Source organism: Tinamus guttatus, unplaced genomic scaffold, assembly GCF_059628265.1.
Source record: "Tinamus guttatus ecotype Peru unplaced genomic scaffold, ASM5962826v1 Tinamus_guttatus_pri_ptg000332l, whole genome shotgun sequence".
NCBI lineage: Eukaryota > Metazoa > Chordata > Aves > Tinamiformes > Tinamidae > Tinamus > Tinamus guttatus.
This window is the reverse complement of record NW_028288866.1, coordinates 798,552-1,023,213: the sequence shown is the minus strand read 5'-3', so window position 1 is coordinate 1,023,213 and position 224,662 is coordinate 798,552. Positions and strand designations below refer to the sequence as shown.

The 224,662-nt window shown below is 59.6% G+C and overlaps 13 protein-coding genes across 34 annotated transcripts; 4 read left to right on the top strand and 9 right to left on the bottom strand.

Annotated features, from left to right (window-relative positions):
• Positions 1–2,849: 2,849 nt before the first annotated feature.
• Positions 2,850–20,184, bottom strand: HP1BP3 (heterochromatin protein 1 binding protein 3). Of its 3 annotated transcripts, none has more exons than XM_088529558.1 (13): positions 20,137–20,184; positions 14,441–14,640; positions 13,918–14,020; positions 12,490–12,640; positions 11,986–12,145; positions 10,725–10,868; positions 9,982–10,062; positions 8,990–9,144; positions 8,178–8,268; positions 7,352–7,511; positions 5,039–5,150; positions 4,092–4,229; positions 2,850–3,142 (listed from the first exon to the last, which is right to left on the bottom strand). In XM_088529558.1, the coding sequence occupies exons 2-13, from the start codon at positions 14,534–14,536 to the stop codon at positions 2,854–2,856; spliced, it is 1,680 nt and encodes a 559-aa protein (XP_088385684.1). In that variant the 5' UTR covers positions 14,537–14,640; positions 20,137–20,184; the 3' UTR covers positions 2,850–2,853. The 3 variants fall into 3 exon arrangements, with proteins under 3 accessions (XP_088385684.1, XP_088385683.1, XP_088385685.1); XM_088529557.1 differs by lacking the exon at positions 20,137–20,184 and adding an exon at positions 14,749–14,876; XM_088529559.1 differs by lacking the exon at positions 14,441–14,640 and having other exon boundaries at positions 20,137–20,178.
• A 1,865-nt stretch (positions 20,185–22,049) lies between these two features.
• Positions 22,050–94,991, bottom strand: EIF4G3 (eukaryotic translation initiation factor 4 gamma 3). Of its 6 annotated transcripts, XM_088529541.1 has the most exons (36): positions 94,918–94,980; positions 79,576–79,651; positions 75,512–75,640; positions 68,334–68,429; positions 67,201–67,314; positions 62,119–62,139; positions 61,125–61,304; positions 60,772–60,886; positions 59,314–59,414; positions 57,628–57,750; positions 54,299–54,395; positions 51,022–51,852; positions 49,581–49,684; positions 48,528–48,762; positions 46,286–46,443; positions 45,193–45,318; positions 44,089–44,199; positions 41,556–41,726; positions 40,508–40,705; positions 39,676–39,822; positions 39,147–39,383; positions 37,354–37,458; positions 37,091–37,223; positions 36,188–36,282; positions 35,372–35,465; positions 34,909–35,026; positions 33,988–34,211; positions 32,811–32,926; positions 31,222–31,394; positions 29,031–29,156; positions 28,761–28,842; positions 26,831–26,929; positions 26,463–26,609; positions 25,010–25,091; positions 23,702–23,848; positions 22,050–23,107 (listed from the first exon to the last, which is right to left on the bottom strand). In XM_088529541.1, the coding sequence occupies exons 4-36, from the start codon at positions 68,361–68,363 to the stop codon at positions 22,926–22,928; spliced, it is 5,022 nt and encodes a 1,673-aa protein (XP_088385667.1). In that variant the 5' UTR covers positions 68,364–68,429; positions 75,512–75,640; positions 79,576–79,651; positions 94,918–94,980; the 3' UTR covers positions 22,050–22,925. The 6 variants fall into 6 exon arrangements, with proteins under 6 accessions (XP_088385667.1, XP_088385669.1, XP_088385664.1 ...); XM_088529543.1 differs by lacking the exon at positions 75,512–75,640 and having other exon boundaries at positions 94,918–94,991; XM_088529538.1 differs by lacking the exons at positions 44,089–44,199; positions 75,512–75,640 and having other exon boundaries at positions 94,918–94,973.
• A 2,469-nt stretch (positions 94,992–97,460) lies between these two features.
• ECE1 (endothelin converting enzyme 1) lies at positions 97,461–103,262 on the bottom strand. The gene is made up of 18 exons (XM_088529556.1): positions 103,182–103,262; positions 102,269–102,410; positions 101,953–102,165; positions 101,322–101,446; positions 101,094–101,240; positions 100,948–101,013; positions 100,653–100,844; positions 100,427–100,569; positions 100,243–100,357; positions 99,953–100,063; positions 99,782–99,880; positions 99,624–99,701; positions 99,435–99,538; positions 99,094–99,204; positions 98,868–98,935; positions 98,598–98,788; positions 98,424–98,519; positions 97,461–97,715 (listed from the first exon to the last, which is right to left on the bottom strand). Exons 1-18 carry the CDS (start codon positions 103,260–103,262, stop codon positions 97,539–97,541), a joined length of 2,259 nt encoding a protein of 752 aa, XP_088385682.1. The 3' UTR covers positions 97,461–97,538.
• Positions 103,263–107,186: 3,924 nt separating this feature from the next.
• ALPL (alkaline phosphatase, biomineralization associated) lies at positions 107,187–111,033 on the top strand. The gene is made up of 11 exons (XM_088529561.1): positions 107,187–107,269; positions 107,347–107,466; positions 107,535–107,650; positions 107,837–108,011; positions 108,194–108,369; positions 109,670–109,813; positions 109,893–109,962; positions 110,043–110,177; positions 110,258–110,449; positions 110,519–110,638; positions 110,715–111,033. The coding sequence occupies exons 1-11, from the start codon at positions 107,209–107,211 to the stop codon at positions 110,993–110,995; spliced, it is 1,590 nt and encodes a 529-aa protein (XP_088385687.1). The 5' UTR covers positions 107,187–107,208; the 3' UTR covers positions 110,996–111,033.
• Positions 111,034–112,046: 1,013 nt separating this feature from the next.
• Positions 112,047–116,968, bottom strand: RAP1GAP (RAP1 GTPase activating protein). Its single transcript, XM_088529488.1, has 21 exons — positions 116,930–116,968; positions 116,823–116,861; positions 116,564–116,743; positions 116,015–116,109; positions 115,863–115,941; positions 115,740–115,793; positions 115,583–115,666; positions 115,415–115,515; positions 115,213–115,342; positions 114,969–115,124; positions 114,816–114,887; positions 114,655–114,741; positions 114,442–114,585; positions 113,995–114,063; positions 113,788–113,897; positions 113,635–113,721; positions 112,942–113,041; positions 112,768–112,870; positions 112,603–112,694; positions 112,392–112,522; positions 112,047–112,059 (listed from the first exon to the last, which is right to left on the bottom strand). The coding sequence occupies exons 1-21, from the start codon at positions 116,966–116,968 to the stop codon at positions 112,047–112,049; spliced, it is 1,965 nt and encodes a 654-aa protein (XP_088385614.1).
• A 3,234-nt stretch (positions 116,969–120,202) lies between these two features.
• Positions 120,203–147,704, bottom strand: USP48 (ubiquitin specific peptidase 48). Of its 4 annotated transcripts, none has more exons than XM_088529545.1 (27): positions 147,535–147,704; positions 146,684–146,804; positions 146,077–146,227; positions 145,170–145,297; positions 143,424–143,548; positions 142,721–142,829; positions 141,284–141,417; positions 140,950–141,032; positions 140,482–140,661; positions 137,947–138,072; positions 136,070–136,219; positions 133,261–133,461; positions 131,676–131,790; positions 131,410–131,540; positions 129,594–129,665; positions 127,350–127,474; positions 127,058–127,180; positions 125,341–125,402; positions 124,661–124,771; positions 124,067–124,191; positions 123,737–123,843; positions 122,267–122,371; positions 121,675–121,830; positions 121,294–121,419; positions 120,757–120,805; positions 120,574–120,600; positions 120,203–120,476 (listed from the first exon to the last, which is right to left on the bottom strand). In XM_088529545.1, the coding sequence occupies exons 1-27, from the start codon at positions 147,666–147,668 to the stop codon at positions 120,454–120,456; spliced, it is 3,099 nt and encodes a 1,032-aa protein (XP_088385671.1). In that variant the 5' UTR covers positions 147,669–147,704; the 3' UTR covers positions 120,203–120,453. The 4 variants fall into 4 exon arrangements, 3 of the variants coding, with proteins under 3 accessions (XP_088385671.1, XP_088385672.1, XP_088385673.1); XM_088529546.1 differs by having other exon boundaries at positions 146,077–146,167; XR_015913642.1 differs by lacking the exon at positions 120,203–120,476 and having other exon boundaries at positions 120,571–120,600; positions 121,294–121,400.
• Positions 147,705–148,763: 1,059 nt separating this feature from the next.
• On the bottom strand, positions 148,764–178,907 carry HSPG2 (heparan sulfate proteoglycan 2). Its single transcript, XM_088529595.1, has 95 exons — positions 178,816–178,907; positions 174,887–175,019; positions 174,715–174,807; positions 174,347–174,456; positions 174,206–174,264; positions 173,956–174,116; positions 173,641–173,808; positions 173,291–173,452; positions 173,096–173,215; positions 172,884–173,015; positions 172,327–172,471; positions 171,708–171,859; positions 171,485–171,631; positions 171,265–171,407; positions 171,004–171,186; positions 170,126–170,470; positions 169,835–170,049; positions 169,701–169,759; positions 169,248–169,315; positions 169,012–169,152; positions 168,758–168,928; positions 168,508–168,687; positions 168,303–168,421; positions 168,110–168,221; positions 167,907–168,020; positions 167,694–167,821; positions 167,530–167,616; positions 167,407–167,456; positions 167,254–167,333; positions 166,747–166,887; positions 166,485–166,676; positions 166,261–166,304; positions 166,137–166,206; positions 165,934–166,017; positions 165,751–165,843; positions 165,582–165,662; positions 165,247–165,477; positions 165,057–165,170; positions 164,850–164,977; positions 164,658–164,744; positions 164,526–164,584; positions 164,281–164,445; positions 164,089–164,199; positions 163,901–164,001; positions 163,488–163,668; positions 163,305–163,364; positions 163,058–163,180; positions 162,825–162,977; positions 162,600–162,742; positions 162,370–162,505; positions 162,149–162,294; positions 161,940–162,078; positions 161,703–161,851; positions 161,478–161,616; positions 161,240–161,400; positions 161,021–161,159; positions 160,777–160,928; positions 160,537–160,675; positions 160,226–160,377; positions 160,007–160,145; positions 159,763–159,914; positions 159,505–159,643; positions 159,271–159,422; positions 159,057–159,195; positions 158,825–158,976; positions 158,608–158,740; positions 158,383–158,534; positions 158,141–158,279; positions 157,913–158,056; positions 157,268–157,402; positions 156,815–157,189; positions 156,560–156,739; positions 155,547–156,084; positions 155,365–155,462; positions 154,792–155,058; positions 154,602–154,714; positions 154,374–154,521; positions 154,178–154,294; positions 153,830–153,914; positions 153,613–153,757; positions 153,421–153,520; positions 153,226–153,335; positions 153,044–153,152; positions 152,866–152,964; positions 152,446–152,667; positions 151,376–151,620; positions 151,123–151,297; positions 150,932–151,054; positions 150,773–150,829; positions 150,589–150,664; positions 150,428–150,506; positions 150,274–150,344; positions 150,121–150,204; positions 149,944–150,047; positions 148,764–148,931 (listed from the first exon to the last, which is right to left on the bottom strand). Exons 1-95 carry the CDS (start codon positions 178,876–178,878, stop codon positions 148,768–148,770), a joined length of 13,113 nt encoding a protein of 4,370 aa, XP_088385721.1. The 5' UTR covers positions 178,879–178,907; the 3' UTR covers positions 148,764–148,767.
• Positions 178,908–180,449: 1,542 nt separating this feature from the next.
• CELA3B (chymotrypsin like elastase 3B) lies at positions 180,450–183,123 on the top strand. The gene is made up of 8 exons (XM_088529487.1): positions 180,450–180,501; positions 180,603–180,670; positions 180,769–180,866; positions 181,713–181,838; positions 181,946–182,082; positions 182,631–182,776; positions 182,865–183,023; positions 183,106–183,123. Exons 1-8 carry the CDS (start codon positions 180,450–180,452, stop codon positions 183,121–183,123), a joined length of 804 nt encoding a protein of 267 aa, XP_088385613.1.
• Positions 183,124–185,041: 1,918 nt separating this feature from the next.
• On the top strand, positions 185,042–187,948 carry TMEM269 (transmembrane protein 269). 6 transcript variants are annotated; one of them, XM_088529583.1, is made up of 8 exons: positions 185,042–185,100; positions 185,775–185,839; positions 186,317–186,426; positions 186,746–186,893; positions 186,996–187,093; positions 187,179–187,322; positions 187,476–187,676; positions 187,744–187,948. In XM_088529583.1, exons 4-8 carry the CDS (start codon positions 186,859–186,861, stop codon positions 187,851–187,853), a joined length of 588 nt encoding a protein of 195 aa, XP_088385709.1. In that variant the 5' UTR covers positions 185,042–185,100; positions 185,775–185,839; positions 186,317–186,426; positions 186,746–186,858; the 3' UTR covers positions 187,854–187,948. The 6 variants fall into 6 exon arrangements, with proteins under 6 accessions (XP_088385709.1, XP_088385714.1, XP_088385708.1 ...); XM_088529588.1 differs by lacking the exon at positions 185,775–185,839 and having other exon boundaries at positions 185,076–185,100; positions 186,317–186,361; positions 187,744–187,860; XM_088529585.1 differs by lacking the exon at positions 185,042–185,100 and having other exon boundaries at positions 185,774–185,839.
• A 1,365-nt stretch (positions 187,949–189,313) lies between these two features.
• On the bottom strand, positions 189,314–190,274 carry SVBP (small vasohibin binding protein). The gene is made up of 3 exons (XM_088529594.1): positions 190,194–190,274; positions 189,478–189,615; positions 189,314–189,400 (listed from the first exon to the last, which is right to left on the bottom strand). Exons 2-3 carry the CDS (start codon positions 189,592–189,594, stop codon positions 189,314–189,316), a joined length of 204 nt encoding a protein of 67 aa, XP_088385720.1. The 5' UTR covers positions 189,595–189,615; positions 190,194–190,274.
• Positions 190,275–191,408: 1,134 nt separating this feature from the next.
• LOC104573805 (E3 ubiquitin-protein ligase TRIM62) lies at positions 191,409–194,599 on the bottom strand. Its single transcript, XM_088529568.1, has 5 exons — positions 194,154–194,599; positions 193,357–193,452; positions 192,242–192,498; positions 192,051–192,166; positions 191,409–191,972 (listed from the first exon to the last, which is right to left on the bottom strand). The coding sequence occupies exons 1-5, from the start codon at positions 194,559–194,561 to the stop codon at positions 191,422–191,424; spliced, it is 1,428 nt and encodes a 475-aa protein (XP_088385694.1). The 5' UTR covers positions 194,562–194,599; the 3' UTR covers positions 191,409–191,421.
• A 7,154-nt stretch (positions 194,600–201,753) lies between these two features.
• On the top strand, positions 201,754–211,231 carry ZNF362 (zinc finger protein 362). Of its 6 annotated transcripts, none has more exons than XM_088529573.1 (10): positions 201,818–201,894; positions 203,666–203,750; positions 205,625–205,809; positions 208,444–208,507; positions 208,606–208,852; positions 208,933–209,254; positions 209,326–209,550; positions 209,631–209,709; positions 210,362–210,520; positions 210,598–211,231. In XM_088529573.1, exons 4-10 carry the CDS (start codon positions 208,445–208,447, stop codon positions 210,712–210,714), a joined length of 1,212 nt encoding a protein of 403 aa, XP_088385699.1. In that variant the 5' UTR covers positions 201,818–201,894; positions 203,666–203,750; positions 205,625–205,809; position 208,444; the 3' UTR covers positions 210,715–211,231. The 6 variants fall into 6 exon arrangements, with proteins under 6 accessions (XP_088385696.1, XP_088385695.1, XP_088385699.1 ...); XM_088529571.1 differs by having other exon boundaries at positions 201,818–201,898; XM_088529572.1 differs by lacking the exon at positions 201,818–201,894 and adding an exon at positions 203,065–203,108.
• Positions 211,232–213,186: 1,955 nt separating this feature from the next.
• Positions 213,187–222,417, bottom strand: PHC2 (polyhomeotic homolog 2). 2 transcript variants are annotated; one of them, XM_088529554.1, is made up of 11 exons: positions 222,281–222,417; positions 221,455–221,613; positions 220,453–220,530; positions 220,218–220,379; positions 218,600–218,990; positions 217,423–217,818; positions 215,103–215,353; positions 214,112–214,443; positions 213,892–214,033; positions 213,474–213,774; positions 213,187–213,371 (listed from the first exon to the last, which is right to left on the bottom strand). In XM_088529554.1, the coding sequence occupies exons 1-11, from the start codon at positions 222,398–222,400 to the stop codon at positions 213,217–213,219; spliced, it is 2,487 nt and encodes an 828-aa protein (XP_088385680.1). In that variant the 5' UTR covers positions 222,401–222,417; the 3' UTR covers positions 213,187–213,216. The 2 variants fall into 2 exon arrangements, with proteins under 2 accessions (XP_088385680.1, XP_088385681.1); XM_088529555.1 differs by lacking the exons at positions 217,423–217,818; positions 218,600–218,990; positions 220,218–220,379; ... (1 more) ...; positions 221,455–221,613; positions 222,281–222,417 and having other exon boundaries at positions 214,112–214,226; positions 214,305–214,443; positions 215,103–215,349.
• Positions 222,418–224,662: the final 2,245 nt, after the last annotated feature.

Here is a 224,662-nt window from a genome sequence, read left to right as displayed (position 1 = left end):
GCTAACCACCCACTGCCAGCACCGATCCCACCTGCGGTGCCAGCACCGGGCAATGCGGGTGACGATCCCGCGCGCATCGCCACGCGCAAAGCCGGCACCAGCCCTGCAATGGCACCGGCACCAACCCCGCGGTGCCAACAAGCCGTCGTGCATGCGCTGATGCCGCCGGCCCTGCGCGCAGCGACCCCGCGGCCGGCCCACCTCGCCGTCACCGCCGTAGACCTTGAGGCCCTGCAGGCTGAACTTGAGGACCACGCTTCTCCTCCGGGGACAGTCCTGGCGGGCAGAGAGGCGGCGCTGGGCCGGGCGCCGGGACGCCGTAACCGCTGGCGCCGCTGGCGCCGGGCTCACCTGGAGCATCCGCAGGCGCTCGTCGAGCAGCGCCGCGTCCCGCTGCGCGTCCAGCTCGTCGGCGGCGAAGGAGCCCACGTACTGGCGGGGGGCGAGAGGCGGTGGCGGCGGCGGCACCGCGAGCGTCGCGGCCCCGGGGCCCTGCCCGGCGCTCACCTCGGCCGCTCTGGCCACCGCTCGGGCGCGCGACGGCGGCACCGGCTGCTGCTGCTGCTGCTTCTTCATGGTTGGTGGTGGCGGCGGCCGCGCGGGGCGGCCGCGGGGCTCAACGTCGGGGTGCCCGGCTGCGTGACGGGGCCCGCGGCCTCTGCGCCCGTGCGCTGGCCCCGTGCCAGGATTAGGGATCCCCGCGCGGGGGGTCCCTGCATCTCCCCCCATGCGAGATGGAGGGTCCCCATGTCCTGGCCCCGCACAAGGCGCAGGGGGCCCCTGCGGCCCAGCCCCCCCCATGTGACATTTGGGGGTCCCCATGTCCTGGCCCCGTGCAAAGTGCGGGATGTCTCTGTGCGTCACCTCCTGCATTCGGGGGTCCCGGCCCCGCGCGGGGTGCAGGGGGTCCCCCCTCCCCAGCCCCATGCCGGGGGTCCCCACAGGGGCTGCAGGGGACCCGCATCCCAACCCCAGGACACACGGGGGGTTCCCCCACGGCGGCCCCGCCGGCCTCACCTCCGCGGAGCCGCTTCCGCCGCCGGGGGCTCCCGGGGGCCGCGCGGCGCCGGCCGGGGGGGGCAGCGGCGGCTCCGGAGGGGACGGAGACCCCGGCCCGGCCGAGGCCCCGGCGGGGCGGGCGGGTAGAGGGGGCGGGGGGGGAGCGGGTCCATGCGGGGCCCCCGGCCCCTCCGCGCTGAGACCTGCACAACTCGCGGCACCGGCTGCGGCCGGGGGGGCTGCAGGGGCCGCTCCCGCCGCGCTCCGACCCCCCCCCAGATCCAAATGCACCAAAACGCGGGGGGGCAGAAACGCCACGGGGGGGTCCCTAGGGTGCCCCCCCCCCCCAATTAAGAATTAAGAGCATCGCCCGGGGGGCTCCCCCCCCCCGGCCCAGCCAATCAGCGGGCAGCAGCGCCCAGGCCACGCCCCCCGGTTCCCACGCGCCGGTTGTCAGCGGGGCCCGGGGGGGGGGGGGTGTCGGTTCCCCCCCCGGTGCCGCCGGGTCCCCCCGGTTCCCCCTCCCGCCGCCCCCTCCCCGCGTTACCTGCGCGGCCGCTCGGGCTCCGCGGCCGCCCGGGCTGCGGGAGGCGGCGGGACGCGGCGGCGGCGGCGGCTGCGGCCGCCCCGGGCGCCGGAGCGAGTCCCAGCCATCGCTCCCCGGTGCCACGTGGTCCCGACTCTCCACCCCCCGCGCCCCCGAACCGGCTCCCGAACCGCCCCCCGGGCCCGGGCCCGGCCGCGCCGCTTCCCGGGATGCGCCCGGGGCCAAAGCCCCCCGCGAGGGCCAGGAGCGACGGAGGGGGCGCCGGGAATAACGGTCCGGCTTTCCTGGGATGGCGACGCGGGAACCGGGGCCTGGGAAGACCGCGGTCCCCTGGGAAAAGCTCCCGGAGCCCCCATCACGGTGCTGGCCAGACCCATCCTCATCCAGCGCCGCTTCCCGCTCCCGGCCCTTCCCGGGAATCGCTGTCTCCTTCGCTGCTGTCGCCCAAACGCTGGAAACCAGGGGGACAAAGCGGCTCCTTTAGCCCCGCAGCTGTGTCCATCCCCGGATAAGGGGCCAAACCCGCTTTTTGGGGCCCTTTTCCCATTCCCAAAGTGGACACAGGGTGATTCCCTCCCCTTTCCACTCGCAGGATGAGGATGATGAAGGCTGGAATCTAGGTTCATTTTATTGTAGCAAATGGCATGTTTTTCACATATCAACATCTCTACATTAGCAATCGTTATAGCTCTCCAACTTTTTTTTTCTTTTTTTTTTTTAAAAAAGGATAAACGAGAAGTGACCAAAAAACGCAGGCTCCTCATCTCTTAAAAACAGTTGAAAGTTGGATTCGAGAAGACGTTTATATGTTTTGGTTTTAAGGTAACAGAGGTGGCGCGGAAACACTAACTCAAAGCACCGAGGGGAGCCCAGGGAGCCCCAACGCGACGTCCCCACAGCCCCCAGGACCCGCGGCGGCACCGGCCCCTTCACACCTGCATTGCCCCAGTCATCCTGATTCTGCTGGCTAAAGATAGGAATTTTTTTAAAGCCTTTTTTTTTTTTTTTTTAAAGCAAGCGGAGGAACAGGGTAAAATGTAACAGGTTATAGGTCCTAGAAAAGGCCTAAAGTTATTGCGGGAATTAAAGATGATGGGTCCAGGGCAGGGCTGGCCTGGGGCGTCGCGGCGGCCTCTAACAACCCCTCGGGGTGGTTTGATTTAGTTTTCAGCTTTTAGCCATCATTCAAGAAAAAAAAAATATAAAGAAGTGTTTAAGCATCAGAACTAAAATACAAATGCATGTTGACGTTATAAAACAAAAAGGTGGGTTTGACCATGGGCTTCCCTGATGCTGTAAAACCAAAATTACTTTTTTGCCCGCAGAGATTTCCTCATGGTGGCTTTGCCCTTGGCAGAGGGTTTCACCTCCTTCCTGCTGCCGCCGGCCGCGGGTTTCTTGGCGGAGCTGCCGCCCGGGGCCTTCTTGATGGCCGGGGCGGCCGGCCTGGCCTTCTTGGCCGGCGTCTTCACCTTGGGGGCCGGCTTGGCCTTTCCCCGCCGCGCCGCCGGCGTCTTCCTGGGCTTGGGCTTGGCCTCCCTGCGCTTCATCGGCGGGGCCCGGCTCCGCGATTTCGGAGGAGGCCTCTGCTGCATCCTGCGGGAGAGAGAGCAGGGAAGGGTCAGGGAGGCGCCGAGCGGCTGCTCCGGCCGGGCACATCCCTCGCCAAGGCTCCCGGATGCAGCAGGGTGTTTTGTTAATCCCAAAGAGCAAGGATTCCTGCGGGGGATCTTGCCATGCTAAGCACTTGGCAGTCAGCTAGGCTCCCAACTCCTTCGTTAGGCATAAAAATATATAAACAACAAGGATGAATCCAATGTCGGGTTGTTGGTTGAATCTAAGTCAATAATTCAAACACTGAATCATTGAATGAAACAATTCAAAGACCAAAGCAGTCTCTCTCGCCCTCTACACGGGGGTTTTATTACTTAATGAACACTGCTCATCTTAAATCCTTCCTCTGAGTGAGATAGGTTTCATACTTGGCTACAGAACAGCAAACAGTACTGGAGGGAATAGTTATCCTAATGAAACACTTAATAAACACCGAAGAGTCCCACGTGAGAGCTCACGCTTCCGTAAAGCACAAAGCGCACGTGGGAGCACTGAGGAAACACGGAATAAACACGGGCCCTTCCCCTCTGCAGGAAAAAGACTGTTTCCAATTACCGAGTGAGGAGATGGGTATCTCTGGAGGCAGGTGCTGCTTCCGCAGGCTGCTGGGGAAGAGCACATGTGCCCGAGAAGTGCTGAGAATCCAACCGTGACGGGAATTCCCTTTCCCAAGGCTCCCTGGGCGGCAGCCCTGCGGATCCGCAGCCGCAGCAGGAGGACCCCGCGGCCCCACGTTTCGTCTTTGCGGGCCGGGGAGCTGCTGGGCGCTACCGCGGGGTCGCTGTGAATCCTCCTCCCTTTCTGGCACCACGGCATTTCCAGAGATCCAGAAGGATCCACCCGGAAGAGCGAGGTGCTCGTCTACCTGCTTACTTCTCTTGCTGCTTTCACATGCTGCACAAGGGGCCACGGATCTCCAATGCTACCATACCTCTTCTTTGGTGGGGGCTCTTCCTCCTCAGACTCTTCCTCTTCAGACTCCTCTTCCTCCTCAGACTCCTCCTCCTCTTCCTCATCAGATTCCTCTGAGTCCTCATCCTGCTGCTTCTCTGGGTAGAGCACATCTGGGCTACAAGAGCATTCCTGTTAGCACGAGACTGCTCACCCCGGGGCCAGGAAAAGCCTGGGGCGACCCCGGCTTCCCAGGCACCCGCAAGGCAACAGCTTCGAGGCCAGCCCAAAAACACCCAGCTCCCCTCCCGAGGCTGCTTTTCCCCTTCCTCATTGCTCTCCGCAGGGAGATGGACAAGAGCAGCCCAAGATCAGCCGTCCGTGACTCCGAGCGTGGGCGGCAGCCGCTGAGGACGGACATGCTCGTAGGGAAGGAAGGTGGAGGCAGAGGCTTTATTGGCTGCGCTGCCATTTGGCTCTTTGTGGGACACATCCCTGTGCTCCAGCACAGCATACACTCACAGCAGGGGCTGGAAGGCTCTTTGGGGCCCACGGTAGCTAGTGCAGGTTACCAGTTACCTCCCCTCTGCCCACAGCAGCGTTTGTTCCTGCTCCCTAGGAGCATTCTTGCATTAAAAAGCACAATACCCTCTCATGCAAGTTTGTTTTAGCATGGGAGCACTTAAGCAGCCACCATCCTGCAAAAAGTGCCATGACAGAATAGCTGAGAATATTTAGCCCAACATTTTCATTTTGTTTTACTCACTAATGAAGTTTTACTTGCTAATGAAGGCAGTTTTATGTCCACTCACAGCTGGTCACCCAATTAAAGGTGCTGCCTAAAGCGAGATGGACAACAACGTTGTGGTTCATCGACCCTACAAACACTTCTATGAATACGAAACTGGCCTAGGAAATTCCACAACGCTATCTGGCTGTTCTATGAAATATTCACCTTCAATAGTATTTAACAGACCAGCTCTTTACCTGGGATAATAGGGGAAGCAAAGCTGGAAAGTCCCACTGAAGCCCTTTCCAGAAATCTGCTCCATCCATCCATTCTTCTCACATTTCTGCAGGGTTCTCTTCAGTAGGTGCACTGTGAAATGGCAGAGAGGTGGCATTACATCTTTATCCACTCACCCATCTCAAAATTCCTGCTTTCTGCAGTGAAATCAGGGATGGACAAACAGGATGAAGTCTCCTTTGCCCAGGACACCTCGAGTGCCCGGGACCAGCGCTAGAGATCGGAGACTCATGGACCCAGCTAGACCGCTGTGTTCAGAAGCAAACGTGGTTTAAACTCTCCAAAGGAGGAGGCCAAGGACAGAGCGGGTGCTGACGTTACCATCAGGGGCTCCTCCTTTGTAGATAGAGAACCACTTCTATCAACACTTAATCCAAGCCTCAGCTTTCTTCAACCAGTTCTAAGAAGTATAATATATATTTTAAAGGCTCTCCTCTCATGTTCTAAAATTTTTTATTTGTTGCCTCTTTCCTTGCTTTGCCTTTTTTTTTTTTTAAATGGGAAAATACTTGGTCTAGAAATATGACAAATATGCATTTCACTCCAGTCTTCTGTTCCACTGAGCACTGTGCAAGCAGAGCTCTGTCTCTGGCAAAGGACTAAAGGTTCAAAACCATTTTCAGCTTAAATTAGGAGGATCGTATTCAGCTCCCTCCAAGCTAAGGGAAAAGCAAGCCTTGTCCTGAAGCACTTCCCAAAGAGCTCCACCCGAGCAATGGAAAGAGCAAAATCCAAAGTGTGATGGTTAAACTGTTGCCTGCATCTGTTCTGCATGGTTAATGGAGAGGTGTTCGCTCAAACTGGTTATTCAGTGCCACTGAAATGGACTTTTATCAAGAACTGACATTTCACAGCAAGAAATTCACTTGGGACACTGCCATACCTTCCCCAGCCTACACACTGCTTCTGCTGAGATGTTTTAATTTAACCAGCCCTGGAAGAGCTTACACAGCTAATTGAATGGGTTGTATCCATTAAACTATTAGTGTTCAAACATCAGGCTCTTAAGCATCCATGAACTTTTTTTAAAAAGAAAACACACTTCTATAAACAGGGGCAGCACATAGAGTATCAGGCTACTTTTACTGGGAGCACCAAGGATTGATAGCAGCAAGGAAAGGATTTGGCTGGAGTTGTAACCCATTGGGGAGGAGTGTCGGGCACTGCCTCTGCCTGCTTTTACATCTCACCATCTCTTCCTCCAACAGCTCCTAAAAAGGAGTAGAGATGGTCAAAAGGGTTTTTCATCTAATGGAAGAAGACAGAAAACAACAGAGCGCAAGCGAAATTTCCTTATCTGACCTGCAAGCCTGACAAGCGCTGGAGGCAGGTTAAGCACAGGCCTCTAAAGACCAGGGCTGAAGGCTCCAACGGTCCTGCAAGCAAATAACGCAAGGCCTTAGTGAGCTCGGGCACTCTCCTCCCTGCCCCGAGACCAAGAAGTCGCCCTTGGCATCATCCCTGATGGGCAGAAGGCCTCGGGCAACTTCTCCGGGCCCCGGTGCAGGAGCCAAGCCGCGCTCCTCGGCACGGCAGGGAGCCCTGCGCCGGCACACGGAGCTGCTTCGAGGTCTGGCTCTAGCAGAGGCTTCCAGCAGCTCAGGCTGCTTCAAGGGACCTTCCACTCGGGTTAAATAACTGCACAGGGGCTCAGATCAAATAATGCAAAGAAGCCATTAGAAGATTTAACGACTCTGGTGTCCTTGCTTCTGCTAAGGCAAAAGCCAAAAAGGGCATTAGTGTCATTACTGGGAACAAAGAGGTGCCAAATCTCTTTCCAAATACAACAGAGTTAGTTTTTTCCCCTCACTTGCCTAACCTTTTAAAATCAGAGTGAGGGGAGGGTCTCCAGGAAATCAATAGAAGGGGTCTCATAGGATTTTTTAAGTTAAATTGTGCAACTCTTCTAAAGAAGACTGCTATTTGGAACTACCTTCATTCTGAGCTGTAGCCTCCCAAAACTGAGTGAGACACAAAATCAACTTTGTGATTTAAGAACGACAAAGGACTTGAATAATACTCTCCTTCCTTGGCTGCAGACAAGAGAAACAAGTATTATGTCCCAGAAACTTGCCTTTGTCAGGCTTGAAAGGAACTAATGGGAATTAAAATACTGAGCATCTCCGCAAGGCAGTTTTCACTTGGCAGCACAAAGAGTGGAGCAGCTGCCAGTTCCCCAGCAAGCTCAGCTGGACAGCTCAGAGATGCAGCAAAGATGCAGCTGCAGGAACTTTCATGGTGTGAAAAGAGAGTCCCAAAGATGAGTACTTTACCCTGGAAGTTGGAGTTGGTCCCTGGGTGGTTTTCCAGGATATACTTCTTCAGCGCTGTGGTGGAGCAGGTCTTCGGCTCATTCATGGCAGCGATAGCAGACAGGATGGCGTCTTCCATCAGAGTCCCACCCAGCAGGGGCTTCTCCCCTGATTTCTTCAGCTATTTTCCAAGGAGGAAGAGAAAAGCATCAAGACAAAATTCTCCCAAACCAGGTCAGGACAAGCTCCTCTGCACCAGGTGGGTCGGCGCTCCTGCATTAGCACAGATACGTTTTATATTAAAACACTGCAGAGGGAACGCTGCTCTCCCAGCTTTAATGGGAGGACAGGCCTATTTAGTCAACTGGCACTGGAGTGCTTTTTATGAGTACCACCTTGTCCCCATCCCAAAATGCCACGCGAGTATGTGGCAATCTACAGGCCTGTCACCAGGGAAGGGAATAAACCAGATCTTCCTCCATCCCACAGACCAAATGTACCCAAGAGATGGCACAGACCCGAGGAAAAGACACTGCGGACATCTGGGGTAGCTACTGTGCTTGCAATTAGTGATGGAAAGGAAAGTTTACCCCTCCGTCTCCCCTACTGTGCCAGTGAGTCAGAGCTGAAGCAGCGTGAGGCACGCTAAGCAGGAAAGGCAGGGGGGCTGTTCCAGAAACACAGCCCAGGAGGAGAAGAGTTTGACAAGAGCCGAAGAGGACAGGCTGCTCAGGAAAGGGGGACCCAATACAACTGGTGGGGGGAGAGGAGGGGAGGGCACGTTAGCACAAATCCAAAGGATCGAGGCCAACGGAGCTAATAAAGCAAGATAAACTCTGGCTCTGACCTGGAATGTCCCAGACGCTCCTTTGCCCGTGATCTGCTCTAACTGGCCCTTCTCTACAGCTCTCTGCAGGGCGTTCTTCAACAGCTGGGGTCTGAAACGCAGGCGGAGGGAGCTTTACTGACACACACGGACACCGTGAAAACACCAACAGAGAAACAGCACCTTCCACGGAGCGGGAGGAGAGCAGTGCTCACATGGGGGATCTGCCTACATACAGACATTTTAAATGGAGATCTGTTAGCTTAGATGAAAAGAACAACGTGCGTTAGCGGGTAGTCAACCATGAGGCTCTCCTGGTGTCCCTGTGTGCCCAGGGCAGAGCAGCTTCACGTGGAAGGATCTACTCGTTGTGAGAGGCACACGTGGAGACAGGACTCCAGGGCAAAGAGCTGGGCAGCTGAGAGTTGGACGAGGGATTGAGCCCCTCTGAAAGGCAACAGACGGTTGTCCTAAATTTACCTGCTCCCCTGCTCCCCAACCTGTGGGCAAAGCAGCAGATTATTGTGTGCACCAGCTAAAGCATTTAAAGAGAAGTGTGCCAAGACACCAAGAGGAGGCCTTCCAATCCGTGTGCCTGCAGGGATTTCATTTTGGTTAAGGGGAGAGATGTGTGGAACAACACCAGTCTCAAACGTCAGTGTGTAGAGAGATGCAGAAAAAGGCAGAGCTTTCCTGCAGCTTCTGCAACACAGAGCACCACCTGCCTGCTGCCGGATGAAATACCAGATGAAATCACCTTGAAGGGAAGCAAAACCAGAGGACACTCGTGTTTCAAGGCTACCTGGGAGTCCTGCTTGCAAAAGTGCACCTACCTTACATCTACTTTGAGTTTGGGGTAATACTGAGACACGTATTTCTTGATCAGGCTGTAAGAAGCTTCCTTTGGCTCACAAAGGCGGGTGAAGGCCAGGGGCAGGATGTCTTCCAGCTTGACCTGCTGCTCTGGAGTCGAAGCAGAAGTGCTTCTCTGAAACACAAGTGTGTTTAAGCATCAGTAGGACCTAGGGCTTTAGGTCCTCTAAACCCATGACGTACAGGTGAGGAGAGTTACTCCTGATATTGGCCCGGATCCTGAAAAAGGAGCTCTATAAAGCAGTTCTTTACCCTAACCATTTAAATGTTTGGCAGTTCAAGCAAAATCTAGGTAATTTGGCTGAAGGAAGGAGTCTTGGGAAAGCTTTTAATACTATCATTGCTGAGTATCTAATGACATCTGTATTTTTAATGTTTTCCCTCCTCTTTTGCAGGACTCTCACAACCCGCAACAACGAGAGTCAGATGAAAATGATTCATATTGACAGGAAATGAAAAAGCATAAAAGGCAAGACACTATCCTGGGTGTTTACACAGACCAAATCCACTGCAAAACTGAGAGCCAAGCATGACTGTGCTTTTTTAAGTTGGCAGGAACAAATCTTGGTTCTTTTTTCCTGAATTTTCCTTTATCATTTCCCTACTAAGAGGAAGGAATGATTAGAAAAGAGATCTTTATACAGGAAAAAAAAGGCATTTCAACAAGTGAAATCAGAAGAGGAGCTTTGTGGTTATTCCTGTTTCTGAAACAAAGCCTAGTGGTTTAATGTAAAATTTAAAACTTGAGACTTTTTTTTTTTTTTAAACTTGGTTTTAATTTTTCATACCAGTTTTCTGACTGATTTTAGTGGAACAGATGTTTGAAGGGGAAAGATACATCAAGGGGGAGTAAACTGTTTGGGTTGGGGTTAAACACTTTTGTAAAATATATGTGTTGCAGTGGCACCTGCCAAAAATTTTTCAGAGCAACATTTAAAATGATCCAACTTACCTTTCTGTCTCTGGCTTTTGGAACAGTTTTTCCTGCATTAGACACTACCACAAAGCTGCCAGAAGCTCCCTTCCCTTTCACCTAATTTGAAAAAAAAAAAAAAAAAAAAGAGAGAGAGAGAAAAAAAAGGCTATTTCAGTGTTTAACAAAGCAACTTACAGTAGTAACCATTGGAAAAAGCTACTTAGCATCATTAGAAAAACTTAGGATGCACTGTTATCCCAGCAATTGGCTTTATGTCAGAGGCCTGATTCAGATCCACTGCTTTCACCCAGGCAACCTGTTCAAACGTAAAATCGACATTTCCCCTAATAATACAGGGGGATCTTCTGTAAGACCAGAAAACAGAGCTTGCCAGCAAGACATTACTGACATCCTCTTGTCCTGAGCAGGAGGGCCTAAGAGGGTTGATGCTACAGGCATAAACACCCTTGTTAAAAGCAGCAGCTGCTGCAGGAGCGAAGGTGCTGCCCTCGGTTTGGAGGTGCGTGCGGTTGCAGCGCTTCGTGACAATTCAAGAGCAAGAAACAGCCACTGCGTCACACAAAAGACATCCTGGCAGGGTATCCGATTCATGGAACAATGCTGAAATTCCGTCAGCGCCTAACGAAGCGGAGACCGAGGTTAATTAACCTCCATGAGGGAGAACATGATCCCCCCCGAGAGCTGCTAACGGAGTTTCTTAAATTCCTCTGTAATTCAGTAATGCCACCTCCAGGGCTGTTCCACACAGCACCACTAACCTGTCTAATGATCCCTCTCTCCAGCTCCCTCTTGAGCGCTTGCTTTAGGAGATAGCCTCTCCTCTCCAGCTCCAGGGAAGGGTATTTGTGGATGATGTATTTCCGGATCGCGACCACCGAGGCGCCGCTCTTCTGGAAACAGGCCTGAAAGGGAGCGACGAGTTAGCGGCGGCCGCGTGCGCGGTGGCCGCAGGAGGGACATCGAAGGCTGGGGCCATGCACGTGGGCCAACGCGGTGGCACAGGACGCCAGGGGTGGCCTTCCTGGGATGATGTGACAGTCTAAAACACCACGGGGTGAATAACGAGAGCGCTTGGGTGGCTGGAGAGCAGATGACACAAACCAGGCCCAGCGAACACGGGGACCCGCTCCCCTATTGGAAGTGACAATATCTAACACAACACTCTACTACAAAAATGTGTCACCTTTAATAACAACTGACACTGCACAACCAGCAGGCCAGTTTACTTGTGTCAGGTAGAATCAGTAAATCCTAACAAGCTGCCATGTTTTTTTCTAAAGGAGGTGGAGGATTAAACATTAGCAAACTAGTAATAAAAAAATAAAAAAGGGGCATTTTGAAGATCACTCTCTCTGAAGATTCATGGTAGCTAGAAGTCCCCCCCATTATGGATCAGAGCAGGATTATACCAAGCAATCCTGCCTTATATTTTAGGGATTTGACAGGTCATGGAAAGCCCCATCTGCGACTTGATAAAACTCTTTGTTTAAGTCTGCAGATCTGTAATGAGTGTCACAGGGAAGGCAGCAGCGCAGTGTAAATAGAGCAGCAAAGGTCTCTTTAGGAGGAGGGATTCAGTAAACCAAGACCAGCATCACTTCGGAATGCCAGCTTACAGTATTTCCAGCTATTTTCTATTTCCATCTATTCCTGCGTTAAGACAAGTTAATGCTGAAAAGGATTAACCAAGGTCAATCGAGTTGAACATGCCTAAAAGGCACACCAAATTCAAGGATGCCAGCAGTCAACTGGTTATGTCAACAAAGCTGTTTCTAATAATGTAATTAGGCAGGGAAAGAAATTCTAAACAAAGGAAAAAAATCCCCAGGACCCCTTGGTTACATCACGGATTGCAGTGCAGTTCTGTGGGCCTTCGGACCGCTTGTCACCAACGATGCTGAAAGCAAAAATGTTTTACCCAGCGAGCTTCCTGCTAACAGACAGCATCTCCAACTTGAAATTGCAAATCTTTGGCATGCAAATTATTCTGCTCTGTGACAGAAAACCAAACATTCTCACCTTGATGGCCTCAGTTAAAATAGCATCCATCTTGGGACGTGAGGTGGCAGCCATCTGAGTTTGCTTTTGTGCTCTGGCTAGCTGGCTAGCAGAAAGAGTAGCCCACGCAGGAATGGTCTTTTTCACCTTCTTCTCCTTCTCCTTGGACTGATCCTTCTCGCTTAGGAAAAAGACAAAGCAACAGTAAGACAAGAGACACTGTAAAACAAGCCACCAGGCAGAACACAGAGAAAACACCAAGCGCTTCACTCTGAAAATTATTTGAAGAACATTTTGATGCTCTGATTAAAAAGAAAAAAAATACCCAAAACACCCTATCTGAAGCCTCAGTCTCACGACATGTTCCAGAACAGCTGCTGCACTTGATCACTAGCTTGTTCCTTGGAAATAAGAGCATCTTTTTGGGGGATCCATTCTATTTTTCCAATCTCTCCTGTCACCTTTTCTATCAACAGAGCCTGACTCTCTCTACAATCCTACCCAAATTCCCAGTTTCAGCCTTACTCCTTTTTGGTTTCTTCGGAGGACTTTGTTTCCCCCTTCCCTTCATTCTCAGGTTCCTTTGGCTGTTCTGCTTCAGCGGACGCAGCAGGAGCAGTTTCACTCTCTTGCTCTCCTCCAACAGAGGCAGATTCCTCAGAGGTGACTTCTGGATCTAAGAAACACATGAAACCGCATCAAATTACTATTGAAAACTAACATTTACTCTTCAGAAAGACAGAGGGAACAAAAAAGCTTACGGACACACCCCAAAAATGAATTCCCACCAGACAGTTTCTATTCTCTGATTTAAATGGATGATTTGAAGGTAACTTAAGAAGTGAACAGAACTATTGAAAGAGCTTCAGTAAGGCGCAATGAGCCACCAAATGCCAAAATAACTTCAAACAATATCACACAGCATTTTCACAATGAATTAATTCCCCCAGTCTTCTCTAACTCCTGGAAGTTACTGTTGTAATGATCACTCATCACAGACGCCTGGGGTGAGGAAGGGAAAGAGAAGAGGAGGAAATCAGTATCCAAACAGGAAGATTTTGGCCTACATTACAAACATTTACATGTTTTAAGTCAACGAGGTGCAAAACCGTATAATTCCACAGGAGATCTGGGTAGATAAATACAGGCTTTTAAAAAAGCTGGAACCAACACGTATCCACGTGGGGTTTTTTGGTTGTTTTTTAAACAAGCAACTTTGTCTACAGCTGATTTGTTTTCAAACACCACCGTTCTTGCACTCAGTAGCGTGGTGCTTGGAGGAAGTTAGCTGACAAGCTCAGTCCTATTCTTGCAGGCAAGGCAAGCTTTGGATTGCACATGCATTGGCAGCAGCCCTTGCTTATCAGCAGGATCAAATCCAGTCAGAACCCAATCTACCCAACAAATTAACTCAAGAATTTGTAGCTGTGGGTAGGCCTCAGAGACTGGATAGCCTAGCAGATAAGATGCATATAAAGTGTCCTGCCCCATCACTGCGATGGGGTTATTTATCTGCCCTGACTACAGAGATTCACTGTCTTGGAGAAGGAGCTGGAGCACCCCACCAAGTTCCTGTAAGTAATTTTTACATGGAGGGATCACATTTTTCACTCATTAATTCCCCTTTTTGATCTCAAGCCATTTTCCTGTCACTACTGAAAGCTCCCATTTGCCACCTTTATTCTAAAGGCTGAAGAAGTTGCAAAAGGCCACGTTGAGCTGTGTTTTCCTGTCAGGAGAATCAGGGCTTCACTGCAGGTTGTGAAGGTCATGACAAAAGAGAGAAAAGGGTTTCCACTGGAAAGTGGAAAACACACCTTCTGCAAAACACACCTTCCCAAAAATCCAGGGAAAAAACTGTGAGAAGGAGCCTGGTGATTGCAATATCCTAAACAAAACAGCAGATTTTTTCAGGAGACACCAGTCTGTGTTTTAAATGAGTCATGGCCATACCTGCTTTGACCTCCTCCCCTTCGGCAGGTTTGCTTTTGGGAGGAGTTTCCCGGGAAGAATTATTCACGGCACGGCGGATCGGCATCGTGTCGTCTTCAACCTTCTATAGAAAGCACAGGAAAAAAATCAGTACGGATACGGGAAAGCATCAGGAAGATTCCGAAATGGGATTAAAGTTCCTCAAAGAGGCAAATGCTGAACTATTTTTGTTACACTGGGATTCAGCATTTTAACTGACAGTAACACTCAAGCCAGCTTCTCTGAAGCATACCATGAGAGCACAGCTTCGTGTTTTGCATTTATAAGAGCAATCAATTGCAATTTAAGTGAGAAGAACATTGCAGTATTTTGACAAATGCAACATCTCAGGGAAAGGAGGGGAGGGGAAGGAGCCTGTGGGGTTTAGGAGGCTCCCAAGCGTGTTTCCTACAAGCAAGGGAGGAAGACTCTGAAGGAACCTTCAGCAGGACTGGAGGTCACGGTCGGATCCAAGGGCAAGCTTGGAGCACGGGCCAGCCCCTACCTCACTTAACTTGTCCGTGTGGATCATCTGAGCTCCCGTTAAGAGTGGAAGCGCCTTATGATGCACGGGTTCAGCTTCAGACAGATCAGTCGCCATTTAAAATAATTTCTAGCCCCAAGTGCAGGGAACACTGTGGAGCCCCAGGTTTTAACCCCAAGGACCTTTTCCTAATGGTTTTCACAGTGCAGTGAGGAGCCAACCTGAAGTACAGAAAAGATGTGGTGTGAAGGTTAACGAAACAAAAAACATCTATGTGCATGTATCTAACAAACTAAAGATTAAAAAGAAAAGGAGGATAAATGACTTACAGCTTATGACTAACGCAACGGAAAATCAACATTTGCAGCAGTCAACAAAGATGCTAAAACACAAATGCAAAATTAAGCTCTAAGGATGTGGCAGAAATGGCAAAGGCACAAGCCAGGCCTGCAGCCTGCTCCATTCATACGTTTCTGAAAGGATAAAGAGGCCGTGGACATTAGCAGGAAGCGTTAACGAACCCCACGCGCTGCCCTGCGCCTCCACGAAGGGCTGAGGCAACCAGCAAGTCGCTGTCTTCGGGTGAAAGCAGGGAACCGAATCAAACCATTAAATCCATCATGCAAAACGTAACGTACAGCAGAGACCCCACGTTCCTCCCCAGCTAAACCCCATGCAATGGAAAAAGCCCATCCCTCGATGAGCAAATAACCATCAAGGAGCAGTCTCCAAACCCTCGACCATAAATTAAGGCTTTACCAAACTCTCCTCTAAGCAAAATCATCACTACTGAGTGTTAGCTGAAGCCTCTTGAATGGTGACTCTTCTACAGCCTCTCTTACCTGTCGCCCATTCGCCACTTGCTATTTCCATTGAAAAATGACCATTTCCTCTCTTATATTTTGGCATCCCCTCCAGAGCCCTCGGGAGCAAAGCTCATCCCGGCACCCGGCCTGGAGCAGCTCCCCGGAGAGCCCCGCGCTCCGGCCGGCCCTGTCCCTCCCGAGGGAAGAGCCACTTCTGCAGGGGCTGCAGCTCCTCTGCCCCTTTGGAAAAATCAAAGCTGAGCGGTCCCACAGCACCAGGTAAACGGATGACAGGACAGCGCAGGATGTTGGGACAATACAAAGCAAAAACCCACTAAATTCAACAGATAAAATAAATGAGATGAATGAAACTTGCTAATGAAACGCCAGGATGGGAAAGCAAACACAAACACCCTGTTGGAATATGGAAACTATTGGCCAAGCACAATTCTTCCAGCTGTGCTATGGGGTTTTCCTCTCTCACATGTGGCAAGTGGGAAGAAAAATGTAAATATCGGCAGGTTTCAAATCCATATCGCAGTTTTCTCTAGCAAGTCCGAGCTGAACACCTTTAAGGAAAGGTACCGTCTTCAAGCAGGTCCTCAAACAAGCAACTAAAGAGCAAAGCATCACTTTGTGGACTGAGGGTGCAGTGTCGGGCTGCTCCATTTAGCTTCTCAGAAGGCTAAAGGTTTTGCAATAATTATGCAGAAAATGCATATGGGGTCGAGGGGAAGATCCAAGCGCTGCTCTGGGGCCTCCTGCAGCCGTGGGAAGGAACTTGCACTTGGACAACCTGTTTATTCCCCCCGTTTTATAGCCTGTACAAATGGGACTCTTCACCCAGCACCACGGGATAGCTCAGGACTGGGAGTGAAAACTAAATGGTTTCCCAAATAAAAGAGCACACGTATTCCAATGGAAAATATCAAATCACCCAAGTCGACTGTTACCTGGATACTCTACTTCGTGCATCGAGTACTGAGACATCTTTAAACGCGTCCCGCGGCCGTGCTTCCAAGCGTGACTCTCAATGACAAAAGAACTGGAAAGTAATAACTGTATTTGGTATTTACACAGCGTTCAGCAAAGCAAATGCTTTGGAAGTGGGAAGGGAGACCATCACTTAAGGGAATGACGCAGGTTTTCAAGGCAGTCGTTAGGGACGTCGCGGGAAACCTCCTCGTGCGTCAGCGGGGGAACATCAACAGCGAGCGGGAATCCAGGCGCATCCAGCCTTTCAAAAGTGGCTTCTAAATCCACCTGTGTGCTCCTCCGCCAGCGATTCACCCCCGTTTTCCTGTGAGTCACCGGCACCGCTGCACGGAGCGGATCCCAGATTCCTGCACTATCACAAACCGCTTCCAAGCGGGGGCTGAGGAGCGGCAAGGAATCCTGTGGATTTCTAGGTGCTCCTGGCTCACGCAGTGGTGATGCAGACACTGCTATGGGGAGCTTTTCCATGAATTCTTACGGAAAATACATCTATACAAATGTATTCCTCACCTATTAGCAAACAGGCAAAGGAAAAAGAAAAGGGAGAGAGATGGGAACCGCTAAAGAAATCAACCTGAAGCATCGTTCGGTTGACTCCTTGCGTTTCTGTCACCCGGAGTATTTTCCAGCTTTTTTAAACGGCAATCTCTGGGAAAAATGCGGGAGGAAAGCGGGCCCTGAGCACGGCAAGACAACTGTCACAGGACTGCGGTCGGGCAGAGAGGTGATGTTAACTGAAAGCAAATATGCCCTGGAAAAATGGGAAAGCGTATCCCATCCCGCGCTGCCAAGGGTGTCCGCTTTCGTCCCCGCGTGCGCCCGGGAGCACGGTGAAGAACAGCCAGCGATTCGGGGTGCAAAAACACCAAACATCACCTGGCAAGCGGCTCAAGCAGGAACGGCTGTTTTTTTATTATTATTATTAGAAAGGTTTAAAAAACAAAATAATGGGATTTCAAGCAGATTATTGTGGAATTCTGTCCTGGTTTCCAGTGGCTTCCCTTTCCCCCTGCAGCTCACCGAGCAGCCCGGGGTCTCGCTCAGGGCTGCCCAGTAGCACCGGGCCAGGTAGAACAGCCTAAAAACTGTTTTGTTTGTGTTGTTGCAACGCAATCAAGTATCTCCCCGACTAAAGAGCACAAGTCACTCCTTGCTTCGAATCCGTATTTGGCAAAATTCCCCCCCACCGCAGCCGTTTGGCGCTCGTGCTGCCCGGGGCCAGCAGCAATGAGGGCCACAGCACCAACATCCCGGGAAGTTTCCCTATTCCAGGCGAGCAGGGAGTGAATTTTCAGCGCTCAGCCCTGCGGATCCGTTACAGGCTACGCCAGCTCCTTGCTGCTGCGAGCGCTAAAATCCATGTTGTTTCAATTAAAAAGAAGAGTGGTCCAACACGACGATCCAATAGCTCGCAACTTGCCAGGCAAGAAATTCTTTGGCTTGACTAGTGCAACAGCTTCTATTCTCACAAAATCCTCCTGTAACATTAAGGAGGGGGAAAAAATCTCCCACGGTTGTTAGGGTGCCGATTTGGGGGAGCACAAGGAGAATCTGTTTCATTTCTAATAGGCAAGGAAATGCAGTGCTCCACAGGGAGAAAAGTCTGCAGGGAACTTCAGGCTGGCCCAAAACATGTTTTCATCTCAGGGAAGCAGCCAGAATTGGGAGCTCTGACCCTGCTGCTGACACCGGCCGCGCTCCTTGCTGATTCTGTCGACTCTTACATGGCAAAGCCCAGATCAAGCACCGCTGTTCCGGGCTCCCACACGGATCCTGCTCTCGCTGCAGAAACAGGAACGTGGCTACGCTCGGGCCGAGCTCCCCACCTGGGACTGAGCATCTCTGTAAGGCTTAAAAAGGGAAATGCTGAAAGATCCAGAGTCTTGGAGGAAACAACGTCGTTGCAGAACCCAATATTATGAATATTGACAATCCACTGACACTTGAATGTAAGTTTATGCCACTAACATTGCATACTAAAAGAGCCATTATAGGCAAAATCATTCTTGCCTTAGTTTAAGTTTAAAACTACTGTATTAACCCTTCTCCCAAGCTATTACTGATTCAGCCATCGCTGATTATTTTATAGTACAAAACTGCACAGAATAAGACCTACCATTTCCTCGTACTCTGCATAAAATCTACTCACACTTCATATTAGAGTCCATTAATGCAAAACTCCTTTTATTCTTTTATGGAAGGTTAAAATCCTCCAAACACTCTGGGTCACTGGTAAGAAAACACTGACAAAAGCTCAACCATGGGTTTCTATTGGAAGAGAAAACACGAGAAGAAGATATTCTGAGGACAGAACTATTCCAAGCAGGTTTTATCCAAGAAATGCGCGTGAAGGATTGCAAACTTATTAGCAGGCATGCTCAGGTAAAGAGGAGAAGGGGTGCAATAGTTAGTAGGTATTTCCAGGGTTTATTTACAAAGCTCTTCCCCCACAGCAGATTTGATGTGTATTTTTCCCCTACGCATCTCTAACTTCCAAGGGCTTCCCAACTTCATCCACCGATTTCTGTAAATTCCTCTTGAGGAAGGTAAGTGCTTCCTCGTCCCTCCTCGTCCCCAATCCCGTTGTCCCCACGTGGCAGGAGACTGTGCACAAACACCAGCACTTTCCAACCTTCGCTGCTTGCCAAAGATTAGCCAGCTAGTTTGCTGAAGATGCTATAAATGGTAAAACAACAAAACAAAATAAAGTCGCATGCGTGGAAAGCAGAGAGTGGCTATTCCTCAAAAGCAAACAAAAAAGAAGGTTAGGAACTGGAGCGTTACATGTTTGTTAGCCCAGAAACAATTTAGCAGCCAAGCAAGACCTGGGGGGGGGAAAAAAAAGTAACCTGTGAAACACCAAAGGGGTAAGAAAAAGTGCCCGCCTGGAAGGGGCGTCCCAGGAACGAGCCCATTCCCGAGGCTGGGATCAGGGAACTCTCCTGCGGACACCTGTGACCAGGAAGGGGTTGGGGAAGCGGCAGGAAGGGTTTGTTGTGGATCGTGTCCCTGATCCAGCGCCGGGCGAGCTGGCACGAGCCACGACAGTTCAAAGTCCTTCGGGAATCTGGTCCATTGCTTCCCCCTCCTAAGTCTTTGGAGGGTTTCGAGCAAAAAATAAACACGTCCCGGAGCAGCGATAGGGTGACAAATCCAGAACGAACGCGCTCGGACGCGACCCAGCCTCCCTGCCTCCGGGATTTGGAGCTTTCCGTAGGGAGAAGCACGCGTGAGAAGGGCAAGTGGATCATGAGCGCTCTGGTGACGCGGGAGGCACCCGGAGGTGTCCGATGTCCCCCAGCCCCGTCCCGCCACCCGAGGGAGCGCGGGCGGCCTTGGCGCTTGGCTGGAGAAATGTGTTTGGGGAGGAAAAGAGGAAAAACAACCGGCACCTGGAGGGGCAGCCGGGGCCGGGGCGCCCGCAGGGGGGTGACCGGGTCCCTGCAAGGTGCAGGGGGGTGACCAGGCCTCCCCGTGACCAGGTCCCTGCCAGGCCAGGGTGGCCAGGCCTCCCCGTGACCAGGTCTCTGCGGGGGGGGGGGGTGGCCAGGCCTCCCCGTGCAGGGGGTTGACCGGTTGTCCTCGCGGGGGGGTGCGGGTTGAGCCGTGTCCCCGCGGGGCCGGGCCGAGGGAAGAGGCGCTGCCGAGCTAGGCCGGGCCGGGCCGGGGCGGGCCGCGGCGCCGCTGCGCGTAGGCCCGGCCTGAGGCGGCGGCGGGGCCCGGCGCCCGCTCCCGCCGCCTCACCGGGCCGCGCCGCCTATCGCGACTCGTCACGACACCCCCTCTGCCCCCCCCCCCGCCGCCTCCGCCGCTCTGTCACGACAGCAGGGGCGGCGCCGAGGGGGAGTTTCCCGCCCGGCGCGCACACGCCGCGGCCTAGCGGGCCCGGCTCTGCCCTCGCCCGCTCGCACTCACCAGCGGGCCCGGCGGACACAAAGCGGCGCCTCGAATGGCGGCGGCGGCACCGCGCGGGGGGAGCGGGAAGGCGGCGGGGGGGGGGCGGCGGGGGGAGCCGGGGCAAAGGGGCGGGGGACGTGGCCGCGCGGGAGGGGGCGTGGCCGCGCGGGAGGGGGCGTGGCCAAGGGGAGGCGCTGGCCAATGAGACGCGCCGGGCATTTTTCGAACACCGCCCCCCCCCCCCCGTCACCCGCGCTTCCACGTCGCGCGGCCCAATGGCGGCGGGGCGGGGTGCGCGCGCAGGCCGCGCATGCGCAGGCGCCCGCCCGTCTCCCCCCCCCCCCCCCGCACCAACGCGCGCGGCCGTTAGCGGCTCCCCGCGGCGGGCACTGCGCGTGCGCGCCGCGCCGTTACCCCTGGAGCCTACTGAGGGCAGCGGCGCGGCCCGGGGGCGAGGCGCTGCCTGCAGCCCCGCGGGTCGGGTTTTGCCACGCTTAGGTCTTCCCTCCGGTGCTGCCGCCCTCCCTGGGCAAGTTTTTTGATTATTCCAGTTTTTTAACCTCAGCTTCACATTCCTCTGCTGAAACCTTGTGCAAATCAGCATCTTTCCAACACTCGAGCCTCCCCTCTTCTCCTGCTCGCCAGCAGGCTGCCAGCGGGGATGCTCCTTGCAGTCACCTCGCTCTTCCCTCCCGGCAGGCCAAGCCGGAGGGAATGCCGCCCATGGGGACGGGCTCCTCGCTGCCGGCTCTTCCGTGGAGGAGCCCGTTAGTAACGTTCATCCAACCCTTTCCAACCCCGATTTCCCTCAGCTCCCAGCACGGCGCAGAGGGAACCCAGGCTGCGCGACCGCGCTTTTCCACACAGCCAGCATCCCCGCGGCAGCACTGGAATAAGCCCAAGTTACTAATGTTACCTGCCCCTGGCAAACTCCGCTTCCTTCGGAAGGCTCTTCGGAGGCTCTGCCAATCCTTCCCGTTTCCAAGCACCGGGTCAATCACGAGCCTTGTGTGCAGCTTGCGGAGCGCTCCGGGCTCGGGTGTCCTGGGAGAGGGGAGATCCACACGGCGCCGGCGGGAGCGGGCACTGGGCATCATACAACCACATACATACATAGGCATAATTAAGGGTGAGATTTCTTCTCTTTTTTTTTCCTTTTTTTAACAAAACATCAGAGAAAAGTGTTTTATTGTTACTAAAAAAAAAAAAAAACAAAAAAACAAAAAAACCAACGCTCTAGTGTTTTAGGCCGCGGAGGCTCCAGCTCGGAGGCCCGGCGGGGAACACGGTAACAGGGAATGTGGCTCATGGACGTCTCCCGCTCCGGCCACATCCAGGCGCCAGCCTCCCTTCCCCCCGGTGGTCACACAACATCCTTATGCACGTACAGCAACAGTTTACATGTAAAAGGAAGATTAGGAAAGCATTGAACGTAGTTGTAGCTTTTTTCCCCCTTGTTTTTCCTCATTTTTTTTTTTTAAAAGGAAGCGATGTAGCAGCTGGGAAGAGCGAGCCGGCGTCCCGTGAGCTCCGCAGGGACCTCGCTCCGTGGCCTCTTCCGCGCGGCGGGTCGCTCCCGTCTCCGCTCCTTGGGCTCCTCGGCGCGGGGAGGCGACGTGACGGGCGGCCTCCGACGGCTGCGGCCTCCGACGGCTGCGGCCTCCCGCGGGGAAGCGCCCGCGGCCGCCAAGTTCTCGCTGCAGGAAGGGGCTCCCGAGCGGCGGCCCCGTTTGCACAACTTGCTCTGGGCCCTGGTCCCGGGCAGAGCCGCGCGCGGCCGCGCGCCCGGCGCCGTGGGGCTGCCCCGGCGGGGCTGCGCGCGGGCAGCCGCTGCCAAAGGAGAAGCCGTTTTACTTCCTTTTAAACTTGCAATGTTTGTCTTTATTTTGTTCTTTATATTTTGAAAGTGAAAAGAAATAGTATTGAGTCAATTTCTTTTTTTTCCTTTTTTTTTTTTTTTAAATATTTGTTCTATGTATTTACAAGCCTTAAAGTTGCTCTAAAGGTTCTGAAAGTATCACTAGTTCTTTTGTTTTTTTTGTTTTCCCCCAGGATAGCACTGTTTTGAACAAGTTATTTTCGGAGCACTCTGGTCCACAGCAGTTTTCTCAAATGCATTTCCTTCCGTTCCAAGGTTATGTACGTTTTGATTATTATTTTTTTCTTTTAAATTTCTGAAGCAAGCTGAGAGGCAGGCAAAAAAATCTGATGACAATTAAAAAAAATTTCTCTCTTCCTCATCTAGCTTACCCCGACCCCCTTGAAAGTTTTGTCTAGTTATCATGCTTTGAAACAAAACTGAGGTGCGTAGGAAGGGGAGGGAAATTTATTTCTCTGCTTTTGTTCTATTATACAATTTGTTTACAGAAACTGCAAATTTAAAAATTACACTGGCATTTGCAGTCCTTAAAATAATAAATTAAAAGTTTTCAACTTTTTTTTTGTGCTAAACAGATTCGTTTCGCTTTGTGTTTCTGTAAGTATGAGTCCTTGTTTAAAAAGGAAAGAAAAAAAAAGATTAAAACAGAAAATATTTTCTATAAATAATACATGTATTTTGGTTTAGTGCTCCCGCCCTCAGGTTTGACGTTTTTGTTTGTTTGTTTTCAAGTACCTTTTTTTCCTCCATGATCACCTTTGTGTTTAGCTATTTTTACCTCTCCCACTCGTGCGTGTGTGGGGAAGGGGGGGTCTGCGCGAGAATTGGCCTTGCTGCACTGTGATTGGCGAAGACGTGAAACTTTTTAAAAAAATACTTAAATTGTTTCTTTTTTTTCTTTTTTTTTTCTCTCTGTATTTTTTAAGTTTTAATTATCCTCCGACTCCTCTTCGGCCTCCCGTAGCCACGTGAAGAACGCCGTGACGGATTTGAGCGCGACTCCCTTCCCGTTCTGCTCCGCGGGGTCCTTGCTGCTCTCCCACTTGTAGAAGGCATCCTCCGATATCACCTCCTCGTCGTACAGGCAATCGAAAAACATCCGCAACAGATCTGCAACGAGGGGAGAGCGGGATTGCTGCGGGAGCCGCGCGGAGCCGCCGCTCCGGGGAACGCGATTAGCGCGACCTTTGCGGCGGGAGACGCAGGCACGAGGGAAAAGCGAGGCCTGTTACTAAATTATCCCTGGCTGCTTCCACACAGCTAAGAAGGAACCCGAGGTCCCTCCGACGCTGGAGGTCCCGGTGCCCTCCCTTGCTTCGCACTGCTGGCTCCCTGGGGATTCCCATTTCTTTGGCAACCCCTGCTCTCTTTCCATCCTGCAGCATTTCTGGGACAGGCCTCGTCAGTTGTGCCACTCGTCGCTGCCACTGCGACGAGCGTTGCTCCCACATGTCCAGGTGCCCTAAGATTTTCTGCCTTTTTCCTCTTTTGGCATCACAACCAGGAGGAAAACACTCCAGCCAAGCAAGGGGGGACTGCACTGCTCAAAGATGAAACTACTACAAGCTGCTTTCCCTCATCTTCTACATATAAACACAGCTTCACCATCAGGAAAAGCACATCCCTCTTCCACCACTAGACTTTACTCCCACAGAAGCAACTTTTCCTTAGGATTCAACCCCCCAGCGCAGACAGGACACTTACTAGGAGGTTGATCAAGTTTTACTATTGATGCTTGTAGTGCATAAAGTGCTTGTAGTTCCTTCTCTGTGTCTGAGTCTAGGTACTTGAGTAAGATGGGCACTCTCTGCTTGATAACAGCATTGTCCACACGGAAGCTAGAAGAGTCCGCTGAGGGTGAGAGGGGAAAACAGCGTTAGCTTTGGTACCTGGCAACAGGGACAGGTCCTTTATCACCTGATTAAAACAGAAATCACAGCTATGAGTTAGCGTGGAGCACTAAAACCACTACAGCAGAAACAGAATCAGAAACTGCACGGGACACAGCAAATCAGAAATACATTGAAGTGTGTTAGAAGTCCACTTCCTTCAGCAGCTTTTCAGTAGAACATGCTGAAAACATGACTAAGATTTTTGGAAAACAAAAGGATCTGTTAGAAGACAGAAAGTAAAACAAGATGTCACTGATGACACTCTCCCAGCAGAGATACATTAGGCAACCCTTACACATTTCTCATAAAATCCCATGTCATTTAGCCATTAACACTAGGTGGCATCCGAAAGATTCTGTTTTCTAGGAAGAAAGGAACTGGGCTGTGCTTTCCCCTGCATCCATGCAGTGGCAAGACGCAATTCCGACCAATCCCTCCCCACGCCAGACTCTCGCAGCTAGGGGCAGAAATGGACACTTTACAAGCCCAATTTCCTCGCCTCGCCAGATGCCAACAGCAAAATTAAAGGAAACGACGTGAACGGGCCAGATGTCTGCACTGGCTGGAGGTGCCTCGCTCAGCCCCGCGGCTCTGGCGCTCACACTTCTTTTCCAGGAACCCGCCCTCTCCTTGCGCTTCCAACTGCCAGGCCCTGGGGCGTCACGGCTCCATGTACATTCAAGCAATCCACATAAACTCTCGTCCCCAAAACGCCACTCTTTTGGGACATAAGGACTATCAACGAGCCAGGGCCGGCTCCTTCTCCACTGCAGCCCCCAATCCCAGCTCTGGCACGGCAATCCGCAGACCCACCGCCCGGGAAATGCTCATTATCCTAATAACGTCCAGCCCTTTTTCCACCTTCACTGGAAAAGAGTCAACGAAAATGATCTGCTGTTGCTCAGGGCGTCTCAAACGTGAAAGGGCCACGCCAGGAGCACAGAGTATGAGCCCCAGCAAAGTGAGTGGCTGTTGCGGGTTCAAAAATCTTAGGGGTGTGAGTGTGAAAAGCAGCCCAAGAGGAGAAGAGAAAGTGACATAAACCTTAAAAAAAATAAAATAAAATAATTCTTGGCACATGTAATTGATTTGTTTGGTGCTTGCACTGCAGGTAACTCACCTATAATAGCTGCTTTGCAAACTGCTGTCATTAAAGCTCTAAGGAATGTAGGTGAACTCATCTGGCTTTCATCTAGATTAGCCTGAAATCAAGAGCAAATGGAGCAGTTAAACACACTGCAGCCTGAAAGAGCAACCGCTTCCAGAAGCCACCGCCGCCTTTGGCAGCAGGCACCGATTGAGCACAGGCTGCTGCAGCAGGAGGCCAATCCACCCCCTGCAAAAACGCGGCCTCCCCGCTGCCCTCGGGAGCAGCTCGGGAACGTCAGCGCGGCGATGGCTCCGCGACCGGCACGGCCTGTTCAGCTGCTCCCACCGACCAGTTTCTCGGCTCGATAAACCGATCGAGACGACGCCGTTCAGCTTTTGCGGTGCCTTTTTAGGTTTTCCATGTGTTCTCCACTTCTTTGACACGTTTTGTGCCGTCCTCCCTGGCAGATTTGCTTTGGATAGAGAGGACATGGAGGGAATGGCTACGTAACTGGCCCGAGCCCACAAAGAGCCTGCGGCTGTCCCGGGGTTTTCAGCGCTGCTCGTGCTCTGCTGCCCTCGCAGCAAGTGAAAAAGGACATTTCTAGCACATCCCTGCAGTGACAGAAATAGCTGCAGTGAAGCTGACCGAGGTTTTTAGCTGCAAGCAGAGCTAGAAACGCTTCAGGCTGAGCTCTGTGGCAGAAGCAAGATTTAAAATCCAGCTTGCAGAACGATGCTGGAATTAAGGGGGCAAAATAATAATAATAATAATAAAATTAAATCAATGGTTTTTGTTACTGTTGTTTCTTTTTTTTTCCTTTATGCTGCGTGGTCCAAGCCCATGTGGAAGGGACACACGCTCTCTGGGGCGGTCCAAACTTGGGATGTTTTTAAGGCACTGGCACAGCGGGCAGCTGGGCAGGGGGGATGTGTGTGGGTTGTGTCACAGGAAACAACGAGACGCTTTTATCCCAGGTCCAGGGATAAAAACTCTCAGAAAGGGAACATGAGGCAAGAAAGAGTGTAGCAAGAGACTAGCTTGATAACGTCACTGGTAACCAGAAGCAGTGGTTCGGAGAGAGTCTACTTAAGTGCAGCTACTCAGAGGAAGGTAATAATAGCAATTATTTTTTTCAAAAAATGTTTAGCGCGTTGTGTTTATTTCTCAATTCTGGCTCGTGTTATAGGGCAACCCCCTCAGCAAAGCGTGGAGGCACCTCCATGAAGGTGCTGGCAATGCCTGAGCCTGGTAACCTCTCACCTCCACGGAGCTTCCGTAGCAGCAGGGAAGCTGCTCTGCGCCACGGACTAGACATTATAGGTGGCTCCAGGCCGTTATTCCCAACGGCCAAGACTAGCTCAGAGCTGGCACTGCATGAACGTAACGGGAGGAGCTGAGGGAGATGCCCCTCCAGACGAGAACGTGTTTGTAAAAGCGGTTAACGGGCTCCGCGCGAGGAGGGTGGGAACGGCCTTTGTACCTCTACCCAGTCAAAGATTTGTTCGTCGTTCGCCTTGTCCTCAACGATGAGTTTTTCTAGCTGTTTGTTCAGCTCTTCCGCAGAGAGTTCCTTCTCTGAAAGTGCTTCTGAGGAACTGGAACAGTCGGACTCCATGAAGTCCAACTTCTGCAACATCGGAAGCCAGGAGGAGAACCAGTTAAATCTACTTTCCTGCGCTGCATCAAGACAGCAAGCTCCAGCTCCTTCTGCCTCCCGCCACTTCCCAATGTCAAGTCATCCCCACCAGGATTTACACACTTTCCTCGGCACACGGGACAGGAGGGAAGGAGACCGACGGACACGACCGGGGACCCAAACGACCAAGCAGACACTTGCTCTCAACTCACTTGTTCCATGAGAAAGGTATGTACATCCTCCCCTTCAGGTAAGTAGTCCTTCCAACTGAGGCCAGTCTCCCTCCATAAGACTCCCACTTTCTTATGGCTCTAAAACACAAACATTTTGGCTCATTTAAATGACTCGCCAGAAGCCCAGGGGAGCTGATGCAAGCTGGAATGGTGCAGCTGTGTCAGGAGAAATAAAGAGCTGTTCAGCCACCAGACAAGATGCCTAGCAATGAAGTGATCACATTTGGAGATCCCGTGCAAGAGAAATCATATAAATCACAGATGCAACCCTGCCACAGGTGTAAGGAGCTGGTAAAGTGGTCACACACCGCGGTGATGTGTAATAAAACAACGTGATACATGGGGTTTGGAACAACTGCGGTCGGGATTACCTATGGAAAGGGGTATATGTGAGCGAGGCGCCGCGTCCCGCGGCTGTGACACGGAGCTGGCAGTTACATGACTTGGATTCTTCTCCTGACTCTGCCATTAACTTACTCCACGGCTCGCTCTCCCACACTCTGACATTAAGACACGGGGAAATTATCTACTAGAAAATGGTTATTTACAGGGCTGTTTTCTGGGCAGACGTGAGGCCTCAACCGCAGCTACGTAGCGCCTCAGTCACTCTTCAATTCCTAGAGTTTATTGCAGACTTTGAGGAAAGCTCCTTTTGCAGCACCTACAGCACAACCTTCTGCATCTCCTAATGTCACGCTGACCTTTTGGTAGCTCGTTTAAAACGGCACTTATGCAATTCTGGCAAGCATAAAGACGCTAGTGACAACCAGTTATTCTCACCCAAAAGCTCTGCAAAAACATTTATCCCATAGCACCCACGCAAGGAGGGGGGGTCACTGTGCAGCCAAAGCTAAGCGCTGACGTAAAAGCAGTCTGATATTTTGAATTTTAATATAGAGATTAGGAGAGTCCCTGCTGCAATTCACCAGCATGAGAGTTAGGTGACTGATCCCAGATGGAAATGCCTAACTCAAAATACCCCAGACTGTACCCAAAAGCGGTCTAGATGAGATGGTATTAGAAGGCTGTGGCAGAAATGGAAACCTAAGCCTGTGCTTCAAGCCCCAGAGCACGGCAGCTTTTGTTACAGAGAACAGAAGGGAAAAAAAAAAAAAGGTAAATCAACTGTTCAAACAAGCATAAGACTAAAATAAATAAATAAGAAGCCACTATCCACACTGCTAGCTTGAAATGCTCCCAGAACAGTCAACCTTATCTGAACGCATGCTTCAAAAAACAGGAAAGTGAGGGGATTTTACAGGGCTTAAAATAGACACTATCCAAAGTGCACTATTTAACTGCATTGAAAAAAATAAAAATAAAAAAGACAAAAACGGAGACAGAGTTATATGGAAACCATCGAACTGTTTGGACACACAACTGTGACACGCGTTAAGAGAGCTCTGGAAGTTACAGGGTGAAAAGGTGTCACTACCCCTAGTGACGGGTGAGTCCTAGGGCTGGCAGGTTTAGTTTGGATAAGCACCCAGAAGTCTGAGGCCATCTGAAGCTTATCCGAACCCTCAGAACCTCTCCGGGCTGCAAGAACTGCTCTCTCGCAAGACTTTGCCGGTACTTGCTGCTTCTGGTCAGCCCAGAAATACCTCGAGAATGTCCCTCTTGCAGTATTTCAGCACTCTAGCTTCTGGAAGAAGCCAGGTGCAAAGGTACCTGCAAAAGGGAAAAGTGATGAGAAAGAAAAGTTAACTTTTGGGAGCCTCGTAATGCTTGGTGTGAGACTGGGGGTGGCGAGGCGGGTTTCCTACGGGATCTGCCTTGGCTGGCCCAGCTCTAAGCACCTCTGCGTGGGAAATGTGAGCATGTGTGTGGAGCTCGTGTGTGGCTTCATGCAGAGACACGTATGTGCTGCATCCGGCTCAAACCTACGAGTGCACACCTGGACACTTACCATTTGTTTGCATAGAAGGTGCAAGATTTCAGCAAGCAAGACCCCGGCTCTTCCCACAGGAAGCAAAGGTTTGCTAAATTCTCTAGAATGAAAGAAAAACAGATATTCCTCCTTGAAAATTGTCCCCAAAATACAGTCAAACACCAAAGGACAGTGCTCCAAAGCCAGAACACAAGACAAGGGGTAGTGATTAAACTACTTAATCCCCAAATAGCCAGTACAAATACAACAAAAAACAAACTGCCACCGAAAGAAAACGGCGTTCCTTACTGCATGAGTTCTCTCATAGAGATTCCTCCTTCTTTTAACATGGGGGTCACCAACTCAGCTAGGTACAACCAAATATGAGGGATATCTATGGCCATATCATCTGCCATCTCCAAGGTGTCTGAAAACCTTTAGAAAAAGAAGAAAAAAAAATCAAGCATTAAATACAGCTCAGTTTGAGACTCCTCTGCAAAGTAAATCTGCACCATATTAAATCTTTTGTCTTAAAATAAAGGCAACGCAAGGATAAGGTTGCCTTCAAGGATAAGAAGATCCATCTAGAAAAGCTTTATTTACAGTAATTCTTCCAACCAAGCAATGCATTGTTCACCAACCAGTAAAACCTGGAAAAGGCCTTTTTGTCTATGAACACACAAGGTCTAATAAATGAAGTGTCCTTAAAAAATGGAATAACAGAAGGGCACATGCAACGTAGCAAAACACTCAATTAATTCTTGTGTGAGCAATCAGCTGTCTGAAACCCAAGGAAATGTTCAATAAAGCAGGAGGGGATTTCCTTCTTCTTCCATGGATCATTTTCCAAGCTGGCCGGAGAGCAGACAGGCAGAATGCGGAACGGGGCAGGCCCAGCTGCAGCATCTCTACCTCCCCTCAGCTCCACGTGAGGTTTCCAGAGGTGCCCAACAGCCTGACAAGCGCCTCCACGCTGGCTGCTCATGATGGTGTTTTCTTGCTCTCCAGCGTTTTGAAACCCAATCCTTTCTCCCTTCAAACCTCCAAGACCCTGGTTCCATTTTACCCGCTAACCTCCTCCTTGCACGCTAGGAACAGCCTTTGAGCAGGGACTGGCTCGTTTGCTTTGTTCTCTCCATCCTCCAGTGCTGCTTGGACCCAGGTTTGTCCGAGCGTTTCTGCCACGTTTCTGGCACGTTTCTGGCACGTTTCTGCCAGTTGGTTTCATGGTGTGGGTGTCCCCAGGGCCGCGCTGTGCCCAGCGCTCACCCCACGGCCTCTGACTGCACAGGAGTTTGTCTTGCACGAGGAGCTGTATCGTTTGCAGCCTCCTTATCCTGCGCCCACCGGACACCACCGAGGCCACTGCCCCCATCCTCATCTTCACGAGCGGTTTCACTTTGTTTACGCCGCATTCCGAGTGCAAGACCCGGGATTCCACCGAGATCCCCCTGATTTGCCAGCACTTATCCGCACCCCGGGAAACGCAGTGACGGCTTTAATCACGATCCATTACAGAGAAGTATCGCGCAGCGATCCCCCGGCTGCGAGGATATGGACAAGGGCTCTCCCTGCGGATCTGCTTTTCACTGCTGCTCCCTGCAGTTTCAGTCTGGCTGCTCCTCTTTTCCTGCGACCTATGGGATTTTGTCATCCCGAAAATCCCTGCCCACCACGGCCGCGGGGAGACCACCATGAGAGCGGTCAGCGGTGCCAGCAGGAGATAGGATCCAAATAAAAGCAGCAAGTCAGGCTAAATAACCTGAAAGTCACAGCCTGGAAGCACCCTTTAATCTGTTCTCTCGCTGCTTTCCACCGTTATTTCTGTCAATCGTCCTAGTCTAAGCTCCAGCAAGCACCAAGGGGTGCAGGAGACCACATCCAGACACCAGCTGGAATCTGGAGCAGGGACTGTATGAGCTGGAACGAGCAGGTGTTGAAATTCAGCTCTCCGAGGAGGTAGGAGCCATGGGGTACCTGCACCTGGCACACGAGTTCCCTCCACACTTGACATGGGTTGTCCCAAGGAAGGGCATCGTGCGGATGAAGCCCCTTTTCCCACTAGAGGAGTGGCTGTGGTTTGGCACTTGCCCAGGATTCCAGTCTTGGAGGCATTAATGGCACTCACATATTTTATCTTCTTCCTCCCTCAGCCTAATTGCATCGAATGATTTGCCAGAAGGCAAACATTGACAAAAACATCACAAAACAAAAAAATATAAACACGCACACTGGAACATACACCTACACATTTACTTATAAATAAATACCTATATAAATACTGAAGTATTTACATTCATTCTGAAATATTTAAAAGACTATTAAAACACTGTATTACTTATACCTAAATGGAAATACTATTTCACAAAAGGGGCATGGGAGAGCTCAGGATATTGCTGAAACCAAACCAATGTGGGAAATAATTCCTGGCCAATGCAAAGCGCAGCGTTTGCAACGAGCGCTCGACAACAGTGTCTGTGCGGATGTGCTGGATACAAACCCCTTGAAGAAATCCTGCTTGCTCAGCTTTCCTGACTGCACCAGCTGATACAACAACTGGCCCATGTGATCCCTGGTGATCTGGCTCCTCTCGAGCGTCGACTCCACTCCCACTCGCACGAAAACAGGCAGCAGGTTCTGGGCGCTCAGCTCCTCCACGCACTGCATCGCTTCCTGCCCGGGCAACACAGAGGACAAAACATGGTAAAACTTGGTAAAATATCGAGCCAAGACAAGAACAGGGTGTTGGGTTACATTCATTACTGGTCCAGGAATTCCCATGTTACAAAAACATACTATGCTAAGAAGCCAAATTATACGGGTAACTTCTGGAGCAGAATTTCCTCTTTGTAAAGCATCTGTCTTCTGGCACTTGCAATTTGTAACGTAAGCCAGTAAAGCACGTAAATACAGGCTTTCAAAGCAATACTCAATGCCATACTTCAAAAATCTCCACTGTTGTCAGTGCAGCTCTTCAGCTGACCCTCTAGGTTCAACCCAGAGGGTCTTGGTGGGCTTTCTGGCCGGAAGGTTATGTCTTCAGCAAGCAAGACCTGGCAGCCCCAGATGGATTTCTGGAGGATTTAGAGGTCTTTTTCCATAGCTTGGCGGACCCAGACCACACACTCAGGTCACAGCTTTTCCACCAGACATGATGGACAGATCCTGACGTCCAGATGTTAGACTTTAAGGTTGATCTCAAAAAACAAAAGGACTGGAGGCTCCTTCCTTAGGCAGCTCATCTAGCCCAGCAGCCCTCACACTCCTCTTGCTAAGGTTTGCTTGACCTGCAGACACTGTAGATCAAATTGTACCTTTTCTCCAAATCATGATTTAATAATTTCTCCTGGTAACCCAAAGCATCTATCTTAAGAAATCTTCTTTTTCTGATTTTAATTGGAAGCAATTTAAAATGCAAGCGATAGCTCTGCATTTAAGGTGCCAAACCAGAGCGTTCTGGCACTGTCCTTTCAAACTTGGCAGGTTTTTATATATTTTTTGTTGTTGTTGTTCATCTAAGATCAAACCAATCACCTCTGCAGCAAATGTAACATCTCTTGCAAAGTCCCTGGACATGCAAAAAATCCATTTACAAGGGAAACAAAATTGTAACCTTTAACGAAGAAGTGATGACAGCTGCTCAGTAATTCCCGATGTTTATTAAAAATACTGTGGAGTAGTTTGTTCAATATTTAGTATTGCTTCATCTGCCTCTGGATCAGAACAGCACATGCTTTGGTAACTGAATGAAAACCTCAGTTTATTTTTCCATTAGCTTTCCTGCTTCCAAAACTGCTATTATTATCAAGTTGCTCAGTGATTCATGACAGCTACACATACATCTTGCTACTTAAAATGCACAAATTGGGCTATTTTCCCCATTACTAACAGGAGTACAAAACAAGATGGTGAGACCCTGCCTAAAACTACTCCTGGGGCTGTGGCCATCCAAATTTTAACAGGTAGCACCATTTTCATTACATCTGGAACAGCTGGGTGCTTATAAAGACACTGTTCCTGGAGAGAAAACATACTCCAAGGCCCATGGCTGCAGACCTTGCCATTATGCAAAGTTTTCATTTTGCTTACCTTAAAATCATTAATATGTAAGAACTCATCAATGATAGATTTGCATTTTCTCTCTATTTCCTCTTCTGATAACGAAGGCTTCTCTTGTACGGGAGCTGGGGGAGCTTCTGGCTTGGCTGGCAGGCACACAGAAAGAGGAGACGTTTGGAAAAGGAAAATCAGCACCATTCCCAACAAGACAGTTTGAAAACACCAGTGACCTGCTCCTCGGCCCGGAGCTGTTCCTGCTGGACAGCAGCATTCCAAAAAGCAGGATTTGCTACAGTAACCAAGAGGATGCTGCTTTGGAAGCAGGGGACCCCGAAACAACCAGTGTAGGATGTTTCCTGTCTCATCATCGGTTATAGATATTCCCTCCCTTTATATGAACCCTCCATATTTCTGTAAATCAGCCTTAGAAACACTTGGCACTCCTCTGCCCTGGCTGCACCCCAGGGACGTGGTGACTGAGGCAGCTGGACCCAGGCCCCTTTCCATCCTCTCGTTGTGTCCTTCTCTGTACAGAGCTGGTGATTCCCTAACACAACGCAGACAAAATCAAAGTTCCCACAAATAACCCCGGAGATCTGTTATTCCACAGCTTCTCCAAACCCACATCATTCTACGTCCTCATATTCCTCAAACTTCTGTGACTTATCCCAAAGACAGATTTTGGATACATGAGATGATCTGAGAGGATGCTCCTTGGCTCTGGTTTTAGGGATGTCCATCCCAGAAACCAGCTGCAACAGGAGATGAGTATAAAAGCCAACGATGGGGCTGGTGTTTAGCAGGTAACTTCTGCCTCCAGACCATGAGGAAATCTAAGGAGAAGCTGCTGAGAAAAGATGGTGCTAAGAAGCTTCTAAATCAACTGTGTTACACAGAATCACAGAATCAGAAGGGTTGAGGTTGGAAGGGACCTCTAGAGATCATCTAGTCCAACCCCCTGCTCCAACAGGACACCTAGAGCAGGGGTACAGGCAGGTTTGAAGATCTCCAGAGAAGGAGACTCCACAGCCTCGCCTTCAGGACACAGATTCCAGTGCTCAAAGCTTGATGTTCTGCCACTGCGGGCCACTCACTCACATGGTTGCAGGGAGATCTGTCATTTTTACTCATCGATTCTCCCACAAGCTGCTCCACGCGCTCAGGGACCCCGCGCAGGCGCCCGAGCCCTGGCGGGAGGGCCGCTCACCGGGCTCCTTGGCTTTGCTCCTGTCTGGCTCCGAGCTGTTCCTCTCCATCTCCATGCCGCCCGTCAGCTGCTTCACCGTCTCCAGCATCTCCCGCCGCTGCTCCTCCTGCGCCTGGTTGTCCAGCAGCAGCTCCTTGCTGCTGCTGCCCCGAAGGAAGGTGTTGGGACGGGACAGCGAAGGCGGGAGAGGTTTGTCGTTCTTCTCCCTGCCCGTGCTCCCGCGACTGAGGAGGAAAAACACGCTCGGTTAACGGGTAACGGCACCAGAACCCCCTGCCCACAGCGCTGCCGGTGCTGAAGAAGACACTGATCAGCTGAACACGCAGCAAAACACCGACAAAACAGCGGGTGCGGGTGCCTTTATAAACCACTTCAAGAGTTAATCTGTTATTTAGGGTTAAGCCACAGTGCATGCAGTGAGCTGGAGAACTCTCCTGCTGAACAGGACAGCGCAGGGAGGCACGGGCAGGGCTGGGCGCATGGGATGGCTCCGAGCACTGCAGAGCCTTACTGCATCTGCACCCGGTCGAGGGGTGCTGTTCTGGAGAAACAAACCTCCTGACCTGGTTGAATTCCCCACCGCTGAATCCAATCTCTATACATTACCATTTATTAAGAGTTATTAAACTTACAACCTACCAGCAAGTCTATGCTTCTACCTAAAGGGTGATTGAAAAATGAGAAACTAAGGCAGTCATCATGACTGCTTTAAAATCAATGCCAGCTGGCTCTCCTTTGATATTGTAAGATGGGTGTGTTTTAAGTTAACTTGGAATACACAAGGTGAGAAAAGATGCAGCTATTCCCAGAGACAACTCAATCAAAACCTCTTCTATCAGCGCACTAGGATTTGGAGCAGCAAGGGAGAAGCACAGGTGTGTGACCAGGGAAGGGGAATGTCACCAGCGTTCTGAACCTTACCTAGTTAAGGCCCTGCGAGAATCTAACTCTGAGGATGCAGATGAGGCAGATACGGATGAGACTGGAGGCTGCAGCGCAGAAAATCTGTTCAGACTAGTGGCACTTGGTCGTAGGGAGTCTGCGAGATTGCAGAGACAACACAAGGATGAAGGACAGGGTTGGTGGCAGAAAGGCATCACAAAACCGTATGAGCAAGAGCTGCTGTTCCCAGAGCGACGGGGAGGGAAGGGCAGGGAAAGGGCTGATCCTGCCCCATTCTATGGCTGCTGGAAACCCGACGCGCCGGTTCTGCCGGTGATGCCAGGGCTCAGCATACACATTGCTTTTCTTTTGGGATGGCTTGGAGTTAAGCTTCAGCTGCCATTTCTGCCAGGATGCAGATGTATCCCCACCTCCTCACCCTTTCCCAGCCCCATTCCCAGCCCCAGACCTCGGCAGGAAGAGCCGGTTCCCTCCGACTTACCCATCTCACTCGCCTTGGCTCCACCACTGCTGCCCTTGCCCCAGCTGCCCAACTGGGCTTTAGGCACAAGCTGTATCTTCTCATCTATTGTGGGCTGCAAAATGCATCAGAGGGAAAAGTTTACATTATTTTACACACTGGGTAGTTTTCTGCAACTATCCCAGGATACTTGCTTTGGGAATTGAAATTTTTTAACTCGCCCTTGGAACACTGAACTCTAGCCAAAGACAGAGGATGCATCAAGTGCATCAGAAATAGCCTCTTGCAAAGAGGGAGATGTTCACTGTGCCTGGGAGCATCTCTATTAGAAGCAACGGAGCTTGGTAGAGGAAAAAGAACTGAACTTCAAAAATGTTTGCAAGAAATTAGTTGTCTCTGCTGTCCACCAGCCCAGCAGCGGGCACTGCCCTTCTCAGGCTACCTGAACCTTTTGACCCTGATACATTAGGAACATTTTGTTTTAAACATGAAGGTGGCATCTCCACTGCATTCTCTTTTTGCCGCTTAATAAAATGCAGTTCTTCAAATCACAGTACTTACGAGCCACTAAAAGCATCCTTATGAGTATTAGGAAACATTTATGCACGCTGCTTTGCCTTGAATCAAACAAAATAGGGACATTTAGAAGAGGACAGCATTTCTCTCTGTGTTTTATTTATGTACACTACAAACGTTCAGGATTTAAAGTACCAACGCGTTGCCCCAGACAACTTCTGAGCCGCAAGCACCGTAGCAGGTTTTGCTACATAGAAGGATGCAGCCAGGTGACATCTGGGCACTGTTGTGGCTCTGGAGGAGCTTTGCACTGCTTCCTACCTTGGTGATTTTAAGGAACTTGGTGGGGTCCAGCACTCTGCTGTTCTTCGCCCCTTGCACAGTGTTCCAACCGCCTTCATCGACCCGCTGGACACCTACCAAAAGACAGATGTGGCTCCTGTAGCTCCTTATCTGCTGCCCCCAAGGAGATTGCACACAACCATCTCCAAATTCAACACGAGGAGGGACCGAAGACGGTGCAGCTGGCTAAGCCCCTGCACAACCCTGTGCCAAAATCATCTCTCAGGGTATTTCTTTGGACTGAGCTCATAGAGTTACTTTCCCTGACTTTATTATTCTAAAATAGCCTTGATAAAAGCATCAATATTTCCAAGGTCAGATTTTTGTAGTGCTGCTTTCTACTTAAGGAAGGTTCCCTTCGCACTTCTCTCAGGGGCCATTTGACTTCTACCTTACTCCTACTTCCATGGCAATGGATATTTTAATGTCTTGCCAGTGGCGACTCACTTTAAAATTATTCTGTACTTTGACAATGTTATTTCCAGCCTTTCTGGAAGGAAAGCAAACCTTCTGATCATTTCCACTGCCAGCTGGTGCCTTGCTGCCTTACTGAAACTGCTGAGGCCAGATGAAATAAAGGGCAGGATTTAACGCTAACACGAGGGAACGTGATGCTTCAGAAACAGAAAATAAAAAGATGCAGTTTTCATGAATAAAACTTAAACACTATTGGCCTGGAAGGTTTATTTTTACCAAGGGATTTGCCCCAACCACCCCCCTGCCAATCCAGAGTCTGCTCCACGTTCAGCCCCAGCCATAACCGGGGTCCAAATCCCTCCTCTTCATTAAACGTAGAGGAAAAAAAAAACAGATTTCTTAATTTAGGTGGTATTCTGACTACGCACAGCAGTGAGATAGCAGCCAGCTCGACTTTTACTTTACCCGGTCTCCTCTTGTCTTTGGTCATGAGTTGTTGGACCTTCCTCTGTTCTTCCTGCTCTTCAATCTTGGCTTCTTTGTGAATCTGCTCAATGGTCTTCGGGCCTTGGTCTGCTCGCCGCGAAACCCAGTTGCACTAGGAAAGCCGAAAAGCACAGATTCAGCCGTGACCCCAAAAAGCACAAATTCAGCCCTGTCCCCAGGCGCTGCAATCCCTGCTCCTGGGGGAAGAGCATCCTCTTTTCCTTACTGCAGGGGCTACGTACCAGCCTGAGGTCTATTACGTCCTGAAGCATGAACCGAATCCTCGAAGACGTTTTCCTCTCTTTCACAATCTTCTCCATCTGATTAAAATACTGGTCCATGCGAGGCTACATGAGAGAAACCACAGCATCAGCACAGCCCGGGAGCAAGGGAGGCCGTGCCCTGGGACCGGGTCCCCAGCCCCGGCGCTGGAGCCACCACGGGGCCCGCGAAGGATCCGGGCACCCCTATTTGCTCTCCAGCAAAGCAAGAGCTGGGTCTTGTACTGCCTCACGGGCGAGATTTGGGCATGCACAGCCCCAAGCACAGCACAAAATCACACCAGCGGTACACACAAGTTATGTCTTTTCTTCCAAAAAAGTTATGGTGTGCTGGATTTCGTGTCAATGTGCACTAGAGACATGGAATGGCACCACAACTCGGAAGAGCCTCCATTGGGTCTAAGTTTCACTTGCCTGCCTCTTAAACTTCAGCCTTTCTTTATTCCCCAAACAGGGCTCCAGCTGTTTTAAACAAAAAGCGGCAGGGCAGTTTTGTAAAAATAAAATATTTCCCACTCCCTTCATTAAAAACTAGCTAAATCCTTTTCCTTACACTTAAAAAAAAAAACCCTATTAAAACTCACTACAGCCCTGCTCTGGAAAGTTTCAGCTACGATGGTAAATGTTTCCGAAGTTAAGAGTGAGGGGAAAAATATTTTAAATGGACTTTTTCCAGAAAGCTTAATTATAACTATCACCAACACTTCAGCCTCAATAAAAGCATGTAATAAAATGTCTCCCCTTTTCATAGGAAATAAATAAAAGATCCACATTCAATCCTGATAAAAATAACAAATCACAAAGACTGAAACAGCACCCAGGACTCATCTAATGGGACCTCAGCTATGGCTCAGAAGCTGGATCCTGATTTCCTCCCAAAGCACGCGGAGAAATGGAATCCCCCCTGGTGCATCAGGGAAGGGGATTTAGCCCAGGGGATCGGTGAGATTTAGTTCAGAGGATTGGTGGAAAATGCCCTGTTTCAGGCCATGCTACACAAAATGCTTTGGGAAGCTGCTCTCAGGATCAGGATTGATCGGCTGCGATCCCTGCGAGCCGGGAAGGGAGCTCCCTTCCCCGGCAGCTGACAGCAATTAGCTCCGTCCGCTTCCAGAGCCGAGTGCTGGCAAAAGGCCACACTGCTTGCTCATCCCGAGCCTGGCTTCTCGGGAGGCTGTGCCAGCCCAAGCTCATCTAGCACCAGAGGCCCCGTGTTAACACACACGGGGTAGGAAACGGGAGGAAGATGGAGCTGCGAAACATCAGCTTCCTCCCAGCAGAGCCGCAGGCGACGGCACAAGGTTCAGGTGGGAGCTCAGGCCGCTTCTCACATTTTCACCAAACCTGAACACCACGTTCAGGGATGCATTTCCCAGGCAATAAAGCCCCTGAGAGAGGCCACTTTAACTCGCAAGATACCAGAAACTACAGGTAAGAGGTGAATGCTGTTTGGAAAAAAGTAACTCGCAGTATTTGTCAGTCACTGCTGACCGCGAACTCGGATGAAACATGTGGAAATATTTGTAAACATGTAACAACTGGAAAACACTGTTGAAAATGATACCCGATCTATGACAAAGGGGCTGAAAGGAGGGAACGAGGCCAGGTCGTGATGAAACATCCACCAAAGAGCAGATGCTTTCCCAATGCCGTACAGAAATTCCTGACGAAGAAATAAATCCTCAAATAAAAATAGCACACGCCCAATTTTTCATGCTTGTCCAGCTTGTGTTTGGCCCTAGGTCCTGCCCTACCTTTGCTTTCTCAAAGTCCAGGTCCTTGCCAATGGTAGTTAGCAGGCGGCAAAGGCACTCGAGGGACTCCTCGTCGTGGTTTTTCAGCAGCTTTACCACGCAGTCATGCATGATGGCCTCCGTCAGCATTTTGAGCTTGAAAAGTTCACCAATGAATTTAATATTCCCAATGGATCTCCGCCGAGCTTTGTCCTTGGCCTCTTCCAGCTCGTCGTGGAGCCGTGTCTTCTCCTCCGGCTGTAAAACAGAAAAAGGAGCTCTAGAAAGCATGATCCCAGAGCACAAAGTGCTTTAAAAGATCCTGTTCTGCGTTATAGGTGCTTCTGCCCCTGTTTATCTGCCTTCTCCTAACAAATGAGGAGAAGCTCTTATTAAAGCATCAATCAAAACGATACCATTTAACATACTCAGCCGCACTGAGCCGGGGAAAATCCGAAGAACTCCAAACCCCCCCCAAATCAATGGCATTCTTCAAAGAGATCATTTTCAGAGGGACCTCCAAGGATTTAGGGGGGAAAACACCACTCACAGTGGTAGCAGCTTCAAGCTCTTTCTGCTTCTTTTCAAATACGTCGTCATCAGCTTTGTCTTTTTCAAATTCCTTCTGGCAGCGATTCAACAGCAACTTGCGAAAATTCACTGTGCTCCCAGGTTTGTCTGCCATGGGCACCTTCAGCTGCAGGAAGAGGGAGAAGTGGTGAGACTGGCCCTACCCCACCAATTCCATGTCATTTTGCGCTTCACGTTCAGCTCTGCAAGGCTACGACGGTGAAGGAGCAGGTCACAGTTTCCAGCGGAGTTTTAGATTTCACATGGAAAGCCGTGCTCCAAACTTGGCTGGCACCACCTCTGCCTGGAGGCAGATTGCATTTCCAGCCCTGGGGGTCCTTTAAAAAGACATATGGAGTAAAAAATATTCCTGTTATGCAGTGAAGACTCTGGAGTCACAGGTCCTTTGCTGCGGCAAACCGTGGTCGGAGGCAAGAGGTGGTTATTTTGTGCTAACTTCAGCCTCCAAAAGCGGGCTGGCCAAGGCCTGGCTCAGCACCTTGGGCTCCCCTTTCAAAGCAGAGAGAGAAATTGGACTTTCCAAAGATGACTCACTGCATCTTGTGACCAGGCAGAGTTAAGTGTTTGGTGTCCCTAACTCCAAACAACACGTCACTTGTAAAGCCTGCAGGCACGGCCAACGAGCGCACGAGAGCAAATCTCTGGTGTAAATCAGGATTTAAATTCAGAAGCTAACGTTTAACTCTGCTCTGGCCATGTTTCTGTAACTAGCATTCAATTTACGGGGATAAGGGGCAACCAGGGGACCATCTACCCAAAAGAACTTCCCCTTTGACTCTTGCTGCTCTTACCGTTACGAGGCATCTACACATGTTTGCGTAGGCCACCGAGAAGCTCGGCTCATCAATGGCCTTCTCAAAGACCAGGTCGATGACTCCTTTCAGCCTCTCTTCTGTGTCTACGGTCAGGTCTGTTACTTGCTTCATTAGTTGATTGAACATCTGGGGCGTCAACTTGTTTAAGATGCTTCGTACCTTGCGGAACAGCTCCTAAAATGACACGGAAACGGTAAGTGCAGAGAAAAAAACAGGTGAAGGGCAGCCTTCAGAAATGAGCTAGATGGTTTTTGAAGGCCAGCAGGTCAGAACCAGCTTGGAAACACTCATCCCACTGGAGAAAACACTGCAACTGAAAGCTAAAACAGCTCATTTGGTATTAATTTAGCTAGCAGAGGGGAAGTGGACATCTCCCTCACAAGAGGTGATAAACCCTTCCTACACTTAACTTCAACGCAGACTGTTTTTCCTTTTCTATCCAGAGGGATAATTAGGTCACAGGGCTGCTGTCATTCCCGAGAACAGCATTCCAGTGGCCTTCACCAATATCCCACCTTCTTGTCCAAGTTTTACCGCCAGGCAAAATATCACCCACGGAAGGAGGTTGGGAGAAACACAGAGAGCGTTTCAGCCACGGTGCTTTGGGGACAGCAGGCCCAGCCAAGGGAATGTCACCAGGGAACCTCAGCGATGCCGAGGTCCACAACAGAAACATAATTTAGACGAGGATGAAAAGCGAGTTGTGTGCTGGTAGTTTGAGGCTGTTTGCTTTAGGATTAGGACAGAAATATTCTAGTAAAAATAGCAATATTACAAAAATACCTAGAAGAGAGGTAGTAGGTTGTCTGGTCTGTTTAGATGCCCTTGATTTATATGTTTGCAAATTAAATTCCAGAGCAAGAATAAAAACAACAACAAAGATCAAGGTAGGCCAAAGCTGGGATTCAACCTGGGCTTCGGGCACCCTTTTTTAGTGTCTTACACAGCAGCAAAGGCAAATCAGAGTCTTCCTCCTGGCGAGGCAAACTGCTGTGCTCAGAGAAGGGGTTGCTAACGCCCTCACCTGCGTTTTGACATTTTCGGGGTCCTCGGTCTGGTTCTCTCTCTTCAGGCTGGGCTTCCAGGCGTTCTCTGCCTTCTTGAGGTGCACGTCCTCCTTCACGCACACGGTGATGATCTTCCTGGGCTCTCGCCTCTGGCCCGGCTGAGATCTCCTCGGTCCAACATTCAACAACTAGGATAAAAATATTCCTCGTTATGTCCCCTTTCACCCACGCATCTCAAGAAAACGCCCGGGGGCTCAAGCAAAGCCCGGTGAATAGCAAGGCCGTCCATCAGCGACGCATCCTACGGGTTTTAGAATTCCCTCCAAGGCAACAGGGCGGTCCGGGCTGCTTCCACACATCCGTGATGCTCCAGGTGCCGCTTAAGCACAACCCAACTCAACCCTAACCTATCAACCAAGCTCTCAGAACTGCTTAGCTGAGACACCGCGGTGAAGACACATTTATGGACTGAACAAGCCCCTCAAAAACGCGCTTCAAACACTCCACCTCAAACAATTAAGCGGTATTTTTTGGTAAATCTGTTCATTTATTTGGCAAATCTGTTCATTTATTATCTGTTCATTTGCACTGGTTGCGCTAGCGAGAGGGTGCAACACGCAGCCCCGTTCTCGTCCCTTGGGACCTCCCCCATTGCTGAACGCACTCGGTGCGGTGCCGAGGCTGCTTCCCCCACTCTCCCACTGCTGAATTTGTTATTAGAAACGCCCAACCTCTCCAGCCTTAAGCACAGGAACGTTTCACCCGCGGGGCCACCGGGCTGGCCGTTCGCAGAGCGATCTGCAGCGATCTGCAGCCCTGGGAAGGAGACGCATGGAAAAGAGGCGGCGGAAACCGGAGCGCGAGACGGAAACCTCCGAGCACCTGCGGGTCGACGCTCATCTCGCGCAGCAACACGGGCGAAAAGAGGGGCCACGGGGCCCGCCCGGCCCTCTGGCACGGAGGGGACAGGGCGCAAGGAGCTGCGGAGCGCGGGCGGACGGAGGGGACAGCACGGCGCTTCCTCGCGCGCAGGGCAAGAAACCCCCTCGGGGAAAAAGAGGGATGTCGGGAGCTCCTGGAGCATCTCCTGGAGATCTGCACGGCCCAGAGGGAGATGCGGGCTGCACCCGCGCCGGCTTCCTCAAATCCACCCTCTTGGAGCCCCGACCTTTAAACACCACCAATATTAACAAAACAGAGCCTTCCTCACGACTGCATTACCTCGGAATAAACCTAATCCAGGCTGGCTGCATGTTCCATTCCTTTTAGGAATCAGTGAACCGATGCCTTCCATTGAACACTTAGTAAAATAACATACGAATCATAATCTTCTCAAAGAAAGCTGTTTGTTGTTGTTGTTGTTCTGAATTTACAAAGCAGCAAGTGAAAGAGGCGCCCGAGCTCACACCTGGCCGCCTCCTTTGCAATCCAGTCCATACAAATGAGTGCAGCAGCACCTGCAATTACAGCTTCCAGCTTGTGCTGAAATAATATTTGCCACCAAAAGCACCTCGAAGTGCTCACCAGGTGCTACCACTCACCCAAATTACCCGTCTTTTGGGTGAACAGAGGGGCAAGAAAGCAGAGAGCTGCTGAAACCTCCCAGGAACAAAATAAGGTGCCATTTATGAAAAGTCCCTGACACTTTTCCCAGACACACGTGGGAAGGACACGCGCAGACGTATCCTGCCTGAGGACTGGTCTTTCCCAACCCTCTTTCTCGACATTTTGCATCTTGTTAGCAAACAGGTTGCACTGGTCTCTTAAGTTTTTGTCTGTATCAAAGGAATTCTTCTCCGTTGAGTTTTGTTCCCATGTAAACACGCTCCTTGCCTTGTTTGATTGGACATTTGTTATTTCTAAAAACAGTCATACAACACGTTTATTAAAAAAAAAAAAAAAAAAAGGGAAATAAAGCCAAAGCCAAAGAAGCAAAACAAGAGCCTCATGTGCAGGAAGCTGGTTAGCGCTGCGCTGCTCGACATTATTTCAAGGGCAGGGAAAAGGCAGCGGGTTCTCATGGTTTACGGGCACGGCCTGCGCAGAGGAGGGAGGACGGAGCGCATGGAGAGCGGGGCCGACCCCGCCGACCGCGCGGGCCGGGGGCTTCCGTGAAAACCCTCCTGGACTGCAAGGCACGGGAGGGCCGCGCTCCGGCCAGGCGCTCGTGGGAGATGTGTGTCATGTGCCGAGCGCTCCAGGTGCACGGGGTAGGCAGCACTTACCTTTTCTCCCCCTTTGCACAGGTCTGCAAAGTGCAGACCCTCGCGGATGCCGCTCAGGCCAACGTCCCAGCATGCCCTCAGCTGGTGCTGTCCCACCCACCACTGAAGACTGCCTAGAGGGGTACAATGCAAGTCTTGTTTCGTTTTTTTTTTTTTTTTAACAAAAAAAAAAAGAACAAAACAAAACGCTGTTGCACCTTTTTGTAAAGTTTGCCGCCAGCGGCTCTTTATCAATAGCAGGTGTTACGGGGCGGGGGGAAAGAAAACCAAGGTAACTCTACAAAAAGGTGCAAGGATGGGGGAGAGGAAGGGCGGGTTGGCTTACCCCTATCGGCAGGTTCCTCAATGGTGGGTGAGGCGAGACCAAGAGAGGGCATGCTGGGGAGGCGCACCGAGCCAGGGGAGGCAATCCAGGGTTGCTCTGCACTTTGCAGGCCTGCGGAAAGAGGAAGAGCGACAGGGACGTTACGGAGGCGCCGAGGGGCCGCTGAGCGCCCGAGAGGCGCCACGGCGCCGGGGTACAACCTGCAGCCCGCTGCGGCGTCACTACGGAACGGCAGCCACGTCCAGGCGCCGGGGTGGAGGCGCCCCGAGGCCGGGCCGCGCGCCCCGGGCATGAGGCGCCGGCCGCGAGGCCGCTCTCCACACGGCAGCGCTAGGGCCGGGCACGGCGTGCGGCCGCCGCGGCCCCGCTCCGAGCCTCCTGCCAGTCCGCGTGCTGGGAAGCGAAGGTTATTTTTCGTGAGCTCGAGGCCAAACCAGTAGCTTTGAGAGAGAAACCGGAGCTGAGATTTATCGGGAAGCCTCCGTTCCCCGGACCATTCGTCCCCTTGGGAGGCACTTGTGCCCCGAGGAGGAGCTACAGAAAGGCAAGGGGGACACAGTTAGGGACTGGATTTTGAGGGCCGGACAAAGGCAGCCAAAAGGGAAAAGAGGAAAAGGTGAAAGAAAAGCAGAGGATAAGGAAGGGCAAGAAGGGACGACGCAAACGAAGCAAAGCGGCAAGTGGAAGGATGGAGAAAGCAGGAAAACAGGCAAGCAGCTTTGGTTAGCAAAGTGTATTTGCTCTGCTGGCATCGTCTATAAAACAGGTTCCTATGAGGATACGGGCTAACACACAGCTCGTACCACACGAAAAATGTGTGTTCACACACAAGCCACTACCTGGATCTCATGTGGAAACGTGTTTCCACACATTTCTTGCGCAAGAGAAGGGAAAGGAGGACGTTAAATCCATTTGAGACCAATACGTACCATTAAAAACATCCACACTGCCTTTTAATTTGCCTGCATTTTGACCGCCGAGAAAACATTAACCTTGTGCTGAGCCTGACAAAACCAGAATCACGGGAAGCACCTGAGGACGCCCCAAAACATGAGGACGGACTCCACCAGTACGAAGGCCGGGTTTGGAATTAGCAAAACTCACACTTCCAGCCACGCTTCTTCCCCCGGAGCTTTGCCTCCCAAAATCGGCGAAGGCTGGCGTGAAGTCAGGGCCTCGAGGCAGAATCCGGGGGTCCAGGGTCCGCAGGGGCAATTTGGGCTGATTGACCTAGGGACAGAAGCAGCAACAGGAGCCGTTCAGCGCCCGCCGCAGCTGGCGCAAACCCGACCGCAACCCCTGCCCATGCTGGAGCATTGGCCATAACGAATAGCTTTAATATCCAAATTAATGCTTTTAGTGACTTCACTGTGCTATATGTATCCATACTCAGACTAAAAATCTGCATTTAATCTAAAGCATGCTCTACACAGGTGGCTACCGTGAAAATCCACGGCAGGGCTACGCGGGGCTCAGAAATATTTCAAGGCTGAACGTAGCTGATAGCAGCTAAAACAAGGGTGACGTGGGCCCGTCCTCTGCAAAATGAATGTGACGGGCTTGGTTCAGGATCACAGAACCGTCACCCTCCCTCCAACAAATGTCTTTGTGCTAACAGGACAGATGGTTGACCGAGTGCAGGAAGCCCCAAAGGACAGCGAGAAGCAATCACAGAAAACTAGTAGGTGGATGACAACATTCTGGGAACATCGCTGCATATTCCAGTTTGTCTGCATCAAATTCAGAGTGGAAATGTTTCTGCACGTTAAGAAATGCCCATTTCTCCAGTTCCTCCTCAAATCTTAAGGGTTACATCCGAAGTCATGAAGTACATCACTGGCTTTGCTTAGGTCTCCAAGGTTTGGAGACATTATCTTAAACTCGAGCGACAATTCGGCAGAGCTTCATCCAGGTAAAGGCCACTCAAAGTGCTCTGCTTTTTAAACAGCCTGTGAGCAGTCATTAACCTACTATGTCTTTACTTGAGCAGTCTAGTGATGTGAGAGCCAAGTACTTCCCTTCCTGGACAAAAATTGCAGTCAAGAAGATGGTCAAGGAATGAAGCACTCATTAACTGATCCCCAAACAGAGTTATTCCTCAAGGCACAGGCAAAAGCATGTGGTTTCAGGAAAATAAAAACCATCCTTTGATTAAAAGCTTTCTAGATAGAGATGTTATTAAATGATTTGCACGCACCTGTTTGATGGGCTCTCCTCTCACCTTGTCGAGAACCACATCGCTAATGGGCGGCAGCCCCTCTGGCTTCTGGATGCAGGCGGGCATGAACTGGAAATCCAGCAGGAACTCCCGGTCGTACTGCTTCTTGCCTTCGGGATCCAGGGGCTTCCACTGCTCTATAATGAGAGGACTTGACTGAGATCCACAGGGAACAAACGCAGCTCCGCTCGCATTTCCGTAAAGGAAAAAGTGCAGGTGAGCTGCGAGGCTCTGCCTGGTGATCTTGCGTGCTCGCAGGCACGGGGATGGGAGGACCCTGCCCAACACAAACCCATGTTAGTGCAAGGAAAATTCCCAGCTTGGAGCATCGGGATGTGATTTTCTTTGCCAGCTGCACAGCTGGGAGTTGGAGAAGAAACCTCCACTTGCGCATGGCTCGTCCGGCCCCCAAGCAGGTTTTTATCTGAAGGACAACATCTGCAGGAGACATCTCCTCTGGATCTTCCTGTTGCCAAACGACACAGCTTTCTCGCTAAGGCGCTCTCCGCTTTCCTTATTTTAGCCCCTATTCACTAGGTTTAGGGCTTTGGGTGCTGAGCATCCTCATCCCAGCAGAGGATGCGACCAGCAACTTCTACCTCATGATGAGTTTTACTGACAGTGAACAAAAACCTGCAAGAGCAACGCTGCTCACTAGCTCAAACCTGCAAAAGCAACGCTGCTCACTAGCTCAAACCTGCAAAAGCAACGCTGCTCACTAGCTCTTTGCACAGGTTTTCTTCTCTGGGGCTTCAGGAAAAAAGAGGGGTGGATTCGGCTGGCTGGCCAGACCCTAAGCCAGCAAAAATCCCAGGTCGGCATGCAAAAATCCCGACCAGGAATAGTTTATATGGAGTCTCCTTCTCCTGCAAAGCTCTTTACAAGCAGTCACAATGTGCAAAGCAGCTGGAAAACGTCGCTGGCAGCCTCCCGACCGAGCCGAGGAGGGAAGAGACAGGGATCCAAGTCTTCCAATAATAGGAAAAACCCATAACTTGGAAAGACCCGAAAGGGAGGACTGCTGCAGCAAGGGCTCAGGTCCACTCTGTGCATTTGAGAGGATCAGCTGAGGACCTTGAGCCCTGTTAAAGGACTCGTGGAGCAGCCTGAAATCATTCTGACCGCGTCCACGGTTTTAGAAAGACATGTAAATTATGGATTAACTTCCAGATGTGCTTAACTAACGAACAGGTAAGCGAGGTTAAGTGCAGCGTAAACCATCAAGAGGCCTCCAGGATTTCTCCTACTGATACGATATGGCCAAATTAATAAAAGAAAAGCAATTCAGGTCTTTGTAAGAGCAAAGGCACACGGAAGTACCAGCAACGGCGTAATCACCTAACAGGGGTGTTTCCTCCAAACATCATCTCTGCCAGGCTCTCAAGGTCTTTCCTGATTTTGTTTTATGCTCTTAATTTCTGGCCTCCAAAGAAAACAATTTATTTGGAGGAAGTGTCGCTTGAATAATAAATGGCTTCAAAATTGGTAGCAACTCAAAGGGAAGATGGTCTCAAGGTCTCTCTTAACGAAGTGAATTTATAGAGGTTCAGGACAACAAATTAGGTACCTTAATGAATAACAACAAGCAAACCCCTTAGGTAGATCATATATAATGTTAACTAGCACCGAAATGTTGCATCCTTTGAGCCTGCACTTAATTCTTTTATCACAGGAATCAGGTATACCCGCAACTTAATAGCAGAACCTGGATTGCAAATAAAATGTTTTCCTTATACTCCTGGAAATTTTTAATATCTATAGAGTTGCTTAGCTGGGTAATTAAATATACATAAGTAGACAGGCTAATGGGCTGGTTATTTAGTATCCAATTAAAACTGTCACAGCTCTTATTTAAAAAGTACGCCTGCTTACACGGAAGTTTCCTGGATCGTTTCCAACCCGTGGTCACAGGGTGCCTGATTCCCTCCCATTCCCAGCAGCTATTCCAGTGGCAGAGGGGCTGCTCGCGCTCTCCAGGCTCCTCTCCTTGTTGCTAGCAGCAGGAGCAAAGCAATTTTCCTCCTGTGCTGCCCCAAAGGTCCCACCAAGGTTGGCGGTTTGCGGAGGCCACCGGAGCCACGGGGAAACATTCCCTGTCCCTCGTGGCACCGCTGCAAACATCCTGTTCCCCTCCGGGAAGATGCGAATGGATTCGCGGGTCTTCAAGGAAGAGGAAAGCAGAGAAACAAGCGAGCGTGTGCGAGAGCCCCAGGGGCCTTACCTGGTTTATATTGGTACACGGGCCCTTCGCCGGAGCTCTCGGTGAAGCCCGAGTTGGCCTCGGTGCCCTCGCCCTCGGAGACGCTTTCGGCGCCGTTTCGCACCGGCTCCGCGTCCTGCTCTCCGTTTTCCTCCACGGCTTTCACCTTCTTAACTTCGGGGGGGTCCTTCTCCGGCGGGAAGCCATGGTTCGTTTTATCCGGTTCGGATTCAAGTACTTTGTCACCTGAAAGCTCCTCTTCCTGAAGCACAGGCGGAAACACCGAGGTTATGTTAAAAGAAACACCCTGCCAAAACTGAAAGCCCATGAAGCAGCTCTTCAGAGAGACATATGGTGCGCCTTGCTCATAACGAGAACAAATATGCATCTTCAGCAGTGATATATAGGCCTGTAATAAAGCCCAGAGTAACAAGATGGTTTATTGACAGCCCTATGCTCATTCCCAGAGGTAACAACCCGCCACTAATTAACGGGGGCCGAGCGGCATCACCCGCACAAGCCATCGGGAGCGGGGGGAAAGAAACCACCTAGCCCTGGAGCACGGCAGCGCGGAGCAGGAGCAACGGAGCCCGCAAGGGCAACCTGGCTCTTCCTCTGCTGGAGATCCGCGGCTACCTGGAAATCATCCATGTGGAGCAAGAAGGAACGAGCAGGGATGCTCCAAAAAGCCCCTCCATTCGCTCGCCTGCCTGCCTAAGAGCGCTGCACCCACAGACTCCTTTTTCCTGGTTTGAAGGGAAGGCCCCGCGAAAGCGCCACGTTCCTCGAGGACATTTAGCCTTGGTGAAAACGGTCCAGGGGACTGGACTCCCCCTGGAAATGAGGAAGGGAGCGCAGAGAAGGCACAAACTCGCGGGCACAGCCCCAGCAACCCGCACTGGCCTGAAAACGAGCACATAGGGATGATGCTTTTCATTTTCTGGCATTACCCAACCACCAGCCTTCCTGTTGAACACAGTCCAGCTGTCACGGTGGGATACATGCAACATGCCCACCCAAGCAGCACCGGAGCCAGCCTGGAATTCTGCATGGCTTTAGGTAAAGCAGGAGGACCGCGTCACCCCTTACCTCCACCTCCGCCTCCTCGGCCTCCTCCGTGCCCTCGCTCCCGTCTTTTGGTTTCTTCCACGTCTTTGGTGCAGTGAGAGCTGTTTGGGCTGCAATGCAAGCGGAGAAGGGTTACCCCGGGGTCCCCCCACGCCGAGGACGCCGCAGACGTGGCCGTCTCTGTGGAAGAGCCCCACAGTTAGCGCAACGTGCGGCGCTGCCGTCCTGCAACACAGCTTCCAAGCAGGGTAATGATGCCGTGGTTCGCTCTTAGCAGCCCACCAAGGCAAGGAAAACACCATAAAATATTTCTAAGGTCAGCACTGATTTACTCTGATCATCGCTCTCCCCTCTCCAAAGGGTCAAAGAAATCACACAACGTATTAGGAAGAGATTAAAACATTAATCTGACAAGTCTGCAACTTGTTGACAGCTTTGGCACTTCCTCCTTTGCTTCCCGCAGCGATCAGGCCATGCGTGGAGGTCTCTGCTCTGAATTCGCCAAGTCCCGTTGATAAAAACCGAGCAGGTTAAGGCCAGGAGGGGCAGCGAGCTGAACTGCTCCGCGATCAGCGTGTGCTTCCAGCAACCTGCGCGGCGCTGGAAAACCCAAAGGAGCATCGGGAAAAGAATGACAGAGCTCCTGCCGCGCAGCACGCGTTCAAAAATTCCCCTTTCTATCCTATTGCCAGAGAGCGTAAAAAAGCCTCTTAGCCTTTAGTTCTAGGGATAAAAAAACAGCAACGCGGCGCCTTCTCCTTGGCTCTGACGTTCTGCATCCGCCTTCTCCGGCGTGCGGCCGCGAGACGGGCAATCCTCACTGTGCCGAGAAGGATGCGGCGCTGGCTGTCGCCATCAGGTTGTGGAAGCTAAATCTCTCTTCCTCTCTCCAAGGAAGAGCTGGAAAATCATTACTGCAAATGGTTAGCAGGGAAACGCAATGCGGCTCCACCTCGTTATAGGCTGGGGAAAGCATAAAAATCCAACCTGGAGCATTTCGCCTTCCTTGGGTATCCTGCGGTCACGGCTCCAAGTGGTTTTATGTGACTTGAGAAATAGTCCTTTCTTGGTAGCTAAAACCAGCTTATTGGCTAACGCGTGCTGCCCAGTCAAGGCATTACAATCAATCTGCTGCATAATTAAGAACCCCAAATGCTGTATGTAAAGAAGAGAAGTAACAATAATTTAAACCCCAGGCACTGTAAAGCAGGCGGTAACGTTGCAAGGAGTTCGCAATGAACACGAACTCTCGCTCAAGTTGGAAATACTCAGGACAGTTAAACTATGGAGAATATTTTAAGCGTTTTGTTAAGGAAGAAATGATATTTAAAGGGTGCTTGACAATTAAAACAACCTCATGGCATGGCCAGCTTTTCTCTGATAGGAAAAGGAGCCCTCTTCTTCATCCTCAAGTGGAGGAGGCCAAACCACGAGGCCAAAGGCTTACCTGGGACAGGGCTCTTCCTTGAGTTCAAACTCGGAGACTCCGCGCTCTCCTCCGCTTGCCCATCTGCTTCGGTCTCTTCCTTCTTTTCGGCATCCTTTGCCTCTTCGCTAAGAGCAGTTCTTGTGCTCTCCTCTCCTTCCGAATCTCCCTGAAGAGCAGGGAGGGCACTCGGAGACGGAGCAGGAGGTGGAGAAGGAGTCGTAGTGGTCACAGCAGCAGCAACAGAAAGAGGAGGAGAAGGAGAAGGAGGAGGAGGCGTCGGCGGAGGCGTCGGCGAGGGAGCGGCGGGAAGCGCGGCCGGCGCCGGCTCCGCGTCCGCGGGAGGCGCTTCGGGGCTCTCCGCTGCAACAGTCAAGGGCGCCGCCTCCTCGGGGGCTACATCGGCTACGCTCTCGGGAGCCGCGACGCTCTCGCCGGCTCCGTTCGTGTCGTTAATTACATTAGTACTAGCAGTCACGGGGGCATCGCTAGGTGCTACGGGCGCGGGCTCCTCGCAGGCCTCGGCCTCGGCCTCTTCCGCCGGCGAAGGGGCCGCCGCGGCCGCGCAGGGGGCTACGGGCGCCGGCTCCTCTTTGGGAGGAGGCTCCCGGCCCTCCTCGGGATCGGCTGTAAACGCGGGTTTGCTGGGAACAGCCGCGGCGATGGCGGCAGGAGCACCGGGCGCCACGGGCGCCGCCGGGCTCGGCGGGGCGGCCGGGGGAAGAACCGGCGGCGCCTCCGCGGCGGCGGCCTCGCTCGCCGGGCCGGCGGGATCCTTCTTCTCCACAGCAGCTTCTGCTCTGAGCACTGGGGAAGGCGGCTTTAATACTGGGTCTGGTTTTGGCTTCTCTTCTGGGGAAGGGGAAAGAAAAGAAGTCAGTGGCACAAGATCAGTCCCACCTGCCCTGGCCACCTCCAAGGCCACCCACCCTGGGCACTGGGAGCTACTCGGGACGCTCTTAGGAAGAACGCAGCACATTCCCAAGCTCGTCTCTGCTTTCTGCAAAGTATTTGGGGGTATATTGGGTACTGCCTCTTTGCAAGCCAGGCTGCACTGGAAGCATAAGGTCAGCTCAGAGTCCTCTGATTTGGGACGCATGGAGCGTCCTCAAGATTAAAACCTTGCTCTGAGCTACAGCCTGGAGATCCCCAACTTGTGTCAAGTGGGATTACTCAAAAATTAGCTGAAATGTCTAGAAAAACATTCATTGAGACAAAAAAAAACCACACAACAAAAACATACAATTGCATCTTAAAGAGGCACTTCGGACACTTTCCTCAAAGCACCTCTTATGTGAGGGATGCGTTAGCTGCCGGATAGAGGCAACACAAGTAAAACTTCAAGAGAAAAGTGGATCGGGAGGGGATTGCAGAGAAATTAGGGGTAACCTGAAATTTCAGAGGTGATTGCCGAAAGGTAAAAGACATTAGAAACCCTTAAGGAGCCTCAGGAGGCATCGGAGCAGCGGGAGGGAGCCGGGTGGTCGCGGTGGCCGGGAAGATGGGCCTGGCTGCAGGATTCCCTTGGCCAGGTGGTGTTTGCCTGAAAATAACCACCCCGGGTTTGCTGCCATTTCTCCATCTTTTGTCCCCAGCTAAACTGCCTGGCGCGCGACGGGCCCTGAAGGCGTTCAAAGCTTCGGGTTTTAACGAAGTTAACGGGTTTTAATCTGTTTTTCCCCAAGCTGCAGTCTATGTTCTCCATGGCTGATACACCTCAGCTCTTTGAAAGAGGCTTGAAAATAATTTTTAAAAAAGGAAAAAAACTCGAAGATACCACTGCAAACATCCCACGGGGCCTGCACAACCTCCCAAAGCAAGAAGCTGGCAGCGCTGTTTTCACACACAAGCGTCCCGTATTCCAAGGCCTAAAGCCAGGGAGGTGCTGGGACCAGCTTGACCTATGTTCAACGGAACATCCTCGCACTGCAGCCCTCGAGGACAGGCACCGATGGGAGCCTATAGGACTGCTCGGTGCCCAAAAAAGCCACTTTTTGAGCTATTCCGGCAGGAAGGGGCCCGAGCCCCTGCAGATCCCAGGGGAATTTCGCAGCCTGGCAAAAAGCAGCAAGGGCCGACGGCCGGTGCTTGTCTTGCAGGGAAAGCAGGGAGGTTAAACACAAACCCAGTCCCCGATTCCACGGCCTCGCTGTGCCTTAAAGCACGGGAATAACGGGCTGACGACGGTCCTGAGCCGAAGGAATAGCGCGAGAGCTGCCCGTGGTTATTTACAGCTGCACGAGGAGCAGAACGGGAGCAGCGGCTGCGTGCCGGGCTCGAGCACTCCACGGCAGGGACAGGGACAGGGACAGCCCGTGTCGGGGCAGCGCCACCCGTGTCGACACTCACTTGCTTCCTTGGCAATGCAGCTCTGTGGGTGCCTGTTGTTACTGGGGGGGAATAAAAAAGAACAGCCCCCAGGGCCCAAAAGGAATGACTGAAAAGCAATTCTGCTACATGCATTTGTAGACATGCCCTTAACTCAAAGGCTCCGGATAAGTTTAAGTAATTTTCATGCTAGCCAAATTGTCCTCATCTTGAACTTGTTCTGCCCCCATGCCCAGGGCACAGCCGTGTTATTTTTCACCTCCTCTTGCTCCCTGATGCTTATGGAAAGGTGCAAGTTTGGGGCTGGATCAAGCACTGGACTCTCTGGGATGTAACTGAGATGAACGCCCCAGCAATAAATCCAAGTTAAATTCCTGGTTTATTTTGAAGGAGAGATCACTTACTTCCCGTTTCCTTACGTGTGCCTACAAAGGGATTAAGTTAAATTGTGGCACGTGGAGGGAGCAGAGGGGGAAAACTCCCTCGTCCTGGAAAAGGGAAACCCTCACACTTGCAATGTTGCAGTGGCAAAACCGCGATGGGACAGGTGCAACAGGCAAAATGGCCCTTTGCAGAAATTCAAATGATATAATAAACCCTGAATTCAAATCAGAGTTTATTAAAATGATACAAAGCTGCTTGGGTTAAGAGTGTTTTATCATCAATGCATCCGCTCCTGAAAGCTGGAACGTGGGTGAGAGGAGCTTCACACTTCTAGGGGCTCCAAAACAGCGTTTCGGAAGCGAAAGCTTTAATAAAATTATTTTTAACCAGCTTCACGTCGGCAAATTTCAATTAATTCCCTTAGCAACGCGTTGTTAAATGTTCCAGTGGAGAAAGAGGAGAAAGAGAGGTCCCTCCCCTCCTATTGCTGCTTGTCTCCATGCCAAAACCAATCCCGATCGGAAAAGAAAAAAAGGAAAGAAAAAAAAGAGTAAAAACACCCGGGAGGAAAGGCCCGTGCACAAACCTTGCTTGGGGCTGCTCGTGGCGGCGGCGCCGGGATGGGGGCTCTCCGCGCTCCCAAACGCCGCGGGGCCGGGCTCCGGGACCTGGCTGGGCAGCTGCTGGGATTGGAAGTGGAAAAAAGGGTGACAATGAGCACAGAAACCGGCAACGGGGAGCGCAGGCAGGCGGGGACGGGGGAGAGAGGAAAAGCCAAAAGCTGGGGCGGGCAAAGGCAAGAGGAGCTCCACACTGAATAAACCCAAGTGCATGGGACAGGGAGGAAGGAAAAAGGCAGTGGGAAAGGGGGGAAAAGAGAGGATTGCTGTTAACCACAGAAGGAAACAGGCAGTGCTGCACAGTTAGTAACGCACTCCGGTCGCCGAATGCTGCTGAAACGCTCCCGAGAGCGGTTCCAAAGCCAGGTATAAACCCACAACCTGCTGGGGCTCTCCATGGCTTAAGTGTCTTTATTGGACTCTGTCCTGAGGCCACGTTGTTATTAAATACCCTGTATTTGTAAGGCTACAAATAACTCCCTTGAATTCGCTCATGCTTCTAGGCAAAACACTCCTGCACATGGTGGTGAACATGGACCAGTGAGGAAGATCTGAGGAGAAACATTCCCGCTTGGGAAATCCCTGGAAACACAAACCAGGAATCACAAAAAGAAGAAAATCTGACTAAATTTAATTCCTAAATCCCCAAATGACTCTGCTTTTTGCAGGTCTAGCCGGCAGCCTACCTGCACTGACTGAAAACCTATAGAGCTCAGAAAAGGAGACCCTCAAAACTTGACTATCAGAAACTCAAGCAAAAACTATTTCCCCTAAGTTCTTTTAAGAAAGAAACCCGCTGGCAACCTGCTCATTTTCCTAGGACCCACTTTTATTCTCGTTTTCAGCTGCTAGGTCTCATCAGTGCAGAATAAAGAGCAAGTCGCCTTCAATCCATACTATTTTCACCCTTTTGGGGCAAGAGAAGGGTGAAGAGAGATTGTGAAAACCACACCTGAAAAGAAAAAAAATCAACCTAAATAAGCAGGACGAAGGCTTGAGATTAAATATGGGATTGCTCTGCTCCCAGGAATGACTTTGATGCGGTTGGCTGGATACGGAGGAGGAATTGCACTCGGACCTTCAGCCAAATCCAAAGGAAGCCAAAGAAAACACAATTGTCCAAACGAGCACACTTCGGGAACGGCCGCAGCGGAGCATTAGTTCCATTTTCCAAAAATGTATGGACAAAAGCAACGGGAGAAAGGAGAAGATGATAAGAACCACAGGAACCAAATGAGACTAGCGGGGAACACACCGCAATCCTAGAAGTTTTGGGTCAGTACACTTATTTTCCTAAGAGCTTTGGCAACACCCATCCGTTTTGTGGGAACCACACTGCAAAGCAATATAAACGGGACTTAGGCAGTGCCTCCGACAAGGCTCATATTTGAAATGGAGCATTTAGAGACTTTCTAGGAAAAAAAACCCAAACACGCTCCCATTACTTTCATGATTTATGATGCTAAAAGAGCCTCTCTCCATGCTTTTTCCATGGCCGACAGACAGAGCAAAGAAATGTGTGAAAAATTCATCAACACATGGAAAAGGTTTGCCAGGTAAATAAGAAGCATGTCCTGCTCTTTAAAATACGGTCTTTTATGTGTGTCAGCACTGAACACATGCTGCAGCCAGCTTCCAGTAGCGGTCCTGGTTTCTGTTTTCCTGCTTCTTCCAAACAAATTACTGGGAAAACAGCACAGTGTGAGAAACAGAACCGTGGTAACATCCCCACTTACTGCCAGCTCCTCTTAGGCAGGTGCTTTAAAGACCTTAAGATCTTTAAAGGCCATAAGTGCAGGTCCTGCCTGCCCTTTGCCACCTCGCCCTGGGCTCAGTGCCGAATCCCAGGCCGGGAACTCCAGCGTGTCCATTCCCTCCATCCGCTGAGACTGCGGAGCGGCCGCCGGCAGCGACGGGGCGCCGCTTCCACCGGGCTTGGAGACCGTTCCCGTTGGGAGAACGGAGCTGAACTGCCACCAGCACCGTTGAATCCCACCCACAGACTAGATTTGCTCAAATGAAGCAAATCACAGCTGCTGTTGGGACAATAACTGCATTTCCTGGCTTAACCAGGTTTGTGCTTTCATTAAGGTGGCACTAATGCCCCTTTTCTGGCGAGCTCGACTTCAGAGCTCTTTGGTGATTAACAAAAGTGGCTCTAGTACTTAGCCAAAATGAAGCCTGGATAGGCACTGCTGAAGTATTTGCACACCTTGCTTAGAGTAGGTGATTGGACATCCCTGGGGTGCGTCGCATAAAAATACAGCTGATAACAACTCAGGCTTGCTAACCTCCTCTTGGAAAAAAAACATCGTTTTGTCCTGTTTGATTTAATTGCAACGTCTTAAAACAGGCCCCAGAATGCAAAATTGGTCTAGCGCGTGCTTGTATTTGCTGCAGCATCCATAACCTCAATCTGAAACCCTGCCTGGCTTCAACTTGTCTGCACTTCTAATGGAGTAAATAATTTAGCACAAAGTAACTGGCAAGGTCTCGCTGGCACGCAAACCTTGTACAGCACTGCTATCTTCTCCCATGGAAAGCGCTTGGGAAGGAGCTCAATCCGTTTTGTTCAAGAGCAGCTCTTTGCTCTCTCTCTTTGGCTGTAGTTGCCCATCATCGGGCACCGTCTGGCAGAAAGAGGCTTTTCTGGGTGCTGCAGCCTTGGTATCGCGCGCTGCAAACGCCCCGGCCGGAGCACCGTGCGCTGCCCCTGCTCGCCCACGTTGCAGCCCACGGCAGCGGCTCCTCTGCCAAGGAGGCACCAGCTCCTCGTGCTGCGAGTGTGCACGAGGCTCCGGGGCCAGGGAGCCTTTCTGATAAGAGAAGCACTTCGTGCCAAGGCGGACTCACGCTCGTGCCCGGACTGCCCCTGTCTGCTGATCTCAGAGTGTCCCTGTGGCTCCAAGTCAAAAAGGATGGATATTGGATATTCCATGGGGTTCATTTTCAGATCTTACTCGTGGACTTAGCAGATGAAGCACAACACAGAGGCTCAGAAGAGGCCCGAAACTCTAGCTGCACGGCAGAGTTCTTCCAGAGATCCACACGTTACGGGGAACCTCAGCGGGGAATATTTATTCTTTTTTCTTGCACTAGCAAAATGCACTTTGAGGGCTGAACGACATACAGAGCCCAGATCTGGAATTTTGTGAGGTAAGATTCCCGAGCTACGGCTACCCTGGTTATTCTAAAGCAGCAGCACCACAGCGGGAAGGCCGAGCACGGACGGGAACTGGCTGCCAGCAGCCACCAGGGCAGGTGCCCACGGGAGGGTTCGCGGCCGCGTCGCTACCTGAGGTGGAGTCGGGGTGGAAGTGGGTCTCACGATGGGAGGCGTCGGGTTCCTGCTGCCCCCTCCGGACATGATTTCTTCCGTTATATCTTTGCCCCCCTGGTTTGGATCCCGGATTCGGATCTAGGGAATTGAATAAGGAAAGACGTCAAAGGAGCCTGCCCAGGCCACGCCACCGTGGGGCTTCGCAGCCCGCAGGGAGAGCGATGGGTTTCCATCCTCCACGCTCAGAATGAGCAACAGAGCAGCTTACACCAACCTCCCCTGCACGAGCCAGACCCAAGCACGGACCAAAAGGGCTTTGGGTTGAGCTGATACTGTGCAGGAATGCCGCAGCGTGGTTTGTTTCAACCACTTGAAATGCACAGGGTATGTCAGCCCCTTAATCTTAGGGCATTATTTAATCAGAAAGCTCGTCAGCCACACCAGTGAGGCCAAAGCATGTGCATCTCTTCCAGTTCTCCCAGATGCAAAGGAAGGGGGGAGACAATTTTTAAAAGATGCACGTGCCTTGTAATGCATGAGCCTTTAACACACAGAACATGGTCCCTACTGCTGGAAAATAAGTTTCCTGAAGGTTAGAAAATATCCCAGACAGTGTAGAGTGAAGCTTGCTGGTTAGCAGAAAGTGCAAGAGAGAGAAAGAGAGAGAAAAAGGGACAGCTCAAGAATTCATTACCCTGATGGGAAGTCCGTGACCTTGCCAACCCAGCTGCTGGTAGAGGGGGAAAGTGGATCAGAGCTGCTTTTGTTGTGCCCTTCCACACTGGGAAAACCCCGTCGAGCAATTAAAACAAACCAAAAATGCTGGGCAGTGGAAAGGGAAACAGAGGGAGAACAAAGAGGCATCCTACAAAACTCATCAGCATTTAGGAAACCAGGATGTTATCAGAGTCTCTTCGCATCCTCAAAACGGGAAAGAAAAATCTTATCCAAAATAAATGACTCAAGAAGGCGCCAAATCCTTGACCTACACACGAGCCCCTTGAGGGTGACGAACATTGGGATCAGTCAAGAGCCCTGAACCATCCTGTCCCCTCCGGGAAGCTCGTGGTACTGTAATCCCGAGCTCACTTGTGTGGGACATGCACACATATGCATCTATGAATGTTATTGTTGCTTTAATGGCTCTCATTTCCTCAGCTGTGACATGTGTTAGTGGGCTGCATCGGAGAGAAACATCACGTCTGGGAGAAACACCAATGTTACTGGCGTGGTCCTAGCATTGCCTTCACAGTTCCTCAATACCTGCTCACACACCATTTAGTCAACCCACTTGATCCTTACTAGGTTGATGCTGCAAGCTGACATTTTCAAACCAGCACGACAAACAATTTGATGTAAAGCTGGGACTTTCTTTTTGATCATTTAGCGTGAAATATGCTAAAATGAGGACGCACATGCTGCCTTCGTTTCCGCTTCGTGCAAAAATATTGCCGTATCCGCCCAGCTGGGACGACACAAACTCAAAGAAGAAAGTCCCAACAGAAACGTGAAAACAGGACAGCGCTGCAGCACTGTGTGCTGTTACGGACGACTGCGGAAGGCTGAAAAACAGCTTTGATGGGAAGGGGGAGCTGGATTTTAAACTCAGATTGTGAGATGGGGGGTTTTGTTGGATCTCCAGGCCCCAGGGGGAGGACAACCCTCCGAGAGGAGGCTGCTGGCCAGGGAGGGCTCCCTTACCGTCTTCTTCTCTCTCTTGGCTGGCGGAGGCTGCTGCTGCTGCGTAGGCACTATGATGGGCGCCGACTGGTACACCGGCTGACTCGGGTAGAAGGGTGTTCCTGGGGAGAGCCAAGGGCAAAGGGACGTGAGGCCGCGCGCGGAGGGAAGGACAGGGAGCCAGGCCGCCCGCCTGCTCCTGCAGCCCTCCTCCGGGGAGAGAGACTCGCTGGAAACCAGCACAAAGGACCTGCAAGGCCTGCAGCAACCTATTCTGAAGCGAGGCCAGGAAATTTAATTACAAGCAGTGTTCTGTGCACGCAGCAACACCAAAAAGCGTGACCGTGGCTATTTTTGCCAAATTACACTGCGCGCTTGATTACGTTCGTAATATCTGATACAGTTTCATTAGTTTATCTTTACGGAGTACGAGCGGCCCAAAACCGCTGCGCTTTCCAGACGTAAGCAAAGGTGGCAGGAGCCCTATTCCGACTGCTTGAGGAAGAAGCACAGCTTCCATGGGACAAGGTTTCCATAGCTCCATCGCGTGCTTCCCAACACGGGGGGTTTCTCCCCTCAAAATGAATCCGTATTTGTGAAGCACAAACACATAAATGCAGCCGGTGCCGCAGGCAACGTCGTCACTCGCTTCCAACGCTCCCAAACGCCAAGAGCGGAAGCGGATGAGATCTCTGCGCCCGGTACGGGGTTTGTGTGGGAAGGGAGCAATGGGACTTAGCAAAACAGCTCAGGTCTGGGAGGTAAAGCCCCTTTAAAGGGGGTACAAAGTTGGGGACAGCTTGAACAACTAGTCTGGGTCCTGGCAGATTTTCCAGATGATCCTGTAAATCAGCAAGGGAAGGTAAATAACAGAAAACCAAGCTAAAAATCCTCTCCCACCTCCTACGGTGTTTTATCAAGGGCTGATGTCAGCAGAGGACTTTAAGCCCCCTTCCAAGCGCGCCGAGATGCCCCTCGGAAAGGGCCAAGCTCCTGCCTTGCAGCCCAGAGGAGCTGTGAGCCACCTGGGCCACCACACGCCGGCTGATATGGAAAAATCAGCAGCTAAGGAAAACGCCAGCGTGGGACAGGCAGGGTCAGGCAGCCACCAGCAGCCACACGAGAGGAGACCAGGAGGTCTTGAAGGAGCCGAGCGCTGCTGGCACGGCTCAGTGCGAACCAGGGCAGCCAGATGTAGGCACAACACCGTAATAAATAAAAATGATTGAGCAGGGAGTAACAAACAGCCTCATTTCTGCCTCACGTGTGACTGCAGGGAGCTGTAGCCTTTCTGCCAACATCCGTATGATCCAAACCCGACCGAGTCCTCCAGGAGCGAATGAGGGCTGCAACACAACAAGCCGAGCAGCTCCTCACAGCTCAGGCCAATGTCCACCCCATTTGGTGCTAGAGACCCTCAACCTGACCACCAAACACACCCAGAAAGTACCCTCGAGAAAGGCCCCGAGCAGAACTCACCGTAGGCATTTGGGAATTCTCCAGGACCTGGTCCTGGATAAAAGGGGCCCGGTCCCGGCGGCTGGACAGGATACTGCTGCGGGGGCCCGACGTACGGCGGGCCGCTATGCCGATACTAGGAGGGGAAAAAAGACCACGAGTTGACAAGAGTTGGGCAACCACGCAGAAAGAGCCAAGGTGGAGCCTTCCCCCCTCAAAATTCAATAAAAATCAGATTGCCAAATGGAGCTGTTGCTGACCATGCAACCAGCACTCCTATCCCCCTGTCCCCAGCTCTGCTGCAAGGTCCGGAGCGAAACGCGGGTCAAGCGGGGGCTGCTCCGGGTTCCGGAGGCGCCGGGATGCTCCCTTACCTGCGGGATACAGTACTGGGGGCCCTGAGGCATCGGATAGGGCATGGGCAGGTGATTCACCATCATGATGTGCTGGTTGGTTTGGTAGACCGCGGTCGGGGTTTGCGCGCCGGGACGGATGGAAGGGCTGCTGTTCTGGATGGTGGCTCTCGGGGGCTGGATCTGAGGCCTCTGAAAAAACTGGGGCAAGAAAGGGAGAGAGGAAGAGAGAGAACAAACAAACAGAAGGGTCAAGTTTTCTCTAAAGGCGCTTGCAGGCTCCATACAACAGCAGGCAACACCGTTCCGGGGCTACGCCGCCACCTCCTGAGGTTGCCACGCGTTCGGAGGGCCGCAGGACACCTTTTCATCTGCAAAGAGCAAGATCTTGCTGCAACCGCCAATTTTACACGGCAGAGAGACAGCAAAAAGCAAGAAACTTGAAACTCAAATAATTAGTAATTTATATCTACTGAATTAGACACCGCCACCCTTCAGAATGACAGGCGGAAAAATGATTTTGGACATTTTTTTTTTGGTAAGACGGGTTGGTTGCCAGAAGCCAGCTTTATAAATGGGCTAAGGAAGCAAGAGATGAAGGCAACTGCTCCAGCACGAGTGGGGACCAGCTAAACCCAGCCCTTGTGAAGGCGGGAGGTGCCTTGTGCCTGTCCCGTGTTCAAACCGCGCCGGGCAGCGTGTCCCGCGCGCCCTCTCCGAAGGGTGGCAGCCTCTTCCGGGTGGCACCAAACGCCTCCACGCGAGCGGAGCCGCTCCAGGAGGCCGCGCGAGCCGCCGGCACGCGGGCGGTTTTCCGCTCCCAGCGCCGGGAAGGGCCCGGGAAGGCGCTGGCGGTGCGGAGCATCCGGACGCCCCGGTTCCGGCTGCCGGCGTCGTTGCGACCTGGAAGCTGTTGGGCACGATGTGCGTCCGACATCACCGCGCTCGCTACCGTGCGAACGAGACGGGTGGGAGAGAGACAGTCAGGCCATGCAGAATCAGGAGATAAAATTACCTGGATGGGTCTGAATCCTCCCTTCAATAACGAAGCAAGAAAGCAGCAGGAAACAGAAAGAAAGCCAAGGGAACAGCTTACAGATCAGTCGGAAGGAACAGGACATCACATGCACCCTAAACTGCTCTCAATTCCAGTCTTCTTTCTACTGCACTTTGGCTAATCCCTTACAGAAACAGCAAGAAGGAGACTGGGGTGGGAGCAAGGGCTCCTCTACCTGAATCCCAAGGCAGGGGGCAGAAACCCTTCTACAGAGGTTTTATATGGAAATATAAAAGTTTCTTTTAAAACAAGAAACACACCGTGGACATAATTAACTGCAGGAAATAGGATACTACTGAAAGCCTTGACTCTGCTCCCCAATCCTAGAGACATTTCTGTCTTCCTCTCTGGTCTCTTTTGAGTGACACAGAGCGGCCAGGAGCAGTAACCCGTGCTCAGAGCATGGATTTGGTCTCCACTTCTGCTCCAAGACTGGAAGAATAAGAAACTCCATGTGTTTAATCGCAAAAAAAAAAAAAAAAAAAGAAAGAAAAAAGAAAGAAAAAAGAGGAAAAGAATAAAAAGGGGAAAAAAGAAAAAAGAAACAAAAAGGTAATCATACATCACTTGACATAGAAGACTGCTGATTGATGAAGTGTATGCAAGTAGTCTGCAGGTAACTATATATGAATAGCGAGAAAAAAAGTGTGGTAATTATTAAAGGATGGAAGAATGAGCTGGGCCTGTCTGCCTGGGCCCTGCGCGAGGATGAGGAGGGCAGAAGGGGAAGGGCGGGAGGATGCGCCTAGACTGGACATGACGATGACATTAAAATGGTCGCGCCGGCACGGCCACGGAGCGCCGGACACCTCGGCTGCTCCCACACTACTGGGAAAAGCCCGGAAAAGCCCCCGGGACGACGTCCTGCCTTGGGAGCCAGGCGTGATTGGAAGAGGAACAGGAGGATGTGGCTTCCGACGGGCGGAATCCGCAGGAAGGACCGTCCCGGCCTAGGGGACAACGCGACCCGCGTCACGGGAAGGCAACTGCTTGGGGAGGACAGGCCGGTGTGGACGGGCCGCCGGGAGAGCGCCCGGCTCCGGCGCTGCGTCCCACGGACACGCTCCGAGCGATCTGCTCTTCCCGCTGCGCCTGCCCACGGAGCCGCCCCGCGAGCTCAAGCGGACGCGCGCGGGGAGCGTTTTCCAGCCCGCCGTCCTATGTGGGGACACAAAGGATCAAAACCCGGGAGGTTTTGCCTCGATGTCAACCGTAAACTTCCAAAACCCACGGGATTTGCATACGGCACCAGAGCAAGGCCAGAATGAAGGTCCCCATGTCCCCAACATGGCTTTGGTTGGAAAACCCTGGCTATCCCGATCCTTCCTCAAATCCCTTCGGAAATCAGAGTCTAACAACGGAGAACTGAGTCCCGGGCTCCACGTCGCCATCCGCCCCTGGATCATCCTGTGCCACCGAGCGCTGTCCCGTCACCCTGCTCCTCAAGCCATCAAACCCCTTCTTGGAAAGGGCTTGGTTGGTCACCACAACAAGCACAAATACTACAGAAATCCAGCAGCAACCTCCCTGCTACTGATATTGAGCCCCTTTTTTAATATATAACTTAATATCCTGTTATTAAACACCATCATCTCCAGCTTAGCTCTCTCCCCAGGTGACCTCATGGCCAAGGGGGGTTGAAGGCCAGATGGGAGGGACAACATTTGTCACCAGGAAAATCCATCATCAAGGAGACGGCCAATCTCCCGATAAATCTCTGGGACATTTTAACTGATTTTCGACTTCCTCCATCTCTGTTCCCAACCTTCCGGTAAGGTGCCCAGGAAGCAACTCGCTATGGATGCCAAAAACTTCCCCAAAAAGCAAAGGAGAGGCTGGACAGGCCCTTCCACTGATGGCAGGCTGGTCACCAGGACACGTGCCAGGTGCTGAGCTACTTCTTTCCAGATGGGATGGGAGCAACAGCTCCCGGCCGGACCCGGCTCGCTCGTACGTGTGCCGAGGGCTCCAAAGCTCTACCAGCCACAGGCAGGAACATTAGGGAATAACCTAATCGTTCATGGAAAGAGACAAAAAAAAAAGCAGGAAAAAGCACATGGAATCACCGCTCCAAAGCATCCCTTGAGCTGGAACAGGTTGCCAGGAGGGTCATGTTTTTACATGGAAACACTGTTCCCCCCGAGTACATCCAGGACGTGCCTCAGCACCAGGCTATGGAAGGTCTGAACTGCCTCGGGGTCTCCCAGAATACGCAGGGACTCAAGGAACATCAGCAGGACGCTCCCCGTGCCGCTGCGCGGCCCCGCGAATGCCCCGTTCTGCTTTTGAAGCCTCTTTTTGTGCTCCTGGGGCATCCGTGCCCACTGCTGGACTCACCTGCAGCCCTGAGCCGTTCCCACCGGGCTCCTCCATCCCCTGGGAGCACCGGAGGGAGCAGGAGCGGCTCTCCGGAACGCGCCTCTCCTTGCACAGCACCATCCTGCCGGCTTTGAATCCAATCCCGACTTTCCAACCCCTGCTCGAAGCCTAAGCGAGCGCGAGTCGTGCTCCAAAGACTCCCAGCGCATAGCGAGCGGGAAACGGGCATCGCACCCAATCCCAAGGGATTGGAGACGCCCTCGGCCTTGCTCCAGGGAGCCCGGGGGCAAGAGCAGCTTCCCAAGCACTTCCAAAGGGGCGGCAGATGCCCGGTTGGCGCCCGCGGCCCCGTGCCAGCACCAAACCCAGCGAGGGGCAGGTCAAGCTTATCCATTTTCCCAACAAGGACCTTTCCCAGCGGGGCAGTGGCGGCGGGTTCACTTGCAGCCCTCCTGCCCGGCTGCTTTAACGCCACCGAACAGGAGCAAAGGATAAACATTCCCTGATCCAGGTGATTCTCTCCGTAATAACTATTTTCACTGGCTACGTCTGGGGTTTCCAAGAGCCGTTTGCTAACAGCGGAGCCTCCCGCAGCGCTCCCGTATCCCATCTCCCTGCTTCTCATCCCGGCGCCCGGATGGAAACTCGTAAAAACCTTCAGGAAAAGGAAAACGCTCCAACACACATTACTCCTATGGAAGAACCTGCACTGATTTGCGGGAGACAGATTTTCCAGCCCTAGGAAACATCCTCCCTTGCCTGGCAGGTAAGAGCAGCCTCAGGGCAGCATCGAGTCACAGCACTGACACCCCAAAACCTCCAGGAGCAGCCGCAAGACAGAAGAATTGGAGGATTTTCAGCTTTTTCTTCCCCAACCCTCAGGGGGGAAGAGGCCGGTGGCTGATCAGACTCTACTGCGATGAGAAACAGAAACCTCCGGGAGTCTAAACTGCATCTCAAGACCTTTCCTTCCTAAAATCAGTTTAATTTCCCCAATGCTGCCCCGTGTTGGCGCCTCAGGGGCGATGCCTCCCCTGCCAGGGCTGCCAAAGTCTTTTCGGGGGGCTTCACGCAACCCCACAATGGAGAGGAAAACATCATCAACCCCAAACGTTTGCTGAAAGCCCTAAACGAGCTGCAAAAAACCCTTGGGCTGATCTATTTGAGGGCCAAAGTATCTATCTTAGCGCTGCTTCACAGAAAAGGCTAATTCTCACTGTGTCGAAAACAAGTTGGAAATCTCCATCTTAAAGTGTATTCTATGGGGAAAAAAAGTGATGCTACAAGAAAAAAATAATCAAAATATATATATTGAAAAAACAAAGCCTCAACGTTAGTGGAAAATTCCCTAACCTATTTTGCACCGGTCACCGTTGGCTATTGAACTTTTGGCTTGGTTTTCAATCATCCAGGTCAACAGGATTTATTCCTATTAGTGGCTGTAAGCAACAGAACAAACTGTAGTCACTGCTGGCTCGGATTCCAAGCGGACACTTTGGATTTTCTTTGGGGTGCAGGGAGTGGAGAGAAAGGAGAAACTTCTGCGCGAAACCTCCAGCCTTTCCGCCTCCTCCGCGCTCCTGTCGGGAGCTGAAATATCCATTTCTCCGGGAGCCCCTCGGGTCCCCGCGCCGCGGTGGTGGCTTTGGGTGCATCTCCTGCGATGGGTGCGTTAAAACCGCTGGTTTTAACCAGGAACCTGCTGCCCCCAGCCGGGGGGCTCACTGTGCAGCTCGGGTTCTGCTTTGCTTTCTCCCAGCTCGGCCGGGACCTGAGAAATTCCTGATATCAACGAGAATCGGCACTGGGAGACTAGCTGGGAAAAATCCAAGGAGCCGGTTGGACTGCAAAGGCAGCTGTCCAGGAAAGAGGGGAAAGCCTGGACCGCGCGACTGCCAACGGCCCTTCCCGGAGGAAGGGCGCGGAGGCCGCTGGCACGCGCGGAGCGCTGCCGGGATCGCCTCCGGGCCGGGAAACCCTCCCTGCGCCGGTGCCGGCCGGGACCGCGCCACGGAGCGAGGGGGGCAAAGGATGTTATCCCGCTGCCTTCTCCTCCCCTCTTCCCCCTCCCCGCGCCACCAAAAAAGTAACACCAAAAAGACCGCAGAGGTTTGTAAAAAAATCAAAACCGGATGACGAAAATCGAGCGCAGACCCAAATGCAAGAGCAGTCTGGGCCCAGCGGGTCTTGCATTCGCTTCGGGGTGGGGAGGTGGGATGAAATGTTATGGGCGCGACTTAGTGATGGGGGTGGAGATGGGCGCTAGCAGAGCGGATGGCCAAAACTGCAAACAGGAGAGATTGCAAAACAAAAAGGAAAATAAAAGTCGTTTGTGAGCACAGAAAAACGGCTGACAACTGCAGACAGAGTCTTCCTCGACACCTCCTCGATAGCGGGGCCGGATCCCTACAATTTCAACGCATTTGCGGCCAATTTTTCCGGAAAACGTTAGAGGGGGGAGCCCCCAAAGTGGCCCTGGCTTCTGGCCTGCCAGCTGGGACCCTCCCGGCCGCGCTGGGCTCTGCACGTTCTCCCACCGCTTCCACCCGGGAAGCTGCCGCGGCAGCTCATGCGCTTTAGGCCAAGAGGCAACTCAGTGCATTTCTGTCCATCAGCCAACAAAACGAGGTGGTAACCAAATAAATAAAAGAAAATCAATCAATAACGGTGCCCTGGGCACGATCGCCTGCAAGAAGGAGTACAGTTTGTTATATTGCTTACAATGCAGTATTTTATCCAGCCTCTTCCAGCCAGGGACCTGTAAACCGGACTCTGTTCCAAAACCTTCCTCCTCTTCCAGTTGTCTGTGCAATGTATTGGCACTGTTCTGCTGGGCTGTCAAAAAAACTGGTTTAGAGATGCAGCTCTTCAGTCAGGTTTTGCTCCAGTTCTAACCGTTATCAAACTTTATTTTCGCTTTGCAACAGTTAAAGGTAAAGAAGAGGATTATACTTACTGAGGAAAGTACTTGCTTGGGAGCCACCGGCGTATCCCATGGGACTGAGCGGGATAAGGGGGGACTAAAGAGGTCGGGGAGGGGGATCCGGCTGTGCCCAGAGTGTCACCTAACCCTCTGGTGTCACCTAACCCTCTGCGAGCTCCGGCCGGGCCCTGCCCTGTCCTAGGGCTGGTGGCGCGGGGGCTGTCGTGGCCACGCTCCGGCAGCGCTCGTGTTGCTGGTGTTGACAGGAGCGCTGGGAACGGTGCAGGGTTTGGGGGAAATGGTCTGTTTTTGCGTGTTTCAAGGGTGACGACGCAGAATACGGGTTTGCAAGAGCCCCGGGGCCGGCTGCTCCGAGCGGCGACGCCGGCGCGCGGGGACGGGAACCCCGAGGGCGACGCCAACGGAGCCGCAAAAGATCCGGAAGCTGCAGCCGGCCCAAGGCCGGATGAGAAGGGGCCGCGCACAAAAAAAGAGGCCAGAGGCGCCGCGTGGAACGGGGCAGCGCCTAAGAGGGGACAAGGGGACAAGGAGGGACGGCTGGGACGAGCCGCGGGCCCTGCCTCGGATATAACGCCCCCGGGCAGGGGAGGCTGCGCAGGGTTTGCTTCCCTTTCCCAAGCTTTGCTCTATCTAGTGCTTTACCAAAATGGTTCCTTAAAGGAAAAGGAAAAAAGAGGAGGAAAAAAAAAAAAAAGGAGAAAACAAAAAAGTGAAGCAAAGAGAAAGATTCTGGTAATGAATCTACGGTCTAAAATGAAGCGAACCTGAAGGCAACTGTGCTAAAAATAAATGGTGTTATTTGAAAGCAGATGAGAAGCCCCCCGCCGAAAGGAAAGCTCCGCTACGGGCCGGCGTGCGGGAGGGCGGCGCGGGCCGGGCGCGCGGCGCGGCGCGGGACGGGCGTCCTTACCGGCGAGCGCGTCTGAGGCTGCGTGGTCATGCTCTGCGGGGCCTGCGGGTACACCAGCGTGGTCGGGGCCGCATTCTGTCCTGAGGGGTACGGAGCCTGCCGGAGAGAAGCACACGAGCGCCGCGCGTTAGCCAGCCCGGGCGCCCGCGCGGCCGCAGGGCGCTCCCGGCGCCGTGCCGGATCCAGCCGGGACGGCGCGCGCGGCCCCAGCGCCGCTCCGCGAGGGCTCGTCCCTGCTGCGCGTTACGCGGAACCTCGGAGAATTCCCTTTGCGAGGGATCTTTGCAGCAGGATCTTGGAACTTACCTTTTCTTTGGAGCTTATTACCAGGAGGAAAAACAGCCTCTAATCCAGCGTGGCGGCCGCTGTGCCAGGGTGGACACGGCCTCCCCGGCACGGAGGCCACCACGGTCCTGTCACCCCGTGTCACTGTCATTTTACAGCCCTTGCACCCAAGGCCTCACCAGACAGAGCCTGATGCGCATTTTTGAGGATGCAAAAGAGATTTCCCTACAGAAAAAGCAGGATGTAACAGGATGCTCTCCCTGGGAACAGCCCTTGGCAGGGATGAATCTGGGATTCGAGTCAGGCAAAGAAAAAGGGAGTTGGAACGAAGCCAAAAGCAGCTCCAAAGAGGATGGAAATGGCTGAGTCTGGGTCTCCCACCGAGCGCCCGTGCTGCAGACCCGGCCCCTCCGCTGCTTTCTCCTCTCCGGACGTTAAAGTCCAGCATCAGCTCCTGCTGATTCCGACTTAAGACAAAGAAAACGCAAACGTATTTCAGAAAGACTCTGAACCCAGGGAAGAGACAAACACCCGCAGCGGCAGCGGCAGGGGATGGCGGAGCCAATAATCACCCCAAAGTCACCCCATCCCAACCACCTCCGGTCGCGTCACCTCCCGCTGCGGCCGCCCTCGGGAGCACCCTCTGGAAAATCATCGGGCATCGCGAATCAGGCACCTAGGCAGGACGCTCAGCTATTTTCTACCTGATTTTCACACTGTTTTGGGGCTTGCTTCCCTCTCCTCACTTCGGGATGTGGGGAAAGAGCGTGATTTGCAGGCAAAAAAACAAAATCTGAAGCTAAAACCAACTTCCATGTTATTCCCAAAGGCCAAATATATAAGAGCAGTTACGGAAGGGATTTCTGGCTGGGAATGCTTTGGTCGGGGCAACCCCGACGCTGGCAGGAGAGATGGGCCAGCAGCTAAACAAACACGTTGCACAACTCTTACCCAAGGCCGAGCGCATCCGCTTGGCACGCTCGGCCCCACGTGGAAAAGCCTCTTTCCAGAGGGAAAACCTTTTTAGGAGCGGCTGCGGGTAGGAGGTTCTCATCTAAGTACATGGTTGGATAGAAGAAGAAAGAAGGAAAAGAAAAATATCAAACCAGCAGGTGCCTAAATCAGAGCGATCCCTCGCCTTGCAGACAAGGGGGCTGATGGAAGGTCTTCCATGGATCCCGCTGTCAGGACTTTTTCCAGACCAGGCAGCTAAGCGGCTCCAAGGAGACAGTGGCTTTGAGCACCTCAAACCCAGCGGCAGTGTAGGGACAGCGACCAAGCGCTCCCCAATTCCCTGCACAAACTGCTGGCGAGGCAAAAGCAGGGAAGCCAACGCTGCTGCGTATCCCATTCTCCCACCAGAAGCATCCAAGTGACGGCCCTGCAAGCTCCCATGGCCGGGAATTGGGGAGCCGCCGAGCTGCTCCACTTCCCAGGCAGAGCATCTGCCTGCCCACAAGTTTTCCTTGCAGGAACGTTACGTTTCGGATGCGGCTCTCCGCGGATAACGTTTGTGTCCGTAGGGATTCCAGCAGCTTGCCGGCAGCTGCCGGGAACGCCATGTTTTTTCCCGCTTTTTCCCGGTGGCTTTCCCACCTTGTGCTGCACAACGCCAAAATGGCCAAGGAGAAGAGTTATTCCTGGCGGAGGGGCTGGAAAACAGCGGGCGGCCGCGGCGAAACCTGACACTGCGGCCCGGCGCGTGCCGGAAGGGACCGGCGAGGCCGGAGCAGCCCCGAGCCCGCGCTGCCGCTTACGGCACGGGGCAAAAATAGCGGCCGGAGCCGCCTGCTCCCAGCGCCCCCGCCGGCCGCGCTGCCTCGGGTCCTGCCGCAGCAGCCCGGGGGGAAGCGGCCGCGTCCCGATGCGGGACGGGCTTCTCATTCTTCTTGTTGGGGTGCATTAAGGAGAGCGTCTCCAGCAGGTCAAGGGAGGGGATCCTGCCCCTCTGCTCAGCCCTGGTGAGGCCACATCTGGAGTATTGTGTCCAGTTCTGGGCTCCACAGGACAAGAGGGATGTGGAGCTGCTGGAGAGAGTCCAGCGCAGGGCCACAAGGATGATCAGGGGCCTGGAACATCTGCCCTATGAGGAGAGGCTGAGGGAGCTGGGCCTGTTCAGCTGGAGAAGAGAAGGCTGAGAGGGGATCTAATCAGTGTCTAGAAGTACCTCAAGGGAGGCAGTGAGGAGGATGGGGCCGGCCTCTTTTCAGTGGTGGCCACCGACAGAACTAGAGGAAAGGCCGGAAACTGAAACATCAAAAGTTCCACAGGAACTTAAGGAAAATTTTCTTCCCAGTGAGGGTGCCAGAGCACTGGAACAGGCTGCCCAGAGAGGTTGTGGAGTCTCCTTCTCTGGAGATCTTCAAACCCGCTTGGACGCAGCCCTGTGCCACGTGCTCTAGGTGACCCTGCGTGTGCAGGGGTTGGACTGGATGATCCCTAGAGGTCCCTTCCAACCTTGGGCATTCTGTGATTCTGTGATTCTCTAAGGAGATGCATGGAAACACTCGCATGCTCCTGCAGCCCCCCCACTCCGGTACCACAGCTTTAAAAATAGCCTGGCAGTGATTAAGGTAATGAACACGGCCGATGCCCCCGAGCGCTCCCCAGTCTGACTTGCTCTGCTCGCAGCCCCGAGGATCCTGCTCAAACGCAGCCCCTCGCGCTGCAGGGCGGCTCCACGGCCAGAACACGGTCCTCTCCGCGCGCCGCCTCCAGCATTTCACACACAAACTGCAAGAAATCTGCAGTTTGCTCGGCGCCAGCACCGTTCCCACCGTGGCAGCTCCGCGTGGCGGGCAGTTTGGTGCGTGTCCCGGCGTGCAGCACGTCCAACGTTCGAGAACCCCCCTCAAAACCAACGGGGCAAACGGGCTGCGCGGCACCCAACGCGGCAGGCGGATCCGACGCTTCCCCTTTGAAACAGAGCGGGAGCTGACGGCACAAATCCCTATTTCTGATGGAGAAGCACAGCCTGTGCAATGGGGGCAGAGTCTTTGCACAGAAATTCATCAGGAAGCCCCAAGGTTTTTGATTTGGAAGGAAAGCAGCAGGAACTGGGAATGCTTAGTGGCTCCGTTTAAATATTTTGGCTTCTCCCAAAAGCCTCAGAAAGCCCCATAGGTGAGAGGCAGCTCCGCTCCCGATGCTCCGTCGAGGGTTTGAGCTCCCGGCGGGATTTCAGCCATTCCCACACTTGGGGCTGGGGAAGCAGCAGCCCAAGCGCCGGCGCTTCCACCATCCCGCGGGAATTCCCTTCTGGAATTGCTCCCTTCACTCCTCGCAGTTCATCTCAGGGCCGCTCATCTGTGTCATTACCTCTCCCCTTAAATTCCTAACGGCCTCTTTATGGCATGTCCAAGCAGGTCCATGTTATCCTGCACTATCCTGGGATCTGGGAGATCCTGAAATAGCCAAGGAAGGGCTTTTACTTCCTTTTTAAATGCTCGATCTGTCCCATCCAGGAGTGGGAAAACACATCCCTTGAGGTGGGCACACATGGGGAGGAATTACGGACTGGGGAAGATTCTACATTTTTCCCCCTTTGTTGCTAGAAAGAAAAGGCAGCCGCGTTTGCAGCCCTTCCCAAGGGCAGGAATATTAGAACGGATCCATTCGCCCCACCTGAAACCCGGGTGTTGGGACCCGGACATGCCTGTGGTTTCCACAGCTCAGGTTTGCAGATTTAATCAGAGGAGGTAAAAACACCGCGACACAATGGTAAATCACGAATTAAGGAGCATATATTGCTGGCATTGCTAACCCATCAAAACTACTCATCTGACTACGAAACAGCAAGTTCAGATGCACCTTCCACAGGTCATTGCCACAAAAAGCAAAGGCAGATTTCGCTTTTCCTCCATTTATCATCAGTTAACTCCAGTTCTCACATCTAGAGCTGTCCTCGTGTATCCTTGCAACACAGAAACCTGCCTTAAGGACACGAACTTGGAAGAAATCAGACCTCGCACACAGCAGCACAACAAAGGCGGCTCTGAAGTCAAGTGAGTGACTTACGGTTTCTTTATCCTTCCTCTATGGGCCAGCCCTGGCTTCTCCATTTCCATCAGGAAGTTTTATCCCGCTCTCCCGGCTCTCCAATTCTCCTTGCGCCTGGCAGCGCCACCCGCTCCCCAGCTCCCAGCACCTGCGTTTGTAGCTGCCGTAAAATCCCATACGTGGAAAGCAGGAGCTTCCCGTACGGAAAAGCGCTCCAGGGTGAAGAGTCCAACGGGAAGGCCGGGAAAGTGGCTCCAACAGCAGCTTGTTCTCCCAGTGTGGAGACGGCAGCCGCGATTCCAAAGCAAAGGCAGGGAAGGGCCTTTGGGAAGGGCATTTCTCCCCCTTCCCTCGAGCAAGCCAAAATCCACCACGCTCCTTCCCTTCCAAAACACCCTTGGGGAGAACGGGACGTCGTCGCTCCTCATGGAATCGTCTCTCCAGCAATACTTGCTGCTATCGCGCGGAGCTCAGCGCCTTCCGCGCAGCAGCGGGACGATGACTTCAAGGCTGTGGAATTTGGGAAGGCCGAGGGAAGCAGGAACGCCGGCTCGCGCCGCGGGGCGAGGAAACGCTCCTCATTGCCTCCAAAATCCTCTGGTTTTGCTGCGGAAACTCATTTGGGATGGCAGCACATTCAGGGCCCGGCATCAGGAAAGGTTTGAGACGGAGATGGACAACGAGACGGCCCCTTGCTCTGGCTGTTTGTAAGAGGTAGAAAAATGAGTGGAAAAAAGGCAGCAAGCAGCAGCGCTGCACGAAAACAGCCATTTCTGGTTATTTAAATCAAGTCAAAGGAAAGCCAGCTGCATAGGCAGCGACATACAGTTGCCCTTGACATTCCTCCTCCTGCATGAAAAATATCTCCTGCTTTCACAGTTCTGCCTCTGCAGGCTCCTCGCTTCAGATCGCGAGCGATATTTGAGCTGAAAAATATGTATTTCTGTGCATATCTGCATGGCCAGCCAAAGGCTCCTACCTTGAAAAGATTCTGGTTTAAGAAAATTCCTTCGGTCGTGGTCCGGAAAACGTCCACGCCGTAAGCAGAGGCCAGCTCAAAGGAGGCAGCAGCTTCCCAAGCTTTTCACCTGGGCACCACTGTTACATCGCTGCGAGAGAAACGTGAAATTGCTGCAAGAAACGTCAGGAAGAAGCTGTTTATCCAAAGGCCCACGTCTGCCCGGGCCCTTTATCTCCAAAGGGAAATAGTGGGATTTCATGGGGCTAAAAAGAGGTGAAAGGAGCAACTGCATCGGGGGAGCAAACCAAGCCGAGACGCTGTGAGCTGCAGAATGCAGCACTGGAGCTCGGTGCTGAAATCCAGCATCGGCCGGGGTCAACGCGAGATACGGATGTGGGAATGGGCAAATTCAGAGGGTGACGAGCTCTCGGATATCTCAATAACACGAAGGGAATTCGAACGGTCTCTGGGCCGGGTTACGCTGTAACTGCCTCTCTGCAGGCTCAGAGCAGAGCCCGTGCTGAGCGTCACCACGGGTTCCACTGCCAAAGGGAGGTCAGGCGAGGGGACCCGCAACGGTGACCGGCCCCGGGGCGAGAGGGGAGGACGGGCAAGGAACAGCCCAGCCCCGGTGCCCGGGCTGCCCGGCCGGAAAGCGGCACCTTCCTGCCCGCCCGGAGCGCCGCCTTGGCACCGCTCCCCGCGTACGCACTGACTCAACAGGAAAATATTGCGGGAAGAGCAGCTCGGGAAGAGTTCTTTAAGAGGCCATCTAGAACATCCGCGTTCTTCCCCTCTTCTCTGCCACATCATGAGCTCTCCTGGGCTCAGCGAGCTTCCCGGGGATGAACTTCTTGACCCGGGACACAGGCCAGACCACGTTTTACGTTGCCTCCTTTGCTACGTGACGCTCAGTCATCAAACCAGAGCGTTCGTCACCACGTGTGTTACACACACATACATATATATATATATATATATATTAAAGATGGAGCATTCCTTCCGTGACCTCAGTGGTTTGCACACATCTCCCACAAAAAGGCTGGCTGTAGTTCAATACTTCCCCCAAGCCGAGGCGATTGGCAGGAGGAGCGGGAAGGCAGGACCAGGCGCCCATCGGCACCTTCCCGGCCATTCCCGAGAAATCCGGCGCGTCTTCCTGCCGACCGCCTCCGCGTAACTCTCCCCCTTCATACCCGACCTGCTGCGTTTCCTCCCGCAAGGGTGAGTGAGCCCCGAGCGAGCCGAGCCCTGAGGTTTTCCTGCATCTCGATCCTCAGTGCTTCCACCCACCCCTCTCCCTGATCCCTCTTTCTTCTGCCGTCTCCTCCAGTGTCCCCATTACCTGTCTCTTTTGCCCCTTCCCTTTTTAAGATAAGCTTCCTCACTAATGTAAACCACAAAAATCCAATTTATTCCCCCTATCTATTAAACGCTCTTTCTCCCATGCTCATTATAGCTCCTATTTATCTCCTCTTCTCTCTTTTTCCCTTATCAGCCTCTCGGCGCGTTCCTTTGGTTAACGCTCATTTTTCGAATCCCTTTGCCAGGCCCATTCTGAGGGAGAATCGCGGCGCTGCCGCCTCCTGTGTGGACCGTTCCGGCTGGATCCCGACGGGAGGGACCCGTGGCACTTCCAGAGGGTTCGAGAGGAAAGCGATGCCCGAAGCCGGCAGGGAAGCGCGCTGCTCCCCGGCAAGGAGGCTCCGTTATTCCCAAAGCCGGTGCCGGGACAAGCGAGTCGTTAAAGAAGCGACGAGGGATGAAGGGCTAAGAACCCCCTGCCGAGCAGCACAGGGGACATCCCGGCCTCGAGGTGGCCACCAAGCGCGCCGAGACAGCGGATTCGAGCAGCCAAGCCAGGAATTGCTCCGGAAGAAAGAAAGAAGCAGCGGGGAGGCCGGGAAAGCTCTGCTCCAATGGCCGCTCTTACCTGTGAGAGCCCGGGGGACGCCGCGTGTCCCGGTGGCGTGGCAGCAAGATTGGGGTGTCCCTTGCTTATGTCATGTGCAGAGTAAGGGGACGGGGCAGGAGGACCCGGCTGTCTTGCTACTTGTGTTACCTGTGTGGAGATAAACTGTTAGTAAAACACGGTATTAGCGAGGCGCTCTGCAGAGCCGGGCCGTCCCCGCAGCACGGAAAGCAGCGGCCGCTCGCGGCGCTTTGGGAGCGCAGGAGTCGGTCCCTGGGGCTCGGGAGAAGCCCCGAGAAGAGCGGCCTCGGCTCGGAGCCGCTTCCAGCCTTGGGAGCAGCTCCGGAGCGAATCCCGCGGCGGTTCTCCAAGGGACCCAAGAGGACAAAGCGGGCGGAAAAACGGCATCCTGCCCTCCTGAAGGTGGCACAGACCAGGGCCGGCCCATCGGCACAGAACGGAGCACAGAGCAATCCGGGGTGACTTTATCCGCTTCCTCGGCTTCCAGGGAAAACGGCCAGCACGACACATGAAGCGAAAGGTGGGAAAACGCGGCCTTGCGCTGCCAGGGGCTAATAGGCTGATTCCACAGACACTATAATGAGAAAGGTGAAACCAAAGGGGGAAAATCTCTATATAGTTCAGGACTAAGAACTGTCCCGAGCCCTTCTGCTCCCATCGCGGACGTCTCTCGCTGCGTCACCTCGGACAGCGGAGCCCAGAGGGTAACGTGGTGCCAGGGTTTATCCATGCGACCGGCGTTTCACAAGTGAAATGGAAATTATAACTGCAAGGAATTCCGGTCAGGGTTAAGGATGGAAGGGAGAGACTTCCCGGGAAGGAAACGTGGGAAACAAGGAGAGCGGGAACGATGGTCCGCGGAAGGTGCTGGCTGCTGCTGAGTTACGCAAGGATCCGATGGGTTGTGGAGATGGATCTAGATCTCCTAAAATCTGCTGGAAAGCTCGGATAATGAGACGGGCATAAAATCGCCCTGCGGTGGTAGCTCCACGAGTAGCTCGGACAACATCCGAATGGAGCCCACCAGGATCAAGCGGAGTTTCCCATGAGGAACCCCCCAATCCCTGCTCGGGGGACACGCAAGGATGATCGGCCCGTGCAGATCCGCGTGTTTGGGGTTTCCCAGCTAGAAAAGCCTCGGAGCGGAGCTGGGTTCTTCCCTTCCACGGAGAAGGGCACAAGCGCAGGCCCGGCTTTGGGAAGGCGCCGAGCTGAACACGGAGCACTCCCCGCCTGCCAACATCGCTCGGAATAATTCCGTTATCGCCTATCCGGGAAGGTGCCGGCGCACGGAGGCGTGAGGGGAGCTTACGGATTTGGATGGAGACGAGCGCTAAGGAAAGAGGAATTGCTCCATGGCTGTGCTCGCTGCACGGTGAGAAACGGAGACGCTCGCTGAGCTCACGGCGCCGGGCCCCAAAGGCCGCGGCTTTGGATTCATCCCATGACGCCCGGGACACAAGCGGGGTTATTCCAGCGAGGAAAGGAGTCTCCTGAGCAGCCAACACAGTTCTGCACGGTGAACACAGGGCCGTCAGTGTGCTCCAGTGCCCGGCTCTTCCCTGCGCAAGTAGCGGGAAGCGGCGACGTCTCCCCTTCGGATGCTCCCGACGCCCTCGGCCTGGTGCAAAGGGCTCCCGGAGGCAGCGGCCTCCTGACCCACCTCTCGAGCTGGAGCGCAGGGGCCGCAGTGGCTAATCCTCCGTAACCTCTTTCCTGCGGGATTCTCCTCATTGCCGGAATATCCTTCCCAAGGACACGGAGGCGCCGCGCAGCCCCTCCGACGGGCACTGCCCACGTTCCCCTGTGCCAGGGGAGCCCCAAAGGGCCAACGCGGGTTAGGCTGGAGCCCCCGAATCCCACGCGGGACACAGAGGGATCCTCCCCAACGGAGCCGGGAGGAGCGCGGCCGCGTGGTCCGGCACCCACAGGGAGCTCGCCGCGAGGCTCCCGACCGGAGCCGCCGGAGAAGCGGGTCCCTCCGCACCCCAGTTCCCCAGCGCTGCCGTCGGCTCCCGCCACTCGACGCACCCCCCGGATCCAACGGGAATGCGGCCGAGCCGGCCCCGGCAGAGCCACAGACCCGCGGCCAGGGGCACCCGAGCGGCCCGCGCGGCCGGGGACCCCAAACGTGCTGAGCTTGCCTGGATCCAAAAGTATTTTAGCGTAGAAACCAGATTCCCCCTTCAAGACGCTGCAGGGTTTGGATGTTATAGCAGAAATAAAGGCCTTAAATAATTTCTTGCTGTATAGAGGCAGTGAGCACTTACAGAAAGAAACCCTAAATCTCTGTGTCCAAATAGGCTGTTTTCCATTACTGACAGGGAAATTATTAAAAGATTATTTCATTGAAGATGAAATAATCAGACTATTTCGGAGGGGGAAGATGAAGTAATCAGACTCTTCCTGAGCCTGATTTGCTTTAAAATAACTCTGCGGGAGGATTTATTTCAGAAGACAACTACTAAATATCCACATTTCCCACAGAATGAAGGGTATCGAGCAACAGGTTAGTTCTCAGCGAAACATAAAAACAGAAGCACCTAAGTCATGCACCGTATGAGACCACAGGGCTTTTCCTAAGGGCTCTCCCAAAATATACGTAGGGAAAAGCCACGCCGCATCCTCCGTGTGGGAACCCACGGGAGACGACTGTGGGAATCGGACACGGGAGTGAAAAGCAGCCTCGGGGCGTCCAGCGATGCCCTCGCACCTCTGCAGCACGTGTGTGTCTGCAAAGCTAGACAAACTCTATATAAAACACATATAAAACATCCATAAATAAAAGAAAGAAGCATCTGTGGCAAGTCCAGCCCTCAAAGAGGCAGCACTGGCACCCCGGTACTCACTGCAGGGACCGAGGGGACAGGTTTGTTCTCTGATCACGAAGCCTCCATCCTAATCTGTCTTCTCCAGGACTAACTCGAAAACTGCAATTTGCCAAAGGCAAAGCAGGGAAAATCCCTCCCTTTTCCCTAAAAGGCCAAGTTTCCTTGCAAACCTGTGTTTTCCTAAAGCCTCCAACACGGATACTCCCTGCCCCGGCATCTATTCTTGTCACGTATCAAAGAGTGGTATTTTTTTCCACACTGAAAAGCTATTTAAGGTCATTCTTCACAGTTCCCGTTACATTTTACATTCATTTAAATTTCTGCAGTCATATTTTCCCAGAGGCAGCTCAATTATGTCTTTCCAAGAAAAAAAAAGATGAAAAATAAACCTTCCCCCCCACCCCCCCACCCCCCCAAAAAGGCATACTAATATTCTTAAAGTGGCTTTTTAGTGCTGCAGGGGGGATGGAGAGGAGGATAGAAACTCAGTGACTTCCTCGGCCCCTCTGTAAATCCCTGTCCTTCGGCACTGGTTTTCCATACGTGTCCGTCCGTATGTGCTGCACGTTACTCATGCACATGGGGAGGAGACAACCTCATGCAGCAGCTTATGTTTTTCTATAAGCAGCTTCTGCTCCTGTCTAAAATACAGGGAATTTCTCGCACCCACAGCTTTCCTTCCTGTTTTCCAAATAATTGAAAGCACAGCTTAATTTTTTCTTTTGGCATTAAAACTATTTGCACTATTGCACCAGAAAAACACAATATTACTTTCCCAGGGCTGTGCTGATTTAGCAGAGTGTATAAATACTACTGTGCTTCCAACTACTGCTATTTGGGATAAAAAATAAAAAAAGTGGGGGAAAAAAGCTAGGAATAAAACCAGAAGGGTATCGGGCGCTCACAAATAAACACTGCTCCATTTCTAGGTGCCATTTCGTCGCTCCTGAAGCTTTATGAACAAACACACAGGCCTGGGGGCCAGCAGCACCTCCCTGAATGCCCGGGCGTCCCCTCCGCTCCACGGCGCCAAACGGAGCGGTCGGAACACGGCAAATCCCAGCCGGCTTCGCCGAGGAGACGCTCCGAGTTGTGCAGCAACGTGTTGCAGCACGAGCTGCCCCATTCCACACGACGGTGTGTTCGTACGCAACCAAAACCACAAGTTTTTGGGGGGCAAATGGAGGTGTTGGACAGCGGGGGGGTGTTTTGGTTCTCCTTGCGGATACTCACAGTGCTGTACACGGCGGAGACGGTCGGCGTGAAGATCCGCTCCTCGAGGGGCTGCTGCACGGGGCCTCGCGGCAGGCTGCAACACAGCAGGTTAAGGAAAAGGGCACCAAAAGGCACGAAAATTGCAGGAAAAACCAACCCCAAAGCTCAGGCTGCTTTCCCAGCAGCTTCCAGCACGGCGGGGAAGAGGCCGGGGCGCTCGAGGAAGCAGGAATGAGGGAAGCACCACCCGTCGGCGGCTCATCCGAGCAATCCATGGCTCTCTAAGGGCTCGGCGGCTCGGGAAATATATCCACAAGAAATTGGGATAACCAAGATGCTTCCGGCAGCAGGATCCGAGCGGGCTCGGTCACGCTGGCGCTTCCACCTCGTCCCCATCCGGCTGCGACGGCGCTCACAGCCGGGGGATTTCGGGAATGATTAAAGATGCAGCGGGAGAAGGGAGGCAGGGAGAGGGAGCGCAGCGTTTGCCAGCAAAAACCACCATTTTTCCACAACCCCAAAGCTGCCATAAAAGCGGGATGCTGCATTTTAATTAGACAGTCATGAAGACGAGACTGCTCCAAAGCGACCGGGAAAAAATTCCCCACCGGAACCGTGAGCCGGCGCACGCAGAGGCGCTGCAGAACAGCGAGGACTCCATTCCCGGCGGGAATTTCCCCGTGTTCTAGCTCTAACACGGCCGCAAAGCTGCAGCACTGCAAGAGCTTGAGCGCTTTTAGGCCACGGGGAGCCCAGAATCGATGTAGAACAGGCCCTGCTGGTGCAGGTCTTGCTGCCATGCTGCTGTTTCCGAGCAAATAGGACAAAAAAACCTTGTATTTTCACCCCAAAGGGATTCATTTTGCCTAGACTGGTGCTTCTCACCTAAGCTCATTTTCAGCAACAACCATTTTCTAGCGAGTCAAGTGCTTTAAGAAAACCTGTAAGACCACAACAAAAGCGGAATAAAAGAGGTTTTTGAAGGGGTAACCCTGGGGTTTCTGGGGGGCGACGCTGCCCAAGACCACCCGAGCAAGAGTCAACGTTTGCCACTGAGTTGCCATTTGCAAAACAGTATTTTTTGTTGCCATTTATAAAACCAAAATTTGAAGGGGATCATCCAGCGCTCACGCAAGCTTCGTCCTTGGACTTGCTCTACGTGCACTGAACACTAATGTGAAATACTCCCAAATTACAGGTTATTTTAGACTTTTAGGAAAGCACCGGCTCCCCGTAGCAAGCAGCTACATCACTTATCCCAGATTATGTCACACTTTCAACTAACTCAATGAATTTCAATGAAAAATGCTTTTTATTCGTATTTTACTCTTGCATTAAGTGGGCTCTGCGGTGATAGAAAAGTCAGTAGGTTTCATCAAGTCCCTTCAGGTAGAAATTTGTGGTGTTACCTCTCTGGAAAGGCGACAGCATCCTGGGGAATCCCAGGATTGGCTCCGTGCCAACGGAGCCTCAGAAATCCGTTTGGTTTTAGGAGTGTTATTTATGGTTGTATGTGTTGGCGTTAATTAAAACTCCCATTGAGACGCGGGGGAAAAACGACGTTTAGGAATCTGAGTGGGACCCATTCGGCTTCAAGAGGCCTCTCCTGCTCGGCCGCCTCCGATGCTCTTGATGATCCTGCTGCTACTTCCCTAAATGCATCCGTGCCACCGGAGCGCAGGCCACGAGGGGACTTGGCTGGCGCCTCCCAGGCAGGGAATGAAGATGCTCCGGGTGGGCATTTTCCTTGGGGAGAAGACCCTGCCCATCACCTGCACTCCGCTCCTGTACGAGCGGCACAAGTCGTTTTGGTATCATTTGCTCCCTCACCTTAGAGCACTAAAAATGAGAAGATTTCTGGAATGAAAATAGGCTTTTCTGGTGGCCAGAGGCTGTGATTTTTCTCCCAAAAATATTTCTGGAGCTTGGCAGCATTTGCCAAGTCACCTTCTGCACTCCCAGATGATCCAAACATCTGGGCGCTCTGGCAGGAAAACAGCAGGTTCTCCATCCTGGCGCTGGAAACGCGGCAGCTTACGGATTAGCTCCTCCGGACACAAATCTTTCCCCAGAAGTTGGTTCCAGCGGGAGCGGAGCCGTCGCGATTCCCTGCTTCCCGCTGCCCTTCCCATCGCGAGCGCCGCGCTCGGCCTGCTGAAAATCTCCGCTCGGGACACGCGAGCTCGAGGGAGCCGCAAAATTGGCCCTGGGAGTCAGCGAGCGGCTCTCACCGTTTCCTCTGGCTCCTCAAGGCGCACGTCTTGTATCGCCGTCGCCGAGCGGAGTCCGACGCCAGGAAGGGGGAAATCCGAGCACGGCGGTTCCCGCTTTTGTGGATGCTCCTTGGGCAGGTCAGGGAAGGGACATTCCAAAGGCTCTCGAGCTGGTAGTTTCAAACGTGGTTTATTCGTCTCCTCCCAGCGCCGCTCCAGCAGCGTTTGGAAACCTCCTGCCAGCCCTTCTCATTGAAGGGCCGAGGGGAATCGCTCCGGGCTGCAGAGCAGAGCCGCTGTCTCCGGGAGAACGAAAAACGCGGATTCAAACTGTCCTTCCTGGCTGGGTTCCCTTTTCCGCCACTTCCACGAGCCGGCTGCCACCGCGGACTCCCAGGTAACTGTTTAATCCCAACATGAAACCGCAGCCTCGCGGGCTGAGCCGATAAAGCCGGGGAAGGGAGAGGCTCCGATTTCCTCATCTCCGCAGGACGGGAAGCAAAGAGCGGCACTGCGCAGACCCCAGGCCCGAGGAGGAGGAGGAGGCAGGGCATCCTTCATCCCCGGCGCCTCCACGCGGCATCGCCACCACCTACCTGGAGCTCTTAACCAGCTTATCCCGGGCGCAGCCGCCGGGGGTGACCGAGGGACAAGGCTTCCTTAAGTAATCCCCGAGGTCAGAGTGAAGGGCCGGGCAGCCTCCTCTCTTCCCTCCCGCGCCGCCGGCTTCACCCGGCCGTCCCTGCAGGAGAAGCGGCGCCGGGATCCGCAGGGGTCTCCTTGGGTGCTCCGTAGCTCCGGGCTGAAAAGCCTGGACCCGGGACGCGAAGTTACCTGGCACGGCTCGAGGAAGGAGTTGAGCAGCTGCTTGAGAAACTGGCTGCTCTCCACGCTCTATTTATGCAAGATAGGGGGTAAGATCACCGAGCCCGAAAAGGACTAGTGAAGGGCCCCTTCATTAGCCAAAAACGCTCCTCAAGGAGGGGACCAGTTTTCTGCAGAGAGCAGGGCCAGGATACAGCAGTTCCGTCAGGCAGCGCTGACAAAATCCCCCAGTTCGGGGCATGCGAGCAGGGAAACCTGCCATCCACATACACGATCCTTCCCGTTCCTCCCCGGCCTTCCCAGGCTTCACAGCAAACCAAGGAACTCACACAACGCTCCGGTTTTTCCCACCAAACATCACCTGCTGGCCAAGGAACCGCCAGCTCTAGCAGCTGCCTGGGCTCAAACCAGGAGGGCTTCAAGCAGCCACTTCTGCGGCCACCTCTCCCCTGCGCAGCACAAACCGCGTCCTTGTGTTTCAAGGAAGAGCAACCCTGGAGCAGAAAACAGCACAGGGAAAACACATTCCACGTCCGGTTATGCTACCTGCTACCAGCAGGTTAGCTTTTAATTTCCCCATCGACTTCCAAAATGTTTTCCTTAGGGATTGCAATGGAAGCAGCAGTAGCCAGCCAGGAGCACAGGACGGGTTTCAGAGCCAGAATCTCCGGTTTTATCCAACACGGGTTTTCTTGCACCACGTACTCATCTTCTTTGCCATATGCTGATCCTAGCCAACAGCTGCCGAGGGGGAAACCTGACTGGAAATCCCCAACAGGACTCCTGGGCCTTAAATTCCCATTCACTTAATCCAACCTGAAGGACTTGGAAAACTGCAGTTTTCCAAGTGATGCAGTTCCTCACCTAGCTGCATAAAATGCAGTATTTTTACATTTACGGCGCTGACCTCATAGCTGTAGGGAAACCGCATCTCTTTGTGACTTTAAGGAGCATCTTTGTCACCAGTCGGGTTGGGATGAGTCAAGCAGGGAGACCCTTGCAAGTGGTGCTAAGGAATAATGAAGAGCAGGTGAGAAGGCAAGTTCGTATTGACTTCCCAGCAGAAAAAAAAACGGAGTTGAAAACACAGAGAAGGGAGGGAAAATTAAGAAAGAAGATTAAAATGAGTGGAAAAAAAAGGAGTGAGTGGACAAAGCTCAACTCTTAAAGGAAAGACCCGTCTCATGGCAAGGGCAGGAGCTCGTTTTGCCCTCGTGTGACTCACTGGCTGCTGACTGGCCAAGTCTCATCCCGTGCCTATGGTTACGTGCTTCAAAACCACCCGAGAAGCCGTCTCGCCTCCCTCGAGCCCGGCCCGAGCGAGCGGAGCTCCGGGGACGGCCGCGCGGGGCTCGGCCGGAGGAGGCAGGGAAGGAGGAGCAGCGGAAAGGGCGCCCGAGGACACGGAGGGAGACGGGAGAAACCCCGGCTAAACCCCTGGGATCCGCAGCCGCGCGGGTCCCCCCGAGGCCTTTCTGCAGCCGGTGCTTCACGGCGACTGCGAGAGCTTTTGGGGGCAGCGAGGGGCAGGCGAAGAGCAAACCTGGCTCGGAGCGGGGCGCCGGCGGCCCGAAACGCAGCACGTCGGGGCCGTGGCGAGGCCAGCCCGGCGAAACGCGGGTTTTGTTGGGCTGCAAAACCAGGGGCCTTCAAAAGAGAGTCACAGGGCCCGTTTTCGCCATACGGGCGGAGTTTTAAGCCGTTGGGATTCTCCTCCCCTTTGATCCGCAGGAGCCCAAATGTCTTCAGCCCTGAGGCCCGGCGCTCGCTCCAGGAAATGGGGAGGGATTCGGAGATGGCTTCGTTTAAAGTTCAGACTCCCCCGACTGGGCTACGCTGCCACACAGCAATTTTACCCCGGGGGCGCTTCCTTACAAAGCCGAAACCCAAAAAGAGGAGGAAAATAAAAGAAGGAAAAAACAAACCCCAACCCAACCCTGGAACCAGATCCCGGAGCACAAAGAATTACAGAGCAGAGCTCGCCCAGCGCTGCCGCCTGGCTTCTCCCGACGTAGGGAAGGGTCTAGAGCAACCAGTTTCCAGCCATTAATTAAAATATTAGATTTGTAGCTCTCACGGTTAAGGCAAATTTCCAAATGCAAAGCCAAATTGGAGGCGATGCAGGACTTTCTTCCCGAGCACAGAGATGGCACCCAGCTCCTGCAGCACTAGGAGCTTAAAATACTTAATAAAATTAGGAAAATCACTAGTCCCAAAACCAGGCATTTTTCATCTTGCCCAACACGCGCTTGCTCCAGAAATGCTGCCCAACGTTGGCATTTGGTGGCCTGGAGAGATGGGGAGGAAAGACCCCACCAGGCACCCCAAAATCCCAGGCTGAGGGTGTGATTTTTACGGTAGGGTGGTGCCAAGTGACTGCACAACCACTCAACACCCCTCTCCGACTGTCCGCGCCGCCGCTCAGCAAAGGCGGCTGCTTTAGTCGGAGCTTCCCTCTACAGCTGGCTAATGCCCTCGCTAAATTAAACGGGACAACACGGAGGCTGATCCGGCGGGGAAAGTGTTGGAGCGGTCCCGAGCGGCAGGAGCAGCCCCGGAGCCGCCCGGATTTCCCGCTGGCTGCCGAGATGCAGGAACGAGGCGGGCCGGGGCTGCCGGGAGGGAAAGGGGGGCCCGAGCGAGCGCGGCACAAAAGGCCGGAGCGCTGGCTGCGCCGAAAGGCGCCGCCTGAAAGGCCCCTTTGTCCCCGCGGTCAATGGGAGCCTGTTCACGGGCCCCACAGCGAGCGAGGAAGGCGAGGGCGGGAGGAAGGGGAGCGCTGTCCCTTTGGGGACGTCTCCCGCGCTGCCGAGCCCCCCGGCTTTGTCCGAGGGCCTCCAAGGGCCCTGGCAATAGGGAGCGCTGGAAAAGCAGCCCCTGTTCGGCTTCCCGGGCGGCCCTCGCGGCCAACAACGCGTCGTTGTTCCCCGCGTCCCTCCTCCGCGGCCGCTACGTCCCCGAGCGGCTCCTCGTCGCGAGACGAGGAGCTTTCCTAAGGGAAAACCGCGGAAAAGTGGGACTTCCTAGCGACTGCGTGGAGCGACACTTACGAAAAGCCAGCACCTCCTTCTCTTGGCGTCACAGGAGAGCTCAGCAGCGCCAAGGGGCTCCGTGCAGGGCCGGGCTAACCCCAAAGGACGCAGCGGGGAGGCCCAGCTGGGCCGCTCGGCCCCATCCCGCCCTTGCTGGGGTTTTTGCTCGGCCGACGGGCGGTTTTGGGGGTTTCTCGGGGTTTTGCAGGTGGGAAGCGGCTCCGGCGAGCGGGAAAGGGGAAGCTGGGGAAGCAAAAGGTCTTACGCAGCAAAGCGGGGCCACGGCGTCGAGCGGGTGTCACAACGCGCCCCTTCTCCCAAACCCGGGGAGCTGCACGTCCCCACATCCAGCTGCTGACGGAGGAGTAAAACCCAAGGAGAGAGAGGGAGACCGAGCAGAAAGAGCAACAAAAAGGCCCCGCACACAAGTTCAGGTAACTCTTTTACGTGCTAGAAATCCTAGCAGAGGCCACAGGCGCCGCAATGTGCAGCCCTGACACTCAGGTCCTGGGAAAAACATGCTCCGTAAAACAGCGATTTCGGAGTTGGTGACGACAATTAGGAAACAGCAGCATTTAGGAACCCGACCATTTATGACAGAAGTTACTCAATAAAACGGAAAAGAAAGCAGAAGTTCTCCTGGAGGGGACTGCGTGGCACTCGAGCGCTACGCGCTGCCTTTCTGCTTGAATATTTTGTTATTTTATTATTTATCCGAAACCTCCACGCGGGCGTCCTGGATGTGGCAAAGGGAAGCCCAGTGCCCAGCACTCGGATCCACGATTCCCACTTGGTGCTAAGTAACTATTTGTTTGACAGCACCAAGAGATCCATCCCCCACAAGCAGCGGCCTTTTAGGAGCCCCACAGACATAGGGTGCTGCAGGGAAGCTGCTGCTACTGCAAATAAAATGGTGTTATTGCAGAGGGTTCACCAGGCACAGGTATGGGTCATTTTTGTTTTTAGAGCAAACACTCTTTTCCCTGCAAAGACTATTTTGTTGCGATTTCCCTGTTTTAAAGAGAGATTCAACAAATCAGGAGTTTCGGTACTCTGCAGCCCCGAGTCGCACCAACAAAGCAGGAAACTCCTTCAAAGCCACCCGGATTCACCCGCTGGCAGCTGATTTTACCCAAAGTCCTGCCGTTTTTGTGGGCTGGAGATGTGAAGTCCCAGCAAGGCAGCAGTTTGGTTCCCGTGCTAAGGGAAGACCTGCAGCTGAGCAGCATTTCCCCCAAACCCAGCTCCCTGGAAGGCACCTGGCTCCGGGCAGCACACGGAAAAGGGCTCGGGATGTGGGAACTCACACTCCAATCCTTGCAATTCGCACTGTCGCACTCACAGCCGGGGCTTGAGCACAGGGCCAGGGTGACAGGCGGATTCTGAGCGAGTTCTGGCCACAGTTTGACTTCCAGGGCTTCGGAAGAGGAGAGCAACAAGTGTCAGCAATTGCCACATCACGCGGGGCTGCCAGCAGGAAAAGCTTCTGCACAGCAGCAGTACCTGGAGCACCTGCTTGGGCAAATCTTATTCACATCCTCAAGTCATCCCTGAGCTTTGCTCTTCCAAGAAATCCAAGAGCAAAAGGTGATTAATTTTAGAGTGACTCACAGAGCTCTTTCCCAACACAGATCCGGTGTTTCTTGGATACAAGAGGAGCTTGTCCTGCCACCACCACGCAGCTGGACCTGCTTCTGCTCCAAAACGGGAGAAGATTCGCTCTGTCAAAGGGCATTTTGCTCAGGCCATCCTCAGCGCGGAGGTATCGACTAGTTGGGGAGCGGCACGTACCAATTCCGGGCTAAAAATAACCGGATTACGGGAGTGACAGTCAATTGTAACTCCATTATTCAAATCTTGATTAAATCTAACGTCGAGCATGTTTCTTAATCAACCTGCCTCAAGTGACTACTTGAAGGCTAATCTCTCAGAGCCTTTTTCCAGGCTGGAAAAGATTCTTCTATAGTCAAAACACACCAAGGAGCAGGCGGAACGTGAAAACGATTCCGCGCAGAGCTTGGGCTTTCCAAAAATATTTGGCAAAGCACTGGATGGGACTTTTTTTTGGTCTGTTTCATATAAACACGATGTAAAACGAAGTTATAACAAAGTCTCGAAATGCCCTTCAGCGTCTAAAAACGAACTAAGCTGGGAGGGAAAGGAGAACAAGGCACTTCTTGGTACACGCAGCAGAAAAAAAAGACCATCAGATACTGTTAGCTGCATTTATTCTTGCAATTAGCTACAACAGAAGGAAAAAAAAAAAACCTTATTACCTGAAGGACAGAGATGTCTTAACACTGCTTTCTTCTGTGAGGTTCTATACTGGCCTCTGGCTACAGAGCCTTTGGAAATGTTAAAAAACGTATTTATGCAAGGGAGTGTTTAGCAGAGAAATCCCTGCACGTTCAAGAGGCAGCTCTGCCCGCTGCAAAGCTCCTCGCAGAGAGGGCAGGACACACACACGGCCAGAGAGCGCTCGGGCTGCTGCTGCCGATGGGCATCTCTGCCCCGGCTGGGAACCACGAACATCCCGCGCGAAGGGAACCGCGGCCGCTCCGCGCGCAACCCGCCAGCTCCTCCAAAGCGAGCCTCTTCCTAAAGCGTTAGAGAGGGAAGCGGATGGGAGGGGTAGGAGAAGAGCTGCGGAGCGAAAGCTCTTAATCAAGAGCTACAGGGCCACAGCCACCAAAAAGGGCAACTGGAGAAGGCAGCTCGGGCTGGGCGGCGAAGCCAAGAGCCTGCGCAGGAACCTCCTATCTGCTCTCACGCAGCACGGGCAGAAAGGGCCCTGCTAACTACTGGAAGCAGCACCGAGCTGTAAGAAGAGATATGCGACCTCACTCTTCCAACGGGAGCCTAGGAGATACTCCAGGAAGTTACTTCCTGGGGGTTTCCGGATGGTCTCCTGAAAAGCCTTGTTCTTATCGTGCCGTTAGTAGAGTCTGAGCTCAGCCCAGCTCCCCTAAACCCGAGGCACCAAGGACAACCTCCTGGCTCCAGCTTTCCTTTAGGGAAGGACTTATTTGCATGCAGGGCCCCGCTGTTACAGGACAGGGACCGAGGGAAGCTTCCAGAGCAGACACAAGTCCGTCAGTACTCAGCAGGGGCAATTTTAACCTCCTACGAGTCCAAATTCATTCCCTCATTCACCAGGCTACGTTTCCCACTGCGTCGCTAATGCTTCACGCTGGGAATTCGTGGTAAGAACTGAATGCTTGGCCGGTCGAGCTGTCAGGAGGCATCACGGTGACAGCAGCGCTGTCACCCGGAGCACGTGTCCTTCCCGCGCCTGGCTTGTTTCTGCACCTCACCGGTTTCCCCCATAATCTCCATTTCAGGGGGTTATCCCAATTATCCCAGTGAATTCAAATCCTCCAGGTGCTCCCTGCAACTGTCTCGGCCTGCTTGGAGCTCAGGACTATGTGACCAAGTGACACTACATTGAGTCACCTGGAGTTCACACAGGCTCCAACAGGTCCCGTGCCACTAGATATTTTAGGATGTCCAAAACTGTGCAAGTTTTATTGCAGATTTTTGGTACTATAATCAATAGTACTAAGCTGAACGACTTAAGCTCACAGAGCATCCTATAGGTTACACCTTGCAATATTTGCATATCAACAAAAATTCTGCTTTTTTGCCCAGAAAAATACCATTTTCAATGATTTCTATGCTTTCACACAGCCATAGTATTAGTTCAAGAGTATCTTCAAAAACCACAGCAAGACAGACATTGAAACCACCCTCGTTTCAGTAATGCAGCAACTCGCAGAGCTGCTGTCGCACGCGAATCAAACCAAAACACGGGCAAACCTGCAAGATTTGGGCAAGCAGAGAGGGGAGCGGCGCAACTTTCGTTACCTTCCACCTTGCTAAGGCTTCCCAAACTCAGGAAAACCTGCATTATTCGACTAAGCTCTTGGACTGTGTTCAGTCTTCTTGGTCTGTGGTTTTAGAGCATCAAAAACTCAAGGACGGGCAGCGTGATTTCTTTTCCTGCCATCCTGAGGAGACACCACATGAAGTCTTTTCTCCTGATGAGGGTGGGATGGCTCTAGTGGAGCTTCCTGCACCACTACTCCTGTCTACTTGCTCTTATTATTATAATATTCGTATTCCAGAAGATTCTCATTCCTGCCGATTCGAGCACTCGGAAAACTTGCGCTTGGTGGGAAACCAGCCTGTTTCTGTCCATCGCAGATGAAGCCAAAGGTAAAAGCAGTTTTTATCATACAATAAGAATGGAGAACATGTAATTTTCCTTTCAGGAAAGAAAAAATAAAACACTGTCCCATTAACCTAGTTACACACCCAGCAGCAATTTGATTCAAGTCCCATCAGCAACAACCTGCCATCACCTACTAGGGAAAGGGAGAGCGCGTTCCGGGACATCTTCCAAACACATATAATAAAACATAAGAATAACATGTACTAGAAAATTTCACTAGCCTAAAAGCTTTCTTTTTTTTTTTTCTCACCTCCCTTTGATCCTTTTTAAGAATCTTTTCTATTTTATTCTTCCAGCTGTTCCACAACACCAGTTCCAAAGTCCACGGTTGGGAAGGGAGGGCTGCACAGACAAGAAGCTCCTGGAAGTACCATCAAGAGCGAAACTACTACGAGCAGCCACATTGATTACATTTTCTTAAATTATATACATAAACAGTTTAATATGCAAGTCCCATACACACAAGGCCCTTTAAAGCTTTTCCTCCATCCACAGCAACGCTGCTCTAACGAACGCCAGCTCCTTCTGCCCCATTCCAGTCACAGATGAAGTTTGCTATTAGAGAAACGCCTGTAAACCAGCGATGCCACCCCGTATAATTCCCCAGAGTCAAAACTATAGCAACTCTAATCATATTAGAGGATTTGCACACAACTGAACTTGACAGTTGACTAGCCCTGAAATTGCTGGATTAAGGAGAGAAAGAAAATAGAGGTTGCCTACATCTTCTAAGGAGAAAATCTTCACTGGGAACTCTCAACTATCGCACAAAAATGAAGAGGAGGCACATTTGGCACATCCCAATATTAGTTATTGCTATAAAAGAGCCTTTCAACCAAAAGGTGGTTGACAAAAGCCACATACACAAATGAAAATCCTTCCACTTACCAACATCTAAAAGGGAAGTTATTTATTTTAAATCTCTCATTACTCTCTCACCAGCTTCTTACCATGGATACAAATACAACCCAAGTTCCAAGACCAGTACTGCATATTAAAAATTATATATATAACGCCTCAAGTAACCTTCTCATGCAGATGTCTGCCAGAGAACATAGACATTTGTGTCTTCAGACACGGGAAGAAAATAAACTATTTCAAAGCACGTGTTGGAAAGAACGGCCTTCATCAGGTCGCTTCCCCACAAACTCCTCCAAAGCTGCTGAAGTGACATCTCAGCACTATAACACGAGTGGCCGTTGTCACCGAATCAACCCGAGCTATTCCTGCTTGAAAGACCGTTATGATGTGCCAAGAATGGGGACCATCAACAGCCGAGATGGCGCCGAGATGGCACAGAGGTCTAAAAGCACTTAAATTTGGGCAGCACGTGCCAAAGACTGTGCCCTGGCACACGGGTTCCCCTCCATCCCTTCACCTGGACATGGATTCAGGGAGCTCGTCCGAGTCTCATGCTCCGGACAGCCGCAAGGAGCATCCCTGGTCTCACCGCAGGGCCTCCCGTCCATCCTGCCTTTTGCATCTCCTTCTTCTTCGTGCCGGCGCCTCTCCGAACAGCCGCCTTCCCGAGCAGCACCTGGAAGGGAACCGCTGCCTGCGCTCGTATTGTAGTTTGAGTTCCACACGAAAGCTCGAGTCGATGCAGCCGGAGCGCGGGGACGTGGCACATAGGGCCTGCCTAACCCTCGGGTCCTCTTCAATGGATAAAGCCCCCAGGGAGCATAAAAAGTCACCACGTATTCCAGAAAAAATAAACATTCCCATAACGAACGGATGCAGCTCGAGAAGATGGCGTTGGTCCCAAGCTCCCCGAAGGCATCGTGGCAACCTGGTCTCCTCTGGGATACGCTGGGGATGCTCTCCTTGGAGAAACCCGCAGGTGTTTTTCCCTCCCGTGGCAACGTATTTGCACTTCTGCTCGTTTCTCTGCTCGCTAAGCTGCCGCCAGCAAAGACGGAAACTCCACGCAACAACCCATCACCAACTGGGAAGCTGAATTCCCTCCAAACGCAAAGTTGGGCAAAATGAAGAAAACAAAACCCTACTGAGAGCAGCACAGAGCCCAAGATGGCTCAAACTTGGCTCCCAGAACAGCATGGAATTAACCCTGATGGGCCCCGTCACCGGAATACATGACATACCCGTCTGCTTGTCCTCTGCCAGTGTCCGGGCCGGAGCTGCGAAGAAACCGGTGCCCTAATTATACGGATGCACAAAATGTACTCGCAGCACGGGGGCTTTTTGAAGAGCAGCTTTGCATAACACTCAAAAATAAAATCACTTGTGGAAAGTGAGCAGCGAGGACGAGGAAAGAAACGCGGTTTAGTTGAACACACGTCAAGCCCAAACTCTCCGAGCTCGCACGCAGGAAGGGACCTTCGGGATTTCGCATTTTCCTAAAATAAGCCTTGCCGCGGAGCGACCGCGTTCACCGGGAGCTCGTTCCTCAGAGCTAGCTCAAGCAAAGGGAGGGAAAGCTGCATTTGTTTTCCATGAAAACACACCTCTGAGGATGATTTCACAGGGACACACACCTAGAGCCCCTTCCTGATGTACAGTTAAACTGGAGGTTTCCTTCGGACCGACGACTTTGAGCGCCATTTGTGCCTCGAACCAGGTTTGATTTAATCCTTGCCATTAGGAATGCAGAATAATTTCAGGTTATTTTTGGACAGAAAATTAAGATTCCCAAAGCCATTTTATGTTAGAGAAAACTTTCAAAGCTCTTGCTTAACCCACGGCACCTACAAGAGCTTCCCAGGTAGCGCAGAAGAGAACGAACTCGCACCAAAACATTCCTGGTTTTGCGTCAGATTCCACACAGATTCTCTCCGATTTGCACTTTCCTTCCAGAAATCACTTCAACAACTCTCTCTTCTCCCTGCATTTTGATCTTTTCTCTCCCTAACCCCATTCTGCAGGTGGGGTTCAGCGGTGTTCAGTGCTCCTCCTGCACAGCCCCCTTCACCCCAATTCCTCACACCCCGCAGACAACCAGACAATTTCCCCAGGCCCTGAAGACTAAAATCCCGTGCGTTTCCAGTGGCACCGCGCTCTCCACGTGAAAACAGCTCCCGTTTAAAACGCCCGGCTCGGAGCTCCCACCTCTTGCCATATAACGAAGGTCCCGAGCACTCGCACCAACAAATAAATAAATCCTCGCGCTGCTTTCCGAGGGAAATGCAAAGCTGGAAATTGCAACCCATCCGTTGAGAGGTAATGCTGTCTCAATAGTCATTTCGGAAAAAAAAAACAAAAAAGAAAGAAAAAACAAAAGAAAAAAAAAAGATAAAGGAAAGAAAAAACAAACAGGACTAAAAATACAGCTGAACTCAGATGACCCTGGTGCACTTCAGCAAGGCACCGATGAACTATGCTCCCCAAGCGCAGCTTTTGCAAGGTAACAGCCTTGGGTCACTCTCCGGAAACACGTGGAAGAGAAAAACAGCCGGACACCTGAGCGGAGTCACCCGGGACGCGGTGTTTGTGTGGGGGACGAGGCCGGCGCGTTGCTTTAAAAGCCAAGGAGTTTGCACGGGGCAAAGGCGGCGTTTCCAAAACACGCGCTGCTATAAATAAAAACCTGTGTCCCACCGCGTCCCCGTCGGCTCCTTGGGCACAGGATCTGCCCGCTCCTTTGGGATTTCCCTCCAGAGGGAAGCCCAAACTTCCCACAGACGATGAGTGGGGGTCTTTTCTTCCAATTCCTGCAGCACGGCCCGCCTCACATCCACCACCAAGCTCAATGGCACCGCTGGGAAGCAAGTCCCTCAAGCGAGCTGCTCTGCGGTGACAGCGCCGCAGCACTAGTTTTATCCCAACTCCTAAATAAACCACGCGTTGGCATTAAAAAACATCACGAGTCAGGCAAAAACACCGGGCGCCGCGTGCATCCCTGCACGGCCCGGCCGAGCTTTCACTTGACCCAAACAAACCCGCAACGTCAACGGTCTCATGATCCGAGCGATGCCTCTGCGGCCGCGGCAGGAATGATTCTGGCCGGAAGCTCACGAAAACAATGGAGCTAAAATGATGCTAAATAAAAGCACTCGGTTTTCCCACCTCCAAAACGAAAGTGGGAGCGCAGAGACGCCAGCGCGCGGGGAGCAGCTCCAGGCACACGCATGGCACAGCCGGACAAAATACCCGCTTCCATTTTAAAAACGGAGAGCCGTAAGTGCCGAGAAAACAGCAAAATCCGCTCTCCGAGGGCGCACGCAGCCCCAGCGAGCAAGACACGGAGCAGGTCCCGGCGCGGCCGGGCCGGATCGCACTTTCCGCTTCCCCAAAACTTCCAGGGTGGAAAAAAAGTCCGGTTTTGATCCGGGAAATGCCGCCTGGGAACAAAACACACACACGTCCCGCTCGCCGCCTCACTTTCCTGCTGAGCCCTGCAGGATTCGCCGCCCGGCGCGGGGCCTAGTCGGCACCAGCGGAGACCTGTGCGAAAAAACACATTTCGCAGCAAAACGCAGCCCCCTTCTCAGCCTCTCTTTGTATATGTGCTTTTTGGGGGGGCCGGCGGTGGGATTTCCAGAGGAAACCTCCTCCACGGCGTGCGGGGCCTTGCGGAGGAAGCCGCTCGCTGGGGCGGCCCCCCTGCGATTTATTTCCATGGGCCGGGCAGGAGGCGAAAAATCATAATAAACCACACAGGAAAAGACAAAAAAAAAAAAAAAACAGCAGCAGCACCGGCCGGCTTTTAAATCCGCCTCATTTAAATATATATATATATAAAAATAAATAACAAATAAATACAAAACCGAGCAAACCCAACCCAAACAAAACCCAAGCACTTACCTGGCTAGGAAGGAGGAGTGGAGACAAAAATAAAAGCGATTTAAAGTTTCCCCTTGGGGGTCACTGCTGGTTTTGGGGGGGTTCCTAGGGGAAGGGTCCTTGCCATGGAGAGGAGGGTTTCCAGGGGACCCCAGCAGGTGCAACCCTTCCCCCTTCGCCAAAAAAAAATGTGTTTTAAGGGGGGCACGAAAAGGAGCTTCCCACCCCCGACTAATTGGTGTCCCCCGCCGCTCGCTGTGGGGAAGGGGGTGCCCCCCCGCCCCCAAATCCCCCCTTGCGCCCCCGGGCCAAAGGATACGGCTGGGGCGGCTGGGCCGGCAGGGCCCTGATGTTGGGGTGAGGCGGAGGCGCCGCCGCCGCGTGAGGGGGAGCCGGGGGGGGAGGCGGCCCCGCCGCCGCCGCCGCGCTGCCGGCTCCGGTCCCCGCCGCCGCCGCCGCGCTGCCGGGCTTGAGAGGCGCCTTCTGCGGTAAACTCATGGCCAAGCGGAGCCACCACCCCCCGGCGGGGAGCGGCGCCGGGGCCGGGGGCGAGGCGGGCCGCGCGAGCGGCGGGCCCGGGCAGCGCGGCGGGCCGGCACCGGCCGCCGGTCTCCGTGACAACGCGCCTGCCTCCCGGAGGGCTCGCGCCGGGGAGGGGACGGGCGAGGGGCCGGCGGGGAGGGGAGGGGGGGAGGCGGCGGCTCAGGCCGCGCTGCTCATGAGGCGGCGGCGGCGGCAGGGGGGGGTCTCGGTCGCCCTCGCCGGCGGCAGCGGCGCCCGTCGCGGTGGCGGCTCTCGGGCGATGCCGGCGGATTTTCCTCACTGGAGTAGCGGAGCATCAAACATGGCGCTGCGGCCGCCTCCAGCAGTCCGGCAGGACGGACGCTCGGGCGCCTTCGGGCCGCTCCGGAGCCGCTCGGCCCACCGGCGCTCGGCAACCTTCGGCTCTTTCCGGAGCTGCTCGCCCCGGAGCCGCTCTCGGGAAACTTCGGCTCCTTCCGGACGCCTTCGCGGCCGCGCGCTCTCTCCGCCCTCACCCGCCGCCTCGCGTGACCCCCAAGCGAGCGCTCGGGAAACTTCGGCTCGCACCGGAGACCGGCGCGCGAAGGCGCTCGGGAATCTTCGGAAAGGCTCGATTTCCCTTCCACCCGCCCGGTGTCGGGGGTGGAGGTAAGGGGGTGCGCTCGGGTATTTCCGGAACCGCTCGGACGTGGCCGCTTCGGGCATTTCCGGAAAGGCTTCGGTAGCACTCGGCTGCTGGGCGGGAACAGGGGGCCCGGAGGGGACACAGGGAACGGGGCACCCGAGCGGGGGTTGTCACCTGTCCCCAAGGGAAGACGGGGTGTTGAGGGGACAGCCAGCCCCAAGGGGACACCCGGGGTGATACATGGCCTTGAGGAGCCACCTAGCCCTGCGGGGAGACATGGCCGTGAGGAGACACACAGCCCTGAAGTGACCCCCGGCCCTGAAGCAATGAGACCCACAGCACCAAGCCTGGGGTGCCAGGGCTGCCCCCGTGTCCCCAACCCCCACACCCCTCACTTGTCGCCCTTTGTCACCGCCACCTCTCCAAGCACAGGCCCTACAACATGGGACAACTTGGCCAATCACGAGCCTGCAGCTTAGGCAACCCCCAGCCACCCAGCACTGAGAAACAGCAGTTTCCAGGGAATAAATAAATAAATAAAATAAAAATAAAGCAAAACCATCCCGCTCGGAGCCTTCTCCTGCATGCCAGGCCCCGCTCCGGGATTTCCTCGGCTCCACTGCCCTCTGCGGGCTCCTGGCAGCCACAGCTGCATCCCGCTGCCCGGGAAGCGGAGGCCCCTGGCCCCTTCCACCTCTTCCTTCGCATTCCCAGCTTGTTTTTCCCCCCAAAAAAGCTCCCTTGCTGCTCCCAGCCGCCCTTTATGGCAGGGCCAGTCTCCTCCATAGGGACCACACAGGGGCAAGACAGACGGACACACGGACACACGCGGCTCTGGCCCGCAGCAAAAACACCTCGGCACCAGCCTCGGTCCAGTAGAAAGGATTTATTTCAATTACAAGGAGCCTCACACTGAAAGATGAAAAAATAGTTACAAAAAAGTCCCCTCCCCCCTTCCATCTCTGCTTTTACATATAAATATTTAAAAAAAAAAAAACCCTCAGCGCCACCACCAAGCAGTGGTTTCTTCCCCAAAAAAACTGCAGGAAGAGCATTAAAGCCCCCCGGGAAGCCCCTTGCCCGCGGAGGGGACAGCGGTCGCTCTCTCCCCCCATTTGGGGCTTGCAGCTCTTGTGGGCAAAGGGGTTTTGCCAAGAAATAAAAATTCAAATTAAAAAAATATATAAAGAAAGGAGTCTGCCAGGGAAGCGGGCACGGAGCGGGAGCGCTCTTTGGCACATCGGCCTCTTCCCTTTGCCTTCGGAAATTAAAGCTAAGCCGTGCTCCGAGCCAGCCGGCACCCGGCCCCGCTTTCCCCATCAGCGGCTTCCCAGGACGGTCCTCCGGGAAAAACGGGGCTGCGGGGGCTGCATCCGGGGCTTCCCGTGGCGGAGGCCGCGGCTCTTAGAAAAAATAAAGTAATAAATATACTAATCCTTTGTATTTTTTTTTTAAAAAAACAACTTTTAAAATGTGTTGTCCCTGAACTCTTCCAGTGTATTCCACAATGCTAGAAAAATATTTCCCTCCCCCCCTGCTTTGCAAAAAAAAAAATATATTTCGAGATGCTTTCGATGCTTTCCAGCCCCGCTGCCTTTGCTGCGCGGGCGCCTGGTCACGTTGGAACAGGAAAAATAATATACAGAAAAATATAGCTCAGAGTCACTCCGGGAGCGAGGAGAGGGCGTTTCACAGTGGGTCGAGCCGCGGGCGGCTCGTTGCACGGAGAAGTGGTTTTGAGCCTCGGGGAAGGCCGGGGGCGCGCGGGGACGGCGGCCCGGGGCGCGCGCCCGTCACCAGACCTCGCACTTCTTGGGGGGGTTCATGGGGGAGCCGGGCGGGCAGGCGAAGTGCTGGGCGAACTCGCGCGAGTTGGAGACGGTGCCGATGACGCGGTAGCGCGAGGGGCTGTGCGGGTCGGTGATGAGCCCCTCGTGCGAGCTCTCGGGCGTGCGCACGGAGCACCACACCTGCGGCACGCGGGACAGGGGCGGCTCGAGCTCCCGCTGGACCGGGAGCCTCCGCCACCGCCCGAGATCCCCCCCGAGGAACCATCGCTGCTGCCCGTCTTGAGCATGAGCCACCAGCGTCACCCGGTTCACCCGTGAGCCACCACCACCACCCAGCTTGCTCATGGGGAGCCACCACTGATACCCCTATCGCCCATAAGTCAACATCACTACCATCCAACTCAACCAAGAGTCACCAAGCCACCACCCAGCTCACCCATGAGTCACCAAACCACCACCACCACCCAGCTCGCCCGTTAGGAGCCACCACTGATACTCATCTGGCCCATAAGTCAACACCACTACCATCCAATTCGCCCTTGAGTCACCAAACCACCACCCAGCTCGCCCATGAGCCACCCACCACCACCACCACCACCCAGCTCGCCCGTTAGGAGCCACCACTGATACCCATCTTGTCCACATGCCACCACCACCATTACCCAGCTCACCCACGAGCCACTGCCACCAGCACCCAAGTACACGCTGAGCCACCCACCAACTACTACCACCCAAGCTTGACCATGAGCTGCTCCTCACCACCCACCAGCTCACCCACAAGCTACCACCAGCCACCAAATGGCATCTTTGGAGGCATCCAACATCTCACTCTCTCTCCCAAGGAAACCCCTTCCACCCACGTCCCACCTTGGCATCACGGCAACCCACCTGCGCGAAGCCCACGAAGAAGAGCTGGTGGTTGGTGAGGCCAAGGGTGGGGAGCGTTTCCTCCTCGCCGTTCTTTTTCAGCCAGTTTTGGTAGGCCTGGAGGACGGGCAGCAGAGCGGCGTCAGGGCCACCACGCGCCACCCCATGCCACAGCACCCCAGCCCGCCGTCCTACCCGGTAAGCAGCTTTGAGGCCCCCGTTGTCGGCGATGTTCTCGCCCAGCGTGTGCTTGCCGTTGACGGCCTCGCCGTTGACCGTGTAGTTGCTGTACTGCTCCACCATGCACTCCGTCTGCCGCTTGAAGGCCTCCACCGAGGAGTTCTTCCACCACGGCCGCAGGTTCCCGTCCTTGTCATATTCCCGACCTACGAGGAGCGAGACCATTGGCAAAGAGCCGGTGACCAGCTCCTCCACCACCACCGTAGCCAACCGTCCTGGTCTTACCTTGGTCATCGAAGGCATGTGTGAGTTCGTGGCCCACCACCACGCCAATGCCACCGAAGTTCAGTGACCTGCAAGAGGGTGACGCTGGCTTCAGAGCTCCAAAGTGAAGCCCGCAGTCACACCCGCATGGGGAAAGCGTCACCCTGCCGGGCTCGGAACGGGAGGACGTTTGGGAATTGAACTTTCCCAGCCCGGCTCTTCTCCCGCAGCGTCGCCGGGCTCTTACTTGGGAGAGGCGCGGGTGTAAAAGGGGGCCTGGAGGATCCCGGCGGGGAAGACGATCTCGTTCTTGGTGGGCGAGTAGTACGCGTTGACCGTGGGCGGCGTCATGCTCCACCTGCGGGCACACGAGGAGCCGGGTTGGCGCTGGCTCTCCCTGCGCGACGGCAGCTCCACGGAAAGCTGCTCTCCCACAGTGTAACTGCCTCTCCCAAACAATCCCAGGGGCTGGAAACCATCGGGGGGGACTTGCCCCACGTGGCCAAATCACAGCCCTCCACCAAGAAGACTTTGAGATGTTCCCGCTGGCCACCAAGGGGAGGTGGCTCTGTGGTGACGGGGACTTACTGGTCCCGGTTGGGCGGTTTCCGGAGCTGGTCAGCGGTGACCCTGGCCGAGAAGTTGTAGAACTGCATGACGTTCTCGAAGTAGAGGTCGGGCACGGCCTCGTACTGCAAGGGAGAGCAGAGCGGCGGTGACCGCGGGCACGGCAGGGCGGTGGGGACATCTCGGCCCGCGTCCCGCAGAGCGGCTCACGTCGTTGAACACTTTATCCAGCTCCTTGGGGTCCATGATGAACTTGGGGTAGCCGATCATGTTGTAGATGGCGTCTGCCTGGAGGGGAACATGGAGCAGCCTTTGGCAGAGCGCAGGGTGGGACGGGACCAGCGCCCGGCTCCGCCGCCATCCCTCACCTTCTCCTTGGCCGATCTCCTGGTCTCCTCGTCCATCCACTGCAGCGTCTCCAGGCTCTCCTCGAAGGCCGTCTTGATCTCAGCGATCATCTCCTCTGCCTGGGCGAAAGCCGTGTCAGAAGCGGGGAGTCCCCAGACCCCCTCCTGCGGGGACGCGTCTGGGGCACCCACCACTTGTTTGCTGTCCTCGGCAAAGGTGGCCTTGACGAACATGGCCCCCAGGGCGAAGCCCAGGTTGTTGTCCGTGTCGCTGATGCAGAACTTCCAGCGCGGGAGGCAAGTCTGTGTGGGGCCAGAAACCCGCCGTGAGCCCCGGGAAGATGCAGGTTTTGGTGGGACCCCAAAACCTTCCCATGCACCATGGTGGGGACTTTGCAAGAGCGCCAAGAGGGATGAAGCCTCACGGCTGAGCTTAAAATATATGTGTGCATAACACAGGTCGGGGCGCTGGTGGCACTCACCTTCTTCGTCCCGTACATCACCTCCATGAACTTCTCCTCGGCGTCCTGGAAGCGCTGGTCGAGGAAGGGGCTGGTTTTCCGCACCAGGTTCCAGATCATGTAGTTGTGGAGGAGGCTGCGGCGCAGGGGCGGGCGGTGAGCAGCGGGCGCCGGCGGCCGGCGCGCCGCCCGCGGGGCTCCTCACCATTTATCCGTGGCCAGGATGAGGTCGGAGACCTGCTCCAGGTACTCCTTGGCGTAGACCACCACGGGCTCCGACTCGTTGAGCTCCACGGGGTAGAAGACGGTGGCCAGGAAGGGCAGCCAGTCCACGGCCGGCGCCAGCGCCTGTGGAGACGCTCGCGTCGGCCTCTGCTTTGTGGCGCTTTGGCCCCGAGATGGTGGTGGCTCCGAGGAGGCCGCGCGCCTACCTTGAGGTCTCCGGCCGTCATCTTGTGGTAGATGAGCTCCTCGTCGCGGTGCTTCTCCTGCGGGATGGTGATGTTGGCCAGCGCCGTCTCAAAGTCCAGGATCTGCTGCATCTGCTGCCGCGTGGAGGCCTCGTCGGTGCCGCCCAGGAAGGTGGCCAGCTCCACCATGTAGTCCAGGTACCCGGCAAGCACCTGCGCGGTGCCGGGGAGTCAGCGTGGCCGCTGCCATCCCCTGACCTCCAAAAAACATTGGAAAAAGACCCATTCCTGGGAAGCCGCGCGGCAGCGCCCTCACCTTCTCGTTCTCCGTCCTGTTCAGGTAGTAGTCGCGGGATGGCAGCCCCAAGCCCGACTGGTCGACCTGCGGAGGGGACAGGGACGGGGCCGCTCAGCGGCCGCCCCGGCACACGGCACCGCGCCGAGCCGCCCCGCGGGCCCCACCTGGATGACGTTGCTGTTGGAGTTCTTGGAGTCGGCGCTGACGTAGACGGAGAAGAAGGGCGACGTGCGGTAGTGTGCCGTCACCTCCCGCAGCGTCGCGTTGAAGTCCCCGCCGGACCAGGCGCCCGTCACGTTCCAGCCGCCGAGCTGCGGCGGGAACCGCCATCAGGCTCCCGGAGACCCGGAGCTTCCCGGCGCGCCCGTGGCCGGCAGGAGAGGGGGACGCACCTTGCGGATGAGCTCGGCGAGCGGCGCGGCGCGCAGCTCCTCGATCTTGCTCTCGTTCATGCACGCGCGGTAGTAGCGCTGCGCCTTGCGCTCCGCCTCGCTCGACACGTTGGCCGTGGCATTCTCTGCGCGAGGCGCCCGGCTCGGAGCGGCGCCCGCAGCCCCGGCGCCCGCCCTCCCTCCGTCCCTCCCGCCGGCGCCTCCGGAGAAGCGAGATAAGGGAAGCAAAACAAGGCGCGCTTCCTCCCCGCTCGCTCTTCCTGCAGCTCCCAGGTCCGAGCGAAGCTCACGGGAGCCCTCGAGTCTGGCCTTGCATCCCCAGAGGGCAATTTTCCTGCAGTTCAGGGAACCCCCGATCCCTCCGTCCCATCCTTGCATTCCCAGGAGATTTTCCTGCGGTCCAGGGGATCTGCAATCCTTCTACCCCTCCTTGCATCCCCAAAAGGAGCTTTTCCCACAGTCCAGAGGACTCCTGAACCCTCAGCCCCTTCCTTGCATCCCCAGAGGGAGATTTTCCTGTGATCCAAGGAACACCCAGTCTCTCGATCCCATCCTTGCATCCCCAGAGAGCGACTTTCCCGTGCCCCGGAGCCCCCGATCCGCGTGGCCCGCGCTCTCTGGCGCCGCTCACCCAGCAGGTGCTTCATAACGGCCTGGTTGTGCTCCCAGAGGTTGTTGAAGGTGCCCCAGCGCGAGTGGCCGTCGGGCAGCGGGTTGCTCCGGATCCAACCTCCGCAGGCGTAGCCGAAGAAATCCTCACACGGATCCACGGCCCGGTCCAGCGAGCTCAGGATGGCGCTGGTGACCGACACGCACGCTTCCGACAGGCACACGGCCGGCGGCCCTGCGGGCGGCACGGCGGCCCCAGCTCCGTGTCATCCATCCATCCGTGCATCCATCCGTGCATCCCAGCATCCATCCACGCATCCGCGCGGTGCCGGACTTACGGGCTCGGTACTGGAAGACGATGCCGAGCAGGCAGGCGGCCAGCACGGCGGCCAGCGCCGCCACCAGCACCACCAGCTGCTTTTCCAGGCGCGTGCGCTCCGACCAGCAGCCCGCGCCGCTCCGCGGGCTTCGGAAGTTCACCTGCAGCGGGAGCAGGGGCAGGAATTAGGGATAAAAAGAGGCTTTTTCCCCATTGGGAATCCCCCCGGTGTGCTCCCATGCCAGGGAGATGGCAGCGACACAGCTGCCAGCGGCACACTTGCCGCAAGGATCCATCCCAGCCCGATCCAGGCTGGGAGGGAGGCCAGGGATCCCGCCAGGAAGGGCGGCACAATGGGAGGAAACGTGGAGCTGCCGCCCGCTCGGAAAAGCGTGGACCTGCCGAAAGCCGGCCCGAATGGAGATGCTTAAAGAGCTGGCGGGAGAGCCGGTTCGGCTCCCTGATCCGGCAGGAATCGGGAAAAGCAGGAGCGCTCCCAGTGTACTCAGATTTCCCCAAAATTAAGCCCCATTGGGAGCAAAGGGGGGGGCTGGATTTGGGGGCAGCAAAAGCCCTTCCCAAGCTCCCAGCATCGCTGCCGCTCCGGAGGGCTGGATGCTGCGGTGCGAGGCCGGCTTTCCCGCTGCTTTCAAAGCGGCTTCCCCACCGCGCGGGCGGCAGCGCGCCCGGTTTAGCCTAATCCCACCTTTATGCCGGGACAAAGCTCCCGGCGGAGCCGTAATTGCTCGGAAAAGGCCCCCGACGGCACAGACTCGCTGGCCCGGGATCCCCCTCGGATTTGGGGAGATTTCGCAGCCCCGGGAGCAAAGGGCAGCGCGGGGACCTGCCGGCGCCATCCGGAGAGGACTTTGCCCCCGGAGCGCCGCGGCTCCTGCGGGAAACCCTGCTCCGATCCCGGGCGCGGGTCCCACCTGGAAGCCGTTGGGGTATCCGTCACCGTCGGCCTCCAGGGGCTCCTCGTCGTCCAGCGTCGCGCGCTTGTAGGTCGACATCTGCAAGGCGAGCGCGGCGCTCAGCGTCCCCGGGGCGAGGAAGAGGAGGAGGAAGGCGACACGTGTCCCCGGCGCGTCGGGAAGCCGCGGGCTCCCCCGGGGCCGGCGCGGGAAGGGCCGTCCTGCCCTCGGCGCTTCCTCCCGGCACTACCCGCTCGCTCGCGCAGCCGCCCGCCGCGGCCCCCCGGGGCTCATTCCCAGCGGGAAAACCGAGGGAAAAGCGAGGCCGGGAGGGCGGCTCGCGGTGCCGCCGAGGCCGCTCCAAGTCCCGACGGCGCCGGGGCTCAGCCCGGGGGCGAACAATAGGCCCCAGAGGTGGGAACTTCCCGCGGCGCTCCGGCCGGGATAACGCCGCCTCCGGACACGTTAACCTCTTCCACGCCGCCTCCCGCGCGGCGCTGCGGGAACGGCGGGATGTGCGGGAGCTTCTCCCTGTTTTTCCGCGATGGAGCCGCCGCCGCCGGGCCCTGCTTCCAATTAGCCCCGGGCGCTTGCACAACCGCGAGGAAAACAGGCGGGACGGGAGGGGACCCGGCGCGGGGGCGGAGGTGGGAAAAGGGCGGAGAAGCTCCCGCGGGAGGGGTTTCCCCCCAAACCTCCTTTTCCTGCCCCCCAAGTCTCCTTTCCCTTCCCCCCCACCTCGCTTTCTCCTGCTTTTTCCACACGCCGGGGCCGAAAGCTGCAGCCCCCGGGTGCAAAATTCCCGCCCCGCAAATCCTCCCCCCTTCTCCCGGCTCCAAATCCACCCCCCTCCTGCTCCAAGCGCAAATTCCCGGAGCTGGGAGCCTGCAGCCAATGCTTTCCTGCGGAAAGGCGCTCTCGGCACTGCCCTCCTCCCCAAAACACCAGCGCTGGGGCGGAAGGTGGGGGGGGAATAAGTAAATAAAGGGGGTGGTCGCTGGCAGCCAGCCCGGGCGCAACCCTATATCAGCCATCAGAGAAGCCCCCGCAGTGCCAGGCGTGGGACAGCCCCGCGGTGAGCAAAAGAAAAGCAGAAATAATCCCTGAACCTCCTGCGCGCGGCCCCGGAGGAAGGAGGAAGTTAAGGACCAGAAAAAAAACACGCATTTTCCCTTTTCCCCTTTTTCCTTCCGCTTTGCCCCAAAACACACCGCCGCGGGCTGCCGGGGTCGGGGGGTGAGAAGGGCATCCTGTAGCACCCACGGGTGCTCGCGCCGTGGGGGAGGCAGCCCCGAGCCATGGCTGGGCCAGTGAGAGCCGCGGCGGTGCTGGCAAACAGGCAGCTTTGGCCGAAATGCCCCCTTTTCACCTCAAAATAGCGATAATAAAAATAATCCCCCAAGATTCACGCTGAGAAGGAGAAAATCCCGACGGGGTGCAGGACCCCCCCTCCCGGTGTTGTTTCCCCCCCCCCCCCTTTCTTCTGGGGGGGTAGAGAAGGGGGTGTCATGGGGGTGAGGGGCCCAGGCGTCCGGGGGGGCCCCTGGCATCCGGGTGGGAGCCGCCAGCCGCCTCCAGGCGCCATTTCGGCCACGGCGGCTCCGGGCGCCACTTTCTCCCCTCCAACCCTGAGGCGCGGGAAAAAAAATACCCAAAAAAACAACGACAACAACAACAAAAAACACTAACATCACTGATTTGGCCTTAAAGCACCCAAACCCCCGCCGGCACCTGCCCCCCACAGCACCCACCCGGCGAGGGTCACTGGGGGGGGGGTGACATTAATTGGAGACCCCGGTACTAACGAGCCAGGGGGGACCAGAGGGGGGACAGGGACACACAGCCCCCATGGGAAAAATCTCAGCGCTGCAACCGAAAAAAAAAAATAAAAAAGGGAGAAAAAGGGCAAAAGGCACCGAGAGGCCACGGTGACCGCGGCGGGGGGGACACGGTGGCCGGTGGGGGGGGGACGCGGCACCCACTCACCATGGTGGCGGCTCCGGTGCCGCCGGCGCCGCGGCCTCCGCAGCGCGGGATGCACCTGGGCCGCGGAAGCCGCTGGGCCCGGCGGAGGGCCGGGCTTGCGCGCTCGCCGCGCTCGCCGCCGCGCTTAACTCTTTCGGGAGGCCGCGTGCCGGGGGTCCCGGAGCGAGCGCGCGCCGCGGTGCCGGGGCAGGCGTGCGAGCAAGGCGCCATGCACGCGTGCGAGCAAGTGCACACGCGTGCGAGCATCCGATTGTGCAAGCGCGCACGCACGCCGTGGTGCGAGTGTGCACATGTTCAAGCATCAAAGCACACAGGCACACGCATGTTCAAGCACACGGTGATACACGTCTTCAAGCTGCCAAACGCACGATAGTGCAAGCGTGCCATCGTGCACACACGCAAGGCGAAGTGCACGCGTCCGTGTAGGTGATTGTGCAAGCGTGCATGCACCCAAGCGCGCCGTGGTGCAAGTGTGCACAAGTTCGAGCACCGTGCGCACATCCAAGCACACACTCGTGCAAGCATGCACATGTGCAAGCTTCCAAGCTCAAGTGTGCACACTCGTGATCATGCAGGTACGCCGCATGCGGGCACCCAAGCACGTGGCCGTGCACTTGTGCAAGCGCCAAGCACTCACTTGTGCCCACAGGCACTCGAGCACAGGACTGTGCAAGCGTGCAGGCGTGCAAGTCCACAGCTGCACATATGCAGGCACGCGGCACCCATGCCTGCAACTGTGTAGGCACCTAAGCGCGCAGCTGTGCACGCATGCAGCGAGCAGCCGATGGTGCAAGAACGCAGCGTGCAAGCGCACGCGAGTGCACACAGCGCCGAGGCTGCACTCACAGCGCCGAGGCTGCACTCGCGGAGCGCGGGGCTGTCCGAGCGAGCCGCACGGTTTGTCCTTTGTCCCCTCCTTTCCCCGGCTCCGGAGTTTTCCCCGCTCCCAGCCAGGATTTTGGGAGCGCGGCCGAGCCGCCTAACGAGCTTTTCATTGAGCTCTTAATTGCCGCTTCCCACGAGCACCTTGGGAAGGAAGGAAGGAAGGAGGGGGGGGGGGTCAGACGCCGGCTGAGCCCGGGCGCGCTCAGCTCACGCGTGGGGCGGCCACGGGGGCGCGCGGGCCGCGCGCGGCGGGTCCCCCGGTGCCCCCAGTGCTCCCAGCTGGACCCGGCAGAGGGCACCAGCAGGCCCGGTTCGGGGCCAGTCCAACCCCCCCGCGCTGCTGGCAAGCGGGTGGGGGGTGGAGGAAGAGGAGGAGGAGGAGGAGAAGGCCGGGGGGGGCGGGGGGATTTAAGGGCTCGCAGGGGCCCCGGCCCCGTCCTCTGCGCCGGGCGCCCACGCGGGACGGTCCCTGGGGACGCGGCCGCGCGCGAAGCCCCCCCTTGTGCCAGGCCCCGCGGTAAGGACCCCCCCCCCCAGCTCCGGGCACCGGGGACCGTCCCCGCCGTGGGGACGGCAGCGGCTCGGCCGGGACACGGGGAGCGACCGGGACAGGGACACGGATGCTCCACGGGGCTCCCAGCGGGATGGGGATGGAGACGGAGGGGCAATGGGGATGGGGCATGCGGTGGGGACAGAGACGAGGCCATGGGGGGCAATGGGGACTTGGGCATGTGGTGGGGACACGGGTGTGGGATGGGGACACGGGTGCGCGTGGGGACACGCGTGTGGGATGCGGAGGTGCAGCGGGGAAGCAGTTGTGCATGGGGACACGGGCGTGCGCTGGGGACACAGGCGTGCGCTGGGGATGTGGCGATGCAGTGGGGACACGGGCACGCGGTGGGGACGTGGAAACTCAAGGGGGACATTGCACTGGAGGTGCAATGGGACCCAGATGTGCAACAGGGAGAGGGACACGCAGCAGGGATGCGGACATGCACCGGGGACACACACTGGGGACAGGGACATGCACCGGGGACAGGGACACTGGGGACAGGGCCACATACCAGGGCCACACACCGAGGCCACAGCCACATACCAGGGCCACACGCGAGGGACAGGGAGGGACACGTCCATGAGCCGCCCGTGCCTCAGTTTCCCCCCACGCCAGCCCGCGATGAAGGCTCTCCTCCTCCTCACCCTCGTGGCCTCGCTGTGCCTGGCCTCGCTGGTACCCGGTAGGTGGCTTTGGGGCCGGGGTGGGGACACGGGGGACCAAGCCGGGGGGGACTTTGCCCCGAGCCCGGCTTTGCAGAGCGCGAGAAGGACCCCGAGTACTGGCGGCGGCAGGCGCAGGCGGCGCTGCGCGATGCCCTGCGCCTGCAGCGCCTCAACACCAACGTGGCCAAGAACCTCATCCTCTTCCTCGGCGACGGTGAGCGCTCGTTTTGGGGAGGGGACGGCCACGCGCGGGGACGAGGGTGACCCACGCGCCGCCCGCAGGCATGGGCGTCTCCACCGTCACGGCCGCGCGCATCCTCAAGGGGCAGCTGCAGCACGGCCAGGGCGAGGAGAGCCAGCTCGAGATGGACAAGTTCCCCTACGTGGCCCTCTCCAAGGTGCGTGTCCCCAAACTGGGTCACCGGCAGCGGGACGAGGCCACCGTGCCAGCGGCCGCCGCTCCTCCTCCTCATCCTCCTGCTCCTCCTCCTCCGTGGGAACGGGGCAGCCCGCGCTTGCAAAAGCGCCGTTCTGCAGTGAGGAAAAAAAAGAAAAAAGCCACTTTGTCCCCTCTGTGTCCCCAGACCTACAACACCAACGCGCAGGTGCCCGACAGCGCGGGCACCGCCACCGCCTACCTGTGCGGCGTCAAGGCCAACGAGGGCACGGTGGGCGTCAGCGCCGGCGTCACCCGCGACCAGTGCAACACGACGCGCGGCCGCGAGGTCACCTCCATCCTGCGCTGGGCTAAGGACGATGGTGAGGTCCCCAAGGGGGGGGGACACGCGCACGGCGCTTTCCCGCAGCCCTTTGGCCCCGGGCAAAGGGGATTTGGCAGCGCGGGGACGGGCGCCGCGCCACCAAACGCGTTCCCCGGCGCGCACGCGCTTGGCCGCGTGGAGGGTGTTTTTGCACCCAACGGCGCGTGTCTGTCGGGTCAGGCAAGTCGGTGGGCATCGTCACCACCACGCGGGTGACCCACGCGACGCCCAGCGCCGCCTACGCCCACTCGGCCAATCGCGACTGGCACTCGGACGGCGAGATGCCCCCGGACGCGCTGCAGGGCGGCTGCAGGGACATCGCGCGGCAGCTCGTGGAGAACATCCCCGACATCGAGGTACGGCCCCCGTGGGTCCCCATGGTGCTGCGGCCGTGGGGACGGTGCCACCAGTGCATGTGGGGTCTGGACCGTGGGGAGATGTGGGGCTGGCCAGGACCCAGGTCAGGGGTGGATATAGGATGGGAACCCCAGGGATGAGGGCAGGGAGCAGCGAGGGATGTGGGGCTGGGATCGGAGAGGAGTGTGGGGCCAGGAACCCCAGGAGAGGAGAGCTGGGACCTCGAGAACATGTGGGGATGGGACCTCCCAGAGTTTAGGACCAGGAACCTGGGTGTGGGGATGGGCCCTCCTAGAGATGAAGGATGGGACCTCCAGGAGATGTGGAGCTGGGACCTTCAAGAGACGAAGGATGGGACCTCCAAGAGATGTGGGGCTGGGACCTCCAAGAGATGAAGGATGGGACCTCCAGAACATGTGGGAGCAGGAACCTCAGTGGATGTGGGGCTGAAACCTCCAGGAGATGAGGGATGGGACCTCCAGAACATGTTGGGCCAAGACCTCCAGAAAATGTGGGGCCAGGACCTCCAGAAGTTTGGGGCCAGGAATCTGGATGTGGGGCTGGGCCCTCCTGAATATGTGGGGCTGGGACCATGAACCTCAGTGGATGTGGGGCCGGGCCCCCCAGGAGATGTGGGCTTGGGAACTCCAGTGGATGCGGGGCTGGGAGCAGCAGCGGGAATGGGGCCGGGACCCCCAGGAGACACAAATCCGGACTCCCCACAAACCGCCGTGCCAGGCGGGACCCGCCGCCCCTCCGCGCGCTTGGGCTCCCCGTGGGGCTGCCCCCCCGGCCAAAATCTGGCCCTGTAAATAAATACACTTCTGTCCTTCAAAATAGCCCCGGAGAGGCCAACAGCGAAGCCTGTTATTTAGCCGGTTAATCGCCTGGTCGCCTGTTTTTTTTCCCTTTAATATAATTTTAACTTCGTCCCAGGCTGGAAATAATTATATAGCGGGGAAGAGGGATTTTTTTTCCCCCCCTTTTTTTTTTTCCCTTACCCTTAATAATTTTGGCCTTGCTGTTTTGCAGAATTCACCTTCTGCGAGGAGCAGAGGGAAAAAAAAAGGAGGGGAGGGGAAAAAAATCTCTGCCGGGTTGCTATAAATACGGGCGGCCGCGGCGCTCCAAAGCAAACAGCGCGCGCCGCGGGACGGGGCTCCGCGGCGGCGGCGGCGGCAGGCGGGGACCCCGGCGCGGAGCATCCCTCATTCCGGGATATTTTGGTGCCGGGTGGTGGCCAGGGAGGGGCCTGGTTGCCGGCCGAGGGGACATTCCCGGGGTTTTTGCGGCCCGCAGGTGATCCTGGGCGGCGGGCGCAAGTACATGTTCCCCAAGAACGCCAGCGACGTGGAGTACCCCGGCGAGGACAAGCACCGCGGCACCCGCCTCGACCGCCGCGACCTGGTGCGCGCCTGGCACGAGAGCAAGGCCCCCGGCAAGGTAGCGGCGCGCGGGGCCGGCGGCGGCGCGGGGGACGCGGCGGCGCCCCGTGGCCACCGCGCTGTCCCCAACCCCGCAGGTGGCCCGTTACGTGTGGCACCGGCGGGAGCTGCTGGCGCTCAACGTGAGCCAGGTCGACTTCTTGCTGGGTGAGCGGCGCCGGGGACGGGCGGGCGGCACCGGGCTGGGGGGCTCGGGGACACGTGGCCAGCGCCGTCCGTCCCCGTAGGTCTCTTCGAGCCCGGTGACATGGTCTACGAGCTGGACCGCAACAACGAGACGGACCCGTCGCTCAGCGAGATGGTGGCCGTGGCCATCCGCATGCTGCAGAAAAACCCCCGGGGCTTCTTCCTCCTGGTGGAAGGTGGGTGCGAGAGCGGCGGGGGCGGCGGGTGGCGCCGCGGGCGGTGACGCCACGGGCGGTGACGCCGGGCGGCTCCGCAGGCGGCCGCATCGACCACGGGCACCACGAGGGCAAGGCCAAGCAGGCGCTGCACGAGGCGGTGGAGCTGGACCGCGCCGTGGGGCTGGCCGGGCGCCTCACGTCGCCGCGCGACACCCTCACGCTCGTCACCGCCGACCACTCGCACGTGTTCACCTTCGGCGGCTACACCCCCCGCGGCAACCCCATCTTCGGTGAGGGGCGCACGGGGCGCGTGGGGCGCGCGTGGGGCGCGTGGCGATGCTGAGCGCGCCCCGCCGCAGGCCTGGCGCCCATGCAGAGCGACGTGGACCGCAAGCCCTTCACCGCCATCCTCTACGGCAACGGCCCCGGCTACAAGATGGTGGCGGGCGAGCGCGAGAACGTCTCCACCGTGGATTTCGGTGAGCGACCCCCGTGTTGTCCCCGCGGGGCGGCCCGGGGCCGAGCGGGGCCGCTCACGGCGCCGTCCCCGGGCAGCCCACGCCAACTACCAGGCGCAGGCGGCGGTGCCGCTGCGGCAGGAGACGCACGGCGGCGAGGACGTGGCCGTCTTCGCCAAGGGCCCCATGGCGCACTTGCTGCACGGCGTCCGCGAGCAGAACTACATCCCGCACGCCATGGCCTACGCCGCCTGCATCGGCGCCAACCGCGAGCACTGCAGCGCCGCGGCGCGCGCCGGAGCCGCCGCCGTTGCCGCCCCGCGCCTCCCCGCCGCCCTGGGCGCGCTCACGGCGCTGCTGCTGCTGCTGCGGGGCTGAGCGCGCGGCCCGGCTCTGTAAATACACTCGGCCTCCCCTAGCACGAGCCTCGCTGCGGCCCCAACGAAATGCAGGGGGGGAAAAAACGGAGGAAAATATTCCCAAAACGGTCCCCCACCGCGCGCTGGCCCCGTGGAGGGGAGCGCAAGCGCGCGCGGCCTCCGCCTGCACCGATGCTGCGGGGGACGGATGCGGCCCCGCGCGCTCCTGCTGCTCCCGGCGCTCCCTGTGCACGGAGCGGCGGGCCCCCCCGGGCTGCATGTGCAGGGCTTCGCGCGTGCAAACACCCCCGTGCACCCGCGCGTGCAAACACCCCACGTAGCAGCGCGTGCAAACACCCCCGTGCACCTGCATGTGCAAACACCCCCCCCCCATGCACCCGCGCGTGCAAACACCCCCCATGCACAAACACCCCTGTGCGCCCGCGCGTGCAAACACCCCACGTACTCGAGCGTGCAAACACTCCCCGTGCACCTGCGTGTGCAAATACCCTCCCGCGCACCCGCGTATGCAAACACCCCCTGTGCACCCGCGTGTGCAAACACCCCACGTACTCGCGTGTGCAAACACCCCCGTGCGCCCGTGTATGCAAACACCCCCTGTGCACCCGCGTGTGCAAACACCCCCCATGCACAAACACCCCTGTGCGCCCGCGCGTGCAAACACCCCCCAAGTGTGCAAACACCCCCCCGTGCCGCGGGCCTGGCCCCCCAGCTCGCAGCGAGCCCCGCGCCCGCACACGGCTCCCTCCTTGCAAACCCTCCCCGGCGCCCGCAGCCGCTTCCCCTGCTCTGTCCCGGCTGCGGAAAGGGGCTGGCGAAGCCCTTTTCGGCGGCGCCGGGCGGGCGCGCTCCGGGCTCGCTCTCCTCGTTCCCGGCGTTCCCGCGCTCCCCATCCCGCGCTCGTCCTCGTGCCCCGGCCTTCCCGGCAAGGGACCCTCCCTCCTCCGCCTCCTCCGCCCGGGGCCGCCACCGCCGGCCGCATCGCGGCGTCCCCAGGGCGTCCCCAGGGCCACCGACCTGGCGCCGGCAGCCAAACCTCAGCGCCCGCTTTAGCTGCGGCTGCTGGAGCGCAAAGAGAGGGATTGGGGCTTTTCGGGGGGTTTAATTTTATTTTTGGCGGGCCCGGAGCTGCCCGCAGGGAAGGGGGGGCACCCAAGGGTGCCGCCTGCGCCAGCGCCGTATGGTAGCAATAAATAGACCTTTATTTTATACATCGAGCACCGGCAGCGGCAACGCGGCCCCGCCGGGCTGGGAGAACCGGAGCGACCGGGAGGAGGAGGAGGAGGAGGAAGGGCCACGGCGCCCACTTTGGGGGGGAACTGGAGGGTTTTGGTGCTGGCAGGGGAGATTGTCTGGCCGCAGCCGCAGCCCCGGGGACGGGGGGACCCCGGAACGCAGCCGGGGTGCGGGAAGAGCGGGGACCGGCACCGGCGGCGATGGCTTCGTGTCCTGGCGAGGGGGCGGCGCGCGAGCGGGGCGGGGGGGGGCGACCGAAAGGGGGGTCCCGGCCCCCCGGCGAGGAAGACTAGGAGCCCTGTGGGGAGGCCGGGGGTCAGCGGACGGCGCCGCCGCGTCCCCGCGTCCCCCCGCGTCCCCCGCGCTCACCGCGTCCGGCGGCTGCCGCGGCGGCCGCTCCAGCTGGATCTTGATCTCGGGGCAGGCGGGCTCGGGGGGCGGCCGGGGCGAGCGCGAGGTGCCTGCGGGGACAACGGGGGCGGTGAGGGGACCCCGGGTGACACGGGTGTCCCCCCCCGCGCCCCGCGGCGGTACCGGGGGAGCTGCCGCTGCTGGTTGTGCTCAGGCTGTCGTCCAGCCACGTGCTGTAGGCGAAGGCGTCGCGGTGGCGCGGCGGCCCCGCGGGCGAGCGGCGCTCCTGCGGGGAGGGCACGGTGACACGGGCGTCCCCCGGCGTCCCCCGGGTCCCCTCCCGCGGCCACCGCGCACCTCCTCGGCCACCTCCTCGGGCTCCTCGGCCACGCTGCCGAAGCTGCTGGCGCTGGACGACGAGCGGGAGAAATCCCGCGGCAGCTCCGGCTTCTCGGCCCTGCGCGGGGACACCCCGGTGCCCTGTCCCCTGGGCCACCCGGGCCCTGCAGGGCGCTGCCCACCCCGGCCTCGCGGTTCTGCGCCCGCTGTCCCCCTGCTGTCACCTTGTCCCCGCGCTGCTGCCCTGCCTCCCCACTGCCACCCACCCTGTCCCTGCTGCCGCGGCCCTGGTCCGAATGCTGCCTTGTCCCATGATGTCCCTGTGCCACCCCAGCCCACTGATGACGTGCACTGGTGCCACCCTGTCCCTGGACCGCCCTATCCCTACACTCCTATGTCTCCAGGTCACCTGGTGCCATCTGATCCAAGTGCCACCCCATCCCCACAGGACCATATCCCCATGCCACCCTGCCCCTGATGCCACCCCATCCCCATGCCACCCTGTCCCTTTGTCACCCCAGCCGAACACCACCCCATCCCTCAGTGACGGTGCCACTGTGCCACCCTGTCCCTGGACCACCTCATCCCTGCGCTCCTATGTCTCCAAGCCACCTCATCCAAGTGCCACCTCATCCCCGCAGTACCATGTCTCGATGCCACCCGACCCAAGTGCCACCTCATCCCCGCGCCACCAGGTCCCCGCGCCCCAACCTGTTCCTGGCCGTGGGCATCTCGGGCGAGCTCTGCGCGGACGAGGTGTGCGAGGCGGGCGGCGCGGGGGCGCCGGGCGGGCTGTCCCTGGCGGGGGACGCGGCGGGTGGGCAGGGCGGCGGGTGCCCCGTCCCCCCGCGCGCCGGCACCCACCTCTGCTCCTGGACCTCCTGGATGTTCTCGATGCCGATGGCGCTGCTGCGGCGCGAGCCCAGCGGCCCCGGGCGCTTCCGCGTGGGGCTCTTGCCGGGCACCAGCAGGGCCTGGGCGGCGGGGCGGGGGGGACAGCGAGGTCTCAGGGGACACAGGGATGCGCTGGGGGGGACACGGTGGCCCGGGAAGGGGACACGCGGCACCCACCTCCTCCACGGTGCCGATGCCGATGGCGCTGCCGCGACGGCCCCGCCGGCTCCCGGGCACCAGCAGCGACTGCCGAGGCAGCGCCCCGCGCCCGTCAGCGCCGACGGGGGCGCGGGGGGACATCGGGGGACACGGGGGACATCGGGGGACACGGGGGGACGGGGCTTGCCAAAAGAGGGCGGGGCCTGTGCAAGGGGGCGGGGCCGGCGGGCCGGCTCAGCCGCAGGGAGCGGGAACTGGGGGCGGGGCTCCATGCGAAGGGGCGTGGCTCAACGAAGGTGGCGTGGCCCGATGAGGGGCGTGGTTAGTGAGCCGGGGGCGTGGCCAGTCGCCCCCGCAGCAAAGGCTGGAGGGGGCGTGACCCGCCCCCTTAGTGGGCGTGGCCCCGCATCGGGGGGCGTGGCCGTCTCGCCGCGGCCACGCCCCCCGCCCCGATCCCGGCCTCACCTTGAAGGACTCGAAGAAGCTGCCGGTGGCGCCGGCGCCGCCGTTGTCCGCGCGCTCGTCGTCGGGGCCCAGCCCCAGCATGGCCTGGCTGTGCGCGTGCAGCTCCTCGTGCAGCGTCTCCAGCAGCGCCGCCCGCGTCCGCTCCTGCCGCGGCCACCGCGCTCACACCCGCCGCCCCGTCCCCAGGGCCCCCCGCCGGCGCCCCCCGCGCACCTCCAGCTTGGCGAACTTGTCGGCGCGGTAGCACGCGTACTCGGCGTTGATGAGCTTGGCCAGCAGGAACTCCTGGAACTCGGGGCCCTGCGTGGCGAGGGACACCGCGGGTGACATCCCGCCATGTCGCGGTCCTCCGTGCCACCAGCACCACCACTCACCTTCCTGAAGACCGCGGGGTCGGGCAGCGGGGGGCCAAAGAAGGGCACGTCGTCCCGCGCCGTGACGGAGACCTGCGACAACACGGCGGCATCCAGGTGAGGGGTGCCGAGGGGTGCTGGGCGGAGGGGCCCAGGCGTCCGGGCGCGCAGCACCTTGTAGAGGGTGCCCTGCTCGCTGCGCCGCTCCAGCTGCACCACCACGTAGGCGTGCAGGAAGTTGGAGGCGATCATGTCGGGCACGAAGGGGGTGTTCTCGTCCTGGAACACGATGGCCACGATGTCGTTGCCGATGTGGCGCTTGCGCTGCAGCTGCCCGGGCGTTGAGGAGGAGGAGGAGGAAGAAGGGGGTGAGCGCGGGGCGTCGCGGCGTGCGCCGGGTCCCCGCGCCAGCGCCCACCTGCTGCGCATCGCCTTCGGTGTAGGGCAGCTTGGTGGAGACGTGGAACATGATCTCCTTGCCGCGGAAGTGGCAGTAGACCGACTCGCTGCCCGTCTGCCCGTGCGTGACGTCCAGGCCGCCCCGGAACCTGCGGCGGCCGCCCCGGCGCCTCAGCGCGGGGCCGCGGGGCCGCGCGGCCGCGAGGCCGCCCCTCGCTCACCCCTTGAAGTCCTGCAGCTTGACCTTCTGGCCCAGGAAGTCGAGGAACTCCACGAAGGCCGGGCTCTCCTCCGTGGTGCCGAACAGCTCCTCCTCGGAGGTCTGCGGGGCGGCAGCGCCATGGGCACCCGCGTCGCCGCGGCCCCCGAGCCCCTCCGAGCCCCCTTACCTGGCCCAGCTTCTGGTAGATGACGCCGAATTTGAAGTTATTGCTGAGGACGTGCTCGTCGAAGGCCACGATGAGGCGGGAGGCCTGGGGACGGAGGCCGCTTGGCACCTCGCGGCGCCGCCGCCTCCCTCCTCGCGCTGCCCGCGCCGCCGCTCACCTTGGGGTAGAGCACGGGGTAGAAGCGGTCCACGTTGACGTCCTCGCACACCAGCTGCGGACGGAGAGCGCGGTGGGCGGCGCGCACGGCGCGGGGCGCCCGGCAGCGGCGCCGCGCACCCACCTTGGCCATCTGCACCACGTTGGGGAACTCGGCGAGGCAGGAGATGGGCACCACGTCGTGCAGCGTGCGGGAGCGGGTGCTGCGCGGCGGCACGGGCGTCAGCGCGGCGCCGGGGCGCGCGTCCCCCCCGGCACCCGCGGGGTCCCGCTCACCGCAGCAGCAGGTGCAGGTGCTCCTGCTCGTCGTACTTGAGCGAGAAGACGAGGTGCCCCAGGGCGGCGTCCAGTGAGTAGTAGTTGAAGTGCTCCTATGGGGCGGGCAGAGCGCCCGTGGGTGGCTGCTGCGGGGTGGCACCTTCCCACCCCACATGGACCTGGGGACAGCCCTGGGGACCCCCACCGTGCACCCATGCCCATGGGACACCATGTCGGGAGGTTCCCACAGGGCGCCCCTGCCATGGGACACCGGCATCTGCTAACACCCGTTCCCATGGGGCACCCCTGCCATGGGACCCCCATGGCCCCCCAAAAGCCATTCCTCTTGGCCACCCATAGCCATGGCCACCCATGCCTGAAGGCACTTACATCCATGGGCACCCCTGCCCGCAGGCACCCGCAACCACGGGCACCCTCATGTGCAAGCACGGAGCACCCCATACTCCTCAGCACCCATATCTGAGAGCCACGGGGCACCTGTGCCTGTGGGGACCCTCATGCCCATAGGAACCTGTCCCCGCGGCCACCACGTCCCCCGGCGCTCACCTTGCCCAGGAAATGCTTGCGGTAGATCTGGGCCGTGTGGTTGCACTCGAGCTTGGCGCGGGCGCCGGGCAGGGCGCCGGGCACGGGCGTCCCGCCGAGCTGGTGGTTGGTGCCCTCGATCCAGTAGCCGCCGAACTGGGGCAGCAGGATGAGGGGGAAGGGCCCTTCCCGGCCCAGCACCTAGTGCCGGCAGCGCGGGTGGGTGCCGGGGCAGCACCCGGTGGTGCCGCCGCCGGCGCCGCGTCCCCGCGGCCGCTACCTCGTGCACGCTGGGGTAGGGGATGTAGTCCTCCTCCGTCTGCAAGACTCGGCGTCAGGGCGGGCGCCGGCGCCGCGCGGCGCCCCGCGCCCGTGGAGCCCCCTTACCTTGAGGGGCGGCGGGGACGCGTAGCGCGGCTCGGCCATCCTGCCTCGCTGCGGGGCACGGGGCCGCGAGCGCCCGGCGCCCCCCGCCCCGGGGCAAGGCCTTGCCGGGGTCTGGGGGGAGGGACACGTCTAGGTGGCCCGGATGGGCCCCGGGTGGCCCATGGCTCGTCCTGTGGGGAGAGGAGAGGTGGGTGCGCGCAGGTGCATGCATTGGCCTGCCGTTACCCCTGGAGCCTAATGGTGGCATTCACTTGCTGCCATGGAGAGGAGGCCAGAGCTGAGGCAGAGCCTGCAGCCGAGGCCCCATCGTGCCATTACCCCTGGAGCCTAATGGTGGCATTCGCTTGCTGCCACGGAGAGGAGGCCGGAGCGGCTGAGGCTGCCCGAACTCAGCACGCCGATGCCACGTGCGGTGCCGGCCGGTCACCCAGGGCAGGGCCCCGCGCAGCACCATGGACAGCAGCTGGGCTGCGGCGCCCGGCACCGGCACCGGTACCGGCACCGGCCCCGCGCGGGAGCCCCGCGGGGCCCGGGCCCACGCGAGGCCGCGCGCGGGGCCCTGTGCGGAGGCGCCGGGCGGGCGGCGCAGCGGCTCCGTGCGCGGCCGCGACGCGGGCGCCGGGCCCCGGGCAGCCGCGCGGTGGCCACGGGGAACCCGGTGGTGGCCACGGGCCCCCGCGCGGCGCCTGCGGCTCCGAGCGCGCGAGGCCCCCGCGCAAGGTCGGCCTGTCCCTCCCGGCCCCCCCGCGGTGTCCCCGGGACCCCCCGGTGCCGCCGCGGGCCCGGGCTGGGGGCGCGGGGGGGGTGACGGGGCCGCTGGAGCTGCCGGGGGGACACCGGGGGGGGGGCAGGTTGGAGGGGGGCAGGTTGGGGACAGATCCGGGGGGGACGCAGGGGGACAGGGAGGTTATGGGGGGGGGGGGCAGGTTTGGGGCCACCGGGAGGGAAATTGGGGTCAGGTGCGGGGGGGGGGGTGCGACAAGGGGCAGCGAGGGGCGGGGGGGGGGCAGGTCTGGGGACAGGACGGGGGCGGCTGGGGGGGCCGGGGCCGCTGTCGCCGCCCCCGCAGCATCTTCCCCCCCGGCCCCCTGAAGGTCGCGGAGCCGCCGCGGGGCCGGGGCCGGGGGCACCTACCGGAGCCGCGGCCGGAGCGGAGCCGAGCGGAGCCGCCGGGAGCGTCACGTGCGGCGCGGGCGGGCGGGGCGGGGCGGGACCGGGCGGCGGCAACGCGGACCGGGAACCGGGAATGGGAGCGGGAGCGGCCCCCGCCCCGCCCCGGCCCGCCCCGCATCCCGGCGCCTCTCCCGCATCCCGCCCGGAGCGCCCCGGCCCGCACGGTCCCTCCTGCTGGCCGCACAGCCCTCCATCCATCCGTCCGTCCGTCTGTCCGTCCGTCCATCCTTCCCTCCATCCATCCTTCCCTCTCTCCGTTCATCCCTCCATCTGTCTGTCCCTCCATCCCTCTGTCCGTCTGTCCCTACCCCCAGGGACTCGCTGCTCCCTCCTGCCCAGGACGCCCCCACATCCATGGGGAGGGACATCCCACCCCTGCCCCATCCCTCGCACTGGGGGTCCCTCGGTTTCTCCATCCTTCCCTCCATCACTGAGCACCTGGGATGCCCCATCCCTCCATCCATCATCCCAGAGCATCCACGTGTCCCATCCCTGCTCCCCAAGCCCCTGGGATGCCCCATCCCTCCCTGCAGGTCCCTGGGATCCAGGCAGCCTCTCTCCCATAAAACAGGAGCAGCCGGACGGCCCCTTTGCACTTTCACGAGGCTTCCACAGCAACGGTGACAACCTCAGGCTGAGACGGTGACAAACAGGGACAAAACAGGGAGCCCGTTTCCTCCACGGGACGCAGCTTTGCAGCAGCTTCAGCGCAAGGAAGAGACGCTTGTAACAACAACAAATCCCCAAAATAACAGCAAACTGAAAAGAAAAATCCAGGGATTTATGTGAACAAAGCGAGTGCTTCAGTCTGGGAAGAATAAAAGGCCCGTCCAAGTTTCCAACGGATGGAGGAGGTCGGCGCTTTGCTGAATCCATGCTCCAGTTCCACCTTGGGAAAGAAGCCGCTGGATCCGGCCCTTCTGCCGCGGCCCTTGAGGTAGGAGCCGCTTTGGGCCCAAACTCTCCCTTTCCCCGAGCCCTCCTTGCTCCCACTGGTGGGGACAAAAATGGAGAGGGACAAAACAGCAATGGGGAGAGCAAGGAGGACGGAGGGCAGCGCTTTGCCAAGGGATAACCCAACTTTGGCCCCAGGGATTAGCTTAAGAGGAAGACGATCGAGTTTAACAGTCCCAATATTCGTGTATTTACTAATAAATCCCCCCTTCCTGCGCTTGGCAATAGCTGTTTGGCTCCGGCCGTATCCCCACCAAAGCCCAAACTCCATGGAAAGGGTTTTGCTCCGGAAACAAGGTTACGCCTCAAGGTCACGGGAAACAGCTCACTTTATTAGGACGACACCGGGACAGGGCCCTGTCAAGCCTGGAAGTGGTAACACGAGTTCCTGCTACTCCATATTCAAGCAGGAGAGGAAGGGCTCCCTTGGGGGAGCTACAGGAGATGTAAAAAAATAATGAAATAAAAATGAGTGCATTCCTGAAAAACAAGGAGAAAAGAGGGGAAAAAATCTCCTTTCCATGGAAAACGCCACCCAAGGACGACGCTCAACCCCTTTGGTATCCCTGGTCGCAGCAAGGAGCGAGGTGAAGCTCACGCAACCCCTTTCTGGCTCTCGGCACAAGGGATTGGAGGAAGATGTTATCAAAGAGTCATTAAAATTTTCCAAGTCTCTCTCAAAAAAAAAAAAAAAAAAAAAAGAAAAAGAACCCACAGTTCACAGAAAGACCAGGTGATTATTGAAAGATTGTCGTGTTTGGAAGTAAAATGGCAAAAAAAGGCGAGTGGCTGCGAACCGAAACGCGCGGCGAGGAAGGCGGCTCCCGGCGCGGCCGGGGCCTTTCACGGGCAGAGCCCGGCTCACGCTGCTGGGTAGATACATGGCGTTGGAAAGAGCTAGACATTCTCCACAATTAACAATTTCTTTACTTCCATGCTGCTCGGAAAGAGTAATAGTGGATCAAAGACAGGATTATCTGTAAGCAGGTTATGCCTAAAGAGTTACTGGAGAACAGATCAAGATGTTTTTGATCTACTGCATTACAATTCCTTTTTGGACAGACGAGCGTGGTACGAAATCTGAGTCAGGAAACACGCTCGAAACGCCTGCCTGCAACCATGATGCATCTTTACTGCTACTAAAACTTTTTTCCAACCTTACTTTTGCTTTATTAAATATAAAACTCGAAACGTTCTCTCGAAGTCAGGGTGTCCTTCAGTGCAATCTGCTTTGACATAAGGCATTTTGGGGGGCAGTCATTTCAGAATGGGTTTCTGCCTTCTGGAAGAGTCAAGCAACTGTTGGGTCCTGTAGCCACCTTTGTCTTTTAATGCCCTACCATGTCAAACCTCTTCCCTTCTGGTCGCTCCTCTGCCGCCAGCACGTAGAAAAACCATCAGTGTCCGAGTAAACCAGTCCCTAAGGGGATGAGAAGAGAGCACCGAGGGATTACGCGCGGGACGGAACCAAAGGCAACGTGTGTTTGAATAATGGGGAGGAAAACAGGAACTCTCACCTTTAAATCCTTCTTCGGGCATACACACTGCAGCCGGGAGCAGGGGGAAGAGGCATCACGTTAGAAGTCTCCTGACAGTCATTCCCAAAAAGCCCCTTTTCCGGGAGCGCGCGGGAGCGCCGCCGTCTCCGTTCCCTCGCTCCCCAGGCCCGCGAGCGCCCCGGCCCCGCGCGACCCCCTCACCTTGCATCACGTCGTCCATCGCCGCGTAATCCGCGATGGGTTCGTCAGCCTGGAAAACAGAGCGGGCCGGGGGTCACGGGGCTGCCGGGACGCGGCGGGAGAGGAGCTGGGAACGGGGCCCTGGCCCAAACGGCTCCGGGAGCAACGAGGGAGGAGCAGGTGCTGCCGGGATCCCGTCTCCGGAGCAAGTCCCGCTCCAAATAGGAGCACGGAGAGGGTGGCTGCTGTTTCCTGACACCAGCAACACTTCCTAGCCTAAAAACTCCTTAAAAACTCCTACTGTGAGCACTCGTGAGGGCACTCAGACACGCTGGGAGGGAGCACCCCGGTTTAGGGCACTAAGGACACAATTAGCAGCCGAGGGCAGCTAACGAACGCTCCTTAACGAAGCAGCCGCTCCCTGCCCCTGGCAGGGCAGGAGCTCGAGGAGGAGGAAGCGGTCAAGGAGGGTAATCAGCTCTCAGCTTATTGCTCCCAAGCGTGAAGGACAAGCAGCAAGAGCAGCGGGCGGCCACGGCCACCTCGCTCCCACGTTACCTTTAATAAAATGACGGATTCGGGGATGACTCCCAGGCTGCCGAGCGTGGCCGTGTCATCGCTCAGGATCTTCCCGTCGATCGACAGGTTCTGGTCGAAGGGGGCAACTGAAAATGCATGCATGATCTGTGCCAACACAACGAATGAGACACGCTGATTTTGTGCAGAGGGAAAGACGCCGCCAACCACACAAAAACCCCACGTGTTTAGAAGAGCAACGCGTACCTTTTGTTACCACCTGAGATTTTACACTCTATCCCTCCTGCTTTCCCTTTCTGCTTGCTATTAAGTTGGTATTTTCTTCCTCGAGCCACTCTGCTCCTTCGCCCTCCCGCAAAAGAGACGGTACCGGCAGAGGCGCTGGGAGCAGAGGAGCCTCACCTGGATTTTCAGCTCCTTCAACGTCTGGTTGGCAGAAACGAGCAGCGCCTTCTCCCCCCGGACCTTGCGGTGCCGCGTGCTCCGCCGGATGCCCTGTTTTTGGTACACGACGTAGCTCTGGTGCGAGGTCTTCTGGCGCTTCGCGCCGCCGTTGGCCTAGGGAAAACCAAAAACACGAGTGTGACGCTGGGGTTTACTGCAAACAACCTCCCCCTTGCAAGAAGCCGTTTCCTAGCAATGGTGAAGGCAGCCCGAGCGCCTTTCCGAACATGCAGCTGCCGTTTGGGAGGAGGAGGATGAGCAGGAAACGCGCATCGAGGCTCCGAGTTTCTCTAGCTTGGGAAGCGCCGATTGGAAACACACCCAGGAACACAATGAGCCTGGGAAAGGGAAAACCAACGCGTGCAATAGGACTGTTACAATGAACACGCTTAAATTAAGACCCTGCGGTTTCCTCTTTTGCCTGCTGGTAATAAATAGAAGAGCAGAAACTATCCCGTCATGCCAATCCCTGGACATTCGGAGCTGGGGCTTGCAGCACCTCAGAGGACTGTGCAAAAACAAGGAACCTTGCAGTATTTTTGATCTCTACCTGGTTAAAATCTGGGTCTTGCTCCCCCTCTGGTTTGTTTTCCTCCCTTTCCTCTTCAGCTTCTGAGCTGCTCACGTTCAGCTCTGGAGCAGCGTCCTTCATTACCTGGAGTTATAAAAATCATTCTCCGTAACTAACCCGACAGCAGAAACGCAGACTGTCACATCATGGCAAACAGCTTTCAGAGGCTTCCGGGATGCCACCTTGATCAAATGAACAGAGACAAGGCAGAAAAAACACCACGGGGATCTCCTGGGCACGCTCTGCTCGGCGCAGAGCGCGCGGGCTACGGGGAACACGTGCAGCTTGCCCTGCTTCCCGCCGCATCCCGGGCGCTGGCTGCGCATCCCACGCCGGCCACGGGGACATCCTGCTGCCCGCGGCGCGGGACCGGCCGCTCGGGAGGCTCTGCAGGCACAGGGAAAAGCCCCCCGGGGCCTGGACTGATTTCTTCCCCATTAGCTGGCTGCTTCTCTCCTCAACTAAGTGTGCTGCAAGAGGCAGAGCATCGAGCGAGGAGTACGAGCTGTGATTTATCCACGTAGCCCCTCTCGCAGCGGGCGGGCAGACGCCCTCCCCGTGGTTATTGATGGGTCTGAAGTTCATCAGTAAGTAAATGAAGCCTAAATAATTTACAGAAAGAGCACACGGGCCCAAAAATCCTCATCTTTCTGAGTGATGCCCCGGGCTCGGGCGCTCGGGGTCCCCGGGCCGGGCGCTGCCAGGGACACTCTGAGCTCTCCGCATCTCTGCGGAGGCTGCGCTGCCACCGCGGGACGTTCACACAGGCTCTTGGTGACTCCCTCCTGCTGCTGCTCTCGCAGGGCTCGGCCGTGAATGCAGCTCTGTTTTTTTGCCAGCCCCACGTACCAGCGCGCTCCCACCCGGCACCCAGCTCCTCTTCCCGGCATTTGAAGATGGGAAGCTGCGGAGACCCGCTGGCAACTCGCTGCCCTGAAACCCTCCGGCCACCAGCGCAGACTGGAACTACCTGCCACGCCGCAGGGTTGTGCTTTGGCCCATCCTGGAGCCTGGCAGGGGATCCCTGTCCTTCAAAAATCAGTGCCACGAGCTGTCACTGTCACTATGTTAGTGCTATTTGTCAGCATGGAGGCTGGAGAGTTTATTTCTGCCTAAGAGCAAAGTTGATGTTAGCAGCTGAGAAAGGAAATGACAAATATTGGAGGTAGAGCCTGGTAATAAAATGATGAAGACTGAAACTGCTACCACATTGCCTAAAATGCTCCAAGGAGGAAACATCCTCCTTGTGCTGATGACTGATTATGCAGAGACCACCAAAGCATTCGCCGTGGCAAAAGGAAGCCTGGAGAAGAGCAGACTTTCCAGAGCAGATACAGCCCGAGTTTTAAGATTTGCTATTTTTGCCGTTTGGCTCCTTAACCGATGGGCACCGTTTCCCTTGCACGAAACGGAGCCAAGACCGGCGAGGGCCGCGGGAGAGCTCCGTACCTTTTTATTATCCACCACTTTATGGATGTAGATGGTTGCTTGGGTGTACTCACGCAAGTCCCGCTGCTGCTGGCATAAGAGCCCTTCTCTGCATTCTGGACAGAGTTCTGGGGAGGCACAAGGGAAAATAACTCTAATTGCTCCTCGGAGACGCTCAATACCCGGCCGTGCCCGGCGCCTCCCGCTCCAGCCCGGAGCCGCTCGAGGCACAAGGGGCACCTGCCAAAGCCGGCGTTTACCCACGGCTGCCCTCAGAGCCCGGCCTTTATCCGGAAAGGGGCATTTCCCCGGGAGTCGGCGCGGATTGGGGGAGCAGCGGGATGCACTCACCGGGCTCCGAGGCGTAGAGCGCGCTCTCGGCGTCGGCGCCGTGCGTCCTGGTGATCTTGATGACGTGATCCACCACAAACAGTTTTTGAATCCGCTCCCACTCGCTGGGCCATATTAGAGCTATACTGTGCAAAGAAACAAGAACGCGCTTTATGCCATTGAAACGCCGTGCAAACGGCGCCGAGTGGCTCAACGGCTCCCCTGTTTTCTCCTGAGGTTGCTATGAAAGAAGAGCAGCAAAAAACGACCCATAACCCACGTACGAGAGAACCCGGGCACCCAACACAAGGAGGAAACTGTAGCGCTGCCGTCAGGGCCCCGCTACGCTCCGGTCGTGCCCGGCGCACGCAGCGAGGCCCCGAAGGGACGGATGGAGGAAGGAGGAGGGCACGCGTGGAAGATCTGCTGCTTCTCCTTCTGCCTCGCTGCGGGAGCGATGCTGCGGAGCGTGAACCGCAGCCCAGTGCCACTTGCAGGGTAACTCTCCCAGAGAACAAGCCCCAAGGAGCGTTTCTGCAGAGGCTGGATCATTTATGGTCAGGAAGCAGCCAAGCTGAAGCGAGCTCCAGGGTCCTTCGACAAGAAGGAACTCACAGTTTGGAGTCTTCTTTGGTCATGGAAGCGTAGGTGAACATCAGGCCCCCGTGGGGGCAGAGCAGGGCGCTGTTTCCCACCGAGGACACGGGGCTGCAGCGCGTCGGCCTCCTGCGGACAAGGGGAAGGAACCGTGAGCTGCTCTGTGACGTTGGCCAGGGGCTTTTGCACAGATTAAAATAAAAAAATCACTAATTTGCAGGGAGCCAAGAAGGGACCGTGTGGGAGTATTAACGGGAAGCATTTCAAAAGGGGAATATTAGAGCGCTGCAGATGAGGAAGTCGGCTCCGCGTTCCTGCACGTGACAAAATCGCTCTCCCCTCCGGAGGAGATTCCCACCGCGCAGCAGCGGCTGCCGGCGGAACCGGGACGGAGCGCTGCCCTTTGCTCAGAACATTGCTCAGACAGATGAAAAATCTAAGCAGGTTACTATCTAATCCAACCATCTGGTTAAGGCAGAGTAAACAAGGAAATTCGGTTTCTTACGATGTATTACAACTGAGAGAGGCTCGGGGTGCAATGCTCCAAAACAAGCTTCCTCGTTTCCGCAACGGCAAATCCCAGCTATTTTGGCACAGCTACGCGCGGCACCACGCAAACGTCGAGATCCAAACCCAAAATCCCCACGTGCAGCCGCCCGGAGGAATAAAGAGCACTGAAATTCTCTCAAGCCACATACCTGACAAATTTCCTCCATTCTTCCACAAAAAACTGCGATACGATATACAGCTCGTCTGTCTCCTGCAGAAGAGAAATAATAAAAAGCTTATTTTAATTAACCCAACCATAGGGAAGCGGTGGCTTCTTCTGTGGTGCTCCTCTGCTTGGAGATGGCACCGTTTTTGCCATGACAACTCCATGCGAGCGCACTGTAAAAGCCAAGCAAAATAATTTGAGATCAAGCACCAAGCACTTACTAATCTCATGTTTATTGCAAAGTTAATTTAGCCCTGGATCCAATTACCCTCCGTTGGCAGCAGGAAGCGGCGTCTCCCCCGACAGCAGCTACCGCCTGCGCTCCTGCCCCTGGGCTGCTCCCCGGGGCGCTCGGGGACAAGGGGACGCGGTTTTGCACGGGGTGTGGGACCGTCCTACCTGCCCTCAGAATCCCGATGGCACTGGATTCAAACCCAGGGACGGGCACCCTCTGCTAGGGACCAGCAAGAGGCCCAAAGCCTGGCAGGGAGACCCTTGGCTTTTGGAGGGAAACCCTTGGCTTTTGGAGAAGCCCTTGTGCTTCGAGCTGACCCACGGTGATGGGCTTCAGCTTTTCTTCACTCACTTCAACCGCAAACACGTGGATTTTGACCCAAAAGTCCTAGGTAGGACTTCCCAGCTCTCCTTTGGAAGCCAATCACGGGGCATTTTCCCTCCGGTCCTTCGCAGGGCGCAGACCGGCATCACCCTTAGGATTTATTCCCATCGGAGCTGCTTGTGGCCCCGTGCAGGCTCCTATCGCACCAGGCAGCTCGTGGGTGCGGGAGACGCTCAGCACCATCTCGGAGTCCATCACGAAGGAGCCGGGCAGCAGCTCGCGCCGCTCGTCCCGCAGGGCCGCGCGCGGTGGGGACAGACCCGCGCTGCACGGTCACCGCTCACACGCCCGTCCTCCTCATTCGGTGCCAGAGCCCCGAGCTCAGGTCACGGAGATACAAGCTGGGCTGGTGGCCAAGATCTGTGAAGGACCTGCCAGCAGGCTTGGGGCCAGGGGAAAGGGATAACTCTCTTGGCAAGCGAAGCCTGACCTGCAGCTATAGAAGTGAGGCTCAAAACCCACTTGCAGGTGCAAAAGGCAGCAGCCCCCGAGCTCTTTGCTCTGCTGGGAGCTGAGGAGGACACTAGAGAGGCCGGGACTTACATGGATTATGTCCTACGTGGCCAGCCGCCGCGGTGGAAAGCCCTCTCCACCAGAGGAGCACTTCCAGGGGTGCATACGAGCAGAGTACAAATAATGTCTCTGTTTACCTCACTTCTGGTCCAGCAACGGCAACGTTGGCACACGAGTGGTTCTCGGGTATCTTCGAGAGGGCCTTAAGCTCATGGGGGAACCAGCAACGCGGCACAGACGTGACCAAGCGCCGGAGCGGCCACGGAGCGCGGCGGCTCCTACCTGAGCAAGCCCACGGCGTGGGGCAATATACGGCCCGGAGGGCCACCAGTACAGGAGATAAAGTTCTTTCTCCAGCTAAGATATGCAGGAACTTAGTGCTTATCCTTCATCTGCAGAACTAAAGTCACTTATTGAACCGCCCAAGGAAGGGTCTGTTAAGGTTTATAGTACCTTTGTCTGCACAGCTACTGCATCTAGTGCTGACACGACAAACTGCTGGTTCTGAGAGCACAAAAAACTGTCCCCAAACCCCGTGTCATTCCCCTCGTCTTCCCCATCCCCATACCTGAGGCCAGCTGCCAAGGCAAGGCCTGCATTTATCATGGAACAGGTTCTGGAGCGACGTCTTCTGCTCAGTAGCCATCATCTTATGCAGAGCTTCATTCTCCTCTCCTTCTCGCTCCAAAATCTGCACAAAACAGTTAGCATAGAGGGTCCTGCTGCAGTTCACAGCTGGCATTCACAGGTCACATTGCCACTTTTCCACTTTTTGCATTAGAAAATACGACCAAATACCCAGAAATACGACCACGTATTCACGCTCAACAAAAGGGTAACATTATTTGGCACTTCGATACCTTGCACTGGGAACAGCACTCTTTGTTACTCGGGAATTCGGGGGCCTTTGGAAAATATTGCTTGAGTTTCCTCCAGGCTTCTTTCGAAACCACCCTCCTTTCGTTTTCCGATATGCACAGGTCACCTGCACGGAGAGAGCCGGGAGAAGAGCTTGGCTCCTGCCACGCTCAGCAGCGTTTTGCAGCACTAACTAGATTTAAGAGATTACAGGGAATAAACGTGGGGGAAGATAGTCACGCACTTAGCAGCCAGGACTGTGTCAGCAAAAAGAGCACAACTAATACAGAAAGTCACCTTCGACTTATTTATCACTTCCTTGTTTAGATAGGAAAAAACATGACTTTGATTTGCTGCAAACACCCTTTAAATTTAGAAGCCCAGGAACCTGAGTGGCGGATCCAAACACAAACCAAGGGGAGGCTACGACAGGGGCATGGGTTTTTATAGCCCAAGTTGCTCGGGGAGGTGGGAGGCAGAAGACGTTGCTGGAAGGAGCCTTTTCTCCCCATCCTGTGGCAGCTCTTTGATGCTCCAGCATCTCCTGAGCCCCGCGGCCCCGGCCGCTCGGCTCCTTCCAGCCACGGCTGGATTCCTGCCAAGCCCCGAGCGAAAAAATAGCAACGCTCCCCTGCTGCTTTTATTCCACCCGGCAAAGGTCGGGCCGGACCGCTCGGAAGCGGCGCTGAGCCGCGCGCTCTCCATCATCCGTGCCCGCGCGGCCCCGGCTTTGCCATCCGAGGAGGCAGGAGCAGGCGGCTTTCCAGAGGCAAGGAGGAAAACGAGCCCGCTGGAGCGAGCGCCTCGGCACCGCGTGATTAACGCGAGCGGGCTAATACGCTGCCGAGTGGAAGAGGTGGGAAAACCGGAGCAGGAACGCGCGGGGAACCAGCGCGTTGCCATCTGGAAGGAGGTGACCGTTGTCTCCTCCCGCCTTCGCTCTCTGGGCACGGACATCAAAGACGCTTTAACTTGGCACTTGGGAGGAAAAAAATATATATGTGCTTGGCGAGGTCGGGCAGCTATTGGAGAGCAGAATAGTAAAATAGAATCCCAGCAAAAGATGCAAGAGGACTTGGTAAGGGAACGCCCGGATGGTGTTCCTGGATGCGAGCCAGACCTCAGCGATAAAGCGCTGCGTTTTCCAGAAAATACCATTAAGGCTGTAACTTCCTCCACAGCAACATTCAGGCAGTATTACAGAAACTCTGGATTTGCCAATACCCACCATGGGAAAAATCTTGCACCTTTTGTGTGTTTAAAATGTTGTTTTGCACGAGCAGCTGGAGGCTGGTGGAGGATGGCAAAGTCTGACCTCCCAGTGGCCTCTTTATTTAGTATAATTTATTCCGATGGGAGCCGAAGTAACAGATCAACTAGCAATTTACCAGTTTAACATGTCCAGGGGCCCTTTGGCCTCCTTCTACGCCGCTTTTGCCTGGCTGCGTTGGGTGTTTCACCGCTGTCCCTGTGGTTTTACTGAGCAGCAGCTTTGTGGCACTGGGAGGTACAGCATGAAAAGCAGCCGGCGTCACAACCGCGCGCTCCCTTTTCCACTGGGGCTTTATCAGCACCCTGTTACGGCCTTCACTATCTTCAAGGACAGGCAGCGGGTGCCAAACTACCCCGTGGTTCTTCCTTACTAGGAACCGGGACGGCGCTGCAGCGTCCCGGCAGAGCCGCCCACGGAGACGGAGGCCCCGGAACGGACAGGGCCAGCAAAGAGCCAATTAACAGAACCATTAACAGCAGGTCAGCACCTTACGGAAACAGACACCGGCTCAGGAAACCGATATCCCGGGAGAACTGGCTGCTCCCAGTGAAGTCGGCGCTGCTGCAGTTGTCAGGCAGGTGCTTCTTTTTCCTTCTTGCTTTTCCAGACTATCCTGACCATTCCAGAGTTTTCAAGGGGCTGTAAACCTGCGCTCCCCTCGCTCCATCGTGGCTCTTTGCTGGAGGACGAGACGCAGCCCTGCTCCTGCCTGCCCTGGTCCCTGTCTACACTCAACGCCCTTCTCGCTACCTCGGGGGATTTGGCTTGCAGCACGTGTACCAATAAAAGCTCAAGGTGAACGTTTTGAGGTGCAAATGAGACAAGCACACTCCATGTGCACATATTTATGTTGGTCTGAAGTTCAGCGGCCGCTTAAGCTGCTGCTCAAGTTGAGCAGAAGGAAGGCAGCAGCTCAGCGCCTTGAGCAGCAGGCAACACCGCACACGTTCAGTTCCAGCCCCCGGAGACTTACCATGTGGGCAAACAATGTCTTCATTAAAATTTAACTCCTCTTCCTCTTCTCTTTTCTCTTCGTTTGATTCGTCTAATTAAAAGGAAAAAAAAAAAAGAATAAGAGCATAGCACGACACTCCTCTCTCAAGGAAATTTTAACATCTTTGGAGGGAAGAAACCCATCATTTCCCCTCAAATTGCTGCAAACGCTCTCAACCCAAGGGAGGCTTCGGAAGCAGAGTGTTCTTGAATGCATTTGCCCGAGGCCGGCGCGGGACCGTGGGCCACGCAGGAGCCCTTTGAAGCATGTGGAGCGTGAGGCCAAGCTTTGTGCAGTTACAAAGGATGCATTTGTTCCGGCTCAAACACCACGGGGGGCTGCTGCTCCCAAAGATTTCTGGATCGGAGTTGGTTGAAACATAACTCTAGGTACGAGCGGAGGGAGCAGAAACCTCGCTGGCAAAATATTAGTCGGCTCTTTGGCTTGAGGGTACTAATCTAAAACAGATGCTCCCTTTGTAGTTTCAGGAAGGGATCACGTGCACAAGCCAAGACCTACCAGGCTGCTGGGAAGAGCTGTTGGGAAAACCCGGGAACGAGCCCGGGCTTCCCTCGCTGCAAAGCGGCTCGGACCGAGCGGCCCCGGCAAGCAGCACAAGTCGCTTAATGAGAGAAGGGAGCGCGGGCTCTGCGCCCTCCCTACGGGTTTACAGCAGAGAACTGGACGAGCTGCACATCGTTAGCAATAATTAACAGCAGTGCAGCTGCAGAGCTGCTCAAGGGGGCAGCAGGGACTCATATGGGAGGGTAAAGGAGCAGAGCTCGGTCCCCTCTGCCCGGTCGCAGCGGCTCTTCCCCATGTTTCACCACCACGAGCCCACACGGACTGAGTCACTGTGCCGGGGATCCTGCCAGGGCTCTCGCAGGCCTCGCATTCACTTGTAAATAATGGTTAGAAAACCTCAGCTCCAGGGGCAGAAGCGCCGGCCGTTCCACTGGAGCGCCGTAAACCGGCCCCTTCCAAACCCCGCGCCGCAATCCCGGGAGCTGCGACCGCTTCTGAGGCCTGGGCCACCACGGAGGAATCATCCGTGGGACAGAAACTGAGCTACTGATGCAGAAAAGTGCCCTTTTCCCAAGGAAAGCCACAACAGAGCGACCAGGCTGCATGAGCAGTGCCAGCGCTGAGATATTTTCATGCAATCTGCGGTGTGCGGTGTTGCTCTTGGAGACATCAAACCCGAGATCAAGGCAATCAGCTGATCAGCTCCCCTTTCACTCAAACCAGCTTCTTGCCCTCAGTTCTGCAACAAAGAGCTTGAAGAAACCCCCAATTTTCAAAGGTTTAAAAAGAGGCAGGCAAATAAAAGAAACCACAGATTCTCAAACCCATGATACAAGCAGGGAAGAGAATCCAAGTCATGATTTTTTTTTTTGAAACTGTGTTTTGCCAGTGCTGCCTTGCCAGCTGTGCTCGCTCTCACCACTAAGCCTTTGCAAAAAAACATCTTCATTCCTTTGCCCAGGGTAATTTTGCTGTTTCTTCCTCCCCTGCGCTCTCCCATTCAGGTGGAATTAGGATGCAAGCAGCACGTGGCTGGGCGGTTATTTGGCACAGCTCTGCAAGCCTGCTTATTTCCTCATCTTATTCTCTGGATGCTGAGGCCATCCAGCAGTTTTGAAGCTTATCAGAGGAAAAGCTCCCCAAATGAAGGCTGTGCTCCCTCCCTGTTCATGCAGCGGGAGCAAAACAGCACACGCAAGAACACCTGATGTGTCTTTTCGTCAGGCAGCATCGGCCTCAGGCTGGTGGATCCCTACAGCAAAACAGCTACCTTTGTTTTGTGCATTCCCGTTCACTTTCCCGTTGCTGGGCTCCGCATCCTCGTCTTGCTCGTTCAACTGCTCCAGGGCCAGCTGACGCCAGCTCCGCAGGGACGCTTTTCCGACCCAAAACCCGTCATTCCTGCGTGCAAAGAACAGTGTTGGCACCACGAATCAGTCTGCTCTCCCTCTGAGCCTGACTGGTCTTTCAAAGAAAGCTATTTAAGCATCGTTGGCGCTGCTCTGACAACATTTGAAAGCGTCGGTGCTTACGTACCCCTTTACGGTTATTTTCAGCAAGTTTGTAACAGTTTTGTAGTCTTCGTTTAACTGGTTTTTCAGCCGCAGTATTCGACATCTTTCTACCACGCAGTCCTTGCAAAGTGCTTTAACTGGGGTGCAGAGGAAAAGAGAAGGGGAAAAACAACACTATTACTACGGTGCACGTGGCTGAGCTTTCCCTGAGTTTGAAACCCCTTAGTTTGTCAGACGAACGCGATGGAAGTACCAGCTATCCCACCCCAGGAGGAGAGGCTGCACATGTAGGAAAGCTGCCTGTTTTCCTGCTGGATCGGGCCACGTTTAAAGCTTAATAGCTGTGAAATGTCTCAGCTGAGGGGTGATCTGTTTCGCTAGCTCCGCTCATCCTGACACTTCCCAATGATAGCTGTGAGGTCGGACCGGCATGCACGGTGCCAAAGGCAGGAGGATTTGGGTCCGTACAAGGGCCATCGTTCTGCTCCCGGGCATGTGTCTGCAGCAGGAAGATGCTCAGGGCCACCTTCAAACGGCAGGTGAAAGCTCCTGCCTTCCTGCACGCCGAGACGAGGGGGGATCCTCTCCGCTCAGCGGCTCCCGCAGTGGCACTTGGCCACCTGAACCCAGAAAAATGTCATTCTCCAAAGGTGTCCCCGACCCAGAGGAATGGAAGGCCGACAGCTGGGAATGGGGTTGGTCAGGGAGCAACAGGAAGCAGAGGGTCACGTCCAGGAGCTGCTGGGCAGCGTCAGCCCTTCCCCTCGCAGCCACCCTCCGAGGGACCCGCGGGCCACCTTCCAGGTGACTAATGCACGCTGGCCTGTGCCACAAGCGCTGCCTGCGTCACCGCACTTGCCTTTCTTCCCTGCAAGCTCCTAGCGGGAGCTGAGCTAATTTGGGCTCCGTGGGAGTCACTGAGCTCCCTTATAAAGGGAGCTAAGCCCGGGACTTGGCTAAGGGATGCCCAGCCACTGCAGAGGCTTACCCCAAAACCCAAACGCGGGGCAGATGTGTGCACACAAGCACGTGCTACCGTGTAAGCGTTTCCGTAGCGTGGCCCAAATTGCCTCGATCTAGAGTTGGAAAACAGCGAGGGCTTTTCTTGTCCAGCACAGACCTGCACCGTTCCAGAGCACACGCTGTTTGCAAGAGGCAGAATGGATCCACACATGAAATGCACCGGAGCTGCTGGTGCTGCAGGCATGGAAAATTGTCCCTTTGCTTTGGAGACCTTGGGGGTTTCTGTGCTGTTTGGAAGCAGGAGCTTCCTAAGCCCCTCCAGATACGCCCTTCTTCAGCCTAAACACCCTTCTCACGAGTGACTCCATGCACAGCTGCTTCCAAACGGAGCAGATTTCAGGTCTGAAGCAGCCCTTCCAATCAGACTAATCCTATTTGTTTGGATGCTAATGCAATCGAGCAATATAAAAAAAAATTAACCCAGGGCAGCAGAGAAGTTAAATGCAGAGCTAAAGCTATACTAAAATAATAAAGGATGGCCCTGCAAGAGGCTGGGACTAGAAAAAGGCTGTAGCACACGTTTAGCACACAAAAACATGATTCAGAAGGGCAGATTTCTGCGAATCTTGCTAGCCGGACCTTACCATTGAGCCGGGGTCCCCCGCCGTATCGCCTGTAGAAGAAGTCAGCCACATACTCCGATATCCTCTTCATAATTGATATTTTATCGGGATGGAGCTTCCCGTGGGAACACAGGCAGGCTGTGTTATCTATAGGTTTCGGAGGAGTGGACTCATCCAGCCACTTCTGCAGCCACTCGAGGGAGATGAAGTCGTACGCGGAGCCTGGAAGGGAAAGACATGGAGAGAAACACACCCGTGTGTGTCAGTCCGCGACGCGGCAGATGGCATTTTGTAATTACTCTGATATTCAACGACACTTTTAAGAATTAATAGGCTCTATCGGTGTTGATTACAACTCTGCAGCACAAGTTTCCAAACATGCAACGCGGCTTCCCCGTCCAACCGTCCTCGCGGCGCGGCAGGTTTCTAGCACGGCGGCGCTTGCAACAGAAGCTACGTGAAGTTAGAGCAATCGATCACTTAATATTCAAGCCACTCACACGAAATGATGCAGAAAAGGGCACGTTTTCGGGCTGCAAAACCTTGAGGGGCTTAGGGGGGACTACTGAAAGCCAGGGCAGAAGCCCGTCAAGTGACCAAGGCAATATTCAAGGTACGCTCAAAATTAAGTGAAAAGCTCTTTGCAAAACCCAGCAACCTCTTCAGGGTAGATGTAAAAAGAAAAGAGAACAAGGAAAAGGAAAAAAGAAATCACAGCACAGTTATAAGACCAGTATTCTTCTCGTGACTCAAATTTAAGGTGTTTTTCTGGGCTATTCTTACAGATTTGGGTGAAAGACACTCCCACGTTAAGAGTTTACAGTGCAAACAGTAACACATTTGGATTTCTTAGTGTTTTGAGGACTTTTTGAAAGGGGGCAGTAAAGCCTCCCATGCTGATTAAAGAAAAACCTCGCATAAGGCCAAGGTTTGGGAGCAGCTCAGAAATGGGTCAGCATCTGTGTGAGCAGCGAGGGAGCCTCGCACGGAGCCTCCACGAACTCCCACCTCGACACCAAGACCCACGGCCGATTCTTACACCCAAAGAACGAGCGCAGAAAGGGAGAATTGCACATTTTGAAGCTGCTGGGGGACTGAATGGAAACAGAGCTGCAGCAAAGCAGCTCATCTCAGCGCTTTTGCCATTAATGGCAATCGCCCGAGCTCCTAGATAGGCTCGTAATTACACACTGAGAACCAGCAGCAGCGTGAGAACAAAGTAGCTTTCTTTTAGCACACCAAGTCTAGCAAACACCACAGCTTCTAAAAGACGGCTGTAAATGAGCAGGAGGGCCAGGAAATTAAACACATTTTTGCTGCTGAGAGGAAAGGGATCTGCCATTAGTTACATTTATCAGAAGGAAATGAAATTAATGTTTCGCGCACAGCGGCAACAGAGGAGCGCCAGCAGAATAGTTTGTCCTCCGACGTGACCCGGGTTTTTGCAAGGCCGGGGCTCGTGCTCTCCCCTCCGCGGAGGTTTCGGCTTGCGCAACGGCATGGCCTCGCGCAGCCGCGACCCCCGGGGAGCTGCAACGCCGTCCAAAACGCACCGCGGCTTTGGACGGGGCTGCTGCTCCAGGGGGAGGTTTCTCTGCGCAAACCTGGCGCGGGAGACGTCGGCCCAGCTGCACGGGCCGTCCCAAGCCCCTCGGGGAGCAACCCAGAGGCAGCCCCGGGGGGACACCCAGCTGCACGAAGGAGCAGCCAAGCCCTAGAGCAGGGGCACGGAGCGGGCGCTGGCACCCAAAAACCGGGGCGCAGGAGCAGGAGACTGTCTGCATCTGTGCTCCAAAACACGCCTCGCTAAGGTTCATTCCTTCACCGTGTTGGAAATGCCAAGGGAAAGATTATCCTGCTTGGGGTAAGGGAAAAACAAACCCCAGAAAACGAGCTGCACTTACTGCTCCTGCTCTCTGAGGGTGACTCATGGTGGATTCAACCCTCCACCGCGTCGTGGATTTACGGTGACATTTTAACAGCGCTCAGGCTTGCAGGACTCCGCAAGAGCGGCTGTGACACCCTTTACTCGTTAATTAAGCGTTACTGTTCTCAAAGGCAGCTTCATTAACTGAGCGGGGGGACGCTCACAAACCAGCTCAGAAAGCCAAGGGGCTACCTGGCTACTCGAACCTCAATTCTGGTTCCCAAGTCTCCTGGAGAGGTGGAGCAAGCGCCCGCACATGGGCTTTGAGGGAGACCAGGGGGAGAAAGGCAGGGAGGTATCAACACCCTGGTGCTCAGACACAGGGAGATGATGAAACCCAGGGAATTAGAAGGATTAACCACGCTAAGCTGCTGCTCACGGGGAGCACAAAGCTTAGACCTGGGGCTCCGAAGCAGTGGTAGGGACAAAACAGTCTTCTGCTGGAGGCCAGGTGTTCTCATAGCCAGGTACCTCCTGTTTCATTAGTTTAAAAGCACCAAAACTTGGCAATTTGAGACCGCCTGGGTATTCTGCCTCGATGCTACTAAGGGGTAATGGGCCGAGCTGCTCATGGCACAGGAGAAAGCAGGTGCAGGGAATGGAAGCACACAGGACCCTGCCTGGCAAGGAAGGAGCAAGAGGGAATTAGTGATGCCAGAGGCCATCAGAACGGGCAAAAATAAATACATAAAAGGAGAAAAATAGGTTAAGGCAGATGAGCAAGCAAGGGAAAGCAAATTCTACGTGGACACAGAGCAACAGCAGCCAGCGAGCGCCTTCCCCTTCCCGGCGAGGGCTGCAGGGAAGCGTTCAGGCCACAGAACCAAGCTGCAGATCGGTTACAAAACATTACGGAGCTTAACAAAGGTCTACTACAAAATGCTACCAGAATATCTTACAGACCAGCTTCAGCAGGTAACCTTTTGTAGAGCTCCTTCACCTCTTCGTGCTTGATTTTGCCCCGGGCCACGCTCTGCTTGCGCATCTCCGCCATCTCGTTGCACCACTCCTCAAACTTGCAGTTGTCGCGCTCGACCAGCTCCTGCAGGAAAGCTGCGGGGAGGGAAGAGCAGAGGGGTCACCACGAGGAAAAGTCCCTCCCGTGAGCAGTTATCTGGGGATAACGAGCAAGCCTAAGTATTTCCCCACACCCTAATGGTCGTGTGTGGCCTGGATGCTGCTTCCCTCTTATTTATGGTGGCGCCGATGCCAACGTGGGCGACTAAATGCAACGGAGGGGCTGGCAGCCCGGGCACAGCCACCTCCCCCTCAGCCCTCCAGCCATTTCTCTGCCTCCTGCCAGCAGCTCCTCGGCACCGAGGCCAAAAAATCCATCGCGCCGGGGGCGGAAACGGCCTCTGGATGCGGCCGCTCGCCGGCCACGAGGAGCCTCCCCGAGGGCGCGTGGCAAAACGTCCCCACGAGACCACGGATAAGCCAGGGCAGAGCCTCGAGGCGACGGGAAGGTGAGCGGGACAGCAGCTTTTGCTGTCAGCAGCGGAAATAAAAAAATAGATAAAGCACTTCCCTTGCAGGGATGGGGTAACGGAGGGGGAGCCCGCTGCTTATCCGGAGTTTTTTCCAATGCAACTTTAAACTATTTTGCAGAGCTAAAGTATTTTGGAAAGGTTAACTCCTAGGAACCACAGAGCAGCTCTCTGGGGAGAATACATTAAAAGCAGAGATCAGCCTGCTCCGTTCGATGCCAAGGGCTGGGGACCCCGGGCTCCGCTCGCCGCTGTCCCCGCTCCCGAGCGGAGGCGGCCGCGCGCGCCCCGCGGCCCTGGCCCGCGGCCATGTGAAACAAAGGCCACGGAAGGCAGGGCTGCTCGGGAATTCGGAGCGGCCCGGCCGGGTATTGTTTCGGGCACGGGGGTGGGAGAGCGCACGGAAAGCGCCGGCCCCGGAGGCCGGGATCAGCAGCGTTCCCAGGGCTCCAGGGCGGGCTCGGCAGGCAGGGGGGCTGCAGAAGGTTTGACGCTGGGATTTGGAGAGCTCTGCAATTACCAGCACCCTCACCCTCCTCTTCCCCAGAACCCAAACCCAACGCTGACAAAAGGCTCCCCACAAAAGGGAAAGCAAAATCTCTGTGGTCCCTGTTTTCGAGGGAAGGTCAGAGGGTGGAACACACCTCCATCCCTATTAGCTAAGGCCTAATTAATGTTTCTAATCATGTAGCACGCAAATGCTAAGCGTCATTAAATCCACAGGCCAAACCTACAGGGATTTCAGCCACCCCCAGTCTTTCGAAGGCAAGACACGAATGAGCAAGTACAATATTCGTGTAAGGACTTGCATCCTCTTATTTCTATGCCACTTATTCTCAGGATGGCAAAGATTAAGTACTTGCAAAAGAAACATGACATCTGTCAAGCTTATGCACACACCGTACGGTACATGTGCTGCTCATGACATTTAACCACGCTCTTCTCCTTTGCCAGGTACCGGAGTGGGAACCTGCCTGTGAATCCTGTTATTCCAGCCACGCTCAACGCCGGCAGCGGGAGATTCTCCAGATGTTGCTCCCTGCGGGATCACCTCCTCCTAACCCCTTCCCACCTCGTGTCTTTGGTAAAATGGTGAGGCCTGAGCGGGCACAGGGCTGGTATTAGCCTGGTTAATGTTATTCCAGTGCTGGGAAAGCCCAGGGGGCTGCAGCGCAGAGGACCCAGCGTCCGACCCCGAGTCGCTTTGGGGGCTCCGGCCGTTTGCAGCCGGTTCCCGGCCGGCCGGAGCACCCCAAGACCAGACGGAGAGGCCGGGAGCACCAAGCTCCTTACCTGGCACTTGCACCGCGGGCGCCTTCTCGCGGGTCTGCAGCCTGTACACCAGCATGTAGGCGTTGCGGGAGCAGTGCGTCCCCTTCCCGCACTTGGGCTTGCGGCTCTGCGATTTGGAGGGCTCCGCTGCGGCACAGAAGGCAAAGAGCAGTAAACACACACGGCTCCCTAGTGGCTCGCATTGACGGGCCAAGTTTGCCATCTAGCTTCCCTCGCGCCGCTCTGCCTCCCTCGGCAGAGCCCCACATCCCTGGAAAACGCCGTCCACGCAGGACCCGAATCCCTCGGGTGTTGCTGGGGCAATTCAGAGGCACCGAGTTTGGATCCTGCTCTGAAGTGCCCTCTAAGAGGGCCTTCCTACTCCAAGTCAAGCCCAAAGGAGCCTTTGCAAAGACGTCCTTTCTTCCCTCTGCCTCCTGGCCTCATTCGTGTTGGTGTCTTGACACTAAAGAACAGAGTCAAATCCTCAGGAGGGGGAAAAAAATACATTTACACACGACTGGGTAAGTAAAAAATATGCACCAGTCTATTGGGCAATAAAACCTCTGGGAACTGAAAGCCATGGAAATGGTCACTCCAGAGCATCCGATCCCGATGCGGGCTTTCACCGGGATGAAGAATGTGGCCATATAATACATACATTGTGGGAAAGGGCCGCCGTTTCCAGACAGACTGCCAGGCAAAGAAAGAAACCTGACCAGAATGCTTATCTACAGCTGCAGCTTCAAAAACCAAACGATCCTTTATTTTATTTTTTTAAAAGAGACAAGCCTCTATTGCTTAAATACTTAACAGAACAAGAGATGGAAGAAAAAAAATTAAAAAAAGATTTTTTTTTTCTGTATTTAAATTCTGGAAGAAACACTCATGTACATTCCCCACCGGGGAATTTCCTGGACAGATTTTATTTTCAGTTTCTCCAGATATTTAAAAATTGTTCCTATCTGCACAGCCAAACTTCAGGACTCTCCCCACAGCAGCCCCCTGCTTTACACTACCAAATTTCTCACCTTACTACCTGCATTTGCAACGAAACTCTCTCAAACTCCAGTTTTGCTCAGAATAGGCAAATAATTTTACAACTCCAGTATTTTGCTTAGCACTTTCTATATTTCAGCTTGCACCCTACAGACACTTTACTTAACACTCTTAAAGCAGGTTTGTATTTCAGCGAGAATACTTACTCGTGCTAAAGCACAAGCCTGTACCAGATTGCTTGCCCCTTAATTTGTACACTGGGTAACTCCAGAAACTGAAAAGAAAGGCTAAGAAGCCTTTATTTCCTTTCAGGGCTATTTTTCTGTCTTACACCACTAGATGTCTGGCCAGCTTCACAATCTAGCTGCGAGTCAGTAGTAAGTCAAGCATTAACAGAACAATGTCGCTGCTCTGGTGGGAGCCTGCGTTTATGCAAGTCGTGACAAAACCCAAAAGTTGATGAGGAAAATAGCTGAAAATTAAGTGGCATCGTGCAGATACATGCAGGGCAGCAAGCAGGGGAGGCAGCGAGCGCCCATGTTCGCTTAGGGGCGCGCTCAGGCTGGCCAGATTTCAAAACAAACTAAGGGAACCGATAAATCTGCCTTTTCTCTAAGCTGCATTACTTACAGATGCTAGAAAGTCAACATTTTGGGAAAGCCAACTATTGTTGTTGGAGACAGAGCAAAGCGTGTGTGTCCTGGTGGAGTAAAGTTTCTGGGAAGGGATTTACTTGCATTTTAAGCAAGATTTCTGGCATTAGGTTCCCCGTTCCCTGATCCTGCGAAGCGTTCTGTACCGACAGGCAAACTGCAAATCCAGACATTTAAACTGTCAATTTAAAAGCAGACAGCTCCTGTATATTGACTGCAGCCTGAGAAACCAGCACTTGCTTCAGCCTAAGCTCCCCAGCAAGTACAGGGAATCCCCCAGACCCAAACTGCCCAGGTAAGAGACAGGCAGAGCTGTCTGGAGCAGCAGGATGGGGCCCAAGGCAAACCAACAGCAGTAGAAAGGAAGGATAAGAAAAGTAAAAGCAAAAACACAATGTAAAAAGGCAATTTTGGCCTCCAATGTGTGCTTTTGATGGAGGTTTTTATCAAGGCGTTTCCACTGCCTCCTAAAAAGTGTAAGGGGAGACATTACAGTGGAAATAAAAACATACCACGTTAAGGAAACTGAAAGCAACTCCGTTATCTGTTCCTAAGGCCTCCTTTGCACGCTGGCCAAGGAAGCAGCAGCTTGCCTGCATTACTCTGATAGGCAACTGCTGCCTGGGTTATCAGCGTGTTATCTGCCAGGAGGCAAAGCAAGAGAAAAACTAGAGAAGAGGAAATGATCACGAGGTGTGCACAAACACTCGAGTAAGAGCTGCAGTGAAGAAAATCTGGCTGCAATTAACAGAACTGCAGAGTTTCTTGTGTTGCTTTAGGAGGTGAAATCACACGTAGGAGCAGTTTGTTTTTTAAGTGTATCCGGCCCTCCATGTACTCAGCCTCCATGTTTTTTGGTGAAAAGAGTTATTTTAAAAGGGCACTCACAACTTAAAGGTTTTACCTAGATCTTCCTCAATCCCCAACTGCAATTTCTTCCCCTCCATCTTTTCTATGTCTTCATCGTTGAACTTGTACCACTCGCCCGTCTGCGGATCCTTCACGTGCGCGATGTAGTGCCCGGAGTAGGCGCTCACACCTCTGTGTATGAGGACTGCACTAAGTTCATACACGTAGACACCATCTGAAAGGAAAGCAGCAGTTACTCAGCCCCCTGGGCAAAGCAGGACACATCTTTCCTACTGCTTGATGCTTTTGCAAGGCGGTGAACAAGGACTGCATGTGAACTCACCTCTCCAAACCCGCTGCAGCTTTATTCAAAGCTCCTACCCTTCCCAACACGTTAAGTGTTGCAGCACTTGCCATTTTTTGGTTTGAAATGCAGCTTCAAACCACTCTTGAGATTCTTTTCAGCCAAAAAGCGGATTCAGACAAGATGCCACCACGAGCAAGCACGTAGTGCACAACTCACTTTTTTGTTCCATGAAAGGCTCCATGTCGAGCAGCTCCGAGAAGCCGATGTAGGTGTTCAGCTTCTTCTTATGGCCAGTTTGTCTGCGTGAGAACAAGTGACCAAACTTCAGCAAGCTACAGGCATCAGGGGACAACAACAGTGGTTCACATCTCAAAATAACTTCCCCGAAAGCCACCGAGCAACGCAAGAAAAGCCAAATAAATGTGTTGCAATTGTCAAGATCTAAAGGCAGTGGGGAAAGCGTAGAGCAGAGGTCTTTCCACAGAGCTCCCAAGCAATCCAAGGTGCTCCTGCTTTCCCAGCACGTGCGGGCGGGCAGGGAAGGGCTCACCTGTCGAACACGAAGCGCATCAGCTGCAGGTTGAGCGTGCACGGAAGGCTGAGCAGCCTGATCTTCCTCGTGGCATTCTGCTTGCTTTGACACGTCTCGCAGAAGTAGCGGTTGTCCCCCTCTAATTTTTCTTCCTGACCAGGAGGCAAAAAGAAAAGCCTTGAGAACAAGTTCCCACCCAAGTCAGCCACTACCAACTATTTGCTAGGTAGAGATTTAACAGCTCTGATTAACCATTTAAGTCTCTACTGAGCTGCTTTCCAAAATATTTTCCAAGCTAAAACTGTGCAACTCCGAGTTAATAAATACCCTTTACAGCATAAGGCAGGCTCCTCTCAGTTTAAGGAAAAAAACCCCACCCTTTTAGACCAAAGCAAGTCCTAGCACCAGTGCCCAGGCAGCTTACAGGGCTGGCAGGTTTGTTCTCCACCTGGCTGAGCTCATGAAGTTGGTTTCAATCACAAAGGCTATAGCAAAGTCTCCCTTTAATGAGATCTCACAGACCAAATTAATGTAAAGCCCCCATTTTAGCCTGGAAACTACAATTACGCTCAGTCAAGCAAACATGACTGGGAAATTAGAAGCTATGTCTTAGCTGATACCATAACCAGGCAAGAGGAGAGCTCCAACAACCCTAAAAAAAGCTCAGCAGCTGCTGCTTTTAAAGGAAGCCCAGACAAATTGAAGTTTGCTGCAGCGGGGCAGAAGCCCTGGCGCCCGGCTGCCCTGCAGTGCACGTGTTTCCTTCTCAGAGCTTTTATGAGCAGAGCACCCCGTGTGCTGAGCACATCAGCAAAGACCCTGTGAAACAGCCAGGCTGCTCTTCAGCTACACTGCAGGTCGGTTCTGCCACAAATACGTTTATTTGAATCCACACCTGGAACTTTTTTACATGACAGCCATTTAAGAGCGAGGCAATCTTTCAAGATTTAAGAGCTACTCCTTAAGCCATTCTGGGATCTTGCTGGTTTTCTTTTAAGAACATGTTTTAGGGAAGGAGAGTCTCGTGCTGCTCTGTAGATGAGCACCGATATAGAAAACAGGGAAAACGGCCCTTCTTCCAGTGCTATCCGTGACAAAACACGCAGGGAGCCTCCGTACGCGTTTCCATTGTACCAGCTTTGCTGGGAAAACACAGTTATTAAACATATGACTCCCAAGTGTTTTTAAAAAGGTGTAACACGCCCACACATTACACACCAGACACAGAGCCACCCCTTGCTTGTTCACTTTGCAAGTATGTGACTCAGTCCCTGTTTGCTGAGTCCACAGCAAAACATTTTTGCATTCATCCCAGCAAGAAAACGTGATCTCAGCTGCCCTGTTTGCTGTAATATTGACCTCCAAAGCTGTTAATAAAACAAGGGAAATGAAAGCACCTTGCTGGCACTATTAAGAATAGCAAGACTTAAAAAAAAAAAAAAAAAGAACTTGTACCTTAAGAAACTCTGTAATGCAGTCTGTCAGCTGCTTGTGTCCTTGGATATTTAACTCCAGCTCATAAAATTTGGACACGAGTTTGGACTCCCTGCCACACTGGTTGCAGCTGGAAGGAAAGAAAAAAAAATGCACAAGATCAGTTCAGCTAGTTAATGTTTCCTAACTCCCCGCTTGCCAATAAACTAACACCTAAGCTATAAAACCACGAGGAAAAGGCTTGTTTAAGTCAGACCTAATATGCCTGTATACCACAACTACCCTGCAGCATGGTGTAAACAGGATAATAACATTGACCAGGATAAATAGAAATGCCTGTTTACCACTCATATGTAACATTTTATAACTTCTCCTGGAGAAATTCAAAGCTCTGAGCTCAGGGTGAAATGGGTACTGTGACATCCAAGTACCGTAACTTCTGCGTCTAGGACTTTATATTCCATTAACTCACTGAGATTTTCCTTAGTAAATTTTTATGCATAGACTAAAAGCATCTGGCAAACTGCAGCAACATACGCATGGGACTGAATTTCGAGGAAAAGCCAAATGCAAAAAACAAAACACTGGGAAGCCCTATTTGTCACACAGCATTTCAGAAGTTTACCTGCCTTCTACAGCTGTTATGAGGAATCTTCTCTGCTCAAATTCTTCCCAGATGTTTAAATATTTACACTAAGATTCTTCCCAAAGACCAAATACTTACACTGTGACATATGCATATTCTCCACAGAACTGCTTTTGCACTATGTTTCGAACATCTGGATTTTTTTGTTTGGATAAAGTATCTTCTAGGAGGGACATGAACAGCTTTGAAAACTCTTGGGCATCCTAGAACAGAAAGGCAGGTTTGTTAACAAAACACTGCAGGCAAGGCACAATCACAACCTTGGTGCTAATTTACTGCAAATTACCCCAGTCCTATGGACAGGCCCCACGGAAACTTCAGCGTGTGCTGAATAGAAAAAGACTGCTCTGGTCCTTGGGAGAGCTAAAGAAAAGAGGAATTTGCCTAAAAGGAGCACGAGGCCCCCAGCGTGAGACTGCAGCGTGAGTTAAGTTGGCTCCTGGCCAACAGCTCAGGGTGGTTTGACTTCTGCCCTGCTATTTGCAGGATCCTGAGGAGGAGGGAAAACAAAACAAAACAAAAGTCCCCAGCAGCTTGTTAACCACATAAATCCCTTCGTGACTCCACCTTGCAGATCGGCACCTGCTTCTGCTGCCCAGGAGCAGCAGCACCAACAGCTTCTCACCCTCATTTGACTACGGCTGTGGACAACAAGTTCAGAATCTCTTTAATTTATCAGGAATATGAATTAATAGGAATTTATAATAGGAATTTAAAATGGAATTTAATAATTCCCAATTCCTTAATAGGAATAATTCACGGAGTATTTATTCTCCCCTACCACAGCAGGGTTTGGCAGGAGGGTGAGGGTGTCTGTCCCACCTCTTTATCCCCATTTGTCCAAGCCTCAGTGCTCAACACAAGCTATTCCTCTGGGAATGGGGTCTTAGCCACGCCAGAGGGCCGGCAGGTAAGTGGAGACGGGCCGAGCTCGCCAGGCTCCACCAACCCACACCAGCAATAGCTCCACCAACGCGGACATCATCCCTGCTGCAAAGTTCACTCTCCCCCTCAGATTCCTCCAAAGAAACAACCTGAGAAGCTGCCCCAGAGCTTTAACATCTTTCTGCTCCTGCACCATTCAGGAGCTTCTCCACACTCGTCTCGGGGCCTCTGTTTCTTCCTAGCACCCAGTTTTCTTTCCCGTCTTCCCCACTCTCATTTTCCTTTGGTTCTCTCCTTTTAACACGAACTCTCTCCCACTCATCCCACCCTTGGCACCTGCTGCCTCTCCAAACTCCAGCCTTTCCAAGCCTGCAGGTCTCCTCTCTGCTTCCCACAGCTGTTCCCACCCCACACAGCGCGTTCCTCTCCTTAGACATCACCAGTCCTTAATGACCATCTCCTTCCCAGGGACTCAGCAGTGACATCTCAGAAAAAGCCATCTTTTACCTAGACCATCCTCGGCTTTCAGGGCAGCCCTGCAGGTTCCATCTCTGCCCTTCTTGCCTCAAAACCCCCAAACCACCCTCAGCCCCCGCCAGCTACAAGCCACAAATCATCTCCCCTTGCCCCCTGGGACCCAAGCAGTGTCCCATGAACCACCTTCACCAGGGCAGCTCTTGGTGCCAAAGTTAATCACTCGCTAACGCCCCGGCCCCTTTCAGCTGCCCTTATGCAGGACAGGAAGGGCCTGGAGGCTCCTGCTCCCTTTGTATTCCCACAAATGAGGCTGAGCAAGAGATGGTCACTTGGAGACGGTGGAATAAGAGAAAAGAGCAGCTTCACGCTTCTTTAAGGGAGGTAACGACTCGTTCCTAGGCAAAGGCAGCTAGAAAAGAGGGCGCATCCGGAGGGAAGCGCGCGGAGCCGGCTCCGACCTACCTGCTGCTGCCCCGTATCCAGGCCCAGCGCTTTCACAAACCCAGAGGGATCGATGTATCTCCTTTTGCTGTTCTGCAGCAAGGCAAACAAGTACTGGAGGTGCTCACAGATGGTCTGAGGCTCATAATCTATCACAAAACGAGTTTTGCACAAGTTAGTAGGGAGTTACGTGGTCTCCTTTCAAGGTAAAACCATTCAGTTAATTCACTTGCTTATGCGTTTAAGCTTAATGTTTAGAAACTCTTTTTAAATAGGTATTTTTAACTACCATGAGACAGGAAGCAGTTCTGGTTGTGCCAGCTAGATCACAGCTCAGGCCAAATATCCCACAGGGCCTGGCACGAGCTGCTAGTGAACAGTTTAAGCGCTGATTGCCACGAGGCAACAGCTCCGCGTTTAAACCAAACGGCTGTTCACAAAATATAGTAAAAACAGGAGCGGAAAGAAAACAGGCAGCTGCACTAGCTTGAGGTTAACACAGTATACAGTGAAAAAGAAAATACCTCACCAAGCCCCTCACCAGGTCTGCTGGGCTGGCATCTAAAGTCTCGTGCCCACAAGATACCTATATACTTGTCCTCTCATGGGACAAGCTGCAGTTCCATGGTGACAAAAACCACCCCCTTGCTCGGCCCACTATTACCATTAAGCATCCTGGCAAAGAAAGGGAGCCCTAAACCAAGTTTCCAACCAGATCAACTCACTGTGATTTAAAAATAACTCGCAGAAAGAGCAGCTTGGGGTGGCTTGCTCCTAAAAAAGCTAGGTCAAGTCCTTAGAGAGAGCGGCGCGCTCCACAGACAGGGCACATGGGCACTATCCCGCCGTCGGGGTGTCCAACCGAGCCAAAGGGCTCCCGTGTTTCCGCACGGGAAGGTCGTGGGTGGCTGCTGTGACCTTCACTGACCTCTGTCTTTGGGGATGCCCCCGCCAGCCGCGTCCTCGCTGCTGGGGCACAAGTAGAGGGCTTGCCGAAGCTCCAGGTTAAGAAACCACATCTGCAAGAAAGTGTTCACGTAGCACGTGGCTCCGAGGTTCGTTAGGCCCACGAACGCGTTCTAGCACAAAGAGAGAGAAAGCGACACATGTAACGGAGCGACCAGCAGAGGAACCCAGCAGGCAGGTGGCCCTCCTGCCCTGTCACCGGGCCCTGAGCTGCCAGGGGGTGCTAATGCTGAGGGGGGTCTGTTTAGAGGGATTCGCCCCAGTTTGTGCTCTCTGGACACGGGCAGTGACTGCAGCATCGCCGGGTACCCGAGTGTCTTTTGGGGAAAAAACCTCCCGCTTCCCTGTGGAAGGGACAGGGAACAAACTGGAGGCTGGAAGCTTTCTCCTAGGCTGCTTGTGAGGGAAAAGCTCGGACACCACCCGCACACAAGCAGCAGCACCCAAATCCACAGCTCCCACCCCATGGGGTGGAGGAGAATGGGTTGGGGCTCCCGCCGGGCTCAGCCTTCCTACGGGAAGCTCCCGAAGTGCCGGGATAGCGGCGGGATGCGGGGCCGGGGCGCTACCTTCTTGCGGCGCTCGCAGTTGGGGTCGTCGATGTTGTGGAAGGTGTTCTCGTCGATCTCGCCCAGCCACGCGTGCTCCCCGATGCCCACCAGGCAGTTGGGGTTCCCCCGGCAGTTCCTCCTGCGGAACCGGCCCAACTGGCACCCGCGCAGGCAGCAACGTCCCGTGCGGGGAGGGAGAGGGTAAAAGAAAAGGGGCCCTAAGAGCAATGGGGAGGGGGGGGTCTCCACAAGCCCAAAGGGGATAGTAGGGGATGGGAGGGTCACCACAAGCCCAAAAGGATGGGGAAAGGTTGAGGAAAAGGGAGCTATAGTGAAAAAAAATGGAAGGCATTCAGGATACTGCTTGAGGGACCCTGGCAGGGATGGGGAGAGAAGTGGGGTCCCCACAGCTCCGGGGGACAGGGGTCCCCACACACCCCCCCATAGAGGGGCTGCATAAAGGAGGTCCCAAAACACTGGGACACCCAGGAGAAACGCTGGGGGCCCCCAGAGGAGGATGTAACCCCCCTCCCCCAGCAGCTGGGACCTGGGGAACAGGAGTGTGGGGAGAGGCCTCTCCCAGACCCCAAAATGGGGGCACAAAGGCGGGGCCCAACACCCTGAGGGGCCCCAGGAGGGCACCCCACAGCCAAGGTGGGGACAAGGGACCTCGGGGTTATATAGGGTCTGGAGCAGGGGGGCAATATGGCCCTGGGCCCTGGGGGGGATATGGGGCCTATGGGAGAATATGGGGCCCTAGGGGCTGGGGGGGAGTATGGGGCCCGAGGGGGTATACGGGGCCGGGGGGGAACACGCGGCCTGCGCGGCGGGGCCGGGCGCGGCGGGGGTGGCTCCGGCGCGGGCGGTACCGGCAGGCGCCGCGCTGGCAGGGCTCCAGGCGGACGCGGTAGGCCGCCTCGATGTGCTCCTGCGCCACCGCCTCGGGCGGCACCGTCTCGGTCCAGCGCCACGCCGCCTTCTCCAGCTGCAGCCGCGGCGCCATCGCGCCCGGCTCCCCGGGCCCGGCTGCTCCGCCCTGACCCGGTCCGGCCCGGTTCGGCCCAGCCCCTCCCGCCGCCGCCGCCGCCGCCGCCGCCGCCGCCGTCACGGCCGGTGACGACACTCGCGCGACGCGGTGACGCCAGCACAGCGCGACGCCGCGCGCTCCCCTCCCCGCCCGCGCTCTCCGGCGCTGGGGGCGGGGCCGGGTTTGTGGGGGCGGGGCCTGGGCGTCCAGTGGGCGGGGCCCGACACCCACGTGGCGGCGCCGTGTCCGTCCGCGGCGGCTCCGGGCTCCGGGCTCCGCTTCCAAAACCCGAGGTCCGGACCCCTCGGGATCCCCATCCACAGCCCCGAGCTCCAGACCCCCCAGGATCCCCATCCATAGCCCCAGCCCCAAACTCCAAATCCCCTGGATCCTCATCCACAGCCCCAGCCCCGAGGTCCGGAGACCCCGGGATCCCCATCCATAGCCCCAACCCGAGGTCCAGATGCTCCATATCTCCTCCCCGCACCTACCTAGGCCCCCGTGTCTCACCCCCACGTACTCCCCAGGTCCACATCCCCTAGACCCCTATCCATAGCCCACCCAAACCCGCAGTTCCAGATGCCCCCGGATCCCCATCCATTGACCCCAACCCCAAAGTCCAGGCTGCCCATCTCCAGACCCCCTTGGATCCCCATCCGTAACTCCCAACTCCCACGCTCCAGACCCGTTTGGATCCCCATCCATAGCCCAGGCTCCAGCCCCGCCGATCCCGTCCCCCAGCCCCACGCAGGTGCCACACGCCAGGCTCACTCCTTCTCTCTCCTTTAATGGGTGTCCCCGCGATCAGCGCGTGCGCAGGGAAGGGGCAACCCCCCTCCCAAAGATACCGCCCCGGGGCCACCCCAGGAGGCAGCCGGCCGCGCCGGCACGGGTCAGGGCAGTGTAAACATATGGCGGGGCCCACCCCGGGCGGTGAAACCCCCCGGCGGCGGCCGAGCACCGTTTGTCCTCTTGGCTTTTTGCAAAAAATAAAATAAAAGTTAAAAAAAAAAAAAAAGTCAAAAATATCCCCCCTCCAACCGGGGGCGCTGCAGCGGGCAGGGGCGCGTGGGGGCTACGAGGGGCACTCGGGCACTGCGGGGCTGCCGGCCGCTCGGTGCCGCAGGTCCACGGGGTGGCGGGCGGCGCCGGCGGGCGCCAGCACCAGCCCCCGGAGGCACCCGGTGATTCCTGAGACGAACTTGCCGGACGTGAGGCTGCGGGGGTCCGGGGCGCCGCCTGCGGGGAGCGCGGTGGCACGGCCGGGACGCGGCGCCGCGGGGACGGGCGCCCTCCGCGCCCAGCCGCCCATGGCCACCCCCCGTCCCGGCCACCCCTGACCACCCCGTCCCATCTACACCCACCACCTCATGTCCCATCCATGCCCACCTGAGTATCCGTGCCCACCCTGTGTCCCATCCACCCACGACCACCCCATGTCCCATCTACATTCACCATCCCATGTCCTATCCATGCCCACGTAGGTTCCATTCGTGCCCACCCCGTTTCCCTTCCATCCTGTTTTCCATCCATCTATGTTCTTGTCATGCCACATCTACATCCACCATTCCATGTCCCATCAATGCCCACCTAGGTCCCATTCATGCCCACCCTGTTTTCCATCCACCCATGACCATCCCATATCCCATCTATCCATGACCACCCCATGTCCCATCTGCATCCACCATTCCATGTCCCACCCATGCCCACCTAGGTCCCATTCATGCCCACCCTGTGTCCCATCCATCCATGACTATCCCATGTCCCATCCATCCAGGACTTATCCATTTCCCATCTACATCTACCATTCTATGTCCCATCCATGCCCTATTGGTCACATTCGTACTCGCCCCATATCCCATCCATCCATGACCACCTTGTGTCTCATCCATCCATGCCCATGACATGTCCCATGGGTGCCCACCGCATGTTCCATCCATCCATGGCTACCTCCTGCCCACCCTGTGTCCTGCCGCTCTATGCCCACCCTGTGCACTGTCCATGACCACCCTGTGCCCACCCCATGAACCATCCCGTGCTCCATCTGTGACCAGTGTGACTCCCATCCATGCCCATCCCATGTCCCATCCATGCCCATCCCATGTCCCATCCATCAATGCCCCTCCCACGTCCCATCTATTACCACTCCGTATCCCATCCACGCTCACCCCATGACCCATCCATCCATGACCCCCTCGTGTCCCATCCACCCATGCCCTCCCCACCCCCGTTCCCCCGGGATGTCCCCTACCGAGGTAGATGTCACCCTCGGTGTTGGCCATGATCTTGGTGCCTGGTGACTCCCCGTGCACGGGCTCCTCACCGTCCACCTGCAGCCACCCGCGGCGTCCCTCCCTGCAGGGATACCCGTCGTTGGCCGCGCTGCCACCACGGCACCATCCCTGTCCTCGCGTGCCCCGTTCCTCACCTGGTGGCCGTCACTCGGTGCCACTCGCCATCATTGATGGGGTCTTCGGAGACGATGGTGGCCTCACCGCTGCCCAGCTGGTAGCTGCAAGAGCGCGGAGGGCTGAGTGCGGGGACGGGGGCAGCGGGGCGGCACCGCGGGGCGCCCGCTCACCTGAACACCAGGTGCCCGTCCTTGAGACCCAGCCCAAGGAAGTCCTTGGCTTTGCCGCCTTCTCCGGGCTCCTGTGGGCACAGCAGGGCCAATCACAACAGGGGCAACGGGGACGACGGGGACGACGGGGACAGCCCCGCGGCGCCGCACTCACCGCGCCGTGCCAGAGCAGCAGCCCGTGGGCGCTGCCTGTGCGCACCTCCAGCTCGAGCGTCTCGGGCGCTCCGGGCTCGCTGCAATGAGAGCGGGGGCATCACGGGACGCGCCAGCGCGCCGTGCCGTGCCGTGCTGTGCCGTGCTGTGCCAGCCACTTACCCACGCGGGAAGACGTGGCCAGGCAAGGCCAGGTAGGCGCCGTCGCGGAAAGAGGCGCCGAACTGCCCAGGGGCATCTGTGGAGGGGACACAGGTGAGCGGAGGGGACATGGGTGAGCGGAGACGCCCGGACAGGGGTCGGGATGCCCGGACATGGGTCGTGGTACCGGTGCCAAGCCACCTACCGTTGCCACCGCTGCCTTCATGCGCCCAGTCGCGGTCGAGCTCTGCCAGCGCCAAGCCTGCATAGGGTGTCGTGGTGTCACCCACCATGTCCCCACCCCACCATGTCCCCACCCCATCGCGTCCCCACCCCATTGCGTCCCCACGTCCCCGGCACTCACTGTGCTGGCAGTAGTCGCCGCCAAAGCCCTCGGGGCAGTGGCAGGTGTTGTCTTTGCAGGTGCCCCCGTGTAGGCAGGGGTTGCCCAGCAGGCAGCGGTCATCGGCCAGCTCGCAGCGGGGCCCTGGGGACACGGGTGTCACGACCGCGCCCCAGCACAACCAGCAACCCCCCCACGCGCCCCGCGCTCACCGCTGAAGCCGTCGCGGCACAGGCAGTGGAAGGCGCCCGCGGCGGCCCCGGCCACGCAGCGGCCCCCGTGGCGGCAGGGCGCGCGCTCGCAGGGCGAGCTCTCCTGGCACTGCGTCACGCCGCGGCTCTGCAGGAAGCTGTAGGACAGATCCACCTTCTTCCCGTTGACCGACACCTGCGAGGGAAGCGGTTGGGGGAGCGGTGCCGCGGCGCGGCGCCACGCGCGGGGGGCCCAGGCGTCCGGGCGGCTCACCTCGCCGATGCAGCCGCGGAAGGCGGCGCTGACGTTGGCGGCGCCGGGCAGGCGCGTGCCGGGCTCCACGCCGCCCAGGTAGAGCGGCGTGCGCAGGTTCAGGCCCTGGCTCTTGCCCGGCGACGAGCGCTTGACGGGCGCACCGCCGTCCACCGTGAGCGCGCCGTCCTTGTTGAGCCGCTCGGCCGTGGTGCGGTGCCAGCGCCCCAGCGCCAGCGCCTCCGCGCTCCGCAGCACAGCCGGGCCTGCGGGGACACGGGCCATGGCGGCGTGACGGCTCCCCGCGCGCGTCCGTGCCGGTACCGGGTTGGCACCTCCCAGGCCGGCTCCGTGCTGGCACCCCGCTTCGGGGATGGCCTGGGGGCACTAGTGGCTTCGGGGGACCAAGGGGATCCCGGCAGTGTCCAAGGACCCCAGTGATGCACAGGGAATCCAGGAATTCCCAGGGAATGCCAGCGTTGTCCAGGGGTCCTCAATGATGCCCAGAGCACCCAAGGAGCTGCCAGGGGACCCCAGTAGTGCCCAGGGACCTAGTGATACCCAGGGACCCCAGCAGTGGCCAGGGGACCCCAAAGATCCCCAGGGACCCCAGTGATGCCCAGGGACCCCAGCAGTGGCCAAGGGACCCCAAAGATCCCCAGGGACCCCAGCAGCTCCCAGGGGATCCCAGTTATTCCCAGGGTCTCCTATGATGCCCAAGGAATCCAATGGTGCCCAGGGGAACCCGATGATGCCCAGGGGACCACAGAGCCTTCCAGGGAATACAGTGGTGCCCGATGGACCCTTATGGTTCCTGGGGACACCAATGATGCCCAGGGACCCCAGTGATTTCCAAAGATTCCAGCTGTTTCCAGGAACCCCAAAGATTCCAGGGAACTCCTGTGGTACCCAGAGACCCCAGTGGTTCCTGGGGATGCCAATGATACCTGAGGAGCCCAGGGGTCCCCAGGGATCTCAAAGATGTCCAGGCACCCCATTGATGCCAGGGAACACCGGTGATGCCCAAGGATCCCACTAGCACCCAGGAGTCCTGGCAGTGCCAGGGGACGCGAGCGGTGCCCAGCACCTACCTGAGCCCAGCTCGTAGCGGAACTCGAGGTGCCCGCCGGCCATGGCGAGGACCACGAAGTCCTCCACGGGGGCGGCCTTGCCCCCGCTGAAGAGCAGCAGCCCGTCGGGCGCCAGCGGCTTGAACTCCACGTCCAGCCGCAGCTCGTGGTGGATGTTGGTCAGCGGCGGGTACGAGATGAAGGCGCCCTCCCCGTCGAAGGACGGGGCGCTCACAGCCTCGCCTGGGTGAGGAGGGACGACCCGCGGCACCTCAGCCCGGCCCCACAGGGCGATACCCGTGCCCGTCACTCCCACTTCCCTAGGGCAATTCCCTTGTGCCCGTCACAGCACTGCGTCCCCTATCTGGGACAACATCCCTCCCTTGCAGCGTGGCACCCGCCTCGCCGGGGTGGCCCGTGCTGCCCCGCGCCAGCACTCACCGTCCATGCACTTGTCCCCGGACTTGCCCAGGTGGCAGCGGCACGTGTAGCCCTGCCCGTCGGGCCGGTTGACGCAGGTGGCATCGGGCCCGCAAGCCTCTGGCAGCAAGAAGGAGCCGGTGGTGAGACGCGGGGGAGCCCGCGGGGCGCCAGGTGTCCCCTGCGGTCCCCCGCTCACCCGGGTGGCAGTGCAGGGCCTGCGAGTACTCGCAGTTGCTGCCGGTGAAGCCGGGCGGGCAGCGGCACACGTAGGCGCTGCTCTCGGCGTCCTGGCACACGCCGCCGTTCTGCGGAGGAGCCCCGGGGGCGTCAGGCGAGCGTCCCTCGCCAACGCGCACCGTCCCCAGCCGCGCCGCTCACCTGGCACGGCCGGTCCTGGCACGTGGGGCAGTTGGCGACGCCGTGCGCCCGCAGCTGGGCCTCGCTGAACGTCACCTCCTCGCCCTGGATGAGCAGCTGGCGCACGCAGCCTGTGGCGGCACCGCAGCGCCTGCTCAGCCCCGCGCCGAGCCCGGCCGGGCGCCCGCCCGCCCACTCGCCCGCTCGCCCACTCACCCACGAAGCCGCTGCTGAGGCCGGTCTTGGCCACGGCGCCGTAGTCGGGGTAGCCGCCCAGGTAGAGCTCCTCGTTGAGGTCCAGCCCCTGGAACTTGCCCTGCGGGAGCGGAGCAATGTGGATGCAGGGATGGAGAGACGGATGGAGGGATGGAGAGAGGCACGGACGGCGCCTCGGGACTCCGCGGGTACCTGCGAGGTGCCGTTGACGGGCGGGAAGCCGTCGAGGGCCAGGGAGCCCTGGGTGAGGTTGCGGAGGAGCCGCACGGTGTGGTACTCGCCCAGGCGCAGCGGCGTCGGGTGCCGGATGGTGGCCATGCCCGAGCCGGCATCGAACCTGTGGCGAGAGCTCCCGGTGGGTGCCGGCCCCGCGGTCCCCACGTGTCCCCGCCTTGTAAGCGGCCCTCACCTGAACTCGGGGCGCCCGCCAACCAGCCCGAAGGAGATGAAGTCGGCGCCGCTGCTCTTCCTCTGCCCGTTGTAGAGCAGCATCCCTGTGTGGGGAGAGAGCGTGAGGCCGTGCAGGCCACGGTGGGCGAGCGGCCGCACCGGCCAGGCCCGCGGTGCCCCTGGCCGCGGCCCCGCAGGGACACGGGGGCGGCCGGCCGGGCGCCGCGGCCACTCACCTGAGTAGAGAATAAGAGCTAAAGGAGAGAGGAGAAGGACAGATGGACAGAGATGGAGGAGGAGAAACAGAGCAGATGAGAGAGGGCCGGCGCAGCGGTGGTGGCGGCGCGGCGCGGGGCCGGGCGCTCACCGTCGGCGGCATCAGGCCGGAACGTGATGCGGATCTCGAAGCGCTTGTAGGCGTCCTTGATGGTGGGCAGCGGCAGGAAGGAGCGCGGCGTCTGCGTGAAGTAGGGCACCAGGCGCTCTGCGGGGCGACACGCGGGGACGGTGACGGCGGCAGCGGGACGAGGGGCCGCGGCGCCCGCGGGCCTGCGCCGCCTCACCTCGCACGCGGAGCACGTGGAAAGCTGTCTCCTGGCCGCGGCGGTTGGCGGCCGTGCACACGTAGACGCCGGCGTCCTCGGCGCGCACAGCCGGCACCGTCAGCTCGGTGCCCTCCACGCGCGCGGCCGCCGGCAGGTCCCCCTCCAGCTGCGGCGAGGCCGGCGGTCAGCACCCATGGGCGCTCGCCCCGGCCATCCCCGCGTGCAGCCCTCCCGGCTCCCACTCACTTTGCTCCACTTAACCTCCGGGACGGGGAAGCCGGATGCCAGGCAGGGAAAAACGGCCGCCGAGCCCACCGAGACCTCCTTGACCTCGGGCTGCCCGGCAATGTGCGGGGCGGCTGCGGAGAGAGCGGGAGCCGTGGCCGCCACCGCGCCGGGGGTGACAGCGCGCAGGGCACGCGGGGCGGGCGCTCACCTTGCACGTGCAGGATGACGTGGGACTGCACGGTGCCCACGGCGTTGGCGGCCGTGCAGCGGTACTGCCCGGCGTCGGCGCGCTCCACGCGCTCCATCTTGAGCGTGCCGGCGCTGGCCAGCACGCCGGGGCGCAGGTGGCCGCCCACCTTGCTCCAGGTGACGTGGGGCTTGGGCTCGCCCAGCCCCAGGCACTCGAGCTCCACCGTGGTGCCCGCCAGCACCGTCTGCACCGCCGTGCGGATGTTGATGAGCGCCCGGGGCAGAGCTGGAGCGCGCCGAGAGAGACAGCGGGGTCAGGGGATGCCCGAGTGAGAAATCGGAGCATTTTGAGGAGGAAAACAACAGGCACACAGGGAAATCAGGGTCCTGGGGTGCCCCCAGGGATGGTGAGAGGCTGGAGGTCCCAGGGTGCCCATGGGCATCAGGAGAAACGAAGGGGATAAAGAGATGCCCATGAGCACAGAGAGAGAAGGGAGGGTCCAAAGGGTATTGAGAGGGATTGGGGCACACCGGGGTGCCCAGGAACATGGGGAGGAACTCAGGGGGCACCAAGGCGGCCGTGGGCTCCTACCCTGGATGGAGAGCGTGGCGCTGTCCTCGGCCTGCCCGCCGGGGCCGCTGGCACGGCACGTGTAGACGCCCTGGGCCGCGCGCTCCAGGTCGTGGAGCCTGCAGGGAGAGGGGACAGGGATGCTGCAGGGGTGGCCCCGGCGGCCCCAGCGCCCCCCCTGCTCCCCCCGGTGACGTCCTCACCGCAGCAGCCCGTCCTGCACGCTGCTGCCGGGGGGCAGCTCCCCGCCGTCCTTGAGCCACTGGACACGCGCACGGGGGTCCCCGGCCACGGCGCAGGAGAACTCGGCCGTGCCGCCCGCGCCCCTCACGAGGCTGCGGGGACTCACGCGCACCGTGGGCGGGACGGCGGCCACCACGTCGGCGTCACCTGCGCGGCGCGGGGGGACAGGCCATGACGCCCCGGGCCGGCGGCACCGCGGCGGCGTCGCAGGAGCAGGGAGCTCACCTGGGTGCTCGCCGTGCACGGCGACGCGGGCGAAGGTCTCGGCGGTGCCCACGCGATTGGAGACGAGGCAGCGGTAGGTGCCGGCGTCGGCGGGCAGCACGGGGCTGATGCGCAGGAGGCCGTCGCGGCGGGCGGCGCGCGCCGGCAGGCTGCCGTTCACCTTGTCCCAGTGGTAGCGCAGCGGCGGCGTGCCGTGCGCCAGGCACTGCAGCTGCAGCGCGTCGCCCGCGCGCACCGCGCTCTCCTCCGGCAGGCTCGTGGCGTACGGCGGCGCTGCCGGCAGGAGGGAGCGGTGGGGCAGCGCCGGAGGGACCGGGACGCGCACGGGGAGCGGGGAGGGATGGGAGGATCCAAGGAGCGGGAGCCGAGATGGGCAAAGGGGGGCAGGAGGAAGAGGAGGGATGCAGGAGCGAAGGGAGGAAGGGAAGGATGGGTGAGTGGAGGGGAGAGGGGAGGGATGGATGGAAGGATGGGATGGGGATGGAGGGAGGGGGCTGGAGCAAGGGAGAAAGTGGGGAGGGGAGGTGGAAGGAAGGATGGAAGAAGAGATGGATGGAAAGAGGGAAGGAGAGATGGGTGGAAGGAGAGATGGATGGCAGGGGGGAAGGATAGGAGGGATGGATGGAGAAAGGAGCAGAAGGAAGAATGGAAGAATGGACAGAAGGAAAGATGGAAAGGAGAGCTGAAGAAACGGAGGGAAGGATGGAGAAAGGGACGGGAGGAGGAAGGGACGCGGCGGCCGCCTTACTCTCCACGTCCAGGACAACGAAGGCCTCGGCGAAGCCAACGGCGTTGCTGGCGTTGCAGATGTACTGGCCCGAGTCCTGCTGGGCCGCGCGGGGGATGACGAGCGAGCCGTTGAGCAGCCGGTGCTGCCAGGGCAGCGGCGCCCGCAGCTTCGACCACGTGATGGTGGGCGCCGGGTCGCCTGCGGGCACAGAGCGGCCGGTGAGCGCCGGGGCGTCCCCGCGGGCACCCGGTGTCCCCGGGGGGACGTCCCTACCTGCAGCGGAGCAGCTCAGCGTGGCCGTGTCCCCGGCCACCACGGTGACGGCGGGCGCCGCCAGCACCTCGGGGGCGCCGGGCGCGCGGCGGGCCGTGTCCACGCTCACGGCCACGTGGGCGTGCGCCGAGCCCAGGGCGTTGTGCGCCGTGCACACGTAGGTGCCGGCGTGCTCGGCCTTGGCGGGCGCCAGCTGCAGCACGGCCTGGCTTTCCATGTGCAGCAGCGTCTGGTGCTCCAGCTTGTGGCGCGAGCCCGCGCGGCTCCAGCGCACCAGCGGCCGCGGCTCGCCCCGGCCCAGGCACTCCAGGCTGATGGACTTGCCCTCCTTCACCGTCACGGGCCCCGGCGGCATCACCGACACCGTGGGGGCACCTGCGAGGAGGGAAGGGGAGGGTAGGAGATGGGGCACGGGGACATGGCGCTGCGGTGGCATCCCCGGGCGCTGCCCACCTTGCACCAGGAGGTTGACCACACTGCTGGCGAGGCCGAAGCGGTTGGAGGCCACGCAGTGGTAGGCGCCCTGGTTGCCAGCGTGGGCAGCGGCGATGGAGATCACCGAGCCGTTGGGGCTGATCTTGACATTGTCTGGAGGACAGGTGAATGTCAGCTATGGGGATCATGCTGGTGCCCATCCCAGCGATGTCCAACACGGTGACATCCACCACAGAGATGTCCACCACAGCAATGTCCACCACGGTGACATCCATCCTTGGCAATATCCACCATGGCAATGTCCACCATGGTGACATCCTCCACAGCACTGGCCACTACGGTGATGCCCGCTAGAGGAATGTCCCCATGGTGACATCCACCATTGCAATGTCCACCATGGTGACACCATGGCAATGTCCACCACGGTGACATCCACCATAACATCCACCACAGCAATGCCCACCATGGTGACGCCCACCATGGTGACGCCCACCACGGTGACATCCACCATTGCAATGTCCACCATGGTGGTGCCATGGTGACGTCCACCATGACATCCTCCACAGCACTGGCCACAATGATGATGCCCACCATAGGAATGTCCCCATGGTGACATCCGCCACCATGCCCACCATGGCGATGCCACCCCAACCATGGCCCTACCTTGGAAGTGCTGGCCAGGCCCCATGCGCCAGGTGATGTTGATGGGCCGGGCGCCATCGTGGATGCGGCACTTGAAGGTGGCGTCCTCGCCCTGGGCCACAGCCATGCTGTGCGGGTCGATGGAGATGATGGGGCTCTGCAGGCCTGTGGGGAAGGCAAACGAAGGGGTGGAGGAAGAGGTGGCACGTGCCCAGCGCTCGCTCCACGACCATCTCTGCCCCCACTCACGGTAGCTGGAGCCGTCACGGGAGGAGACGGTGACAGCGACGGTGGCCTCGCGGGTGCTGCTGCCCGAGCCCACGCGGCACACGTACTCGCCCGAGTCGGCCACCGAGAGCTGCGAGAGCCGCAGGCGGGACCCCGAGAGCTGCAACGCGCAGGCGGATGTGAGGCCAGCGGTGCTCATGTCCCCCAGGGACCATCGATGGCAGTGAGCACCACAGTGCCAGCCCTGCCGTGCCCCCCTCTACCTGGTGCTTGGCCGGCAGGGAGCCGCCGCGCTTGTACCATGTCACCGTGGCCTGGCCCTGCCCGGCCACCACGCAGTTGAGGTCCAGGGTCTGTCCCTCGGTGACGGAGGATGCTGAGGACTCGATGCGCACGGGTGGTGTCACGCTGGAGGCTGCACGGGCAGAGTCAGGGCGAAACATCCCCGCAGCCCCGTGCCGCCCCCGTCCCCGCGTCCCGCCACTCACGGTAGGCGTCGCCGTCATCGATGGTGACCACGAGGGAGCTCTCCTGCGTGACGCCCGCCGTGGTGACGCGGCACACGTACTCGCCCGAGTCGGCCGACGTCACCTGCGGGATGCGCAGGCGGGTGCCCGACACCTACGAGGAGGGACAGGGGTGAGCAGCGAGCGGCCACATCCCCCCGTGGGGACCAGCAGGGTGACACCGCAGGGACAGGTCTACCTGGTGGCCAGCGGGCAGAGGTCCCCCGCGCTTGTACCACGTCACCGTGGCCTGGCCTGGGCCGGCCACCACGCAGTTGAGGTCCAGGGTCTGTCCCTCGGCGATGGAGGAGGACGAGGACTCGATGCGCACGGGCTGGGGGGCTCCCGGGGCTGGGGGACACGAGAGAGACAGTTGGTGGCAGGTCGGGGGGTCTGCGAGGAGCTGCCCGGTCCCTCTGCTCCGCTCTCACGGTAGTAGGTGCCGGCAGTGGCGGGCACGGTGACAATGACAGAGGCCTCCTGCGCGGCGGCGCCGGTGCTCACGCGGCACACGTACTCGCCCGAGTCGGCCGCCGACACCTGCACCAAGCGCAGGCGGGAGCCGGAGACCTGCGGGCACGAGAGGCGGCGTGAGGACGCGCTCGTCCCCGACGCGGTGACACAGCCGCCGCCGCCGCTCCGTACCTGGCTGTTGGGGGGCAGAGCTGCCCCGCGCCGGTACCAGGCCACGTGCGGGTGGCCCTGGCCGGCCACCATGCAGTTGAGCTCCAGCGTCTGGCCCTCGGCCACAGAGGCGGACGACGTCTCGATCCTCACGGGCGGCGTGACGCCCACAGCTGGGGGACAGCGGCCCTCAGTGGCACCGTCACCTCCCAGCCCGGCCACCCACGTGTCCTCCCCGTCCCCAGTTCCAGGTACCATAGGAAGAGCCGGCGCCACCCTGGATGGTGACAAGCAGGGAGCTCTCATGCGTGGCGCCCGCCGTGGTGACGCGGCACACGTACTCGCCCGAGTCGGCCGATGTCACCTGCGGGATGCGCAGGCGGGTGCCCGACACCTGATGGCCAGCAGAAGACATGAGTGAATGGGAAGAGGGGGGCGAATGGGGACCCGTGTCCCTTAGCTGCCCTCAGAAGGTCCCTTTTTTCCCCAAACACACGCACAGCACCCACACACCTGGTGTTTAGCTGGCAGGGAGCCGCCGCGCTTGTACCACATCACCGTGGCCTGGCCCTGCCCGGCCACCACGCAGTTCAGGTCCAGGGTCTGTCCCTCGGCCACCGACGAGGAGGACGACTCGATGCGCACGGGTGGCGTCACGCCAGCGGCTGCGGATGGCACAGCGGGGTCACACCGGGGGGACACGGGGCACCCGGAACGAGCCGCTCCCCGGCATCCCCGACCCTCCGTCCCCGCTCACGGTAGGAGATGGCCCCGCTGGGCTGGATGGTCACCATGACGGAGGCCTCCTTGGTGGCGGCGCCGGTGCTCACGCGGCACACGTACTCGCCCGAGTCGGCTGATGTCACCTGCAGCAGTCGCAGCCGGGAGCCCAACACCTGCAGGGACGTGACGGGTGTCACAAGGGGCCACAGCACTGTCCCCCTCCCATGTCCTGGCACAGACCCACTTGTCCTACCTGGTGCTTGGCCGGCAGGGAGCCCTCGCGCTTGTACCACGTCACTGTGGCCTGTGCGGGGCTGGCGACGACGCAGTTGAGCTCCAGGGTCTGTCCCTCGGCCACGGTGGATGACGAGGACTCGATGCGCACGGGCGGCGCGACCCCGGAGGCTGGGGACAGAGACGGTGACATGAGCCTTGGTGCTGCCTCTGGGAAGCAATTTACCCTGGGGTCCAGCCATGGCACCGCAGGGCCTGGATAGACCCTGGGAGAACCCGCGGGTGGCGGCGCCGCATGGATAACGCCCCCCAAGACACATCCCCACTCACGGTGCGCCCCGGCCCCACTGGGCTGGATGGTCACCATGACGGAGGCCTCCTTGGTGGCGGCGCCGGTGCTCACGCGGCACACGTACTCGCCCGAGTCGGCCGGTGTCACCTGCAGCAGCCGCAGCCGGGAGCCCGACATCTGCGGGGACGTGACGGGTGTCACAGGGGCAGCAGGGGACTTTGGGGAGCTGCAGCTCGATCCCAGTCTGTTGCCCGCTCGGACCGACCCGCTGGCCCTACCTGGTGTTTAGCTGGCAGGGAGCCGCCGCGCTTGTACCACGTCACCGTGGCCTGGCCCTGCCCGGCCACCACGCAGTTCAGGTCCAGGGTCTGTCCCTCGGCCACCGACGAGGAGGACGACTCGATGCGCACGGGTGGCGTCACGCCAGCGGCTGCGGATGGCACAGCGGGGTGGCACCAAGGGGACACGGGGCACCCGGAACGAGCCGCTCCCCGGCATCCCCGACCCTCCGTCCCCGCTCACGGTAGGAGATGGCCCCGCTGGGCTGGATGGTCACCATGACGGAGGCCTCCTTGGTGGCGGCGCCGGTGCTCACGCGGCACACGTACTCGCCCGAGTCGGCCGACGTCACCTGCAGCAGCCGCAGCCGGGAGCCCAACACCTGCAGGGACGTGACGGGTGTCACAAGGGGCCACAGCACCGTCCCCTTCCCATGTCCTGGGACAGACCCGCTTGTCCTACCTGGTGCTTGGCCGGCAGGGAGCCCCCGCGCTTGTACCACGTCACTGTGGCCTGTGCGGGGCTGGCGACGACGCAGTTGAGCTCCAGGGTCTGTCCCTCGGCCACGGCGGACGAGGACGCCTCGATGCGGATGGGGGACGCGATGCCGGAGGCTGCCGCACCTGGGATGGGGACTGCAGCAATGAGGGCCGTGCCGGGGCCGTGCCGGGGCCCCCGGGGCGAGCAGAGCCATCCTCACCGTGCGCGGAGCCGGGGCTGGCCTTGACGGTGACCACGATGGAGGCCTCTCGGACGGCGGCGCCGGTGCTCACGCGGCACACGTACTCTCCAGCGTCAGCCACCGTGACATGTGGGATGCGCAGGCGGGAGCCCGACACCTGCAGGGACAAGAGGGGCAGAAATGACTCCCCGAAGGGGCTGCCAGCACCGCCGGGGACCCCCCGCCGCCACCCTGGCCCCGTACCTGGTGGTTGGGCGGGAGGGAGCCGCCGCGCTTGTACCACAGCACCGAGCTCTGGCCCTCGCCGATGTCGCAGTCCAGGTCCAGGGTCTGGCCCTCGGGCACGGGCGACGCGGGGGACGCGGTCCGCACCGGAGCAGCGGCGCCAGGCGCTGCGGAAGCGGAGCGCGGGGATCCCGCTGGGTGAACCCCGCCGACCGCCCCGATCCCCCTCCCCAAATGCCCCTCAGTGTCACTCACAGTAGGGCACGCTGGGGGGGTGCACGGTGACAAAGAAGGAGGCCTCCTGCACGGTGCCAGCGCCGGCGGCCACGCGGCACACGTACTCGCCGGCGTCGGCCACCGTCACACGGGGAATGCGCAGGCGGGTGCCCGACACCTGCAGGGACAACGGCGTTGGTGGCGTTCGGTGCCAGCACTCCGAGCCCTCCTGGTGCCACGTGTCCTACCTGGTGGCCGGCGGGCAGCGCCCCGCCGCGCTTGTACCACGTCACCGTGGCCTGGCCGGGACCGGCCACCACGCAGTCCAGATCCAGGGTCTGTCCCTCGGCGACGGAGGGTGACGGGGACTCCACGCGGACGGGTGGCGCGGCGCCTGCGGAGAGCCGTGCTGGGAACAACCCGGTGGAAGCGCGGCGGGCACCATCCGTGGTGCCGCTGCCCCCCTTACCTGGCGCCACCACCACCTCGATCGGGGCCCGGGCCGTGCCGGCGGCGCTGGTGCCGACGCAGAGGTAGACGCCGCCGTGGGCCGCCGCAATGGAGGGGATCACGAGGGTGGCGATGTCGGTGCGCTCCGAGCGCGCCTGCGGGCAGGAAGGAGGCGGCGTGAGGACGCAGAGGGGCCGCGCGAGCTCCCTGGCGCCCGGCGGTGCCGGCGGTGCCCCCGCGCCGGCTCACCTGCGGGGGCAGATCCCCTCCTTGCTTCTCCCAAGAGATGGTGGCGTCGGGCGAGCCGGAGACGCGGCAGTAGAGCCGCACCGTGGAGCCCTCCTGCACCTCGGTGCGCTCGGGGCTCACCTGCACCTGCGGCGCGTCGGCACCTGCGGCAGCACCACGGCGGGTCAGGGCGCCGCCGGCACCGCCGCGGGCAGCGGGGAGAGGCACCGGGGCCGCCCTACGCACCTTGCACGCGCAGGAAGGCGCGCGCCGTGTGCTGCCCGGCGCTGCTCCGCGCGCGGCACACGTAGTGCGCCTCGTCGGCGGGCCGCGCGGCCGCGAAGCGCAGGATGCCGCCCTGCGCCACGGCGCCCGGCGGCAGCGCGCCGCCCGCGCCGCCTGCCGAGAGCGGAGGAGAGGGTCACCCGCCGGCCGCGACGTTGTCGCCGTCCCCTGCCCACCAGCGGCCGGGCACCTACCGAGCCACTCGACGGTGGGCGCCGGGCTGCCCGTGGCCACGCAGCGGAACTCGGCGGGCTGCCCCGGCGCCACGCTCAGCTGCGCCGGCTCTACGGTGACGCTAGGTACGGCGCTGGGGCCGGCTGCATCGGGGCGAGATGTTCAGCTCAGGTCCTCCCCACTTGCCCCCTAGTTCTCCCAGCACCCGCAGTTTCGCCCCTATGCCAGGCACAGAGCCGGGCACCCTGCCCTCGTGCGTGGACTTACAGCGTCTGTGGCCTTCCATGAACTCAACGGGTCCGTAAAACATCTGGGTCTTTGAGGGGGCTGCAAAAAAATCCTGGTTTCAGGCAGTGCCATGGGCAAGTCGAGGAGCTTATGCTGCCCCTCACCATGGCCTCTAGGCTCTGCGCGAGCCTGGCTGGGGAAGAGGGGCGAGCGGGCGGGCACCTTGGACGTAGAGCGTGGCGGTGCCCTCGTCCATGTCGAGCATGTTGGAGCCGGTGCACACGTAGACGCCGGCGTCCTCGGGCTGCACGTTGCGGATGGTGAGGATGCCGTTGAAGTCCATGGCGCGGCTCGGCAGCTTGCCGTGGTTCTGGCGCGTCCACACCAGCGTGTAGGCGGGCGACTGGCGACGAAGAGGAGGGTGAGGAAGGGCGGGATAGGGGGACGCGTCGCGCAGCCGCTCCGCCAGGCTCAGGGGTGCTCAGACGGGTCAGGGGGGCAAGCAGAGGTGGCTGCATGTCCCATGCAACCACACGGGCAGGAGGGGTATCCGCATGGCCAGGTGGGCACCCAAGGGCGCCCTGCGTGCCCAGGGCAGAGCTGGGGCCCCGCGCGCCCGCCCTGCAGCCCCTCACCTTGCTCTTGGCCGTGCAGATGAAGGTGACGTCGGCGCCAGGCTTCACCCGTTGCACTCTCTTCTCTTCCACCGTCACCGTGATGGGCTTGCCGGGGCTTTCTGCGTCCCGGAGGGAGAGAGAAGGGGTGGGTTGAGCCACGGCCTTAGCCCTCCCGGTGCCCGGTGTCCCCTCCCCGGGGTCCCCACCGGTGACGATGACCTCGGCGCGGCTGGCGTTGCTGTGCTGCAGGTTGCGGCAGGAGCAGATGTAGACGCCGGCCTCGGAGGGCTGGATGCTGGCGAAGTGCAGCTCCTCGCCTAGGAGCGCGGGCGGGTGAGAGCCCAACGTGACGTCCCCCTTCCCGGGCAGGTCCCCGCGCGGCGTCCCCACCCCGGTACCTTCGCGCCGGCTCTGGGCGCCGCTAGGCAGCGGGCGCCCGTCCTCCCGTGACCAGTAGTAGTAGAAAGGGGGGTCCCCGCTGGCCTGGCACTGCAGGGTCACCGCGCTGCCTTGGGCCACCGCGGTCCTGGGCGGGTGGACGCGCACGGCCAGGGGCACCGGGTCTGCAGCGGGCGGGCAGAGCGGCGCGGGTTGGCGCGGTGCCGGTGTCACCGTCCACGCCATTGTCACCACCGCCACTTACCCATGGGCAGGCACCTCTGTCCCCGCACGTTGGGGTCTCCCGCGTAGCCGGGCGCGCACCTGCGGGGGGACAGGCATTGCGGGTCGGCGGGACGGGCTGCAGCGCCACCGCCACGGGCACGGCGGTACTCACTGCTCGCAGTACTGCCCGGTGTAGCCGGGCTCGCAGGCGGTGCAGCGGTAGCCACCGGCTCCGAGGCTCTCGCACGTCCGTGAGAACCTGCGGGGACGCGGAGGGCGCTGGTGGCGGTGCTGGGTGCCCCGAAGCGGTGCCCGCGCAAGGGCAGCCCAGCCAGGCCAGCGCGGGCCCGGCCGGGGCACTCACTGGTTCTCGGGATGCGGCAGCGGGCAGGCGCAGGGCTGGCAGTCCTCGGGGGTGCCGGCCGTGGCGTCCCCATAGTAGCCAGGCAAGCACTGGTCGCAGAACTCGCCCGCCGTGTTGTGCAGGCAGCTCTGCGGAGAGCAGCGGCGGGTGCTGCGGTGGGCGCTGCGGCGGGCGCCCCGCGGAGCGCCCCGCAGCGGGGACACTTACGGAGCAGGCGCCGCTCTCGGGGTGGCAGCTGTCCGAGTGGCCGTTGCACTCGCAGAGCTCGCAGTGGCCCAGGTAGAGCCCTCCGCCGGTGCGGGTGTAGCCGGGAGCGCAGTCCTGCCGGGGCGAGTGCCGTGAGCGCCGCGCGGCGCCGCCATCACGGCCGCGGCGCCCGTCCGCCCGCCCCGCTCACCTGGCACGAGAGCCCGTGGTAGCCCGGCGGGCACCGGCACTCCTCGACCTCCGGCGCCGGCGGCAGCCCAGGGGCGGCCGGCACGGCGGTCTCCATGCTGACGCCAGCGATGCTGGATGAGGCCATGGCGGTGGAGTAGGTGGCGCGGATGAGGATCTCATCCAGGTCGGCCAAGGCCATCATGAGATGCTCCCGCGTGGCCGGCTGCCCGTCCGGGCGCTTCCAGTATTGCTGCGGGCGCAGAGAGGCGCCGTCGGGGCCGGCCGGCGCAGAGGTGCCCGGGGGACGCCCGGACACGGCGCCCGCCCGGTCCCGCCGCTCCGACCCGCTCCTACCTCGCGGAAGACGATCTCGAAGGCGCGCGGCGTGCGCGGCGGCAGCTCGGGCTGGTAGGCCACCAGCGTGATGTCGTTGCCCTGTGGCGCGCGGCGAGGAGGAAGAGGGTGAGCGAGGAAGGCTCCCACCGCCCGCGCCCGCCTGGCTCCGCACGGCGCCGCCCCGTACCGTGATCTGGATGTCGGCGTCGGGCAGCGGGGCCCCGCGGCCCCCGGGGGTGTACGCCAAGGTGTAGCGCAGCCGCCCGCCGTAGGAGCCCACCTGCAAGAGGGAGGAGGAGGAGGGTGAGGAGGCAGCGGGCGGGTGCTCCAGGACCCTGCAGCGCCGCTCCGGGGTAGGCGCCGCCGTTACCTGGTCCCCCAGGAAAATGCCAGGGAGCTGCCAGTAGAAAACGCTGGTGGGGAGCAGGGGGAAGCCCGCGAAGACCAGAGCAGACTGGGGCGGATGGAAAGACAGAAAGACAGAAGGAAGCTGCAGGCGCCGGAGAGGAGCCCGGTGTGGGGAGCAGGGGCCGGGCTCGGTGCCGCCAGCCCCACGGGCCGGCACGCCGGTACCTCAGCGGCGGCACCGCCTGGCCCAGCGGCCAGGGCTCTGCGCAGCTGCTCCTCCGCCGGCCCCGCGCCGCTCGGTGCTGCGGGCCGGCCGGCGTCCCCGGGGCCGGGCAGCGAGCGGGAGCGCGCGCCGTGCGCCCGGCGCATGCGGGCGAAATAGGTTTCCCTGCGCTTTGGAGCGAGCAGAGAGGAGGAGGAAGAAAGGCGAGAGGAGAGAGAGACGGGGTCAGCGGGGGACGCGCCGCCGGTGCCAGCAGCCCAAAACATTCCCAGCTGCGCCGCCCCCGCGCCAGCTGCCAGGGACGCGCTGGGCCGCGTCCCGGTGGCCGCGGGGACATTGTCTCCCCTTACCTTGTCCCCCTGGTAGAGCGGTGGCAGCTGCCAGTAGTAGGACTCGCGGCCCAGCTCGGCAAAGCGGCTGTACGTGAGCTGAGGGCCTGCGGCGCCCATCTCCACGCTGAAACCTGCCGTCACGCGGCTGCTGTGCTGCCGGTTGACCAGGGCGAAGTCCTGGAAGTTGCCGGGCGCGAAGGGGGTGCTGAGCTGCGGGGAGAGCGCGGGTGAGCGGGGCCGGTGGCTGCACCAGCAGCGGGATACGCAGAGCGGCTCCTACCAGCCCGCGGGAATAGGAGGAGCTGGTGCATTGCTGCACGATGCCCATGCAGAAGCAGGGCAGGCAGCCGGCGCGGTCGTCGGCGCTCAGGTGGAAGTGGTGGGGGCGGCAGGAGGCGCAACGGGGGCCCTCGACGTTGGCCTGCGGACGATGAGGAGAGTGTTGGGTGCTGCATCGCGGCGCGGTGCATCGCAGTGCAGCGCGGTGCATCGTGGTGCGTCATGGCACATCGTGGTACATCACAGAGCATCCCGGTGCATCGCAGCGCGGTGCATCTCAGAGCATTGCGGTGCATCGTGGTGCATTGCAGTGCACCGCGGCGCATCATGGTGTATTGTGGCGCATCGTGGTACATCATGGCACATCACGGTGCACCACGGTGCATCATGGTGCATCACGGTGCATCACAGCGCATTGCGGTACATCACGGAGCATCACGGTGCATCGCAGTGCGGTGCATCATGGTGCATCGTGGTGCATCACGGTGCATCACGGTGCTGAACTCACCTTGCACTGGCACAGCCCGTCGGCATCGCAGTCCGCGCTGAGGCTGCCACGCGGATCGCACTGGCACCGCTCGCCTGGCTCTGGGGGCAGGAGGAGAGCAGTGAAGCAGGGGCCACCAGCCCCATCCCCGTCCCCACTGCCACCAGCGCTCACCTCGGCACGGCCGGTCCCGCGGCGGGTCCCCCACGAAGCCGGGAGAGCACCTGGGCGAGAGAGAGTGCGTGAGCCCCGCGCGCGGCCACCCGCCGCCCGCACCGAGCCCCGCGGCGCCCGCACCTCTCGCAGAGCCGCCCGGCGTAGCCCGGGGCGCAGGCGCTGCACGTGGGCTGCCCGTCGGTGTCTGCGAAGCAGGTCCTGCTCTCCCTGGCACAGAGGGGACAAGAGCTGAGCGGCCGCCACGGAGGCGTCAGGAGGACAGGCAGGGACAGGGGGACACGTACTGAGTGGCAGAGGGCGGCCCATGGCAGGGGCAGGGCTGGCAGTCGCCGGGGGTCCCATGGGTGGCGTCGCCGTAGTAGCCCGCTCGGCACTTGTCGCACTGGGCGCCCTCGGTGTGATGACGACAGTCCTGGCGCAGCGGAGAGCCCGGCTGAGCGCCGGCAGGAGGAGCAGGAGGGAGCGCGCGGGAGGCGGCAGCGCGCGGCCGGGCTCACCTGGCACACGCCGCTCTCGGGGTGGCACTCGTCCGCGTGCCCGTGGCACTGGCAGCGCTCGCAGGTGCCCAGGTAGAGCCCGCCGGAGGTGCGGGCGTAGCCGGCGGCGCAGTCCTGCCGGAGCAGAGCGCGCGGCCAGGACACGCGTGGCACCCCCCAGCGCCACCACGCGCCGGGACGAGCGGGAGCCAGCGGGAGCTCACCTGGCACGAGGGGCCGCGGTAGCCGGCGGGGCAGGCGCAGTCCTCCACCTCCAGCGCCCGCCGCAGCCCCGTGGCGTGCGGCACGGCCACGTCCATGCGCACGTCGGCGAGCCTGCAAGGAGAGCAAGTGAGCACCATGCTGTGCCCTCTGCCACCGAAAGCCACCCCGGAGCCGCGTCCCCGTCCCCGCCACCTGCTCTCCAAGGGCGTCTCCGAGTAGGACGCGCGGATCATGAGCAGGTCCACGTCGGCCAGCGCCATCAGGAGATGCTCCCGCGTGGCCTCGCGCCCGTCGGCCCGGCGCCAGGCGCGCTGCGAGGGCACAGCATGAGCCAGGGCTTGGGGACTGGTGACAGCGGTGGCGTCACCCCAGCATCGCGCCGCCCCGCGGCCCTCACCTCGCGGAAGGGCACGGCCACGGCGGCGGGGACGCCGGGCGCTGGGCTGGCCTCGCTGAAGTGCTCCAGGGTGATGCCGTTGCCTCTCAGCAGCACGTCGGGGTGGCGCGGCAGCGGGCGCGCGCCCGCCGGCGCCGAGTGGCTCACCGTGTAGCGCAGCTCGCCGCCGTACGACGTCACCTGCGCGGCACGGCGTCACCGCCGTGGCCCCGGCGCCGCCGCCCGCCCCGCAGCAGCCCAACTGTCCCACCTTGTCGCCGGTGAAGCGCGGTGGCAGCACCCAGAAGTAGACGTCGCGGGGCAGCGCGTGGAAGTCGGAGAAGGCCACCTCGGTGGCGCCGGCGAAGCGCACGCCCTCGCTCACCGTCCGCGTGGCGCCCAGGTTGGCCAGGGTGAAGGGCGTCTCGGCCGTGGCGCGCACCTGAGAACGCGGTGGCAGCTCGGAGTGCGCCGGGCGCTCCGGAGCTGCGGGGATGGCCCTGGGGACGGCGCGCGCCGCGGTACCTGGTCGCGGTGCCAGGAGGAGCTGGCGCACTGCCGCGAGACGCCCATGCAGAAGCACTTGAGGCACCCGTCGGGGTTGGCGTGGCTCAGGTGGAAGGCGCCCGCCGCGCACTCGTCGCACAACCGGCCCGTCACGTTGGGCTGCGGGGGCACCAGGGGCGGCCGGTCGCCCACAACGGCCGGTCGCCCACACCGCAGGGGTGCCCGTGCCGGAGGAGCGGGCACCGGGTACCCACCTTGCAGCGGCATGTGCCGCCCTCGGTGTCCTGGCCGCCACGCTCGTCACACTTCACGATCTCCTGGCCTGCGGGTACAGCAGGGGGTGAGCCGTGGCACCTGGCCGTGCCCCTGTCACTGTCACTGTCCTTGTCCCCACCAATGTACCCCACTGCATCCCAGGCTCTGCGCCCATTCCTACCCCTGTCCCTGTTCTCATCCCTGTACCACCCCCCACCATCTTCATCCCCTTCCCAGTGTCTGTCTTCGCCTCCATCCTCATCCCCATCTCCATTCCTGTCCTCACCTTCATCGCCCACATCCCTGTCCTCTTCCGCATCCCTGTCTGTATCCCCATCTTCACCCCAGACCCTGTTCTCACCCCCATCCTCATCCCCGTCATGGTCCTCACCCTCATCCCTGCCCTCGTCCCTGTCCCCATCCCCTTCCCCATCCCCATCCTCGGCACTCACCGATGGGGGTGCACTTCCCTCCCGGCTGGATGGGATCACCCTCGAAGCCAGGCGCACACCTGGACGGGGAAGGACCACGCGCTGGGACGGTGCCACCAGCGCCCGCCCCGCGCCACCCCGGCCCGGCCACGCACCTCTCGCAGCGGCGGCCGGCGTAGCCGGGGGCGCAGGCGTCGCACGTGGCCTGCCCGTCCGTGTCGAGGAAGCAGGACTCGGAGAAGCGGCGCCCCGGCTCGGCGTAGGGACAGGGGCAGGGCCGGCAGGCGCCCGCTGTGCCCAGCGTGGCGTCACCGAAGTAGCCGGCCCGGCACTTCTCGCACCGCGGGCCCTCCGTGTTGTGCTGGCAGTTCTGCGACGGGCGCCGGTGTGAGCGCCCGCGGCGTCTCCCACCCGCGCCGCGTCCCCGTGCCCGCGCCGCCGCTCACCAGGCAGTGCCCAAAGACGGGGTCGCAGGCGCTGGCATGGCCGTGGCAGCTGCAGCCCGAGCAGGCGCCCAGGTAGGGCCCGTGGGGCAGGCGCTCGAAGCCGGCGGCGCAGCGCTCGCACGAGAGCCCCGCGTAGCCCGCGGGGCAGCGGCACCGCTCCACCGCCTCGGCCGGGCCCAGCCCCGCGTCCTCGGCGCCGCTGACCTCCATGGCCACGGCGCTGAGGCCGGCGCTCGCCTGGCGCCCGTCATACACGGCCCGCAGCAGCAGGCCCCGCACGTCCTGCAGCGCCAGCAGCAGCTGCTCCCGGCTGACCGCAGCGCCCGTCTCGTCCTCCCACTCGTCCTGTGGGGACAAATGGGGACAGCAGGTCCGGAGGGGCCCAGCATGGGGTTGCCATAAAGCTTGGCCACCACTGTGCCCACCACCGTGAAGAGCAACTGCATTCCCCCATGGTGGCCACTGTAACCACCTCAGTGAAGAGCATCCACGTTCCCCTTGTGGCTGCCACCATGACCACCTCAGTGAAGACCACCCATGTCCCCCAGTGGTGACCACCTCAGTGAAGACCAACCACATTCCCATATGGTTGCCGCCGTACCCACCTCGCTGAAGACCAGTCAATAACCCCCTATGGTGGCCACCAAACCCACCTCAGTGAAGACCAGCCACGTCTCCCCATGGAGACCCCCGTTCCCACCACAGTGAAGACCAACCTATCCCACCCATGGTTGCCACCATGCCCAAGTTGGTGAAGACCAGCCACATCCCCTCATAGTTGCTACCTCAGTGAAGACCATCCACCTCTCCCCATGGAGACCACCCTACTCACCTCACTAAAGACCATCCCCATTGCCCATGGTGGCCCCCACACTCACCTCGGTGAAGGCCACGCGGCGGTGGTTGAAGACGCCGGGCCGGGCGGGCTCGGCGCGGGGCCGCGAGAGCAGCTTGCCACGGGCGCCCAGCAGCACCACGTCGGGCCGTTGCGTTGGCTCCGGCGGCCCCCGGCCCAGGTGGTAGCGCACGGTGTAGCTCAGCATCCCACCGTAGGCGTCCACCTGCCCGCGGGTAGAGGGTTGGCATTGCCATCACCGCCACGGCCGTCCCCTTGTCCCCGCGCCGTGACGGCCGCTCACCTTGTTGCCCAGGAAGGGCTGCGGCAGCGCCCAGGCGGCCTCGCGGGCTTGGAAGTGCCGCGACAGGTCCAGCAGCTGGAACTCCTCAGCGCCAGGGTCGATGCGCAGCTGCGGCGCCGCCAGCCCCGCCGTCACGTTCACGCCTGGCACCGACGGGACGGGCATGAGGCACAGCCCAGCGCTGCCGCCCGGCACGGCGCGGCATTTCCCCGATGCTCACCCTTGAAATCTCCGGGGCGGTCGAAGCGGAGCTCGATGCGGTGGCGGTGGCGGCCGGCGCCGTGGCAGGCGCTGGTGACGCCGAAGCAGAAGCAGGGCAGGCAGCGCCCGGCCGCAGGCAGGTGGAAGTGGCCGGCGGGGCAGGGCCCTGCGGGAGGGCGGTGAGCGCGGGGCGGAGGGGACGCCGCGGGGGACGCGGCGGCGGGGACGCGCGCGGGGCTCACCGCGCGGCGGCGTGACGGTGAGCACGCCGTCGGGGATGCCGAACACCATGCCGCGCGCGTTGATGGCCTCGCACGTGTAGGCGCCCTGGTCGGCCTCCTTCACGTCGCAGATGGTCAGCGTGCCCTGGCCCTTCTCGCTCACGATGGACACCCTGCCCCGGAGCGGGGGACACCGTCACCCCCAGAATCCACACGGTAGGCCACGCCCCCTCGTTGCATGCCCCTCCCACTACAAGCCCCTCCTCCTCGTTGCAAGCCCCTCCATTGCGAGCCCCTCCCACAATCTCCAAGCCCCTCCCACCACAAGCCCCTCCCACCACCTCGCACCCTTGTTGCAAGACCCCTTGCTACAAGCCCCTCCCACCATAAGCCCCTCCTCCTCGTTGCAAGCCCCTCCCACCACCTCAAGCCCCTCCATTGCGAACCCCTCCCACAATCTCTAAGTCCCTCCCACCACAAGCCCCTCCCACCAGGCACAAGCCCCACCCCCAGCAGTGACCCCGCCCACTGCTGCGGGCTCCGCACCGGCAACGCAAGCCCCAACCCGTGCGAGCCCAGCGCCGCGCAAGCCCCGCCCCCGCGCAAGCCCCGCCCCCCGCGCAAGCCCCGCCCCCGGCACCTGCGGCTGGCGGGGATGTGTCCCCAGTTGAGGCGCCAGGTGATGATGGGGGTGGGGACGCCGGTGGCCACGCAGGTGAAGCGCACGGTCTGGCCCGGCACGGCCTGCACCGCCTCGGCCGGCGGCGTCACCACCTGCGGGGGCACTGCGGGGGACACGCGTCACCCGCGCGCACCGCGAGCAGCGCGGGGGCCAGCGTCCTGCTCGCCGTGCACGGCTCCTAGCACCGTGACCGGCGCGGGTTCCGGCATTGCGCCCAGCGCGGCTCCTAGCTCCGCTCCCGGTGTGGCACCGTGACCGGCACAGGGTCTGGCCTCCTCCCTGCCGTGCACGGGGTCCCGGCACTGCCGCCAGCATCGCACCCAGCATTGCACCCATCACCGTGCTCAGTGCCGCGCCATGACCGGCACGGGGTCCAGCACCGCATCCAGCATTGCAGCCGGGTCCCAGCACAGTGCGTGGCGCAGCACCGGGTTTGGCACGGGATGCCGGCCCTGCTGCGGGCATTGCCCCCCGCAGCGCCCTCCGCACGTCCCCGCGGCGCTCGCGGCACTCACCGCAGCCGACCTCGTCGGAGCGGTCGGGGCAGTCGGGCTCCTCGTCGCACTGGTAGCTCGCGGGGATGCAGCTGCGGCTGGACACGCACGTGAACTGCTCTGGCCCACACGTGTCGCCCGGCGCCTTGGTGGCTGTGGCATGGGGCAGTGGCAGCGTCGGCGCCAGCCGGGTGACCCGGCGCGGTGCCCGCGGTGCCGCCGGGGACACTCACGGCAGTCGGTCTCGTCGGAGCCATCACCGCAGTCGTTGTCGCCGTCGCAGCGCCAGAGCTTGAGGGCGCAGTGCCCATTGCGGCACTTGAACTCATTGGGCTCGCAGGGCGTGGGGGTCCCTGCAGGTGCCAGCACGGTGTCACCGTCACCGTCCCCACACAAGGACGCCGTCCCCACTGCCCCCGGGCGCTCACCGCAGCCCAGCTCGTCACTGCCGTCGGCGCAGTCCCGCTCGCCGTCGCACAGGTAGTCGCGGGGCACGCACTGCCGGTCGCCGCACGCCGCCTCGCCGGGGCGGCACCGCGACGGCACCGCGGCCAGCACCGTGGCCACTGGGCGGATGGTGGCCGCACGCGCTGTGCTGGTGGCCGCACGTGCTGTGCTGGTGGCCATGCGCGCTGTGCTGGTGGCCGGCGGCGTGGTGGTGGCCGGCGGCGCAGTGGCCGGTACCGCCACGTCCGTGGGACCTGGGGAGCCATCGGTCAGCAGAGCGTGAGGGGAAGGCGGAGGGAGAGCGCCCGAGGGCACCGGGGAAGGGGGACACCCGCCGGGTTGGGATGTGCACGGGGCTCGTGCACCGTCTCACCGCAGCCCTCCTCGTCCGAGGCGTCGCGGCAGTCGGGCCGGCGGTCGCAGCGGTACGAGCCCTCCACGCACTCGCCGCTGCCGCAGGCGAACTCCAGCGCGCTGCAAGCGCGCCGCTGCGGCGTCACTGCGGCGAGCGGGGAGAGCGCGCTCAGCGCCGGCACCGCGCCGGCGCGACCGCCGCCACCGGTGCCACGCGCTGCCGGTGCATCCCGCCGGTGCATCCCACCGGTGCCACCCCCAGCAGCCGTGTGGCCGCTGTCCCCCTGCTCACCGGTGCCGAGCCGTCGGAACTGGAAGCCCTCCTCGGAGGTGACGTAGGAGGCGATGGAGCCGGCGGCCACCACGGCGCGCAGCACCTCGCGGATCTGCTCCTCGTCGCCGTTGCCCTCCGAGCCCACGTCCAGCTCCACAAAGACGGAGCCGGCCACCTCCCTGCAGGAAGGGGACCCGGTGTGGGCACCGGGAGGGGACCCGGCATCACCCCGCGCGCCGGCGTCACCGCGTCGCGCTGCGGCACTCACTTGATGAAGACCACGCTGACCACCTGCTCGCCGGGGATCTTGTAGTACTCGGACTCCAGCTGCGGTCGAGGAGGGAAGGAGGTGACATCAGTGCGGTCCCCTGGGGACGTCCCTGTCCCTGTGTCACCCCCAGGTGCTCACCGTGTCCACCACGGCCTCGGCCACCTCCCGAAACTCCTCAGAGGCGGCATCCTCCAGCCGGGCGCTGTAGTCGATGCTGTGGGTGAAGTTCACCAGTGCCCGGAAATAGACTGCGGAGGGGACACGGGGACAGGGTTGGCACTGTCCCCGAGGTCCCCGCGGTGTCCCGGTGCCACCCACAGCACTTACTGAGTGGGCCATCATCGTCCGGCCCCACCATGCCGGCCGGCCTGGGCGCTGCTGCCGCACACAGGAGGAGGAAGAGGAGGAAAAGGAGGAAGAAGAGAGGCCAGGACAGAGCAGAGGATGAGCACAGAGGTGGCAGCGCGCCCAGGTGACATCCCGGCGTCCCCGTGCTGCTCGCTTACCCGTGGGCTCCAGCTCGCCGCCGGCCACGACCAAGCCGGGGACGTCAGCGCCGCCGAGTGAGCTGGCGCCGCTGCCGTCCTCGCCGCTGCCATCTGCAAAAGGGACCCCCGTGAGCTGCCGCTGGCGGCCGGGTGCCCGGGTGGCACCGCGGTGGCCCCACGTGGCACCTACCGCCCGAGGGCTCATCGGCCAGCAGGTCCTCGTCATCGGAGAGCTGCGCGTAGTAGCGGCGGCCGCGCGCGCCGCCGGGCCGGTCCGCCTCGGTGTCCTCGGGGAAGGAGGCGTCGCGCCGGCCCGCGGCCACCTGCGCGGGGACAGGGGGCAGAGGCGGCTGAGGGCGCGCGCTCGCCGCGGGCGCCTGGCAAGCGCCGCGGCCGCATAGCTGCGCGCTGGAGTCATGGGCGGCGCGGGCGGCGCGCGGGCGATGAGCTCATCCCGCCGGCCGCCCACCGCATTCCTGCGCCCGCGGCCGCGCAGCTGCCCCGGGGACGCCGCCGCGCCGGGGGGGACGGCAGCGCGCGGGGCCGGCGCGGCCGCGCTGCTGCGTGCGGGGCTGCTTGCAGCGCGGCGTGCGCCGCTGCGTGCGTGCACACATGTGGGCGCTTGCACCGCTGCGTGCGTGCACCACGGGGACACGTGTGCGCGCTTGCACCGCTGCGCGCGTGCACCGGCGTGGGCTGTGTGTGCACACACGCACCACGTGGAGCTGAGCGTGCTTGCACTGCTGCATGCCTGCAGCGTGTGGGGCTGCGCGTGTGCGTGCACTGCTGCATGCTTGCACCGACACGCGCTGTGCATGCGCGCTTGCACTGACACGTGTGCACCGCGTGGTGCTGCGTGCGTGCGCTTGCACTGCCACGTGCATGCACCAATGTGTGCTGTTGCACGCGCACTTGCACTGCCAGACGCATGCACCAGGACGGGGCTGCATGTGCGTGCGTGCAGTGCTGCGTGAGTGCACCGATATCGGCCGTGCACGCACCAATGCAGGGCTGCACGCGCGCTCACGGGGCCGCTTGCACACGCACTTGCACTGCCACGCGTGCATCCCGGCGCTCCCACGCGTGCATCCCAGCATTCCCACGCGTGCATCCCGGCATTCCCACGCGTGCATCCCAGCATTCCCATGCGTGCATCCCGGCATTCCCACGCGTGCACGCACCCCCCCACTGCACCCACTGCCCCGCACACCAACGGGGGGAGGCTGGGGGGGGTGCAGCCGCCAGGACCCCCCCCGGTAGCCAGGCCGAGGAATCCGTCGGGGCAGCAATTTGCTGTGCAAACAAGCGCGGGCGGATTAGAGCGGGCGCGGGGGCCGGCGCGGGGGGATCGCTCGGGATTTACCCGCCACAAAGGGTGGGAAAAACCACGGCCGCCCCGGGCGAGGGGGAGCGGGATGGGATGGGGGGGGGGGCACGCGAATGCCAGCGCGGCGCCGTGCCCAGGACGCCTGGGCCCCGGCCAGGCTGGCGGGGACAGGCACCAGACGGTGCCCCCCCTCCTGCTTCCCCCAAAATATCCCGGCTCCGGGCACGGCTGTGGGGGCTGGGGGGTGGGCGCGTTGGGGAAACTGAGGCACGACCCCCGCGGCAGCCGGCCACACGTGCAGCGAGCGGGTCAGGGCTCAGCTGCGCGCGGGGAGGGCGTGGGGGCCGGGCACACCTGTCCCCTCCGCCGGCGGAGCGGGAATGAACCCGGATCGGGTTACCGGAAACAGCTCGCCGGACCCCTGGCATCACCCCGGACGCCTGGGCCCGCTGCCGGGGCCAACTCCTTGCAAACTTCCCCCCCACGGCCTCATTCCCAAGCAAAATTCCCGGGATGGGGAAAAGCGGGGGGAGGGAAAATCCCAGCGCGGGGCGGGCAGGATGCCCGGCCGGACGCTGGCGCTCCTCAGTTTTTCCACTGGCCGGCCCAAAATTCCCGCCATATCCGACGGGCGCCCTTGGGGCTGCCCAGGGAGGAAGGCGAGGAAGAGGAGGGAGGCGCCGGCCCCGCTGTCACGTCCGCCGGCGCCACGTGGGCTTCGCCGGGACCTCGAGCGAGCGCCGGGGCCGGCGCCGGGATGCAGCGGAAAAGCAGGAAGCGGCCGCCCGGCGCCGCCGCCGGGGCGGTGGTGACAGCCCCCCGGGCTATTGTTTCCCAAGGCCGCGGCAGCTTCCAGCCCCGAAAGGTGTTTCCCGGCCGTGTTTCCCGGCCGCTTCCTGCGGAGGCGCGAGGACGGGGCGTCCCCCCTCCGGCTGCTGCGGCGGCCGGGAAAGGCATCCCAAATCCCGGCACGCTGCAAAGGGATCTGGCTGTTCTCCCCGTTTTTTCTTGCCCCCCCATGCCGGAGCAGGAGGAGGATGGATGCTGCCCCGCGCGCCCTCGCCGCCAGGCGCATTCCTCCCCGCTCCCGATTGCCTAATTTATCCAGCTGGGAATAGCAGCCGTCGGGGGGCAAGGGAACGCCCTGGGAAGGGGGGGGTGGGGGCAGCTGCCCCCTCCCCTGGCACCCCTCTTCCCCCCCGCCGCAGGCAGGCAGAGCTGGAGGGGCCCAGGCGTCCTGGCGCGGCGCCTTCCTCCTCCTCCTCCTCCTCCTGGCCATCTTTGGCCATGGGCGACCGCGGAGCTGGGAAAGAAATCAGTGACGGGGCGAAAACGGTGCCGGGAGGGGGGAGGACCAGGGCGGGAGGGGGGACGCGTGGCCGAGCCGCGGGGCTGCGCGCGCGGGCGCGCGGTGACACACGCGTGTGCACGGTCACACTCGCGTGGGTACACGGTCACATCGTGGGTACACGGTCACACTCGTGGGTGCACGGTCACACTCGTGGGTGCCCGCTCGCCCGAGGCCTGGCGATCTTATCACACATTCCTGGCCTGACCTCTCCCCCCCCTCAGCTTTAACCCTTGCCGGGGCTCCCGCGGGTCACCCGGTGCCGGCAGGACATTGAGGGCGGCGGTGACGTCCCCACAGCGCCGGGGCCGGCAGGGGAGGGGACGCGGGACCCCGGGCGGGGGGGCGGGGGGACGGTGGGGACGCGGCGGTGCCAGCGCGGCCCCGAGCAAAAAGGGGCCTCTGTTCTCGGGGCGGCCGCGGGCAGAAGTCCCGGCCCAAAACCGCCCCCGCGCACGGCCTGGACGGAGGGACGAGGGACGCAGGGACGGGGGGACCCCGCCGGGAGCCCCCCGGGGCCCTATTTTGGGACAGCTATTTTTAAGGGCGGGTGCCGGGTGCTGTCCCTGTCACCCTTTAAATTTAGCCGGAGCGGGAGACGGCGGGACGCCGGGGTGGGGACGGACGGACGGACACCCCAAGGGGACCCCCTGGCCCTGATGGGGGGAAGGGGCTCCCCCATCCCTGCTGTGCAGGGGGACCCCAAATTCCGTTGGGGGGCTCCACGTTGTGGCCCTGGTCCGTCGGGTCCCCACAGCTCCTAGGGGACGGGGCACAGGGGCTGGGGCCCGAATCCCCCCATCCCAATTCTGGGTGACCCCATGTCTCCATGGGGGCCCCCGTTCTCCGATGGGATGGGGCAGGGTGCCGGGACCCCCATCCCCCTGACCCATGCAGGTCCCCAAGCCCTGGATAGGACAGGGCACAGAGATGGGGCCCCACATCAACCGGGTCCACCGGGGTCCCCAAAGCCCTTAGGAGACAGGGCAGGGTCCTGGGGGTCCCACATACCCTTGGTCCATGGGGGACCCAGAATCACTTAGGGGATGGAGCCGGGTGACAGGGACCCCAAAGCCCCCAACCTGGGCTTGGGGTTTCCTGTTGGGATGGGGCACAGAGGAGGGTCTCCACATCCCCCCGGTCCATGCGGGTCCCCAAACCCCCTCGCGGGTGGCACACGGTGCTGGGGCCCCACATCCCCCTGGGGGTCCCCAACTCCCCATGGGATGGGGCGCCGAGGAGGGTGCCGGCATCGCCCCGGTCCATGGGGATCCCCAACGCCCCCAAGCACAGGGCAGGGAGCTGGGAGTCCCGCACCCCCGCGGTCCGCGGGGGTCCCCAAGTCCCCGGGCAGGCGGGGCACAGCGCTGGGCCCCCCCGTCCCCGCGGGGTCCCCATGGCCGTGGGGGGCCGGGACACCCAGGCGGGTCCCCCCGGTACTCACGGCGAGCAGCGGCGCCAGCAGCAGGAGGGCGCCGAGCGCGGCGGGGACGCGCGGGCCCCCCATGGCCGCTGCGCTCCGCTCCGCTCCGCTCCGTCCCGTCCCGTCCGCCCCGTCCCGTCCCGCGCGCCGCCCGCCCCGCCCCGCGCCCGGGGGGCGGGACGGGGGCGGGGCGGGGGACACGCGTGGGGCGGGGAAACCACCCCCCCCCCTTCCCGCGCCCGCCCCTCCGCGCGGCGCGTGGGACCGGGATGGGGGCGGCACCGGGGGCACCGGGGGCAAGGGGGGTGCCAGGGGGTGGGGGGGTTATAGGGGGCTACGAGGGATATAGGGGGCTATGGGGGTATAGGGGCTATGGGGGTATAGGGGGCTACGGGGGGGTATAGGGGCCTACCGGGGGGTATAGGGGTCTATGGGGGTATAGGGGTCTATGGGGGTATAGGAGGCTATGGGGATATAGGGGGGTATAGAAGTCTATGGGGGTATAGGGGCTATGGTAGTATGGGGGCTACGGGGGGTATAGGGGTCTATGGGGGTATAGGAGGCTATGAGGGGGTATAGGGGAGTATGGTGGGGTAGAAGGGGCTGTGGAGGCATAGGGACTATAGGGGTATAGGACTCTGGAGGCTACAGGGAGCCATGGGGGTTATAAGGGGCTATGGGGTGTATAGGGGTCTATGGGGGTTATAAGGGTCTATGGGGGTTATAGGGGGCTACGGGGGTACAGGGGAATATGAGGGTATAGGAATCTATGAGGATATGGAGGCTATGGGGGTATAGGGGCTATGGGGGCATGGGGGTCTATGAGGGTATAGGGGGCTATGGGGTTATAAGGGACTATGAGGGTATAGGGGGCTATGGGGAGTGTAGGGGTCTATAGACGTATGGGGGTCTACGGACATACAGGGGGCTATGGCGGGTACAGGGGGCTATGGGAGTATACGGGCTATGGGATATAGGGCTATGGGGGTATGGGGGGCTATGGGAGTATAGGTGTCTATGGGGGTATAGGGGACTATGGGGGTACAGGGGCTATTGTAGTATATAGGCTGTGGGGGTATAGCGGTCTATGGGGGTACAGGGGACTATAGGGATATAGGGATCTATGAAGGTATAGGGGTCTATAGGGGTATAGGGGCTTTGAGGGTATAGGGGCTCACAGGGCACAGCAGCTATAGTGGATATAGAGAGCTATGGGGAGTATTGGGGGCCATTGGAATATAGGGGACTATGGGGGATATAGAGGGCTATAGGTTTATAGGAGCTATGGGTGTATAGGGGGCACATGGGGCACAGCAGCAGCAGGGGGTATAGGAGGCTACGGGGGCACATCACGTACAAGGGTACAGGGGACATATGAGGCACAGCAGCTATGGGGGATGTCGGGGGGTATGGGGGACTATAGGGGGTACAGGGGCACAGCAGCCATAGGGGACAACAGGCTGGGTTCGCACGGGGGCCCATAGGCCCCGTTGCCGCGTCCTTGTCCGCTGGCCGCGTCCTTGTCCCCCGGCTGCCACCTGCGCCGCTCCCAGGCCCTGGCCCCAGGTGGCCCCGGTCCCCTTGGTTCCCGGGCCCCCCGCCCCTCTCTGGGCTTGATATAAAGCGGTGACGGTGGCACCAGGGCCACACTCGCCATGATGACCCCGACGCTGGCCCTGCTGCTGGCCCTGCTGCTGGCCGCCCCCGGTAAGGCCCCGCTCGGGCACCCCCGCCCCGGTGCCACCACCCCCAATGCCACCATCCGGTGCCACCACGTCGGTGCCGAGCGCTGACGCGGGTCCCCACAGGCCGCACCGCGGCCGCCCCCCGGGTGGTCAACGGCGAGGAGGCAGAGCCCCACACCTGGCCCTGGCAGGTGAGGGACCGGGGACAGCGGAGCAGGGACCGGGGACCGCGGTGGCCCCGCGGGGCCGGTGGCAGCCGCCTGTGTCCCCCTGTCCCCCGGCTGTGCAGATCTCGCTGCAGTACGAGCGCGACGGCACCTTCCGGCACACGTGCGGCGGGAGCCTCATTGCGCCCCAGTGGGTGATCACGGCCGCCCACTGCATCTCGTGAGTGGCCCCGCGGGGACGGGGACGGCGTGGGGGACACGGTGCAGGGACAGGGCACAGGGTGCAGGGACAGGAGGGCAGGGTGCAGCGATGCTGGGACATGGCACAGGGACAGGGTGCAAGGATCGGCACTGGGGTGCGGATACAGGGTGTAGGAATGGGGTGCAGCGATGTGGCACAGGGTTGGGGTGCAGGGTGCAGTGACAGCGTGCAGGGCACGGTGACCACGTGCAGGAACTGGGTGCAGTGACAGGGTGCTGGATGCAATGACGGGGTGCAAGGCGAAGTGGCAGGGTGCAGGGTGCAGTTATGGGGAGCAGGGGGTAGCACCAGGGAGCAGGATGCAGCAACAGGGTGCATGGCACGGTGACAGCGTGTATGGCATGGTGACAGGGTGCATGGTACAGTGACGGGGTGCATGGCGTGGTGACGGGGTGCATGACTCGGTGACAGGGTGCACGGTATGGTGACGGGGTGCACAGTGTGGTGGTGGGCTGCATGGCTCAGTGACAGGGTGCATGGTGCAGTCACAGGGTGCACAGTGTGTTGACAGGGCGCACAGCGTGGCGACGAGGTGCATGACGCGGTGACAGGGTGCATGGCATGGTGATGGGGTGCACAGTGTGGTGATGGGATGCACTGCATGGTGACAGGGTGCATGGTGCAGTGACAGGAAGCATGGCATGGTGATGGGGTGCACCGTGTAGTGACAGGGTGCACCATGTGGTGACAGGGTGCAGCACCTAGCATGGCTGCAGCACCTGCCACCTTGGTGCCACCAAGCACGGAGCCCCCGCGCTGGCAGCACCGTCCCCGCTGCCCCTGACGCGTCCCCGCTCCCCGCAGCTCCTCGCGCACCTACGAGGTGGTGCTGGGCGCGCACGACCTGACGGTGCCCGCGGCCTCGGAGCAGCGCATCCCTGTGAACGACGACGACATCTTCGTGCATCCCGGGTGGCTCAGCTCCTGCTTGTCCTGCGGGTGAGCGCGGGGCCGGCGCGCGGGGACGTCGCCGCCGCGGGCGTCCCCGGTGCCGCGGGTGTCCCCGGTGCCGAGCCGTGTCCCGCCCGGCCCCGCAGCAACGACATCGCGCTGCTGAAGCTGTCGCAGCCCGCGGAGCTGCAGCCCGGCGTGCAGATCGGGCGCCTGCCGCCCGACGGCGACGTCCTGCCCGACGGCTACCCCTGCTACCTGAGCGGCTGGGGACGGCTCTCCAGTGCGTGCGCGGCCGGGGGACGGGGAGGGATGGGGCGGAGGGAGGGATGGAGATGGAGGGAGATGGATGGAGGGAGATGGATGGAGGAATGGGAGGATGGAGGGCTGGGGAGATGAAGGGATGAGGAGGTGAAGAGGGGAAGGAATGGGTGGATGGGAATGGAGAGAGGCAGGGAGAGGTGGAGGGATGGAGGGGTGGAGATGGAAGGGCTGGGAGGGTGGAGGTAGAGGGAGGGTTGGGAAGATGGAGAGATGGATGGAGAGGTGGAGATGGATGGAGAAAGGGAGAGGTGGAGCGATGGAGATGGAGGAAGGGCTGGGAGGAAGGAGGGCTGGGAGGATGGAGGTGGACGAAGGGTGGGTTGGGAGGATGGATGGAGAGATGGCTGGGTGGGTGGCTGGAAGGAGGGGGGGCTGCAGGGATAGAGGAAGGAAGAATGGGGAGACGGTGGCCGGAGGGCTGGGGTGGGTATCCGTGGGGCTGGCCGGATCCCTGCGAGGGCGGCGGCAGGAGAGGCGGCCGGACAGACGGACGGCGCCGGCCTGCAGCCGGGGGGCCGCTGCCGGACACGCTGCAGCAGGCGCTGCTGCCCGTGGTGGCCTACGAGCGCTGCACGCAGCCCGACTGGTGGGGCAGCCTGAACATCCGCAGCACCATGATCTGCGCCGGCGGCGGCGAGGAGGCCGGCTGCAACGTGAGCACTGCGGGGCACGCGTGGGGACAGCGGCGGGGGGGACACACGGGCACCCGCGGGAGCCCTCGCGCCGCCTCTGTCCCCGCAGGGCGACTCGGGCGGCCCCCTCAACTGCCCGGCGGCCGACGGCAGCTGGGAGGTCCACGGCGTCGCCAGCTTCGTGTCCTCGCTGGGCTGCAACACGCTGCAGAAACCCACCGTGTTCACGCGCGTCTCCGCCTTCACGGACTGGATCGACGAGGTGAGCGCGCGGGGACGGGGACGAGCGCGCGGGGACGGGGACGGGTGCTCACGCCGTCCCTCCTGAGCGCCGCTCGCTTCTCTTGCAGGTTGTGAGCAGCAACTGAGTGGCGGCGGGGCGAATAAATCCGGGTCCTGGCTGCGTGCGCTCCCGTGTGCTCTGTGTTGCGGTGCGAGCGCTGTGGGCGCGTTGCATGGCTGCGTGCACGCGCACGGTCACGCAAGCACGCGCAGCTTGCACAAGCGTGCAGGCAGAGCTGTGCTTGTGCACATGCACGCTGCAGGGTTGCGCGTGTGCACACGCTTCTCCGCACATACGCACAGCAGAGGCACGCACGCACGTGGATATTGTATGTGCATGGATATAGCACATGTGTGTATTGCACGTGCATGGATATTGCATGCATGTGGATATTGCACATGTGTGGATATAGCACGTGTGTGGATATTGCATGCATGTGGATATTGCACGTGTGTAGATGTTCCACACACACGGCTATTGCACATGTGTGGATATTGCACACACTTGCATATTGCACGCATGTGGATATTGCATACGTGTGGATATTGCATACACAGGAATATTGCACACGCATGCAAGTGTGTGTGCAGGCACTGCCATGCGTGCACAAGCAAGCTGCATTGGTGCGCATGCACGTGCAGGCACATGCGCGGCTGGCGTGGCCCGATGCGGCCCCGGCCAGGCCGGCTCCCTTTGCCAGCAGGTGGCACTGGAGGAACAGCCGGAGCGGCCGGGTGGGCACCCGCGCCCGGCTCCCTGCAGCCGGAGGGGCCGGGCTCGCCGGGAATGGGGCAAGCCCAGGGATTGCCCCGGGTCTGGAAACTTCCAGGCCTTGGGGACGGACACATGGACATGCCTGGGCACCATGGGGAAAGACCCATTGACATGCCCAGACACTGCGGAGATGGGCACGGACATGCCTGGGCACCAGGGGAATGGCCACACAGACATGCCCAGACACCACGGGGATGGGTATGGACATGCCTGGGCACTACGGGAATGGACACACGGATGTGCCCAGACACCACGGGGATGGGCACGGATGTGCCTGAGTGCTAAGGGAATGGACACACAGATGTGCCCAGACACCACGGGGATGGGCGCAGACATGCCTGGGCACTAAGGGCCTGGACACACAGGCATGCCCAGACACCACAGGGATGGGCATGGACATGCTTGGGCACTAGGGGAATGGACACACAGGCATGCCCAGACACCACGGGGATGGGCATGGACGTTCTTGGGCACTAGGGGAATGGACACACAGGCATGCCCAGACACCACAGGGATGGGCATGGACGTGCTTGGGCTCTAAGGGCCTGGACACACAGACGTGCCCAGACACGGCGTGGATGGGCCCCAGCCTGGTTGCACCTGGACACACCTGGACACACCTGGAGGCGCCCGAGTGCCGCAGGGCCGGACGGGCGCACGGAGCAGCGCGCAGGTCCCGCAGGGACGCCCGGAGCGCGGCCGCCACGGCGGCCAATCCGCGGCGGTGGAAAATCCCCGAGGGCGCCCGCCGCCTCCTCCCGCCGCCGTCGCCTCGCAACGGGGGAACAAAGACCCCTTTGACGGGCACCCCGGAGGGGGCCCAGGCGTCCGGCGCTCCCCCCTGCAGAGCCGCCGGCCCGGCCGAAGGGCGAGACAGAGCCCAGTGGAAAATCCCCGGGGCGATCATGCGCTCGCGGCGGGGCCCTATCAACTTTTATGGCCCCCTCGCCGCTGCGGGGACCTTTGGCCGGGTGCCGCCGGCACGAGCCCCCGCGCGGCTCCTTATCGGCGCCCCCCGCCCGTGACCCCGGCGGGGAGCCGGGTGCCGGGTGTCCCCCCCGGCGCCACCGCGGGGCCCCAGCGGCTCCTCCCCTGTGGCCGCCGGTGCCAGGAGCCTCCGAAAGCCCCCGCGGCCTCTGCCCGGACCCACCCCCGGGGTGACTCAGCCGGCTCCGCCGAAGCCTTTCCTTATATAATGCGGCGCCCGCGCGCGCCCCGCGCGCTCCCCTTCGCACCTGCCCGCAGAGCCGCGCGCCCGCTGCCATGTGGATGGTGTCGCCGCCGGTCGGTGAGTCCCGCCGGAATTTCCCCATGGGGAATAAGGGGGGAAAGGCGGCGCGGGAGGCAGCGAGGGCGCTCGGCGGCTCCGGGCAATGCCGAGCGCACGGCGGCCCTTAGGGAAAGGGAAGGGGGACGACGCAGCCCTGAGGGCCACCACGGGCCAAGCGCCCTCGTTAGGTGGGAGCTAACGAAGAGAAGCCCCGTCCCAGAGCCATTCCAGCCCGGAGCCACCGCGGAGGAGGCCAAGAGCCCTTTTCCATCCCTGTAAACGGGGGACGCGAGGGGCTCACGGGTCTTGGCGCGCCGGATCCGGCCGCGGTGCGCCCATCCCGCCAGCAAAAGCGGGGAGAAGGGGCGCCGGGAGGCCGCGGAATGGCCGCGCGGGGCCATTGTGACGCCGGGAGCGGCCACCGGCACCACCAAGACCCGGGAGGCGCCGGCAAGACCCGCGGGCCGCGGAGGGGGTCGGTACCGGGCCCCAGCGCCGCCAAAAGCGCCGGGAACGCGCGGGCGGCCGGAGCCAGCGGCGGGGCGGACCGTCCCACTCGGCGCTGCCGTCATTCCCCCCGGAATAGGCACCGCGCTCTCCGCGGCACCTGGTTCATTTGGCCGCTCCGGCGGCCGCGGAGGGAGGGAGGCTCTGAGCGGGGATTTCGCCCCCATTTTATTTCTTCTTTTTAGCAAACTCACCCTTGCGCCGAGCTGCGAGCGTGCGGCCCGGCGCGAAGCCGCCGGGGGCCGAGAAGGTGACCGAGCGCCGCGCTGGCACGGGGGCGGTTTTTGGGGGGAAACGCGCCGGCTCGTGCAGCACCCGCTGCCGCGGTAGGCGCCGACGGGAGGCCGGCGCCCTCGGCCGCGCTCCGAGCGCCGCGGCGGGAGGCGGCTCCCGCCAGAAAGGAGCCGAGTCTGCAGAATTCGGCACCGCGCTCGCCCGCCGGCCCCGCGGGCCGGACTTTTGCACCGCGCTCGCGCCTGCCGCAGCTCCGTGCGCGGCCGCAGAGCCGGGTGGCCAAAGTTCGGCCTCGCGCCGGCGCTTCCCACCAGCGCCGAGGGCGCGGGAGCCGCGAGAAGGAAGCACAGAGAAACAGAACCCCCCGCGCTGTCCCGTCCCGTCCCGCTCCCGGCCGCGCCGGCGGCCCCGGGGGCTCCGCGCAGGCGGGGGGAGCCTCCCGGCGGCGCGTTGTGGCTTTCTGTGTTGCTCTGACCTGCTGTTTTCCTTTCAGATGAAGCATCTCATGAACTTGCCTGGCTTTGGGAACACGTCCAAGGCAGGGCGCAAAACACACTAGTAGGACATGACCCTTAACACTTTCTCTAAAGAGTAGCCCTATAGGTATATAAGAGCAAATCGAGCTTAACACGGGGGCTGGCTTTTACTCTAAGCTTGGGTTTGGTTTTTCTCTCTTTTTTTTCTTTCTCCTTTTTCTTTTTTTTTTTCATGTTTTCGGCCTCCCCATCCTCCCTCCCGTCCTGCCCCGCTCCCCACCCCTGGCTAACGCTGCGTTTCGGCTCGCGGAGGTTTTCCCGGGTTGCGGGAGTGACGGAGGAGCAGCCGGCGGCGGCGGCGACGCGCTCGCCGCGGTGGCGGCCGCGCCGGCGGCGGCCGCGCGCCCGGCCGGGGCGCCGCTCACGGCGCCTCTCGCGCCGCGCAGGTGCCTTGCAGCACACCAAGAAGCTGGTCCTGAGCGAGCAGGCGAGCCGCGCGCGGGCTCTGGAGTTTGTCCGCAAGAATGCCGCCAACGCGCTCTCCACGGCCAACCTGATCATGGGGCTCTCCTCCGTGCTCTGCAGCGTGAACGGGTAAGCGCGCCGCCGCGCGCCGCTCCCGGCGAAACGAGGAGGGAAAGGGACGGACGAGCGCGGGGGCGCCCGCCGCCGGGCTCACGCGCTCGCTCCCGCCAGGCGCTACGACTACTCGTGCTGGCTGCTGCTCGTGGGCTTCCTGCTCGACCTGGCCGACGGCGCCGTGGCGCGGCAGCTCGACGCCTGCTCGGCGCTGGGTGAGCGGCCCCGTCCCCGCGCGCGGCGCCGCGCGGTGCAGCCGGGCGCTCACGCCGCCGCTCACGCTGCCGCTCGCTCCCGCAGGCGCCAAGCTGGACGACTTCGCCGACTTCACCTCCTTCGGGCTGGCCACGGCGCTGCTGCTGCGCACGCGCGGGCTGCTCGACGGGCTGCTCGCCGTCGCCTACGTGCTCGCCGTCCTCGCGCGCCTCTGCTTCTTCTCCAGCGGTACGGCCCCGCGGCCAGACCCTTTTCCCGTCCTTTTCCCTATGGATGCGGCGGGAGCGTCCTCCCGAGATGCCGCATGCGCTCGCGGTGAGGATAAAGCCGCTACGGAAGGGGCTTTGGGGTTAATCCTCCCCGTTTGGGGTCAAATCCCAGGGATCCCCTTCACGTACCGCGGGCTGCCGTGCCCCTACGCCTCGGCGCTGCTGGCGGGCACCTCGCTGCTCACGGGCGGCCACCTCACGCTGCTGCGCGTCGCCGCCACCGTCATGATCCTCTTCATGGTGGACCAGGGCTTCTACCCGCACGACAAGGTGCTCGAGTCGCAGCTCTGGAAGAAGCTGGTCTACGCCGGAGGTGAGCGCCGGGGCGCGCGGGCGCGGGGCGGCGCGGGGCCGGCCGCTCACGCCGTCGCTCCCCGCAGGCGTCGCCGCCGTCCTCTTCTCGCCCGCCGCCGTCCTCTCCCTCTACTATCTCGCCTGGGCGACCTCCTACATCTTCTTCCCCTTCGCGCTGTGGAGCTGCAAGGTGTGAGCGGCGGCGGCCGCCGGCCGGGCCCCACGTCTCCCCCGGCGCCGCGCGCCGCCCCCGGGTGCCCCGTGCTCAGTAAAGCTTTGGCCTTCCTCGCTCTCCGGCGCTGGGATGTGTCGCCGCCCCGAGCGCCCCCGGCCGCCGCGTCCCCTCCGCCTCTTCTGGACGCGCATCCGGAGCGCGGATCCCTGCGGAAACGCCGAGTCCGTTAGCGGGTTTAGGAAGCGGAATAACTCCGTTCTTGCGGGAAGGAGCCTGTGTCCGGCACCCTCCGGGTTGGTCTCCGCAATCCCGACCCTTCGGAGCGGGTAACGGACCTCCCTGGTAGCAGAAGAGCAAAGGAGGCCAAGGGACTCCCCCATCCCACCTTCCCTCCAGGGTTCAATCCCCAAAACCTCTCGCCACGACGATGCACCAAGTAATTTATTACAAAATCCCAGCTCCAATGGGGAATCACCCACAGGAGAAGGTGGCATGAGGGGACGGCGTCCCCGCCCCGGGCCCGTTTAGGGAGAAACCCGGGTTTCCAGAGGGTGACGGGCAGCCCCAGCTCTTTTAAATCCCGACCTCGAGGCATTGGGAGCGCTCGGGGATTTGTTTCCCACTCGGCACCGTAGGGAAATGCATCCCGAGAGCGTAGCCTCCCCTTCCTGCATTGGCTCCATGGGGTGAGACGGAGTGCAAGGGCAAAGGAAAACGGGACTCGAAACAAAAGAAAACCCACCAGCAGTTCAAACTTTCTGGAAATAAATAAACATGGAGGAGAAACATCCGGCGCGGCCACGTGCGAGTCTGTGTGCGCCGGGACAGCGGGGCCGAGCGCGGGGGCGGAGGAAGGAAGCGAAGGCCAAACCCGGCGCCACGGCCGGAGCCGGTGTCCGGCGGGAGCCCCCGGAGCGGCGCCCGGCTCGCAGCTGCGTCGCCGTCCCCGCGGCGGCTCCGCGGGCAGCGCGCCCGGCACGCGCAGCTGCGCCGGCCGGCCGGGGAACGGCCTCTCCTTGGAGAGGAGCCCTTGGCCGCGGCCGCCTTCCTCGGGACAGCTCTCGGAGCCAGCGCGGCTGGCGCTCGGGACGCGCCGCGCGGCGGAATCCGGCCAGATCTCGTGGCTAAACCTCAGCGCCGGGGGGCCGGGGCTGCTCGCGGTGCCAAGCGCCGCGTTGCTCAACGTGCCGCAACGTTCCCAGCGCTTCCCCGTCCCCTCCGCTCCGCTGCCGCGTCCCCACAGCAGGCACAGAGGGGACAGCAGCAGCGCCGACAGCGCAACCCTCGTGCACGGAGCCCGCCGTGCCGCTCGTGTGGCAAGGATACGGGTGGAATAACCACGGTTTTTATTTAAAAAAAAACAACAAACCAAACGCTGTTTTTCAAAACAAGGTAATAAATAGAGAACATGTTAGAAAAGAGGCGGCACCGGGCTAGGGAGGAGCAGGGATGGAGGGAATGCCGGCGGGACGCGGAGCGTGTCACTCCCCGGACGCCTGCATCTGCTTGCAGAAGGAGTCGAACTGCTGCTGCTCCAGCTCCGTCATGACCCGGTTGAGAGCGTAGATCTGCGCGGGGAGAAGGAGACGGGGCAGAGGAAGGGGAGGCTGCTCCCGGCGCGCGGGGCGGCGCGGCGGCCCCTCACCTCGGCCCTCTGCCGCTGCTTCAGCTCCTGCTGCGCCGACTTCTGCTTGGCCTTCTCCAGGCGCGCGGCCGCCTCCTTGGCCTTGGGCTTCTCCCGGCGCCCGCCGCTCGGCTCCATGGCTGCGGGGCGGCCGCGCGCCTGCCGCCGGCACGGTGCCTCAGGGCTGCCCCCAGCTCCTGCCCTCCGGCCTCGCTACCCCCGGGATCCCTTACGGCTGCCGGAGCCGCAACTGTCCCCGGCACCCCTACAGACCCCCCTGCGCCCCACGGATCACCCCATGGGCCCCATAACCTCCCCCAGTGACACCTGCACCCCAGCCAGGGCCCCATATCTTCCCCCTATGACTGCTACAGACCCCCCTGCGCCCCACGGATCACCCCACGGGCCCCATAACCCCCCAGTGATACCTACAGCCCAGCCAAGGCTCCGTATCTTTCCCCCATGACTGCTACAGACCCCCCTGAGCCTCACAGATGGCCCCATAACCCTCCGGTGACACCTACACCCCAACCAGAGCCCGGTATCTCCCCGCTATGACTCCCACAGACCCCCCGAGCCCCGTAACACCCCCCTACGAGCCCCGCAGCCCCCCGGCAGCCCCCGCCACGCCTGGGCCCCACAGCCCTCCCGGAGCCCCACAATCGCCCCGCAGCCCCCTCCGAGCCCCCCGGCGGCCCCGTGCCGCTCCCCCGCGCCCCCCGACCCCGCTCCGGTACCGGCGGCCCCGCTGCCCGGCCCAAGATGGCGCCGCGGGCCCGGCCCCCCTCGGCCGCTCGGGCCTCACGGCGCCTGCGCCGGAAGGGGGGGGGCGCCGGGGCGGGGTGCGCAGGCGCAGCTCGGCGCGCGGGGGGTGCGGTCGCCAGCGCGCATGCGCCGCCAGCGAGCGCCCAGGCGGGACCGCGCGGCAGCGAGAGGCGCCGCCTGGCGGGCGGGAGGGGGAGCAGCCCCCAGCGCATCCCGGTGTCCCCAACAGCCCCCAGTCCTCCCAGGACATCCCAGTGTCCCCAACAGCTCCTCATGGCATCCCATTGTCCCCAACAGCCCCCAGCGCATCCCAGCGCCCCTTCCACTGCAACCCAGTGTCCCCAACGGCCCCCCAGGGCATTCCTGTGACCCCAACAGCCCCTCAGGGCATCCCAGTGCCCCTTCCACTGCAACCCAGTGTCCTCAACAGCCCCCCAGGGCATCCTAGTGTCCTCTGCAACCCCCCAATGCATCCCACTGTCCCTTCCATTGCATTCCAGTGTCCCAAGCAGCCCCGCAGGGCACCCCAGTGTCCCCAACACCTCTCCAGGGTCCCCTCCAGGGCATCCCAGGGTCCCCCACATCCCCTCCCAGTGCATCCTAGTGTCTCCCCCACTGCATACCCATGTCCCCTCCATGGCATCCCTGTATTCCCAGTTTTCCCCACTGTGCCCCAGCATCCCCCCAATGCACCCCAGGATCCCCAGCACCCCCCTCCCCTGCATCCCAGTCTTCCTCAGTGCATCCCATACCCCTAGGTTCCTGCAGAGAATCCCGTGTCCCCACTGCCCCTCCAGTGCCTCCCAGGGCCCTCTGGTGGCCCCCGTGTCCCCGTTCCCTGCAGTGCCAAGAACCCCCCTTGCCACCCAGTGCCTCCCTCTTCCTCCCCCCTCCTCTGAGTGCCGCAGTGACATCCCGCTGCCCCCAGTACCTCAATGACCCCCCTTCCTCCCTCCGGGCACCCCACAGCTCGTCAGACTCCCCCCCAGACCCGGGAGGAATCGGCGCCACCGACCCAGCTCCCCGGGGCCCAAATCCACCCTTTTATTGCGGCGGCCGGAGCCCACGGAGCGCGCAGCAGCCGGAGCCGGCGGCCGCATGGAAGCCCAGGACGGCAGAGACGGAGCGGCCGGGCTCCGAAAACACCGGAGGGGCCGGGGGGGGACACCCGTCCCCGCCGCTCGCTCCCCCCGCGCGGCGCTAGATGCGCACGGTGTTGATGCGCAGCGGCTGCACGTTCTTGCCGTTGGCGTGGCTCTGCCCGGGGCTGAAGTAGGAGCAGAGCTTCCCCGGGAACTTCTCCCGGAACGTGTAGAGCCAGGACATGTCGTCGGCGTTGTAGAAGATCAAGAGCCCCTTGTCGTAGTCCAGGAAGACGCCCACCTTCTCCAGCTTGCTCTTGACGTTGAGCCGCGTCCAGGGCTCGGTGCAGGCGCTGTACTGGTTGCCGTCGTGCATGACGATGCAGTAGAAGCCGCGGCTGGGCTGGATCTGGATGCTGCCCTTGCGGGTGACGGCCTCGTGCGCCAGCCCGATCATCCACTGCGTCTTTTCGGAGACGACGACCTCCCAGTAGTGCACGCCGGCGCCGAACGCCTCGGCGCCCAGCACCGACACCTCCACGTCGAAGCGCTTGGGCGAGTCCTGCAGCGGCTGCGGGTGCAGGTTGCCGTACGCCACGATGGTGCAGTCGTCCGAGAGGATGAGGCGCTGGTGGGCCGTGCCGGGGTCCAGCGTGAGCGCGGCCGGCACTGGCGGAGCGAGGGGGACGGCGCGTCAGCCCCGCGCGCTCCGCCGCGTCCCGCATCCCGTCATCCGCGCGTCCTTACCGGGGTGGATGTCCTGGAAGAGCGACTTCCAGATCGTGTACTGCAGCGGGCCCATGTACTTGGACGTGGGGAAGTCCTCGTAGGTGAGGTTGGTCTCGTGGATCTTGCCCTTGAGCCTGCGGGACCGAGCGGCGCCGTGAGCTCGGCGGGGACGCCGCGGGTGCCCCCCGTGTCCCCCGAGCCCCACGCACCGCTCGGAGAGCGAGGCGACGCCGGCCAGGAAGACGTGCTTGTCGGCCTCGGCCAGGCGCTCCTGCAGGATCTGGCTGCCCTCCTGCACCTTGCGCAGCTGCTGGCTGTAGCGCTGGATCTTGTGCTCGATGTCGGTGAGCGTGCGCGCCGTGTCCGCCTCGAGCTCCTCCAGCATCGCCTTCTGCCGCTCCCGCAGCAGCCGGTGCAGCCGCTCGAAGGCCTCCCCGATCGTCACCCGCAGGCTCTTGGCCGACGACTGCGGGCGCGCGGGGGGCGTCAGGCGCTCGCAGCGCTTCAGTTCTTTGGGAAAAGACCCTCTCCGCCCGCTGCTTCCCGTGGTTGGGAGCTTCATTTCAGAGGGAAAACCTGCCCAGGGAGCCGCCACCCGCCGCAAAAGCGCCTGGGGCTTTCGGAGCGCAGCTCCGAGCGGGATGCAGGGCAGCGCTGGGATGCGGATTTGCGGTAACCTGTGCTCTGCTACCTAGGTCCTCACTGGGGCCTCCCCAAATCCCCCCATTTAAGCGAAACCCTCAAAAACTCATCTCCCAGCAATGCTCAAAACCTTATTTTAACTTTTTTTCTGCTTTTTAACACCAGGGTGGGGAAAATATATATATACGTTCCCATGCCAAATCTCCTGCTGGTGCATTAACGGGTGTCATTCCCTTTTCCCTCCCAAAGATGGGAGCCCAGCTGCAAATAAACGGTCCCTTCCCCATGACTCCTAAGCAAGCAGGGAGAACGAGGAGCTATTTAAAAGCAGCTCGTAAAGAAATAAATTGCAGGGAGTGATGGATGGAGTGCTGCAGCTGGGAGAGCACACGGACAGAGCAGCAATCAGCCTGATGTATGGCTTCATCAGCATGCCAGGAGGGCTCGGAGCCACGGGAAAGGGAAAAAAATGGGAATATGAGGGGAAAAAGCAGGGTTTGGGGTCTGGGGCTTTCTTGGAGAGGGAGTCTCTGTGGCTCCAGCAGGCCGGGGCTCCCGAAAATCAGGCTGGCGAGCGGCAGGGAGGGCGTCTGGCGGCAGAGCCAACGCTGCGCGTGCCGGGAGCCGCATTCCCGCGGGGAACGCGCTCCCACGGGAGCGGGCGCCGCGGCTCCGAGCTCACCTTGGTGTCGGCCAGCTGCCGCTTGAGGAGGTGCAGGGCCTCGGTGTGGCCGCGCTCGCTCTCCTGCAGGCTCTGGAGCTGCTCCCGGAGCTCCCGCTGCAGGGCAGGAGGTGCTGAGAGCCCGGCACGGCTCTCCCGGGGCTCCCGGGAGCCACCGGCTGGCAGGGATGAGCGGGGCTCGGGATGGGGGCTCCTCGCACGCGCGGGCTGGGACAGCGGCTCTCCTGCTCCGCGTTTCGGGAAGCGGCAGCCCATGTCCCGCTCCACTGCAAGCATCGGTCTGAATCCCAGCCACCCGCCAGCGGAGCCGGGACACAGAGCCGTGCCACTTGGATAATGGGATACGGAGACGGGAGCGGGGCAGGGAGCCACTGTTCGAGGGGTGGGAAGAGGGTGCGGAGCAGGGAGCGGAGCTGGAGAGCAGAGGGATGGGGCTGCGGGTGCTCCCTGCGGGATGAGCCCCCGTTTCGGCAAGCTCCGGGATGGGGGGAGCCTCCTCAAGGAGGACACGGGGCCCTTGGGTCCATGGGGCATGGGGACTAAGGGGGTCCCGCTGCGGGGGGAGCACTCCAGTGCATACGGGATATCCCGCAGCATTGCGGATGGGAATACACAGACGGACGGGAGCATCCCAAGGGAGCCGCGCTCGGGAGCTCCAGATGGATGGACAGACGGAGAGACGGCAGCATCCCGGCCGGGGGGGCAGCCCCGAAAGGGGACGGCAAGGAGGAGGGCGAGGAGGCAGCGCTGCAGGAGCCGCGCGGCGGGCAGCGCTCCGCACGGGCCCCGGCGCCCACCTGCAGCTCCTCGAAGGCGTCATCCACGTTGGTGACCTGGTGCTGCTCGTGCACGGCGGGCTCGTCGCAGAAGAAGCAGACGACGGCGCGGTCGGTGAGGCAGAAGAGCTTGACCTTCTCGTGGTCCTTGCAGGGGAAGGGGCTGCGCTGGGCGCCCAGAATGGCGTCCAGGGGGAAGGCGCTGTAGCGCTCCACGATGTTGGCCAGCTTGAGGCTGGGCGCCAGCGTGGGCTCGGCGAAGGTGCGGCGGCACTCGGGGCAGTCGCGGGTGCCCTGCGGCTCCTGGCGCACCCAGTGCTCCGTGATGCAGCGGCGGCAGAAGTAGTGCTCGCAGCCGAAGCTCACCGGGTCCTGGTAGATGCTCAGGCAGATGGAGCAGAGCAGCTCGTCCTTCAGGCTGCAGGCCATGGCCCGGCCCGGCCGGGACCCGGCGCCGGGGCTGCCCCCCCGGCCCAGCCGCTCAGGGGGCGCCGGGCTCGAGGCCGCCCCGCGGCTCTGCCCTCCGGGGGAGCCGACCCTGCGGCTGCACCCCCGGCTCTGCCCCTCGGGGGGACCCGGGTTCGAGGCCCGCCGCGGCGCCGCCCGGAGGACCCGGGTTCGAGGCCGCCTCCCGGGCTGCCCCCCGTCTCGCTGCCCCCCGCCGCCAGGGCAGCCCCGCTCCCGGCCCCTCGCAGGGCGCTGCCGGTGGCGCCGAGCGAGGCCGCAGCCGCCTCAGCGCGCCCCGGCGGCGCGGGGCGGGGCGGGGCGGCGGCGCTTCCTGCCCGCCCCGGCCCCCCCCGCGCCGCGCGAGTGGTGCCGCCCCCGCCCCATTGTCCCCCGCGCGGCGCGGCGGGTTGGCGCGCACCACGGCGCCGCCCGCGGGGGGGGCCTTAAAGGGGCCGCGGGTGGGGGGGAGCCTTAAAAGGGCGATCGCCTGGGGGTGGGTCTTAAAAGGGCCACTGGCGGCGGGGGCTCTTAAAGGGGCCGCAGCCGGCAGGGCGGGGGGCTGTTGAGGGGGCCCCTTTCCCGCGCCGCCCTCGTCCCGGGGACACGGCCCCGCTCGGTGCCATCTGCGCATCGTCCCTCCGCCCATCTGTCCCTCCGTGCATCTGCTCCGCCCTTCATCCCTCCCTCCATCCATCACCCCGGCCCTCCATCCCTTGCTCCATCCATTCATCCCTCTGTCCATCCGTCCGTCTGTTCCTCCATCCATCACTCCATCCATCCCTCAATCCTCCCATCCATTCATCTCTCCACCATGTGCCCACCCGTCTGTTCCTCCATCCATCCATTTGTCCATCCCTCAATCCTTCCCCCGGGTCTCTCCATCTCTCTGTCCTTCCCCCAGGTTTGTCCGTCCATCCCTCCTTCCCTCCCCTTCCAAGCCCAATGGTCCGGCGAGAGCGATGCCAAGCCACTGGGCACCAAACCAGTCAGGAAAACCAGGCAAAGCATCCAGGGAGCCTTGGGATGGTTCCCACTCCAGCTGTCCCAATGCTGGAGCGAGGACAGATGGAAAACGGGGAAGCAACACCCAGGAGGGGGGATTAAATTGCACATTTTGGAATCGTCATGAAAAGTCAGGATCCTGGCCGGGAGCCAAAGGGAACACGGCTCCGGCTGCGCTCCCGGTGCCCTCCTCCCCACGCGCCCCGGCCCTTCCCTGCCGGACGGGAATAACCACCCGCTTTGTTCCTGGCCCGGGCGGGAGGACGGGCCAGAAAGGGGGGGAAAAAAGAAGAAAAAAAGAAAACCAAAATGAAAGAAAGAAAGAGAGAAAGAAAAAAAAGAAGAGTGTCGCACTCCGGGAGTTTTCTGCCTGTTTCTCTGCATTAGGAATTCAGGTCTCATCTCCCCCTCCAGTCCTCAGAGGGGGACTAGGGAAATTATGTTATCCGAGGAGCCAGGGAAGAGGCCGGAGCCGAGCCCGGCTCCCCGCGGCGCCGCTCCCGTTCGCTAGCGGGTTTTCCCAAGCCGGGAAGTTGGGGTGCCCTAATTGCGGTGTTAAGGGATGCCCCGGAGCAGCGAAAGCGCCCGGGTGCTCCGCGTGCCGCTCGCCCGCGCGCGCCAGCGCCTCGGGAAGGGCGGGAAGCGCATCCTGCCTGGAGCCTTGTTGTGGGCGCGCGCCCTAATTGCGGCGCAGGGAAGCGGGTGTGTACGGGCAAACAGGGAAATTAATCCGGGTAATTGCTCCGTGGGATGCTGCGCCTCCTGCTAGCCCGCGGGCGCGCGCCCGGACTCCTGTGCCGGCTTCCGGAGTCGGGATCCGCAGAGGAAGGAGCGACATGAAGGAGGGTGCGGACGGGCTTCGGCCTCCGCCACCTCCCAGTGCTCGCGGCTTGGAGCGCATCGAATCCCACCGGGACACACTTCCTGCTCCTTCCCGGCTCCTGCTGCAGCAGAGCTGCCGGAGATCTTCCCCTCTGGGATCCCCCAGGACGGGTTGGACGCTCCTGGCTTTTCCGGAACAATTTCCGGAGGGAAAGAGAGCCCTCGGTCCTGCGGAGGAGTGCGCAAGGATGCGCCCAGCACACTTTGCGGATGCTTTTCATCTCCTAAGCGCTTTGCAAACATTAACTAATTAATCCTAATTAACTCATTACCTAATTACAAGCAAACGGCCCTCCCATTCAGTGGGAGGAGGGAAGGGATATTAAGGCACTGTCACTTTTTAACCAAACGTTCCTGGTGGTCCCTAAAGAGCTCTTCCAGCACCCACGTGTCCCTGGTGGCTTTGCCACGTGGCCCATGAGCCCCAACAATTCTTGACTTGCCCATGGCTGTGGATCCAGGATAAAAACCTGCTTTGCTGGAGGGTTTGTTTGAGGGATGTCAGATCGAGGGTTTGTTTGAGGGATGTCAGATCAGAGGGGGAGCATCCATGGATCGCTCCCAGCCTCCGAGCAATGCCCCAGGAGCAAGGTAAGCAAAAATCCACCTGGAACCTCCCAAATCCGTGGCCCAGAGGCCGGTTTGGGGCAGCGCCGGCGGCTTCACCCTCGCATGCTCTCCTTACGAGCTCTGTGCTGTGGAGGAAAGAGAAGGAAAGGATGGGAAAAGCTCCCCACTGCCTCCTGCCTCTGGAGACACAGGAAAACGAGGAATGTGCTGCCATTTCCCGCACCGACAGGCCAAGCTTTTGTGCAGGAGCCGAGCGAGCAGGTGTAGCCGCCTGCTGAAATACCCGCAGAGGTGATTGATGGCGAGGGAGGCATCTCCGCTCTGCTCCGCGCGCTCCCCTGCCTTCCCTTCCTTTTAATTGTGGTTGGATCTACCCTGGGGGCAAAAGAGCCTTTGAAGGTCGGTCTTTCTTTCTTTCTTTCTTCCTTTCTGGTTGAACGGGAGATTTGCAGCCAGCTCCATTTCCTCTCGGCGTTTCCATCCATTGCGAGGCCTGGAGCGTTCAATAGTGTCACCCTGCACGAGGGACGTTCCTGGGAGACTCTGCCCTCCCTGCTCTGGAAGCTCCCCATGGATGGGGATGCTCGGGGGGGACCGTGTCCCCTCTCCGCGCTGCACATCGCGGTTGGCTTCCCGATGGCCGGGAATCGCCAAAGGCGACGCTCAAAACCGCGGCGGTTTCACAATCACGCCGAAAACTTCCCGCAGCAAAACCCCCCTGGCCATGCGGATGGAAGTGAAACAGAGAGAGCAGCTGAGAAGACACCTAACGAGCAGAAAGCAGGGGCTGCCGGGGGACACCGGGGGCCTGGGGACACCGAAATGTGCCTGTCCCTCCTGGCTAGGGCGCGAAGGGGGAAGGAGCTGGATCTGGAGCTCGGTTCAGTCACCATGAGCCGTTAATTAACGGATTTGGGGATGTTCCAAGACGGGGAAGCGTTGGGATGAGTGTTTAAAGTGGGGACAGGCTGATGCCAGGCCTCTTATCCTCGAGAAACGCCAGGACACAGTCAGGTATCCAGCCCTATCCTGGGAATCTTCGCTGTAGCCAGGAGTCGTGCCCACACTTTGGTGGAGCGGCCGGCAGCTCATCCCATGCCTGCACCCCCTGCCTGTGCCAAGCTCTGCTCCCTGCGGAACAGCATCCGTCCTGCCCCCCACGGCTCCGGAGCCGCGCGGAATAGGAGGGGTGTAAAGCGCGGTCGCGTTTTCCTCCTATCCCTATCTAGCTATCCAGCTCCTATCCAGCTGCTCCGGCGGAGCTGTGGGAACAGCGAGGGGGGAAGAAGATGAAAGGCAGCGTGGGAACGCGGCTGCTTCGCTCTCGGCTGCAATAAAACCCAGGCCCTCCAACTCCTCCAGCCCAGCTTGAGATGCAGAGGGGGAGAACGACCGCCCTGCGCCCGCCTGGAGCGGCCACGGGCCTCAAAGCAGGGACAAGCAGGTGTCAAAAACACGGAGAGCCCAAAGGATTGAGGGCCAGGTGCGCCAAAGGAGGCTGCGATGCCCAAATCCTGCAGGATGCGGTACCCCGGGATTCTCCTGGAGCTGGGGCTTGTGGCACGCACGGTTGGCGCCTGGTTTTCCCAGTGGATGGAGTTTGGTGACGTGCAGAGGAATTTGGTGCTCACCTTCGGCTTTTTGTTGCCTCTCCCGTGGTGTCGGCTCCGCTCGGGAAGGACTCGGACGCCTGGCGAGCGCGACCGGCTGGAGAGAGGCCAGGGGCAGGCGGCGACAGCAACCAGGAGCCGAGAACACTCAGCCCGTGCGGAAGGGGCTGGAGGATTGGATTTGTTTAGTCTAGAGAAAAGGAGGCTGAGGGGAGACATAATAACAGGCTTCAAGTACGTGAGAGGGAATACGGAGCTCTCGGCCCACCGGGAGAACCGCTGCCGGCGTCGCGGGGGCTCCTGGGCCTCCCCAGCCCATCCACTCAGCGCGTCCTTCCCTCCATCACCGGGGTATCCCCCACGTCTCATCCTCCGCGATGGAGCATTTTGGGAAACCTGGAAAGCGTGAAAAAAAGCCCAGAACTGAGATTGCTTTTTTTTCTTCTTTTTAACTGGAAATTTGTGGGAAGCCCTCTCAGTTTGGAGCAACCAGACTCCACGGTACAGAGTTGGTTCCCGGGTGGTTTAGCGAGTGCACAGGGACAAGCAACTCAGGTTGGAAATAACACACGACTGTGTAACAAAAGTGGCCAAAAGATGCTGCCCCAGTTCATTGCAATGTCTCCAAAATGAGAAGAAATGCTTGCATTGCAATTATTTATTATTATTTTTAAAAGAGCAAGCGCCGATACAATGAAGCAGAAAGGCAGGGAATATCTACAGGGATGGAAAACCAGGCTTAGAGTTGATACACTGATGTGAAGTCGGAGAAACTCACAGTTTGAAGAAGTGTTTGGAACGAATGCGATGAGCTGGGTTTCACGCTGCTCCCGAGAGGAGAGGAGAGCAGTTTTTAGCAGTTTTCCCTCTACCTGCTCAGCACATTCGGAGCTGTGCGGTGGCTAATGCGCCCTGCGGGCTGGCACAGGGATCTCAGCTGCTTCCAGAGGCGCCCGCTCCGCTGCTTTGATACTTGCAATATCGCAACCTTCGGGATTCTCCAGCTGTCCTCTGAGTCTCCTTGGGAAAGGAGAAAAACAGGCAGATAAGACGCGAGAGACAAGAAGAAAAACAAAAGCGAATAAAGATGAATAAAGAAATATTTGGTGCATGAGCAAAAATAACAAAGGAAAACAAACTTCTTTTAATGGAAGAGCAGCATCAGCTTGGAGGCTAGTATATATTTACATGCTCACATATACACACACACATATATATATATGTATTAACAACACTTACTTAGTTTCACTTTTTTTTTTTTTTTTCAAATTTAGAGATATGATTGTCTTTTAGACCAAAGCATGCGTGGAAATTCATTGTCCCTCATACAGAAATAGCTTTAATTTTGCAGAAATTTCACCAAGTGCTGTATGCTCGGAGATCGTGGAAGGACCATTTGCAACAAAACTTGCATCTGATCCCTCAAATACTCAGGATCTTGGTGTGGGATGAACCTATGCAGGAAAAATGTGGTGGAAAAGGGACTTTTTTTTTGACAAACAATTTTAGAAAGCACTGTTGGCAAAATGAGCTGCCATTCACAGCAGACAGCGCCGGTGCACGATAGAGCTAAGCCGGCACTTGGGACAAAGCCAGGGGCTCACAACCACACTAATGGCAAGAATAAACTTTTGCATTTCTGCAGCATGTTTTGGGGGCAGATTTTTAGAGGATGAGCAGGCCTTGCCTTTCTGCAAGAGACCCCCCAAAACACAGTGGGCAGGACGGACTCGGTGGCAGCAGAAAGGAAAATTTTCCCTTTCTTCCCTATTTAAAAGACAGGGTTTGTAGGCACCTCAGAGCCCGCTCACCTGGGCGGCCTGTGCCATGCTACCAAACCCCCCAGAAGGTCCTCAAGGAGGAAAAAATAGGAAAAAAAAATAGCTCGAAAAAGTTTGCAAAGTCCTTAGCAACTGAACTCCGCGTGCAAGGGGGGCTGCAGGACACGGGAAGGAGGGTCCCCTCCTGCCATGAGGCTCCGGCCTTGGTTTTCCCCTTGTCCGAGTGCATGGGGAGCTGGATGAACCACGTTTTCCCAGGGGATGTGGTGGGGACACAGAACTCCAGGCCTGGGCGGTGGGTTTTTTGGGGGTAGAAAGGCCCAAATAGGAGCAGGAGGCGCATTTCCCATGCAGACTCGCTCTCCTCTGCTCCGGGTGCTGCTTGCGGATTTGGGGAGCTCCCTGGATCAGGCAGGAAGGGCTGGGTGGGGGGTGGAAAAGAAAAATAACCAGAAGAAGAAAGAAAAATAAAAGCGAAAGGTCCCAAGGAGGGAAGCAAAGGGGGCCTGGCCAGAGCGGGGACGGGGGCACCTCCTGCCCGGGAAGGTGCTGGGGGATCCCAAGAAGGAGCTTGGGGAGAGGAGCTGGGGGGCTGAGGAGACCGGGGAGACCCGGGGGGGACATGGGGAGACAATGATGGGGTCCCGGAGGAGACGGGGAGAACCGGGGAGGACACGGGGGGATGGCGAGGGGATCCCGGAGGAGACGGGGAGAACCGGGGAGGACACGGGGGGATGGCGAGGGGATCCCGGAGGAGCCCGGGGAGGACACGGGGAGACAGCAATGGGGTCTCGGAGGAGACTGGGGAGACCCAGGGAGGACATGAGGGGATGGTGGGGGGATCCCGGAGGAGAGTGGGGAGAACTAGATGGGACACTGGGAGGACATGGGGAGACGGCGAGGAGGTTCTGGAGGAGACTGGGGGAGGCCATGAGGGGATGGCGAGGAGGCCCCGGAGGAGACCGGGGAGACCCGCAGTGGGTCCGGAGGAGATGGCGAGGGGGTCCTGAGCTGCTGAGGAGACCGGGGAGAGCCCGGGGGGGACACGGCGGGATAGCGAGGGGGTCCCGGAGGCGTCCAGGGAGACCTGGGGGAGGCCATGAGAGGATGGCGAGTGGGTCCCGGAGGAGACCGGGGAGACCCGGCGGGGGCCGCGAGGGGATGGCGAGGGGGTGCCCAGGACACCAGGGAGAGGTGGCGGGACCGTTCACGGTCGCCCGCTCCCTCCGTGAGGCGAGGCCGCCATGGCGGGGGGGGGGGGCACCGCGCGCCGCCCCCCGCCCGGGTGGGGAGGGGAAGCGGCGGCGGCGGCAGAGGCGGGAGGGGGGGCCCGGCCGCCGTCCCCGCGCACCGGAGCCTGGGCGGGCGGAGGAGGAGGGCGCGGAGGCGGGAGGGCGGCGCGGGGGCGCCCATTTCCCTCCGTGCCGCCGGAGCGCCGGCTGGAGCGCCGCTTTGCCGGGGAGCATGACTGTTGGTATAGGAAGTGTCTGCTTGCTTCTCTTTTTTTTTTTTTTTTTTTTGTTTTCCGTTTTATGATAATAACCTCCATTTTTTTTTCTCTTAAAAAAAAAAGCGCGGGGGGGTGGTAAATAAAAAACCCGGCCCACCCGCTCGGTGCAGGCGGCCGGTAAACACCGGCCGTGGGGGGGAGGGGGCGCCTCGCCTCAGCGCCGCCGCCGCCGCGGATCTGCAGAACATGGCGGCCGCGGCCGGCGTTAAAAATAAGCCGGGGGGCTGCCATTTTTGTTTTCCTTTTGTCTGCGAATTTTAATAAAAACTGTCTGAGAATGTGGGAGAGGCGGCAGCGGGGGCACCGAAAGGGGCCGCTTTTTTTTTTTTTTTCTTTTTTTTTTTTTTTTTTTATTTCCCTCCTCCTTCAGTGCGCGGCGGCTTTTTTGTCTGCGCCGCGGCCGGGGCCGGGACTCGCCCGTTGCCGCCGCCTCGCCAGGTCGGCGATCGCCCCTTCAACTTGCGCCAAACTTTACCTTTTTAACCGCGGTTTCCCCCCTCCCTCCCGTTTTTCCTTCCCCTCCCCTCCGTGGCGGTGGGGCAGCCAGGAAAATGCCCGCTTCGGGGTTTCTGCGCTTTTTTTTTCTTTCCCTCCTCCCTCCCCACAACCCCTTTTCTGGATGGTTTAACGGAAAAGTTAATTGCAGCTGCAACCTACCTATTTTTATATATTTTTCTTTATTTTTACTTTTTTTTCCGAGCGTCTCGGCGAGGAGCTGGGGATGTTGCATGCGGGGAGGGGGGTGTCTTTTTGTTGCCGCGTTTATTTTATTTTTCTCGAGCAGGGCGACCACTTATTATTTATTTATTTCCCTACCTATCTATCTCCGCGTTTTCTCCTTCCCTCTTTTATTTCGTATCCGCTCTCGCGACGAAGGGGAGGGTTTCGGCACGGCGGCGGGACCCCCCTCCCCACCACCACCACCACCACCATCATCATCATCATCTCCGCGGCGGGGCCCTAGCAAGGCCCGGGCACTTTTATATATATATTTATATCAATGATATATATATTTAGCCCGCTGGTTTAGCTGTGCGGATGCGGAGGCTGCCGGCACGGCCATAACCCCCCCGCCGCCGCCGCCTCCAAGCCCGGCCACGCTGGGCCGGAGCGGCTAAGCCGGACGCCGGGAGGAGGAGGAGGAGGAGGAAGATGCGTTTTCGCCCTGGCGATGGTTAATCTGCTTTTTCTTTATTTTTTTCCCCCGACTCCTGCTTTTTATCCGCTGCGCGGAGGATGCTCCCTTGCAGCCCCCTCCGCCGCTTCCCATCCCGGGGTGCTTTTGGGGGCATTCGAGGGGCTTTTTGCCCCGGGATGGGGCGTTCCGGGGCTCGGAGCGGTTATTTGGGAGAAGAGGTAAAAGTTTTCCGGGCTCCGGGCGGCGCGGGGCACGGCGTTAGGCCCCCCTTTCCCAGCGGGCTCCCCGCCGCTCCGAGCCGCCGGCGCCTCAGGGCTCCGGGCTGCGAAAACACTGATTTTTTTTTTTTATTAATTTTATTTTTTTGGCTACTTTCTAGCAGGAAAAAAAAAAACAAAAAAAACATCCCCCCATCCTCCCCAACACCCCCCGTTCCCACAGGCTGCGGAGGCCGAAGCTGCTCCGCTTTTGTTCCCCGGCCTCTCTGGGAGCTGGCGCGGCGGGGGGATTATTATTATTATTTCTTTTTCTCCGTGGTGGGTTTCGGTGTGTGAAGTTGTCCCTCCTTGTCCCCCCCAACCCCCTTCCTGTAGAAAAACGCCCCGCGGGCAGCAGCGGTTCTCGGCTAGACCCGGAGATGGACGCGGATAAGGGGAAGCAGCGCCAGTACTCCCAGAGGTGGGCACGCCGGCGGGGGCCCGGGGGGTGTTTGGGGCTGGGGACCCCCACTTTCCCTGGAGAAGTTCAGGAAAAGAGGAGCCCCAGGGGAGGGGGCGGCTGCCCAAAGGATACAGCCAGCCAGGGAAAAAGCCAGAATGTAGATGCATAAAATAATAATTGCTTCCTCTAAAAAAAAAAAAAAAAAAAATCTTACCTTTTGGCTTGAAGGAAATGCAAAATATCCCTTGCTGTTGAAGATGTTATGACAAGTGCATGTGTATTTAGTGTTTATGTGTGCGGGTGTTGCGGGGCTGGGGGCGGTGGGAAAAAAAGCTCTTGATGGGGGTGAAAAATCGCCGCCGGGGGGGCCGGGCCTCAGTTTCCCCACCTGTATCCGCGGTTCCAGCCGTCCCGCCGGGTGTTTTCCGCTCTCGTGGCGCTTGTGGTGTTCGTGGGGGCTCAGCCCGGCCTGTGCCGGGTTCCTCGCCGGTGCCTGCGGGAAATACGGACTTGCCGCCTCCCTAGAAAAATGAGGGTAGTGCCTAGGGGAGCGCGGGTGGCTCCGCGCAGCCTCGAGGAAGCTCCCGGTGAGCTCGGCATGGGGCGATGCCAGGGGGCTGGAGCGCTCCCGGCTCCGGGATACGGGGCCCGAGGCGGCTTCCGAGGCCGGAGCATCCCGCGGGCGCCGGGTCGCGCTCCCTGCTCCTGGCCGTGTTTGGGGTTGGACTCCGGCGCTGCCCGGCGCCTTCGGCAGCGCCGCTTCCTCCTGGCCTCAGCCGGGCAGCTCGGCCCGCACGGACACTCGGGCTCCCTATGGATGCGCCGGGCTCCGAGAGGTCCCTCTTGCCCCTAGCAGTGGCAGTGCCGCTTCCTTGCCAGGCCGAGCGGGTCCCTCCGTCCCGGGGCATCGCGTGGAGGATCCCGGTTGGTTTTGGCCCTTCTGCCGGCTCTCCCGGCTCATCTCCGGCCTTGCGGCGCTTTTCCCCAGCATCTTTCGGGATTGTCGCCCCGCGCCCCTTCTTGAGCGCCCTCTTATCCGGGTGTGCCATCCCACCGTGGCCTCCGGCTTTGGCTCCCCTTCGCTGCTCCATCCTTGCTTCTGCTCTGCGCTTATCCCTTCCCTGCTCCAGGAAGGGCGGCCGCAGGAATTCCGGGCATACGGAGAATCCCACTGCTCCGTGCAGGACGCCGGCATGGGCAGCATCCTCCGCGCGCTTGGCCTGCGCCTGTCCGTGCTCCGGGATGGGGGTGTCTCCCAGCGCCGGCTCCTCCGGCTCTCGCTGGGAGAGGAAGCAGGAATGAGAAACCCCGGCCCGCGGCGCCTCGGGGGGCGGAAGCGCGGGCTGTAATTGGTTCCATCTTGGGTGAATTCTTCTGGCATGAGATCCGCGAGCGGCTCCTCTCGGAGCGAGCGCCGCAGGGGCACTTCGGAACCCGCCCGCGCCAGCTTTCCTGGCATCGCCACCGCTTCCGTGAAGAAAACCTGGAAAACGGGGCTGGGGGATAGAGGCAGGGAGGAAGAGGGGGTAGAAGAGGGTCACCCCGCGCCGAACGGTCCCTGCAGCTCCAAGTGGGACTTTTCCTTGCGGGAAGGCCGCCCGGGCACAGCGAGCTGGTGATCCGCTCGCTTCAGTGCTGCTCTGTGCCCGCCGGCTCCGGAGCGGGCTTTGATTCCGCCTCCCGGCAGCGCGGCCCTCGCTTTCTCTTGGAAACGCCGGCCGGGCCCTCCGCGGCGCTTCCCGTGGCGAGAGGGGCTCTCCGCGCCGCCGGGAAGGGGCCTCGCTCGCCGCCCGTCCCAGGGCGCCCGCGGAATCGCTCCCGCATCCTTCCCCTCGCCGCGGCGGTGCCGGGCCGCGTCCGTGAAAAGAATCTCTTGTTTCTTTTTATTGCAGCGAAGGCGAGACAGAGAGGGCTGCCCCAGTCGAGGCGCTCCCTAGAGCACTGTAGCTTGCCTTAGCGGCACTTGGGTAGGAAGTTGGAAGGCTAGTGAGCTCCGGGCCCGGCGCTCGCGCCCACCACCTACCTCCATCGCTCTGGAGCCGCCTCGACACGTCTCCCCCGGCAGCTGCGGCCACCTGTGAGTACCAACCCCGGCGCAGCCGCCCGGCGCCCGCCTCCCCGCTTGCCCCTCGGCCCCCCGCTCTTCGCGCCGCCTTCCTCCCCCTCGCCGCGGCGGCGCTTTTCCAGGCTCCGGCGGCCGCCCGCTTGCGCTTCCGACCGCCTGCCTTCCTCCCGGGCGTCCCCGTCCCGCCTGCCGCCTTCCCCGCGCTCGCTGCGGAGCCTCCGACGCCTCTTCCGCAGGGACGCTCCGCGCGGGGCTCCTCTCCTTGCTCTCTGCCAACACCCTCTCCGCGCCATAGGAAGGCTCTTCCTCACCACGGGTTTTCCCTCCCACGCTCTTTCCTAGCCAAAAAAAACAGGGATTGGAACAACCCTCCCGCAAACTTCACGCAGAGGCCGCAGTGCCCCAGGTGCCCGCGGGAAGCCCCGGCGCTGCAGCACTCCCCACCCTTCATCATTTCCATTTTAATGGATTTTTCTTCCCCCCCCACCCTTTGCTGTGTGTCAGCCTCCATTTTTCATAGTTAGCTCAGAATATAGAAAAAGGGAGTTTAGATATTTTCCATCTGCTTTCTATCCCCTCCGGCGCCCTCCGCGGCTCTGCACGCGCCTCTCGCGCCGTTCCGGCTTGGGAGAGCTCCCTCTGCTCCCCATGAAACACCGCCCCGTTTATAAGATTAAGTTGCGACAGGAATAGGATATTTCTTTTTTGGCGCAACGGCCACTCCTCCTCTTTTTATTCTAGGCAGGTTTGTAAAGCTCCAAACGTGCTGGTTTTGGCTGTTGTAGCAGACATCAGGTGGAGCAGGAGGGAGGAGGACGCGGGATATTTGTGCCTTCCTCCCCATGGCTCTTCCAGGTTAGATCGGGATCCTTTCCTAAGAGGAGCCCTCGCTTGGATTTAGCAAACCCAGGAGAAAGAGCTCGTTGTTTAGAAGCTATAAGAATATAACAGGGAGAACGCCGGCCCCTCAGCGGAGATGCTGCCTCACAGCAGTGGTCCCTGCAAACACTTTACGGCCCCTCAGCCCTGAAAATTGGGCCGAAAACCGGCCCCATCGGGGTTTTTAGGGGCCTCGGTGGGTCCCTGGGGCCGCCTGTGTCCCTGCCCGGGGCTGGTTTTGTGCTCGGGGTGGATGCGGCGCCTCCCTGCGCTCCGCCAAGGGGACGAGGCCGTGGTCCCCTCGGAGCGGCTCCCGCGCCGGTGGGGTAAATAAAGCGGGATGTGGCTGCTCCGGAGGGGCTGCGGGCGCCGCATCCGGGGCCAGGGCCCTAGGAACCCCTCACTGCGCCGGGGCCTCGCTAACCCCCAGCCTGCGGCGCTCCCGGCGGCGGGAATCCGCGGAGCCGCCTCCAGGAGCAGGGGGAGAACAGACAGAAGTGCAAAAATCCGCCCCCAAAGAGCTCGCTGGACCCAGACCTTCCTCTCTGCCGGCCAGCCGGGCTGCCCTCCTCCTCCTCACGGGGACTGGAGCACCGGGAGGCCTTGGAGAGCCTTCCCTCTCCTGCTCCCGGCCCGTTGGCTTTCCCAGCTGCTGGGAGGTTTGTGCGGTGCCGAGCGAGGCTCATCTGGCCCAGCTGCTTCCCGCAGCTTCCCGGCGTTTTCCCGCCTTGGCTCCATGTGCAGGGAGTTTCGTATGAATCGGGGATGGGGGCGAGACCCAGCTGGTTCTGCCAGGAAAAGCGTCCCGGCATTTCAGCGCGACACCGGCGCCTGCCAGGACACGCACGGAGGAGCGGGATGGGAGGGAGCGTGCTTGGCTTTTGGCGGAGATCCAGGCCGGGATGTGGCCGGGAATAGCGGTTCCCCGGGCAGCGGGGCAGGATCGGGCCTGCCCGGAGCGAGGCCGCGCGGAGCGTTTCGCCACCCGAGTTCCTATCCGGGCAGGATCGCTGCCGCGCTTCCCTGCAGAGCGGCCGGCTCCCAAACGCTCTGCTAATCATAGCTCCGGCTTCCTGTTTTCCCAGGGAGGAGCGAAGGGCTCCTCAGGCCGCTTCCCGGGGCCGCCGTGCCGGGGGGATCCGTGCGCCTCACAGGGCCGCTCTAGTTCCCTGGCGCCGCCAGGCTGGTTTCCGTCGCGCACGGAGGTCGCCCCTCTGTGCTCCGCGTGCCGGGGACGGCGCTAGCGGGGCTTCCCGAGCTGATCCGACGGAGATTCCCGCCTCGAAGCAGCTCGCGGCCTCCCATCCGCCGCCGGTGCAGGAGGAACGCCGCCGGGAAGGGGGAGATGGGGAGGCCTCATCCGGCCGGCTCCGTGTTCCCAGCGGGTTGGTGCTCGTGGGGGCTGCTCCCTCCGGAGCGGCGCGCTCGGCCGACACACATTCCCGTGCCTTTTTAGCACCCTCTGGAAAGGAGGGCGGCCGGATCCGGCGGGGGATTGCGGGATGTGAACCGGCCTTGTGCTCCCAGCGCGGCCGACCCGGCCCCGCATCCGGCACCGCCGGCTTTGCCGCTCCGTCCCCGGATCGCCGCTCCCCGCGCCGCAGCCGCTGCCCGCTCCTCCCTGTCCGGCTCCCTTCCCCCTGGGAAACGGGGCACGCGGGGGCGCGTGGCATCCGCAGCGGCCCCCGGCGCCGCCACGCTCCCGTCCCTGCCGTTCCCGCTGGGACGGGCCGGGATGCTCCCGTAACGCGCGCGTCTCTCCCGCAGGATGGCGGAGCCGCGCTTCAACAACCCCTACTTCTGGCCGCCCCCTCCCACCATGCCCAGCCAGGTAAGACCCCCCTTCCCACCGCCGCCGCCGCGGGAAGGGCTCGAGGGCCGGGCGGCCCAGCGGCCCTCACCGCGGCTCTGCCCTCTCGCCGGCGCCAGCTGGACAACCTGGTCCTCATCAACAAGATCAAGGAGCAGCTGATGGCCGAGAAGATCCGGCCGCCGCACCTGCCGCCCACCTCGGTGGCGTCGCAGCAGCCGCTGCTGGTGCCGCCGGCGCCCGCCGAGAGCGGCCAGTCCATCATGTCGCTGCCCAAGCTGCAGCAGGTGCCCGGGCTGCACCCGCAGGCCGTGCCGCAGCCCGACGTGGCCCTGCACGCCCGGCCGGCCACCAGCACCGTGGCAGGTACCGCAGGGGGCGGCGCGGGGGCCGCGGCCCCCACACGGCCGCGCGCGCCGCCTCTGACGTCCCGCTCGCGCCCGCAGGGCTGGGGCTGGCGGCGCGGGCGCCCGCCGTGAGCAGCTCCGAGTCGAGCGCGGGCACCGGCACCGCCACCCCCGCGACGCCCACGTCGAGCAGCCAGAGCCGCCTCATCGCCTCGTCGCCCACCCTCATCTCAGGGATCACCAGCCCGCCCCTCCTCGACTCCATCAAGACAATCCAGGGCCACAGCCTGCTGGGCGCCCCCAAGGCCGAGCGCGGCCGCAAGAAGATCAAGGCCGAGAACCCGTCGGGGCCGCCCGTCCTCGTGGTCCCCTACCCCATCCTGGCGTCGGGCGAGACCGCCAAGGAGGGCAAGACGTACAGGTAGGCGGCGGCGCGGCGCGCGCGGCCCCGGCGCCGCCGGCCCCGGCGCCGACCCTCTCGCCCGCCCGCAGGTGTAAGGTCTGCCCCTTGACGTTCTTCACCAAGTCGGAGATGCAGATCCACTCCAAGTCGCACACGGAGGCCAAGCCCCACAAGTGCCCGCATTGCTCCAAGTCCTTCGCCAACGCGTCCTACCTGGCGCAGCACCTGCGCATCCACCTGGGCGTCAAGCCCTACCACTGCTCCTACTGCGAGAAGTCCTTCCGGCAGCTCTCCCACCTCCAGCAGCACACGCGGTGACGGGGCCGGGGCCGTGGGGGGGCGGCCGCGGGGCCCTGCCGGCGCCTGACGCGTGTGCCCTCCCTCCTTCCCGCAGAATCCACACCGGAGACAGACCCTACAAGTGCCCGCACCCCGGCTGCGAAAAGGCCTTCACGCAACTCTCCAACCTCCAGGTGGGCAGCGCGGCGCGAGGGAAGGGCGGGAAGAGCCCGGGAAGGACGGGAAAGGGCACAAGGGAAAGAAGGAGGGAGAGAGCCCCGGGAAAGATGGGAAAGGGCAGAAGGAAAGGGAGAAGAGAGCCCTGGGAATGACGGGGAAGGGCAGAAGGAAAGGGAGAAGAGAGCCCCGGGAAAGATGGGAAAGGGCAGAAGGAAAGGGAGGAGAGAGCCCCAGGAAGGACGGGGAAGGGCAGAAGGGAAAGAAGGAGGGAAGAGAGCCCCAGGAAAGGGCAGAAGGGAACAGGGAAGAGGGCCCCGGGAAGGATGAGGAAGGGCAGAAGGAAAGGGGGAAGAGAGTCCCGGGAAGGACGGGAAAGGGCAGAAGGGAAAGAAGCTGGGAAGGAGCCCCAGGAAAGACGGGAAAGGGCAGAAGGGAAAGAAAGACGGAAGGAGCCCCAGGAAAGACGGGAAAGGGCAGAAGGGAAAGAAAGGCGGAAGGAGCCCCAGGAAAGATGGGAAAGGGCAGAAGGGAAGGGGGAAGAGAGCCCCAGGAAGGACGGGGAAGGGCCGCAGGGGGTTCTGCTCGCGGGCGCTGGGCGCCGCCGCCAGCCCCCTGGCCCCTCTCGGCCATCACCCCGTCCCCGTGTCCCCTCCTTGGCCTTTGCAGTCTCACCAGCGACAGCACAACAAGGACAAGCCCTACAAGTGCCCCAACTGCTACCGGGCCTACACGGACTCGGCGTCGCTGCAGATCCACCTCTCGGCGCACGCCATCAAGCACGCCAAGGCCTATTGCTGCAGCATGTGCGGCCGCGCGTATACCTCGGTGAGGGCGCCGGGGCGGCGTGGGCGCCGCGGGCACGGGGCCGCCGCGCCGCTCACGCTCCCCTTCGTGTCCCGCAGGAGACCTATTTGATGAAGCACATGTCCAAACACACCGTGGTGGAGCACCTCGTGAGCCAGCACTCGCCTCAAAGGACCGAGTCCCCCGGCATCCCCGTGCGGATCTCGCTCATCTGAACGGGGCTCCGGCACCGCCGCGGCCGGACGCTCCCTCGTGCCGGACGGCGCCTCGCCGGGAGCCCGCGGATGCCGCCGTCGGAAAGGCGCCCGGCCGCCCCCGCCCGGCCCGGTCCCGCCGGGGCCGCGGCTTTGGTGACATCCAAAGACGGTTTCAGAGCACTTTGAATCTCTGCGGTTTTTTGGAACGGGGTTGGGGGGGGGAGGTTTCTTTCCTTCAGTCCCTGCCCCTTCCCTTCCCTTCTCTCATTTTGGATACAAATATATATATATATTTATTGGCCAAGAAGTTGGTGCTGCTAAAACAGATACGAAATAAGACACAAAACAAACCGCGGACAGAGGCAAAAACAGAAACGCTGGATGGCGAAAGGGGAGAGAACATCCAGGCCCTCGACCGCCGGCTTCTCCCCTTGGACTCTCCGTTGGGAGCCGCGGCCGGAGCGACTCCGGAGCCCGCTGTGCCGCGGCGTCTGACCTCTTTGGGACACTTCGATTGTTTTGTTCTGGTTTTCTTTTTTTTTAATGTTTTCTTTTTCCCTCCTTTTGGGTTATCTGCTGCCCGCGCTGGGACTGGCTGGGCGCGAGGGAGCGGAAGGAGTCCGGGGGCCACCGGCGCCGCGGGGGGAGTTTCGGGACCCCCGGTCGCCCATCCGGCCCCGGGGCGCTCCGAGGGGCCAGCGGAGCCCCCCGCATCCCGGCTCCTCCGGGGCTTCCGCACCCCGCGGCCGGAGCCGGGCGGGTGCCGCTGCCTGCCCCTCTGTGCGGAAAAGCTAGACAAGAAACTCATATATATTATGTACTCTTTGGTTCCGTTTTTTGGATATTAACTGTGTTATTTTTTATACACTTTTTAAGCCTTAACTCGTTGTTTTGCCAGGGTGGTTATCCCCTCCTGTTTATTAATTTGATCCCTGCAGCCTTTTCCCCCGATCCCCTCCCGCCTCTGGCTCCTCGTTTCCGAATCGATGTTGTACGATACTCAATATTGTAATCTTTTTTGTCAGCATGTTAATACCGTGTAAATACGCCTCTTATACAAACTGTTAACACTTCTCCCCTCACCTCGCCCTTCTCTTTCCCCGTTTTGGGGCGCTTTTTTTTTTATTTTTTTCCTCGGTGGAAATCCGGGCCACATGTCTCTAGAGCTAGTTATTACCTTATTAAAAAAAATAAAAAGGAAAAAAAAAGGGGGGGGGGAAAAAAAGAGAAAATGAACAAAAATCCCTCCCCCCCGTCCCCTCTTCCCTGCCCTCTGTTTTGCTGTGGGTCACGGGCAGCCGCGCGGAGGCCGCGGCCTCGACGGGGACGTTCGTGTCCTGCCGGGGACGGGGTAGCGCCGCCAAATGCCGACACTCACAAAAGAAAAGGAAAAAATGAAAAAAAAAGTTAAAAAATGCTCTTTGTATTTCTCTGTTGTGGAAGACAAAAAAAAAATAAACCTGTACATGCAACCTCGGGCCGGGCTGCAGCGTGTGAGGGGCCGCGCGGGCTGGGGCGGCTCCCTGGGAACGTCACCGTCCCCACGGGCACCGGCACCGCAGCTGCATCTGCGGGGACCCTGAGCCACCTCCAGAGCTGTCACTTCCATGGATGCAGCAGGCACCATCTCCGCTCCATGGGCATCATTTTGGGGGACACCACGGGCACTGAGGCCACCCCTCATGCCACCCCCTCCAGGGACAGCAGCGCCAAGGCTGCTGCTTCAGCAGCTCGTGACACCCCATGAGGCCCCCAAGGACACGCGGTGGCCCCTGCTCCCCTCCAGCCCAACAGCCCTTTATCCCAGCGTCACTGCCAGGGTCACCCCCCCCTACCCTGGGGCAGGATTTGGGCACAGCCCTCTGTGCCAGCAGGGACAGGCGCAGGAGCCCCTCCGAGCCCAGCAAGAGCCGGCGGACCCCATAGTGACTCCAGGAACAGCAGCGGTGCCTCAGTTTACCCTGCAGCAGCCCCCAACCAGGGAAGGGGCCTTTTTTTTTTTTTCTTCAGTGTTTATTAAAAACAAAAACAGGAAAAAAGGGCTCTGTGTTTTTTTTTTTTTCTTTCTCTCCTCTCTCTCTCTCTCTTTTTTAAAAGACGGTGGTGGCTGCGCTGTGGTGGCGAGGGGCCCGCCAAGGGGGTCCCTACCTGCCTCGGGGCCACCCCAACTCCCTGGGGGGACCATGGAGATCCCAACCCCACCAGGCACCACCCAAGGGGACTAAAACCTCCCTGAAGGGGGGAAAGGGGGGGCAGGTAGCCGGGCCCCCCGGCACCACCAGGCGCCAACGTTTAAGGCAACCATCCGGATTCACCCTGCTGGGTGGGGCAAGGCCGGGGAGGGGGCTGGCCGGGCGCCCCCGGCCCGGGCCGCGGCGGGGGCTAACGCTAGGGGCTATTTACACATCCCTGCGGCAGAGCGGCGCCCCCGGCGCGGGGGGCCCTGCGCTCGGCCCACGGAGCCTCCCGGCGCAGAGGGTCCCGCCGCCCCCCGGCAGCGTCCGTGCGAGCGCGGCGGCTCTACGAGTCCTTGAGCATGCTGATGCGCGCGTAGATCTTGAGCGCGGGGCCCAGCTTGATGTTCATGGTGCTCATGAGATGGTCCTCCTTGAGCAGCAGCAGCGCCTGCCCGTCGATCTCCTGCGCGCGGAACTCCTCGGCGATCTCCTGGCAGCCTGCGGGCAGCGAGCGGAGCTGAGCGGCGCTCCCCGGAGCCGCCCGCGCTCCCCATCCCGCCCGCCCAGCGCCGCTCCGGGAAGCCTCCCGGAAGGGCTCACCGGGCAGCGAGCGGATGAACTCGTAGACGTCCTCCACGTTCCACTTGCTGGGCTCGCTGGGCAGGAAGCGGTGCCCGATGCCGGCCAGCTCCCGCACGTGCATGTCGGGCAGCTCCATGTCGCGCAGCTCGAGGTCACCCTGGCGCCGGCGCGATGTGGACGAGCTGGCCGAGATGGGCGACAGCGGCTCCTCGTAGCTCGAGTTGTCCGAGCAGCGGCTCGAGTCCTCCTGGCTGTGGTTGAGCTGCAGCGACGTCGTCACGGAGAGCGGCACCGAGCCCGCAGGCAGGGGGACGGGGCTCTGCGGGACGCAGCGACCGCCCGGCGCCGGCCTCAGAGCCCGCCCGCGCGGCCGCCCCGGTGCCGGGCTGCAGCGGGGCGCACGGCGGGGACCCCGCGCGCTGCCCCGCGTCCTCACCTGCTTCTTGGCGTCTTTGCCCAGGGCGGGCAAGGTGCTTTTGCAGGCGCGGCGGCGCCCGTGCGGCGGCCCGCCGGGCTTCTGCAGCTTGCTGCGGTCGGGGTGGAACAGGCCCACGCGCTTGGTGCAGCCCACGTTGTACCTGTCGGCGGGGGACACAGGGGGTCAGCGCAGGCGCTTGGGGGGGGATTTCGGGGGGCGAAGGGGCGTTTTTGGTTACCTCTTGGCACAGGCCATGGAGCAGAAGCGCTTGGAGCGCTTGAACTTGTAGGCGAAGTCGACGCGGCCGCAGAGCTCGCACTTCAGCTTGGGCGGGTTCCCCTCGTCCTTGGGCTCTGGCGGGGGAAGCGGGGGCGTCCGAGGAGCGTCGCGGCGGCGCGCGGGGCCCGGCGGCACCGCGGCCCGGGCGCTACCTGGCGCGTAGGGCTCCTCCATGTCCGAGTCGGTGGTGGTGGCGGTGTCCGGCGGTGGCGGCGGCGGCAGCTTCTCCGGCGGCAGCTCCTGCGCATACTTGTGCTTCAGGCTGCCCACGAGCAGCGAGGAGCGCCCCACCTGCCGGGGCGGACGCGTCGGAACGGCACGGGATGCGCCGGAGCGGGCCGGGCCGCGGGGAACGCGGCTGGAGCGGGCCGGGCCCAACTGAGGGGAACGGGGGCAGACTGGACTGAACCGGGCCAAAAAGGGGACAATTGGGTCAGGCTGAACTACGGGGAACGAGGTTGGACTGGGCTGAAAACAAACCGCGATGGGCTGAACTGCAGGGAATGGAGTCAGAGCAGACTGAACTGAGCCAAAATGGACTGAACTGGGCCAAAACGGACCAGAGGAAACAGGGCTGGACTGGGCCAAATTGGGCCAGAGCAAACAGAACCGAATGAGGCTGGACCAAACTTAACGGGACTGAACGGGAATGAGCTAAGCCAGGCCAGAACAGGCTGAACTAGGCTGGGGAGAAACGCAGGGAACGGGGCCAGGCTGGAGCAAACGGGACCAAAACAGGTCGGACCAAACTGGAGGGCACTGGGCCAAGCTGGACTGAACCAGGCTGGACCAAAACAGAAAAAAACGGACTGGTCCGAACCGGGCCAGAAAAAACTGGCAAAACGGACCGAACCGGAAGAAAGAAGGCCGGAGCGGGCCAAACGCGGGCGGGCCGAACCGGGTCGGTCCCGCGCGCAGCAGAGGGACGCGCGGGGCGAACGGCGGCCTACCGGGAAGGGCTCGGCGCCCTCCTGGATGACGAAGCCCTCGATGACGTGCGTGAGGATCTGCGGCTTCACCACGGCCTGCGGCGGCTTGGCCTCGCCATGGTGCGGCGCGGCGGCGGCGACGCTGCTGCTGCTGCCGGCGGCGCTGGCGGCGGCGCTCCCGGAGCCCGAGGTCATGCCGGGGGCGGGCGGCTGCGCATGGAGCCGCGCGGGGCCCGTCCCTGCGGGCCGCCCGTCAGCGCCGCCGCCGCCGCCTTTGTGCCCGCCGCGGAAGCGGAAGTGAGCTCAGCGGGCGGCGCCGCGCGCGCGCGCGCACCGGGGGACGCTACGTTACTGGCGGGGGCGGGGGGGGGGGGGGAACGGCGGCGCGCGGACAATGCGGGGGCGCCGCCGCGGGCCACGCCCCCTCCCCGCGCGCCCATTGGCTGCCCGCGCTGGGCGCGCCCCGCCCCGCCGCCGTGGGGCGCCGCCGCCGCCAATGAGGGCGCCCGCTGCCGCCGGAGGGGGCGGGGCCAGACCCTCCCCCCTCCGCCTCGGGCGCGCCCCGATCTCGGAGCGCGTCCCCAAATCCCGGAGCGTGTCCCCAAATCCTGTGTGCACCCCCAATCCCAGCTGCGCACCCCCAAATCCCAGCTGTGCATCCCCAATCCCAGCTGTGCATCCCCCAATCCCAGCTGTGCACCCACAATTCCAGCTGTGCACCCCCAATCCCAGCTGTGCATCCCCCAATCCCAGCTGCGCACCCCCAAATCCCCATGTGCATCCGCCAGTTCCAGCTCTCCACCCCCAAATCCCGTGTGTGCATTTCTAAATCCCCACGTGCATCCCGAAATTCCAGCTCTCCACCCTCAAATCCTGGGTGTGTGTTTCCAAACCCCAGCTGTGCTTCCCCGAAATCCCCATGCGCAGCCCCAAATTCCAGTTCTCCAACCCCAAATCCCCGGGTGTGCATTCCCAAACCCCGGCTGTGCACCCCCAAATCCCCATGCGCATCCCTAAATTCCAGCTCTCCCTCCCAAAATCCCTGGTGTGTGTCCCTAAATCCCAGCTGTGCAGCCTCAAATCCTGGCTGGGCAGCCCCCAGCTTCAAGGTTACACCAAAAATCCCAGCTGGAACCTTCAAATCCAAGACAGAGGCCTCCAATCCCAGCTGGGCACTCTTATCCCAATGTGCCCCCCATGTCATCCACACATTTTCCATAAATCCCATCTGGGCACTCCAAAATTCCAGGCGTCCACCCCCGCCCCAGACATTCTTTCACCCCAAATCCCATCTGGGAATCCACAAATCCCATCTGGGCGCCTGGATCCCCGCTGGGCTCCCCAGATGCCGGCTGGGGGCTGCTGAATCCCAGCTGGACATCCTCAAATCCCAGCCAGGCACCTCCAATCCCAGCTGGGCACCCGTATCCCAACGTTCCCTGCCAATCCCAGCCATTTGCCCCCATCCCGGACAGGGAAAGCAGCTCCACACGGCTTCAGCTCATCCCTTGCCGGTGCCACGGATCCAGGCCCAGACAAGTTTGGTACATGGGAAAATGCAGCGCCGGGAAATCCTCCGGCTGGGCACCCTTTTTTGGGTGGAAAAGTGTTTTTACGCCCTGGGAGTGCAGAGATGTGGCATTCCCGATGGAGAAGGAACGGGGTGACTACGCTCGGGGGCATCGTTTCACACACAGGACGGATGGACGGACCGAGAGGGCTGTGAAGGTCTTGGAGCGCGGCATTATCCCACCTTAGCCGCCTCCGGGTGGGATGTGAGAGCGGGAAGGGAACGGGAGCATCCCGTGCCCCCCGCATGGCCCGGCTGAGCACCGACACACTCGTTGCTCTGGGACAAGCAACCTCAGAACGGGAGCGCTCCCAGGTGTGCTCGGGCACATGGAGGAGGAGGAGGAAGAGGACGAGGAAGAGGAGGAGGAAGAAGAAGACGATGAGGACGAGGAAGAAGAGGACAAAGAGGACCAAGAGGAGACAAGAAGAGGAGGAGGATGAGGAGGAGGAGGATGAGGAGGGTGAGGACGAGGATGAGGAGGGTGAGGATGAAGAGAACAAGGATGAGGACAAGGAGAAGGAGGACGAGCAAAAGGAGGAGGACAATTAGAATGAGGAGGAGGAGGAGAACGAGGACAAAGATGATGAGTAGGAGGAGGGTGAGGATGAGGATAAAGAGGTTGAGGACGAAGAGAACGAGGATAAGGACAAGGAGGACGAGGACAAGGAGCAGGCGGACGAGCAGATGAGGAGGACAACAAGGCCGAGGAGGAGGACGAAGAGGAAGGCGCCTCGTCGCCGCGGCCCTCGCGCTTACCGTCGTCGTGGCGGGGCTCGTGCGGCGGGTCGGCGCGCGGCGCGGCGGGCGGCGGGGCGGCGGGCGCGCTCTCGGCGCCCTTCTCGGCGTCCTGGCGGGCGCTGTCGGCGGGGCCGGGCTGCGGCTGCAGCTGCAGGATGACGGCGGACGCGTGCTGGTGCTGCGGCTTGCGCGCGGCGCCGCCCGGCCCGTTCGCGGCGCCGCTGCCCTCCGCCTTCGGCGGCACCGGCACCGGGCTGGGCGAGGGCAGCGGGGGCGCCGGGCTGGACCCCCCCGGCGCAAGCTGGGGCTGCCCCCGCGGCGCCACTTGCTGCTGCTGGATCACAAACTGGTGCTGGATCTGCTGCTGCTGCTGCTGCTGCTTCTGCTGCTGCTGCAGGAACTGGTGCGGCTGCAGCTGCGCGTAGGCTGCGGGACAGGCGCGCGGTGGCACTGGGGCCCCTCGCCACGGGCGGCCCCTCTCTGTCCTCACCTCCCCCCTCTGGAGCCCGGCTGCTCAGCCATAGCGGTGGGCATTCACTCTTGAGCCTAGTGACAACGGTGCTCCTGGCAAGAGTTCGCCCAGGTGCTGCCATGTGTGTGGAAAGTGCAAACAGGCAACAGAGCGGCTGCCCAGGGAGGTGTCTGGGCTGGAATGGCCACCAAAAATAACAAAATATATATAGAGAAATAAACGAGAGGAAAAGAAAAAGAGGTGCCGGCCCCAGCACATCGCCATGGGGCAGGAGGCGAGAGAAACATCCTCACCCTTGAGGGTGCCCAGGAGACTGGCAGAAGCAGCTCCCCATGTGACTATATGGGGTTGAAAAGCCCGCACAGAAAGTGCCAGGGAGGGCTGTCATTAGGTTTCAGAGTGAACACCCTCTGGAGGCTGCCTGGTGGACTCTGCCCCGAGACTCTCAGCCCCTGAGCGTGTGGCAGGGCCCTTGAGTGCAAGCACAATGCTGCACATAAACAGGCAGGACAGTTGATGTGCAGAGAGTACCAGTGAGGCCCAACATCAGGTTTCAGAGTGAACGCCCTGCAGGCTGCCTGTCTGGGGGCAGCATCCAGAGCCCCCCATGCATGGACTCGAGGTGGCGGCTCCCGCATAATATCAAGGGCGCGACGCTAAGGCAGCACCAGCGAGGGCCATCATTAGGTTTCAGAGTGAACATCCTGAAATGCTCACAGCCATCTGTGTGCTTACCTGGGGCGATGAGCGGGTGGGTGGTGGCGGCAGGGGTGGCGCGGGCCAGGGGGTGGGCGCGGGCATCGGCAGCATCCCCCTTCTTGAGGTGGTCGGCGGGGGGCTCGGGCGGGCCGGCCTTGGGGGCGGCCGGTTTGGGGGGACCGGGGGGCTTCATGGCCAGGGCGGGCAGGTGGGGAGCGGCGGTGGTGGCGGCGGTGGCGGCGGGACGCAGGGCCAGGTTCTGCACCTGCAACGGCGCGGGGTGAGGGGACAACGGCGCCGGCGGGGACAACAGGGTCGCGGGGCGCCTGGGGCTCACCTGGGCGGCGGAGGCGGGCGGCGGGGCCGCGGGCGCCGCGGGGCTCTCGGGACGCACGGCGGTGACGGTGGCCGTGGGGGTGAAGATGAGCTGGGGGGACAAAGGAAGAGCCGGGCCTGGGCGGGGGGACAGCACCGGGGGGACACAGGGGACAGGACCCCGCGGTGGGAGTGCGTGGGGGCAGCCGGGGGACACAGCATGTTGGGGGCACCCTATAGGGGCTGGGCACCCTATGGTGGGCCAGAGGACACCCTATGGCACCCAAGCACCCCATGGTACGGTTGGGGGCACCCTATAGGGGCTGGGCACCCTATGGTGGGCCAGAGGACACCCTATGGCATCCAAGCACCCCATGGTAGGGTTGGGGGCACCCTATAGTGGGCTGGAGGACACCGTATGGCACCCAAGCACCCGATGGTAGTGTTGGGGGCACCCTATAGGGGCTGGGTACCCTGTGGTGGGCCGGAGGACACCCTATGGCATCCAAGCACCCCATGGTAGGGTTGGGGGCACCCTATAGGGGCTAGGCACCCTATAGTGGGCCAGAGGACACCCTATGGCACCCAAGCACCCCATGGTAGGGTTGGGGGCACCCTATAGGGGCAGGGCACCCTATGGTGGGCCGGAGGACACCCTATGGCATCCTGCAGTAGGGTTGGGGGCACCCTATAGGGGCTGGGTACCCTATGGTGGGCATCTAGGCACCCTACATGGTTCATGCAAAGAATGGAAGAGTTGGAGGCACCTATGGGGTCTGGGTATCTAAGGTGGGCTGGAGGGCACCCTATGGGGTCTCAACACCCTATGGTGGTCTTGGAGGACATGCTGTGGGGTCTGGACACCCTCTGGGCTCCAGGCAGCCCAGAGCAGATTTGAGGACATCCTATGGGGTCTGGGTACCTAAGGTGGGGTGGGGGTTCCCTATGGAGTTGGGGGACTCCGCAGGGCGCCAGCACCTCATAATATGGTCAAGGGCACCCTATGTGGTTCAGGCACCTAAGGTGGGGTCAAGGACATCCCACAGGGTCCCAGCACCTCATGATAGGGTTAGGGACACCCTACAATGTCTGGACACCCTGTAGGGTTGTGGACCAGAGCTGAATCATCCTACAGGGTCTGGGGGCACCCCATGATGTCCTGGCACCCCACGGCAGGGTCGAGGGCACCCTATGGGGGCTCAGGACACCCTATAAGGACAGGAGGGTGCCCTGGAGGTGCCGCCGCCCCCCGCCTGTGCGCGGGGTGCCCCTCTTGCGGCCGCGCCAGGGACGGGGCCCCCAGAGGAGGAGGAGGAGGAGGAAGGCGCGCGGCGCTCACCATCTGCGCGCGCAGGTACATCTGGGCCTGGCTGGCGGTGAGCGCCGGCGAGGCGGCGTTGCCCAGCAGCACCGCTTGCTGCGCGATGCCCGACGCCGCCGAGTTCACGCTCTGCGCCCGGTTCAGGAGCTGCGCGGCCGCCGGCGCCGCCGCCAGGTTGATCTGCGGGAGGAGGAGAGGGCTGGGTGCCGCGGCGGGGGGCACGGGGGCGCGCGGGGCGCCGTGCGGGACTCACCGTGGGCTGCTGCGCCGGCGCCGCGGCCGCCCCGCTGCCGCCCGACGGGCCGCTCTGCCGGTTGGCAGCCAGGCTCGCCTGCGGGGAAGGAGCGCGGAGCGTCAGCGCTGGCGGGGACACGGGCACGCGGGGGCTTGGGGACATGGGGGCCCTGTGCGGCGCGTGCAGGGGGGGTGGGTGCATGGTGCTGCAAGTGCATGGCATCATAGATGCGTGGTACAAGCGGGCGCATGGGTTGCGGGTGCAAGTGGGTGCATGGTGCTGCAAGCACATGGGGTGCTAGATGCACGGTGCAAGCGGGTGCATGGGGTTGCGGGTGCATGGTGCAAGTGGGTGCATGGTGCTGCAAGTGCATGGGGTGCTAGATGCACTGTGCAAGCGGGTGCATGGGGTTGCGGGTGCATGGTGCAAGTGGGTGCATGGTGCTGCAAGTGCATGGGGTGCTAGATGCACGGTGCAAGCGGGTACATGGGGTTGCGGGTGCACGGTGCAAGTGGGTGCATGGTGCTGCAAGTGCATGGGGTGCTAGATGCACGGTGCAAGCGGGTGCATGGGGTTGCGGGTGCACGGTGCTGCAAGTGCATGGGGAGCTAGATGCATGGTGCAAGAGGGTGCATGAGGATTGTGGATGCAATGCATGGTGTGCACGGCATTGCAGATGCAAGGTGCTGCGGGCACGTGGGGCTGCAGGCGCATAGGGTCAGGGGCGCAATGCACAGGTGGTTCACAGCACTGCTGGTGCATAAAGTCATGGGTACATGGGGCTGCAGGGGCATAGTGCTGTGAGTGTGTGGAGTCGTGGGCGTTTGGGCTTGCAGATGCGCGCTGCAGGCGCACAAGGTCACGAGCGGATGATGTGGTGGGTGCATGGTGCTATGGGTGCAATGCACCAGGGGTGCATGGTGCTGCGGGCACACGGCAATGCAGCTGCACGCAGCCCTGCATGCAATGCCCCGTCGCATGGTGCTGCAGAGCGGGAGCACCGCGGCGCGGTGGTGGTACCTGCTGCACGGCGGCCAGGCTCTGGAGCTGGGCACTCGTGAGGTGCTGCTGCTGCAGGGCGGCCGTCTGCAGCATGAGGTGCTGCTGCTGCGCCGCGTACATCTGCTGCAGGTACTGCGCCGCCGTGCTGGGCTGCCGGTGCAGGGCCTGCTGGATCACCTGCCGCGCCACCGCGCTCAGCGCCTGCCAGGCCCTTCCTCCCGCAGCCGCCTCCTCCTCCTCCTCCTTCCCCCGCAGCGGCGCCTTGGGGCGCCCCAGGACGGCATCAAGACCCCAGGGCGCCCGCCAGGCTGGCGCAGGGGGCACCCAAAGGTCCCGCTGCACTGGGGCTCGTGGTACCCCCGCTTTCCCCTTATGCCCTCCATTTAGAACCACCCCCCCCATTTATAACCCCTTCATCATTTATACCCCCATATCATTTATACCCCCATCACTTATAACCCCGTCCATCACCCATAACCCCCCCAGATTTGGGGGTTGCCTCCAATATTGCCGCCCCACGTGTTTTTCTCCACCTTGGGGCTGGGGGCATTAACCCCCCCCCCCGACACCCTCCCCCTCCACACGGTTTGTAATGGGGGGGGGGGGGGCAAACAACCCACGTGCCGCCCCCCCCTCCCCAGGCGCCTCAACGAGCTGCTAACGAGCCGCCAATGCCCCCTGCAATAACATCCCCCCTCCTTGCACGGGCACCGCGGCCTCCCTTTTATTTTGGGGGGACGGGAGTCCCCCCCAACCCGCCCCGCTCCGCAGCCCCCCCACCCGCCGCTGCGGGGCGGCCGCCACCCGTGTCACGAGCCGCGCGGCCTCAGCGGGGCGGCGCTACCTGCACGGTCTGGCGGTCGGGGAGGCCGCTGTACACGGAGATCTGCGGGCCGGGGGGGCGGCCGGTGCCGCCGCCGCCGCCGGTGCCGCCGCCGGGCGCCGGGAGCTGCTCGTTCTCCATGGCGGCGAGGATGAGGAGCGAGGGGATGAAGGCGCGGGGGGCCGGTCAGGCTGGAAGAAAGCGGGGAGGGGGGGGTTAAAAGCAGGTGGGAGGCAGCTCGTGACACCCGGTCTCTGCCCCTCGCCGCGTTTAACCCCCCCCCCGGCCCGCCCCGACCCTCGCACCTCCGCCAGGCCCCTCCCCCCGGCCCCTTCCCCCGGCGGCTTCAAAGGGCCCGGCCCCCCCGCCCCATTTCCTGCCGCCGCGGGGGGGGACAGGACGGGACCTCCCCCCTTTCCCCCCGCCACGGCGCGGCCCGGGGCGCCGCGGCCGCTCCTGCTGCTCCCTCGGTGCCAGGCCGCTTCCTTTGCCTTTTTCCCCTCTTTTTTTCCCCCATTTTTTTTTTTTTTTTCCCCGGCGGGGGGCGACCGGTCGCCGCGCGCCCGCGGAGCCCCCGCGCCCCGGCGCTTTGTTCGGCCCCGAGGGGGGGAAGCGGGGGAGGGGGGGGCAGCGGCGCCGGGACCCCCCCCCCTTCCGCCCATCCCTGCCCGTTTCCCGGGAATTGCGGGGTCTCCTGGGGACCGCCAATGCGCGCCGGGCCGGGCGACCGGCCGGGAGACGCGGAGCGCTCGCCCGGAGCAACCTCTGCGCGGCCCCGCGCAACCCCGGAGCAATCCCGGAGCAATCCCGGAGCAATCCCTGGGGAATCCCGGAGCAGCCTCAGTGCAACCCAAGAGCCTCCAGCAAAACCCTGGAGAAATGCTGGAGCAGCCCTGCCATGGCCCCGCGCAACCCCGGAGCAATCCCCGGGGGAGCAGAGCAGCCCTGGTGCAACCCCAGGGCATTCCCGGGGCAGCTCAGGAAAAAACCTGGAGAAATCCCAGAGCGGCCCCAGTGCAACCCTGGAGCAACCTCGGTACGACCCTGGTGCCACCCCAGAGCAACCCCTGGGGCGGTCCCTGTGCAACCCCAGAGCAACTTTGGAATAACCTTGGAGCAATCCCCGAGCAGCCCTGGAGGAATCCGGGAGTAACTCAGGGGCATCTCGAGTGCAACCCCCAGAGCAATCCCGGAGCAGCCCCAGGCCCCCCTCACTGGCACTTTCCTGGCTTGGAGTGTGGATCTACGGACACAGAGGTTGGGGAAAGAGAGGAAAAAGGAAGCAAGGAAAGGTGAAGGAAAGAGAGAAGGAAACGAACAGGAAGAGGAAGGAAGGAGGGAGAAGAATGGAAAAGAAAAAGGGAAAGGAAGAGCAAGAATAGAAAGAGAGAGGCAAGGAAGGAAGAGAAGAAGGAAAGGAGAGGGAAAGGAGGATGCACGGATGAATGGATGGATGGAAAGGTGGAGGAAAGGTAGGAAAGGAGGAAGGAGGAAAGTGAGGAGGGGAAGGGAAGCAGCACTGGCCTCCATGCAGTCACCTGGCGTGTGCCACCACCATGGATGCCACCACGGCGGGTGCCACAATGGCAGGTGCCATCACGACGGTGGGTGACACTGCGGTGGACACCACCATGATGGTACCACCATAGTGGGTGCTACATGGTGGGAGCCACGCGGTGCCACCACAGCAGGTGCCCCCCCCCATGACGGTGCCACCACGGTGGTGGCACCAGCAGCACCAGGGACAGCGGCTCCTGCAGACCATGGACAGCGGCCTGGGGGGGGGGCCACGGGCCACCCTGGGCCACCCTTGGCCATGGTAGACCCTGGGCCACCACCACTGCGATGGCAACTGGACCTGGCCTCATGGTGACACAGCCGGGATGGCTTTTCCGCCAGGATGCGCTGGCTCTTCCGGAGATCCCCGGGAAGAGGCGGCGTGCAGCAGAGGGATAGGGACGCACGTGTCCCCCATCCCCTTGTGCCCGCCACCCTCCGCAGTGCTGCTTTCCACCCCCCCAAACGGTTTTCCCACTTTTCTGACCATTTCCCGGCTGCAGGAGCGGTCGGCTGGAGTGTCCCGCCATGCCCGCCGCTCCAGCAGCGTTTGCCGGCACGGCCCCGTGAGGTCCGGGGTGGATTTCATTCAATCAGTGAACAGGAAAATCCAGCCGCGGGAAAGGTTTCCCCCCGCTGAGTGGCAGCAGCGCCTTTTTTCCGGAAGAAAAGACGGGAGCGTCCCCAGGGGTGGCTATGCTGGCCAGAGCTGGTGGCATCAAAATGATGACAGTGGCCTCAGTTGCCCAACCTGTCTCTGCCACCATGTGCAAATCCCTCATGGTCGGAGCAGGAGGAAGCGTGGGAAAACTGATCCATTCCAGCCTTGCCCTGGAATTCCCTGCT

Bases quoted from the DNA above. Each gene is read 5' to 3' on its own strand.
- SVBP (XM_088529594.1), bottom strand. From the start codon at position 189,594: ATGGAGCCGAGCGGCGGGCGCCGGGAGAAGCCCAAGGCCAAGGAGGCG. The intron at 189,401-189,477 runs GTGAGGGGCCGC...CTCCCCGCGCAG, and splicing joins AGCAGCGGCAGAGGGCCGAG to ATCTACGCTCTCAACCGGGT.
- ECE1 (XM_088529556.1), bottom strand. From the start codon at position 103,262: ATGTCGACCTACAAGCGCGCGACGCTGGACGACGAGGAGCCCCTGGAG. The intron at 100,064-100,242 runs GTGAGTGCCACC...GGCCCCACACAG, and splicing joins TGATGTACGGGACGAAGAAG to ACTTGCCTCCCGCGCTGGAA. The intron at 98,520-98,597 runs GTAGGACGGCGG...CCCGTCCTCCAG, and splicing joins GCCTCAAAGCTGCTTACCGG to GCCTACCAAAACTGGCTGAA.
- USP48 (XM_088529545.1), bottom strand. From the start codon at position 147,668: ATGGCGCCGCGGCTGCAGCTGGAGAAGGCGGCGTGGCGCTGGACCGAG. The intron at 129,666-131,409 runs GTAGCTGTTTTG...CCTTTTAATTAG, and splicing joins CGGGAATGCACAAAACAAAG to ACGAATCAAACGAAGAGAAA. The intron at 120,806-121,293 runs GTAACGTGGGAG...TCTGTTTTCCAG, and splicing joins AATCCGTCATTTTATTAAAG to GCTGACGAACCCATCGCGGA.
- HP1BP3 (XM_088529558.1), bottom strand. From the start codon at position 14,536: ATGGCGACTGATCTGTCTGAAGCTGAACCCGTGCATCATAAGGCGCTT. The intron at 9,145-9,981 runs GTAAGTTGGATC...CTTGTGTTTCAG, and splicing joins CAAAAGCCAGAGACAGAAAG to AGAAGCACTTCTGCTTCGAC. The intron at 5,151-7,351 runs GTAAAGTACTCA...GCCATTTCACAG, and splicing joins GACCAACTCCAACTTCCAGG to TGCACCTACTGAAGAGAACC.
- HSPG2 (XM_088529595.1), bottom strand. From the start codon at position 178,878: ATGGGGGGCCCGCGCGTCCCCGCCGCGCTCGGCGCCCTCCTGCTGCTG. The intron at 168,422-168,507 runs GTGAGGGCCGCG...GTGCCCTCGCAG, and splicing joins TGGCCGTGCCCTTCCGCGAG to CGCGCCTGGCGCCGGGCCGA. The intron at 165,844-165,933 runs GTAACGGCGGCG...TCCCTCTTGCAG, and splicing joins GCATTTTCCTGGGGGACCAG to GTGGGCTCCTACGGCGGGCG.
- RAP1GAP (XM_088529488.1), bottom strand. From the start codon at position 116,968: ATGGCCGAGCCGCGCTACGCGTCCCCGCCGCCCCTCAAG. The intron at 115,343-115,414 runs GTGAGCGAGGGG...CGGCCGCCGCAG, and splicing joins AAGCTGCAGGACTTCAAGGG to GTTCCGGGGCGGCCTGGACG. The intron at 114,064-114,441 runs GTGAGGCCGGGA...CTGCCTCGGCAG, and splicing joins GCTTCTTCGAGTCCTTCAAG to TCGCTGCTGGTGCCCGGGAG.
- ZNF362 (XM_088529574.1), top strand. From the start codon at position 203,087: ATGCGTTTTCGCCCTGGCGATG. The intron at 203,751-208,443 runs GTGGGCACGCCG...TCTCTCCCGCAG, and splicing joins CAGCGCCAGTACTCCCAGAG to GATGGCGGAGCCGCGCTTCA. The intron at 209,255-209,325 runs GTAGGCGGCGGC...GCCCGCCCGCAG, and splicing joins AAGGAGGGCAAGACGTACAG to GTGTAAGGTCTGCCCCTTGA.
- CELA3B (XM_088529487.1), top strand. From the start codon at position 180,450: ATGATGACCCCGACGCTGGCCCTGCTGCTGGCCCTGCTGCTGGCCGCC. The intron at 180,502-180,602 runs GTAAGGCCCCGC...GGGTCCCCACAG, and splicing joins CCTGCTGCTGGCCGCCCCCG to GCCGCACCGCGGCCGCCCCC. The intron at 180,867-181,712 runs GTGAGTGGCCCC...CGCTCCCCGCAG, and splicing joins ACGGCCGCCCACTGCATCTC to CTCCTCGCGCACCTACGAGG.
- EIF4G3 (XM_088529543.1), bottom strand. From the start codon at position 68,363: ATGACCACGCAGCCTCAGACGCGCTCGCCG. The intron at 62,140-67,200 runs GTAAGCAATATA...TCGTTATTGAAG, and splicing joins GCTGGATAAAATACTGCATT to GGAGGATTCAGACCCATCCA. The intron at 45,319-46,285 runs GTGCGTGCAAAT...TTCTGTCCCTAG, and splicing joins GAGGAGAGCCCATCAAACAG to GTCAATCAGCCCAAATTGCC.
- PHC2 (XM_088529554.1), bottom strand. From the start codon at position 222,400: ATGGAGAACGAGCAGCTCCCGGCGCCCGGCGGCGGCACCGGCGGCGGC. The intron at 220,380-220,452 runs GTGAGTCCCGCA...CTCCTCCCGCAG, and splicing joins CGCCGGCGCAGCAGCCCACG to ATCAACCTGGCGGCGGCGCC. The intron at 214,034-214,111 runs GTAACCAAAAAC...CCCCGCCGACAG, and splicing joins TCCATGGCCTGTGCCAAGAG to GTACAACGTGGGCTGCACCA.
- TMEM269 (XM_088529588.1), top strand. From the start codon at position 185,076: ATGTGGATGGTGTCGCCGCCGGTCG. The intron at 187,323-187,475 runs GTACGGCCCCGC...GTCAAATCCCAG, and splicing joins CCTCTGCTTCTTCTCCAGCG to GGATCCCCTTCACGTACCGC. The intron at 187,677-187,743 runs GTGAGCGCCGGG...CGCTCCCCGCAG, and splicing joins GAAGCTGGTCTACGCCGGAG to GCGTCGCCGCCGTCCTCTTC.
- LOC104573805 (XM_088529568.1), bottom strand. From the start codon at position 194,561: ATGGCCTGCAGCCTGAAGGACGAGCTGCTCTGCTCCATCTGCCTGAGC. The intron at 193,453-194,153 runs GTGGGCGCCGGG...CCTGCCCTGCAG, and splicing joins ACGCCTTCGAGGAGCTGCAG to CGGGAGCTCCGGGAGCAGCT. The intron at 191,973-192,050 runs GTAAGGACGCGC...TCGCTCCGCCAG, and splicing joins CTTCCAGGACATCCACCCCG to TGCCGGCCGCGCTCACGCTG.
- ALPL (XM_088529561.1), top strand. From the start codon at position 107,209: ATGAAGGCTCTCCTCCTCCTCACCCTCGTGGCCTCGCTGTGCCTGGCC. The intron at 109,814-109,892 runs GTAGCGGCGCGC...CCAACCCCGCAG, and splicing joins AGAGCAAGGCCCCCGGCAAG to GTGGCCCGTTACGTGTGGCA. The intron at 110,639-110,714 runs GTGAGCGACCCC...GTCCCCGGGCAG, and splicing joins CGTCTCCACCGTGGATTTCG to CCCACGCCAACTACCAGGCG.